General features: G+C 43.5%; 5 protein-coding genes, 1 long non-coding RNA gene and 1 other non-coding gene across 19 annotated transcripts; 3 read left to right on the forward strand and 4 right to left on the reverse strand.

Annotated features, from left to right (window-relative positions):
* Positions 1-3936: 3936 nt before the first annotated feature.
* MRPL35 (mitochondrial ribosomal protein L35) lies at positions 3937-14255 on the reverse strand. Its single transcript, XM_060655959.3, has 4 exons — positions 14031-14255; positions 8463-8652; positions 6999-7143; positions 3937-4282 (listed from the first exon to the last, which is right to left on the reverse strand). The coding sequence occupies exons 1-4, from the start codon at positions 14071-14073 to the stop codon at positions 4094-4096; spliced, it is 567 nt and encodes a 188-aa protein (XP_060511942.1). The 5' UTR covers positions 14074-14255; the 3' UTR covers positions 3937-4093.
* A 3451-nt stretch (positions 14256-17706) lies between these two features.
* Positions 17707-59119, forward strand: IMMT (inner membrane mitochondrial protein). 12 transcript variants are annotated; one of them, XM_078444682.2, is made up of 16 exons: positions 17707-17862; positions 31030-31103; positions 31849-32038; positions 36047-36158; positions 37885-38019; positions 38370-38465; positions 41106-41242; positions 43711-43814; positions 45049-45184; positions 45676-45805; positions 50626-50640; positions 51955-52178; positions 53834-53965; positions 54695-54824; positions 55807-56416; positions 58614-59119. In XM_078444682.2, exons 1-16 carry the CDS (start codon positions 17818-17820, stop codon positions 58702-58704), a joined length of 2361 nt encoding a protein of 786 aa, XP_078300808.1. In that variant the 5' UTR covers positions 17707-17817; the 3' UTR covers positions 58705-59119. The 12 variants fall into 12 exon arrangements, with proteins under 12 accessions (XP_078300808.1, XP_060511893.2, XP_078300809.1 ...); XM_060655910.3 differs by having other exon boundaries at positions 37918-38019; XM_078444683.2 differs by having other exon boundaries at positions 37921-38019.
* A 732-nt stretch (positions 59120-59851) lies between these two features.
* On the reverse strand, positions 59852-89881 carry PTCD3 (pentatricopeptide repeat domain 3). 2 transcript variants are annotated; one of them, XM_060655941.3, is made up of 24 exons: positions 89762-89881; positions 87560-87612; positions 87411-87447; positions 84776-84821; positions 80909-80977; positions 80331-80435; positions 78296-78419; positions 76362-76477; positions 74828-74895; positions 73360-73447; positions 72905-72965; positions 72523-72608; positions 71698-71842; positions 70724-70774; positions 68863-68952; positions 68345-68373; positions 67156-67262; positions 66313-66391; positions 66129-66219; positions 65171-65256; positions 64501-64649; positions 63037-63078; positions 62477-62635; positions 59852-62200 (listed from the first exon to the last, which is right to left on the reverse strand). In XM_060655941.3, exons 1-24 carry the CDS (start codon positions 89860-89862, stop codon positions 62122-62124), a joined length of 2061 nt encoding a protein of 686 aa, XP_060511924.1. In that variant the 5' UTR covers positions 89863-89881; the 3' UTR covers positions 59852-62121. The 2 variants fall into 2 exon arrangements, with proteins under 2 accessions (XP_060511924.1, XP_060511926.1); XM_060655943.2 differs by lacking the exons at positions 59852-62200; positions 63037-63078 and having other exon boundaries at positions 62523-62635.
* Positions 63475-63611, reverse strand: LOC132672833 (small nucleolar RNA SNORD94). Its single transcript, XR_009607724.1, has one exon. It is a non-coding gene; the product is annotated as a small nucleolar RNA SNORD94 (small nucleolar RNA).
* Positions 89882-90201: 320 nt separating the features above from the next.
* On the forward strand, positions 90202-170963 carry POLR1A (RNA polymerase I subunit A). Its single transcript, XM_060655895.3, has 34 exons — positions 90202-90399; positions 93042-93246; positions 94366-94515; positions 97279-97386; positions 98421-98506; positions 98627-98730; positions 104503-104589; positions 106139-106244; positions 106528-106690; positions 109333-109503; positions 109642-109764; positions 112026-112256; positions 118901-119155; positions 123758-123949; positions 135948-136097; positions 137425-137608; positions 139956-140038; positions 140155-140313; positions 141958-142056; positions 142931-143083; positions 144392-144474; positions 146447-146612; positions 147517-147738; positions 148600-148814; positions 150768-150935; positions 151861-151996; positions 152478-152635; positions 157446-157572; positions 159129-159239; positions 159822-160121; positions 160962-161162; positions 162295-162412; positions 162909-163073; positions 163455-170963. Exons 1-34 carry the CDS (start codon positions 90323-90325, stop codon positions 163553-163555), a joined length of 5157 nt encoding a protein of 1718 aa, XP_060511878.2. The 5' UTR covers positions 90202-90322; the 3' UTR covers positions 163556-170963.
* A 124-nt stretch (positions 170964-171087) lies between these two features.
* Positions 171088-199688, forward strand: LOC132693307 (uncharacterized). The gene is made up of 6 exons (XM_078444692.2): positions 171088-176551; positions 180884-181061; positions 181418-181467; positions 184855-185032; positions 188200-188269; positions 197446-199688. Exons 1-4 carry the CDS (start codon positions 176494-176496, stop codon positions 184875-184877), a joined length of 309 nt encoding a protein of 102 aa, XP_078300818.1. The 5' UTR covers positions 171088-176493; the 3' UTR covers positions 184878-185032; positions 188200-188269; positions 197446-199688.
* On the reverse strand, positions 186886-200613 carry LOC132693331 (uncharacterized). Its single transcript, XR_009616736.3, has 3 exons — positions 199696-200613; positions 194313-194436; positions 186886-187835 (listed from the first exon to the last, which is right to left on the reverse strand). It is a non-coding gene; the product is annotated as an uncharacterized LOC132693331 (long non-coding RNA).
* Positions 200614-239059: the final 38446 nt, after the last annotated feature.

A 239059-nucleotide genomic window follows, 5' to 3' on the forward strand; every position in this document is an offset into this window, starting at 1 on the left:
ATGGGTGTTTTGAAAAATAGTTGATCATGTAAATAGAAACCTGGTAGTATGTTTTACATTTTTAAAAGTCACTAGTGGAATCTGTGTGGCTATGAAAATAGAGCAGCTCATCTGGTAAGCAGTTTTAATTGTGCAAGCAGAAATTTGGTCTATCGTTTTCCTTCTTGGTACCTGTTCCCTCGCCTGCAAGTGAGGGAGTACATGTGCAGGTCAGAAGAGGGTAGAATGTGCAGAGGAGCACTGAGTGACATGGGTGCTCTTAATACTGCTGCAGCCCTTGTCTTTAAAATATGAACAGGCTGGGGCAGCTGGGGGGCTCAGTTGGTTAAGCATCCAACTCTTGATTTCAGCCCAGGTCATGATCTCACAGTTCACGAGTTTGAGCCCCACATTAGGCTCTCCACTGTCAGTGCAGAGCCCACTTTGGATCCTCTGTCTCCCTCTCTCTGCCCTTCCCCAACTTGTATTCTCCCTCTCTCAAAAACAAACAATTTTTAAAAATCTTAAAAAAAAAAAAAAAAAGGAACAGGTGGAGTACCTGGCTGGCTCAGTCGGTAGAACATATGACTCTTGATCCTGGGGTCCTGAGTTTGGGCCCCATGCCGGGTGCAAAGTTTACTTAAAAATATGAACAGGGTGCCTGGATGGCTCAGTTGGTTAAGCGTTCAACTCTTGATTTCGGCTCAGATCATGATCTCACAGTTCATGGGTTCGAGCCCCACATCAGGCTCTGTGATGACAGCATAGAGCCTGCTTGGGATTCTCTCTCCCCGTCTCTCCCTCTCCCCCTCCCCTGCTCACATAGGCACGTGCACACGTTTTCTCTCTCTCAAAATAAACATTTAAAAAAAATGTGAACAGGCACATATAAGCTTTACTGGGTGGTCACAAAGACTTGAACACTTAAAATTTGAAACATCAAAATGCAACACTCATTTTCTTTGCATTTATAGTCTTATATTCTGTATGGTTGGCATGAGGGCTATAAAAGAAAGCAGCAGCAGATAAAGGACCACATTCAGAAGGCTGAAAGGAAGACAAAGAGGTGGGAAGAAAGGCTAAAACTCCATTCATTTATTCATTTATTGAGCCAAGTCCAATGGCAACAGAACTGAGATTAACCAGGTGAAGAACTGACAAATAACAGAAAAGCAAAGGCTGACTTGGTACAGTGTCATGAATAAGTATTTAGTATTTCTAGTGCTAGGTCATAGTCACTTAATTTAGATACAAATTTTCATGTTAAAAGACTCCAGGAAATGCATAGGATTCCAAGAAGTTAGACCTAGGTTCTGTGACTTATTAGCTGTATTTTGGGTAATTTATTTAACCTTCTATAAACTGGAGTTTCGTCAAATCTAAACCAGGGATTAAAAAGTATTTCCCTTGGTCACCTGGCTGGCTCAGTTGGAAGAGTGTGAGACTCTTGATCTGACGGTCGTGGGTTCTAGTCCCACAACAGGTGCAGAGATTACTAAAAAAATAAATAAACTTAAAGAAAAAACCTCCCCTGCAAAGTTGGAATGAGGATTCAGTTTTGTATTTACATGCCCATCCCTATGCTGGAACGCAGTTGGTATTCAATAAATTATACCTTCACATAAAGTTCGGTGCCATTTCAGTAGGCTCTTTAATGAAAGATGTTTGGTTGTCAGAGTATAAAATCAGTGTCGATGATAAAATCAGTGTCGATGATAAGCCCTGCTACCCATAAAACAAAAGTCATATACATGAAAAGTCCCTTTCTCCGAAATCACATGTGTGGCAGCCCTTACACCTCAGTCCGTGTCTGGATGCTGAGGTCTGGTTGCCGGTCCTGGTCTCTACCCCTCCTACCCTGGGTCTACGGGAAAAACCAAGGTGCTCTGAGGCCCCTATAACTGAGAGCTTTGTTGTCTGTATTTGCACTAACGAAGTCACAGAGGCAGTGGGAAAGTGGCCTCCTCCTCAACTTCTTCAGGTACCAGTTCCATCCTCCTACCAGGGGTGAGTGGAGGCGGGAGCTGGGTGGGTGAGAAGTGATGTGGAAACCTTGTAAGTGCTTAGATTCTGCCATGTCAGAAGCTACAAGAAAATGAAAACCCATCAAAACAGAATGCCACTGCACGCTGCAGTCTTACCTCATCTCCAATCAAATGTCTGCTCTTTATTAATTGGTCACATAAACAGACATACAGGTGGCCTTCTAGTTTTGGAACACTCTATTGTCACCCCTTTTCCTTTTAAGGAACATGCACTGGTTTCAAGACGTTCCTCTCATAATCCTAGCCTGACTTGCCACAGAATTTCAACTTGGTTATCTTTAACCTTATTCTATTAACAATAGAGAAACTTCATCTTATCATCAACTATTAAAGGATTTGAAGTAGTAATTGAGGCAGAATTCTAATTAATAGACACAGTCCGTGACTCACGATGGTCTTAGATTTTTCGACTTTATGATGGTGTGAAACAACACACATTCAGTAGAAACCGTACTTTTAAAAATTCTGATTTTGATCTTTTCCTGGCTTAGTGATATGTGGTAAGATATTCTCTCGTGATGCTGGGCAGTGGGAACGAGCCGAGGCTCCCAGTCAGCCACGTGATCAGAAGGGTAAACAACGGATAGACTTACAACCATCCTCACCCACACACAACCTTTCTGTTTTTCACTTTTGGTACAGTATTCAATAAACACAAGACAGTCAACACTTCAGTATAAAATAGGCTTTGTGTTAGATGATTTTGCTCAACTGTAAGCTAATGCAAGTATTCTGAGCACATGTAAGGTAGGTTAGGCCAAGCTACGATGTTTGGTAGCTTAGGTGTATTAAATGCATTTTTGACTTAACAATATTTCCAATTTACAATAGGTTTACTGGGGTGTAACCCCATCGTAAGTTGGTTAAGATCTACAGTGGTTTTTCAACCAGGCCAAGTGCTCTCTTGTTGGAAAATGCTTCCCAGATGACTCTGATGGGACAGCTCAGAACCACTGCCCTAGCTTTAACCACACGGTGAAAAGAATTTTCCTTAATGCCTCTTACCCAGCCCTCTTCAAATGAACAATGCTTAACTCTTGCTTAGTGTCTACAATGTGCCTTTGGAAAATGTTTATCCTCACAATTAAAAACATGAAATCTCTGGTAGATAAATCATCTTTTAGAAAATACAGTACCTTTCAACTCTTGAATAAGAAGTTTTTGTCCTCACGTGTAAAGCCTGTTCTGTTTCATGAATGGGCATACAGAACAGCTGTTTGATTTACTCTTCTCCCTATAAAAATCCTGTTCCAATAAACTGAGAACTGTTATGAACCAATAAGCCTAGCATACTAGATGTGTGCTACAACCCCAAGCTCACCTCTAAGTGAAACTGCTCCATGTGAACCTGCTAACACAACCAACTGAGGCAGGGTGGGCTCCTGACACCGGTCAATGACCCCTGAGAAGACCTGGTGTAAAGACATAAGCTGGCCCAGTTAGAGACTCTTGGCAACTGGAGCCTGGAGATGGGAGCTGAGGGTTAGGACGCAGAAAACAACCCGAAAGGTACGAGCTAGGATTATGACGGGGGCAGAAACTGAGTCACATGCATGGCAGACCCCCCCAACACTAAAAATCTAGCATCTTTTGCTCCTGAGGCCCTTCGAGGTGCCTTGGATCTTGGAACACCCTACAATTTCTGTTCGTTCCTGAGACCTGGGGGTTATTTCTGGGAGGGGGATGGAGCTGGTGAGGTGGTTCCTGAGTTCCCAGGCACACATACTTCAAATAATGTCACACTGCTTGAGGTAACTTGTTGGCTTTCAGTCTTCTTATGCCTGCTCTAACTTCAAATTCCTTGCAACTAGATAAGCCTAAGTGGAAATAGTTAAGCCATTACCATTTGTTAAAAATAATCAACAATTTTAAACTCTCATTTCCCTGAACAAATTTTGAAATGTTTAATCCATTAAGTTTTAAAACTTTAATAAGTTTAATGTTGGAACTGTATGTTTCCATACCAATTGGCACAATTTACATCAAGTTTTACACTTATTCATTTTTGCAAAGACATCATTTACACAAAGATACATATTCAGTAACTGGGAAGTCCTAAAACTTCTGATCTAGACTTTCAGGTTTGTCCGATCATGATACTTCTGATAAGGATCGTCAGCATACCAGTTTCGCCTCTTCCAAAAAGACGTTGTCATTTTATCTAAGAGCTTGCTCTGGGTTTTATTGCAGAACACGAATTCCCTCAAGCGCCTTTTTCTTGCAGTCGTCTTTTTCCATAATTTTTTCTTATAACCAGCCTGTGGGATAATATTATAAAGACATTTAAAACAAGACGTTATGTAGGAAACAACAGATATCTTCACTATTCATGGTTTATAGGTCCAATGAGAACAAGGATGAGACTTTCCTTGGGGCTGGTAATGTTTTTCAGAAAGATGTGATTCTCAATGAGGGGGAGATACAGAAAAAGTATATGCAGTTTGAAAAAGAAATATTAGTAATTTAATACTTTGATGAATCTTTGTGGTGGGGAAAGTACAGGGTAATGGTGTATAATTATAATCGCTAACTTTATATGCATTACCTTATGATCTCTTCAACAATCTTCAACAACATACCATTATTCTCATTTTACAGATTCAAGAAAAACCACCACTGGTTATAGAAGTAAAGTAGCCAACTGAGGTCACGGAACTAGTAAGAGTTCTTAACCACTACTCTACTATTTTTCCCAGTGTAAGGCTGAGGAAGGACATCACTGGCTAGGCTGATAAGATTTATGTTCATTTAAGGGGACTAGGTATTACAAGGGTCGATGAGCACAGCACCTAAATTTATAGCTTCATTTCCTCTTTTCACAGTAGGGACTGATTTCTGTAGTGTAAGTACTTTTCTAAGGAATACCGAATACAATAAAATTGCTATTGGGAGTGGTGTTAGCCTGTATGTTTAACTCAGAACTGCCAGATACAGCATCCAAGCATTATTAATTTTGAAAGAAAATAATTAATTTTTGTAGAAAAATTAGATTCGATTGAATGTAAAAACTACAAGGATAGTCTGTTTAGACCAGAAGAGACTTTGGTGCCACCCAGGTTAATACGTGGCTAAAACCACACAGAAAGTTAGTGGGGACGGGAGACTAGAACTCAAGCTTTTGCTAAGAGCCCTTGAGTCCTTTCAGGCCAAGGGCTCTTTACTCTTTAGGGCACTACACTAACTGAACAAAACCTTAGCCCTGGGCTGAGAAATCATCTTGGGTTTCTGACATGTCTTGATATCATCACTCTGACCAGCAACTTCTACAGTACAGTTAATACTCAGAAATAAGAAAACAGTATTTAAGAGTTCTGATTTTAAAATGCCAGAGATTAGATTTTTACTACTCAGTGCTTACAATTTCAATGGAAAGATTCAAATCCAATCCCCCTATTTGTGTAATAATTTTCTAGTTTGTAAGCCAAGCTGGGTCCCTGTGGATTTCTGACTTACAGACAGTTAATTTTTTGTCCTATTGCCACGAGTATCTTTGATCATTATTCTATGGAATGCAACCACTGTGAAAGTGCTTGAAACTTTTCAGACAATGTCTAGGTTCAGAAATGAGAGAGAATAAAACTGTGCTGCAGAAAGTATTTTCAGTTTTTAAACATGAATATAAATTAACCCATCCAGCTTTTTTGTTTTCCCCTAAAAATTGCATTTTGGTGAAGCAGGCCATTCTGCATACAGAATAACTTTTGGGACCTTGAGTGGGGACGAGGCATTATGATTAGAGAATGTGACCAGGTCCTTTACAATAACATGATGGTTTCAGAGCCCAATAAAAGGGGCATAGAAAGGAAGGCAAAGAAAACCACCCATCTTATTTTATCTAGGGCTAGATGAAGACCTGGTTATAATCAATATGACAACAAAGGGGAGGAAATTTTCCAATGGTCCAAAATTCACAAAATTCAGAACTATTAACTGAACTAAATTTATTTAGTTTGGCTATTTACAGATTACATGAGCTTCTAATTACAAGTGTAGCAAAGGAACTACCACAGTATTGTTCCAAAGGAGGAATGAGCGGAGAGTTCCAATCAACATATTTACCTATAAATTTAGGATTATTTATGTAATAGGAGATAATCCTTTCAACCTTTCAACTAGTGAAAGTCCCACCAATTAAGTATTTTATTTTTATGGAGAAACAAATTTCGATCTTTAAGAATCATTCATTAACTTCCAAGTAGTGAAAAGGAATTAGAATTTGAATAGTTATTAAAACTCAAAGGTAGTTTTACAAAGCTCTAGTCTTCAACTGCTTTTTATCATCAGCTACTCTGTTTCCATGAATAAAGACGTGAACGAAAAAGCCCACATTCATGCTTATGACATGCTGTGAGAGAGGACAGAGCAGTAATAATTTGTCAGAATTCCCCCTCACAGGCTATGGTCCCAGGTCAGAGTAAGTGTTAGGGTTCTGTCTGATATGGAGCCCAATCATACATACCAACAGACAGAAAAACATAAAGTTAAAAAAAGTTCATGTAGGGTCAATGTTCTGTCATAAAGACTAAGCCACAGAGAATCCAATCCAAAATTGGTTGAAAGCTCTTCAGTCCCCAATCTGAGCCACGAGACTAAGTCCTTGTTGAAGGCAACTCTGTTGCTCTAACACTCTAGGCTTAAACAGAGCTTCCCCACAGGTTATTACACATTGGGGGTTTCAAAGGGCTTCTGGTGATCATTAGATGCACAGACATATAAAAGACCTGAGATAGACCCATCCTACAGTGAAGACGTTAGCTATTGTGAAGAGTGTTTTGTTTTATGCATGCTTAAATGTGTTTTCTTCACATGAATTCATTTACATTAAGAGATGCCTGCCAAATTGGTACTTAAGCACAGCACTGTAAAAGCTGCTGGTAAATGAAAGGAAGGTACATCAGTGAATAGGCTCACTGAATTCTGCTTCTTTTTAATCTCCTCCCAATCCTTTTTCAATCTAATAGTGTGAAGACTCACCTTCCTCCTTAGCCACAGGCCAGAATGAAGTCGAAGAAACCTGTAGATGACAGCTTTCACAGTCTTTCTCTTCCCTTTCCGTGAACTGAAGTATGTTACGGTTCTGACTGGTAGCTTCAGGACATTTGGAAGCAAGGGGGCTGCTCTAAAATATATTTTTAAAAATATAACTCAGCAATAAGACTCATTAAAGGATAAAATCCATTTCTATACTTAGAAATGAGTGGGGGCGCTTGGGTGGCTCAGTCGGTTAAGCATCTGACTCTTGATTTCGGCTCAGGCCATGATCTCACAGTTCATGATTCAAGCCCCTCATCAGACTCTGCACTGACAGTGTGGAGCCTGCTTGGGACTCACTCACTCTCTCTCTCTCTCTCTCTTGCTCTCTCTCCCTCTCTCTATCCCAAAATAAATAAACTTAAAGGTGTGCCTGGGTGGCTCAGTCAGTTAAGCATCTGACTTCAGCTCAGGTCATGATCTTATAGTTCATGAGTTCGAGTCCCGTGTCCGGCTCTGTGCTGACAGCTCAGAGCCTGGAGCCTGCTTCGGATTCTGTGTCTCCCTCTCTCCCTGTCCCTCCCCTGCTCGCTGTCTCTCTGTCAAAATAAACACTAAAAAAAATTTTTTTTAGTTCAAAGTAAATAAACTTAAAAAAAAAAAATGAGTGGAGCAGCTCCACTGGAATACAGCTGACTTTAATATATGTTGTTACTTCAAATGATCCTGGACACTAAGCATAAATAAGAATAACAACCATCGCCAACATGTAAGCCTTCCATAATCTGCCCCCTCAATCCCCATGAGAGAATTTATCCTATTGTATTTTAATCATCTGACTTCTTTTTTTTTTTAATTTTTTTTTTTTTTTAACGTTTATTTATTTTTGAGACAGAGAGAGACAGAGCATGAATGGGGGAGGGTCACAGAGAGAAGGAGACACAGAATCCGAAACAGGCTCCAGGCTCTGAGCTGTCAGCACAGAGCCTGACGCGGGGCTCGAACCCACGGACCGTGAGATCATGACCTGAGCCGAAGTCGGACGCTTAACCGACTGAGCCACCCAGGCGCCCCAATCATCTGACTTCTTATCTATTCAGAGTTATCTCTAACTCCTTGAGGACTTCACTTTATCTTCGCATCCTTTCTGCCAAGTACTGAGTACCCAGGAGTCCTTAACTAAGTATTTGTTGACTAAATGGATAGCAGTCTTGCCCGCTGAGCATCTCGTTCACCCTCCGCTTTGGCTGACAGCTTCCATCCAGGAAACCACATCTAGAACATCAGAAGTGTGCTCTGTCGGGCAGGTAGGCACATGGCTATCAATCATATTCTCCCCTCCACCAGGCAAAGTCTATATAATAAGTCTGTTTCTAGATATTAGAAGTCTGCTTCTAAAACATCTTTGCAGGCATGAGTATTTTAGAATTTTTGTCTCAGCATCATGTTTACTGAAATATACTCTACCTATTGAGGATTGCTGCAGTATGTCCACACGTCAGGTTTCTGACAGACGTGGCAAGTCTGGGAGCAGAGGAAACAACTGGTGTCTGCAGAGAACTAAAATGCCGGGTGGACAGTGCAGAACTAAGACAGGCATTCTTGACACCGTTTTGACAGGCTGAAGACACCAAAATATTCAGGGGCTGTAAGACTCCTGTAAAGAGAGAGAAACATATTTAATATGATAAGCCAAATTCTGCATCCAGATGTTCAAAATTAAGTAATGTATCAAAGCAAGGTGAGTATCAGACTCACCTGTGGAGCTTTTTACCAACTTTATTTAAAAAAAAAATTTTTTTTTTAATGTGTATTCGTTTTTGAGAGACACAGTGCAAACAGGAGTGGGGCAGAGAGAGAGGGAGGCACAGAATCTAAAGCAGGCTTCAGGCTCTGAACTGTCAGCACAGAGCCCAACGTGGGGCTCAAACTCACAAACCGTGAGATCATGACCTGAGCCGAAGTCAGACACTTAACTGACTGAGACACCCAGGTGCCCCTTTACCAACTTTATTGAGGTAGAACATAAATACCATAAAACTACCCAACTGTGTGTGAATTCAATACTTTTTAAATAAACATAGAAAGCTGTACAACCATCACCACAATCCACTCTGATGTGTCCTAGTTCTGTGTTCAACAGTAGGGAACAAAACAGTTGTAACATTAAGTCCCACCCACCAGATCTTACAATGTGATGAAGTAGGGCTCCATAGCACATAGGGCAAAGGCAGGGCAGAGATGCAAAAGCCTGGCCGTTCCCTGCAGATGCAACAGAGTAGCAAGAAAAGGTTTCCTAAAGAACAAAACAGGTACTTGAGCTCTCCTCTAGAAAATGAACAGGCCACAAGAGGAGGTGGAGAGTCCGGATAGGATAAACATACATGAAGGCAAGGGGGCTGAAGCAAACATACACCTGGAGCCGGGACTGGACCTGCGCAAGGCTGAGCACTGCCTGCCTGAAGTTATGTGTGGAGATGCCTGGGGACAGATCAAAAGGTGCATCACAGAGTGGGGGTGGAGGGGCCCTAGATGCATGGACTGAATGCATAATCTTCACATTACTGCCAAAGTAAGAGTCCAGGGCTGCAAAGCCAGTGGAGCACTGACTCCACTCAGGCTGTGAGTCTAGTGTGGGACTCAAGAATGTGCACACTGAAAAAGCTCCACAGGATGATGGAAATGCCCCCAAACTGGATTGTACTTATGGTTGCACAACCCATTAAATTTACTAAAAATCATCAAATTGTACACATAAGACAGGAATTTTATGGTATGTAAATTACACCTCAATAGTTGGTTTAAAAAAAAAAAAAGCTCTGGGGCACCTGGGTGGCTCAGTCAGCTGAACATCTGACTCTTGATTTCGATTTCGGCTCAGGTCATGATCTCAGTTTGTGAGTTCGAGCCCCCATGGGGCTCTGAGCTGATAACATGGAACTGGCTTGGGATTCTCTCTCTCCCTCTCTCTGCCCCTCCCCTACACTCTCTTTCTCAAAATAAACTTATAAAAAAAAAACAAAAAACAACTCCACAGGGAGTCTGATGTTCAGCCAGGGCTTAGAACCACTGCCTTATTGTCCACTGCACTGATTTCACATCACAAATGAGAGGCAGTGTGGTGTAGAACGGAAGAACTGGTATTTGAGTCAGACTGTCTAGGTTCATAATCTAGCTCTACTACTCACTAGCTGTGTGACCACGGGCACGTTACTTAACCCTTTTCTGCCCCAGTTTCCTCAGATTTAAATGAGGTTAATCATGAGGAGGTAACAAGAATTAAATGAGACAACATGAAAAGTGCTAGGAAGAAGGGTTGGCACAGGGAAAACATTTAATGAATGCTAATGGCAGATAATAAAGAGCAGAGAAATGCTTAGTAAAAATGTTATAATGTTACCTGGGGGCAGGAGAAAGATTGAATACTTAAAACCCATATTTTTGCTTTTCTGTTCTCCATCTAAGATAACAATTTTCAAACTAAAAAGGGTAGCATAAACATTAATAAGTTAGCTGAAATCCATGATTCAGGAGACATTTGAGAGAGCCCTTTTGGGGGGAACTTAGAAGTGAAATTCTCTACTCAGTACAAGGCATTCAAGTCTCCAGGTATAAATAACTGTATTTCAAAGAACTGAAAATATGTGCAGACATGATAAGCTAGGAAATAATTTTTGAAAGATTAAGTGAATTGAAGAGGAGGACTGTAGACAAGAAAATGTCCCAATTTTCACAAGGTCATCCAAACTTGGTGTTTTGGTTAAAACAAAACAAAAAAAACCCTCAGAAATTCTTAGAAACCACTCCTCAAGGAAGTGAGCAGGTAAGGGTCTAGAATATATAAATAGGTAAACTACAGGCTCATCTGTCGAAACAAAACAAAACAAAATGTTAGAATGGATACAGAGAATTCACCACAGGAGAAAAATCTACATCATCAATTGGGAGTGAATTGTTCCTTAAAAAGTACCTCATTTCATTTTTTATTGCAGTTCCTAGCCTGGGAAATCATGGAAATGTCTAGACACAGCATATCCTGATTTTAGAAAGGCATGTGAAAAGATTTCTTTATATTCTAAAGAGATAAATGTGGACAGGATAACAGGATAGTTAGGTAAATCCCAAGGTGACTAGAAACTATCCCCAAATTAGTTGACTGCCATTCTCCTGATGAAAGTCTTTTCCTGGCTCCCTAATTGACTATTTTCCCCAATTTTTATGAAGGTCCTGAAGCTGCGTAAAGCATGTTTGTCACATCTGCATAAAAGCAAAGTCCAAAGACTATCTGCACTGAAAGTGATCTTGGTAAAATGGATCAAAATTAATTAAGACGTAATTTGGGATAAATACATTAAATGAAGGATGAACCTTACTTGAGAGCAGTTCCTGGGAAAATGACTTGGAGGCCCTTGTCCACCATACTCTCAGGTGGACCAACCACACGATTTACCTTGTAAAAACTGAACACAGTCTAACTCGGAATGTGTTAACAAAAGGGTAGCACACAAATCAAGGGCAGTAATTTAACTGCTCCTTCGGTCTTCTGCCCTGTTTGGGCATTTCAATACATACTAGCTTTCTCTAAACACATTCTTGTATGGAGAACACGGATATCTTAACAAAGAAGGTGACACAGAACCAGAATTTTGAAGGAATGAGGAGGCAGAGAGAACGGAGTGCACAGGTGAAGAGGCAAAAATCGCATAGTATGTTTGGGGAATTACAAACAGTCCCATGTGGCAGGAATCGAAAGAATGGTAGGGAGTGGGAAGCGAAGTGAGTATGACTGTCTAAAGCAGTGCTCTTCAAGCTTCTTTGATCCCATACCCTCTAAAAGAATTCTGAAAAATTATTTACCCTTTCACAAAATTTTAAGTAACATCTAAAATGTCCAGTATATTTAAAATACATTTAAAAATAAGCTGTCACATCACTCTTTCAAATGCTTACAATGAAATCTAACTATCATAGTGAGTTGATACCCACCTACATCATCTATTTAAAAAAATGCAAGAACAACAGGGGCACCTGAGTGGCTCAGTCAGTTAAATGGCTGCCTATTGATTTCGGCTCAGGTCATGAGCTCACAAACTATGAGCCCTGCCTTGGGCTCCTAGCTTAGAGCACGGAGCTTGCTTGGGATTCTTTCTCTCTCTCTCTCCCTCTGCTCCTCCCTGAGCTCTCTCTCTCTCAAAATAAATTAAAAAAAAAAAAAAAAGCAAGGAAAATAAATTCAAGTCAATGAAAATAAGAACTTCTTTTCATCAAAAGATACTTTAAATAAACTAAAAGGGCTAGCCAGAATGGGAGAAGATCCTGGGAACACACTTAAATGAGAAAGGATGCACATTCGTAATATATAAAGAACTACTATGAACCCATAAGACAATTCAATAGAAAAATGGGCACAATATTTAAGTAGACATTTCATCAAAAATTCAAGTCGCCAATATACATGTGTAAAGGTATTCAAACTCATTAGTAAGCAGGGGAATGATATTTAAACCACAATGAGATGCCACTAAATACTCATAAGACTCACAGAAATTTGCTGGTCTAACAATACCAACTGTTGGTGAGGATGTGGCACATACAGTGCTGGGGTGACTTTGAAGAAGCACATCGCTTTTACAGTATCAGGCAATGCAATACACACACACACACACACACACACACACACACACATTCTGATTCAGCAATTTCCATGGCCAGTTTTACAAGTATACACACATGCACATCTTAGAGAAACTTGCACTCAGGTACCAGGACACAAGGTCAATCAGCTTTCGACCTAATTGCCCCAAACTGGAAACACTCAAATGCCCAGTATCCTAAAATGGAGAACTGTGGAGTGGTCACATAAGAGACTATTATATAGCAACAAGAAAGCACTACAGCCACACCCAAAATGAATGAATTTCACAAATTAAAAGACATAGGGTTACCTGTGTAATTCCATTCACGTAAAGTAGAAAAACAGGCAAAACTAAACAATATGTTATATTACTGAGAGATGCATACATAGATATTAAAGCTAGTACAGAAATAAAAGCAAGGTAACAATAAAAATGAGGATAGTGTTTATATTTGGCAGAAAGAGGGAATTTTGACTGGGAGAAACACACAGAGAAGAGGCTCCTGGTAGTGTTCTAAGTCCTGCCTTGGGTGTTACATGGCGTTTGCTTTAGACTTATTTGTTAAGCCATTCACGTGTTACATATTTTTCTTTACATGTTGTATTTTCACAATCAAAAATTACTCCACGTAAAAACGCTCTTCTGTAATAGTTGGAAAATTTACACTGTAGTTTTTTTTTAAATTTCTATTGTTTCCACAGAGTTTTATCCTAATGTATTTTGTGCTTAACTAATTTACTCATAATTTTATCATTTAAATATTTTTGCAAAAGTCCTTCGAGTGAAGGCAGCTTAACTTAATTGCCTTCACTCCTGTCATCTCTCTCGGTCAAGAAATCCTTAGGACTGCCCCTGTGCCCGGGACTGAGTGTGCAAAAGAGTCAGATTCCCTGCACGTTGTGGGAATCTCACACATACAAGCTTACTGTGAGCCAGGCACTACGCAGGGCGCTTTACGTGCACGAGGTCATTCAGTCCTCAGGTAGATGGGTGTCAATCCTCGTTTGAGAGCTGTAGAATCTGAGGTTCAGAGAAATTACTTTTTCAAGCCCAACGGTCACGAGTGGCGAATCCTAGCCTCTAAATCAGAAGGTTAGCGGGGACTTCGCTGCCTCCTCTGTCCCCCTTCCGTCCCGTCCTTTTAGTCTGTTTTCAAAGTAAGGCGGAACGACCAGGAGCCGGTAAGGAAGCAGAAACCGGGGACACCCAGGTCCGCGAGGATCCAAGAGTGTCGGAAATATCCAATGCGAGGGGCCGAACACAGGCAGCCCCGGAGACAATTTGGAACAATCCTCTGGCCTTTTTTTTCCTGTTCACCTCCATGCTAAATGCCTACTCCATCCCGCGCCATTCCCGCTTTCTGGGAAGGGATAAATCGAGCGCGTCGCTTTCCACTGACCTGATGCAGCTCTGAAGGCACGGGCAAAGGCAGAGGCCGCCATCTTGCCATCCCGCCCTACGGCAGTCGCATTGGGTCTAAAAGCTCCAGGTCAAAAGGGAATTTAAAGAAAAAACAAAACTTGGGTGGAGTCGAGGAAGGAGAAAAAAATGAATAAAGGAACGGTCAAGGGAACATTCCCTGTATTGAATGTCTTCTATACGCCAGGCTGCTCTTCACCGCTGGAAAAGAAGTGCCTATAAAGAGTGTCTGGCATATAGTAAGCTCTCAAATTTTTACGGAGCATTTGATTGACAGATCTATTTAAAGCACACAATTTCTTTATGCTCAATTTTATTCAATTTCAGAAAAGAACCTATTTTCCAGTCAAAGCTGGTGAATGTCAGGCTAAATGACTGGGAAATATCAATGTTATTAAAATTGTTTTTTTAATTAAATGCCAAACATAATTAAATGAATGTAAATATCCTAAGGATCTCTCTCTCGCTCTCTCTCTCTCTCTCTCTCTCACACACACACACACACACACACACACACACACACACACACACCACACACTTTTCTAATCATTAGCACTGATTGTTATTTGGTAGAATAGCATCTCTACTCTTCTTACCTAAACAATTCTACATTCCTTACTTTATTCTTCATAATTAGTGATCATACACTTTTTCTAATGTCATTCAAACACAAAACAACAAATCTCTCTCCCATCCTTGTTGGCTAGGATATTCCATGCATATACAATCCATGACACCATATACTAGTTGAAATGGGTAAGGATCAAACACAGGTCTCAATGAGTTCACATTTGATAAGGAGACAAGCATAGACCATCAATACAAGGCAAATGATAGAGGATGTGGTAGGTAGAATATAACATGAGTCTTAAAGAAAGGTGAAGATTTTAACAAGAGGAAGATCATTCGTGGCAATACAAACACAAAGAGGTAAGATGAGACAAGAGGGAGCCAGAGAGAAAGACAGGATTTATTGACAGCAGTGGTTCTCAAACTTTTAGGTCTTAGAACTTCCTTACATGCTTAAAAGTTGAGGACCCCAGAGAGCTTTTAATTATATTTCCAATTGCTGCTGAAATGAATTACCTCAAACTTAGTGGCTTAACACAATACAAATTATCTTGTAATTCTGTAGGTCATAAGTCTAAATTTTTTTTTCACATTTATTTATTTTTGAGAGACACAGAGTGCAAGTGGGGGAGAAGCAGAGATAGAAGGAGATGCAGAATCCGAAGCAGGCTCCAGGCTCCGAGCTGTCAGCACAGAGTCCGATGTAGGGCTCAAACTCACGAACCGTGAGATCATGACCTGAGCCAAAGTTGGATGCTTAACGGGCTGAGCCACCCAGGCACCCCTGTAGGTCATAAGTCTAAAATGGGTTTCACAAGGCTAATATCAAAACATCTAGGGCTATGTTCCTTCTGCCTCCAGAAGGGGAGGCATATTCTCTAGGGGATAATATGTTTCCTTGCCTTTTCCAGCTTCTAGAAGCTGCCTGCCTTCCCCGCCTTGTGCCTCCTTCCATCTTCAAAGCCAGTAATCACATCTCTCTGACTTCTGCTTCCATTGTCACATCTCCTTTTCAGACTCTGGCCCTCCTCTCCCCATCTGTTACTCATAAAGGCCCTTGTCATTACATCGGGCCTATGCAGATAATTCAGGATAGTCTCCCCATCTCAAGAGTTTTCATTTAATCACACCTGCAGATCTTTTTTGCCGTGTAAACGAACGTATTCATAGGTTCCAGGAATTAGGAAAATGTACATATATTTGGGAATAATTATCCTGCCTATCATACTGAGTAATTAATTTTAAAACAATTATTTTTATAACAAAATATACTCAGGAAAAATAACTATTTCAAGATAAAAAAATTAGTGAGAAGAGTGGCATTGTTTAACCTCTTTTGCAAATCTCTTTTAAGATCTGGTTTAATAGAAAGCTGGATTCTGAAATTTGCTTATGCATTCAATCTATTGTGATATCACTTGTCACCTAGCTTCTGGAAAAAATCTACTTTAAAATTACGAGATGAGTGAAAACAGCAAGTATCTTAATGTTATGAAGGTAGTGTTGATTTTATGCGTCTTCTGAAAAGGTCTCAAACTCCCTAGTTCACACTTTGAGAACCATTGAGATGGTTATCCTTTAGTTCTTCTGGGTTTTAGAGTATGTAAATGGGTGATCAGCTTTGACCACTATCATTGCTATATTACTCTCCCACCTAAGATGGCCATGTTGAGCCTTAAAAACATTCCCCTATGCTGGAAAAGTACGGAGACATTTCATAAATGTTCTTTGAACTGGCGATGGGAGTTATTGCACATTTTTGAGCAGAGAAGTGACTTAAAAGTTGTGTATTACTTTAGGGGAGTCTTTTAAAGCAAAAAAGTTTTCATAAATTGCATGTAGAGGTTATGAAGATTAAGGATTTGGTTAAATGAGACATCAGGAAACTAATTTTGAAGCTTGAGATCTTGAAGCTGGAAAAGTTGGTAGGGATGTTCAGGTCCAAGATGTAGCTGGGCCACAAATGGTTCGAACAGAAATTGCTGTTTGGAATTGACAGGTTTATGGCCAAGGTGTTAGAAAAGTCATCACACTGGCATCACCCAGCATGACAGCAGTGGGCAGGGATAGGATGGGCAGATTGCAATTTAATTGCTAAAATTACTTTTAGAAAACGGGCGACTACCCTGTAGGCCGTTAGGTGATGGTGATACAAAATAGTGTAATGTGATTACTAAAGTACTCTGAAAAGCATCGAACATACACAAACATGATTATTTTAGGTAATTTTCAAATTACTTCTCCATTTTACAAGTGGGGTCAGTACCATACTGTAATAAACCCTAACAACACCATACTGTAATAAATTACCTAGTTAAGACCCGGAAGTACTTTGTAAATACAATATTTATGCAAGTTAGTTTCTTTGATACTGTGCTGATGATAAGATCATTATTAATGCTAATAGTATAGAATACTATGTTCAGTATTTAACATGCCAAACCTTGGGTATAGACTCAGTGGAACACTTTGAACAGTTCTTCTGCACTGACCTCCTTAACTTCCAACCCATTCCACAGAAGCGGCCAAAATTATTTTTGTAAAATGAAAACGTGGTGGAAAAATCAGTGTGGTTTAATCTAGGAGTAGAAGCGATGGAACCCGAAGAATCTGGGTTTCTATCTCTGCGCTACCACTTATTAGATACGTGAACAACAAACACACGCCGCACAAAGGTCTCTCCACTGTTCCTTCAGTGTCCCGTAATCAGGAGGACTTCCTCAAGAAAGGCTACCAAATGAAGCGAACACGCAAACCAAGACAACACCATTGTTTACGTTAACTTTCGCCAGATCGACTGCTTTCTCCTAAGTATCCAGGTGAAAGAGGCGGCTGAGATATTTTCTGGCTTGAATTGTTCGAAGAATCACAGCTGTTTTCCGCACTGATGTTTTCGACTCCCTTTCACCCTCCCGATTCCCCAGCTAACTCCTTCTTGGGGCTACAAAGAATTCCGAGAGAGACCCGGAAGGAGAAATCGCCTTTTCCGCCAGAGGAGGGCCCACCCTCTCCGAGCCGCCTAGGCGGAGTCGAGAGCGAGAGCTGCGCGTGCGCAGCGACGTTGGTTGCCCTTCCGGTACGCCCGCCCGGCGCGGAGAGGAGGCACGGACGCAGGCACGCACTCACGCACGCTCTTCCTTACTAGCGCCGCCGCGGTAGCTCCCGCGTACGCCAGCAGTGCGGTCCCCCCGGCCGAGATGCTGCGGGTCTGTCAGTTATCGGGTGTGACTGCCGCCGCCCAGGTGAGCGCGGGGGCGCGAGGAGAGAGAGCGCGTGGTCAGGCTGACTTCGTGCAACCAACGGAAAATGGGGGAGGCTTTCTCTCTGTCTAGGCCCCAGGAGAGAGGCGTGTGTCAGGGTCGCCCTCATCCGCGAGAGTCCCGGGCGGACCCGTGAGGCAGTTAGTTGGGGATTTAGCCCAACAGGATGACTTGAGGGTTATTGCTGAAGCGGGATGGGGTGTAGAAAGGAGTCGGTGGCGGGTAGGCGGGCGCAGGAAGGTAGGCACGGCTTCGGGGACCTGTCATCCAATCAGCCCCGCGCTGCCCCAGTCAGGGACCAATCGTGGCTGCCGGCGCTCGGGTCGCCGGTTGGGCTCGTGATAGGTTTCGCGCAGCCAGTGGTTGAAGGTCGAGGGGAGAACTACAGTTCCCAGCAGGAAATGCATAGCCTTGGCTTTTTGAATCTTAAATAAGATGTTTAGACTGTTAGAGTCCGCGCTTTAGGGGTCAAGGTTGTAATTATTAGGGAGGGACTTTCTTTTTTGTAGCTGAGAGCTCTCTGAGCTATTCTTACTCTAAACAAAAATGAAAGGTTGTGGTTTATGGAGTAAAAACTCTTGGTACTAAGGAAGGACAGGAGCCATGACCTTGGCTCATTTCTGAGATTAGCCTAGGAATATATTTTCCAGGTGCTGGCACAACTTTGGCAGACATCCAAGAAGCCTAGACACCCAGTGACTTTTATTCCTGCATGGTTATCAAAGTAATTTTCTAAAATTGGAAATAAAAAAGTAAACCTGTTAACATTGCTCACAATTTGCAGAACATTGATATTTTGTAAAAATTATTGCAAAACAGGTACTGTTACTCAGGCAGTAATTGAACAAAATCCCTGGTCATAGTGAGTTAGAAATAGTAAAAGTCAGCTTTTTTTTTTTTTTTTTTTCCTTTAAGTTTGCTTGTATCCCCACTTGTTGCCGGGATAGAAGCAGCTTCTTCTTTATGAAAGTAGGGTCTGTATTAGTTCTTTATTGATGCATAACAAATACCACAAATTTGGCAGGTTAAAAACACCCATTTATTATTTTACAGTTTCCAGTCATGGATGGTCCGGGTTCTTTGTTCATTGCTACACAAGGTTGCAGTCAAGGTGTTGATGCTGCTATGGTTCTCATCTGGAGCTCAGGGTCCTCTTCCAAGTTCATTTTATTGGCAGAATTCAGGCCCTTGCAGTTGAAGGACTGAAGTTCCTCTTTTCTTGCCTGCTCTCACCTAGCTCTCTTAGAGGCTGTTAGAAGTGTCTTGCCACAAGGTCCTCAGCGCCAATTTATAACATGGATGTTTGCTTTCTTGCAGGCTACGAGGAGCTTGTCTCTTTGACTTCAAAAGTCTCCCTTAACTTTCCTGCTTCTTATCTCTAGACCGACGTGTAAAGGGCTTATATGATTAGGCTAGGACCACCAGAAAAACCTCCCTTCTGATGAACTCAGTCAACTGATTAGTAACCTGAATTACACCTGCAAAATCCCTTTTGCCATACAACCCTAATGATCATGGCTTAACAGGGGGTGAGGATTTGGGGGACCATCTTAGTGTCTCTCCTAATGCAGTACCCGAATGAGACTAGAAGAATGGAGGAAGTTGAGCTGCCTTTCAGGGCAGAACTGTTGGTTTGTCTTTGGAGCTCTCCTTTCCTGGCACAATCTTCTTATTCTGCCCTCAGGTTGTGTCATGGTTGTCATGAGCTCATGGCACAGCCTGAGACACTTACAAAGCAATCATCTCATTGCCACAATGACAGTATAGGTAGATGTCACCATCAGCAAAAGCAGTGGAGATGGGAGCCAGGATGGAGGGGATTTAGAGATGATGGTGTGCAGACACACTCGAAAGAGAATGATAGCAATAGGATCATGAAGGAGGAGAAACACAAGTCCTGTTGCGGGGACAGTGACCAGATGAGCCTGGCCACAGTACACACTTCTTGTCAAGGGCCCACAGATAATGAGAATGGGAAGCTACCTTGGCTCAAATTGTGAAGGCCTTGAATGTGGATGCCAGTCAAGGACTTTGGGTTTCTTCTCAAGCTACAGGGAGTCAATGAAGGTTTTCAGAGGAAGGAAGTAACATAAAAATGTTTTAGGAAATTGATCCAAGCACAAAAGACAGATCTAAGAGACTAAGGAGGCAGGAGTATAGACTATTCTAGAACAGCCTATTCTGTATATGCATATATGGTCTATAGGCTAGTATACACTAGGCCCATTAGTTTCTTTTAAAAATTTTTTAAGTTTATTTATTTATTTTGAGAGGGAGTGTGAGTGGGGGAGGGGCAGAGAGAGAGAATCCCAAGCAGTCTCCGTGCTGTCAGCACAGAGCCTGATGTGGGGCTTAAACCCACCAAACTGCAAGACCATGACCAGAGCTGAAACGGAGTCGGATGCTTAACCGACTGAGCCACCCAGGCACCCCTATACTAATCTCTTTACATACTCCAGGGCTGAAGATGTAATTATGAGCTTATACAGGGAGGCTGTAGTAATGGGGGAAAAATGCATGAAAATCACTGACATGTCTGTGTTCTGGGCATTCCCTTCAAACGACCAAGTTACACAGCTGATACCTGTCACCCAGGACCCTGGGAAGCTACCCAGCTCCCCTATCAGACCCTTGCTGAATTGCTGAGTGACCATGCAACACTCCAGCCTGGGAAGGCACACAGAGCTCTCCCCCAGATCTCATAGGCTCTGTCTCCTATTTCTGCATAAAGTCCAAAATTATTTTTTCTTCCTTGCCTTCATCAAAACATTTTCCACTTACTGGGCTCCCAATTAGGAAGTTAGAAGAAAACAGACTAAAGCTTCATACTAAAATATGAACCCTTTTCTGGCTTGCATTCACATTTTCTTTTTTTTTTTTTTTAAATGTTTATTTTTGAAGGAGAGATAGAGTGTGAGCAGGGGAGGGGCAGAAGAGAGGGAGACACAGAATCTGAAACAGGCTCCAGGCTCTGAGCTGTCAGCACGGAGCCCTACGTGGGGCTCAAACTCACAAGCTGTGAGATCATGACCTAAGCTGAAGTCAGACGCTTAACTGACTGAACCACCCAGGCGCCCCAACATTCACATTTTCTTATGGTCTTAAAATTGGTATTTTGTAAAATTCACTGGTTTATTCTTTTTGTTTTGTTTTGTTTTTAACTTTATTTGTAGAGGGAGAGCATGTTTGCGAACAGGAGTAGAGGCGGGGAGAGAGAGAATCCTAAGCAGGCTCCGTGCTGTCAGTGTGGAGCCCCCTGCACAGCTCGATCTCCCCAACCGTGAGATCATGACCTGAACCAAAATCAAGAGTTGGAGGCTTAACCGACTGAGCCACCCAGGCACCTCCATTGGTTTATTCTTAACTATCTCCTCAATTGTTCTGTAGCATTTGATATTGTTGCTTTGTGAAACTTTTTTTTTTTACTCTTTTGGCTTTTCTCATGTATCTTGGGGCTCATTTTACCCTTCATTTCTTTCCTTTTTCCTCTCGAATCTGTCTTCCTTGTACCTCTGAATATATCCCCAAGGCCCTCTTTTCCCATCTCTCTTCCTTTTTATTTTAATTAAGACTTAAAAAAAAAAATTAGTGTTTTATTATTTATTTTTGAGAGAGAGACAGAGTGGGAATGAGGGAGGTGCAGAGAGAGGGAGACATAGAATCCAAAGCAGGCTTCAGGCTCTGAGCTGTCAGCACAGAGCCTGACATGGGGATTGAACCCATGAACTGCGAGATCATGACCTGAGCCGAAGTCAGATGCTTAACCAACTGAGCCACCCAGGTGCCCCAGTACTTAATTTTATTAAGAGCGGTTTTAGCTTTACACATGCATAGCTTCTTCCATCGTCAGTATCCCCCATCAGAGTAGAACGTTTATTACAATCGATGAACTTAACATGGGCATATTATAATCACCCAAAGTGCATAGTTTACATTGGGTTTCACTTTTGGTGTTGTACATTGTCTGGGTTTGGACAGATATATGATGACATGTATCAGTCATTATGGTATTGTACAGAACATTTTCACGGTCTTAAAAATTTTCTATTCTCCACTTATCACTTTCTTTCCTCACCTCCTGGCAACCACTGATCTTTTTATTATCCATAGTTTTGCCTTTCCAGAATGTCCTATAGATGGAATCATACACTATGTAGCCTTTTCACATTGGCTTCTTTCACTTAGTAGTATGCATTTAACTTTCTTCCATGTCTTTTCAGGGCTTGATAGTTTTGTTTTTTTTTTTTTAATTTTTTAAGCACTGAATAATAATGTACCACGGTTTATTTATCCATTCACCTGCTGAAGGATATCTTGGTTGCTTCCAAGTTTTAGCAATTACGAATAAACCTGCTCTAAACATTCATGTGCAGGGTTTTGTGTGGACAGAAGTTTTCAGCTTTTTTTCAGTAAATACCAAGGTGCATGATTGCTGTATTATATGTTTAGTTTTGTAAGAAACTGCCAAACTATCTTTCAAAGTGGCTGAACCGTTTTTGCATTCCCAGGAGTGTTGAATGGGAGTTTGTGTTCCATATCCTCATCAGCATTTGGTATTGTCAGTGTTAGGGACTTGGGCCATTCTAATACATGTGTAGTGAGATCTCATTGTTCCATCTCTCTATATACTCTTACTTGGGATTATATCAATTCTGAGAATTTTAATTCCGAAGCAGATGACTAACTAGCTTCTTTTGAGCTTTGTACTCAGATTTTCTTTTCCTTGTTTGATGTGTCAACTTTATCCAGAATATTCTATTTGTCACAGTCCTTTCCACTCCATCAAACTTCATCTTCTTTAATGTTTTCCTGCTTTTACCGTTGCCCTTCTAGAGTCAATTCTTTATGTAGTAGTTAATGAAGTCTTTTTTTAAAAGCATACGGATCATGGCATGCCCTTCATTCACATCCTATCACATTGAGAATAAAATATAAACTCTTTACCACACCCACTGGGCCCTTCATGATCTACTCTTTGCCTATTTCATTTTCCTACTCTGCCTTGTTCCGTCTTGATATCTCTAGCGCATACCTCATTACCTTTTGCTCCTATTTTATTTTAGTCTCATTGCCTTTTCATTTGCTGTTTCTTTTGCCCTGAAGTCTTCCCACACATTTTTGCTTAGCTTCTTTCATTTTGATATTTTCTCAAATATCACCTTCCCTTCAGAGAGGCCTCTCCTATCTAATATAGAACTTTGACCACTCTCTCCTTCCTTGCATGCCTCTGAACTTACCCCTACCCTACATTTACTTTATAGCTCTTACCAAAAGCTGACATAATGTATATTTATCGCGTGTTTGCCACATTAAAATGTAAGCTCCACAACGGGATTGTGTCCTTTACTGCTCTATTTCTGGTACTGACCCTAGTCCTTAGCTCCTAATAGATGCTCAGTAAATATTTATGACATGTTTGAATTAAAAAATAAATTATTTTCTGTTAATTTTTCTTAATCTCCATGAGTACATGTGACCTCACTTAAAGCCCCATAGGTTTTAGAATCTCTGATCATGTGTTAGGGTTCTCCAGAGTAACAGAACCAATAGGATACGTATATAAATAAAAGGATTTATTGTGTGGAATTGGCTTACGCAGTTTTGGAAGCTGGCAAGTCCAACATCTGCAATGGAGCTAGCAGGCTTGGTATGCAGAGACCCAGGCGAGCCTGTGGTGCAGTTTTAGTCTGAAGGCCAGTGACCTGGGGAGCTGATGTGCAGTTCCAGAATGAAAGCAGTCTGCTGGAGAATTCTCCCTCTTTTGGGGGAGGCTGGTCTTTTTGTTCTGGTTAGGCCTTCAACTGATTGGATGAGGCCCACCTACATTGTTGAAGGCAATCTGCTTTACGGCATAATTCACTGATTTAAATGTTAGTCTCCTCCAAAAACACCCTCTAAGTTGACATAAAATTAACCATCACATGGCATCTGTCTTATTATTTGTGTCTGGACTTATTATCCCTAAATTCCTTACGTGTAGATATTCAGTAGAAATGAATTATTCTGTTTTGTGTCCTCTTTCTTTCCAGAAATGTGCTTCAGAGCTCTAGTTTTTCCTCAGTTTATTTCTCAGACTTAACACCATTTGTCATCTTAATCCCAGTACTGACTGCATCACCAGGCCCAACCTTTGTTGAGTTGGGGGTGTTTGGAGGACCTGGGTTTTCAGCCTAGCCTAGCCCTCTCCCAAACTATCCATTTGGTAGTGGTCATCTGCATATACAGAATCTTATCTGTGTATCACTTAAGAGAAAGAAACATTGTTCTTGAGGGTTGACAAAGCCAGTTTGTTTATGACCAGTTTGATAGCAGGACTAGTTTCAGATTGAATTTGTGTGTGGACATTTTTAGCTGTCATCTTCTAGAATTCTTTTTTTTTTATTAGGACTGTGAAACAATATGTTAGTAGTAATGTCTGCCAAGCACACACGGTAGAAAGTAGTTTAATATATCATGAAGCTTGCTGTTTGCTTTTACCCATACTAGAGTCGTTTTTATTTTTCCTTATTTTCATTTCTTTAGGCCAGTGGCTTTCAAACCATTTTGGAATAAATTTTACACTGTAACTTAAGACATGCGAGTGAGAATATATGAATCATATACATACATATATGCAGGGAAAATTAAAGTGATAAGTTATTTCTTTTGCCATATTGATTAATATCTGCCATTTCCTTGTTGTAACTGAAGGGTACTTAGATGCAGAATGTGTCTATGCTGAGAGATAATGCTGCTTCAGTGCCAAACTTACTGCATTTTTTTGGTGTGATATATTTTTAACCTTAATTCATGATTCTTTAAGAAAAATTTTTTTTTGTAATGTTTGTTTATTTTTGAGAGACAGAGACAGAGCACTACTGGGGAAGGAGCAGAGAGAGAGGGGGGGAGACACAGAATCTGAAGCAGGCTCCAGGTTCTGAGATGTCAGCACAGAACCCGATGCGGGGCTTGAACTCACGAACTGTGAGATCATGACCTGAGCCGAAGTCGGGGCTTAACCGACACCCAGGCGCCCCTTCATGATTCTTATAAAATATTTTAAGTTAACTGTAGAAAAACTTAAGTTGTCACATACTAATCTGCATTTCAAATGTAGAACTGGGCATTAACTTCTGGATGTCTTGTTTGTGTGGGAGGAATCCTTATGACAAAACCCACCAAAACATCATCAGTTATAGCAACCAGCAATATCTAGAGGGAATACCTGGAACCTCCAGATAGGGTTCATGTGAGGGGATTATTTATTATAGTTACTTGTTTCCAGGTTGTGGTTTCTTTTTGTATGTTCGTGTTAGTTTGGAGCTAAGGAATAGAGGGTTTGTGCAAGAACATAATATGGGAGTTGTATGTTTTATCATATCAGTTTTTAAAAATCATGTTTCTATAGGTTAGAAATAGCAATGCTAACCTTATAATATTTATTACAAAGTTATGTGTCAAGGCAGATTGCTTTGAAACAGTATAGGTTTTTCTACATCATAAGTTTAGATGTTATTATCATCTAGTATTATTAGTAAAAGGAATTCCAGAACTCAGAAGTGTGTTAAAGTAGGATATTTAGTTTATATAGAGAGATTAACTTGCTGCTTAAGAAAGAGAGCTCTAGAGGTCAAAGTGGATGTGGCAATGGTTTCTTAGATATGACTCCAAAAGATAAATTGGATTTCATCAGAATTAAAAATTTTTATTCATCAAAGGAGTGAAAAGAGTGGGAGAAAATATTTTCAAACCATGTATCTGATAAGGATCTAATATCCAGAATATGTAAAGAACTCCTACAGGTCAACAACTAAAAGAGAACCCAAATAAAACATGGGGCAAGGGACTTGAATAGACATTAATCCAAACAAGATATATAAATAATTAAGAAGCACAGGAGGGGCGCCTGGGTGACTCAGTCGGTTAAGCGTTTGACCGCGGCTCAGGTCATATCTCACGGTTTGTGAGTTCAAGCGCCACATCAGGCTTGATACTGTCAGCACAGAGCCCACTTTGGATCCTCTGTCCCCCCCCCCCCCCCCCCCCCCGCTCTCTGCCCCTCCCCTGTGTGAGTTCTCTCTCTCAAAAATAAACATTAAAAAAAGCACATGAAAAGATGTTAAAAATCTGTTGACGTTAGGGAAATGCAAATCAGGTCCACAATGAAGTAGCCATTTCATGCTCTCTAGAATGCCTATAATAAAAACAGAAAATAACAGGTGTCAGGATGTAGAGAAATTGAACCCTCCTACATTGCTGTTGGAAATGTAAAATGATGCAGAGTTAGACATAGAATTACCATATGACCCTGCAATTCCACCTCAACAAAAAATTGAAAACAGGTGTTCAAACTAACTTTCAGAGGAATATAGCGGTATTTACATACAGCACGTGTTGGCTGATTTCTTAATTTGTACTTGTTGGTAATGATCCTTCGTAGCCCTTGGTTCTACTCTGGGCTCTTGGTTTCATCCCTTGAATTATCCTTCCTTTTCCAGAAAATATTATTATCTTAACTTTGGGTTTCCTGTGGGTCTTTTTGGGGTTTTCTCCATGAGACAAAAGCTACACCCACAAATATTAAGATTAAGCCCTTCGCCGTTTTGGACTCCATGTGAGGCCGCTATGGAGTAAAACCCTTAAGATTCTCTGTAGCCCTGTTGTTTAACAAAAAGACTGTGGAAGTATCCCCTTAGGATTCCCAAGGGGCCTTTTCTGTGTGTGAAAAGATTCTGTGAAGAGCACCTCCTTAGAACTTTGAGGTCTTCAAGTATTTTTGCAGACTGGAAAGGCTGAGAATGAGAAACAGTTTTATTTTTGAACTTATCAAGTCCTAGCTCCTTAATATTTCCTTTAAATTGTACTTGAAAACTAGACAGGTTTTGTGGCTTGTTTGAAGCTCATTTTTACCCTTATACTCTGCTAAAAGAAACTAGTTGGTACTCTTGAGCATTCTGCTTGAAACTCTCTAGCTAAATCTTATCAGTTCATTAGGTATGGCTCCTAATTTTCTGTTTGTCATGCCTTACCACAGGTGACAACTTTGACAAACTTCAGACACCACACACAGAGATCCTTTTTCCTCCAGGTTTCCAAAACATTTTTCTCACTTTTCTGAAGCCCTCACCAGTGGTTTCCATGAAGACCATTAGGCTTCTGCTAAGTCTCTTCAAGGTCCTTCCAACTCTCACCCTCCATCCACCCCACATGCTTGATGTTTTACTGCAGCAGCCCGTTGCTTCTAGGTACAAGTATCCATTTGGTTATGGTTATATAACAGATTACCCCAAACTTAGTGGTATTAAATAACATCATTTATTATCTTTATAATAATAAATAATATGTATTATATAGGTAAAAATTATACAAATGAAAACATTGATTATATAAATAACATATTACATTTTAGTTCTGAAGATTTCTGGGCTGTGTTGGGAGATTTTTGAGGTCTCATGAAGTTGCAAGGTTCCGGGGAAAATGGCAAGGTTCTGGAAAACCAGGTCAGATGGGAAATGTAATAATTTTTGGAAAATACAATTTGTCATAATGAATAAATGAACAAAAACCCCTAAAACCCACAAGTGATTATCAGAGTATAAGTGGATAAAAATGGATAAAAATAGATAAAAAGATAAAAAGAAGCATTTATCCTGCCTTATGAACTGTACTTTGGGTAACCAAACTGTAGATGAGGAAAAATATCTCTTTGAAAAATATGTCAAATAATAAATGAAAAATAGTAGAATTACCACATTTTGCAACTTCCAGTAAATTAATGGATCTGCATTGTACATCAACACAGTTGATAACGTCATACAAAGAGAGATAACCAGCCTTTGAGTGCCTCCTGATGAGAGAACACGACACCACCTAAAGTTTTGCCAGAGAGAATAAACCCGAGTCTGAGCAGGTGTCTGGCTCTAACTCTGGTTTGCGGGAAATACAGAAGACAGGATCATGTTAAATCGTATCTTAAGCAAAATCTAGTCTGTGGAAAATTCTACAGATCAAGTAACCCAGGTTCTTCAATAAATTAATTATTGGAGGGAAAACTCATAGATTAAAAGAGACTTAGAAGAGATTTTTTTTTTTTTAAATATAGCTAAAACTGCGTATGGTATATGGGCTCATACTCATACTTGGGTGGTAAAACCATAAATTTCTGACTTCTACAACTGCTTTAGGATATTACGTGCTACATATTGTTGGCTAATGAGTAGGATACTTAAATTTTTTAAAATCAAGAGCCACTGGTTTAGATAAACACCCTATAAATTTGAGTCATGATACAGTCATCATTTCTACTTTTTTCTCATACAGAAGTAGGAAACTTTATTGGTAACAATTTTTGGCCATAAAAGATAATTTTTTTTTCACATTTAATACACTCTTAAGTCAGGGTTCATTTTATAATGGTATGTTTAATTGAAAGCATTTTGATAGCTCAGCTTTCAAAAAAAAAAAAAAAGGAATATCCAGAAAAATTCTGAAAAATAATAGTACTTAAGAGAGGACAAGCCCTACCAGATTAAAAGCTAATTCTTTCTTTTTTTAAAATTTTTTTTAATGTTTATTTTTTTTTGAGAGAGAGCGAACAAGCCCGAGCGCGAACTGGGGAGGGGCAGAGAGAAAGGGAGACACAGAATCCGAAGCAGGCTGCAGGCTCTGAGCTGTCAGCACAGAGTCTGACGTGGGGTTCAAAGCCACGACTGAGAGATCATGACTTGAGCTGAAGTTGGATGCTCAACTGACTGAGCTCCCCAGGTGCCCCAAAAGCTAATTCTAAGATGCAGTAGTTAAAACATTGTAGAATTAGTATAGATCAATGGAACAAAATAAGAAATCTAAATGCAGTAAGGCATTTGGTGTGTTTTAAAGGTGGCATTTCAAATTATTGGAAAAAAACTGATTGTTCAGTCTATGATTTAGGGATGACTGAATAGACATTTGGAAAAAATAAACTTGAATCCATATTTTACACTAATTTCAAAGATGTATATATTTTAAAAAATGAAACTATGAGAGTAGAAGAAATATTGAAGAATTACTTTATAATCTGAGGGTGGCTTTCTAAGAATATGAGAAAACCTAGAAGCCATATAAGAAAAGATTGATAGTTTTGCCTACATGAAAGTAGTTTTTTGCATGGCATAAACTACCATGAACAAAGAAAAAATCAGATCACAAACTGGATAAAAACATTTGGAATTAGCAGACACATGGCTAATTTCTCTTTATATATAAAGAGAAAAGAATATGAAGAAGTTCAGTCTTATTTAAAAGTGGTCAAAACAGAGAAAGACAGATACCATTATTTCACTTGTGTGTGGAATCTAAACAAATGAGGGGTGCTTGGGTGGCTCAGTTGGTTGAGCGGCCGACTTCGGCTCAGGTCATGATCTCACTGTTCGGTTCATGGGTTTGAGCCCCATGTCGGGCTCTGTGCTGACAGCTCAGAGCCTGGAGCCTGCTTCAGATTCTGTCTCCCTCTTTCTGCTCCTTCCCCGCTTACGCGCTCTCTCTCTCAAAAAATTAAAAAAAAAAAAAAGTATCTTAACTTTTGACTCGAATACTTTTTTGTACCTCTGAAAGTAAAGAATAGAACCTTAAATAAATACAACTTTAGTGGTTTCCTAATATTTCTTTTCTAAGTCAACAAGATGGAGTTGTTGACCTATCAAAGTAGATGCAGTTCTGTTTAAACTTCCACATAACACACTTTTTAAAAATTTTTTTTTAATGTTTATTTTTATTTTTGACAGAGAGAGAGAGAGAGAGAGCGAGCATGAGCGGGGGAGGGGCGGAGAGAGAGGGAGACACAGAATCCGAAGCAGGCTCCAGGCTCTGAGTTGTCAGCACACAGCCCGACGATGTGGGGCTTGAACTCACACTGCAAGATCATGACCTGAGCCATCCAGGCGCCTCTACATAACCCACTTTATACAATAGTAGGAAAACATGCCTTTCTATTAAATGCAGTAGAAAGATGTTGAGAATTCTCGATGTTAGGTAGCAATTGAAATACTTTTAAAATACCGACTATAACTGCTTTACATGTTGTAAAACATCTAGCTGCTTGTTTTGTTTTTTTTTGCTAAACGTGTTGTGACATTAATGTTTACCTTTAGGCTTTGGCAAATAGAGTGTAAATTGCAACTGTAATTCTAGAGTAATTTTATGTGTCCTTTGATCAATACTTCTAAAAGAAAGTTTGTGTTTTTCTGACATTCTTTGAATGCAATTTCATCAAGAAACCTGGAGAACACATTTTTCTCCTTTGACTTGTTGCAGTTTGATTTTCTACTTGGTATTAAGAAAGATTTTGTTGATGCAATAAATTTGAAATTTCAGATTGATTGCTATGAATAGCTTTAAATTTATCAAAACCTTCCCCAATGGTATTTAGCTACGTGTTCATTTGTTTTATTTAAGGGATCTGCATATTGTTAAGAAACATTTGCATTTATGTGCTTTACTTTGATTAAAACAAATTTCAAAGTGTTGGTCTGATCATTTGCTTTCAGGTAAAAATAGATTAGTAGTTACATGGAGGTAATTACTGAGGATTTACAACATTGACATTTTTTTCTTAAAATTATTGGCTTTTAGTTTAATTATACACTATGCAAAAACCAAGATGTACTTTTAGATTTAAATGAGTGTCTTTGGGAATTGACTGGCCCCATAGTTATCGTATAGACGGGATAAGATAAATTTTTCTAGATAAATTAACCTAAGATTGGATCTCTCCCCTGAATGGATTTGTATACATCCTACAATGTGGTGTTTTGTATGGGTGATTTTTCAGATGTCTAAAGCTTACAAAGTAAAAATAGATATTTTATGCTATTGTTTTACTTTTTCTTGCCAACTAGAAAAGCATATGGCAAATTCCAGTTGTGTCCAAGAAATAATTAGCATACATAACACTTGAAAGTGCTAATTGATCATAATCTGATAATTTTTTTAATCTTAAAAATTATCTAACCTGAACCTTGGGGTACTGGAAGCATCACTCTTGTTAAGGGTCTATAAGTTAATTTCTCAAAGTAAAATAATTTTTTGTTTAACAAAGACATTTGTAATAAAAATTCTTCATCTGAGTTACCACCCTAAAAGCATCCCAGATTCCTTGTGCATTGGTTGTGACGTTTTCTCTTTCCTCTCTAGAGCTGTCTCTGTGGGAAGTTTGTCCTACGTCCATTACGACCATGCCGTAGATACTCTACTTCAGGCAGTTCTAGGTATGTGGTCTCCCTGTCAACAGACTTTTAGCTGTTGATGACAGATGTGTGTGCGTATGTGTTTTCCATGAATATGGGAATAGCTGCTTAAAATTTTTTTGTTAAGGGGTACAGACACTGGAGGTTTGCTGTAATATTTTTGGAGCATTATTTATTTGTAGGTGAAAATTTGTTATGATCCTCCTTTTAGTTCTTTTGTAGTTAGGTGACATCCAAGGTAGACAGCCTCCCTCCCTCATGTGCTGTCTTCCATTCTGTGGCAAATAGATGTCTATTTAGTACTTAGCACATTGTAACTTCAAAAGTGTTTGTTTTATTTGATATTTATATTGTCTTTCTTTTGTAAAGGGTTTATTTTACTGTATTTAAAGAAATGTTATTAAGGAGAGAGGAGCTTTGAAAGTTAGTATTTCTTTTCTGGGTTCAGAGGAAATCTTGTGATTGTGGACATCTTGAAAATTTTTTAACGTCTTGAATTTTAAGGTTACTTAATTCTGCCTACTCTAGATATTACTGTACTTAAAAAATGTAGTTATCCATAAATGTTATTTTCTATTGCAGATATGTTTTAAAGCAAATCAGTGAAAGATGATGTGCAGCTATAGAAATAAACTTGGCTGCTGAAATCTGAATCAGCAGTGGAGAGGTAGAGGTTAGGGGTCTTTAAGACCCTTACCATTGGTCTAAGGAAGTTGGTGTGGGAGAGCCAAGGAATATAAATGTGTTTCCTATTTCTCTCACTTAGGTTGTCTCCTGGCAAAATTGCGGGAGCTGGCCTTTTGTTTGTTGGTGGAGGTATTGGTGGCACTATCCTGTATGCAAAATGGGATTCCCATTTTCGGGAAAGTGTAGAGAAAACCATACCTTACTCAGACAAACTCTTTGAGATGGTTCTTGGTTCCCCACCTTATCCTGTTCCATTGCCAAAGAAGCCGGTAAGAGTCATAAAAATATTTCAGTTTATCCTACGGAGTACTTGTAAAAGCATGTTGTTTTCATCTTGAAAATATATGTATAATTAAGTAGAATTTTCCAGATGTGTGTTTGTTAGTTTTCTTTAACATTAATCTGTAGAGTTGGATTTTTATCCCTTTGGAGTTGAGGGTTCTCATTAAGTACCCACCACATAGAAAATAATTGCATGGCACACGAGGGTAAATGGAAGAGGCCGATTGGGCAGAGGTAACTGTGTCTGCCCTGTGGACGGAGAGTGTTCTCTGACAGCCTTCACTGTTGCAGCTATCAAGCTGTGACTTAGAACACTAAAAACGTAAACATAGAATGGTCATGACACAGAACCCAAGTGGTTCTAGTTAGTACTGGCTCTTTTTAGACCACAAAACAAGAGTCACAGAATTTTGAGCTACTTACTGATTGGTTGATAGGAATATCTTCTGGTATTTCTGGGACTTGGTGCATATTCAGAGTATCACTCCCCCCGCCCTCCCCAAATCAGGCCTAAAATTTTTTTAAACATCTTAAATATTCTTCATTCAAACAACTGCTTTGAATAAAAATTTACAAAGGAGATTGTGAATTTTTGCTGATTTAGCCTTGGGTGTTTATGCTGTGAGGCTGGACATAGCTGACTCCTTCCTTAGAAATTGGGTGGATTTCTTTTCTCTAGTGTAGTCTACAGACCATTCCTGTAACAAGGTTAATATTTGGAAAAGCAAATGTCCTCTCACACCCTCCCCCAGCCCTATCATGCTTTTTCAAAACAGTCTTCCACATCATTTATTCTTCCATATGAACTTTAAAACTGCTGTGTTTGCTGGCCAAGAGAGACAGTTTTGTAGCTTTAGTAGTCAAGGAACAGAATTCTGTGGATTCATTCTAAAATGTTGGGTCTATTTGAGCTTACATGACCCAGGAGAAATGGTTGGGCATAATTCTAGGAGCATGGAGACAGGCTGAACAGTTCAGAGTAGTGTTCTTTTCTTGCTTGACATGACTTCAAGTGTCATTTTTTGTAGATGATTTGTCTGTCCGTCTCGTCATGGCCTCCCCTTATTCCACTCTAACTATCTTGCTGAACATTTCCACTTGGATTACTTGGCAGGTCCATACTGTACTACCTCAAGAGTTACACTCTTCCTGATTTGCTTTTTTTGTGTTAAAGATAGTGCCATGCTGTCACATAGTTAGGTTAGGATTCTTGGATTCATCTTCATAGTTGCCTATATTTTGTTAGCTATCCTATCTTGTTTAATCTCTGATATTAATTTTTTTCTTGCATTACTACTGTCCTTATCCCATTTCTGACCTTTATCATCTCCAAGCTAGACCTGTTTCTTTGTGGCCCCAACCCTTTCTTTCCAGTCTCCACCCCTGAGATCTCTCCCCACCCCCATCGTAGCCTAGGCCATCCTCTTGACCAGTATCAGAGAATCTTCTAAAATAAGTGCTATTACATTTTCATGATATTTTCATGATATCACTTAATCAGCAAGTTTTATACATTTCTTATCGTTTGAAAGACAGAGACTGTAGAATGTAGAGAGACTTTCGAGATTGTTTCATGTTCTGACTAAGGAGAGTAGAACCAGGAGTGGTTAAAAGTGAGCCTAGGAGCTGCCTATTTGTTCCTTTATTTTCTGTAGTTTATGGTTTTTGATGGTGTTCAGGTTGCTATTTAACACACTTAGCAGTCTGGCTCTTACTTACCTTTCCAGCCTTATCTCCAAATCATCCTGCACATAAATCCTTGGCTTTGTGCCAGTTTACGTTATAAATATGCCTTGTGCTTTCCATTCATTTATTCAGCAAATGTCCATCAAGTGATTATTATGTACCAGGCAGTGTTTCAAGGGCCTGTGTTAAAGCAGAGAACAAAGCTGCTTTCCATTTGCACAGTTTTTCCGTTAGTGGTCTTGTACCCATAGTGACTTCCTTTCTTTTGCCTACTAATATTCTCTTTAAGACCTGCATCCTTCACTGCATACACCAAAGTGTATTTTCTCACCTCTGAAGTACAGTAGCAGGTAGTGTTTTTATTTTTTAATTTTTACTATTTATTCATTCTCTACTCACATACTATTACCAACTTGTTGCTTTTAGAAACTGCATTTTACATTTTATTTCATGATAATCCTTTTTGTGCCGAAGTGATTATTTATGTATAGATCATAAATATTGAGAGAAGATAAACTTCAAATCTTTTTGATGGACATGGAATAAGATCTGCCTAAATGGAGACAAATGTTACTTTCCTGGATGGGACTTAATACCATAAAAAATGTCATTTTTCTCTAATATATGCATTTTTCTCAAGTTTCCCTTAAATTTGATTAGAAATTTAAGAGAGAGAGAAATGATTTAATTTTGAGAGAAATGATGTTTGTATAGCTGTATATACATACCATATACACATACATCTAATAAGAATTCTAATGAATTTTTCTACATGGTGAAGAATCAGATAAGATGATTTTAACGTTCACATGAAAGGATTAAGTAATGTACAAAACTAGCTAAGAACATTTCAGAACAGTGTTGGGGTGGGGAGGGGTCAGAGGACACTTGCTTTTCCAGGTAATTGGACTTTGTTATAATCCTACTTTAATACAACAGTAAGGTTTTGACACAGGATTGGAAATAAGAGGAATGGAACAACTTAACGTGGAAATAGATCTTATTTATACACAGATACATGTACATACACGTTTATTGTGAAAGTGTGAATTGCTAGATCCTTCTGTGAAAGTGATCTGTTAATATCTTCTAAAAATATACAACCTTTTTGACCCAGCACTTCCTCTTTTTTGGCAAACTGTCCCGCAGAGACCACACTATAGTACTCTCTAGTTACATGGACATGGATGTTTCACAACAACAAAAAAAGCAGAAAACAACTTGAATGTTCCAAAATAGAATGGTTGACCAAATTGTGGGGTTTACAACTACATTAAGATATGCAATTAAATTAGAATATTATGCAACTAAAAATAATTTCTTGACCTGGAAGAGACTGTCCACGGTACATTATTAAATGAGAACAAAAACAAGAACTGAGTTACGTGGTAATTTGTATAATATAACCCTACTTTAGTTTGTTTAAAAAATGAAAAATTGTATATGTGTATACATACATGAGCTTATGCTCAGGGGTGGAAAGATAGATTTCAGGCTATTGGCAATGGCTACCTGAGAGTGCTGGAAGGGAAGGGAGCAGTAAAGGCATGTCTCGGTATTAGTTTGCTTGTTATAGTGATCATGTATTTCATGATTTAAATGATAAAAAATTAATAAAAGAAAATGCATATATTTCCAATTTCCGGTAGTGACAGAGATCAGAACTATTTTTATTATATTTGGGTAGTCCTGTTAGAGATATGAGTCCCCTTGTCAAGTTCTGGCAAAATATTTTGGTACTCAGTAACTTTTGCCAGTATATCATCTGGCAGTCTTGTTAATGAATAAGGCCTTAAATTTGAGGCAGATGGTAACTGAGAAAAAGTGGATATTAAAATTGGGTTGTGTATTTTAGTGTGCAATTGCATGAATCTGGGAGATTAAAGAAACAAACTTTCAGTTTTACTCAGACCCTCTGAAAATTACTTGTTTCTAACTGAATGTATACACAACGCAACAAAATTTGATTTAGAAAGCAGATGGAAATGGTCTTCTCAGCGTTGTATGTGGAAAAGAAATGGTGTTTAAAGGGAAGGTTCTACATCATGTACTTTATTGGTTGCCCTAAGAAAAGCCTTTGTTACTACTAAAATGTGGGCCAGTCATTTGGAATGAAGTTTTGGGACTGCATTTTTCTAGGATGATGACTTCTCTTCCCTTACTGTGGTTAATAAAATACATTATATTGTAAAGTGTTAACTTTGTATGAAAAGCCTGAAAGACTTTTGTAATAATACAAGTTACAGTATGCTGCCTTAAAAAAAAAAATAATATTGTATCTGAAATGTTACCTGTGTTTTATTTCCAAGAGTGAGTCTGGTCCACTAAAAATCTCTAGTGTATCAGAGGTAATGAAAGAGTCTAAACAGCCTGCCTCTCAAGTACAAAAACAGAAGGGAGACATTCCAGCTTCAACAACAGGTACTTACATTTAGAATCCTTTTTTTTAAATTATAGGTAAATGAACTGTTTTAATGTATTTGTACTCAGAGTCAAGAGGGGGCCCCCACCCCACGTTAACTCTTCGGGTCCCTAGTTCTTACCCTGGGAAAGGAGTGTTCATTCACACCTGTCATTTTGGCACTCATTTTATAGGAGTTGAGTGGGATATGGAATTGGACCTCATTCTGAATAGCTACTGAGTGAGGATAACAGCAAGAATTGTCTTGCCTGCAACACTTTCTCTTTCTTTCTTCTTAATATTTATTTTGAGAGAGAGAGAGAGAGAGAGAGAGAGAGAGAGAGAGAGAATCCTATGCAGGTTCCATGTTCAGCATGGAGCCCAATGAAGGGCTCAATCTCACGACTGTGAGATCATGACTTGAGCCAAAATCAAGAGTCAGGTGCTTAACCACCTGCACCACCCAGGTGCCCCAACATTTTTCCTTTTATGTTTTTCCCCTCTGACTCCTAGTCTTTTCTCCTCTTTGAATTTTAAGATTTATTCTCTTTTCTTACCTCTTTACCGTTTCTTTCTCCTCTCAGTGATGAAAGTGTCTTGGTCTAGCTGTGGTCTGGGGATTTTTTTTTCTTTCATGAGTTACCAATAATTTATGGCACTTACCTAACTAACCTGCTCAGTATACATTTGAACTTCTGTGTTCCTCCTTAGTCACTTTTGTCCTTGATTAAACCTCTTTGTTTTATTCACATATTCACTAATTGTCTACTATATGCCAAATATGCTTTTAGGCGCTGGGGCTGTAGCAATGAACAAAACAATAAAAACAAACACAAACTCTGCAAATATTCCTTAGTGGGATGAGGAGAAGAAAATCACATAAATACATGTGAAGCGTATAGGATGTCAGAAGTGATGTGTTGGGGGGAATATTGCAATTTAAAATGGAGTGGGCAAAGACTAGAAAGAGATAAGGGAATAAGACATGTATAAAAGGCTGGTGGGAGAAAAGCATCCCACACAGAGGGATTAGCTAGCGCAAAGGCTTGGTATATTTACCTAGTAAGGAGCATATGAAGCTGGAGTGGAGAAGAGAACAGTAGCAAATGAGGTCGAGAGGAAGCAGAAAGCCTATTGTGGTACTCTTTGGAGGCCGTTATAAGAATTTTGCTTCATATTCTGAGTGTGATGGGAGGGTGTTAGGGGGGTTCTGAGCCAGGGTATTGATTGATACCTGACTTTTAATAAGATCAGTGGCTTTGGTGGAGAATAGATAAAGGGATCAAGAGCAGAGCAGAGAGACCAGTTAATAGGCTTTGTGATAATCCAGCTTTATCTCTTAAATGAGGCTTTCGGTTTAATTTTTTTTTCTCTCTATTCTGTTGCTCTTTTTTCCCCCCTGCCTTTCACCCCTAGAATTACTCATTTTCTCTTCCCACGCTTGTTTATAAGCTCTTGAATTTCTTCAGCCTTCCTTTCTTCTTTTTGTGTTTAGAACTGTCATCCTGTTCTTGCTCACACCTCTTCTCTCTTCTCTACCACTCTTAAAAAATATTTTTTGGTCATCTGCTTTGTTACTACTTTTCCGTGTTATGTAAATCTTATGCGCGTGTCTTATATTTTAAGATTTAATGCCATTTAATACTGTTACCGGAATCCTTGCCTGGTGCTAGTAGTAGTAGATTCCTATATGCTTCTTTGTTAACCCAGGAAACTATAAATACCATGAGTAACGTATATTTGTAGGACCTACAGCGGCAGCTCAAATTATTTCTGCAGCAGGTGATACACCGTCCGTCCCAGCCCCTGCAGTTCAACACGAGGAATCTGTAAAAACTGATCACCCTGGAACTGAAGGAAAATCCAAGCCTACAGCTTCAGGTAGTTTATTTATATTTGTGGTTTTATAACGATTTGCTCATCAGAACTATTTAATGCCTAGGCAACCTCTAGACAGTATGTATGTACCCATATATACTGGTTTTATTTACAGTCTTGCTTAGAGAATTTTTTAAATTTCGGAGTCTGTGTAAATCTTTTAAAGCAAAAGGTTTAGAGCTGACGCCCTGTTTCTTCATGTTGGAATCATTGATGATGTGGTTTTAGAATCCTGATGACAAAAATGCCCTCAGTTGATAGAGCTGGCAGGTACAGTGGTGTTTTTATGCCCCTGTGAGCTATTGAAATTCTGTGCTGAAATTTGATTTCCTCTTATTTACTTTTGCTGCAAGAGGAAGCATCCTCAACTTCTGTACGGGAGCGACCACCCGAAGAAGTTGCAGCTCGCCTTGCACAACAGGAAAAGCAAGAACAAGTTAAGATTGAGTGTATGTAAACCAGATGGCTTCTTAAGTACTTTGGGTCATCTCCATCAGTTGCTGTCTTCTCCAGTCATTGGCACACATTTCCTCTGTCAGCTAGTTTGGGTTCTTTAGTGGCATTTCTCCGTGCACCACCTTTATTTCATCATTTGTATTCTTTCCATTTAAACTTTTTTACCCAGGTGGCAAAGGCATTCTTAGTGTACATCTGGAGAAAATTCCAAATAATAACTTTCTCCATTTGTGTTTATTAGGGTTAGTGCTAAAGAGTCTGTGTTCTGGGGAATAGAAATTGTTTATGTTTTAGCAACTTGCTGAAGAGTCTTTCAGTTGTTTAACTCCAGTATTTGTGCAGGTCAGAATGGCTCCTGCTCTGCTTTATTACCAATCTCTGGACTCTCTCTGTAGTAGCCCCCTTATCTGACATTGGTGGAGGATGGAATATTGTATATATGGCTGGTTTCCAGCTAACTGAAGCATATTCCTTTTTAAGTTTCGACTTTATGGTAAACTTTTTGATGGTTCTAGAAAAAGATGTTAGATACCTAAAAACATATTTTCCTCTCTTAAAGAAGGCATAGGTAACATAATTTATTGCACTGTGCTGTAATACAGTGATCTCTGTAGGTAGGGGATATGTAGTTGTTGCCGGATTGAGAGAGGTTTGTTTTAAAGTCTTATGGCAGCTGTTTATAGTTTTTATTTGTCTCTCTCCATCACGTATTTCTGCTTGTCTGTCCTGAGTGGTTCCTGTTTCCCTTCTAATGCATTGGTTCTGACCTATGCTGAGGAGGCAGGTTTGTTAGAATTGTGTCAAGAGTGGAAGGGACAGAAGGAGCATAGATGTAGGGCTTCGGTTTGGCTGCTTGGATTTTGGTCGTGTTTTTGTGTTCTTCTGAGTTCTTGGCCATGGTTACAAATAATTGAGAATGTTGAATAAAGACTTGTAAATAAGTGAAATATTTCTGTACTCCCACTTCCTGGGAGAATTTTTCCTGAATTCAAGTCAAGATTATTTTTTTCTTTTATTCATATTTTATACTTTTCACTTTTCCCCTTTTATTAAATGGACACCTTGGAGTAAGTTGTAAATCCAAGATGGCGATGTCTGTTTCATTGTGCTCTTTGTTGTTGTTCAGTTCTTATATTTCATTTTGGGCAAAGTGGAAATTTTAAGGATTCTGTCTATCACCTCTTAGTTTTCTCCCAAGCTTTCCTTTAAGAATGTATGCGTTTGTAATTTTTATCAAGAATCCAAGCACACAAAATCAAGTGGAACTACATCGAACTAAAAATAAAAAAGCTTTTGTATGGCAGAAGAAACAACTAACAAAATGAAAAGGCAACCTATGGAATAGGAAAAAAGTTGATACACAAAATATATATGGAACTCCTACAACTCAATAGCAAAAAAACCCCCACAAAATAACAACAACAATAACAAGGAATCAAATACAGTGAATAGACTCTTAAAGAAGTCTTCGAGCCTGTGGGCCGCTGTGAAGTAGTATACTGTTATTTGTCACACTGCTTCGATGTGACCCCATTAATTCATGCATGTTCTCTCCCTGCCTCTTTTCCTCTTTATATCCCTCTCTTCATATCCCGTGTCTTCAGAACCTCAACTTCACATCCGTAGCTTTGTATTTTCTTGTCAGCACCTTGCTCCTTCTGTCTTTGTTGCAGAGGTACCACAAGTGGTTCCTAGGTTCCGTTTGTTCTAGTTTACGCTGCTTTTGCCTAGAATCACCTTCTGTTTTTGTCTCAACTGCCAAATATTTTTGCCTTTTTTAAAAATCATCTGTTATCTGATTTAAATTACTGTTCTCACTGGCTTTCTTTCTTCAAATGAATCATTTTGCCATTTTAGCATTGTATCTAATATCCCTTGCTTTATTTATTTATTTTTTTAAATTAGGTTTCTTTTTGATTCCTGAAGCAGCAAATAGAAATATGATCTTAATAGGTCGTAGCCTCTTGAACACCAGTGTCTGGCTGTTTCCTGAGTTCTTTTGTAGCAAAACACTTTCCATTCCCAAACCAACTTTTCTTTTTTATTTGCATGTTTTCTTGTCTTTTTCTTTTTCTTGTGTGTCTGTCATGTGTATGTGTGTACGTGTGTGTATATATACATAACTTGCTAGGAGTATCCTTTCCTCCTGAGTAGATGAAGTGGGTACATCTTTTTCCCTGTGGTTCTATAAGATCATTATTTACTTTATTTTTTTTTATAAGATCATTATTTAAACTTAAAAATGCTGGTGGTTATACTAAATTTATAGCCTCTGATAGCTAAAAGGGGCTATAGTGTCCTAAACTTTGTTCCTCCTTTTTGAAGTATATGCTAGCTGCCTTTAAGCATTTTTTTTTTTCTTAAAAAATCCCCAAACACTTTTTATTTTGAAAAAATTCAGTTCTACATAAAAGTAAAAATAGTATAATGAACCCCCATAGGTGTTTCCACCAGATTTGGTAATTACTAATATTTTACCATACTTTCAAATGAAACTGATTCTCTCAGTCTGTATGTTATTTTTGTTTTTTACATTTTTGGGGAAAGCAGTGGAAGGCTCAGTAGGATTGGCAGGGAAGTTTAAAGTTATTTAGGAAGGAGGGATTTGTTTTCTAACGGTTTTTGTATTTCAGCGGTAGCTAAGAGCTTAGAAGATGCTCTGAGCCAAACTGCTCGCATCACTCAACAGGCCATCATAGCCCAGAATGCCGCGGTGCAGGCCGTCAGCGCACACGCCAGCATATTGAAGGCAGCCATGGACAATTCTGAGGTGAGCCAGAGAATGAGTAGACTTGTGGTATTTAAGACTGATTTTTCTACCATGGGCTTTCTCTCACTAAGTGAAGACTGTCTAGGGTAATTGTTATTTTTAAATAAACAAGGCAGGGGGCGCCTGGGTGGCTCAGTCGGTTGAGCATCCGACTTCAGCTCAGGTCACGATCTTGCGGTCTGTGAGTTCGAGCCCCGCGTCAGGCTTTGGGCTGATGGCTCAGAGCCTGGAGCCTGCTTCTGATTCTGTGTCTCCCTCTCTCTGCCCCTCCCCCATTCATGCTCTGTCTCTCTCTGTCTCAAAAATAAATAAATGTTAAAAAAAAAAATTTAAATAAGGCAGGAAAAAACCTTTAAGTGTTGTTTTTAATGAATTTTATATAAAGCTTTACATCACGACAGTGATATGGTACAAGAATTAGGTCAGATTTTTTGCTTTCATACATTAACAGTGCTTGAATTTGTTGTGTTTTTTTGCTTTAAAGTTGCCAACCACTTTTTAAAATAAACTTTTTATTTTGAGATACTTTTAGATGGATGCATGGTTGTAAGAAATAGTACAGAGATCCCATGTACCCCAAAATACCAGCTATTTTTTTTTTTTTATTTTCTTTAATTTTTTTTATTAAAAAAAAATTTTTTTTTAAGTTTATTTATTTTGAGAGACAGAGCACAAGCAGGGGAGGGGCTGAGGGAGAGACAGAATCTAAAGCAGACTCCGCACCATCAGCACAGAGCCCGATGCGGGGCCTGAACCCACGAACTGTGAGATCATGACCTGAGCCGAGATCAAGAGTCGGACATTTAACCGACTGTGCCACCGAGGCGCCCCTATATCAGCTATTTTAAATGCTTATGCTGATTATTTAATTTACACTGAACACTTCAGAGAATAATTACATTAATTTAAAAATATAATACTGGGACTTAATAAATTTCTTTTATAATTATATTCAGTTATTCGGTATATAAAAAACATATCCTGACACCAGGTTATTTAAAGAGTAAAAATAAATATGTAAGCTATGAATCTCAGGGATCAGGATCATGTACGATCAGTGAAGTTTCTTTGCCACTAGAACTGTGTGCTTAAAAAATTTAAACAGACTTCGTGTTATTTTATTCCTATGTACATCATAACAAAAAGTTAAATTAGAGCTCTGATGTAAACAGCCAGAAATTACAACCTTTAAAACTTAAAAGAAAATTCTGGTTTATTCAAAGTCCAAGAAAAAAATGTAAATTTCAGTCCGAATTCAATCAGGAAAGTGGAAACCACACAGAGAATGCCTAATATTTTGGTTATACAGGTGTGGGAAGGCTGGATGTTGTATGATAATCAGGAAGTTGGGTTTGAGCCCAAGTGTACTGGTATCTTTCAGAAGGACACTTATTGGAAGTTTTAAATGCCCATGGTATTTACTTTGGTGGAAGGCTACATAAGAGAGTATTTCCTCCTCCCAGTGAACACATAATATATAGTGCATGTGAATTAGATAATATGAAATCTATTGAAATCAAGATTTTACAACTAAAGGGCATTTTATATTAGTGGTTAACTAGATTAGGGAGTATTAGCTGGTGTTAACAAAATAATCAGAAACATGTATGAACGCAAGTTTTGAAATATTAATAGATTCCAACTTCTGTTTTCGTCCAATAAAAAACCTGCAAGTGCACAAGGACTCTTACTGAATTGCTTTCTTAAAGCAGTGTTTGGAAACCGTTGGACTTGGCTTGATGGTGGGGGAGTCTGGTATCTATTCTACAGAGCAGCTTATGCTTGGACCTCTAGACGGGTTTTTAAGATTTTTGTGTGTGTGTGTGTGTGTGTATGTGTGTGTATATATATATACTTATATCTATTTAATTTCATAAAATGTTAATTACATATACATATGTAATTACATTATATACATAATTACATTATATATATGTAATTAACATTTTATGAAATTCAGCCTAAGGGGGAGTGGGTTTGACAATAATTTTCACTTTACAAATTACAGAGGGTATTTAGGATAATGTTTTGGAGGAATAAGGACTCTACAAGTGTGTCAACTTTCTACTTAAACTGTGATTTTGGTAGACCTGCAGTGAAGGAAATTTTAAGTATTGGTGCTTCGTTGCAGAATAATTTAATCAGCAAATAATTTATGAAGTTACTGTTCTTATTAACCTTTTCTGCTTCATTTCTCCTTTGGAGAATCTAATAAAAATATCATCTCTGCTTAGAAAATGCTTATATGCACGAGAACACAGTCTTACAGTTTTGGTGGTTGCTGTTGATGAGGGTCTTGGACTTCTTTGATCCTAACCATGAACTTTAGATTAAGAGATCCTGCTCTGATGAAATATTATATATAGGTTTTTACCATTGAATTTAATATCCTTGTTTCTAAATTTAGCCACATTGGCCTATCCTAGGTCAGTAAAAGCAGTTATTCACATTTTATACGTTTTGTTTAGGTTGCAGGTGAGAAGAAGGCGGCTCAGTGGCGCACGGTGGAGGGTGCATTGAAAGAGCGCAGAAAGGCAGTCGACGAGGCTGCTGATGCCCTTCTCAAAGCCAAGTAATTACTCATGGACTTTAACAAGTAATTAGGGCCTCCTGGTGGCTTTCTTTGGGCTGGGTTTTCTTTGTACTGTCTGTATAGAAAGAGAAGGCAGAGAGACCCTTCCCTCCCTTCACCTGTCCTTGATCTGTATTGGTTATCAGGAACACAGAGCCTGAAAAAGGAAAGAGGGAATAAAATATAATTAGGCCAAAGTAAATTTAGCCATGACCTATATAAAGGATCTTGTATAAAAAGCAGTTTTTCTTTAGATTATTGCTTGGGTGATGTAGCTCTACAGATTTCCTGAGAGCCTACCATAATTTCAAGATTTTTCAGGGGTGGTTTGGACGGTTTTATCAGAATCTTGACAGTATGTTACAATCTCTTTGCCTTAACTAAAGTAGGAAGCAGTAGGTCTATAATAGGTCTAGTTTTATGCCACCTTGGGCTTGATTCCTGGAAGTTGGCTAAAACTAGGTCAAGCATTCCAAGTATACGATCCACCTCTCATTATGGAAACTTACATTTGACAAAAAGTTCTTAACAACATTTTGGGATCGTGGTCATTCAAAATGATGCTGTCATTTTTAACAAAATATCGATGGAGAAAGAGAAGCCTTCTAGTAAAGCCAGAATATCTTTTAGGAGACTTAAGACATTATGCTCATATCACTCGACCATGAGTCGGGGCTCTTGAGTTCTGTGTTTTGTGGTGGGTAGGCCACAGTTCATCCAGTTTGTGGAACATTTTGAATCATGATAGCTCCCTGAGACCCAGCTTTTGCTCAGTGAGCTCTTTGGCCTCCTCCCTTGCTGCTGTCTTCCTTAAGCTCTCACTGGCAGGGGAATCAGCCTAATCCCTGGAAAAGCTGCTGTTTATTGAGTGCACCTGTGCCAGGTTCTTCTCATCAGTTAGTTTTAATTCCCTCAGAAAGGTGAGCAACAGAGGAGAGGCTGATCTGGAGTGGAATCCAGGTTTGTCTGGTTCTGAAGCCTGTGTGTTTCCCTCTATACCACGCTGCTTCTCTGGTTCACCTTAGTAAATCTGGCTTCTGACCAAGCTGTTTTCAGTTGTTTTGTAAGGAAAGCTTCTTTGCGTATATTTGTTATGAAAACGCATTCGGTAATTTCTTTCAAATTGTATTTTTTTCATAGACTTTTTAACAGTTATGTTATATTGACATCACAGTCTTTGATAAAGTTGGTAAGAAATAATACTAGATCTTTGTTATGCTTTATTGATTTCCAGAGAAGAGCTAGAGAAGATGAAAGGTGCAATTGAAAATGCAAAGAAAGAAGAGGTTGCTGGGGCCAAATCTCATATCACTGCTGCAGAGGGGAAACTTCACAACATGATAGTTGATCTGGATAATGTGGTCCAAAAGGTGGGTTTCTTCGGTCTTTCACAGCATTTCAACATTTTTAAATATAATCCTTTAGTCAAAGGATTTGAAGAATTCAGGAAAATAATAAGATTCCTATCTCCCTCCCTTTTCCCCTGTGAAGAATATTGTTACTGGTTTTAAAAACTTACTTGGAATGTCCATTATAGTGATATTTTTTATAATAGGCAGCATTTTTGGTCATGATTATTAAATGAAAATTTTCAGATCTTCTGCCTTCATTTATGTAGTCTATATGGGTAGTTTCCTGTGACCCAGAGAAGGAGGGACAGGGGGATAGTAAGTTGGAAAGGCGCCTGTCCATAGTATTTGAATAGAATTACAAGGCTTATGTTCCTTTGAGCTTTAGTGTTCTCTCTGTTATTTACATATTCCCGGCCATTGTGTAAATAATGTAAATATACTTTATCTTTCTTTGGATGCTTATGGTATTTTGTCTTCACTTTAACCACATACATCTTGTATTTATTTAGGTCCAAGCAGCTCAGTCTGAGGCTAAGGTTGTGTCTCAGTATCATGAGCTCGTGGTCCAAGCCCGGGATGACTTTAAACGAGAACTGGACAGTATTACTCCAGAAGTCTTGCCAGGGTGGAAAGGGATGAGTAAGTACAACTGAACTGTTGTTGATACTTTTCTGTGTTTGTTTTATTTTTTTATAGTTTTTTTAAAAGTTTATTCATTTTGAGAGTGAGCAGGGGAGGGGTAGAGAGAGAGGGAATCTCAAGCAGGCCCCACACTGTTGCACGGAGCCCAATGCAGGGCTCAAACTCATAAACCGTGAGATCATGACTCGAGCCAAAACCAAGTGTTGGATGTTCAACCGACTGAGCCATTCATGTGCCTCACTGTTTTTGTTTTTTAATAGCTGTTTGACTAAACTTGCTTCAGCCCCATTCGTCTAATCCAAACCCCTGTGGTATGCCTATCTTGTGCGGTGTACGGTATGGTGTTTGCCACATTTTATTTCATTCAGAGCCGTGGTAGGTGACACACTTGTGACAGTATTCCCATGGTTTTAGTCATGGTAGACACAAGTTCCAGCCAGCGTGTAATTCTATAACCCATGATTCTGTTACTCAGGAAAAAGGAAAAAAAAGTTTAGGATCCAAGTAAGTGAGAGTGGCATTATAACCTTAAATCTGTTAGAATATTATATATATGTAAAATTATTCAAAGCCTTTGGTACTTTACAGATATTAGTAATGAATAACTCATGGCACTCCGTATGACTGCTTGTGTGACAACGTTATGGTTGAAAGTTCACATGGTGAAAGGAAATCATCTGTATGACTGTCCACTTACAAATAGACTGCAGGGAAGTGTGATGGTTAAGCAGTTATACAGAGTGACTGCAAAGAATAGTCAGGTGTCCCTGAAGTGCTCTAAGAGTACTAATCACAGAATTTAGCAGTCTCAACCAGATCAAAATACTCTTTAAATGCTAGCGTCTGTTAGAAGCTAAACATCCGGTAGGAACTGAACTGGTATGTAGGCCTCTTGGGGCTGAAGGTGACCAGTTTGCATCAGCTGGTCTGTGGAGCTAAGGTAATCAAGACCGTTGTGGGAGTTTCAGCTGCGTAACGCCCAGCCAGGGAGATGTAAGGGCAAGAAGCAGAGTCAAAGCTGTTAACAAATAACTCAGACAGTTAAGTGTTTTGAATGCAGTTGACACATTTAAGAGGGAGATTCAGACTCTTGTCAAAGAAAATCAAAAAAGATTTGTAAGAGGATGAAATGGAGAAACACAGTTCATTCTGGGGACAGTGAATCTTATTTGTACATGGTTGTTTAATCTGAGTAGCAGCTGGCAAAATGGGCAGTGTGGGCAGTCTGTCCTTGAGCAGGCTCGGTTAAGCCACGTCTGCACCATTTCCTTCATCGGAATTTCCCAAGGGCTGTGCTTTATTGAGGTTACAGCTGAAATAGTTGTCACCACCCCAGAGACCTTTCCTGACCATCTTCCTCCAGAAGTCACCCTACCACATCACCTTATTTTAGCTTTTTTTTAAGATTTTATTTTTAAGTACTCTCCATGCCCAATATGGGGTTCAGACTCACAGTTCGAAGATGAAGAGTCACATACTCCATGGACTGAGCCAGCCAGACACCCCAATTATCCTTTTGAAATTCTTTTCATTGTTTTTGGTGTTTGTTGCATATCTCTGTCCATGAGGTGTGAACTGCTTGGCAAAAAATGGGACATTGGTGGCTAGTTGGGGAGCCTCGGTGGGCTGCAGCAGATGAAATCAGGTTGGAAGGCGGGACAGGGTCTGCCTGTGGAGAGTTAGTAGTGAATGCATTCTCTCATCTAAACTACTTGTCTGTGCACTTCCCACTAGGTTAAAGGCTACTGATTTTTCCATGATAACCTCTAGAGTTGCTAACTATAAAAATTCTTTTGCTGATTTTGAAAATGCCCATTATAAACCATGAAAATAGTAAAGCAGTCGTTCTCAACCCGGGGCATTTTTGCCTGCCATAGGACATTTGGCAGTGTCTGAAGACATTTTTGTTTGTAATATTAGGGAGGTGCTACTGACATCCAGTAGGTAGAGGGCAGAGATGCTGCGGATCATCCTGCAATGCACAGAATAGCCCCTCGAAACAAACAGTCGTTTGGTCTGGAATGTCAGTAGTACCAAAGTTGAGAAACTTGGCATTAAAGAAAACGTATCCTATAAAAAGTGAAAGACCCCTGCAGTGCAGTTTCCGACCGTGTGCGTGCGCACGTAATCTCAATCTCGTTCTTTTACTAATCTTAAAAATAGATTACACATTCACATAATACAAAATTTGAAAAGTACAAATGGCATCTGGTGACATTTCCCTTACCCCCCATTCCCATAGCCACAGTTTTCTTCCCAGTGTAACTGATTTCTTGTGTAGTCCTGGAGATAGTTTATTATTTCACAGTTACCCCAGCTATTAATAAATATCCTCACCTCTGAAATCTGAATTCATTTAAGACTTATACACCAGGCTCCTTAGTAATGGTTTATGTTGTCACTTATTTTGCTCTTAATTTGTGTTATTTCACTAAGTTATAAATGTCCTGTTGATACTCCTTTATTTATTTTTTTTCTTCTCTGTAGCTGAGCACAGTGTTAAACATAAAATAACTAACATTATTGAGCATTATTTTATATACAGCACTGTGTTCTAAGTGCTTCACATGTATTTAAAATTCGTAACAGCCCTGGGGTGCCTGGGTGGCTCAGTTGGTTAAGCATCCAACTATTGATTTTGGCTCAGGTCAGGATCCCAGTGTTGTGGGATCAAGCCCCATGTCTGGCTGAGCATGAAGCCTGCTTGAGATTCTCTCCTCCTCTGCCCCTCTCCTGTATCTTGTGTGTGCTCTCTCTAAAAATAAAAAGTAAAAAAAAGTAAAACTTATAACACCCCTATGAGGTAAAGTTGTGTTGCTATGCCATATTTATAGATGGGAAAGCCAAGACACAGGTTAAAGTAATTTGCCCAAGGTTGGGAATAGAGCCAAGATTTCACTCTTATCATTAGCCTCCCTGTTCTCTGCCTGACTGATTTGTACTGGTAGTATAGGACCCCCTTTTAGGCTTTTGAGAAGAGAAATGATCTGATTGTAATGAAGAAAATTAACTTGTATGAGATTGAGGGTGTAGGAAGGGACGTCTAAGGGCAAGGAAACTCATTAAAAACTGCTACAGTTATCTTAAGGGCAGAGTGATAGGGGTTGCCTGTTGTGTGTACCAGGGGCACTGAAGATGAAGAATAGGAAGAAACTTAGAAGTCACCACATAGCATTTGATTTGTTGAACCATAATTTACAGTATCTAGTGAAATTCAGAATGTATATTCTCTCTGATCCAGCTGGTCAACTCCTAGGTATGTGCTCGGGAAGACACACGGGTGCATAAGGAGACTCATAAAAATTTTCATAGGAGCCCTGTTTGTAAGAGCAGAAAAATCAGAAACTGCTAAATGTGCCTTCCATGTGGCAGTATAAATGAATAAACCAAAACTCTCTCACACGTAAACGTTAAGAAAACAAGTTGCAGAAGAATATGTAGAGTAGGACACCACTTACATGAAGCTTGAGAACATGCAAAACAACACTACTCATTGTTTTAGGATGCATACATCCGTGAAGTATGACAAAATGAACGATACACATCATATTCAGTTAGTGGATACCACGGTGCGGGGAGGGAGGAGGAGCCCTTTAGGAGGAGGGTGGGTGGGTGTTGTCAGGATGGGAAGATTGAGTGCAGGTTGTAGATTGTATCCCAGGGACATTTCCTTTATTGCTGAGGACTAGTATATATTGTCATACTCATGTGCCTTCTTGGGACTGACAGCTTTTTCCATCCTTGCCAGTTTTTCCTCCTACAGCATTGGGACAGATTGGTTTTGGTTTAATACCAGACTAAGTAGTTGCCTTTTAGAGCCATTTTGGATGAAAAAATACCTGTTTTTGAACTTTTTGAATCCAGGGGTCATACCCATGATGTTAAGAAGCTCATGCTGAGAAGCAGGAGACTGGCTGCAGCTCCCCTTTCCTGTCACGTGTCCTCAAGGTGGGGCCTGTGATCCTGGTGGGGAGCATCATCCAAATTATTTAGAATGTTATCTTTTTCTTCCTTACCATCAAATCAGTCAGTCATAGTTCTTAGCTTAATTTGCACAGGCTAAATGCATATTTAATGTGAATTCACTGTTTTTAAGCTTCCAAAGAAGAAACAGTAGCTTCGTAAGTATTTGAAATGTTAGGGGAGGCCTGGTATTGAGAACAGAGTCTGGCCTGGGACATAGTGAAATACTCTATGAACTAGTGTAAATGAGGAGAATAAATAAGAATTGTAGTCTCTGTGTAAAAACTAAGTTTTAGATTGCTCTAGCAAAACTAGAGATGACCCTGAAAACCAAAGCTACTTTTAATATGAATGACTCCTATTTTATAAAATGTTAGAATTTACCTTGATTTATATTGTTCTATATCCTTTTAGGTTTTAGGAAATAAACTCTATTGTTTTGCTTTCTAATATTAAAATACGCTTTTTTTGGGACGCCTGGGTGGCTCAGTCGGTTAAGCATCTGTTGATGTAGCTCAGGTCATGATCTCATGGTTCGTGAGTTCGAGCCCTGTCTTGGGCTCCGCACTGTGAGTGTGGAGCCTGCTTAGGATTCTCTCTCTCTCCTTCTCTCTCTGCCCTTCCCCCACTCGTGCCCTCTTTCTCTCTCAAAATAAGTAAATAAAAAGATGCCTATCCCTACACTTTAATGTTGCATGGTAGGTTTGATGGGAATCTTTCTTAGAATAGAATAAAAATAAAATAGACTTTTTGTACTACTAGTTCCTGGTTCCTTGTTTCTTTTTTGCAGCTTCCTACTTAATAACTGAAACATGTACATTCTTTTTTCAAACTGTTCTTCTTTTCCTTTGTAGGTATTTCTGACCTAGGTGAGTAATTATGCGTGTTTTATGTTTAAAGTCTTTTGACTCTTAAAATACTGAAGTTTTTTTTGTTTGCTTATGATTCTTTATACTAAAGCATCTAAATTTATAATGTAGAATTACGTTGCAAGTGATAAATCTGATTTGGATATATTTTTGGCATCCGTGTGCTCTCAGGAACGAAAATGTTTCACCAATTGGAAACCTGTTGTATGTATGTGTGTGTATATATATGTGTGTGTATTTTTTTTTTAAGTTTTCATTTTGTAAAATTTCAAACATTAAAAAGTAGGAAGAAAGCTATGATAAACTCCCAATAGATCCACCTTCAGTAATTATCAGCACTTGGCTAGTTTTTGTCATTTATTTCCCCAGCTTATGTTGAAGCAGATCCCAAATATATCCTTTTCAGTTGTAAATACTTTCTGTATGTTTTAAAAAAAACAATCACTGTACCATTATCACACCTAAAACAATAATTCCTTAATATCATCAAATATTTAGTGTTCAAATATCCCATTTTGTAGAATGAATTTTTGTAGCTGTTTTATTTGAATCCGTACCCAAAGGAGCTATACATGTTGAATTTAGTCAATAAATCTCTGAACCCTTTGTTTTTTGCCTCTCTGTTGCTCTTGTTGTGGAGTCATTTATTATGTAGTATTTCCCTCATTCTGTATTTTGCTGTCAAAGTTGTAACTCTGAACCCATAGTAACATATCAGAATACTTGTGGAAGGTGAGATTTGAAAACAAAACACATGCTTAAGCCTAAATGAGGATCTCTGGGCGTGTGTTCTTTTGAGAAAGCTCTACAAGGGATTCTGGTGGACAGTCTGGCTGCTGATCATTGTCCTAGGTAATACCTCTGTTTAGGAAGAGGCACAAAAACTCTTACTAGGGAAGAGTCAGAATTCGAATCTGAATTTTAGCAGAAAAGAATATTAGGATGCCTATTATGACTGATCATAGTTATGCATGAATGAAAGTATAGAACTGAATATATATGTAAACTGTCTTTAGAGGCAAAATTATAATGAATTATAAAGCCTATTTATAATTAGTTCAATTAATTTGGGTTCCTGGAAAAGATTATATACATGAAGGCTCAACTAAATTACTTTGCTTGGGATTGAAGATGCCTTAGTTGGACACAAGCTATGAATTTCTGATGGCAGTGGAGAATCTAAATCTGTCTTCAAATGTTAGCTACCCTTTGGTTTCTTTACAGCTGTTAAATTGTTATCAGTTGAAGCAAGTTACCTTGTAGATGTGTAATTTTGGTGAAATCATTAACATTTTAATGTTGTTTTCTATTTAGCCGACAAGCTGTCTACCGATGATCTGAACTCCCTGATTGCTCATGCACATCGCCGCATTGACCAACTAAACAGAGAGCTAGCAGAACAGAAGGCCACAGAGAAGCAGCACATTGCATTAGCCCTGGAAAAACAAAAGCTGGAAGAAAAGCGGGCATTTGACTCTGCGGTGGCAAAAGCGTTAGAACATCACAGAAGTGAGATACAGGCTGAACAGGACAGAAAGGTAGAGGAAATGAGAAATTTAAAGTGAATCTACTTGATTATCTGCTTCTAGAGATAATACCAACAGTCCCGACTTTAAAATATTAGATGTAAGTCATGCCAGCCGCCTCTTGAATGGAGCTTTGGCCCTTGTTCTAGCCTGAACTTCTAGGGAAGGATTGTTGGAGCAACGTTCCTTTATGTTGAGCAGATGCAGAAGTGTAAGAAAGTAACAAGCCCTTGGTATCCAGGATTATCTACTTTATCTTTCCCCCTGTGGAGCCTGTCCCCTAAAGCACCACGGAAAGACTCTCTGTTGGGTTCTGAAGGTATTTTTTCCCCGCCAGTGTTTTGGTTAAGAATGGATGCAACAGCTCCTCTAGTTTTCTGTCTGGGTACATCATGTGTTAGATAGGTGTCTGCGGGTTGATTCGGGAACCTAGGTACCCATCCTCCCTTCCTGTCCTCTCAGCTGCACAGTTGAGCACTGCTTCCTCTGTGAAGTGCTTTCTTCCCTAGTCTGTTAGGATACCACAAGCTCCTGGCCTTTGTCCCACCTTGCTGGCCATTCCTTGGACCCCTTCTTTGCTCAGATTCCCCAATATTGGCATGTGCTGGCCTTGGTTCTGAAACCTTTTATCTGTCTAAACTATCTCCAAGTGCTCTTATCTAGTCCTGTGACTTGGAAGTTTAAATCCTGTCACTTAGTTCTAAGCTTGGATGTCATGCTGTCAGCAAGGCTTCTCCTATTTCTTCAATGTAGAGTCTCTGTATTACTTTTTCTCATACTGCCTTATTTTTAAAAAAGAAGTATCACAGTCTGAGATGCCCATTTTGTTTACTTCTTACTGTCTGATTGCTTCATTGAAATGTACATTGTATGAGAACTAAAAGTTTGTGTGTCTTGAGCACCATCGTATCCAAGGATATAGTAGGCACTGCCTGGCACAGGGTTGGCACTTTATAAATATCTATGCACTGATTGGATTTACTTAATGTTGTGTCTAGGAAAAAAGTAAGTTATGAATTCCAGGTAATCAGTACTAAATAATTTGTAATACGGCCAATTGTTAGGCAAGACATGATAGGCTTTTCATATTTTTGTTTTGATCTGGGCTCTCTTGTGAATCTAAATTCATAGTAAAGTAAGCAGTTTCAGAGCAGTGTTCTTTGTTTAGGAGAAATTGTAGAGTAAGTACCAGATATTAATCAATTTATTAATTTTCTTAATACTTCACTCTAGGCATTATTCCTAGATGAAAAAATGGACACTTGAGAAGATGAATTCCCCAATTATTGTGATGAAGCTGTGTTTGATCCCAAGTCTTTGTAGTTATTTTTTCCAAAATAACTTTGAGGATTTGTTAATCCTCAAAGGAGTGTGTGATTCAGGAAATGACAGTGTTTACCTTGCATAAGAGGCAGCTTGATCATTTGGGAGAAACAGATTTTGGGGCAGAAAGACACCTGTTTGGAATCTGATTTTTGCCATAGCTGAGTGAGTCCCCTTCCAGCATTCAGCTCTGATCGATGTCAGAGAAGTCAGGGATGTTAGCCGCATGCTTGGTACATTGTAGAGGTTCAGGACATGGAAGCTGCCATCATCATTGCTACTAGTCTTTTTTTCTAAGAGCAAATGTGGAGAAATGAGAAGTAATCATTCTTGTGGTTTCACAGGTAGAGGAAGTCAGAGATGCCATGGAGAATGAAATGAGAACCCAGCTTCGCCGACAGGCTGCTGCCCACACTGATCACTTACGCGATGTCCTTAGGGTACAAGAACAGGAACTCAAATATGAATATGAACAGGTGGGGACCTGTTACAGCGCATCAGCTCCCTTCAGCCTCCTGTCCTCTTCATGTCCTCTGTGTGTCCTTCCCTCTGAGGGTATGGAAGAATGGGGAAAGAATGCGAATGGTACCCAGCCTTGGTGCAGTGGGGCTTTTGTATTTTGCAACACTGCTCCTTTTTACATAAAGATGTACCTGTGTGTAATTGATCAGATGTGTTTTGTATCTATGTCCTAGTCATTTGGAGCCTTCAAGTTTTAGGGAGCGTTGGTACAGTGAGTTTCAAAAATGCAGATAATACTTGACACACAGATCTCCTGCTTTATTTCCACAATCTCTTGTGGGTTATGTAGCAGCACTCAGATGTTTATTTCTGAGAAAACTTCCCAGAGAGGTTAAGTTTGGAAATCACAGCAAATCTATTACATTGGGGGGCAGTGCAGTTACTTTACTTTCTAAAGTTAGTATTTTCTCAGTTTTTAATTGCTTTCTTCTCCTGGTCTACTTCCTCTGATACAAAGTTCTGTCAGTAAATTTGTAGGGAATTACATACATCAACTATGAGTTTTAGGAAATTTTTGAAATCTTACACATAATATAGGAGTTTCATGAGAAATGTTTTGAGATTTTTAAAGGCCCTCTTTGCTTTTGGAGGTAGCATTTGGTGGTAGACTTTAGGGTCCCAGTGCCTGACATGCATTGAAGTAGCATCACTTTCTTCTGTACACTGTTTATGTTTTATTTCAGGACCTGTCTGAGAAACTCGCCGAACAGGAATTACAGTTTCGTCGCCTCAGTCAAGAGCAAATTGACAACTTTACTCTGGATATAAACACTGCCTATGCTAGACTAAGAGGAATCGAACAGGCTGTTCAGAGTGAGCACATGGGCCTCTTATATTTTATTCAGTCCAACTTCTTTGTTAGGAGAATGGGTTACATGCGTCAGCATTAGGACATAAAGATGCTGTGAAGTCATTCTATTAAATTTTATTCATTTCTGAGAAAATTAGCCCAGGTTTAGTAAGTTTGGAACATAGGGTGTTTATGAGAGGAAATTAAAAAGAATCTAAAAATTAAATCTAAATACTTGAAGATTTACTGTGTGTCAGACTGGAGATCGCCGTTTACGAGGCAGGTTACCCAGCACACTTTGGTTATGTCTTATGTGCCCTGAGTGGAGCAAAAGGTCAGCGTATCCCCACGCTTGCTGTCCAGCCCTGTTTGGAAGTGGTTATTTGCTGATTCCACCCACCAAACGGACAGTAGTTATTCTGAGGCTTCAGCGTGGCACACTGAAAGGGAAATGTTCTGACAGAATGTTGATAAAATGGGTTTTTTTGGGGGGTGTTATAGAGCCATCTTTGTCAGATAAGTATAAAAATAAATACCTAGGAAGTTGCAAGATTCAAGATCACGTAGTCCATTAAGTTTACTCGAAGTCTTCCATTCTTTGCAGGAAGTTTCTGATGGCCTTAGCATAAATAAGTCTTAGCCTAATTTAAATGTTTTTTTCCTCAAACATTCTGAAATAATTATCCTTGAATCAGATACTGTGTGGTAAGGGGAGAGACTCTCTTGTGCTTGTGCACATACATCCTTCCAGTTTTCTCCATGGCTTGACTAAAAAGTTAGGTTTACCGTGTTGCCTCATGAAGAGGCCGACTTCCTCGGAAAGAACATGCCAGAAATAAGTGTCAGGTGGGGTTGGAAGAGGCTCTCTCTGGCCCTATCATTTACCGTGTGGATTTAGCCTGTTGAGGGTGCAGGTACATCTACATCAGTTCTCTGCAGGTATGGGAAGGACATTTAGTCAGATGGAGAGAAAAATGTGTTTCTTTGCCTGTTTTTTCTTTGTAGGTCATGCAGTTGCTGAGGAGGAGGCCAGAAAAGCCCACCAACTGTGGCTCTCGGTGGAGGCATTAAAGTACAGCATGAAGACCGCGTCTGCAGACCTGCCCACTGTTCCACTGGGTAGTGCAGTTGAGGCCATCAGAGTCAACTGTTCTGATAGTGAATTTGCCCAAGCTTTAACTGCAGCTATCCCTCCAGAGTCCCTGACCCGTGGGGTGTACAGCGAAGAGACCCTTAGAGTCCGTTTCTATGCTGTTCAAAAACTGGCCCGAAGGGTAGCAATGATTGATGAAACCAGAAATAGCTTATACCAGTACTTCCTCTCCTACTTGCAGTCCTTGCTCTTATTCCCACCTCAGCAACTGAAGCCACCAGCGGAGCTCTGCCCTGAGGACATAAACACGTTTAAATTACTGTCCTATGCCTCCTATTGCATTGAGCATGGTGATCTGGAGCTGGCAGCAAAGTTTGTCAACCAGCTGAAAGGGGAGTCCCGACGAGTGGCCCAGGACTGGCTGAAGGAGGCCCGAATGACCCTAGAAACCAAACAGATAGTGGAAATCCTGACAGCATACGCCAGCGCCGTAGGAATAGGAACCACTCAAGTGCAGCAAGAGTAAGGTCTAGGAAGAGTTTTGTAAAGTCTTATTTTACGTGAATGGGAATCAGCGATATATGAAGGGTTTGCAACAGGGTCCCAGAATTGTCTAGAAAGGAGCAGGTTATAAGTACTGTTCTAAATGTTAACACCTGTTGCATTTATATTATTTCCACTTGCTATCATGTCAGTGAACTCCAGGAGTAATTTCTTTGCAACTTGTGTAACATTTTCCGTTTTTCAGGTTTTACTGATTAGGCTCGTGAGCCATTCAAAAATAATGTTTGTGATCCCTATTACTATTGATTTTGCCCTTGGAGCAAACTGAATAAAACAAAAAGATGAAAACTGAGTAGCATATCCCTTTTCAAGAAGTGCCATTTCTAGTTTGCTGTATGTGCGGAAAACTTTCTTGAGAAGCGGCAACAGCAGAAGTAGGAAGTCCTGGGCACTCAGTTTCCAGGCCGTGAATTGGGTTCCAAAAGTGCAAGGTCTCTTTTTGGCTTTGAAGGTTCTGGTGAACTGAGTCCTACTCAAACTCAAGACTGACGTACAAGCCAAAATGCCAATATATTTACAATGGGAGACATGGCATTCTGGTGATTACAAGGCACCAGAAGTAGTATGTATCTGAAACTTTTAAGGTGCTACAAGAAAAAGTTGTCTTTTCTCTTGGGAACGAATATATACACGCCCGTGTGTGTACATTAAACACTTTTCAAACCACTGCTTATTAGCCCCTTTCTACAGGTGATGTACTGTTTTCTGATCTGTTTCCTATTAATAAGTTTCTTTTCTACTCACAAATTAATTTCAGCAGTCCTCAAAACAGGTCACAGCTCTCAGTTCTGAAACACTGGTAATTGACCTTGTTCCTTTCTGGTACTTGGACTGAATATGTCTTCTTTGAAGTGGGGGTGGTGAGTCTGGAATCTTAAAAGGGATTGAATAATTTTGTGGTATACTTAAACTGGATTGCCATAAAAACCCAGAGAACTTTTAGTTCACATCTCTGAAGCTTAAGACGACTGCCATACGGGGTAAACATTAACAAATCCCTAACTTTTGATTTTTTATTCCTTGACAACACTGTCAAAATTTTTTTCGTAATTATTTTTTGTTGGGGTTTATGTGTTCACAGACTGAGGAGGCACTTTTATCTGAGCAAAGTATCTGCAGATCATAGAGGAGGAAGGAGAGATGAATTTTTATATTTCTGCGGGTAAATGCCAGACCCTGAATTTGGATTGTTACATTAACTTTGCATGGCACTTGCCCTTTGGTTTGCGGATATTTTGGTCCCATTTTGGCCTCGGTTGATAATGCTATTCATTATGTTCCTCCTAAGTAGATTCTTAATTTCTGCAGTTACGGTGAGCTGATTTTTACCAGAGGATAATGAGGCTGTTCTTAAATTCAGCCTTCCTTCCCCTTTGGAATGGCATGAAATTGCAAAATACATTAACTTGTAAAGCTGACTGACTTGTTTGTCATAGTAAAGGTGTTTGTAATTTATACAGTAGGTAAAATACTACCAATTATAAGGAAATCTAAATTTCTGTAGGAGCCCAGAAATAACTCTCATCAGATGGGATTATCTGAACTCCTAGGAATACTGATTGGTTCATTTTAGGTCTGCAAATCAAAATAAGACCACTGGCTTTCAAATTTTAGTAGTTCCATTAGCAAACCTCCTTACCTCCACTGCATATTGGAAAACAGTATGTTGAAAGGGGACTCTTGACCTGGCCTGAATTTTCTTCTTGTGCCTAGTAAGACAAGGCAATGCTTCAAGTGAAAAGGGCCTTTACTTGGGTTCTCAGTTCTTCAAGGAGGTAGAATCCAAAGGAACAAGATTGGGAGGTGGATATAGCCCTGGGCAGAGGGCAGGGCCACTCACTTTAGCATGTTTCATTTAAACTCTAAATCTCTGCCACTTTGGACTTGATCATGTGAAGCAAATCATTATTTGTCTTCCATTATCAATTTTTAGCCTTATATTGGGTTACCTTATTGCCTCACTCTTGAGTGTGATAGGATAGCATCCCTCAGCATTTTAAACTTTCTCCAGGTACATTAAAACTCTGGTCTTTGCTTTAAAATTGTTTTTTAGTTTCAAAATAATGTAACAAATTAAAATGCAGTTTTAGACCATCTTTTTAAGGCACATGGTCTATTGCTTAGCATTAATATAAATCCTCTGCTCTCTTAACAGGTTCTGGAAAAAAGCAGCCTCCAAGTCCCAAATGAGTTGTCCCATCAGTTTTAAAGTAACTTGCTTGAACTCAGTGCAGAAGAACAGATAATTTGAGTTATACATAAATGGGAAATAAAAAGGATTATCAGGCAAATCACTCTTCATCAGGTCCAGTGGTCACAATTTCCCCGAACCAAAGCTCAGCTTCCCTGGTTTGGCCCCCCTGATGCATTTAGGGGTCCTGAGGTCAGCAGGAGAACCTAAGAATGGATGGGGGATGGAGAGAAAGAGGGTTTACTTGGCCACTCTACCATTGCGTATGGGTAGGTGATGTGGTTTCACTGCCTTCTAAGTTCAAGCTAGCTGTATGGACACTGCCCCGGATCTTTAGGAAGAGGAAGGAGTTCTGGAGGGGTTATGAGGCAAGAGCCAGCGGAGAAGTGCCATTGTTGTAAGAACAAATCCCACTGTCACTGGTGGCAAAGTTTAGGTTTCCCTGGGAATAAATTCTATCAAGACCTTGATTCCTCTTGGACATTCTTGGTTTAAGAGGTTGAAATCCTGCTGAGCTGTGTAAATTCTTGGGCTTGATCTGTAGTAGTCCCAAATTGTCTAAGTCCATAGCTGTGTGGATCAGATGGACAGTGTTTTTACAGTTAGGCTGCTTCGTGGGCCTGGCTGGACATTCCTTCACTACCCAGACCCTGTGCACCTCCTATTTTGGCCATTCTATTAACACATTGCCTCTCATCAACCAAATCAAAAGCTTTCCTTTGGTAAATTGCCACTCTGCCTCTAAAGACCTGATCTAAAGGAGTCTATAAACTTGCCCTGAACTTCCTTGCTCCTACTGACAGCTATCTCAGAAATATCCTATTTCAATGTTTTTAAACTTTATTACCAGCAGGAAAATAATTTACATCATGACCAGATAGACTTCTACATGTGTATCTACACATTTCTACTGCACTGTAAAATTTATCACAAAACAACTCTACTGCAGTGATGTACTTTGATTTTCTAATCCATTTCAGCATTCTAATCACCCACAAAATCAAACCCTGCAGTTTTAAAACCAACATAAGAGTACATCTTATCGCTAGTCTTCAGAGGTTTTGAACCCCTAATCTGCATTTCTAGTCTGCACACATTGGTGATACGAGGCAAAGTGGACAAGTTTATTCAGAGGTAACAGGACTCCTCCTTTGACCCTTGCCATTCCATGGGTCTTGATCCTAGTTCTTCTGATGTTTTGGTTTCTCCTGTTTTTTTTTTTTTTGTTAGGTTACTGAAAAATAGTTAAACTGTCCTCAGTTCCCAATTTCCAAAAGCCTGTTTTCTGACCAACTTGGTTGCTTTATATGCCACTAATGCTCCAGCGCTTTTTAAAACTTGGTTCTGGTCTTCACTGGATTGGTTTATAACCCAAATCTTACATCTCATACCATTTTGTTTAAAATGTTGAATTGAATTTTAAGTTATAATTTTTCCTATATAAAATGTCAACATCAGGGAAATGTTAAGACCTAGAAGAGTGGTCTTAAAAATGAGTTGTAGCATGTGACCAAGACACTACTCATTTTACTCAATGCCTTTTAGGAATGCAGTACTTGAGTTGTATTACAAGTTTAGAGACAATCATAAGAACAGACTACAAGTTGAAATGGAGAGCCAGACCAAAAGCAAAAATTGCTAGATTATTTACTTCAGCATGGGGAAACATCTTTTACTATTAGAGGCTAATATTTCACTAGTGTGTGAATAAACATCTAAAAATGAGAGAATGGAGGGGCACCTGAGTGGCTCAGTTGGATAAGTGTCTGACTTTGGCTCAGGGTATAATCTCATAGCTCATGAGTTTGAGTCTCACATTGGGCTCTGTGCTGACAGCTCAGCCTGGAGCCTACTTCAAATTCTGTGTCTCCGTCTTTCTCTGCCCCTTCTCTGCTCATGCTCTCTTTCAAAAATAAACATTAAAAAAAAAATTAAAAAAAAAATGGATACCAATCCTATAGGCCTAATTTTCTGAAAGTTTGAAGCAATTAAAACCACTGAAGTACACTGAAATCCATTACAAATTCAGATGACATCAGTCCAGATGGGACTCTGTCCCACCAACTCTAGTTGCCAAGCACTATGCTGAGGATTCAGTTGGGGCCTGGCAAGGGGAGAAGTACCACATTTATAAGGATTGCGATGAGCATTTGGCCATGCAGAGAGCCAGGCATCTGTAGGTGAGATGGGAAGGAGTTAACAGAAGCTTCCAGGAAGCCAGGTCTCCCTCGAAGTTGTAAACCAAGATCAAAGGCTAATCTGTTTTAATTGTCCTTTTGTTCATTTGCCTTGGTTTATCAAGAGTCTAATGGGACAATACACATGAATGCTTAAGTAGCTAATTTGTGTCATTCCCCTGCCTTCATTGTCCCTCGATTAGATGTCTTAAACTGAACATTCTAAGAGAACACATGAAACCATGCTTAGGTTTCTGAGAATGCAGGAGTAGGTCCAGGCTAGAGAGGATGCAGAATGGAGCTGGGAACAGACCTATACACACACAATATTGTAGCCCATCAGTGCCAACTCTGGCACGGTAAGGATGAGGCTGTTCCTCAGTGGGGAACTCATGGGGTCCCTCAGTAAATCTGGGACCAGGTATGAGCAAAGCAGCCTGTGGAAGCAGCCCTGGTGAAGATAAGGTTTGCTCTTGCAAACCAGGGTCCTGGCTGCTTCTGATACTGTTTCAAAGTCCCAGTGGTGAGACAAATGCTAGAAGTAGAGGTTTTTGACCAGCAATGATCACCAGCAATACAATCACATCAAGAAAACCTTCATTTCAGTCCTTTTTCATCACAAGTCCTCACTTTCAATGACTTTGAGTAGAGCCCAACTAAAGGTGCCAGCACACAGGGAAGAAAGGGAGATGAAGCACTCTTGTGCAAGTCCTATGGCTGGGGGAAAACAAAAGCCATGTAAAGTAATGGAAATACGTGCAAATACATTACTGGAGTTTATTTACAGCCTTCATTTCCCCATTTGTGCAGCCCTTTGCCATTGTTTAATCGTTTCGAAGATGCACGATTTTGCACCTCTTTGTATCCCTGATATTGGGATACTGACCCAGTATCAATGGTAATACGTACGCAAACCACCTTCAGACACATCCTCTAAGACTGAGGAAGCACCAGCATCACAGCATCAGCCAACGGAGGCCAAGTCCACACCTGGGGAGGGCGAACCACACTGGAGAACAGTGTCAAGTTGGCTGACAAACACTGCAGGGACACAGAGCTTGTGCTGAAACCAGGAACTGTGTCCTCACAATGTGTCCGAAGAAACGAAAATGGTAGTGATGCTTTCGTTTAAGTGGTAGTAAACCTTGAATGGGTGGTATAGTAAGTATCAAATTAGGAATTTAAATCAGGCCATCCATGTTGTATTGACTGTTATTCAAAGTTCACCATCCGTACTCTCTTTACAATATGGTCAGTTCAGCTATGCTAGGTCACAGCTGCAGATTTGCCCACTTTCATTTGCCTTCACCGATGTCACTGTCGCTGTCGCTGTCACTGTCACTGGTCAGTGAAGTTAGGTCTCTCAGGGCTTCTCTGTGAGGAAAATAAACTGGAAGGTTACAACTGCAATTCAGTCTTGGGGGAGAGGGACTCTGCAGCTGCATTCAACTATAAGGACAAGGGAAAAGGTTCCAAGAGCCACATCTATAGGCCTCTGACTCCTATGACAAATAAAATAGCAGCTAAATTTAACACACACTGACTTTGCAAAGAAGAAAATTCAGGAGGCAGAAAGCTATAAGCAGTGAACGGGTAGATGGACAGTCTGGTCTGTATCACTTTCCTTTATGGTATTGGTGCAGAACTTACTTTTGTTCCTGGCTGATTGCAAAGTCAGCCATCACTCTCTGGGCGAGGCCTTCACAGACAGGCAAGCTGAAGGCACTGGCCAGCTTCACTATCTCAATGGCCTGGGCAGGGTTGTTGGATGCTTTTGCACTGTCCATAAACTCATCCAGCAACTCATTTCTGTAAAAGAAAGGCAAAATGTCAACACTCCCCAATGAAACCCCTCAAAGATTTATGTGCAAAATCTACCATTTTATAAAGTTGAGTCATGAAATCCTCAACAGTAGTTCTTAAAGTTACATGAAGCCTAACTTTAAAGAGCCAAAGGGATCATGAACATTGGTCCAGTATGCCATCACTGAGGATCTATTCGGTGTCTTGCCAGTGTGTTATAATCACTGAGTACAGATTAAAAACAGTGCTTGTTTCAGGATGCCCTAGATGGTGGGAGCAATTGTGCATTTTCTTGTCTATCAGAATGCTGAGGCAGGTGAAAAAATTCCAATTACCCCATGGTAAGAGTGAAGACCGTGCAGTTAATTCTAGGACGTACCCAGGCAGGTCTGTTAACTTCAACTTACCCAGGGATCTTATTATGCTTCCTGAAAAGCCCCAACATTTTCCTATTCAAGAGGAGACAGGAGCAAGATTATAAATGCAAGTAGAACACATGGCGATCCGATGACCATAGCTCTTCTCCTCCCAGTACTAGCCCTTGAAGACATATGTCTGTGAGTTCTGCTCGCTCCCAGCCCTGTCTTCACATCAAAATCACCTTGGGTGCTTCAACTCCCTCCTCCAAACTTCACATATGTACATGTCAAGTTTCCCAGGCAAATGTGATCTGCCAGTGTTCAGAATTGCTAGGGTCTATCCTCTTCTAGAGGATCACTCCAGTCCACCCAGGGAAGGAATACATCCCGTGGGCAGCTGGAAGAGAGGGATGCAAGAGAGAATGATCTCTTTCCTCTCTTAAAATCCAGAATGAGGTCAGTGTCCTAGAATTATGTTGCGAAGAGCAGGCTCAGATTGAGGCATCAGTCTCCTGTAAGTGCTCACCAGCATCCTGCCACATGCAGGACAAAGGAGAAACACATACATTCAGCTCCCATGACTCAGCTGAGGTCCGTACCCCTGCGCCAATCATCATAGCCTGATTCGTAACAAGTGTCAACCTGAGTTAACAAACTTGACCACCAAATGTTTTGGTCACTAGCAGTGTAGTAGGCCGTGTGTGTGATTCACACTCCCAAGACCAGTGTAGGCAGTAAAGCCTTCCTTTACCAGCTTTTCCTGAACACAGTGAACGGCCACATTTTGGGCTGGCAATCCTATGTTCAAATTAAGTTACTCTCCCGTGTTGAAAAAGCCATACACATGTACTCTACTTACTGTTAGAATACACATTTCTCTCCAGAACAAAATGTAGCAACACCACCTAACTATGACCACTCCTACAAAGTATTCTTTTGTTGACTTCTCTGCTTTTGGAAAAAGGAACGCATGTAAAGTTTCCATCCACAAATACTAAAAATGAGTATGTGAATGAAGTGCTGATGAACACACAGAAGTGACACAGACCAAAGATGGTTCTAGTTAAGGCCATGTTTATAAATGCCAGTTTCCTGAAGTCCAAATGCACAACCTGCATTTTAAGCAGGGAGGTAGGGCCACTATACCCAAGTGAAACACTTGGATAAACCAAATGCCTAAAACGTTTCCAAAAATATTCTTTGATCACTCTATTTAAGTGAACAGACAAGTGACTTACTTGCCCGTGGATATAGAAAACAGGTCAGAAAGAGAAAATTAGCCCATTAAACCATGTCCTTTCTTAAATACACTGTATACACTTATACTGGTCTTCTTCCTAAAGTTCCCTTTTCAGCTGGTATTTGTAGTTCCCAGAGAAAACACAGTATGTAGAAAACTCATTTGTCTTCTGATTATACATCATACAGATGAGAAAAACTCTAGTGGCCAGGGCAAATGTTCTCTGAGATCCAAGTACAAATGGCTTCTTATGCTTTTGGTTTTGTACTCACCAGGCTTCCTGGATCCTCCCTCCCCTTAAAAAAAGGACAGCTATATAGTTCAGAGCGTTGGCTGGCCAATCAGGAGCAGTCTGTCTGGCATCTTGGCTCTCATAAGTAGATCTGATATCGGCAGCACAGTCAGCAAACGCCACCTGAAGCTGAGAGGCTCTAAGAATCAGCAGAATTGCCTAACTGGTTTTATGAGAATCTTAAGTTCAGGAGACTCCACTGAAGCGTTAACATTTTTGAGCAATCCATTTTACCACTGGACCACATCACATGTATGGTACACAAGTAACAAAGTGAAGAAAAAAGAACGCACCCTGCCCTGCTCTGGGGTAAATAATTTGCAAATTGGCCACATCTTTCAAAAAGAACATGTGTTTTCTTTTCAGAGAGAAACTTTAAAAAAAAAAAAAAAAAAAAAGCTATTGTCAGGGCAGAAAAACTATTTTCATGTTGTTTACTTTGGACCAGAGAAATGAGATGACTTTAGAAGAGATTCTGCTAATGGTTGGGTATATTTAGATGTAGACTTTAAATCTGGGTTTAGGTGGCAGAACTCTCCAGGTTTCCCTAGATGAGACCAAGGAAATTACCTTTACAGAGTCCTCTGAGAATATACCGGTCAGTACACATCTGATTACTGTAAACTAACTTGAATTTGGACATACCCTACCTCTGGTGGGTGCCGATCCCTTGCCATGAGCATCAGAATCTCTTCTTTCAGGGCATCGCGAAAACCGTGACCATATTCTTTACTGTCTGGAAACAGAAAGGAACATAATGAGAAGTGATCACTGTCATATAATACCAAAACTCTTTGGCAGACCTCTGTCCACCGTTGTAGTTTTTGGTGGGTAAAAAAAAGTTGCTGACACTCTTTCCTCCAGGACACCACTAGGATAATTCATGGTAAGAACAGAAGGAGCAGTGGAAGCCAGTAACCTGCTCCCAAGTCAAGTGTGAACCACAGCATATGCACTACTCTTGAGCAGCTACCAACTCCGTGTGATATAAGACACTTTTTTTTACAGCACTTGGTGATCAGTGATATTTTATAACAGGTAACAACCACTTAAGCAATCCTGTGAAGTAGGGCAGGGCTCTAGTCTCAGTGTTCGGACATGGAAACTTGAAGCTGACAGGAACTCATGCTGCAATCACAGTCCCCTAATAGAGGACACACAGCATCTTCTGCAGCCAATTTATACACAGAAACCCACAACCATGCCTACTTCTTAGAAATTCAAGTGGCTTCTTAACAACTGAGTCACAACGATGCAGCATGATACAGAGGAATAACACAGAACCTAGGCTTTGGGGATTACGTTTGTGGACCTGAATTTAAATCTAGGGCGTGCCATGTAATCAGCGATGATCTTCTGTCATGTCACACGACAAATGCACAGCTCTACCATTCCTGTCACGAAGGAATGGATTTAAGTCACTTTCAGTACATTTTTACTCGTGCAGTGCAACATGAGCCAGTGGACCATGAAGCAGACTTCAACTTACATATATATTCAATTTAGTGACAAATGGAAGTTTCCATCCCTAACAATATTAACATGTTTGTTAATCAAAATGTAGGACGATGAAATGAGATGGGCTTGGGCATACAAGCCGAAACGAACCTTTCCAAATCTCAGGAATCACTTCTAGCCGGTTGGCCACATCCAGTGCTTGGAGAAGATCTATCAACGTTTGGGAACGGGGAAAGAATACCTGATTAAGAGAAATACAAATGTATTTTTAAAGTATTAACCAGCAAAGATACCCACAAGCACATCCACAGTGATAAGTAATGAATCATCTTACTGAAGGTATCAGGTCCTTATACCACTTCAAAGTGACATCAATTTGTTCCATTAGACAAAGCAAACTGAAGAACTTGGAACTGTAATGGTGAGAAAAGGTGTGTTTTAGTCTCAGAGCGTTAACAACAGAAGATTAAATTACAGCATTGTTACGTGATGACATCTTACACAGAATTTAAAATCCACTTGTAAGTAACAAACGATTTCAAGTTACATGGGACAATACTTGAGCCAGGGGGTGCCAACTATGCTTTCTGGACTTCCTGATCGACACCTTCTTCTGCACAACTAGCCATTCATGACTGCCTCCTCGGTGTGCTCAGCTCCCAGGGAGTGGTCTGCCACATTCACTTTCAAAGCATGCAGTGTGAAGCAAGGAGATGGACACACAGAAGACAATCACCACACACCTATTAACAGGCTGCCTCCTTCAGTTCTTGTTTTTATCTACCTGAAGTCAAGCTCCTTTAAGGAGTCTCTTTGCGCTTCATCTCTGTATCTTCGTCTTTAAACAAGAGACTGTGCTGAAATGTTTAGGGACCTACCCTGCCAGATATTCAAAAACATAAAACAGGCCATGGAGGAAAAAGGCACGTGGGTTTGAAGCGTTACAAAGAAAAATATCCTAAAAGATCCACACCAGACATCTCAGTCTGGCAAATCAGTTTTACCACTGCTTCAATTTCCAAGTGCTCAATTAACATGTACCATCAAGTTAGGGGCATGCTGCCTGCAGACATGACATAGGAGGGCTACCAACAGTCTCCTACTTGCAGAAATGACTGACGGTTGCTTTTTAAAGAGGCTCCAATAATGCAAAGGGATACATTTCTAACACACTTACTAATAGAAATTACGCCGGCGATCTGGTCCAATGAATTTCCAGTTGTCTCCGGTGTTTAAAAGGCCATGTACTTGGTAAGCAAGTTCTAGATCTCTGAGAACTGAGCACTGAAAATTTGCAAGCAGTAAGCATCACTCTGAGATTTATCAAGCAAATAGTGGCTCATTACATTAAAAAGTATAGTTACTTATGGAAATATTTATGCTGATTCAATTTATTACTGGTTGACAGCAAATGAGTTGTAAGATTGAAGGGAAAAAATGAAAGCAAACTCCCCAATTCCATGAAAGTTAAAAAATTTTTTAATGTTCATATAATGCTATATTATATAGCATATACACATATACATACAATATTATTATGCAAAAAGGGAAGAGGCAGAGAGAGGGAGAGAAAGAATCCCAAGCAGGCTCTGAGCTATCAGTGTAGAGCCCGACATGGGGCTCGTTCTCACAAACTGTGAGATCATGACCTGAGTCAAAACCAGGAGTCAGATGCTTAACTGAAGGAGCTACCCAGGCGCCCCACAAAATGATTTTGATCTAGTGATTACACCTTTAGAAATCAGTCCTATGAAAACACTTGATCATGTGCATAAAAACAGATGGAGTGCTCACTCCAGCATCACTGTATTTGCAAAAAACCCATGAAGTTAACTCCAAAACCCACTCATAGGAGAAGAGTTAAGTAAACTGTAGTCCTCCCGCCTACGAAATACTATGTTGCTATCAGCAAACAAAATACCACGGAAATTTATCTGGCTGTGTATGTCTGAACACCTAACGAAAAAACCTGCAAGGATACACACTAAACTTTTGGAAAGCATTATCCTTAGGGAACAGGATGTGCTAATCCACGTCCACTGATTAGCATAAAATGAAAAACCAGAATTCGAAACAACCGTCATCAATTTAAAAGGTCATCAATAGGAAAATATGAAATACCCTGAAACCTTATCCGAACAGAGGTGTGAAAAAAAAAACAACGTATACAACAAAGGGTAGAGGTGCTATATGAGTTAGTATAGAATTTAAGAAGAAAAAAAATTAGAATCAAAGACATAAACAGAAAACTCAGGAAGTGAAAAAATAATCAGGGAAAAGCCCCTTCTCCTCACCTTCCAACCCCAGTTACAGATGAATTTAAGAAGTGGATAAAAGGAAAGCAAAAAAGAAGAAGCGGTACTTACAACTCTCATGGCTGACTGAAAAAACATATCTGAAAATCAAAGTTCACAAAGTCTTGGTTACAATGGATAAAATATATTTTTAAGTGAGCAGCATTAATAAAAACCCTAGCGACCCAACTGTCAATGTGTAAGTTAAACCTGAAGGAATAAAAACCACAGGGGGAAGTATACAGCAACGTGCCACACGTTTTGGCTTCCTCAGAATAACCACCCGTAAGGTAACTAAGCTAAGTTAAACCTGTCCTCTGGGATGCATGGGGGGCTCAGATGGTTAAGTGTCAGACTGGCTCAGTCATGATACTGAGTCTGAGCCCAGCACTGGGCTCCTCAATGACAGTACGAAGCCTACTTGGGAGTCTCTCTCTCTCTCTCTCTCTCTCTCTCTCTCTCTCTCTCTCTGCCTCCCCCCCCCAAAATAAACCAACACACTTTAAATTAAACCCTGTCCTCATCACAAGGCCTCTAATCACTGACAAGAAAATAGGCTCTTTGTCTCACACAAGCGATTCTGTGCATACCGTCATCTGGGTCCTTCGGGGAAAATTTCTTTCCTTTTAATTCATTCATAATATCGTAGATTATGAGGGATGATCCTTTTGAAGGGTTTTCTGCAGAATACAAAAGCACACAGGTCTTATTAGGACTCTCCTTCTGTACCACTATCAAACACACAGCACCTGGCACAAAGGGCCACACTTGCTCTGCCCCAGCACACGGCACGGTGTACAGCTGGCAGGGGCACGTGCTTGCTAAAGGAGAGGTTCACAGTACAGGGTGCAACTCTCCGATCTGGGACAGTCACAGGTCTTTGTCTATGTGCTCCCAGCGGAGACTTTCCCTTCCTCCTCAGTCTTGTCTCTAACTTCACTTTCACTGAAATGGGAAACACACAACCTCACCAAGACCGCCTACTTAGAAAAACAAACATGTTTTTTTTGCCAGTAATCATTTGTGCTTTTAAGTATAATCAGGATGAAAAAGCCAAGAAAAAACAGTAGAAATAACGGACATAGGCAATCCTTTTACAATCACATGAACTGAGTGGTACGAATAGGTCAGAAAACGCATCTACACAATTCCCAAACGTATCCCACTATTCATCCAAATCTGTTCCCTACCTTATCCACACACAAGTGAATATGTAGTTTTAATGGTGGTACAGGTGTATTTCTACAATTTCCTCGAGCATGTTTCCATTTGCTAGCATTCCTAATCATTTTATTGGTTACATAATAATTTTATATGTATCCTTTAATTTTTTAGGCTTTCTCCTTTGAACAAACATCGAAAAATATTCCTGCAAGGAGCCAGTTTACATACATGTAAGACAAGCTGGCCCCCTTCCCCTGTGTCTGCCCCTCTGTTCCCAGGTGCTCCACCACACACTCTGGTTAGCAACTGAACCCCAAGTGATGTGTGATGGTACAGACAAATCCGACAGGGTCTGGGGTCAGAAATACTAGTTTCACTACAGTGTCGCCAAGGTTGAGTCAAATTTTAGAAGATACGATTATTGTGGAAACTACCTATGTCCAAGATAAAGTCAATTACTCTTCCTCTCACCCTAAAAGATAAAAATCTTCCCTACAGGTGGTGTGGATCTTGTAAAATTAGCCCACCAAAACACAATCAAGTTTTTCTCTGTTGTTTTATAAAGTCCATCTCAGGAGAGAAAGACTGGAATGGTCATTTCTGAACCCAGGGGTTCTTTCTCAAGTTGGGGCGGGGCAAACGAGAACCCACAGCCTGTGATGGCCTACTATGTGCCTTCCAGTACAAGACCCTGTGCACAGTTTACTTAATCATCACAGCCTGATGGCATTTATCAGGATAGATATCCAGGCCCTTCTGGCATAGCTGGGAGACGACAGAGCTAAAATTTCAACTCAGGTATGGAACAGCAATGGCCAACAACTCCCCGTAAAAACAGACATGTTCTCTTGCTGCATCATTGAATACAGGAGCCAGCAGTCACATGGGGCTACCTAGTACTAATGCAAGAAAGGAATCTTAATTTTAATGAAATAAACGAGTGTGGCTACTGGCTATTTTACTGGAAAGCACAGCTCTACAGAGGCAAAAGAAGTCCAGACTAACACACCTTCTGACCATTTTTAATTGCACATCAACACTGTTAGTACATTTAATGTACTAATAACATTTCCCCTCCAGCTCAAGTTTTAAGTAACAAACAAGGTTACTTCCTTTAAGAATAACTTTTTGCTCAGGCTATAGGATACTGTAATTTGTGAGTTCTCTATTCTTAAATCATATGCAGTGAAGGTAGCCCACAACAATTAATCACATAAACATAAAGGAGCTGGGTCAACTTTCTACAAAAGTTAATATAATACGTACCATGTATAACGTCATACATACCATGTTGATAAAACAGCTGAATAATATAGTGGTATGTTGCAAGTGAGGGTTCTCAAATTACCAGGTGGACAGAAAAAAGTAAGAAATAAGTCAAACACAAATATCCAAAATACAGCTTCCTGAGGCACAGTTAACTAAAAACACACTGATTTTGGTATTTAAATAAAAGGTGATGCATTTCAAACAAACAAAAAGATGCATTTCTATTCCTCTGAAGATATTTCCTAGCTCATTTGATTAACGTTAACGTTTGATTAGCATCATTTGATTAAAGTGAGAAATACTTTTAGAAAGTCTTGACACATATTAACTAAAATGTTATAGCTAATGTACTTTGTACTAGGATTCTTTATTCAAGAGCACTAAAGCATACTAAAGTGAACAGGTCCCCAGCAACCTTTCATAATTACTGAAAACTAGGGTTGCCTAGGTGGCTCAGTCGGTTAAGAGTCTTGACTCTTGATTCCAGCTCAGGTCATGATATCAAGGTTGTGAGATCAAAACCTGCATTGGGCTCCATGATGACAGCATGGAGCATGCAAGCATGGAGGCTGCTTGGGATTCTCTCTCTCTGCTCTCCCATTCTCAAAATAAATAAATTAAAAATTTTTTATTGAAAACTACATAATACAATAGCACATTTGGGTTCAAATACCTAATTATGCTAGCAAGTGTCATGGGATTTAAAACTAGTTAACTCAAGCGAACAATTCTCCCCAGAGTAAAGAAATCCACAGAAAACTACCTAAAATATTAAAAGAATACTGTAGTTTGCTATAAAGAACATGAAGATAACGGAGCTCCCGCCGTTAATAAATACATGTAATTAATGTACCAAATGGGGGAACGGAAATTCTCAACATATTATGCACACAGCATAAAGAGTTTAGTGTCTATTTTTGCTTGTTTGGATCTAAGATCTCTGGTCAGCATCGTCCCAGTCTCCAGAGGAGGACATGAGGGCACATACTCACCTATTCCGATGGCTTTCATTTCACGAAAGGTCTGTAAGGCCGGCAATCTTCCAAATGAATAAAATCTTCGGAGGCATTTCAGAATGGTATTAAATGTCTGTAGATTTGGTTTCACCTTCTGGGCAGCCATTTCTTTCAGCAGCTCCTAGATAAATCCAAGTGTTAAGTCTTGTTTATGCCTGGGTAGGTAATTTGTCCAATAAACCAATATTACACACTAAAAAATAATTTGATTCTCTGGCTAGATCTAAAGTAATTTAATAAATATATTCCTAATTTAAGAATTATCTATTAGTTAGCAGGGCCAGTGACTTTGCCTTTTAGAGAACTCACTCTATTCAGTCACCGCACCTCGCTTGATCAAGATGTCCAACTGTCTTCGCCCCCTGCCTCATAAAGCAAAAGCGTAGACTAGAATGAACCGGGCTGTTTTCCTTTTTTAAATGAGCAGTATGGTATAAAAACAAAAACATTTCTATCCCTAATACAACCCAAGTAAGTTTTTTCAAACTTACCAGATACAAATGTTTCAGGAAATATGCATTATGTTTGTAATAAAAAAAAAAAAAACTACATACTACGAGAAATAAAGCAACAGAGGTGTTTGTGACTTCTAGCCATCGACTCTGCGTCAGATAACTTTTTCTTCTCACATACAAGACACAGTTATTTAAACTACAGGGTTGCTAGGAGGGCATAAACAAGTAACCGCTGAGTACCCAGCAGAGCAGTATCTGCCATGAAAATGCTCAATCTCTACCCCCTGTATTTCTAGGAAAGGATACTTTAGGCGTATTAGGAGACAAAATGACGGTTTCCCCTTACCAGTATCTTATTCCATTTGTCCTCCAATTTCTCATTCATGCTCAATGCTGTTGCCTCAATCAATGCATTGAAGGTGTACACATCAGCTGTAAAACAGGAAAACCACCTTAACAAAATTTGGGTTCAAGACTTATCCCTAAATAGCTTAGTTTAAGGCAAAGCAGTAATGCACATATGGCTCCTGGCTCGTTACCATGTGCTCACAAAACGAGACACTCTCTCCCTTCTCTGGAACTCTCCTCCTGCTTTTACCACCAATACCACAAGGTTAAAAGTGAGCCCATGATTGAGGCAAGATGCAAAAATTTCATGGATTCAAAGATTTACAGACTCGTAAGGGAAGAAAAGGAAGGAGGGAGGGAAATTCTCCAAACACACTTACCATGCAGTCTGTTGTTTAGTAATTCAGTGTACAAGTTTAATGCCTGCACAAGAGCTCGGTGCTGGAAGACAGGATAAAACTTAAATATCATCCAACTTGTTTACTTAAGAAACAGTTGCAATGTCTACTGTTTTAGGGCTTGGGATACAGTAATAAACAAAACAAACAAAGTCTCAGTTCTCATGAAGTTCATACTGTACTGCATGGCAATTTTGCTTCCCAGGTGACATTTGGTAATTCTTGGAGATATTTCTAGTTGTCACAACTGGGGGCTGGGGAGGATGAAGTACTGACATGAACTGGGTAGAGAACAGGGAGGTATTAAACATTCTACAATGCACAGGAGAGCCCCCAAGACAACAAATTTTCTGGCCCAGTGAACAATAGTTCTGAGAGTAAAAATTCCTGACTTAGTAGAAATTAAAGACAATAGTACAGAAATAAATACATGTTACCTTCACCATTCCTCGGATCATTGTGCAGTAGGAATGTGAGTTTTTCTCTGGCATTAGAGCAAAGATTCTCTCAGCATTGTTTTTTGCCCTAGACACAGGAAGAATAGTCAACCAGGGAAACTGGAAAAACCAACAGCTACCACAATTTACTGAGTTTACAATGTTCCAAGCACTGTGCCAAGCACTTTATACACATAAAATTCTTACCACCACGTGCATGAAAGACATGGTTATCATTCTGAAAAATGGGAAAAACTGAGGCTCCAAAACCTCAAGTTGTCCATGGCTTGGCAGGTTAAGTGACAGAACCAGAACTTTTACAAAAAAGTAATATATACTCACAACACTAAACAAAAAAGCCAACTGTGCAAAGAGTACACAGCGAAGTTTCCCCACACTCCTTCAACCATATACAGTTCCCCAGAGGCAACCACAGGCAAGTAGTTTCTCCAGAATCTATCGTATTCTAGCATGTGTACATGTCACACTCTGGCGTATCTACTCTCCTTCTTCCTTTAAAAAAACAAATAGGGGCGCCTGGGTGGCTCAGTCGGTTAAGCGTCCGACTTCGGCTTAGGTCATGATCTCGCGGTCTGTGAGTTTGAGCCCCGCGTCGGGCTCTGTGCTGACCGCTCAGAGCCTAGAGCCTGTTTCAGATTCTGTGTCTCCCTCTCTCTCTGACCCTCCCCCGTTCACGCTCTGTCTCTCTCGGTCTCAAAAATAAATAAATGTTAAAAAAAATTTTTTTTTTAAAACAAATAAATGAATAAAGATAATCCATGTTATACAGACTATGCTGTACCTTGATTCTGTCTCTTACAAATAGGTCCTGGAAATCAGAACCAGGATTTGGGCCAGGATGATATACCAAGGTCCATGTTCTTAACTACTATAGAAAATTATTAAATACCGGATTCTATTTAACACTTCCAAAAAGACTTTTGATATTAATAGTAACTTTCCTCCTCCAGATGTCCCTGTGAAATACTTTTCTTTTACTCAAACGTTCCTACTCACTTAAATTTCTCAAATGTTAAATGTTACTCAACTTTTGTTTGGAAATGTTGAGTATTTCTGCTTGATGACCAGCAATCTTCATTTAGAACTACACTGTTGTGTTATGTGTATTCTTATGTTAACAAATTATCCAATCTTTCAGAGTGACAGGTATATATTGCACAGAAGGACACTGATGAAACTACCCAAGGAACCAATACCATGTAAAGGGGACATGAAGTTAAACGGGTGGGGTGGAGAATGAAGTGTCAATATCATACTGCTGGTTAGAAGTAAAGATCTTATGAAATGAGGTCTAAATACACAGGAGTACCAACTGTGATATTTATATTGTATGCTAAAAACAAATTATATCTTAGAAAACCATAGGAGCGTATCTTGAGGGGGTGACAAGAAACATTCCATGCACAAATGGAAACCCCACTACAAGGTTTAACAATGGGTAACATACCTCCACGTAACTCCAAATTGATGGCCAGCCTTCTTAGATTTTTCATTATTTTCCTCTATGGCCTCTTCCTGAAATGAACCATTGTCAACAGAAATAAAACAAAATATGACAGCAGAATGCATTCTCCTAGCCTAGAATACTTAAAAACAGAAAGGTGAACGAAACTTTAGAAAAATAAAAGAAATACAGATCCAACAGAAGGTGAAGGAAAACTCCAGTAAATGTTCATTCAAAAAACCGATAATTCCTAAAGCGTAAATCAGTTCACTTAGAGATGCAAAGTAAAGCTGGCCCTTAAAGCAAGAAATGACAGCCTGGAGAAGAGATAAAGTCATTACCCTGTACAGCCTAGCCCAGAGAGAGAAACTGGAAAGCCAAACAACAGAGCCTGGCTTGATCTGGCTGTATCTGGCTTGGCCCACATAGAAATATTGTTCATTAGGTAAAAGCAAGAAAGGACATGTCCGGGTATGGGATCTAATGTCTAACACTAATCCAACGCAAGCTAAGATTCTTTTTAAAGACTAGTAACGTCATGTCCTTGATTTATAAACCTCACTCTTGGTGATGCTGCTATATTGTGAGGCAGGCTGGGCTGGCCCTGCGCAGGTCCACACCGCCTCTACAGCTGGGGCAACGGGGGCAGAGGGCCAGCCAGACCAGGGAGCCTAGGAGAAGAGACTCTGGAAGTGTCTGACAGCAACCCCCTGCCTACATGTTTTAAAAGACTTTTTTTTTTTTTTTATGTAAATAATGCACATCTGGTGGAGGAAAACTAGACATTTATGGAAAGAAAAGCACTTTTCATTTTCCCCTCATGCATACGGAAATACTTTTATAAAAATGGAATGTTGTCTAGCCTATTTTCTCACTTATTAATGTAAGATCCATCTTTCCACAGCCGAACAGACCTAGTCTTCTCCAACACCAAACAATACCACAGTTCAGTCACATGCTACTGGACATCCAGCCTGTGTTCCACATTTTTGCAATTTTAAGTATGAATACATTATAAAAATGAGGTATATAATCTCTGTGCACAGGACCCAGGGGTGCCCTTGGGATCTTTTTCCAGAAGTAAAACTCTTGGGTTGAGAAGTCAGATAGGACTCACTATCAACAGGCCAGCCCTTGGCACAATCCTGTTCTATATACCCCCAGCACATACGCTCACTATATGCCCACATATGTTTGCATTTTTGAGGGGACTGGGATCAGGGGGTCTTTCCCTGTTCCTTACACATCATGTGGTCACTGTACATAACAGTAAAAGAGGGGCTTCCTAAACATTTCTGGTCAAAGCTTTAGCTGCACGCGGAAGGCAAGGTCAAAATATTTTTAAGAAGGGAACCGAAATTAAAATAATTGATTAAATATTTCTTCCTCCATACCACTTTTTATCAAAGCTAGTATACCACATCACATCTCAGAACAAATCTCTACTATCCTAACACATAAGGCATAAGAACTTGCCTCACTTTGACATGAAATTACTACCAAAAAAATTTTAAGAATCACTGCCAAAAGCCATTACCAATTCTTCTGATTTTTCACTTTGCTGAAAATGATTATCAGCTGAAGGCTCTTGGTCACCATAATAACACAACAAATCCAAGAGACTATTACTTGTTTCCAGAGATACAGTAGTTCCTGTGGGTAGAAGAAAAAAGGGGGAAAAAACTTTAAAACATCAAAGAACTAAAGCTCACTGGATTAAAATTCTTCACTTTCCATAACCTGTGACTTTCTTGCCTATGTATATAGTGGCAACCACCATCCTAAGAATGCATGAGTATGCACTCCACATCAACTCAAACACCTGGAGTGATGCAGACAGGGACACCATCCCTACTGTGTGATCTGACATGAGAGACTAAAACACAAGACAAAGCCTGACCTTTGTGTGTGCTCACTTATTTTACATACTTGTCTCTTCAGAGAAACTAGCTCATGGTTTTAACTACGGTCTCCAAACTGAACACTCTGCAAATTACTGCCACTTAGTTCCCCTGGTTCAGTTCCATTTTTACAACTGCAAGCAAAACTATTCCGCTTCGATCCAGGCCCTCACTGGAATACCTGCCTAGAAATACTAGCCTAAATGTCCAATAATAGTAGCTTTTAAAAAAACTGTTACTCGAAAACATGCTTTCATCTTGACATTAAGAAAAAAAAGGAAAAAGTATGAAATGGAGTATTTTAGAAGTACCCTCATTTTCCTAAAAAAAATATACTGATAAAAAATGCCCATTAGGAATTTAAAAGTGTAGAAAAGAGCAGAGTGGAGAGAACCGAGGCTATGAAGGGTAAATGGATTGGATTTTACTATCTCAGAACTGTATATCCCTGAGAAATTACCTAATAACGTTTCCTTTATAGAATTATTATAAAACACAGCAACTCCTAAGATGTTATAGAATTAAATTAACCATGTGAAATGCCCAGCAAAGTGTTTGGTACTTATTAGGGGCTTGATAGTAAAACTTCATCTAATCCATCCCATGGCATATTGGCTTGTTCTGTTACTCCGAGCTGTGGGTCTGACACACTGTCTTTACTGAATGTCTGCATGTGCCCATTCCACAGTGTATAAAACTAGAGGAAAACAGACCTGAGCACTAAGAACTTCACTTACCAGACATTTATCATATTCAACAAGCAGAGGGAAAAGGCTCCCTAAATTATAACGTGCATCAGCAATTCATCCGTACATCCAATGCCACAGCAGGCTACACACCAGAACTCTCAAATCAAACACAGCTTTCTGCAAATGTTTCTTGTTGTGTTCAAGAATATACTGAGCAATTCAACTCAGTTTCGATCTCTTCTATGTCTGGTTGATTTTTATCCTCAATCACTGAACAACATCCTGAAGCCCATAAACTTACAATGCTGCTGCCTTTGATGCTATTATAGGTACATTCTCCTGGTAGTTTACAAGTCATGCATTCTGGATCTATACCACCAGAGGTTCATCCAGATCAAATTCAGAGAGCCAAAATTTTAGAGACAGAAGTTCTGAGGAACTAAGTGACTTTTCCAAAGCCACAGGGCTAATTAGTGTCAGAACTAGAATCAATATCCCAATTTAGCGCTTCCTTTTTAAATACTCCTTCCTTGTCTGTTTTATGCCTCCATACATACTTAAAGAGTACAAGAAACCTGAATACAATATGTACATGCCAGAAGTTAAAAACAGAAGCCAAGGAAGAATGGCTATACAATTTCCCTACTTGCCAACACAATATAGCCGAAGAGCACAAATAAACTAAGTTACAGCTCCATCTCACTTATAATTCAAAAAATAAAGCTAAAGCAGAACTGGAAATATTATTAAACTCTTAAAAACATAAACACATCATCAAGCAGAGATACGTGTAACTTGTACTCAAAACCAGCACGATCACATAAACCACAGCCCACTTTCAAGCCCATGTTCCTAGAGGTGTTTTAAATGAACCAAGTCACCTGCTTGCAACAGCTGATCGAACATGTCCACCGAAGCTCTGACTTTTTTGAGCTTGATTCTTTCCTTTAAGGCAGCTTCACTTATACCTTCAATCTGAGGTTCAAAGTACTCAGGCATTAAACACTAGGAAAAGAAGATGGCTAATGTTAGCACAAACAGCTAAAGGGGAAAGAACTGAGCAGGACTGAACTTTTATCACCAAAACACCAAAATAAAACTTCACCATCCCAATTCATGTTTCATGGACCGGGTACACGTGTACACCTCGTAGGGAATATAACTGAAAAAAAATATCAAAGCCCTCCAATACATAAAACAAGATCATTTAGCTATCTCCCAGCTCAAGGAAAATTTTTAAAAGCACCCCAAAATAAATATTTAATCCATATCTGAAGAATCCTGTTTCCAACTTCCCCAACTTCAAGTTGAACCTCTGTCCTCTACTAAAATCACCCTTTCTTCTTTCTTCCCGACCTTGTTTAAAAGTGTCAGAGTACTGAGGTGCCTGGGTCGCTCAGTCAGTTGAGTGCCCAACTCTGATTTTGGTTCAGGTCATGATCTCAGGGTCATGGGATCGAGCCCCGTGTTGGACTCCATGCTGAGCAACAGGTCTGCTTAAGATTCTCTTTCCCCCTCTACCCCACTCGCGGTCTCTCTCTAAAAAAGTGTCACAGTACACCTGGTTTGCAGAGGCAGAAATCTTTCATCCCTGATGCTTCTTCTACTCTATAAACATTCACTATCACCAAAGTATGTTGGTTGTACCTCACTCACTAGTTTATTTTAATACTTCTTGAATGCTGACGATTTCATGCCAGGCATGAAGCTAGGCATTGGAGACACAGAGATGAAAGTAATTCTCTGCCTTTAAGGTTCTCCCAATCTAATGAAGAAAGAAATAATTACAGTGCAATGTGATGGTAAATGATGGGAGATCTCAGAGGTATGAGAGTGCTGCCTGCCAGGGAGGCAGGGACCCATGGAAGGCTTCAAGTCAAAGTGAGCTAATAAGCACAGAAACGTTAACTGCTAGTTAAACACACAGGGGAAAGGTTGGGCCAGGATTTCAGCATTTTTACCTATACAATCGCAATGACCTCCTAATTTGTCACTAGGAGTTGCTGCTGGAGAAGCAGGAGGGCTGTGTGTGGGTGCATGTGTTTAGGGAAGAAAGCTGTTTGGGACAGGAGTCTGAGGTTACTATTTCCACTAGTAAACCCAGGAGGGCAGAGGCACATCTGCTCCCCTCACCACTGTGACAATAGCACACAACACACCCTCCACGATGCTCACTCTTTAGGACTACAGAACAAAGAGGTAGTTGGAAATACAATTCGGAGTTCAAAGAAAAAGGCAGAAGGTTTACTCTGAAGAGAAACCAGGACACTACAGTATCAAAGTGGAGGGATCTGGGCCAGATACACAAGAATGGGATGTAAGGGCCACTGAAGCAGGAAGACTGCAGACAGGAATAAGAAAATGGCTGAGCATGGAAACCGAAGACGACGTCAGCACTTAAGGGGGGGGGGGGGGGGGGGGCATAGAAAAGCTACTGAAGGAAACTGAAAAGGAACAGTCACAGAGATAAAGATCTAAGATTCTGGTGTCACAGTAGCCAAACGGAAAACAGGATGGGGAACAAACACACACAGGAGCTTAAAAAAAAAAAAAAGATTATTGTGAGCAAAGATAACTGTACTCCTCAAAAGACTTCACCCAGGGGCACCTGGGTGTCTCAGTCTGTTGAGAGTCCAACTCTTGGTTTCGGCTCAGGTCACAACCTCACCGTTTGTGAGTTCAAACTCCCTGTCGGGCTCTGCGCTAACAATGTCGAGCCTGCTTAGGGTTCTTTACTTCTCTCTCTGCCCCTCCCCTGCCTCTCTCTCTTTCAAAATACATAAAAACATAATTAACTAAATACTTCACCTGAATACTGAGGACATTCAAATGGCTACTCAAAAGCAGCTATGAAAACTTGGTTTAACTTATATCTACATAAGTATTAACTGAAAAATCACAATTACCTCTCCTTACCGGTATATGAGGTTCAGCTGTGTCCTTCTGAAAATATTTGGGATGTGAATTAATAATAAACTTTGCTGCATTCTCTCCAGATTTCTTTGCCAATAAAAATGAACGCTATGAAGAAAAAAAAAAAAAGAATCAGATAGAAATTGGCATTTACATGTAACTTAGACTCAAGATCAAAATTACACCCTCAGGAAGAATTATCTACCCCCTGAAAAAAGAATGCAACAATACAAAGAAACCCAAATACAAGTTAAATCACGTACTATTTCTCTGCTACTGAGTGTGACATTTTAGGTCACATCTTATATACAGCTTGCGGAACATAAAACCAGTGCACTGAAACCAAGTGGACTGTTCCAATGCAAAAGAGCCCTGATTATTAAAACCCAAAACCTTTCCACAGCCCATCTCTAAAACTTTTTAAAAAAGTAGTAAGGGATTCAGAAAGTCTATTGAATTACCTATCAGCATCTGTTAACTTTCCAAAAATTTTTACAAATAAGGTAAATTACACACGCGTGCTTCAACCCAAACAAGCAAGATAAAACATAATGCTAGAAAAGCTACATGGAATTACTCACAGATTCCACGGAGGACGTTGGTATGAGATAAGGATCATCCTGAAATGCATAAGGGGCAGCTGTGGAATCCTGTGAAGACACAGAAGTCTCTTTAGCTAGACTTTCATAAAGATCTGGAGGTTTGATGACCACAAACTCTGTAAAAAACAAGTTTTAATTATATATATATAACACATGCAGAAGTTTACCTGTGTGTATACAGTGAGAGAAACACTAACACCTATACTGTACTCCCAGCTCTCTAAGACTCGGTTATAATTACATACAACTTGAAGCAAACAATGGCTCAGCCCCCCAGCCCCCCATGACCCCTTAAGATCTGAGGGTGGTCCCAAGAACTACTGCTGTTGTAAACTACAGGTCCTCTGAATTAACTAGTCCGGGCACCAGAGTCAGGCACCAGTTTCCTTCCAAGCACGGCCACTGCCCATCACAGAGTCTGCCCTCCACACAGAAGACGCCTCCGCGCCCTCTTGGTGCAGCTTCTGTGCGCTGCCGTCCAAGCTCTGTATGCTACTTTAAACTGCTCTAGGTAGAACCTGAAGCAAAATAATCTCTTCAGTACCACTCACTGAAAACTGCCTCCAAAGTACTTTCTCTATTCTGTCTTCTCCCCTGGAGTCTCCTTTCCTGGGCCTTCTGGGACCTCTGTTCCACAGGAAAACCCTACATCCAGAATCTCTCCTCACGGTGCCCTTGAGGTACTGTCTTACTGACTTGGCCTCTCCAAGGGTGACCCTCCCTGCAGCTCTCGGGGCAAGGCTGCTCATAGCTAAGGCACGGAGGCTAGATCTTTTTGGCGTCTCAGCTTCCCGCTGCCCCTTTCAAAACCCATATCGCTTCATACTCATTAGACGCTCATTTCATCTGGTTACACCACTCTACTAACATGAGGCAGTCACGTGAGGGTAAACCAGCGGTAGCAGTTCTAGGTTAGCTGCCCCGGACTACGTATGTACTCCCTGATTATACTCAAACTGGTGCCTAGCTCTGGTTCTGATTCTCCACACCACCCTTCTTAGATTCCTATTTAGGGCCTCTAGTTTTGGTGACACGCTCTAGTTCTTCTAACTTTTACTAGACTTATCCTTCCTATTTACTTCCCAATTTTCCTCCCTCAACAATTTCCAAGTCCTTCACAATCCGTGAAAAACTGCACTCTGGCCTTGTAGTTCAGATGACTGGAACCAAATTTAACCCCACACTATACTTGCCTGAAGCTACACCCTCTCCTGTCACCTCTATCTCAGTGAACAGTACTGACCATGCTGCAGTTCAACCTGTAGATCCTGTCCCATTACTTCCATTCAATTAACCTATCATCAGATCCAACCAACGCTAGTTCTTTAACATCCCCTCACCTGTCCCTTTATCATCTTTAACATCCCCTTATCATCCCCTTTAACTGTCCCTTATCCCAACTGTCATGGCGACAGTTCTGTGCTCTCACACTCTCTGTCTCTAGGAGCTGTGCGAGGAAAGGGTCTCTATTCTTCACCTGGCACAGCACCTGGTCAGCATCACAAGGGTAGAACAGGTGGTTACTGAATGAATACCTTGGACTTCAAGGGCCCAAATGCAGACAAATCAGAAAGCCGCACACATAATTCTACAACTTCTTTGACTTAAAGGCCATTTTCATTAAAAAACTGAGAACAGTTGGGAATGCAAGCTGGTGCAGCCACTCTGGAGAACAGTATGGAGGTTCCTCAAAAAATTAAAACTATAACTACCCTACAACCCAGCAACTGCACTGCTAGGTATTTACCCAAAGGATACAGGTGTGCTGTTTTGAAGGGGCACGTGCACCCCAATGTTTACAGCAGCGCTATTGACAATAACCAAAGTATGGAAAGAGCCCAAATGTCCATGGAGGGATGAATCAATAAAGAAGATGTGGTACATATATACAATGGAGTATTACTCGGCAATCAAAAAGAATGAAATCTTGCCATTTGCAACTACGTGGATAGAACGGGAGGATATTATGCTAAGTGAAATTAGTCAGAGAAAGACAAAAATCATGACTTCACTCATATGAGGACTTTAAGAGACAAAACAGATGAACATAAGGGAAACAAAAATAAAAACAGGGAAGGGGACAAAACAGAAGAGACTCATAGATATGGAGAACAAACAGGGTTGCTGGAGGGTTGTGGGAAGGGGAATGGGCTAAATGGGTAAGGGGCACTAAGGAATCTATTCCTGAAATCATTGTTCCACTATATGCTAACTAGTTTGGATGTAAATTTAAAAAATTAAAAAATTAAATAAAAAAAAAGAAAAAAATACACCTAATTACAAAAAAAACAAAAAAACAAAATTGAGAACAGTCTCAAAGGACCATTTCTCTAGTTCACATTTCAAGTGCCTACTTAGGGATAAATGATGCTAGTGTGGAGATACAGTAGTATTTTAAAAATTTTTTAATGTTTATTTTTGAGAGAGAGACACAGAGCACAAGCGAGGGAAGGGAAGAGAGAGAGAGGTAGACACAGAATCTGAAATAGGCTCCAGGCTCTGAGCTATCAGCACAGAGCCCAATGGGAGCTTAAACTCATGAACTGTGAGATCATGACCTGAGCCTAAGTTGGATGCTTAACCAACTGAGCCACTCAGACACCCCTGGAGATGCAGTATTTTAAGAATCCCTTCTGAGAAACTGCTAGGATATATTAGTGCATATTCAGCCCAATACTCCTTAAGTTTAACATCTACAATGGAAAACAATCCCGGAAGTCTGTGATAACGGCCTTAAAGAGGATCAGTATCCTCACAGGTATCATGGTAGTTAATTAATTATTTTAGACATTGTCCCCATAGTTGAAATTAAAAGTATAGTTTCCTGCTAATGAAAAATACAATCAGAAAGTTTCTCAGGGTTGGCAATTTGAGTCCCAAGTTGGGTACACAGATTATGTTCTGAGGCATTTACCAAGGTTTCAGTTTATCTATCAGACTACAAACTCTATTCTTGAATTGTCAAGAGAAAGTTATTGAAAAATATTTCACTAATAACAGCTAGCATTTACTGAGTACTCCTTTGTGCTAGGCACTGTTCTAAATCCTGTCACATGTACTAGCTTATTTCTCACTAAAACCTTGAGGTTTGATGCTATCATTAATCCCCATTTTATAGATATGCATGTGGAAACATCAAGAGATAAAGTAACTTTTTAGTGCAGATCACAAAGCTAACTGCTCAGCTCTGAAACTCCAGGACGCACACGGTCAATCCCTGCATTATTTCTAGCATAGTAGATACACTACTGCTCAAAGCTGGTCGCCAGATCACTTGCATTACAGTATCCCACCCAAACCATCCCCCAGGACCATGCATTATAGCAAACTCTTCAGGGGATTCAGTTTAAACATTATTGGTCTAAGATAAAAACACGGAATTTGGAGATAAAAGACATGGAACTAGGTCAAGTACTTAACTTCCTAACCAATGTGTAGCCAGTCCCTTTAAGACCTTTAGTTTTGGGGTGACTAGGTGGCTCAATCAGTTAAGTGTCCAATTCTTAATCTCAGCTCAGGTCATATCTCATGGTTCACGGGATTTAGCCCCTCATCAGGCTCTACACTGACAGCATGGAGTCTGCTTGGGATTCCCTCTCCTTTCTCTGCCTCTCCCGCACACGTGCTCTTTCTCTCTAAATAAACTTAAAAACACACAAAAAAACAAACAAAACAAAACCATCCCAAACCTTTAGTTTCCACACCTGTCACATGAAGGGAGTGGATTAGATTATTTCCAATAAACTTTCAAGATTCACAACAGTTTAATCATGAATAATGAAGAGGTATGAATACTAAATGTATAATTAACTGAGTTGGGTACAAAAACCTAAAACTCCTACTTACCCTATTCACTGTGGATGCAAGTGCTTGAAGAACAGCCACTTTATCCCTAAGAACAAGAATCACAAGTTAACCCATGTCAGGATTTTCACATCTACAAAGTGAACAAGTGAGTCAATTCTCAGAATGGATTGGCCAGTAAAAAAGTTCAGGTCTCACCTAAAGCCAGTTCTTATTTCTTAAGATCATTAGAATAACAAGTTAGAAAACGAGAAAACCGGAGTGCCTGGGTGGCTCAGTTGGTTAAGTGTCAGACTTCGGCTCAGGTCATGATCTCACGGTTCATGAGTTCGAGCCCCAGGTAGAGCTCCGTGCTGACAGCTCAGAGCCTGGAGCCTGCTTCACATTCTGTGTCTCCCTCTCTCTCTGCCCACTCGCAGTCCGTCTCTCTCTCAAAATAAATAAACATGGAAAAAAAAAAAAAAGAAAACTGCCTAGTTCTTTCGTCTAAAGGTGATTAGTACATGTTCCTACTGTACTTTGCCTACCCTCTCTGGCATGGTCCCCCCTACCATCACCAAGGGCTAGCAATTTCCACCCTCATCTCAAAAAATTCTCTATATCTATCGTGAACCTTGCCTCCTATCCATTTTCTTTCTTTCTTTCTTTTTTTTTTTTTTGGATTTTATTTTTAAGTTATCTCTACACCCAATGTGTGGCTCAAAATTATATCTATCCTGAACCGTGCCTCCTGCTATCCGTTCTCCTATGTATGTGTGTGTGTGTCTTTTTTAAAGTTTATTTATTTTTGGGACAGAGAGAGACAGAGCATGAACGGGGGAGGGTGAGAGAGAGGGAGACACAGAATCTGAAACAGGCTCCAGGCTCTGAGCCGTTGGCACAGAGCCCGACGCGGGGCTCGAACTCACGGACCGTGAGATCATGACCTGAGCCAAAGTCGGACGCTCAACCGAATGAGCCACCCAGGTGCCCCTGTCTGTGTGTGTTTTTAAAGATTTTAAAGTAATCTCTACACCCAATGTGGGGCTCAAACTCACAATCCCAAGATAGGGTCAAATGCTCTACTGACTGAGTGAGCCAGGAGCCCCATTTTCCTATGCATTCTTATTGCAGTTTTCTGGGCTACTCTTGCCTCTTTTATCTCAATTGGTGGCTCTTAACTCAAGTATATACGAGAATAAATCACAAACTATACTCTGGACTTCCTAAACCAAATTCTCCAAGTTCCATGGCGAACTATCACATGCAGTCTTGCTGAATTCCCAGATGTTTCTGATGTACTCTTCTGATTTAGAAACTCTCAACTATACAGCCTTTATAAAAATTTCAGGCCAGCTGTCTGCTGTTCTATGGGTAGAGACCCTAACTACTGGAAGAGATTTCAGTGGAATAGACAAATCTAGATAATTTAATTTCAAATTTATTTTTACTCCTGTTACATTTTATATGTTTTATTTCCAAAAAGGAAGAGTAAATTTAGTAAACCAAAAGTTACCTTTCAAAACAAAGTTTAACATAACATTTATTACAAGTTAGCTATAAAACAACATACAGGAAATTTTATATTACATCAAGACTGAATAATTCCTTGACATATACGATATCACTGGGTTTCTAACCATTTTTTAACATCACATTTATGTAATCTCATGGAGACAAAGACATTCTCTCATGTCTTAGCATTCCCTAACTAAAGCTTCCATTAGACTATATGGTTTACCAAGTGAATACATCGTCATAGCATACTGAACAACAGTTAAAAAAAAAAAAAAAAAAAAAAAAAAAGACATTCAGATTACTCATTAGTTCTCTTTTCAAAAAAGGGTTATTTAAAAAAGCAAACTTGGGGCGCCTGGGTGGCTCAGTCAGTTGAGCGTCCGACTTCAGCTCAGGTCACGATCTCACAGTTCGTGAGTTCGGGCCCCGCGTCGGGCTCTGGGCTGATGGCTCAGAGCCTGGAGCCTGCTTCCGATCCTGTGTCTCCCTCTCTCTCTGCCCCTCCCCCATTCATGCTCTGTCTCTCTCTGTCTCAAAAATAAATAAACATTAAAAAAAAATAATAAAAATAAATAAATAAATAAGCAACCTTAATGAATACATTATCCCTAAAAAATAAATTAAAACATTATAGATTACGATATCAACTTGTGACTCCCTCTTACTCCACTGTGAGTCTGGTACTTGTTTTTTGTTTTTTTATAAGATTTTATTTTTAAGAAATCTCTACACCCAATGTGGAGCTCGAACTTACGAGCCTGAGATCAAGGATATTTCTAGTGAGGTAAAAAAAGAAAAGCTAAATTCTGCAGTCCACACTATTTTATTTTCCTTCCTTAAAGACCGCAAGAATAATACTTCTGTCCAGTCTCCCAAACATGTAAAACTTTCGTAAAAGAGAAAAAAAAAAAGGAAAGAAATTATTCTAATAACGATGCTCATAATTATTATGTAACTATTAACCCAACTTAGTTCAGGTCTTTTAACCCTATTTAAATTTCACGCCCCATTCATTCACTACCCTCCACCTTCCTCTTTAAGTTCTTTCCAACTCCCAAGTTTTCCTCCCATCAGCTGTTCTGTCCCCCAAAATGCTCTCTCTACTCTTTGTCATTGGCTCCTTACCTTCAAATGTTTTGCACTCAACTCCTTGCTGAATGAACACTGACTGAATACTCACCAAGTTTTCTTTTTTGGAATGACCACTTCTTCGATCCCTTAATTTGAAAAATAAAACAAAATATATCAATTTCCCAATACTACTACTACTACAAATTAGTGCAATGATTTAACATGCAAATGAAATTATTTCAATATATTTTTGTATACCTGTTACATTAGCTCCTTCAATCTTTGGGAGGGTTGCACTTCCAGAATAAAATCTGCAAAAAATAAAAGCCCTGTAACTGGTACTCATTAATGAAGTTCCCACCTCCCTCCACCAATGTGCATTTTGAACCCAAATTTTCCAATTGTCATGGGTCAAAATGACTGGATAATTCATGTCAATGCACACTGAGAAGACACGGCCTGAAGAACATGTTCAAAACCATTACAAAATAGACATATGGATACAATAATGGTCAACAGTTTTAAATCAGGCAATCTTATTAAATAGAATCAGGAAAAAAAAATCTCAGTAACACCTGAACTGAAGCAGCAAATGTGAAATATAAGGGACTTTTTAAAAAAACATTTATTTTATTTTGAGAGAAAGAGCGAGCGAGAGCACATGCTCAAGCTGGGGAGAGGCAGAGAGAGAATCCCAAGGAGGCTCTGTGCTAATAGCACAGAGTCTGATGTGGGGCTGGATGCCACGAACTGTGAGATCATGACCTGAGCCAAAATCAAGGGTTGAACGCTTAACCAACTTAGCCACCCAGGCGCCCCTGAAATATAAGGGACTTTCAACTTTGGGAATCTGAAACACTGAGGTTAAGAGGAACAATTTAACGAGTCCCTGATTTTATACGAATAACACCCTAATAATAAGACTATCCCACTTGAAGCAGTTATGATAAACTATTAAACTAAGATCACCATAGCCTTTCATCCTACTTCATCCAACAATCAAGAATTTGCCAAATATGTATGTCCTAAATTAAACTTGAAACTGCTATTATTTTTTACACAAAATTTAGAATTACTGACCCATGACCCATGAGTTTTAAAATGTTCTGGGGGCGCCTGGGTGGCTCAGTCAGTTAAGCGGCCGACTTCGGCTCAGGTCGTGATCTCGCGGTCCGTTGAGTTTGAGCCCCGCGTCGGGCTCTGTGCTGACAGCTCAGAGCCTGGAGCCTGTTTCAGATTCTGTGTCTCCCTCTCTCTGACCCTCCCCCGTTCATGCTCTGTCTCTCCCTGTCTCAAAAATAAAATAAAAACGAAAAAGAAAAAGTTCTGATCACAGTAAGAAATAGTCAAATATCACACAGTAATGGGCGCTATTATTGTGTATTCCCTTCCTACATTGGATTGGTACCATTCACAAAATTGACAAAATGTGATTAAAAACAAAGCTACTTCCTCTACTGGAATCTGGTCTCAGGCATCATTCGAAAACAATACTTCTCTGCTGGGGATCAACTTCAAAGGGATCAACTCTCAGAGAGAGTTGGCAATTGCTTTTTCATGAAATTAGGATCTAAGACCACTGTTGTCTTGTGGGTGAATACAGAGGGAGAGATGCTGCTGTCAGGCAAAGGAAATGAGTAGAAAAATGTCAACAGTGGCACTATGAAGAAAAGGACTGCGATTGAGTACGAAGGCTTCCACAGTATCAGGTGGGGTGTCTTCTCTTTTTTGAGCAGAGTTGAGTGAAGGTATCGCATATAAAACGTACACTATAAGTTACACATCTCACTTATCTCTCACCGTTTTTCAGTTATTACGAGGTCCACTCTACAAAAAACTTGTCTATTATCCCACTCAAGAAATGGCAAACATTGAATCCAAAATTGGGCTTTTCCCAACTTTCCATTACAAGTTACTGTATTTCCACTACACCACTACTTGTATTTAGTGAAAAGTATTAACTACGTATTCCAAGGTGTAACAATCACAGCAACCCAAAGGCTGTGCTCAAATCTTTTAGATTTCCCTGCGTTTTTGAAGACCTGGATAATTTCTTAGGCCAATCATCCCCACAACATCCAGCACACAGTGGCCCTCATAAACTGCTTTAATTTGGGAAAAATCTTCAGAGTTCCCCTATTTGGTGAAAATAAAGAAGGACGCATAATTTCCTATTTTTAAAACTTGGGAGGGGTTGCTATAGCACATTCAAACGTAAGCTCCACGACAACAGGGTAAGCCAACCAACCAAGAAGTAACATCGTACCAAAGTACTCTGGGGCCCTTTCCCAGGACTCCAGCTACGCGCACCTGGTTAAGCACATGGCCGCGAAACCGCGCATGCGCAACCCACTCCATCGTCCCTAGCTCCACAGCTCTTAGGGAAAAGCTGATACACAGGACGAGGTTGGCTGGGGAGGGGGGAGGGTCTTTCTATTGGGTTTCCCAAGCGTCTCTTACCTGCTGGGGGCCTTTCCACACAGACCCGTCCACTGGCCCGTCAGCGTCAGGCAAAGCCTGCAGCGGACACCGACACAGAGACCCGACGCTACCGCCGCCATCTTTAGATTCTTTTTTCGCGTAGCATTCTGGGAAAGCGTGACCTTCAGGATCACCCCATGGCGGGGGCGGGGAATAGCTCGGCTATTGGCTGAGACGGAACAAGACAAAATGAATCAAGAAATAGGTTAAAAGCTCGTAGTTTGAAAGACTTTGGTACGGAAGTTAAAAGATCAAAATGCCTCGCTTTCCTCGGAGAAATTTTCCAAAACGATTATTTTAGTGACCTATTTCTTCGCTATTTTCAAAATAAGAGGGTGAGTAAATGAGCGAAAGTCGTCAAATTACTTCCCCCCCTACCGTGAAAGTGGTCTCGTCCACGTAAATCTCATTCCAGCGAGCTTTTCTCGCGCGTAAGCGGAATGTAAATCACATGGTGGCTGCGGGCTTTAGGCTGAGTTAAGTTGCCCGTGGTCATTGGAATCTCTCTCTAGGTGTCAGAACTCGCAGCTTACGTGAAGGATGTTGGGCTCGAAGACCATGCCCTGGCGGAGGCTGCAGGGCATTTCCTTCGGGATGTATTCGGCCGACGAGCTCAAGTAAGGAGATGGTGGGGAGGAAGCATGCAGAGCCTGCTTGTTGAGGTTGGCGCCATGAACTACTGTTCCCAAAAGGTCTTACGCCCAGTTTATCCTCCGAGTCAGTGGTTGTGTGCCGCTTGGCCTTTTGGGACCCGTAGTTCCGGGAACGTCGTGGATTGGCGTGGACTGCCTCTTAGAACCCGGTGGGGCTAGGTTAGAGTTTGCGCTGGGGGGATGAAGGTTCCCACATTGCAATGTTCCCATCCATCAGTTTCCTTGGTAATTAGCGTTTGCACAGTTGCTGTAATGTCCCTGACGTGGTTAAGAACGCAATTTGTCAAAATGATTATCCTTCAAGACTCAGTTTAAGTGACATATTCTCTTTGCTAGGACCCCCTATATTGTCTGCCCAGTTGCTGAATCAAGGGACTCTCTTAAGTCCTCATTTTGATCACGGTAGCATTTGTTGGCCACACCCTCAAAACTTTATTTGCAGGACCTTATTGTTTTTAGGTTCTTTTATTTATGTGACAAGGAGAATGACTTCTAATGGATACAGGGTTTGTTTTACTACGGATGAAAATGTTCTAAATAGACTAATGGTGATGATTGTACAACTCTGTAGATAAGCTAAAAACCACTGAGCGTACAGTTTAAGAGTTGTGTAGTATGTGAGCTATATCTCGAGGAAACTGTTAAAGAATTTTTCAAACTTTAATGTGAGGGGCGCCAGGGTGGTTCAATTGGTTGAGCCTCCAATTTTGGCTTGGGTCATGATCTCTCAGTTCTTGAGTTCGGCCCACTGTTGGGCTTTGTGCTGACAGCTGGGAGCCTGGAGTCTTCTTTGAATTCTGTGTGTCCCTCTCTCTCTCTCTGACCGTCCCCTGCTCACGCTGTGTCTCTCTCTCTCTTTCAAAAAAAAAATTTTTTTTTAATTTAAAAAAAAGCTTTAATGTGAAAAATGACAAAAAGCAAATTATAAACTGAGAAAAATATTTGCCACCATTATAGTAAAAGATTAAGGTCCTCATGTGTAAGGAGCTCGTGACAATAATGAAACCATTAAGATTTTAATTAAAAGTAAAGGACTAAAGCAGTTTAAAAGAAATATTGTAATAAAAAATTAAAATGGAGCACCTGGGTGGCTCGGCTGGTTAAGCATCTGACTCTTGGTTTCTGCTCAGGTCATGATCTCATGGTTCATGGGTTCAAGCCCTGAGTTGGGCTCCACAGTGTGGATCCTGTTTGGGATTCTCTCTCCCTCTATGCCCATCCCCTGCTCGTGCTCTCTCTGTCTCAAAGTAAATATATAAACTTTAATGTATGGTGGAGTAGCATTTTTTCACCTGAAATTTGGAAAGTTTTTTTTTTTAAGTAGATTCCACACCCAATGTGGGCCTCGAATTCAGGACCCTGCGATCAGGAGTTCATGGTCTGCTGACTGAGCCAGCCAAGTGCTCCTGGAAAGATTAAGTGCTAAGATTCAGTGCTAGTTAAGACTGGCAATCTACGATTAACCCACCTTTTCTAGAATGCAAGGTAGCAGAATATATCAGTAGTTTCAAACATTTTGTACCCTTTGATTCAGGGATTCCAGTTCACCGAGGAAATAATTATATTCCTAGGGCATGATTAGAAGTTTGAAGTATCCTGTGTAAATCTTTATGCAGATAGGTTTTGTAAGCCTACTTACGATAGAGCTTGGTTAAATGAATTATTAATTGCTACATAATGAAAGATTTTATAGCCCTTAAGAATTATGTTTCCAAAGAATTTTATTGACCTAAAAAATACTCATTTAATGCTAAATAATAACAGTGTTTTTTGTTTTTTAGGTTGTGAGATTTGGATAACTGTCTTTATTTCCAAAGTCAAAAAAAATTTGTAAAGCAAACTTGGCATGAATGTACTTTGGTAAAAGTAGTTAAGAGTTCTGTGGGAGCCCCCTTTAAACCAAACACAAAATACGGTGATGAAACTTTTAGTGAACTTAGTATAACTTTTAGGCTGAGTTAAGTGAACTTTTAGTATAACTTAGGTTATACTTCTCAAGGGTCTGCATATTTGTGTTTAATTTCAATTTACTACTTCTGCATATGGGAATTATGGGGTTATCTTCTCTTTACTGAACTATGTGGGCTTTGGAGTTAGTTGTGGTCAATATCCTGCCTCTTTCCTCCGTGCCCCCCCCCCCCATCCTGGCTGTGTCACCTGGATTAAATCACCTAACTGTTCTGAGCTGCAGTTTCCTCCTCTGAAAAATGCATATAGCGATGCTCATCTCACAGGGGTGAAGTCAGACTAAATGCTCCTTGTAAAGCATTTAGCATGTGGTAGGCACTTAACTACTTTCTGTAAATACTCCCCATTGTACTCAGTGCAAGATTTGCACTAAATCTGTTTTTTACATATTTTACCACTCTTACCTATTCAGCACGTAGTTATTGAGCACATGCAGCGTGCAGGCTCTGTGCTAAGTGCTGAGCTACAGTGGTGAGCAAGGCATACACAGATTCTGCCCTCTGAAGCTGTCAGCATGTCTGAGGAAATAAATGTGGAATCATCATTTAGCTGTGAAGTGCCAAAAAAAAAAAAAAAAAAAAAAACATTTGAGAAGTTGGGTAACCTTCATTTTCCCTTGGTCTTTTTTATTTCCTTAGGAAATTAAGCGTTAAGTCCATTACGAACCCTCGTTACCTGGACAGCCTGGGAAACCCATCAGTGAACGGCCTGTACGATTTAGCTTTGGGCCCTGCGGATTCCAAAGAGGTGTGCTCCACCTGTGTGCAGGACTTCAACAGCTGCCCTGGCCACCTGGGCCACATTGAGCTTCCGCTTACAGTGTATAACCCTCTCCTCTTTGATGTACGTTCTGCCCTGGGCTGCCCTGTACACGTGGGTCTCAGAGCTGCTGGTGGGATTTGTGAGTGGCACTCCTGGCCTCACAAGAGGTGCCTAAAGAGGTTAGCTCCAGACACAGAGTTAAAGTGCTTTTTACCATGAGATTTAAAACCTTAAGGTGCCAAATCCAATAAATTCAACTTGGCTTGTAGCCCTAACTAAATGAATTTCAGTTTGATTCCAGTTGAAAAGAGCCATAGCCTGGCTCTGTTCACATAGGAGGAGAAAGCATTTGAATTCATCCCCTACACTTTGTTTCAGGGGCTTCATGCCCTTCAGAAATCCAGGCAGAATCTCCCTGGCAGTAGGAAAACTTTGGAGTTCTCCAGGCCTCCCTGAGCTCTTCTGATGGATTTGTAAGCTCTTGCTTGGTTGCAAGATGAGCAAAGCCCAGAAGACCAGACAGTGAGTTAAGAATGAAGCTCTTGTCTAGAGTCCTATTTGTGTATTTTCAGCTTTTTTATGTCAGTTAGCCTAGCCTCCAGGATTTGTTTCAAACTCTACAGATGACAGTATACGTGGTTTTTTTTTTTTGGTCTGTTAGTTGTATTGAGGAAAGAGAATCGTCTTAGTTAAATGCAGTATTTAGTTAAATGCCAAATATTTAACTAAACTTCTATTAACTAAACTATTAAATATTTTATTTATTTTTTTAAAGATTTTATTTTTAAGTAATCTCTACACCCAACATGGGGCTTGAACTCTCATCCCCAAGATTGAGAGTCACATGCTCCACATACTGAGCCAGCAAGGCATCCTGCAAATATTAAATATTTTAAGTTAAATATTTAAATACTGAAATTAGAATTTGGTACTTAGTTAAATAATATGAAGGTAGCTCTCTAACTCAGACCCAAACTAAATTTCAACTTTTAAGGAATTAAAATGAAACCATGAAACAAGAAATAGAGGGGAATATTTATGTAGTTCATAGGGCCACAGAGGCCTTTCCAGGTACATTAGGTGAAGTGGAATTCTCAAAGGAGTAAACTGGCTACCTAACAAAAACTTTAAGTACGTTGAATATTACCTTGACGAACTGTGTCTCTAATTATCCTGCTTCTTCTTATTCCCTCTCTTCAGAAACTCTACCTGCTGCTCCGGGGCTCCTGTTTAAACTGTCACATGCTGACCTGCCCCCGGGCTGTGATTCACCTCTTAGTCTGCCAGCTGCGAGTTCTGGAAGTCGGGGCCCTACAAGCAGTCTACGAGCTTGAGAGAATTCTGAACAGGGTAGGTGGGGTGGTGGCAGTCAGGCAAGCCGAAGCAGTTCAGAGCATAGCTGTTTGTGTGTTGTCCCTGAGATTCGTCATCATAAGTCACCAGAACGTTTGATCTTTACGTCTTCTCACTAGATACCAACAGCTCAGCGTGAAAACATGAAGCCGTGAGAGAAATTGATGAAATGTTCATGAAAACAACATCTTAATACCACTTTAGCCATCAGTGAGTTTCATTTCTGGACCTTGGAGCCAGTGGAGGCTTATGCATTGCTTTGGATTATTATGTTTCTTTGTCTGTTTTAATGTAGGATGTTTTAATGTGGAAAATTGTTTTTCATGGTATTGACTTTTTTTGAAGACTTCAGACCCATTGTCTTGTAGGATTTCTTACTCTCTGGATTTGTCTGACTTTTTCCTTACTAGATTCACATTTTGGTGAGAATACAACCTATACCATATGGGGATGCTTCGTGTCATTTCAGGAGGCACATACTGTCAGGTTGTTTTATTATTGGTAATGCTGAGTTTGATTACTTGGATAACAGGGGGACCACCAAATCTATCACAGAGACATTTTTCTCTTCATTAGAAAAACATCCTTCAGATTTTCTGATGCTATTATAAGTATCTTATGTAAAATTCATTTTCTGTCTCTAGATCAAAATATTACTGATTTTTTTTTTTTTTTTTTTTTATGAAACCACCTGGCAGAAGTGTATCATTCTTAATGATTTACCTATAAATTCTTGTTGGTTTTCAACATAAGCCTATCATCTGGGAATCTTGGCAGTTTTGTTTCTTTCTAGTCCTTACATGTTCTATTTCTTTTTCTTTATTTTGGTGGCTAGGAGCCACACTGCTGTGTTGAAGGGATAGCAGCCATCCTTGTCTTGTTTCTTGTCACAAGGGAAACCTTTTACCTTTCCTTTCCACTTCCCTTTCCTGAATAATTCAGTCTTAAAGACGTTAGGTGGGCAGAGCTTCTACACAGAGCTGTGGCCTTATGTCAGAGCCCAAGCTTGATGAGACAGGCATTCAAGGGGAGAACATACCTGCATGTGTGGGCAGCCCGACATGGAATATCAGAGGTCACATAGGGTGAGGAAGATGTCTATTTAAGGATAAAAGCTCAGCATAGTATGCAAGTGTGCAAGTCAAGTCAGAAGGTACGCATCCTGGATGGCCCAGTGAGGGATGTGAGCACCTACATAGGATGAGGAGGGTTCCACAAGGAGGGGGGCTTAGAGTGGGGTGCGGGGTGCAACCCCAAGTCGAGTGAGAGCCATACATGGGAGGGGTGGCAGCCTTGTTGGGAGGGTTTACGTACAGGGAGGGAGATTGATCCAGTAAGTACATATTTTAAGGATAAGGTAGGCCAGACTTCATACTATTAGAGAAGGGAGTTACAGATACATGAAAGAGAAAAAGCCCAGAATTAATCCTGTGGTATTGGACTGGAATTGGAAGTTTGATTTGATTCAGTACATAACGCATACATGTGTACACGTAAGCACACATGACTTCCAGGGAACAAAGCCAAAAAAGTTAATCCAAAGTCACATATGTCCTAGAGAGAGGATTTTCCTAAAACTTTACTCAGAGTGCTATTTTTTCTAGATATTTGTCCATTTCATCGAAAATTTCAGATCTGTTGGCATAAAATTATTCATGATGATTACTATCTTAAAATTTTTTCTTTAGTAAACTATACACACAGAAATGCATTAATCACACAGTCTAACAAATAGTTACAAAGTACCATCACCCATATAGTCACCTTCATTGTCAAGTTACTGTCCAAGTCCCCAGAAACCTCATCTCTTTCCTCTGTCCTTGTGTGCTTGTTTTTGAAAGGTTTTTCTTTTTCTTCGTCTTTTTTTTCTTTTCTTTTTTTTTTAGTAATTAGAAAATTATTGGTGGGAATAATTTGAAGCCTAGGCTAGGACTGCCTTTCTCCAGAGAGGATGCCTATTGCTTCTGCCATGTGCACAGTGGCCTGGGACCATCATAGGCCTCAAAGCTGAAGGCTCCCTAGGCTGCCCAGACATTTGGAATCCAGGCTGCAGTATTATATCAGGCCCAGTCTGGTTCCTAAGGGTGTAACCCTTTGGGTTCCCAGCTTCCTGTGTTTGTGTGGTGGAATTCTGTCCTTGAACTAACTCCAGGCTTTGATTTCTGTCCTCTTCATCCTTTGAGGCCTTCAGAATAAGAAGTTCAAAATGAGTGAGTTGGAAAATGTTCCCAAGGTTAGGACTGCCGTGTTGTACAGCTCCAGGGAGCATCACAGAAGTGTGTCATTGTCTTCCACAGGGGGACACAACTGCACTGAGGGCCACCCTGGAGCTGGGCAGTGCCGCAGCCCTGCACCAGAGCAAACATGGCCCTGTGCTGTGCGACCTGTTAGATTCCTGGCTTTGCTTCAGTCTGGCAGGTTCCTCACTGTCCTCTCAGGTTTTCAGAGCTTTAAATTTTTTTGGAGTATCGTGTCCTATCTTGGTTCTTTTCAGTTTTCGGTTTGTCTGAATAACCTAGCCTACATTCTCAGAGCCGGATATTCTTTGATTTTTTTATTATTTACTTATTTTAACAGCAGTGTTGAAGCCTAGGCTAGGACTGCCTTTCCTAGCCTAGGCTTTTGTAAATACAACACGGTGTGAAATTTCCTTCCCTTCTCTTCAGCTAAACTCTCCCACCCTGGGAGAGGCTGGCCCCATGATGCTGCAATCAGACGCTTGCTTATTTCAATAGTATGGTTTTCCGCTTTGTTTTTCAGTTTCTAGAAGAAAACGCTGATCCTACTGCCTTCGAAATTCAAGAAGAGTTAGAACAATATACAACCCATATTGTACAGAACAATCTGTTGGGATCCCATGGTGCACATGTGAGTTACCTATCTCTCTCTTTTCCTATAACACTTGGTCTTTGGTATAATTATCATAGTTCCCTCTGCGCTGTAATTTGTATATACTTTTTGCTTCTCAGAGCAGACCTGGATTTGAATCCCAGCTCTGCCTCTTAGAGGCCTGTGACATTGTAAGTTACATTGCTGTCCCTGAGCCTCTGTGTACTCTTGTTTAATGCCTGCCTGCAGGAGTAATGAGAGGATTAGATGAAATTAGGTGATTTAGGTACAATGTCCAGCAAGGTTGTGAAATACTGTCTCATTTTGAGAGTGGTGTCTGTGTTCTTCTTTCTCTCTCTCAAACACTAAACTGTTGCTACCTCCTCACCCACCCCCTGCCCCTACAGGACCTGGGTAAGTATTAATTTGTTCAACAGTTGAACGAATGGCATAGGTAATCAACCTGTACTAATCTTTGAAGTACTAATCTTAGAATCTAGCTCACCTTATGCCCAAATTTCACACCTGAGATTCTGAATAATTGGTCTGGGGCAGAATCCTAGCGAAGTTACAGAAGCTCCCAGGAAAAAGTTTCATTTGCAGCCAGGCTCAGTCCCCTTTATGTAGCTTAACTGTGGATGTGCCTTTCTTAGGGCCCTGATGTCCATCTGAGGGAGGCAGCAGGGGTGGTATACTAGCTGCATGCAGAGAGGTTTGTTTTAAATTAACTGGCATTTATTGAGGACTTACTGTATTCCACGGCTCCTCCCCCCCCTTCATGATCTCTTAGTAACAGCTTGGTGAGGTAGTCAGTCTTAATCCCACGTATGGATGAGGACATTTAAGCCTTAAAGAAGTCACTCAGTAATTGGTAGAGTTTGGCTATATTAGGGTTCTGTGGAAAATGTTTAAGAGGGTAGCTTACTCCTTTTTTAAAAAAAGGTAAGAATCATAAAATGAGTATGTGCTGTAGTGAAATGAAATAGTAAAATGAATCTAGTAAATGAATGAATGAATGAATGAATGTAGTAAAATGAAATCGTACTGCAACGTTTTTTGCCCTTTCTCAACAGGTGAAAAATGTTTGTGAGAGCAGGAGCAAACTCATTGCTTCCTTCTGGAAGGCACACATGAGTGCTAAGCGATGTCCCCACTGCAAGTGAGTACTGGGCTCTTGTCTCTCCCTTTCCCCAGAAGCCTCTGGCCAGTCACTCACAGCTGTTACTCAGTGTCTTGTTGAGGTTTTTCTCTCCTCAATCACAACCGTTCTCATACATAGGACTGGACGGTCAGTTGTCCGAAAGGAGCACAACAGCAAACTGACCATCACATATCCAGCCATGGTGCACAGGAAAGCTGACCAGAAGGACACAGAGCCCCTGGGTAAGCAGGCTGGGCCCTGGGAGGTCCTTGGACACGTTTCACATGTGGCCATCAGGTGTGTCTCAAACTTTGGGAATACCTGCTCGTTACCACGTGTTTCTCACCTGCGTGTTTGTGGCGGGCCAGCAGAGGTGCTGTCCAGGCCTCTTAATGGTTGGAGGGGACCCTGGTTAGTGCTCATCCCTCGCCTCTCATGCAGAACTGACAGGCTGACCTACATTATGAGCCAGTGCCCCATGGGCTGAATGAGGTTGTCTTGCCTCGGGCAGTCATTTTTCTGGAAGATTTTTGAGGAAGAAGGAATCCACTTGGCAGATATTTAGAATCATTTTATTGTCAAAGAAGTGTGGATTTATTTTGAAGTAAAGTGTAAAAAATGTAGGTGAGTTTTACAGGAAAACTGAGCATTCACAGAACATTAATGCCTCCTACAGGCTGCTTCTGGCTGTGTACTCAGATTCTTGGAGTAGAGTGTCTCCTATTCAGCTCTGATCTGCCATTGGGGTACTTGGGAAAACATTTGAGAGACTAGTACTTCTACTGTTAACGTTGTTTATATAGAAAAATCTTACTTGAGCATAGTTGACGCAATGTTGCATTACTTTCAAATGTTAACTAGTGCTTTGATAAATTTATACATTATGCCATGTTCATGGCAAGTATAGCTACCGTCTGTCCCTATACAATGCTGTTCCAGTATCATTGGCTGTATTCCCTATGTGTGCTGTCCCTTTTATTACTGTGACTAAACTCATTCCGTAATTGGAAACCTGTATCCTCTTCACCTATTTTGCTCAACCCGCCCCTCCCTTTTGGCAACCATCAGTTCTCCATATTTACAGTTCTGGTACTTCCTGTTTATTCATTTTTGTCTAGATGCCACCTATAAGTAGAAACATATGGTATTTACCTTCCTCAATCTGACTTATTTCACTTAGCCTAATACCCTCTCGGTCTGTTCATGTTGTTGCAAATGGTTCGATCTCGTCCTTTTTATGGCTACATGATATTCCATTGTATATGTCTTCATCCCATCTTCCTTATCCATTCATGTATAGATGGATACTTCGGTTACTGTTGTATCTTGGCTATTGTAAATGATGTAGTAAACATGGGGGTGAATACATCTTTTCAAATTTTCTTTTCTTTTTTTTGGTTAAATACCTGATAGTGGAATTACTGAGTCACATGGTATTTTTGTTTTTATTTTTTATTTTTTGAGAGAGGGAGAGAGTGCACACAAGTCTGCCTGCTTGCAAGCAAGGGAGGGACAGAGGAAGAGGGAGGGAGAGAGTCTTAAGCAAGCTCCACGCTCAGCACAGAGCCTGACACAGGGCTCAATCTCACAACTGTGCAGTCGTGACCTGAGCCGAAATCAAAAGTCAACCAACTGAACCACCGAAGAGCCTGATATTTTTATTTTTAATTTTTAAAGGAACCTCCATGCTCTTTACCACAGTGATTATAACAATTTACATTTCCACCACCAGTGTACAAGGGTTCTTTTTTCTCTACATCCTTGCCAATACTTGTTATTTCTTGTCTTTTTGTTTTAGCCATTCTGACAAATGTGAGGTGATACCTCATTTGTGCTTTCAATTTGCATTTCCCTGATGAGTGATGTTAAGCATCTTTTATGTATCTGTGGTATCTGTATGTCTTCTGGGGTTTTTTGTAGCCACAGGATTGTTTAAATGTGTTTTTTGTTTTATCTTTTGAGGTGGTGAAGATTAGATAAGATCTTCCATTTTAAGAACCAAGACCAGTGCTTGCCCCCTGTAGTCCTATAGTTTGTGCTTTATAGATGTTAACTGCCATTTTTGTGATGCAATCAGTGTGCCTGGATGGAAAAAGCATAACCTGTGACTGATACTCTGCTATTTATGCTGAGTGGCTTAGAGAAGGTCACTTCCTGGAGCTTTGTTTTCAACTCTATACATGGCAGTAACAAAACTTCTTGCCCACAGTTGAGATTTCATGAGTGAAAGTCCATAGTATATTGTTACTAAACCTTATTCCAGAGCTCAAGAACATGGAATAGGCAGGGGAATAAGTTCTGTTCTTAGAGATGCATAATCTTTTACATTGAGGACTCTCTGGCAAGGCTTGGAGTAAATAACTATCTTGTCCATTTGGCTGCCATAACAAAAATATCATAGACTGGGTGGCGTATAAACAATAAACGTTTATTTTTCACGGGTTTTGAGGCTAGGAAGTCCAAGATTTTGGTGCTGGCAAATTTGGTGACTGGTGAGGGCCTGTTTCCTCATTGACAGCTGCCTTCTCTCTGTAGCCTTACATGGCAGAAAGGGCCAAGGGAGCTTTCTGGGGTCTTTTCATAAGGTCACCAATCCCAGGCGCCTGGGTGGCTGTCGTTAAGCATCTGACTTCAACTCAGGTCATGAGTTCAAGTCCCACATGGGGTGAGCTCAGGCCCTGCTTTGGGTGAGGACAAGCCCCAGGTGAGCCCCACTTCTCTCTCTCTCTCTCTCTCTCTGTCTCTCTCTGTCTCTCCCCACCTCCCTTGTGGGATTCTCGCTCTCTCTCTGCCCTCACTTACGTCCTCTCTCTCTCTAAAAAAAAAAAAAATGGCACCAATCCCAATCATGAGAATTCTGCTTTCATGACCTAATCACCTCCCAAAAGCTCCATCTCCAATACCATCATATGGGAGCAATTAGGATTTTAACACATGAGACTTGAGAGGACACAGGTTTTTATCTGTGTCCTTTTATTTTAGGCTAATTTTAGGCTTAAGGAAGAGTTGCAAAGATAGTATAGAGAGTTCCTGTGTACTCTTTTTAAAAAAAAAAATTTTTTTTAATGTTTATTTATTTTTGAGAGAGAGACAGAGTGTGAGCGGGGGAGGGGCAGAGAGACGGAAACACAGAATCTGAAGCAGGATCCAGGCTCTGACCTATCAGCACAGAGCCCAATATAGGGCTCGAACTCACGAGCTGTGAGATCATGACCTGAGCCGAAGTCGTCTGCCCAGCCGACTGAGCCACCTAGGTGCCCCTCCTGTGTACTCTTTATTCAGTGTGCCCTAATGTAACATCTCAGATCACCAGGGTATACTTGTCCAAACCAAGAAATTAACATTGGTACACTACTATTAACTGAACTACAGACTTAATTTGCATGTCTCCAGTTTTTCCAGTAACGTCCTTTTTATGTTCCAGGATCAAATCCAAGGTACCACACTGCATTTAGAAAGCCTGTTTAATTTTGTTTAATGGTTAACAGTTAACCACAAAGGTGGATTTTCCTATCTTTTCTATAAACAGCCCTTGAAACCATTTTTAAGTTTGGGAATTGCTGTTCTAGCCCTTAGGACGCGTTAGAAAATGTTCATAGATTAAAAATGAAAATAGTCGGCATTCCAGAAGATAAATAACTGTTTCTTGGGAGCAAATGTCTAGCAGTTAAGGAGCCTTCCACTGCCGTTACCAAATGCATTCTTCTGAAGTAATCTTTCACTGCGGCTATGAGAATATGGTGGTGCCTCCTAAAATTCTATGCATTAGAAACAAGTTGACTGTAGTTTTCAGTGGTTCCAGGATTGGGATTTCAGTACGTAGCAAACATTTACTTGTTGGGCACACAGCCTCATGCCAAAGACCATGCCTATGGCTGAGCACAGTGCCAAGGTGGAGACCACGTACCCTCTGCTCTCAGAGAAGGCTGCAGGTGACACAGGTCAGTAACTTCCAGGGAGCAGGTGATACGGAAGCAGGTGAGCATTCCGAACAAGGGTTCCTGGCCAAAGGGAACCATCCTGTGAGACCTGTGCCTCTATGGTTGCTATGTAGTAGTGATCCCATGAGGAGCACCATAAGCTTGTAAAATTCTGCTTATGCTCCTGAATGCTCCTCAAGCCCCACGATGCACATTAGCATTTTAAAATGAGAATCCTTACAGCCAAGACATTCCACCATGATCCAGTCTTCCCCGAGTTACTTGACCTTCCAACCCCTTTGTCACATAGCAGCCCTTACAGCTGAGGGAAACCCATGGTAGGGATGTTCTGAAACCCCATCCAGGCAGAAATCATTTTGTACAAGTGTCATGTTAGGATGGTCCAGCCCATGTGAGGAGATAAGATCCCACAGATTTCTTCTGACTCTAAGATCCTCTGAACGAGCAACCCTAGTTCTAGTCAGCCTTCCCAGCAATGAAACTGCAGTGGAGTGTGTCATGTACTGGTAGCTACTGGGACAGGAGCTGGGGAGTACTGCCAAGTTCAACTGATCTTCCTCAGCCCTTCAAACCTGTTTAGTAGGAGAGGAAGTTCAGATAGTCATTTTCAGAAATGCCCACAAATTGTTTAGCTTAATGGAATCTGTGTTTTCCCACTGAATATACATAGCTTTCTAATGCTGTGGTTACCCCTGAAGGTCAAAAGCTCTCTTCATTGCACACCCACACTTCCCTTCAGTTGCATTAATTGATTGAAATGTTTTGCTGTTATAGGAATGAAAATTTTAAATGTGTGGACTCCTCGACCTAGCAGTTCCACTTTCACGACTTTCTTTTAAGAATTAGACATACCCACAGTATTAAATAGTTTAAAATAGGAAATGGCTTAAATGCCTATTAAGAGAGACTAGTTAAATTATGCTGCGTCTACTAATTGTTATCCAAGTTTCATATTGCTCTAAAAACTTGCGATGACATATCCTCTGCAGATCATAAACTTAATTGGGGAATTGGAGGTGGAATGAAGCTGGATCTTAAAAGTGTAGAAAAGGCAAAAGAGTGGGGTTTATAAGTATAGATTATTGTAGGATGTTTCGAATATGTATATTTGAGCCAGTGACTATTTAGTATCTGCTGTATGCTAGATAATTGTGTCAGATGCTAGGAACACAGACAAGACACAGTGTCTGTGCTGATAAGTACATAAAGAGGGAAAATTGAATAATGCCTAATTTCGGTCATTGTATCCCAGAAGAGGTTGATAGTTTTGAAACTAAAGGGTCACGTTGCTTTTCTCTGTTAATTATCTAAGTGCCTAGAGCCCTAGTTCCTGAATGGCTGCCTCATGTTTGATTTTCTGACTTACTCTGAGTCTAGCTGATAGACAGTATCCCAGGCTACTCTTGTGTAATCTGAGAAACCCAAATCAATCTACTCCATGTACCTACATATTCGTAGGAAGGAATTGAATATACTTTTACCCATAAAAATGATGATACTAACTTATCTCTAATTTTACTTCTGTGAATCTTTCTGGTAAAGCCATGTGCATAAAGTTCTTTAGCATAGTATAACTTACAATAGTACAAAACTGGGATCAACTCAGATGTCTAACTGTAAGAGTATGGTTGGGTCATTCGGAAGCATCCTTTCAGTGGAATATCATGCAGTCATTAAAAACAATATGTGACAACATGCAGAAATGCTCACAAGATGGCAGTAACTGAGCAAAGCAGGGTAGAGAGTAAGTTCACACTTAAGATTATAGTTACCTTAGACACTATGTAAACCAAAGGACTGGAAAAAATATATAGTAGTGATAATGTGATGGAGTGGTATGTGGTTTATTTTTCTTTTCCTTTATTGTTTTTATGCAATATTACATTTTTTCTATTACTTTAGAAATTAGGTTAAGGGGGAAAATATCCAGAGCTGAGAGTAAGCTCAGCTTGATTGATTTCTGTGGTCAAATTGCAGGCTTGGCAGGGTGGGGAAAAAGCATTGATAAATCCCATTATAGAAGGAGTGCCTGTTATTGATTTATTGTGCTTTGATTTCCCCTCCTGGCTCCAGGAATTGAGGATGCTCAGATGGGAAAACGAGGGTACCTGACACCGACCAGCGCCCGAGAACATCTTATTGCCCTTTGGAAGAATGAAGGTGCTGTACCAACCTAAAGAAATAGAAATAAGTCTTTGGGCTCATTTATCCAGCCTTTATTTTTTCCATGTTGTGGTCACTGTAATCTCTCCTGAATTTATAGGTTTGGAGCTGGCTTCAGGGTACATTGTCATTGATGCATTAAAGACTAAGCAAGAATCATGAACTTGACAATTACCATACCTGAACCTGGTCATTAAATAACAGCTGTGGGTAGACCTTGCTTAATACAGTTTGACAGATTTCTGGGAGGTACAGCATAATTCACTTTATTTTAAAAGCCTGTAAATAACTTTTCAAAAAAAGAATTCTGAGGGAATTCTTCCTGTGATTCAAAAAGTGAATCCTAACATGTCTTTTCTTAGGATTTTTCAACATTTTAATTTCCTACAAAAAGGAAAGTCTTCCCTTCCTTTTGCGTGTACAACAAAAGCTAGGCAGTATATTCAAGCCCTTGTGTCACCACCCTCTGAGAGTGCTCTTGTTTTGGAACACTGAATGCAAACTGCTGTGTAATGGTAAACACTTAAAAACGAAAATGTTGCTGAAAGGATAAGTGATGTCAGGGAAAAAAGAGCACTCCTTTAGTTACTATGATCATTTCTGAGGTAGGCCCTGACACTTTTATTCACTCTGAATTTTGCTTTTTTTTTTTTTTAATCTTTTTTTAATATTTATTTTTGAGGGAGAGAGAGACAGAGCATGAGCAGGGAAGGGGCAGAGAGAGAGGGAGACAGAATCCAAAGCAGGTTCTAGGCTCTGAGCTGTCAGCACAGAGCCCGATGTGGGGCTTGAACCCACGAACCGTGAGATCATGACCTGAGCCAAAGTCAGATGCTCCAACGACTGAGCCACTCGGGTGCCCCATAGTTTTTTGTTGTTGTTGTTGTTTTTTTAAAGTAAGCTTCATGCCTAGCATGGACCCCAACACAAGCTTTGAGATCAAGGTCTGAGCCAAAGTCACGTAACCAACAGGGCCACCCAGGCACTCTGATGTAGCCTTTTTTTTTTTTTTTTTTTTAAGTTTTTTTTTAAGTTTACTGGAAACTTAAAATATAGCTTTGATCCACAAAAATGATCCCCTCTTGGTAGCATACGAATGGTGTTTTGATTTGTTTTGTATTGTTTTGTTTTGCTTTGTTTTTGAGAAGGCTAACTTTTTTAATTTGTTTCCCCCCGTTTTTTAGATATAGTTTTTATAAAAGCCAAAACCGTGTGTGTGTGTGTGGGGGGGGGGGGGGTTAAGTCTGATAGTCCAGGAAGGTAGTGAGAAACAAGGTAAAGATGTTTACCATCCTTGTCCGTCTCAGTCCCCGGGCTGAGCACTGGGGTCCCCGCAGTGCCTGTCCTCAAGCTACCATCTCACCTGCGTGCACGTTCTCAACATGCAGGCACTATTTTTTGCTTGTTTTTAGAAAGAAAAATGTGATTTAGCTCCACATGTTGTCTCATATTCTCGGTTTTTTTTCACCCAGTAGAATTTTGTGGTCACCCATCCCTGCCCTTACACATAGATTTAAATGATCATTTTGGTTTATTTCAAATACAGGATTCTTTCTGAATTACCTTTTTTTGGGACTGGAAGACGTTGGCATGGAGTCCAGATTCAATCCCAGTATGTTCTTTTTGGATTTCCTGGTGGTGCCCCCCTCAAGGTAATGCCCTTTAATTGACTTTATTTCACCTGGAAAAGGTTTCTTGAGCGATTCATTGAATAATGACCTCTGGGAGAGGCTTGAAGGGCCAGGGCACTGAGAAGTAAATCAGCAGTTCCACACCCAAGTTGCGGGTAGTTGGGAGTATTGTCTTGAATGTAATAGAAATGCTGGTTGGTTTCTGAGTGTGGTGGGTTGTGAGTTGCTCATAGCAGGGACAGGCAAGAGTCTGAAGAACGTGACCCTTCCCTCACACTAAACAGTTCCATGTGTCCCCCTACAGGTATCGCCCTGTCAATCGGCTAGGGGACCAGATGTTTACTAATGGCCAGACGGTGAACTTGCAGGCTGTCATGAAGGACATGGTCCTGATCCGAAAACTTCTGGCGTTGATGGCCCAAGAACAGGAGCTGCCATGTGAGGTGGCAGCACCTGCCAAGGATGAGGTCAGGGCTGCTTTGGAACTGACGTCATAAGCATATATGTTTAGTTCTAATGCCCACGGTGCAGATGCAGAACGCTGGGGGTGCGGGGAGATGCTGGTTGGGAATTCTGTACAGCTGTGTGTGAGCTCTCATTTGGGGTACCTAGGTAATGTCAGGGGGAAAGCATGATATGAGCATGGAAAGATCTAGGTTCTGCCCCAATAACCTTTGTTGAGTTGCTTTAATTTCCTGGGCCCATTTCCACTATAAAATGTGTATGGTTTGTGGTAAGAGTTTATATAGAGGCTGTTCTGGGCCACCTAGCCTCACTAGCAGTGATTGGCAGCTCAAGAAAGAAGAGTCTGTCGGCTCTAAGAATGTTTCTTTTGGGTTATGGTGCCAGAGCCTGAGTCATCCAGCTCTGTTTTTGGCTCATTAAGACCTCTAGCATTGGGTTCAGGAGGGCAGTGTTGTTGATTCTAGGAATTTCCCAGAATAGGACTGTCAGGTTTGAGGCTTCAGCTTTGTTCTCCGTAAACAGTAGAGCTGGATTCAGTTTTCCCATTTCAGCCGACTTTCTGAGCCTACTTCAGTATGCCAGGTCTTCCATGGGTATAAAGATGAATCAGGCACTCAGAAAGCTTGCTGAGATCACGGAGATCCTTCCCCGTTCCGAGATGCTGTCTGGACGGAAGCAGGAAGGCTGTCTCAGGCTGCTTCCAGCTGCCGGCAACAGTTCGCTGTGAGCCAGGCCCATCACCAGGTGGCGCCACTGTCTGCCTGGACACTTGTGCTGTGGGTTATCCATACTCTCCTCTGGACTGTCTTTGGTTTTAAGTTTTCTGACCCGTCAGCATAGGTGTGCTTTCAAAAACCTTCAGTCTAAGAGGAACATGCCATCTGCAGGCCCTAGTCCAGCTTAGGGGGAAGGCCATTAAGATAGCCAAGACCAGGGCTAAGAACTTCTACTTCAGTGTCCCTTGAAATTAGAGCAGCGCTTTGTCAAAAAAAAGAAAATAGGAACAAAAAGGCCAACTGTCTGCAGAAATAAACATCCTTTCTGATTCTTAAGGTCCTTGCTACCTGAAGTCGCAGTGCCTCCTTTCTGTGTGATTAACAGGACATGTTCTTATTTCTTTCCCTATTTGCTCCCTGCATTCCTTTTCTATGGCAGCCCTCTCCCGAATTATGAATGCCTGATGGGGGCCAGGGGCTACACCTGGCATTGAGTATATGCTAGTGAGACAGGGTCTCCTTGCATGAGTCATCACATAGCCCTGAATCAGGTAATATCATAAGCAGTAAGTTAGGCTGACATGGCCCCTGTCATCATACAGGTGACCATCTCTCCCTGTGAGGCTTCCTCAGAGCAGAAAATACATCTGTCCTCCCTATATCTAAAGAAGATGCCTTTATTTCTCAGGGTGGAGGACAAACCCACTTCAGTAATGGTTTTCTTGGCAGTCTTATTTACTAGAGCTTCGCCCCTCCCCTCATACCTCTCCCAATACACTAACAGATTTCTTCTCACCATCTCACTCACACTGGGGGACATCTGTCTCCAGTGTCATACCCAGCCAGTTGGGGCTAGTAGGTGGCCAGACAGTGTCAGTAGGTGGTGCTGTCAGGCAGCTTAAGGGCCTGTCTCCTGGGCAGGTAGGGAGAGAAGAGAAGGAGGCAGACCCAGGGACAGAAATATTATAAAGGATTGGTTCAGATATTCCAGTGATACTTGGAGATCAGCCAGTCACTTGACGTAGCTCAGTTGGGGACCCACATTTTAATTGATAAAATAGAAAATAATATAGCAAACATTTTTACTTTTAAGAAATTCTTCCACTTATATTTTCATAAGTGCTTCAAATCAAGTTTTTCCAAAACCATAAACAAAGGTGAAATTCCATGTGAGAATCAGTTATCTGTCAGGATAACAGAGTTTCATGAAGAGTATTGAAGGGGCAAGAATTTGTACGGTGGTCTGAAGAATTAGATAGTAAGGGATTACAGCAGCTGCTGCTAGCAGACCCCTTCATTACTTTCTTGGGTTTCACAGTTCAGTGAAACAACCTATTGTGTTGGAGAAGCCTACAAGGCACATAATTGTAAGTGGTCTCTGGCCAATAGCCAACTAGGAACTGAGGCCCCCAGTCCAGCCACCCTCTGGGAACTGCATCCTGCCAACAGCCATGTCAGCTTAGAGATGGATCCTTCCCCAGATGAACCTTCAGATGAGACCATGGCTCTGGCTGACTCCTTTATTGCAGCCTAGGGGAGCCTCTGAAGCAGAGAAGCTAGTTGGGCTGTGCCCAGATTCCTGACTTACAGAAACTGTGAGATAATAAATATGTGTTAGTTTAAAAAAAAAAAGAGAGAGAGAAAGCTCGCATGTAAACTTGAGTTCATTTTACTATCAGAAAAACGATAGTATCGATGTATACGATGGGGCTGATGTTATGTTGATACAAACTGACAAGATAGATTTATCAGGACTTTGCCACTGATCCATCAGTGGCAAAAAAGACATAGGCATAAGACAAAAGACATAAAGGCAAACTCCAGAGCTCATCATTTGTCAGAGCTAGAGGAAGAAAGAAAAACAAAACAAAGCCTGGCCTTTGTGAGGTTTTTCCATCATGCCTCTTTTCTTGATTGTGTCTTGCCAGGAAAAAGACTCTTCGATTGCTCTGGACCGATCCTTTTTGAGTACGCTTCCTGGCCAGTCCCTCACAGACAAACTTTACAACATTTGGATTCGTCTTCAGAGCCACGTCAATATTGTGTTTGATAGTGAAATGGATAAATTAATGATGGAAAAGTACCCTGGCATTAGACAGGTGAGCAGGAAGTTGGATCCCCATTGCTAACCGAAGGGGTTAAATAATAACTGTATTTGTTTTGAAACAAGAAAATAATAAGTATACTTTTTTTTTTTCTTTAAACATGCTTTCTGTGGACTTTTTTCCTGCATAAAGATCCTGGAGAAGAAGGATGGCTTATTCCGAAAGCACATGATGGGAAAGCGAGTGGACTATGCGGCCCGCTCTGTCATCTGCCCAGACATGTACATTAACACCAACGAAATTGGAATTCCTATGGTGTGTGTGGTGGGGCCTCTTTGGCTACTGTTGGGTGTGGTACATGGGAGTGCTGAGGGCTGGGGGGGAAGGTGTGCAGCATGCTGGTTGTGGCTTGGGTGGGGACAGCTTTTGCTTCTTCCTGAACAAGCCATTTGGCAGGGACGTGAGGCTGTGTGATGGTATTGCTTTCACTCTTTACCAGGTCTCCAAACACCTTGTACCTACAAGGAAGACCCTTCCTGGGCAAGCAGGGAGCTAACTGCCACATCCCCGCCTGTGTATCTTCCTCCTGCCTCTCAAAGCCTAGTCTCTAAACCTTCCTAGTCAGATTGAATGCAGGACAGAGACGCGGAAGAGGGAAAGGGGGGGTTTCCGTCCCATGCACTTGCCAGGCATTAGGAGTCAGGAATGTGTACACTTAGTTGCCAGGCTCAGGAAGGGAGAAAACCTCCAGAGAGGGCTCTGTGTGTGTGTCATCCATCCTCCCAGCTCCTTGGGGGTGAGCAGTGTGCCCCATCCACCCATTAGTGTTTCCTCAGGGAGCCAGCCTCCTTTTCTCACTTCCCCACCCATTCGGGCTGTGGTGCGCATTAGCAGTAGCGCTTTAATTGGCTTCCTCCTTAATGGGCCTTGAGGTCAGTAATATGAAGGTGGTTTATTTCCCGTTGTGGAGAGTCTCATTTCCTCACACACTGCCCCCTCTGCTGCTCTCTGGGGAGCGCTGGTAATGAGCAGAGCTCAAGTGTTCTGATGGTCCCCTGTATGCCCGCTGCCTCGTCTCTCTGGGGTACACTCGGCTTCCTGGGCAAAGGCACACCTAAGAGAGGCCAGGAGTCAGAGAAAGCTTAGTCCTGGGCCCACTGCCTCCTAGAGCCATAGATCTTTATGTCTGGAAGCTGGGTCAGGTGGCAGAGAAAGGTATTATGAAGCCCAGTTGTGACCTTCCTGAGTCTGAGGCCCATTTCGTTGCTATTTGTTGCTTTCTTTGGACAGAAGGCATGGACTACCTCCATAGCCTTTGGCCTCACAATGCATAGAGCATCCCAGCTTTAGGAGAGACCTGTAGTGCTGCCTCTTGTTTCTACCTTCAGAGGTGCCGAGCCTCCCTTTCTCGGATGTGGGTTCATTTCATAATGGCTTGTCCTAAGGAGGGACTCCCCCTCTGCCTACCTCCAGCCTGTTCAGGTCTCAGGGCCATGGTAGCCTGGGGGTGTTACTCACAGGATGGCTGTGAGGAGCTGACTGTGCGAGATTGCCTCTTGATCCCTTGTGGCACACCCTTCCCGTAAAGCACCGTGGAGAGGTGTTATGGGAGCAGAGGAACTGAAATAAGTTTGGGGAATGAGCTAGAGATGAGCAGTGAACCAGACCGACTAGAGTGTCCCCTGAGAGGCTTACATTCCAGTGGTGGAGACAAATAAAGGAATATATAGGAGCATAAACACTGTCAGGTGGTGGTCAGTGCATTGGCAAAAACAGAATTGACCGTGGGGAAAGGGAGCGCTGGCTGGGGTGGCAGGTAAGGCTTTTCGCAAAGTGTTGTTTAAGCAGAGACCTGGACAACGAACCTGGACAGAGTTCAACCAGGTTCTTTATGAAGGACTCTACATAGTCTCTGATACAGTTGTGTGCATGTAGGAGCATCAGAGTGTCTATAACATTCAGCAACTTAGAAACTTACTTAACCACATAACTCCTCTTCGAGTATATTGCAGGTTAAGCGTTAAGTGGTAACGCTGCACTTTCTCATATATCAGGAGACTGAATTGGTTTCATCTCAAGTGCCACCTTGATTGCAGTGGCAGCCAAAAGTGCTGGGTAGAGGCTCCAACGCCATGTCTGGGTTAGTGATGTCTACTGGAGTGGAGGGGGCTGTGGTGGTACTTGAGGGCGGGTATTTGCCGCCTCTCTCAAGTTAGTGTCCCATTCTGTGTTGCCTTTGGGGACTGTGAATTGATTGGTGGGTGAGGAAATGATGAAGTTTTAAAATGGGTGAAAAAAAATTTTAATGTGTAAACTGCAACACTCAAATTATTCTCTCCAGACAGACTGCTAGGAAAGGAGGCCTGATCTCTATTCCCTTGGGGCCTCAAGTCTAGATAAATGGCTTTGTGGAGAAGACAGACAGGATGTTGCGTACTCCCTGAAGGACTTTTGTGGCTAAGATAGCACCTCCACGTCATGGGGAAGAAGTCTCACAGCCTGTTGAGTCAGATTTTGAATCTCTATACAATCTTTTCTGCCTACCCCGAATTTTCATATCCACTCCCTGTTTCCAGGTGTTTGCCACAAAACTGACCTACCCTCAGCCAGTCACCCCCTGGAATGTTCAGGAACTGAGGCAAGCAGTCATCAATGGCCCCAATGTGCACCCGGGAGCCTCCATGGTCATCAACGAGGATGGCAGTCGCACGGCCCTGAGTGCTGTGGACCTGACACAGCGGGAAGCCGTAGCCAAACAGCTCCTGACACCAGCCACGGGGGCACCTAAGCCCCAGGGGACAAAAATTGTGAGTAGTGGACAGATTTGCTCAGGGGCTCGGCCAGCTCTTGTCTGGCTCCCCTGTGACTGCCAGCCATGAGTGCTGACACAGGAATCCATGAGCTGTTCTGCCTTCACAAGATGAAGCTTCCCCTGCATGTGGGTGTTACTTAGGGGTTTCATGGGGCTTACTTTATCTTCCCAGCTCGAGCTGGCATTCCTAGGATCTTGACACCATGATTCAAGCTTCATTTGGCTGTCCCATGACATGCAGCACGGTGCTGGGCACACATCAAAGACTCGAGAAGTACTCTCTAATGATAACTCAGTTGTGATCCTGGAGCAGGAGAGTTTGCTGTCCTTAAGCAGGGCTCCTCAAAGGGTGGTTCTGAGGTTAGCAGCAGCAGCATCCCTAGGGCTTGTGAGAAATGCACATTCACCCTCTTCTCCCCAAACCCCCGCAAAATGAATTAGAATCTCTGGGAATGGGGCCCAGGAATCTGTGTTTTAGCAAGTGCTCTGGAGGGTTCCTCTGCATGCTAATGTTTGAGAACTGACCTAAAGGAAGGAAATGTATTGTGTCCGTGATAACTGGTAACCCACAGGTTTCATCTGATGCCTCATTTCCTGGCAGTTGCTGATGGCTGGTTGTAGTTCTGTGTTAAGGGATCCCAAAGCTTACCTGGGCTCCACTGGAAAGAGTACGTAATTGATTAGCTGGGGGTATGAAATTGGTGAGTGACATCATTTGTGTCCTGCTAAATAGTAGCCATTTATGCTGGGGGGAGCATAACAGATGACCCCTAGCCAGGCAGTAGCGGCAGAAGTTGTTGAGGTGAAATGGATCTTTATTTGGGTTTAACTTAGGGGACTGATAGAGTGAGTGTTCGTCTGCGTGGTTCTCTGACATGTACAGACCTAGTGGCTGACCCAGGTCTTTAGTAATGAGGTGGAGCTCTACAAAGTTTCCTTTGGCCTTGAGGGAACTTTGGAGGAGGAACAAAAAGGATTAGGGAAGCGCTGTGGCCTTGTTGTGGTGACTGTTGGTTCTTCACTGCAGCCTCTCCTCTCACTTCCTGTCTCACTGCTTTGCCAAGGTACAGCAGTAGCATGCTACCCATTTTCTGCTTTGGCCGTAGGGGACACAGGCAGATACAGATCAGGTCACCTGTTTTGTTCTTTTCTAGTGCATGACGTAAGGTTTATGTTGAGGCTCATGGGATTATTCTGCCTTTCTGAAGCGCCTGGTGTTTTGGTAGGAGCTGTGTAAGGGATGCAGGAGATCTCGAGGTGTACTTCACGTAACTTGTGGGTGAAGCAAGACAAACATGAGGTAGTCTTCCAGTTAACTCAAGCCAAACACGTGAAAGAGTCTCATGGTTGGAAAATTGGGGAGAAAAATGGAGAGTGGAGTGGGGGTCGGCGGTACAGAGGACCCACTGCTCTCTGTGCCGCGCTTTGCCAGTCACTGTAGACAAGGCCCCGCTACTCTGGAGTTTACAGCGTGGTGGGGGCATCACCAGGGAATGTGTGGCATCACTGCTCGGTGGTGTGGCAGACACAACAGAGACTAGCAACAGAGACTTCTGGCTTTAGTACTTGATGCTCAGCAAGAAAGGCACATGGAAGTCAAAGAACTTTAAAGATAAAAAAGAAATTATGTGTATTTGATCAAAAAAGTTATACTTGGTTTTCAGGTGTGTAGATTAAGATGCCCAGTAAGGACGGAAACATACTCTTGGTTTTGGCTTGAATATGCATGATGCACTTATGTGCTTTATCGGTATTTATCTTTGTATCTCGATGGTGACTGAGATGCAGTTCTTATTAGAAATAATGTGATGCAAATTCAACAACAACAACAAAAGGGCTCCTGAGGGTGGGAGGGCACGGAGGATTCAGTCATCAGGAGGCAGGTGAGGGCCAGCCTGAAGGCTGCAGGAAAGTGAAGGTTATGGCAGGGATGTTTGGGGGGGAGGGGGTGACTTGGATAGCGTGGGGGTCAAGGCTGTGGAAGAGACAGGAGGTGAGAACCAAGTTGTGGTTCCCAGCACAGGAGAGTGGCAGTGCCCTGACAGGAGGTACATCGGGCACCTGTAAAGTGAGGTGATGGTGGGGAATCTAAAGGCCCATCTCCTGTGAGAGGTGGGTGTGTGGGACTTAAATTAAGGGCCATAAGAGTTAATTTTCAGAGTGTGAACTCCGAGCACAAAGTACAGTGGAGAGAGAAAATGGGGGACTCACGGGCTGAAATGTGGAAGCCGGAGGAAGGCAGGGAGGACCGGGGAAGCTGAGGGAGAGTGGTTGGGGAGTGGGGGGGGCTGGGCCTCCTCATTTGGCATCTGCATCTGTTTCCCACATGTGGTTGTGGGAAAGAGCAGCCCTGGGTATCTTCATATCTCCCAGGGATACCTGTTAGATGCTCATGAAGTTCCATGTGAAGTCTGAGAAGAGGGCAGAAACAGAGAGGGCGCATCCGATTTGTCCAAATGAAGGTCATTTGTGACGCAGGAGAGCAGTTCGAAGAGTGGGAGCAGTCAGGTTTCAGAGCTCTCATGAGGCAGCGGGGCCAGTAGCTAAGGGCATCTGAAAGACCAGCAGAAGGGTACAGGGTTTCTGACGTGATTGGGATGCAAGGATGAGGCAGTTGCACAGAGAACTTGACACGGCCTTGGTTACGTCTGTGGGGTCGGAGGTGAGCGGTATCCAGAGCTTCAGAGAGGGAAGGTTGGCCTGCTGCCACAGGCCGGTCAGTTCCTGGGAAGTGACTGAAGTGCGTTCCGAGCAGTGGCGAGGTTGAATGGGCGGGCCCGTTCGCTGGTCTTCTGACTTCAGTTCCAGTCCTGGGCACACTGTCCCTGTTTTCCCCTCCAGCCTCACCTCTCAGCTTGCCTCCATGTTCCAGCTGGCCCCCACCGTTGCAGAGTCCCTTCCCTTCAGGCCTTGCCCTCGTGTATTTGTGTCCCCGCCTGGATCACTGCCCTCCCCCACGCTCCCGGGCCAATTCCTGCTAGTCCTTCGGGTCTCAGCAAAGCCCTCATCCTCTGGGGCAGGGGTCTGCAAACTTTTCCAGCCAAGGGTCCGGTTGTAAATATATTAGGCTCTGGGGACCACATGGTCTCTGGTGCAGCTAATCAACCCTGCCTTGGGAGTGTCAGAGCCAGCGCGGGCAGCACATAAATGAATGGGCCTGGCCACGTGCCCGGAAGACTCTGTTTACAAAAGCAGGTGTCCTGCTCCTGCTTGTGTTCTGTAGTTTGACACTCTCAAAACTGTAGGAGGTGCGCCCCATGGTGTTCCCACCACACACTCATCACCCCCACCCCACCCCTTGTTCTCATTGTGTGATGTTGTCACCATGCGGGCACCCATTCACATTCATCCTCCCTCCAATGCCTAAATTCCGTGAGGACGCGGGTAGGGTGTTCTCAGCACCCAGCATGCAAGAGGTGCTCAGGAAACCCCTGCGGAGTAGACGGACCCAGGCTGAGATGAGGGAGGCACTGAGGTGGGAGGGCCACGTTGGACCTGTAACCAGGGGCGAAGAGAGGAAGGGACTTTATGAGGGAAAAGTGGCTCTTAACATCAGGACGTGGGGATGAAGGATGATTATTTTTATTTTCCAAAATCTCTCTTTTTTTAGATCTTTATTTTTGAGAGATAGCGACAGCAGCAGGGGAGGGGCAGAGAGAGAGGGAGACACAGAAGCGTAAGCAGGCTCCAGGCACTGAGCTGTCAACACAGAGCCCGATACGGGGCTCAAACCCACGAACCATGAGATCACGACCCGAGCCGAAGTCAGACACTCAACCACTTAGCCACCCAGGCATCCCTCTTTTCCAAAATCTCAATAACATTATAAACGATGCTAACTTGTATAATTACGTACACGTGTACTTTATTTGTAATGTTTTGCAGATTTTGGTTAACGCATTGCACGTAGATCAGGACTAGACTAAAGAGCTGGGGTCATGACTGGGAAGCAGGGAGCCTGGTCCGGGGAAGGACGGACCGCAGGTTAGGTGAGAAGGAAAAGGGTGACTGACAGGACCCATTTCCCTTGGGAGGTGTGAAATCTCTGTCCCTTCCTCTGGGCCTTGTAAGTTGGGAGGAGGTGGCCAGGACGGCTGAGGCTCATTTCCCAGCCCAGCAGCCTTCCAGAAGCCGCTCTTTGGCTCTGGGTCTGCTTCTGAAAACTCTGACCCGGGCACTGGGGCATGCTAATTTTCACTGCAGTATTTATTTAGATACAAGAGAAAGGAAGGGCCTCAGGTTTGGGTTGGCGAGGGGAGCTCCCTTTGCTCCAGGGCTTCTGTTTGGATTGGCTGGTGCCTGCCAGACTGGCCTGCTTGCCTTCCCAGCTGTGGGGTTTGCTTATGCTAGAGGATGTCTCAAATTTACGAGACTCAAATCTGAGGTCCATCCTGGGGTTTTGCCCACAGGTCTGGGCAGTTTCTCCCTGGAGAAGCTAAAGAAATAAGACCTTGAAAGTCAGCTCAGTCTCTATGACGTGCCCTGGACAGACCCTCATGAGAATTCTCAGAGTTCAGGTCTCCTTGGAAACATGGATGTGGGGGCAGAGAGGGGAATGTTCGAACTCCTTGGAGCGCAGAAAGACTGCCTCCTTGCTAAGTGCTTTTAGGACTGCCATTTAGAATTTCAGGGTTTTGCTCCTTGCTTCCCTGACCTGGAGGAAACTTTCAGCTTAGCTGAAAATTTGGGGTGAGGTGGGGTGGATGGGGACAGGATCTTTTGTCTACTTCTAGACTCTCTGGAGCCACCTTTCTGGTTCAGCTTCATAAATGTGGGCAACATAAAGAGACTAGACTTGGAGGAATTTGTTACCCCCAAGCTGTTACCTGCTATAATTGAGGGAAACTTGGGTGGGAGGGGTCTGACCAAGTCCATTTGGGACCAAGTCCATTTGGGTGGGAAGGGTCTGACCAAGACTGATTTGGGCTGCTCAGGGGGCCTGCAGAATGGCTGGGGCAGCTGCCTTCATACATTTCTCTTTGAAAATAGCTTTTGGGTTCATCATTTAGGAAGCCCAGTAGTTAACATAAGGTAAGATAAAGGGCAGTATAAAGCTCAGTGAGCCCTCCACTAGAGTCAGCTTTGTGGGAAGTGGTGTTCTGTCAGGAGGACATGACCAGTGGCGTATTGGTAAGGGGGAAAAAAGTGTGGATGGTGGCTATCTTTTAAGGAGTAAGATTACTTGTGGTCTTTATTCTGTTCTCTGAGTTTTCTGCCCCACAATGAGCATATCACTTGGGCAGTACTTGTTGCTTTTCTTAAAAATAGTTGGAGATCTTAAAAAAAAAAAAAAAATGAATAGGAGTAATACACACGCATTGTTGCAGGAACAGGACTAAGATGTGTAGAGGTAAAGATGTACTCTGTGCCTTACTTTTCCCATGTGCCCTTGTACCTGCGGAGTCCATAGGGACAGCTGGGTAGGGATCCAAGAAACCTTTCCCTTGTACGTATAAATACATAAAGAATTGTGTTGGGTTTTAAACCGCCTCATCCTGTCACCTTATATGGCACCTGGATTTTCTTTTTCTTCTCCTTTTTTTTTTTTTTTTTTTACTTGAATATTAAGGATGAGTATTTAACTCCGTTTTTTTCATCACTGCATAGTATTCCATAGTGTATATCATGGTTTACATACCCATGCCGCTTCTGTGGAGCAGCCCAAGTTATTTCATGTTTGTCCGCTGTGAGCACTGCTGCTTAAACATACGTGTTTATGTAACCTGACATTGGCACTTTTTTCCTTCTGAAATGCCAAAAGGAAAGGAGTTTTAAACGTTCTTAAATCTGTTGTCAGATTGCTTTCCCAAAAGACTATGGCAATTTAAATTTCTTTTTAATGTTTTAAGTGCAACAGAATGTTTTCAGAAGGCATTGAACTGGGACTCAAAACTCTGTGTTCCAGAGATTGGGTGAGATAGTTCTAAAACCTAGGATTGATGTTTAAAACAACCTATTCTCATGTGCCTGGGGCAGGGGGCAGTGCGGGGAATCCCAGAGGTCTGCTAGGTCCTTTCAAGCCAGGGGTTTCACAGCTCCATGCAGACATGCTGTCATCAGATGTGTTCATTTCTTTCCCTAGACCATTTTTCAGAGGACTTCAAGACTCTGGAAAGGCCATACCTCTCTGAAGAAGACAAAGATTACTGAACAGGGGCCTGGGACCTCATCTGTCACTTGCATCTCTGAGCGCAGAGCGGGGATCAGGGCCACACTGGGCTAGTAGCTATTTCTCAAAGATTTCTAGAGTTTCAGGGGTGCCTGGGTGGCTCAGTCGGTTGAGCGTCTGACTTCAGCTCAGGTCATGATCTCGTGGTTCATGAGTTCGAGCCCTGTGTCAGGCTCTGTGCTGACAGCATAGAGCCTGGAGTCTGCTTTGAGTTCTGTGTCTCCCTCTCTCTGCTCCTCCCCACTCATGCTCTGTCTCCCTCTCTCCTTCAAGAATAAATAAACATTAAAAAAAATTTTTTTTTAAGTTTCTTTCTTAAAAAAAGGGACCAATTCCCCTTTCATTTGGTTGAATAAAACAGGAGATGGACGGAACCCATATGCAGACCAGGCTGAGGAGAGCCCTGGGAACAGTAGTGATGATGCTGAAGTTGTCACCGACCTCCCCCCTTTGCTCTGCTCTGCCCCCAGGTGTGCCGGCATGTGAAGAATGGGGACATCCTCCTGCTGAACCGACAGCCCACCCTGCACAGACCCTCCATCCAGGCACACCACGCCCGCATCCTGCCCGAAGAGAAAGTCCTGCGGCTCCATTATGCCAACTGCAAGGCGTATAACGCCGACTTTGATGGAGACGAGATGAATGCCCACTTCCCCCAGAGTGAACTGGGCCGGGCTGAGGCCTACGTCCTGGCCTGTACAGATCAGCAGTACCTTGTTCCCAAGGTAGGTCTGACCTTGAGGCGGTTCCATGGTCATCGCTGACACAACTTGGCATTTCAGGTCTGGGCTCTTTGTCTTCTGGTGTCAGTGGGTAGCTCTAGGGCAGAGGCCTATGGAATAGAGGGTCCTGGCTTCTTCCAGGTGGGGTTTTCAACCCTGTAGTTGCTTAGAGGGTATTAACTATTAGCTCTGTAAGAGGTCTTTTCTTCCAGACTTATGTTTGCATTGTACAAGTTATTAGCCTTCAGCAAGCATTAGCATCCTAACTATGATGGTCCTTATGATCCCCAGATGACTTTGATCCTTTGAGTTCTGACAAGCATGAGTTTTTAGAGACAGCTTAACCCAAGGGCCCAGATGAGATCCCTCTAGCCCATGAAGGTGTCTCCCCTTTGAATCCCTGACTTCTATCACTGAGGTTGGTCCTTAAAAGCAGAGCCACGTAGGGGCACCTGGGTGGCTCAGTCAGTTGAGCGTCCAACTCTTGATTTTGGCTCACGTCATGATCTCATAGTCGTGGGATCGAGCCCCGCATCGGGCTCCACGCTGAGCATGGAGCCTGCTTGCGATTCTCTCCCTCTTTCTCGGCCCCTCTCCCCGACTAGTACTCTCTCTCAAAATAAATAAACGAACATTTAAAAACATTTTTAAAGCAGCGCCATGTGGTCATGGCTGTCCAGTGGGGTACAAGAGAAGGATTCAGTTTCCTTCCTCCTTGCCCGGCCAGCTGACCCATTCCATTAAGTGGCAGGGGCCTGAGTCAGTGAGTGTTCATGAGAGCAAGAGGGTGGGGAAAGAGCCAGGCTGAAGGAAAGAGAGCAGAGTATGTTCCAGACTCCATTTACCCCTCACCACCCATCCTGGGGCCTGACGCCTTTTAAATTATCAGCAGTTTGTGTCACAGTGATTCACAATTCTACGTCGTTCAGTTGGATTGTGGTGGAGTATGAAAGAATCAGTAGTAATAGTAACATGGAATTATGGCTACCATTTGCCAAGCCCTTTTTCAATGGTAGACACTGTGCAAAGCACTTCAGAGGCTTCCCCTTTCACCCTTGGCACAGCCCTTAGAATAGGTGCTGTTAGTGTACACGTTTACATGAAGTGCTTGGACCAGCACACCGCTGAGAAGGCGGAGGAAGTTACAGGGAGCTCCCGGGTCCTCGGGGCTTTGCTTCTTTCCCCCTCTGGGGGTCTTGCCAACCTTCTGCAGGAGAAGACGTCTGCAGCCAGAGGAGCACGGGAGGCTGTTCGGATACGTCCAGCATTGGTCAGTGCTTTCTCCACCTGGGAACATCTCTTCTCAGCAGTCATCTGCCACCCAGAGAATCTGGCAGTGGCCAGGGGCCCAGCATCCCAGCCTCCTGGCCATCAGACACGCTGGGATGGCTCCGTGCTGGACCCAGCTGTTTGAGTTTCACTCTCTTTCCCTTCTCTGCCTGCTGCAGCCAGCTGTTGATTAGTAAAGAGGCTAAAAGTGGAAAAGAGGAGCTAAAGGCCCACTGGGGTCCCTCAGAAGTTAGAATAATAAGTTGACTAACTTGAAATTTGGCTTTTTGTCTTTTCACTTAAATAACAGTTGTGACTGTCATTGTGTGACAACAAAAGCCACCACCTATTGAGCACTCCCTGTGCCTCAGGCACTGCTCTGAGTGACCTGCAAACATTCTCTTGTTTAGTCCTCAAAACAAGCTTAAGAAGTAGTGATTTTCAGATGAGGAAACACAAGTGAGCAGCTCGCCAGCCAGTGACGATGCCAAGACTCGAACCCAGCACCGTTGACTCCCAAGCTCAGGTGCTCGGCACCATGTGTTATTAGCCTCCCTTTACAGGCAAGGCTGGGGATGGAAGAGGTACTATGGCAGTAAGTGGATCCCAGGACTAAAGTGGTTCTCTGACTCTGGAGGCAGGGTCACATTTTACCACAGGGGACACTACCAGGGAGCAGCCAGATGGTTCTCTGTACATGTCCAGTGACCTCTGGACATTCGAGGAGTTGGAATAGGGGGTGCTTTGAAGTTCTCAGGCCAACGAACTTGAATGGTCTATACTTCATTTTCATTGAGTAAGATTATACAGAAGCTTCATGCTTACACTGCGTCCTTCAAAGGACTGACCTGTTTAAATCCAGATGTGCCTCATCACGTGCTCGCATACCCACGAGTTGCAGGTCAGGAGACAGGCAGAACAGAGTACAGAGGTTGTGATTCTTGATAAATTTCAGTTAATCTGTAGTGTAAATGCCAAGAAATGGAATCCTTATTTTGCTAGCGGTTACAAAAATGCAGCATGTCTTGAACTACTTTGGTGGCAGAGTCCTAGGAGAGCAGGAGCTAGTTTTGTTAAACCAGAAAAGGCCTTTTTGGGGGAAGGGGGGGCAGTGAGAGGGCTAATTTTTCTTGGTGTGTCTTTATTTCCCTTGCTTCCATTTCCCTTTGTTCATTATTCCATGTCTTTGTTTCAGGTTCTCTTCCTTGATTAATCATAGGACCTGATTAAAGTACATTTCATTGTTGCTTGAATGTATTTAATGGAGTTGTGTTTCTTACTTAAGATAGGAGGTGAATGGAACTTCAGCTGTTTCTCTCCTAAGAAAACAGCTGAACTTTTGATTGATGTGTTTCTTTGTGGAGTTTTGTTTTTCTTCTCCTTGTTGTATTTTTTGAGGGCCAGTGCCTTGTGGAAAGTTTTTTTAACAAGGATTGAGCGTTTCCCCGACTCTGTCAACTTAGCCAGAAAATTTAGGTCACAGAATACCCTAATTCTCCAAGCATCCTGACCAAAGGCATTAATTGTAATGTCATTTTGCTGTGATATTAGATGGAATAGGATAGCTGACAATTATCTGGGTTTCTGATTTAGAGATGGTCTTTCTGATCCTAAGCAGGATTTGGGAAATCTAGAATTATAAGTAGGCCCTCAGTAAGTTGCTTTAATCAGCATTTCTCCCTACAATTCATGATTATTGCATTGAAAGCAATTTAGCCATTAAGGCAATTTTCTAGTCATGGAAAAATCTGGATGGAGAGAGGAGAAGGCACTGAATAGATCACATAACTTGTAATTATGTTCTTTAAAGGAAGAAAACAAAAGGAAAACTCTATATCTTCCCCAAAGACTTGCGGGATGAGGCAAATTGCGTAATACTGGTTTGGGTTTTTCCCCCAAGCAAAATAAGATCTTGTCTTTGGAACAAGATGCAGAGTATAAGTTTTTATTCATGTTCTTAAGCCAGAGCCTTCGTAAGAAGGGCCGTGTGCACCATCTGACCTTGCCTTCTATCTACAGCAGCTATTCAGCCATCTATAATAATTGTCTTTGAGTTTATGTAGAGCCCATTGCCACAGTATTTAGGCTATTTGACAAGCATCCTTTTTATCCTTTGAATTAGTACATGTGGTTAAATTCCAGGCCCTTCTCCATGGCTGCATTCGTGAGTTCCTTTGGCCTTAGTTATGAAACCTTGCCATAATATTGGATAGTGTTTAACAAGCAATCAAATGATAACAATCTTTAGATCCAAGGCACAGATTTTTCTCAAGTTCCCATAAACATTAAAAAGTTTGCAAAAACCACCTCTTAAAAAATGTCAGTGGGCACAGCTATTTTTACTTTAGTGTGTCTTATGTTGCCATGAACACAGACCTACAGATAAGTTGCAGGAGACTAGGGATCAGAAAGTCTGAAAGATTTCAAATGAGATGAATGTACTGGGGCTTACATAATAGCCCTTGTTTGGGCATCTGGTAGACAACAGCCTTTATTAAAGGCCCACCATGAACATGTGCTACATTGTGAAGAGACACTTGTAAACGTACATTCTTTTCTTTTACAGTCATGCACATCAAGGCCCTCTCAACTCTCTTGAACCCCTACCCCTTAGAGAGAGCTGACTCTTAAGTCAGTAATGCTCAGGGCTCTGTAATAGTGCCCCTGAGAGATCGTTTCTGACCATCCCCCTACTTCTAATCTAAATGATGACCCATCTGTTATTTTTCTCCATGTTATTTAAAACCCTTTGTGGTAACGTATTTATCCAATCATTCGTTTACTATGTAGCTCTTCCTCACCGTAAAGGATCATGTCTGTTTGGCCCACTAGAGTAGATTGGAGGGCTAACCCACTGCCTGGGCATATAGTAGGCTCTCAATAAATATTTGTTGAATGGATCGCTGATTTAGAGGAGAGCCAGGCCAGAAATGTGTGAAAAAATACTAAAGCATAAAACCAAAATATAAAAGCAACAACACAGCAAAGTGCAAGCTAGACCAAATTTATGCAGAGATGCCAAAACTTTGCCTGAGTAACTAGAACCAGATGGGATTATGGACAGAAGGTGTGGGGAGCTGGACGAGTTTGGAGCTGTTTTGCTCTAGAACAGTCGGCAAATGGTCACGGTGGAAGCCGGTCGGGAAGGCCTGGTCATGTGCTTTGGGAGGCAGTTTGCTCTCCAGATGGGAGGCCCAAGCACCAGCCTAGGAAGGCTGTGGGGCAGGACAGTACAGGGGTATAAGGGAGGGCTGTTGCTAGTACATGGCTTCCAAGCAGATGATTAGGAATTAGAATGTGACTTCCTATTTGTCTTCTTACTGTTTTGGTTTGTAGGATGGCCAGCCCTTGGCGGGGTTGATTCAAGATCACATGGTTTCAGGTGCAAACATGACCACTCGAGGTTGCTTTTTCACTCGGGAGCAATATATGGAGTTGCTGTACCGAGGACTCACAGACAAAGTGGGGCGTGTGAAGCTCTTTCCTCCTGCCATCCTGAAGCCCTTTCCACTGTGGACGGGAAAGCAGGTAATTGGGAGAAAATCAAAAAAAGGAAACAGGCCACTCAAATAAAAGATTTCATTCTTGGTAGAGCCCAGGCCAGAAGTAGAGAAATGACAAATCAAATGGTATGGGACTTGAGGCATCTGGGCGTCTCAGTTGGTTAAGCGCCTGACTTCAGCTCGGGTCATGATCTCACGGTTTGTGAGTTCGAGCCCCACCTTGGGCTCTGTGCTGACAGTGTGGAGCCTGGAGCCTGCTCCGCGTTCTGTGTCTCCCTTTCTGCCCCTCTCCCGCTCATGCGCGCACGCTCTCTCACTCTTTCTCAAAAATAAATGAACATTAAAAAAAAATCGGTCTGGGACTGAACATGCAGTATCTTCAAGGTATGCCTGTGTGATCTGTATGATTTTCTCTTTGGTGGGGTTCCTGGGTTGTAATCCTTACAACCAACCTGTGATACAGAGACTGTTATTATCACCGTTTATCAGATGAGGATACTGAGGCTTAGAGAACTTCAATTACATGCCCAGGTCTATCGGAGACAGAGTTGGAATTCAAACCCAGCACTTCCTAACCCCGAAGACATCACACCATGCTTACTGTCAAAGTAATAAAATAATGGTATATGTGCTAATCAAATAATGAAGTACAGCCAAGTTTGTGTTTCTACTATGTGCTGGGTCCCCAGGTTCAACCTTGAGGCCTGACTCCTAATCAGCTGTGTGATGTTGGCTTTGTGGGCCTCCTTTCTTCATCTATAATACAAAGGGTTCAGGTTGGTGATCTCTAAGGTCTCTTCTAGCTCAGCAATTCTTTTAAGTCTGTGGACCTACGACCCGACTGGTTTTTGGTTGTTAAACCAACCTTGCATTCAGGGGTAACCCTTGTTTATCATGAGGTATTCCCCTGTCTCTATATATTTTTAATTAAGTTTGCTAAAATTTTGTTTAGCAGTTTTTTACATTTGTGTTTGTGAGGGATACAGACATAACCTTATTTTATTGCGTGTTGTTTCATTATACTTGGCAGATACTGTGTTTTTTACTAATTGGAGGTTTGTGGCAACGCTATATTCAAGCAATTTTGTATGCTATTTTCCACTTCATTTATTGGTGTCATTTTTCCAACAGCATTTGCTTATTATACTCCATGTCTCTGTGTCACATTTTGGTAATTCTCACAATATTTCAAACTGGTCCATTATTTATATTTGTTATGGTGATCAGTGATTAGTGATTATAACTTAAAGTTCAGGTGATGGTCAGCATTTTAAGCAATAAAGTACTTTTTAATTAAGGTATGTGAATTGGCTTTTTAGACATGATGCTATTGCACACTTTAAACTACGAGATAGTGTAAATGTAACTTCTGTATGCACTGGGAAACCAGAAACTCATTTGACTCACTTTATTGTTATATTTGCTTCATTGTGGTGGTCTGTAATTCAACCCACAATCTCAAAGATGTGTCTGTATTGATGTGTAGGGTTCTTGTAATATCTTTCCCTGTTTTTGGTGTCAGGGTAATGCAGTCTTCATAGAATGAGTTCAGAAATATTTTCTCCAGTTTTCTCTAAGTTTGTGTTGTACTGGTATTATTTTTTCTTAAATGTTTGGCAGAATTAACAATGACTCCATCTTGAACTGATTCTTTGTAGGAAGGTTTTTTAACTAAAATTTCTATTACATGTAGGGCTCTTCAAGTTATCTGTTCTTGAATGAGCTTCAGTACTGTGTTTATTTAAGGAATTTGTCATAAGTTGCTGAATTTATTACAAGCATAAATCAATTCATAATATTTGTTTACTATTCTATTTATAGAATCAGTAGGTGGGTCACTTCACTCATTTCTGATACTGGTGATTTGTATCTTTTTTTTTTTTTTTTTTCAAATAAACTCTACCCCCAGTGTGGGACTCAAACTCACTGAACTTGATCCTGAGATCAAGAGTTATATTTAAAAATAAAAACCCCAGGGGCGCCTGGGTGGCTCAGTTAAGCATCCGACTTTGGCTCAGGTCATTATCTCACAGTTCATGAGTTCAAGCCCCCCGTCAGCCTCTATGCTGACAGCTCAGTGCCTGGAGACTGCTTTGGATTCTGTATCTCCCTCTCTCTCTGCCCCTTCCCTCACTCATGCTCTGTCTCTCTCTCAAAAATAAGTAAAAACATTAAAAAAAAAAAAAAAAAAGTTTCATGCTCTACAAACTGAACCAGCCAGGCGCCCTAATTTGTGTCATCTTTCTTTTTTCCTGATCAGTTTGCTTAGAGGTTTATTCGTTTTGCTGTCCAAGAACCAGTTTTCATTGACTTTCTGTATTTTTGTTTGCTATTTCATTGATTTCACTTTGATCTATATTATTCCCTTTCTTCTGTTTACTTTGGGTTTGATTTGCTCTTTTCTCATCATTTGAGGTTAAAGGTGAAATCATTTGATGGGGGCCTTTTTTCCTTTTTTTGTGTGTGTAGGCATTTAGATATAAATTTTCCCCTTAAATTCTGCTTAAGTAGCATCATATAAGTTACTATGTTGTATTTTCTTTCATTTCAAAATAGTTTCTAATTTTCCTTTTGGCTTCTTTTTGACTCATGAGTTAATTAGAAGTCCATTATTTAGTGTCCACATATTTAGAGATTTTCCAGATAATCTGTTATGTATTTCCAATCTGATTCCACTGTGGCAAGAGAAACATACATTGGGTGACTGGAATCCTTTTAAATTTATTGACATTTGTGTATGAGATTATGTTTACTATGGTGTATCTTGGTAAATATTCTGTGTACCCTTAAAAATAATGTATAATCTGGGACACCTGGGTAGCTAGTTGGTTAAGCGTCCAAATCTTGGTTTCACCCAGGTCATGATCTCATGGTTTGTGGATTCAGACCCTGTATCAGGCTCTATGCTGACAGCATGGAGCCTGTTTTGGATTCTCTCTCTCACCTCTCTCTGCTCCTTCTCTGCTGTCTCTCAAAATAAATAAATAAACATTAAAAAAAATAATCATCTATGATCTGCTCTTGAATTGTGTGCTCCAAAAATGTCAGTTAGGTTCAGTTAGTACATAGTTCAAGTCTGCTGTAGCTTTCCTGATCACTGTCCTTCATTGCCTGGTGTCCATTGTCTTGAAAACCACTGTTTCATATTCATGTCTGCTTTTATTGTTGTTTTTAGTGGAAGAGTCCTCAGGTCACTGTTGCCCTATCCTGGCCAGAAATGGAAGTCGGTTTAACAGAATGGATGGGGAATTTTGCAATTTAAGATTAAAATCCATAAGTATGGATAGTGTAGTTCAAGGAGCGGTATGCTTTTTCTATGAAAGCCAGATAGTGAATATTTTAGGCTTTGCAGGTCATACAGTCTCTGTTGCAAGTAGGGCAACAGCTCAGCTCTGCCATGGTAACTTGAAAGCAGCCATACACAACACGTAAATGAATGAGCATGGCTGTGATCTGATTAACTTTATTTACAAAAACAGGTAGTAGACCAGATTAGACCTATAGGCTATAGTTTGCTGACCCTTGGTATAGTTGCTATATGTATTTATCTACTTTATTATTTACATTGATATTATTTTTATTATTTTTATTTATATGTCTTTCTTTTGTAAGCCATCTCAAGTTATCTTGGAAGTGAGGGATTATATTTTAAGTCATTAAGTGTCCAGAATTCATTAGAATTTTGTGTAAACGTAAGCAGTTTCAAAATAGAACTAAATAGTACACAAAGAATATATATCTAGAGCCATAAATACGTTGATTCCCTTCAATCTGGGAAGCCAGCCAAAGGAAATAATCTGAAATGTAGAAAAAGCTACTTGAAAAAAATAGTCCATTATACACCATGGTGTGCCATGGTGGAAAATTAGAAAAACCTGGATACTTAACATTGGCGCTCAGTAAATTGTGGAACATCCATTTGTTAAGATATTATGTAGTTGTTTAAAAGAGTGGTTTTAAAAGACCGTGTAGCAGGCTGGGTAGTTTTCTGACACGATGTTGGGAAAAGTAGACTACAGGATTCTATGCAGTCACATTTGCAACTGTATTAAGCATGTGTATGAGAAAACGTGTTGCATAAAAAGATCAAAATGATAGAATAATTTGGTTCATGTTAGGAATAATTTCTTTTTCATTTTATAATGTTTCTGAGCTAAGATTATTACCTTTTAACTAAAGAAAACTAGAAAGTAGGCCCCGGTTTTATTTGTGTCGCAGTTGAGATTTTTCAGTGTTTCTTGTGAGGTTCCAGTGGGCTCTTATTTCTTTGCAAATAGGTGTAAAAGAGGAGAGTGACTACCCTGCACCAGAATTTGTTAGTGACTCAGTCTGATTCTGCAGAGAAAAGTCATGTTCAGAATCAGGAGATAAGGAGCTTAGCTTAGGCAGTTTATTTGTACTGCCTCAGAAAATGAAGTCTTAGGCTCTTTCTCCAGGGCATTTCATGCAGCCTCTTAAGTGCTTCTCTTTCTGTTTAAGAATCTGAGGTCTGTCAACATTTGTTGAAAGGACATATGAAGAAAAAGGATTTGACTGTCATTGCAGATCTCAAGTGTATATAGCTCAGTGAGTGTTTGCAAAGTGAATATAACTTTGTAAAGTGTCACCCAGATCAGAAAGTAGACTCTCAGCCAGCACTCCCTTCCAGACCCCTGTCAGTTTTTACCCCTCCCCAAAGATAGCCACTGACCTACTTCTAACACTAAAGGTAAGTTTTGTCTTTTCTTGAACTTTATGTAAGTAGCATCCTTTGGTAGATCATATCTCTGTGTAAGTCACTCATGGTATCACATATAGCAATAGTTAGTTCATTTTCAGTGTTGTATGGTATTCCATTATGTGATTACACCATCATATGTTTATCCATTTTACTGTTGATGGACATGTGGCTTGTCTTCATTTGGCTATTATAAAAAGGGCTACTATAACATTCTTGTATATATTTTTTGTTGAACATATATATGTGTGTGTGTGTGTGTGTGTGTGTGTGTGTGTGTGTGTGTATTTTGGTGACTAAATACCAAGGAATCAAACTGCTGAGTCATAAGATCTATGTTCAGCATTAATAGATTTATTAATAAACAGCAACCTGGAAGAACAGCACAGGGCATGAGAATTCTGGTTGCTCCTTAGCCTCAGCAGAACTTGGTATTATTGTCCCATTTTGTTTATTTCTATTTAATTTTAGCCATTCAGATGGGTTTGTAGTGGCACCTTATTGTGGTTTTAATTTACATTTTCTTAATGACAAGTGAGCTTGGGCACCTCTTCATATGCTTATTGGCTATTAGGGTATCATCTTTTGTGAAGTGCCTGTTCAAGTCTTTTGCTTGTTTTATATTCTATGCCATTTTCTTATTAGTAGTTAAAAGTTTTTTGTATATATTCTTGTGTTAGTCCGTTGCCAAACCTTTATCTTTTAACCTAATGCTGTTTTCTAATGATTGGAGCTGTTTCATTAATATAACTCACCAGCATTTGCCTTTTATGGCTAGTCCTGTATAAGTATGCTTGCCCTGAAGGTACAATGGTATTCTCCTGTGTTATTGTCTAGTGTTTATTGTTTTACCTTCACACTAGGTCTTAGGTTTAATTGTCTGCATGAAGTTGATATTTATGGGTGTGTGTGATATAAGGTAGGGGATTCCTTTTTTCCCCATATGGCTGTCCAGTTGATACAACGTCATTTGTTGTAAAGACCAACATTTTCCCACTGCTCGTTAGTATCTCCTGTCATAAATCAACTAGTCATATACATGTGGGTCTGTTCCTGGACTCTGTTCAGTTTCATTAATTTGTTTGAGTCCATTGTACCAGTACCACACTATCTTAGTTATTGTAGCTTTATCCTACTGACTTCTGATAGTAAAAGTCTTCAGCTTTGTTCTTCTTCAAGACTGTCTTGAATATACTTGGTCCTGTGTATTTCCATATAAATTTTAAAGTCAGCTTATAAATTTCTACCAAAAAAATACCTGCTAGGATTTTTATTGGGTTTACATTGTTCCTCTGGATCACTTAAGGGGGAATCAACATATTTACAGTATTGAATTTTTCAAGTTATGAACCTAGTATGTTCTTCAATTAATGTAAGTCTTATATATCTATCATTAGACCCATTTCCTGGAATTGCTATTATAGATGCTATTGTTTATTAAATTTAATTGTTTATGATTGCAATGTAGAAATGCCATTAATTTATGTATATTATTCCTGTATTCAGCAACCTTGCTGAGTTCAGTTATTCGATCTCTGTCCTTCAAATTCTTTTTAACTATAGAAGTAACTGAAGTTTGTTGTTAAACAAAAATCAGTAATGTGAAAGGAGAAAGGAAAAATTCCCTCCCTCCCCAACCCTATTCTCTATGTCCACACATACTCTCATAAAAAATAATTAAGAATGAGATATTATACTTGCTCAGAGGAACCATGAATCATGATTAAATCTGGCATTCAGTTTTGAGCTTATATTTTAAATTTCTTTATCCATGACATCCTGGTCCTGAGGTATGAGTTTTCCTGACCACCAGGCAGGCACCTGGAACTTTTTTGACTGATTTGTAAGCTGGCTTACTTTGATTGAGCCGCCAGGGCTTCCAGAGGGAATTCCATTATTTCAAGCAGTCTGTATTTTTAATTTGGACCACCCTAACAAACTCTGAATGTGGCAAGAAATTCATTTCACTGTTTTCATGTGAACCTTTCTTGTGATTGCTTTGGGATATATTTAGTTCACTTAATGATATATTGTAGGTCTCATTCTGTGTTCGTACATGTAGATCTATCTCATTCCTTTTAACCCATTCTGTGTTGTATCCAACGATACAGATACCATAGTTGATTTAACTGGCTCTCTGTTGGCAGACATAGATTGTTATCTGGTTTTTTACGATTTTATCTAGTGCTGTGGTGAGCACCACTTCTGTTTATACTAGTGGACTTGCATTGGTATGTATTTTATTTATTTTTTTAATGTTTAGTTTTGAGAGACTGGGGAGGGAGGGGTAGAGAGAGAGAGAGAGGCAGACACAGAATCCAAAGCAGGCTCCAAGCTCTGAGCTGTCAGCACAGAGCCTGACGCAGGGCTTGAACTCACAAGCCGTGAGATCATGACCTGAGCTGAGGTCGGATGCTTAACCGACTGAGCCACCCAGGGGCCCCCGTTGGTATGTATTTTAGATGAGTTCCCAGCGATGTGATTGCTGAGTCAAAGGGTGTCAAATGTAAATACACATTACAAACTTCTTTTTTAAAGAAATCTTTTTAACTTTTAAAACACGTTTTAAAGTTTAATAACAGTCTTAGTCTAAAAAAATGTCATTATTATTCTCATAGATACTGCTACCTCTCACAGTTTAAAAGAATGTTGCGGATAGTCTTTTCTCCTTAGCATCATAGTTTATGACCAGAAAGTAAATGAAACACTGCTGGGATGTTATTGCAGAAGGAAGCTTAAAATCATCTTGTCTGACTCCCTTGTTTTTCTTATTGAGATATAATTCATATTTAACACAAAATTTACCATTGTTAAAAACAGTTTAATTCAATGACTTTTAGTTTGTCTGCTATATTGTACAGCAATTACCACTAGCTAATTCCAGAACATTTTCATCATCACCAAAAGAAACCCTGTACCTATTATCATCATTGGCAATTCCTCCTTCATTCCCAACCATCACTTCTGTCTCTATGGATTTGCCTATGTCAGACATTTCATGTAAAAGGTGTTATACAACGTGGGGTCTTTTGTGACTTGCTTCTTTTACTTAATATAATATTTTCAAGATTCATTCACATTGTAGCATAAACAGTACTCCGTTCTTTTTTATGACTGGATGATATTCCATTGTATGGATATACCTCATTTTGTTTATCTGTCAGTTGATAAATGGATATTTTGGCTCATTCACCTCTGTGACTGTTATAAATAGAGCCACAGGGTGTATTCATGTGCCAGTTTTTGTGTGAATATGTATTTTTAGTTCTCTTGGCTGTATAGCTAAGAGTGGAATTGCTGGATCATATGGTAATGCTATTTTTCACTTTTTTCAGGAACTACCAAACTGTTCTCCAAAACACCTGTACCATTTTACATTTCTGTCAGCAATGCATGAGCATTCTCACTGCTCCACATTCATACCAACACTTACTTCCTCTTTCTTTGTTTCATCTTAGTGGGTATGAAGTGGTATCTCGCTGTGGTTTTGATTTGTATTTACCTAATGACTAATGATACTGAACATCTTTTCATGTGCTTACTGGCCATTTGTAGTATCTTTGGAGAAGTGTTTATTCAAGCCCTTTGCCCATTTGGTGATTGACCTGTTTGTCTTTTTATCGTTGAATTCTAAGAGTTCTTTATATATCCTAGCTGTTAGATCTATATTAGATATATATGTTGCAAATATTTTTTTTCATTCTGTGGGTTGTCTTTTCACTTTCTTAATGTGTCCTTTGACATACAAAGATTTTAATTTTGAGAAATTTATCTACTTTTTCTTCTGTTGCTTGTGCTTTTGGTGTCACATCTAAGGAACTGTTGCCCAATCTCAGGTCACACAGATTTACAGCTATTTTTCCATCTAAAAATTTCAGGGCTTTAACCCTTATGTTTAGGTCTTAGATTCATTTGAATTTTTGTATATGGTGTGAGGTAAGAGTTTAGCTTCATTTTTTTTACATGTGGATATGCAGTTGTCTTGACACCATTTGTTGAGCATTCTTAGCACCCTTGTCAAAAATTAATTAACTGTAGATGTATAGGTTTATTTATGGACTCTTCCATTGATCCACATATCTATCTTTATGCCACTATTATGTCCTAATAATTGTAGTTTTGTTGTATTAAAATCCGGAAGTGTGAGTCTTTTAGCTTTGTTTTTTTTCAAGATTGTTTTGACTATTCAGGGTCTGTTGCGTTTCCTTGTGAATTTTAGGATTAACTTGTTCATTTATGCGAAACTGGCACTTGGAATTTCAGTAAGGATTGCCTTAAACCTGTAGATCAATTTGGGGACTCTTGCCATGTTAACAGTCTTCTGATCCATGATGTCTTTCCATTTATTTAGATTTCCTTTAATTTCTTTCAACATTATGTTATAGTTTTCAGCATATGACTTTTATTACACTTCTTTGGTTAAATTTATTCCTGAGTATTTTATTTTTTGGTGCCTTTATAAATAGAATTGCTTTATTAAATTCATTTTCAAATTGTTAGTGTTACTGTGTTACTGTGTTATTGTTATTGTTACTGTCAGCAGTTGTCAGTTTTTCTATGTTGGTCTTGTGTCCTTCAGCTTTGTTTGAAGTCATTTACTAGCTCTGATAATTTTTTTGTGGACTTAGCGTTTTCCATATATATCACATCATCTGCAAACAGAGGTGGTTTGGCTTCTTCCTCTCCAATCTGGATGCCTTTTATTTCTTTTCTTGCCCAGTTGCCCTGGCCAGTACCAGACAGGTCCAATGCTCTAGTACATTGTTGAATAGAAGTGGTGAGAGCAGGCATCTTTTCTTATTCTCGATCTTAAGCAGGAAGTGTCTAGTCTTGGATTATTGAGTATATTAGCTGTGGGTTTTTCATAATGCCTCCCCTTTTACTATTTTTTTTAAGTCTATTTATTTTGAGAGAGAACACAAGCAGAGGGGAGGAACAGAGAGAGAGGGAGAGAGAGAGAGTCCCAAACAGGACCTGCACCGTCAGCTCAGAGTCCAGTGCGGGCCTCAAACTCACAAATCATGAGATCACGACGTGAGCCGAAATCAAGAGTCAGATGCTTAACTGACAGCCACCCAGGTGCCCCAAATGCCTCCCCTTTGTTAGGTCAGTGCCATTCCCTTCTATTCCTTTTCTGTTAAGTGTTTTTAGCATGAAAGGATGTTGGAGTTTGTCAAATGCTTTGCTTGTTCTGCCCTCTTGACTTTATAGATGAGATGGTAGGTCCTGTTTCCCTGTCCTCAGTTGGTTGGATGTGCGTGCTTCTATTACCTTGCGCAGAGACTTGCTTTTCCTGACTGTGCCCAGCCTGGCAGTCCCTGCTCTCCATACGGTGATTTGATTGAAGTGCAGCTAGTGCAGCTAGTGGTTGGCATGACAAGGAAGCCTCACGCTCCTGCCTTAACTTCCTCACCCTCTCCTGGCAGTGCCAGCCTTGTGGAGAGTGTGTCATGACCCTGCTGGTCGTCTTCTGCTGAGATCACGTGTTGTCTGCTTCTTTAAAGGCACACTTGCCAGTTGTCCTCCCACTTCTGATGCACATGCATTAAAAGGCAACCACTGTGGCCCCATTGTGCACATATAAAGACACTACTTTGTGGGGCCTGGTACAGGCGTAGAGAGAGCTGTTGATGCCAGCTGATGGCTTCCAGCCCCTCCTTAGCCGTCATGCCTGTTGCACTGGCCTGTTTGCTCCTGGCCTGCTGCATCTTTGGGAATGCGTGCTTTTGGCCCCTCTGGAGTCATGGTTATCCCCCAGGTGCTGCTGCCCTCCCTTGGGTTCTCAGTAGAGCAGCTGCTTGAGAAATTGCCTCTCCTAGCCTGCAGTTAGCAGCCACTTGTTGAGCGGATGGCCACTGGGATGCACCCAACTGGGCAAAGGAAGGGTGCCCTAGCCTCTCAGTAGCCGTAATTAATTCCAGGCAAATGAATTTATTTCTGGTGTTAGCCAGTAAAAGCTTATTGGGCGGGAGCCATCAGGTTGCTAGTCACATAACCAGTGGGTCTGGTGATGTGCCTCACTCAACTTTAATGACCGTTTCTAAAGTACTTGTCCTTCTTGTCAGCACCACTTACGGGGCTTATTCTCTAAGGCATTTATGTAGCCTCAGTTGTCTAGACCAGGAATGTATTTGGAACGAGTGAGCCTGTTAAAAGTAAAATCAGAACATGTCACTCCTGTGGTCAAAACCTCCCAAGTAGGTTTCCTTCACACTCACACTAAAAGCCTTCTGCCTGAAATGCATGGTCTGATGTCTGCATGGCTCCTTTCCTCACTACCTCGTTAGTGAGGCCTTCCCTTCCCGTCTTATTTAAAATCCTAAATATTCCCTCCCTCCTCCCCCCGCTCTACCCGGGGTCCTTCCCTGTTTTATTTTCCTCCAGGGATAATCCCCTTTGGGAATGAAGGTTCCACCAAAGACAGACTGATTTATACATGACTTTTCCCAGCACCTGGCCCACTCAATATATAATTGCTGTGTGAATGGGTGGATTTTATCCATTCTGCAAATGACCAGTGCTCAACCTAGGAGCATAGTCATTTTGCCCCACAGTACATGACCAGTCAGTGGTGGACCAGACACTGGAGCACTCATCCCTAAAGCTTCTCAGTCAGATGCCTAAGCCTCCTGTGTGAATCTCTTCGGAAGGAGAGCTCTCCATTCTTTCTCTGTATCCTTTCCTTCCTTGGCACCCGCCAGAAAGTCAAAGCTGTTCTGTGGGAGAATGTTATTGACTATATGTAATGACTGCACGTAATAATCGTCTATTTTGATGTGGCCTGAAGATGAGAGAAGGATGCCTTTGAAGAGCGTTCTTTGACCTTTGCCTCAGTCCTGGGCCTGTCCTCTGGGAGACGGCAGCTGCACCTCCACTGCTGTTGTTGTGTTTATTTTTTTTACCTTTTTTTTTTTTTTTTTTTTTTTTAAACCATATACTCAAATCTTTCTCTGCTATGACCCCACAGAAATTTGTTTCTTCTCCTTCCTTTGGTCTATTCAGGGACTTAATCCTCAGGTCTAGAAGATTGTTCACTTCAAGAATCATTTTAGGAAATAATCCCATTGGCGTTCTTAATGGTGTATGTTTGTTCCTGTTCCTAAGCCCCCTCCTAAGCCATGTGAGTGAAAAAGAACTGAGATCAATTTGTCCTACAGAAGTGGAAGTGTCTGTTTTTCTTGCTCCGCCTACAGATCATCAGAATGGAGTTGTCTGGCTTTTCAAGGTGCATAGGGACAGGAGGTCCTAAAAGGGAGCTCCTCACCTTTTCTCCCCACAATCAGCATTATCTTCTTTTTCTCTCCAGGTTGTGTCAACGCTGCTCATAAACATAATCCCAGAGGACCACATCCCACTGAGCTTATCGGGAAAGGCGAAGATCAGTGGCAAAGCCTGGGTGCAGGAGTCTCCTAGGCCTGTTCCCGGCTTTAACCCTGACTCAATGTGCGAGTCCCAGGTCTGGCTGCCTAGCTGTGTGGGTTGGAGACATCTAGTCCCAGTTTTAGGCAAATTGATTTAAAATGGAGACAGAGAAAGGGGACAAGCCCATAGAAGTGGGCGTCATGGTTCATAAGAGAGGGCCTTGTGTCCCAGTTGGTGTCAGTTTTTAGTTTTAGAAAGAAAGGGTCAGAGTTCATCACTAGCATTTGACCCTCAATATAAACCTCACAACCCACTTGAGGAGCAGAAGGCCTCCAGACTCAACTCTGCAAAACTTGGAATTGCAGAGCCTGAGCTTTCCCTTGAGGCTCCTGAGTGGCTCGAGATCACAGACTGACCAGCTGTGAGGTTGCACACTTGCCAGTTCCGTGGCTAAGGAGCCAGGCCTTGGGGAGGAGGCCCAGGGCAGTGGAACCTGGGCACAGTGCTCCTGCAACAAGCAATAGTGGCCCCACACTAAAGAGTTCCAAGCCTTAAGTCCCCGGCTCACAAGTGCTTTGTCACAGGGTCTAGCAGACATTCCATTTCAAAGTGAAGCTGCCACTTTGCTTTCCTTTTATAGATCATATACTTAATGCATACTCCATTATGTACCTAGCAGTCCTTCCTTTAATTAGCTTCTAATGCTTTATCCCAACTTTATAGAAGTACAGAAGTCTTAAAAGATGTCAGAAAGGTTATGTTGTTCTTACTTCTAGGGTCCAAGGGAGGGGGTACCTAGGCCAAGGTCATGGTTATGAAGTTTACGCTCTGGATGCTCTCATTTGTAGTCACAAGGGTACTTGACCTCAAGTCAGTATGGGCAGGGTTGTGGTGTAAGAGGACATGTAAACACTGAAATGTCTGCACATGTGTGTGTGTATATAGTATAGTCTCTGGAAAAAAGTAATTTAAAAATATTGGTCTATATGTCCTCATCTCCTTTATTTGGAAAAAATACGTTAGGGACACCTGGGTGGCTCAGTCAGTTAAACATCTGACTTTGGCTCAGGTCATGATCTCACAGTTTGTGGGTTTGAGCCCCACATCAGGCTCTGTGCTGACAGCTCAGAGCCTGGAGCCTGCTTCAGATTCTGTGTCTCCCCTCTCTCTCTGCCTCCTCCCCACTCACAGTCGGTTTCTCTCTCTCTCTCTCTCTCTCTCTGTCTCTCAAAAGTAAAAACCAAATTAAAAGAAAAAATATATTAGTTCCGTTTATACCCTACATCTTTCCATCAAGGACTTGAGGCAGGTTACAGTGGAGGTACATACACAATAAGGTTAATAAAACACAGAGAAGGGAGGGGGTGGCTTACACAGGAGGTGTCACCTCCACTCCAGCGTTGGTGTTGTCCCCTGCACAGGTGATCATCAGAGAAGGGGAGCTGCTCTGTGGGGTGCTGGACAAGGCACACTATGGGAGCTCTGCCTATGGCCTGGTCCACTGCTGCTACGAGATCTATGGTGGGGAGACCAGCGGCAAGGTTCTCACCTGCCTGGCCCGCCTCTTCACCGCCTACCTGCAGCTCTACAGAGGTTTCACCTTGGGTGAGTGCTGGGCGTTTGGCCCCGCGGCTCCCTCTCTCCTAACCAGCACGCCCATCGGGATGTCTCCCTGACTCTATTAGCAGCCTCCAAGGGAATGGCCAGTCTCCTTCTACAACTATGTCTTCACTTGACTGCCAGCAGCATGACACAGACATGTTCCTTCTCGGTGCTTTCCACCACTCCCTGATGGCCAGCATTTCTTCACCCTCCTTGGTCCTTATTTCCATTCTGTCCTTTTCTCCACCCAGCCTTCATGGATGTCTATCCCTGACACTGATTTTTCACACTCGAACCCACCTCCATTCTTTCCTGTAAGCGTCCTTCCAGAATTCCTTGGGCACTCCATGTTCCAGAGACCACCTTCTTCCCTAGTGTCAGAACTGCCCACACTTCCCAACACAGCTGAGGCATCGGTGCTGTTGGAAACACCATGTTGGGGCAGACCTGCTGGGGTGATCCTAAGATAGGAAGAAGAACTCCCTTGTCTCCTCCCTGGAAATGAGCACACACCGTTTGAGGAAGTTGGCTCTGATAAAGACAGCAAGCGTGCTGTTACTGTCTATGCCTTGGGCTTACTCAGGGTGGTGCGTCTCCCAAGGACACAGAGTGGAGTCTGAGCCCTTCTGCTTTGTTCCTGTGAGGAATACGTGACATGCTGTGTGTTGAGCCTGAGCCACAGTGAGTGTTAGCACTGTCTAGTTGGTGATTAAAGTAAGACTCTGTGCTTTGCAGACTTCCTTGTGTGCAGACATGGTGGGAATCCCATTGTGGGGCCCATGGGCCACCTCAGCTGGAGCCTGTTCACTTGCCTGCAGTGGGGCTCGCGTGGTTATATGATAGATGTTCATTGTGGCAGAGTAGAAATAAATACAGACATGATAGTGACCGAAAGTCACCCAGCATTCAAGCCATAAGCAATAACCACTAATATTGATTTTATGTGTGTCTTTCTAGACTTTCCAATATAAACGCATTCAGAGAAAAATGGGATCCTACACTACACAGTTTTTGTAACCTTTTACTCCCCATTTTGGAATGTATTTATATACGTTCTTTTGGACAGGTCCTACATCCTCAGGTCTGTGGCTACAGATTATTCTAGTTGTGTAGATGTACCATAGTTTATTTAACCAGTCCTGTAATTAGACATTTAGGCTCTTTTCCTGGTTTTCACTTTATTGCCGGGAATCCCGTCTTTAAAAATGAAAAGTAGCGGAAGATGCCACACCCAGCTCACGATGAGGACCACACCTAACAAGCCGTGCCCGCAGCACTGCGTAGCACATGGCACAAAGAGAATTCAGCCCCCAGATACAAAAGCCTCCCAGAGACCACGAGACAGAAAGGGAACAGGGCCAAGCTGGGTCCAGCTCTGAGGGAAGGGCGAGCTAGAGACATTGCCTTCCGCTCCCGCCTTCGTAGCCAGAGGTCAGTGAAGGGACAGCAAAGTGGCCCGGAGCTGACCCCATGAAAGACCCGCTTTTGTGGTTACGGCTTCCTCACAGAGGGACTTTCTTTCCTCCCTTACTTGTACGTGTTCTTCTGAGCCCCTCAAGCTTCCAGAATGTTGCATTGGAAATTCCAGCTGTTTTAGCTCAGCTTCTGAACAGTGTAGCCATTGTTTGTCTTCCCATTCAGACCTTGGCTGAGGGACTTTTGAGCCCAGTAGCGCTCGACAGATAACAGGCAGCAAGTGGTTAAAAGATGAAGTAGGGGGAGGTCCCGCCTAAGGTGAGGAATTCCTCAGCCCTTTGGGGCCAGAATGACAGGTTTACCGAAGCGACCCAGGCTCCCATCCCCCAGGCTCCCGTCCCGGGGAGCAGCCTGCAGTGATGGGCCCTGTCACCCGGGCTCAGGTGTGTGCCTGCACACACACACAACCATGCAGGGTGGGCCCTGTGATGTGTGCCTGCTGGGAATCAAAACCAGGATGTTCTTTCCCTCCCTGTCTTCTTCCTCAGTTTTCATCCAAAACCTCGTCTTCACCCCAGCCCATTCATTCATTCAACATGTATGTATTGAGTGGAGTGCAGTCTAGCTGGTGGCTAAGAGCACAAGTTTGACTTGGCCCTGGGTTTACTTTTCTGCCTATGGAACATTGGGCAGGTAGCTCAGGTTTGAGCCTTAGTTTGACTATTTGTAAAATAGGGCTTCGAATGCTTAGCCTCTGGGAAGCACTTAGGAGATGGTGGCAATCTCTTCTTAATAACTATGTCAATATCGTCATCGTTATTCTGGTGCTTCCTGTGTTTATGGAACCGTGTGCCGTGCCCTGACCTCCCCAAGCTTACAGCCTGGTGAGAAGTTAGGCCCGGTCCCCCGAGAGTTTGTCTGTCTCACTTCACAGGCGTGGAAGACATTCTGGTTAAGCCGAAGGCGGATGTTAAGAGACACAGAGTCATTGAAGAGTCCACCCACTGCGGGCCACGGGTGAGGAGGGCCTGGGAGGCTACAGCCTACTGCAGAGGGTCGGGTCTCCCATGGAACAAAAGCCACACCTTCATCCCTTGGCTGCTGCCTGTGACGTGTTCCTTTTCTCATCCTAGGCTGTCAGGGCTGCATTAAACCTGCCAGAAGCTGCGTCATGTGACGAGGTCCGAGGGAAATGGCAGGATGCCCATCTGGGCAAAGACCAGAGGGATTTTAACATGATTGATCTGAAGTTCAAGGAGGAAGTGAACCATTACAACAATGAGATTAACAAGGTTAGTCCAGCAGCGTGTGCACTTATCACCACCATTTTGAATGCTGGTTTTTAAAAAAATTACATTTTGCTTCTCACTTAGGGCCCTGTGGAGCACTTTGGCTCTTTAACAGCTGACTGGGTGAGATGTGAGGTGGGATGTATAGAATTCATCATTTTGAAGAGCCAAGGGCTTTGTGCTCTTACTCGGTTAATGCTGAGAGGGCATGCTTTGCACTTCTTTTTCGTTTTAAATGTTTGTGTTTTGGGGTGACTGCATCCATGGGGACTGAAGAATTCCTCTGGGGCCACTGTGGTGGAGGAGCAGAATGAAGGACCAAAAATACTATTGCCACTTAACATGGAGGCTGGGGGTGAAAGCCTGGGTTCAAATCCTGTCTGCCATGTGCTTGGTGTGTGACTTAAAGGCAAGTGATGTAAGCAATCTGTGTCTCGGTTTACTAGCCTGGAAGGAGGGATATGAGGAACACTTACCTCACAGCGTTGCTGAGAGGATTAAGGAGCTAATCTACACTATGCTCTTGACACGGTGGGAGCACTCTGGAAATTCTCCAGAGCCCCTGTCTGCTTTTCCACCAAGCCAGTTCTTCTACATCGGAGAAAGGAGAGGGAAGTCCCTGCACAGGCCAAGACCACGGCCGGGGCTCTCCACCATCTTGCCTCAGAGCTGGGGCTTCCAGTCCTGCAGCTTGAAGGAGCCAGCCTGGCCCTCACCCTGCCTTCTGGACCACAAGGCCCAGCCTGAGGAGGAGAGGGAGAAGCAAGGCCATTGCTCAACAACAGTCGGTGTTTGCCTGGTGCCCTCTGAACTGGCTTCCAGGATCCCTTAGCCTGCCAGGAATGCAGACCTCTCGGTACAAGTGCTGTCCCTGAGAAGTTTTCTTCGGAGGAGCCTTCCCAGCACTGCTCCGAGAATCTGGAGGCCCAGCTTCCAGGCTTGACTAAGAATGCTGGGGTGTGGTCTCAGAAGCACCTCAGAATCGCTTCTTGTCCCACCAGCAACTCTCTTCCCACTGCACACCCCCCACTCCCCCCGCCCCATCTCTCCTACGTGGGTCTGGGTCTCTGCAATCCTAGTAGAAGCTTAAATAGACTCTGAGCCCCTCCCAGCGCCTCCTCAGGCTCCACCTAGAAGGTTTTGCTCATGTCTGCTGGCCCTGGAGGCAAGGCCAGACTCCCATGTGGTACTAGGGCAGCATGTTGGTAAATGTGAGTGTGTCACGGGCATTGGTCCTCACTGCCAAGTGTGCAGGAACTGAGGCTGTGCTCTGCTGGGCAGATCCACAAGGGTATCACCTCAAATTTTCTTTTTAGCCAGCTCCTTTTTAGACTCACCAACTGGATATGCTGGCCCCTCTAGTTCTCCCTTTTTATTCCCATTTGCCAGTGGCAAGAGCCTTGAGCTTCTTGGCAGAGGGTGTCAGGAGGGTGCAGCACGTGGGGGCCCTCATCGTTAGACTTGTATCTAGGAGTTCTAGCAAAAAGGATGGTTGCCAAATGAGACTTCTTACCTTGAGTGGGATTTGGCCCTTATCTCTAGATAAATAGTCTGAATTTATTGCTTCCGTATCCCAGGTTTACCTTGTGATTTGGGATTTCAGATGGGAGTGAAGTCACTGACTTGATGTCTTTATTTAATCTGCAGGCATGCATGCCATTTGGCCTGCACAGACAGTTCCCAGAGAACAACTTGCAGATGATGGTGCAATCTGGAGCCAAAGGTTCAACTGTAAACACCATGCAGGTGTGAGCAAAGGCGGACTGGCTGGTTTGCCAGAGGGATGGGATGATTGCAGGAGGCAATTTTCAGATTTCTTTCTGATTTTAAAAGGGTCCATGTTGCCATATAAAACGTGGCAAGTACTAAAAAATATAAAAGCATATAGAAATTAGTACCGTTAGCACATCAGTGTTAGAAACAAACACAGATATAAATGTGTGCGTGTGTGTAATCAGTCTTATCTGAGGTCCTGTCATGGTCTGCTTTCTTCATTTTTTAGTATATTGTAAGCACTGTCCTAGAGGTTTCTTTACCCTTAATTTGAGGCCCGTTACCTCCTCGGGGTCCTGCAGTACTTTTGTAGCATGTTTGCAAATGTTAACATTTCTTTTCAAAGTCTTGATGACAGTGTAGAGCAGTGTAGGAATGGGTTTAAAAGGCTGAAGGCCTCAGCAAGTCCCTTGACTAGAGTGAAATCCAGACACATTGCCCTCCTCCCCACCCCCCACCAAGAATATTAATAGGTGGTTTTATTTTCTTTTGTCCTTAGAGTCTAAGGATTACAATAAGTTACTTTTTCTCGTGGGCCTCAGTTTCTCCATTAAGGCCCTTAGGTCCCTTCTGGGTATAACACCAAATGGTTCTGAGACATGTCTTCTTTTGCAAACATCGCCCATTTACAACTGACCCCAAATACTAAAATCTTGATCAGTCAGCAATAGGAATGCGTAGTTCTCTTCTTGAAACATGAGCGCCTTTGGTTAGTTGGAAAATCTAGTTTGGCCTTCAAAATCCAGTTTTCACGCAGCTTTTTTTCGAGAGCAAGCCCTCCCTCCCTCTGCTAGGAAGCAGCATTAACACATGTGTGGATCTCTCCTTTGGGTTTCCTTTCCTCCAGATCTCATGCCTGCTGGGCCAGATTGAATTGGAAGGTCGGAGACCCCCCCTGATGGCATCTGGCAAGTCACTGCCCTGCTTTGAGCCTTATGAATTCACCCCCAGGGCTGGCGGCTTCGTCACTGGCAGATTCCTAACTGGTATCAAGCCTCCTGTATGTATTTTGGTTTTTCCTCTTGCCTCTTCTCATTGCTAGGCTCAGTGGTAGGAGGCTTGTGACCTCTACCAACAACTTGGAACAAGGACAATCGAGTAATAAATGCCAAGCCATTTGTTGCTTTCTCACTAGACCCTGTGGCCCACAGGGACAGTATGGATGCCACCCTGTCATGTTCAGCATTATAACACCAGAGCTTTCACAGCACCTGGAACATCATGAGTGCTAAGTGTTTGCTGAAAAATGAAAAGATGGGTAAGACCGATCCTAGGTCTGCCTTTTCCTGCCATATGCCCTCTCTATGCTGTCTTCCCTACTTTGAAGGCAGTTAGAGAGGGGATGCCCCTCACCAGGGTGCCCTCTGTTGCCAAAAGGAACATCATAGAGATTTATTTCACACTCCACCCCCACCAAGAGTACCTCCCATGGCTCCTCCTTCACGGTGGGAAAATTGACTAGCTGTGGCAAATGTCTAGTTCTTGGTCAGCAACAGACTTCTCCCCTAAGAAAAGGTTTTCTCCTCACACTTGTCAGAAATGGCTTTTTGAATGTTAGTACCTTTTGTTCCTTGGTTAGTGCATCTCTGCAAGATCAGACAACTAAATCCAGGTCGTGAAGAGGACCGGCCTTTCGTTTCAAGGCCACCAACTGCTCCAAGGGCTCATCAGTCCCACATGGGTTCTCCAGTGACCATCCATGGCCTCTGACAAAGGATGGAGGAGAGATGATACGGACCAGAACTTTTTAAACTCTGGTTGTGACCCCTTAGTGAATCATGAAATCACTGTAATAGATAGTGACTGTCATTTCTTTGTAATAAAACAGAACAGGGTAGTGAAGAAAACATTCAAGTAAGGGATAGGACAGTTTCCTAAAGTTTTCCTTTGAGTTTTCTATCTGTATGTCCATGTTTGCTGATTACTATCATAAGTGTATTTCTTGTGGTGAGTTAGTTAAAACGTTTGGAAAAGACTGTGTACCTCTGATAACACTGTTGGAAGCAGAATTCAGGGATGTGGACCGAATGGAAGAGTGATAAAGCCCAAGTGCCATTTCCATTTGGAAAGTGGGGTGTGCGGTGTGGGATAAAATACTGAGGGTGGAATGCATGGGTGCAGGTGGAGCTCCTGGCAAGGTAGGGCAAAAGGTAAGCCACAGGGGAGGGCAGAAGCCACTGGGGCCATTGGACCTGTCTGGGCCGAGAGCCACAGGAGATCCGACTAGGCTGCTGTTGGCCTGCACCACCCTTCAGGAAGCACCCTTCCTCACGGCCACCTCTGGGGCCCGGCCCCGCATCTCCCACAGGAGTTCTTCTTTCACTGCATGGCAGGGCGAGAGGGTCTGGTGGACACCGCCGTGAAAACCAGCCGCTCCGGCTATCTCCAAAGGTAAAAAGCACCTGCTCTGCCCCTATTAGACGGGGTCTGTGTCCCAGGACTAGTCACCTCCATGTTGTCATCTTTCACATTGTCGGTGATGGTTTACTTATAGTCTCTTTGGGTGAAAAAACTTTTTAAAAATGGCCATGGGTGGCCTGGGACAGAAAATGCAGATAAGCTTCCCCTTCTAAAAGATTGGTAGAGAGTGAGCTCAGAGGTTTATACGGAGGGCCCCTGTGTTCTGTGGACGCACACCATTCCCCCCCACCCCCTCAGGCCTGGCTCTAAGTCCTGTTCTCTGGGAACTCGGGTGACTACCCCACAGGGAGGCAGAACTCCTTTATCCTGCCCTCAGAGGTTTTCCTGTCTCTGCTCCAGCCTTGTCCTCTCTCCTGCTGCTATGTTCCAGATTCCCCAAAGCTGCACTCCTTGCTATGGTCCCCTCCCCCTTGACTGCCAAGGCTGCAGCCCATGGGGTTGGGCCAGGAAAGGGAAGGGTGGGTTTGGGGTGGACAACCCTGGGTGGTGGGGCAGCAAGGAAGCCATCTGCCGAGCTGGCGGCACCATGTGGAGAGCCAGCATTCAGCACCGCTGGGCGAGTTCCCCTCTCGGGCATGGATCACACGGCCGTTTCCTTCCCTGAGCAGGGGTTACGCCCCACTTCCCATTTCTTAAATCGTTCAACAATACGTGTATAACATAGAAAAAGCTAGAAAACAAATGATCAAATAAGTCTGGGGTGAGGGGATCCTTGTGTGGGGTGGGAGTCCCTGAGGCCAATTAGATAACACTGGGGGGGAAGATGTGAAGGGTCTTTGTTGGAACAGAGGAGCAGCCACCATCGGAGTAAAGTACATAAGCCTCCGCGAGCTCCATCTGCCAGTGGAGGGTTGTGGTGGGGAGGTCCCGTGCAGGGCTTCAGACAGGATGGATCGGAGGAGGCCAGCCTGGCTGTGGTGGAGTTCTAGCCGGACGTCGGAAGGCTGCACCCCAAGAGTGGCCATGGAAAGGAAGAAGCCGTTGTGAAGACGTAGAGCAGCTGGCTGAAACGCAGGAGGAAGAAGCAGAGAGGCAGCAGATAAACCTAGTTGAGTTTTCAGGCCTGAGTGGCAGCTCAGAGACACAGTTGACAGAGAAGAGAAAGAAAGTATGTGTGGCGTGAGGAGTCAGCAGGAGGTTATTCAAGCAGCCATGTCCCGTGGACCTTTAAAGACAAGGCCTGATGGTCAGAAGAGGCCTGGACGCACAGCCTTGTGGGGCCATTGCTGGTGCTGAGAGCGGGGCCCTGCGGGCAAGGAGAGCAGAGCAGAGGGCTCCAGACAGCACCTGCAGCATTTGCAGCAGAGGGGAAGTGATGCTCAGCACCAACCTCACCAGGCCCTGGGCTGGATGCCAAGAAGACAGTGGTGACTGACACTGAATTCTGTCCTTGGAGCTTAAGGGAACAGTGGCTCCTAGAAAACCTCCTGTTAAGGTGGCAGGAAGAGACAGGGGCAGAGTGGCCAGAGGTAAGCTAAGGAGCCAGTACCAGGTGGTAGGAAGAGAGATTGAGGGAGACAGCTGACTACTGGGAGCACTGAGGAAAAAAGGCACCAGGTTAGGGTTAGCACATCAGCATTTAGTTCCTAATGTGTCCTTAGTTTCCCTGGCAAATATCTGGACTAACCACACTGGAGAAGCACTGGGTGGGTAGCAAGCCCTCCTGCCTTACCTGCCTTATGGACCTACTGATGCTGGTCCTTGGGGAGCTCTTCAGTGCAGGGGAGTGAAAGGCAGGCAGCAGTCCCGGCTGCTGGGGCTGGATATGGGAGCCAGGGCCAAGCAATGGCAGCTAGCCTCTCGCGCACGCGGCTGCAACTTCCTCCTCCCAGAAAACTATCAGGAAGCTCCCTGGTCAGGAGCTGCTGTAGCACAGAGCCTGGGCCATCGGAGCCTTGCCCAGCTGCCCTTTCCACCGTCCGCTGCCCTGCTCTCCTTGCAGGTGCATCATCAAGCACTTGGAGGGGCTGGTCGTCCAGTATGATCTGACAGTCCGCGACAGTGACGGCAGCGTGGTACAGTTCCTGTATGGGGAGGACGGCCTGGACATCCCCAAGACACAGTTCCTGCAGCCCAAGCAGTTCCCCTTCCTCGCCAGCAACTATGAGGTAGTTGGCCTGACCAGACCTGGTGCCTGGAGGTGGTGGGGCCCGCAGCTGCATGTGGGCCTTGCACCCTGAGCTTTGCCATGCAGTGAGGTGGCTGTTGAAAAGCAGAGTGGGAAAAGGTTTATAAAGCACCGGTCGATGCCTTAAAACATTTGACATTTTCATAGCCCCTCAGGGGACTTTCATCACATGAGATAGCAGAAACACACGTGCACCTCTGGAACAACAGCTACCATCTGGGGGCATTTGCCACGTGCTGGGCCCTAAGCTAAAGTGCACTGTGGGCAGCATGTGCTTTTATCCTCACCACAACCTGGGGAAGTAGGTATTCTTGTCCGTTTTACAGCCGAGACCATGAGTATCGGAGCTGAAGTGACTAGCTGCTGTGTGGCAGGGCCAGTGTCTGGACCCAGGCGTGTCTGACACACAGGCTGGTGATCTTCATACCATGCCTTGCCACTCCCAAGAATGACCATCACCATTAACTGAGTAGTCACCTATTTTGCAGTCCGATACTGAAACCACCGGGACCTGCACATGGTCATGCAGCAGATGGCAGTGTTGAAGGTTGCACTCCGGTGCCAGCTCCTTTCTCTTCTGGTGCCTGTCCCACAGCTTTGGCTATCACTTTCTCTCCTCCTTTCTCCCTAGAAACTCCCCTGGGTTCTGCAGGGGCTCTGAACATGCTGGGATGTACCCTGTTATCCCTGCAGCTCCTGAACCACCAGCTCCCAAGTCCAGGATACACAGTGAGGGCCCTGTTTAGCAGCGGGTGCTCAGCACCTATGAGAGGCGTTGTGAAGCCTCCACACGTCTTGGGCCTGTGAAGTTGTATGACCTGGCCCTGTGTCATGCCCTTATCTCTTTGGTCTTATGTCTGTAGTTTGTTTGTCTGTCTGTTTAGGTGATAATGAAATCGAAACATCTCCATGAAGTTTTATCCAGAGCAGATCCCCAAAAAGCTCTCCGCCACTTCAGAGCCATCAAAAAATGGCAAAGCAGGCATCCCAACACCATGCTGAGAAATGGCGCCTTCTTGAATTACTCACAGAAGATTCAGGCAGCCGTGAAAGCCTTGAACCTTGAGGGTGGGAACCAGAATGGCCGCAGCCCTGGGACTCACCAGGTGACTTGGGGGGGGTGACTGTGTCCCCGGTGCCTGGAGCATATAGGCCTCAGGGATTGAAGAAATGGGTTGTTTTCTTAATAGAAGGTATAATTGTGTAATATGGCTTTCTTCACTGTTAGGAAACAAATGGCCCTCAAATAGGAACTGAAGGAGGGTACTCTTCACAAGGGTGTGGGCCGGGTTTGGGGAAACCGATTGGGGCTGGTAACTTGGGTGCTCACCACCCCAGGTGGGCAGGAACAGGGACAGTAGCCACCAGGAGTGGAGAGGGTAGCTGTGGGAAGGCATGGCCTACTCAGAGGCCCCTTAGAGAGGGTGGGGGATAAATGCCCAGCATTGGTCTCCTCCCACATTCCCCTCTGCTGCTGGAGCCTCCCATTAGGCAAACACAGCTGGGAGCCAGGAGGCAGGGGAACACTTTGAAGCAGTTGCTGTGGGGTAGCTTTGGGGCATCAAGTGTGTGAAAGCCTGGAAGAGGGACAGCCGTGTCCTGGTTTGCCCTAGGATGGTCCTGGCTTTGCCTTTCAACCTAGCGTTATTAATGATAGTTCCCCATTCTATTCTAAAAACATTCCGGTTTGGACAGTAACTTTCCTGGTCACCCTGCCTGTGTTCCAGTGGGCTGGGATGAAGACCTCGGAGAGTCATGGTCGGGCTCGTGCATGCCAGGATGGATTCTGTTTTATCCCTGTCCTAAATGTTGGGGTGGATTTCTCATTGTCGTCTGGTTCTGTCTCCTTCCCCTACTCTCATTTGGAGCCAGTGCCTTTGATCCTCCTTACCCCACTGGATGTCCCAGGAAAGACAGGCCCATTCCTCGTTTCCCCCCACGTGGCTGAAGCCTTTCCTTCCTTTCAGATATTGAGAATGTGGGGTGAGTTAGATGAGCAGAGTCGAAGGAAATACCAGAAGAAGGCGGCTCCTTGTCCAGACCCCAGTCTGTCCGTCTGGCGCCCAGACATCTACTTTGCATCAGTGTCGGAAACATTTGAAAAAAAGGTGGATGACTATAGTCTCGAGTGGGCATCTCAAGCAGAGAAGAGTTATGAGAAATCAGAGCTTTCTCTTGACAGGTAATGGCATTGATTTGTCACAGGGCACGTGCAGAGGGAGAGTCTACGTCTCGGGCCCCTTCCTTACCTACTCTGGAAGGGAGGGCAGCCTCCTGAGTTCGAGCCTCCAGGAGGAGGGAGGGAAGTAAAATAGAAAGGACACCTTGCAGGCCCAGAGGGCTCCAAGACAGGCAAGGGCAAATAGGCAGAAATGGACACCCCTGCCTGGCCCAGGACAGAGAAAAATGCTCTCCTGGGTGGAAGCTTGCAGAAATGACTCTCTCTTGAGTTTGGTGTGGTGGCCATGGCTAATTGAGAGTCAGGGAATCTGCTCGCCATTCAGCGGCTTCTAACTCTGACCCAAGGCAAATCATTCTCTGCCCTGTGACCCTATGGCTCAGCCTTTCATGAGGGGTTGGATCTGATTTACTCTAATACTCCTTTGAGCCTTGGATTCTGAAGTCTTAAGAAAGAAGGAGCATGTGCACTCCTCAGCTTAGACTCGTTCACCAATAAATAAATAAATAGACAAACAAACCAACCCTGTGGTCTAGGCAGGTGGGAAGCTAGGCAGGTACCAGCACCGAGCCACATCAGGTTACAACATCAGAAGCACCCCCAGGGAGGCCTGCTGCAAGGTTGGTATTGGAGCGGTTGTCAGGGGATCCTTTGCACTCAGCTCGCCGAGCCTGGCCGGCAAAGCTGGAAGACCTCCAAGGTGTAGGCCCTGGCCTGGCTGCTTGGGGAGACTAGCCGAGTCCAGGAGTGTGGCTGCAGACGGAAGTTGGGAATCGGTAAAGGCAAATGAGCAAAGGCAAATGCATGAGTGGAGGAACCAGAGGGGAGAAGCAGGGCTCTCTCTCTGCCCTTTAATGTGACTTCTCTAGTCAGGCCTCAGAGAGGCCCGGTCAGAATAAATTATGCTGGGTTATCACAGCTGCCTGCAGGGCTTTCCCTGAAAGAGTGAGACCCTAATGCCCTTGTCCCCTTCACCCTTCTCCCTGCAGCTCAGGACACTGGCTCTGTACCTTCAGAAGGATGGGCAGTGCCGTATTGGGAGTGGGGAGAGATGAACCCTGGGCGGGGGGGGTGGGGGCATCATTTGGGTTTGTAGGACCAAGATGGGGAGGTGATTCTGCCTCAGTGGCATTCACAGGGGACCTGTTAGCAGGCATTAAGCTCTGGGTGAATCTCTAAAGTTCTGGAGGTATTTGAAGGTTCTTTTCTGTCAGGAAGACTGATAGGTACTCAGACCTCACTGGTTTGAAGTAACTGGGAGAGACGACATGGCGGGTTAGAGGGAAGTCTCATTTTTAAAAGGAACTTGCTTTGAAATGTAGTGTTACTACTTTTTCTGCGTTCACATGTACGTCCAGTTAGTCTTCCTGTGTCAAGCCCCTTCCTGGTTCCATGTGCTGGGGAAATACAGTGTCCCTATGACTGTTCTAAAAGGAAGAATGGTTAATACATCACAAAACTGTATAGCGTGCGCACTTCCCATGTGGCCTGGAGTCGTTTGCACCGAATAAGATAGCAACCCCCCCCTTCTTCCCCCACCCCATACAGCCATAATAGTTCAGTGAACCCCTTCCTAGTTCATACAGTGGGGTGGGGAGAAAAGAATGGAAGGAAAACGTGAAGAGCGAGCTCAGAAATACTCACTGCTTTGGGACTCACGGTAACTGGTGCAGAGTGGGAACTTGGTGTTCTCGGAGCAAACACGAACGGTCCAAGCATGGATGTCTAGCACTTCAGCCACCCAGCTGAGATCTGTACTGCATAATTTAGGACATCCCAGGGTCACTAGCAGGATTTGAAGGATTAGGAGGATCATTTGCCTAGGGAAAACAAGCCCAGAAAGAGGGAGAGCTAATACTCCATGCACCCTGGCTTTGGGTGGTGTTGACAGCTCCTAACAGACAGACAGGTGGTGTCTGTGCTCCTAGCCGTGCCCCCCTCTCTACCCCATTCCAGGCTGAGGACCCTGCTGCAGCTCAAGTGGCAGCGCTCACTATGTGATCCGGGTGAGGCCGTGGGCCTACTGGCTGCCCAGAGCATTGGGGAGCCCTCCACACAGATGACCCTGAACACTTTCCACTTTGCTGGCAGAGGCGAGATGAATGTCACTCTGGGCATTCCGAGGTACGGGGCTACATGGGTGCATAGCGTGGGATCTTTCCTAAGCCCACTCCTGGGGAGGAAGTCATTCAGTGGGGGGCGAGGGGGGGGGACGTCTTATCCAAAATGGTGATTAGAGTTGGACTTTCTGGAGCCCAACTGGTTTCTATGGTTGGATCAGTGCCCAAGCTTCTTGGAATCTCTCTTTATCCCTCTGCCAACTCCTGCATCCGTGACCTGGGACACTTGTGAAGCTACACTCCTGGGGTCGGGACTCAGGAGCAGAGGTTGTTAACAAGCCACATGCACTTGGCTGCCTAACTCTGGGGGCACCAATCACCTAGAATGTGACCCACAGTGGCCCTTCTGGTACATGTACACATCTATAGGGTAATGGCCACTGGACAAGAGGAAAGAGTGGGAGACTCACTTGCATTGAATGCCTGACCTTGACACTTTTTAGCAGAGAGACTGGGGTTCCTCAACTTCCCTAACCTCAGGATCCTCGACCTGTAGAAGGGCGGAGGCCAGGGCCCACCATGCAGTTGGACCATGTGGGCTGACAACTCAGGGGCAAGGCCAGGAGCATCATGGTGCCTGCATCCAGTAGGAGCACTATAGGTGATAACTTTATCATCCTTGCATCTCTCATTTGTTCCATAAGCTCTTAGTAAGCGCCCACTGTATGTAAGGCACAGGTGATAGGAAACAAGAATAATACTAGCCTGTCCTTGAGGAGCCCGTGCTCCTATGGAGAAAATTGATAGGAGGGTCACTTGCTGTCACTCACTGGGCCAGAGCTAGGACTTTCTGATCCAGCATACTTCCTTGCAATATCCCAAGGCTTCTCAGATCCCAGAAGAGCCGTAATATCTTGATAAGAAAGGCCTCGCAAAAATAGGGAATCTGGGTACCTCTTACGATTAGATGTGCCCATGTTCTGTGACAGGTTGAGGGAGATTCTCATGGTGGCCAGTGCCAACATCAAGACGCCCATGATGAGCGTGCCCGTGTTCAACACCAAGAAAGCACTGAAGAGAGTGAAAAGCCTGAAGAAGCAGCTCACCAGAGTGTGCTTAGGGGAGGTAATGGTCTCTTGGACCTGGCTAAGAGTGGGTGGAGGCATTTTCCTGCATCTTCCATCTCTGAAGAACAGATTTGCTGACCATTGAGATCCTGGGTTCAGACTCCCATGAATGAGGGAGAAGCTTTCTCTGCCAGGTGCTGAGCAGGGAGGGATGAACCAGTAAGCTTTAGAAGTAATCCATCAGTTTATAGCTTTTTCGCATGCCTTAAAAATAAAAATGCTTTCTGCAGTAACTTACTAGCCCCGCTGGAGTCTGCTCCCTGCAGCCTTGGGCCATCCTCTGGAGGTGACCCACCAGCTGTTGGTACTTGTCCCCCGAAGATTCACACTGGCAGAACTCAGTGGGGTTCCTTTGGGGTTTGGGCCTGTGGTCCCTCCCCCTCTCCCCCTAAACCCTTGGATTTCCCAAAACCATGACTGTCATGCACAGTCCCCTGGGACTCAGGCAAGTTGGGTTCTCTCTGTCCCTCTGGTTCAAGGTGTTGGAGAAAATTGATGTCCAGGAATCCTTCTGTATTGGAGAAAAACGGGACAAGTTTCAGGTGTATCAGTTGCGGTTTCAGTTCCTGCCACGTGCACATTACCAGCAGGAGAAGTGCCTAAGACCTGAGGACATCCTGCACTTCATGGAAACGAGGTTAGCACTCAGGCCGCATTTGTTGTTTGACTTTGTCATTGCCCTTGAGTGCTCCAGGCTGTAGGACTCCTGGAGATTGGCTGCATTTCTCTAAATGGATCCTTCAAGGGCAATGTTTGGGAAAACAGCAGGCCCTGTAGCCTAATTTGGAAACCTCACTGCTAATCTGGCCTGTGGGTGTGATTGCATTAACCACGCACCAGTCCGTGAAAACTTGCCTTCTCTCTGGTTGATGAGTCTTGTCGTCTTGGGTTTGGAGGCTTTAAGACGTGGAAGTATAGGTACCGGAAGGAGGAGGGAGCCCCATCACAGGGTACCACTGTAAGGTCAGACTAGCACATGGTGTTGGTTTTTGACATGATGTTCCAGGCAGCATAATGTTGTTCCTAATACATTTCTAGTCTGTGTAATAATGAGCAGTATACTGATAGCATGCTGCTTTTAAACCCCAATTCTAAGCTGGGGTTACCTGCAGCTTCTTACAGAGAAATTCTGGTTCCCTTCTGGTAGGGAGAATGAACATTCTTTTTTTCTCAAGTGCAAGTTAGTGCCGGACACTTGAAAAGCACAGGCTACCACACTGAGTACACATTGGGGCTGGGGTAGGCCAGGAAGAGCCAGCGAAGCACTTTTGGCTCACCAGCGAACCCTAGATCATGCCGTGCAAACTCAAATGGTTGCAGGGCCCAGCAGGAAACGGGCCAGTGAAGAAGGCCGGGAGGTCTCTGGCAGGCTGGAGAGTACAGAACCTGCCTCAGGACAGGCATGTGGGCCACAGTGGCCCGATCTCCTAATTCAAAAAAAACAGAAAGCCTCTTTCCCTGTTTTTTTTCTGTCTTTGGCTGTTTAGTTGCTTGTTGATGCTTTTATAAATAAGCCTGTTAGTTTTTAAATATCAGCAACTAATTCATACATTTTCAAAAGCTTGGTGACGCCCAAATAGATCCCATCTGTCAGCAGGATTTGGTCACAGACCACCAACCACTGCCTCTAATCTAGACCAGTTCTCAGATCTTCCCGGAGCCTCCCCAAAATGGAGAATCAATGGGGCAGAGTGGAGGCAGAGTTCACTGCTTTCAGTCATCCCACCAACCTTTACTGAGCAACGCCCACACTGGATGTAGTGTGGCCAGGAGAGAGCGGCTGTTCTGCCACTGGCCCTCTTCTCTCTGACCTGAAGATGTGAGCTGGCCTCAGGCCAGCCCTCTAAACATGTGGTGTTCAGGACAGTGGGTATCGTGGTACATGGGCTTGGATGTGAAGTCATCCCCTTGGAAAGGGGCCACCACTGGGCAAATCCTGCCCCAATTTACATGAGCCCGGATGAAATTGTTGCAATTTACATGAGCCCGGGTGAAGTTGTCACAATTTACATGAGCCTGAGTGAAGTTGTCGCTGGCTGGGCCTTGGGGAATACGTGCATCACCATCCACGTGGGTGGAGAAGGTTCCTTTTACCAGGCAGACCCAGTGCTCTCAAGACGCTGGGCCATGTCACAAGAGATGTGTCTCCAGCCTGCCGGCTCATTAATTAACAGGGAGGAACAGAACTCCCAAGTGTGCCGCATGTTTGTGCTGGCCAGGCAGCCCTTTTCTGAGAAATGGGAATTAGGATCACATGGCCTCTTGAGACTTGTCAAGAGCAGGCGAAGCTGGATAGTGTGCCCTGTTTCTATTCACCTAGGGCTTTGCCTGCTGAGCAGGTAGGTCAGCATGAGGCATGTACCAGGCTGTGCTTAGAGTTCTTTCTACTTCTGTTATCTTGGAGAATTGAAAAATTCATCACCTTTAAACAATTTTTTTCTTGATGAGGGCCAGCCCTGGCTTCTTACCAGTAGCCAAGTACTTTTTCAGCTCCTAGTTTGTATTTTGCTTGTGCACTTGAAAAGCTGTGATAAACAAAGCCATGTGCAGTAGCTCTTTGTGGAGCTACTCTGACTCGAGCACATTGGGCCAAAAATAAGAGAAGGAGTAATGTGTGAACTGGGGTGTGGTTTGGACAGGGCTTGACAGGCTTGGGCAGCGTAGCAAGCACAATAAGACCTCTTACGGACCACGAGGCAATGTGAGTGTGTGCTCTCAAAGAGTGACACCCCCGCCCCTGCAGGAAACCTTTCTCCTTCCTTTCTCCCTTCCCTCCCCCACCTCCTCCATCTCTGTTTCTCTCTCTTCTCCCCTACCCTCCCTCCCATCCCATCTCTTCTCCCAACTACTGGCTCGTGAGACTATTTGACAATAGATTGGAGAAGAGAAAGACACAGAGGCATTTGTCTAGATGGCAGTGTGTAAGCATTGAAGGTTCTGTAAATATTTTTACTGACACCTGTCACTTTGGATGTTTGTATGAGCTATCTGGGCGGTCGGCCGGGGGCGGTGAAGTCACAAGAGCACCAAGCGTGGAGTCGGGTGGAAGTTCTGGCCTCCTGTCCCCAGCCATGAAACGACCAAGCTAGAGTGTGCAATTACAGCTTCTGGGAGTCAGACTTTGCAAGCAGCAGGTGGCGGAGCAGTTGCCAGGCACTCCTGGAAACAGCCAAGGGTCATATTCTCTGTTTGCAATTATTTATGTGGGATGGGCGGTGTCTCTGCAGCCTACCCATCCTGTTCCCTTTTGGTTGCCACATTCTGACAAATAGCAAAACCTTCACAGGACAGTCATTGTGCGCCTTCAGTTCCCTAGATCGTGGCAAAATCACAGAGGGGCAAACTTGTTTGCACCCACAGGAGAACTCTGGCGTATTGGTAACATGTCTACCACTTGTCAGGGTGCATTCAGCTTTCTCGATTTCTCACCTGTTCTCCCGCAGTCTTGTCCACTGGAAGAGGCAATTTAGGCAGAAGGGATGCCCAGCAAGCGGGGATTAAGGAAGGTCTCCGTGGGGACTTTCATCTGCACTTAGACCCAGCCTTGAGGGGTGGATGCAACTCCAGCAAGTAGCAAAGGGGTTGGAGAAATTGCTGGCAGAGCGAGCGCAGAGGATGCACCAGGGTGGGTGGGAGCAGATGGGTAGTTGGGGTTGGGGCCAATTATGGAGGACTGGAGGGAGGAGCCTCGGAGGGGCGACATGGCCGCAAAGCCACTGGTCTAGAGAGTCTGAGGAGTCAGAGCAGCAGCCCTGAAGCAGCGGGAGGCGACGAGCAGTGGTCATAGCTCTTTCCACACCCGCATCCCATCTCATTTCCTCTTCTCTCTGCAGTGGGCTCAGGTCGCAGCGGACATGTCCCACCATGCAGACGAGATCAAGGCCTTCCTCCTGGGTCTCTGGCTGGATCCAGATTTGAACCAGAGCCTGGCATTCCAGAAACTTCTCTTTTGCCCCCTCTTCTCAGTTAGATTATATCTTCTCAAGTCAAGCCTGGCCTTCCCTCATCAGGCCCTGGTCCCCATCCCCAGCACCTGGCAACCAGGTTCTTCCCTGGATTAGTGGGTGAGGAGCCTTTTTTCTGCCAAGGGCAGATACCTCAGCAAAACCATAAACTTTGAAAAGTTAAAAAAAAAAAAAAAAAAGGAGGGAGAACAATAGTCTTTTGCTCTTAATAAGAAAAATAGTAAAGGGGCACCTGGGTGACTCAGTTGGTTAAGCGTCCAACTTCAGCTCAGGTCATGATCTCACAGTTTGTGAGTTCGAGCCCCACATCAGGCTGTGTGCTGACAGCTCGGAACCTGGAGCCTGCTTTGGGTTGTGTCTCCCTTTCTCTGTTCCTCCCCTGCTCACACTCTCACTCTCTCTCAAAAATAAATAAAGATTAAAAAAAAAAAGTTAAAAAAAAAAGAAGAATAGTAAATATTTGCCTGCTTGTTAAGACCACACTCCTGTATTTTCACCCTTGCTTTGCTCCCAGGGCACATGATACGCACATTATAGGTGCTGAGACAGTACAGGATGCTGGCTGGCTGGCTGAGGGACCTGATCCTTAATATAATTAAAAGCAGTCCATTTTGGCATGCTGTTCTGGCCTGAAGAAGAAGAAAGGCAAGAAGGAGATAATGTGAAAAAAAGAGCAGGGTTGGGGGAGGGAGGGGTGCAGGGAGGCAGGGCAAGGCCTTAAGGGAGCTTAAAAATAGAAAACTCAGGAGGAAGAGGCAAAGGGCCAAGAAAGGCCCCCAGGCTCTGCTTCAAGTTGATTCTTTTAAATTGGTCTGGTTCCAACTTGTCAACATGATTTATTGCCACAAAGTAAGTTATCAGTGCCTTTAAAACTGATGAACTCTTGCACATCTTAGTTCTTCCATCAAATTGTTGGGGCTCATACCCCAAGGAGACAGGAGCTGTCAGGCCTGCGCTGCACCACTTTCTGGAGATGCTGCAGGGGCAGGCAGAGGATGGTCCTAGTCCTGGCCTGGACTCCCCTCCTGCCGGAGAGTCTGCTGTCCTTGTCAGACTCTGGCCACAGCAGCGCTAGCAACTTTGACTCACGGAACACCCGCTCTGCCAGGCCTCATGACAGTTATTGGACAGGGGGTTGATTCTAATCCTTAAAACAAGACTGCACAATGCATATTCATACCCACATTTTACAGATAAGGGAGTTAAGGCTCCAGAGACTGTCATGCTTAAAGTCACGCACCTGAGGAGTGGCAGGACATGTGTGCAGACAGGCCTGGTGGGCTGTGGAGCAGTGCTCTGTCTGTGCCCTTTAGAAACCGCAAGAGGGGGATAGGAGATGCTGTACCTCTGTCTCATGTGTAAATCCCCGACGCCCCCTTAGATGGCTGTGAGATCCTTGGGCAGAACATCCTACACCCGCAAGGAGGGGAGAGTAGAGATGCTCGTATTGAATGGGGCTGTGTGGCTTTCTTCTCATTTTAGATTCTTTAAAATTCTGATGGAATCCATCAGAAAGAAGAACAATAAAGCCTCAGCTTTCAGAAGCGTAAACACTCGGAGAGCTACCCAGCGGGATCTAGACAACACTGGGGACTCAGAGAGGAACCGGGTGAGTGAGTCCCCCAGGGGCCCCTCTAGGACCAGCACAGGGAGGGTCCCAGGCCGAGAAGCCCATAGGGTGGCTGTTGGCTTAGTCTTCTCCCCTGGAAAGGCTCTGGGGTTGTTTTCAGCACTCCTCAAGCCTCTTCCTGGATTTGGCCCATATCTCCCTGTACCTCTCCATTTACCTGCTGTGCCGATAGGGTCACGGGGGTGCTGCCAGACAGCAAGTCTGGCTGGCACTGGGTGAAGGCACATGATCATCTATCTGTCTCCTCTCAAGGACCACTCTGTGAGTGATTTTTATCCTGAGGACAGGCTGAAAGTATTGGTACCTGCTGGGCTTTGGAATTCTTTTTCTGGTTTCATGTTGCTCTGCCTTTGACTTCCCTGGGCCAGATGAACCGAGGCCCACAGAGCACTGGCAGGAATTAGAAGAGGCATTTTGAAGCAGAAAAGTTGGGCTGCTGTTATAAAAAAAGGAAGGAGTCAGGGAAAAGCTACTAGGGGCAAAATAGTCCAGGAATGGTGATAACCTCATCTGCAAGGAGACCCAGGGATAGTGTGGGGACAGGTCCCCTACTGTCATCTGAGCCAACAGCAGCTTGTAGGGCTATATAGCAATAGCTATGCCAATGCAGCCAGCCTGTGGGGGCGCTGGCGGCAGAGGGTCGCAGTAAAGACTTAGTACGGCCTTAAGGTAGACCAGAGAGAATGCTAGGTCTCTGGCCCGGGAAGTCTACCAGTTGGCTAACTCAAGCACAGATGGGTATAGGTGGTCTTTGAAAGGTTACTCCGTTTATCCTTAAGTCACCCAGAAGAAGACTATAAGAAACTAGGAGCCAGGGTCAGTAGAGAAAGATACAAATATTTGGTTTTTAAAATGCTTAATAGCCCACCAAGATAATCCTTTCTCTTCATCTCCATCTAGAACAAAAACATTTGGAACAATATTTTATACCATTTTCTTTTAATGACTTGGAAAGCCTGGTCCCTTTTCTGAAATTTTTTCTTTCTTTCTTTCTTTCTTTTTTTTTTTAATTTTTTTTTTAATGTTTTTATTTATTTTTGAGAGAGAGAGAGAGCATACAGGGAAAGGGCAGAGAAGGAGACACAGAATCTGAAGCAGGCTCCAAGCTCTGAGCTGTCAGCACAGAGCCCGACGTGGGGCTTGAACTCACAAACCGTGAGATCATGACCTGAGCTGAAGTCGGAAGCTCAACTGACTGAGCCACCCAGGCACCCCCCTTTTCTGAAATTTTTTTAAATGCAAGGTTTTGCAGGTGGTACATGTGACAATGAAGCTTGAAGAGAAGGAGACAGTGAGTGCAGGGCTGTCCCAGAGCAGGGACTGGATGGACAGGGTGGCCAGGTGGAAGGGTAGGTAGGTAGATGGGTGGTTGGGAGGGTGCCAGGTGGAGGTATAATGAATGGATGCATAGATAGGCAGGTGGGTAGCTGGGTGGGTGAGTGAGCTGAAAAGGAGGATGGGTGGGTAGATAGATGGATTCACCAAGCACTCGGTTTTGGAGCCAGTCTTTTTTCCTCCTTGTCCCCAAACCACAGGGAGAGCAGGAGGGTGATGAGGAAGAGGAGGGGCACATTGTGGATGCTGAAGCCGAGGAGGGAGATGCTGATGCCTCTGATGCCAAGCGCAAGAAGAAACAAGAGGAGGAGGTGAGGGGACTGGCCAAGGTGAAGGGGCTATGGTCACATCCATCCTGTGTCACACCTGCAGGATTATTGCTCACCACATATGGCCACACCTTTGCTATCCTGCTGGAACCCATTAGGAACCCTGGGACAAGTCTGGCCTGCCCAGCACACTTGTCGATGAAGAAGATGAAGTTCACAGGGCAGGATTGGGCAGGGGCCATCCCAGGACTGTCCTTCGGCTCTGGATGGAATCAGATTCAGGGACCCAGAGGCTTTTGCAAGGAGCTGAAGTCAGGCTGCCTCTTGTTTTTTACAGTGAAAATACACCAAAACCAGTCTTGCCGTGACTGCTGCTGGGACAAAGGGCAGATTAGAGGGGCTGAGGAAATTGACGGGCAAGAGAGAGCCCAAGGAGGGTGGAAGAGTGTTGGGAGTTGGGACTGAGAGGCCGCCATTCCCAGGGGAAGGGCCAACGGGAGAGAGGAGGAGGCAGCCCGGGGCAGGCCTGGTGGGCCTCTACAGGGGTGCTTGTTCTGCAGGCACAATCCAGACAGATGGGAGGGAGGGGCCAGGTGACACAGACTGCACTCTATCCCCTGCCAGGTCGATTATGAGAGCGAGGAGGAGGAGGTTGGGGAGGAGAACGACGACGAGGACGTGCAGGAGGAAGGGCATGGCCCCGGGGAAGGTGCCAAGAAGGCCCAGGAGCAGGATGAAGAGGTGGGCTCAGGCCCCGAGGAGGACTCGGCCCCTGCCGCCCCCCTCACACAGCCCCGGAAATCCACCCGCGTCAGGGAGCCCCAGGGAGCCGAGGCCGTGGAGCGCCGTGCGCAGGCCGTGCGCAAGTCCCACCCGTTCATAGAGGACTACCAGTACGACACCGAGGAGAGCTTGTGGTGCCAGGTCAGTGCCCGCTGCCCAGCTCCTCCCCACACGGGCCGGGTGGCGTGCGGGGCCTGTGGCAGTCGGTTGCAATCTCCTTATGATCTCAGATCCCTTAAAGAATCTGGTGACCACCGTGGCCCCACTGCCTCAAATCACTGCCCCACACATTTGACTCAAACCCCTAGCGGGCCAGTACTTTCGGACTCGTCAAGAACAGTGTGTGTCTGCGGGTCTGATGGGCCAGGCCCTGGAGTGGAGGCACTTCTAAGCATCCCCCCATTCCGTCTTCAGTCCTACCGAGTGGACGGATGTCACAGTTGCAGAGGCAAGCAGGAGCACGCCGCTTCCCCACCCCCGTGGCCTGTGGTCTGCAACGGCAGGGTGCACCGTTCCCTCCAAGGCTGGGTGGTCAGGAGGCCTACACTCCCACACATGGGCTGACGTTTTTGACCTTCACTTTGACCCAGTCCAGTGGCTCCCAAACGGCAATGTAGATAAGAGTCATTGAGCAGGTTACACACGAAGTGATGAGTGTGACACTTTATGGTGATCGAAAGGCTATCAAGGGCACTGTTGAGCAGACACGATTTTTACCAGCATCTGTGAAGGTGTCACTCCACTGCTGTCACCTTCGCCTGGGTGACTGGAGATGGCTGCTCTGTGTGGTCGGTTAAGGCACCCAGTGTTCGCCTGTGCAGACCCACCCAGCCTGCCCCAGCAGGACCGCCTGTCCCCAGCCAAGGTGTTTACTACACAGGCTTTGAAGGCCTCACCCAGGGAGCCAGTTGGGGGCCCTCTGCCTCCTTCTCGGGGCCGGAGGCAGCCCCTTCCCTGATGCAACCCTCCTTCCTCTTACAGGTGACAGTGAAGCTCCCTCTGATGAAGATCAACTTTGACATGAGCTCCCTGGTAGTGTCCTTGGCCCAGGGCGCTGTCGTCTACGCGACAAAGGGCATCACGAGGTGCCTCCTGAATGAAACCACCAATAAGAAGAACGAGAAGGAGCTTGTCTTAAACACAGAAGGAATCAACTTGCCAGAGCTGTTCAAGTATGCCGAGGTGTGCGCCCTCCCCAGGTTGTCTGCTGGCCGGGACAAGGTCCTCACACTGACTCAGGGGCTGGCCACAGGGAGGCGAGGCTCCAACCATGTTACCCGGGGCCTCTTCTTGGGATGCACTGTGCATATTAGCCTAGTTAAGACTTCCGGTAACTTTATCTCACCCACACTTTCTTGGAGTAGTTTGGCTAGAATTTTTTTTTCCTTGAAATTAATATGTCTCCAAAGTAGATTTGTAAGATGTAGTTTGTGGAGTCGCTGGCCTGAGAGCTGCTCATTTTATCTGGGGAAGGTGGCCCTGGGAGCGGAGGTGGCTCAGACCAGCCTGCCGGTGCCTGGTGCTGGCAAACACGCCTGTGTGCTGTGCCCCACCTGCTCCACCAGCACGTCTGTCATCCTTCTGGGCTGTTTCTTCATTCTTCTGCTTCATTGTGTGTCCGAGAACCTTCTGAGGTGCTCTCAACCCCTGGGCACAAGTGTTTCCCCAAAGAATACTGAGGTGTCGGGACCCCTATAGCCCACCACCCTCCCCAGTGTGCACCCAGCTCACAAATCTCTCCCTACCTGGAACACTTCTCCCACAGCAGCTGCCTTGGAGAGGCCCCTGCCTCCTGGAGCCTTTCACTGGGTGCCTCCCCAAGACAGGGCAGGGTGGGCTCGTACCTCCTGAGAGCCAGCCACCAACAGGGCAGACTCTGTCATGCCTGGGAGGGTTGTTTAAACAAGGCCAAAGTCTCCACCATCTCCTGTGAGGACGAGCTGCCATAGTGCAGAGCCACCTTGGGCCCCTGACGAGCTGGGCCCCCGTGGAGCTGCCCTGTCGCTGCCCCATGTGCCCTGGAGACAAGTTTAAGTGTCACTGCTGGAGAACGTCCCTCGCCTACCAAGGGAAGCCTCCATCCTAGGAGGCAAGTCTATCTGTTAAATAAACAAATAAGAAAATAGCTTCTTCTGGCCAACCTGCACCTCTGCTTACACTCTGTCCTTTTGCTACTCCTGGGCCACCTTTCAATCACTTCGTCATCGGCTCTGCTTGACTGCCAGACAAGGAGCGAGCTCGGCCAGTGTGGGTCTTGCCTGCAGAAGGGAGCAGAAAGCCAGGCCCCCGCACTCAGTCTCTACCCCCTTTCTAGGTTCTGGACTTAAGCCGCCTCTATTCCAACGACATCCACGCCATGGCCAACACGTATGGCATCGAGGCCGCGCTGCGGGTGATTGAGAAGGAAATCAAGGACGTGTTTGCTGTGTATGGTAAGAGGAGCCACGGACAACACTCAGAAGATCCCAGCATGTCGGGCCTGCTCTGTAGGAGACCAACACATGGGTGCAGTGAGCATGTGGCCTGTGGGAGACCCCGAGAGTGACCAGGGAGGACAGGTTTCAGTACTGTCATTGGGGCCGCTCTACCTGTTTCTCCTCTGGCCTCTGAGGAAACTCCTGTCTGATGAATGGACCCCAGCCTGCCTGCCTTCGGGGTTTTAGGTCCCAAGTGAAATAGTGCTGTGAGGTTCTCATGTCCTGCAAGTCTGGAGTCTGTTTCCTGGGCTACTGGACAGACGTGGAGAGTGGGCTGGACTGATTGTGGTCTGGGATGGGGATGGGGGGCTGAGTGAGTAGATGACCAAGCTTGAAATGGAGCCCTGGGGTCTACATCTGAGCCTATGTGCTGGCTCGTGTCAGGTGATGCTGCTGCAACTGTCCTCTTGTCATTGTGTAATCTTTCCTGATGTTACTGCCAATGTGACAGGCATTGAGGTTGATCCCCGCCATCTCTCCCTGGTTGCCGACTATATGTGCTTCGAGGGCGTGTACAAGCCATTGAATCGCTTTGGGATCCGGTCAAACTCCTCCCCTCTGCAGCAAATGACATTTGAAACCAGCTTCCAGTTTCTGAAGCAGGCCACCATGATGGGTCAGTGCATGGGCAGGTGCCCTTGGTCTTCCCTCTCCTAAATCTGCTCTGGGCAAAAAGGCTTGCTCCCTGGGCACCTTTCCACATGCCTCCCACACAAGTGAGATGTTGGAATCTCACTGAGGAAGCAACTGGGGAGGGTGGGCAGCAGATGGGGATGCTGCCTCTGCCTTTTGAAGGAAAGGGAGAAGGCTCTGCCTCTCTTTCTGTAAGAAGTGCTCCCTCACGTAACCTCATCAGCTTCCAGAACTCGGCTTCCTGCTGGCCTCTGAGGTGGCTCATCTGCCCAGCCTCCATGTTGATCGCCCCCCACCCCCAGACCCCTTATATCACCCCCAGCTTCCCTCTCAACCACCTAACAAGATGTCTTGTGTCTTCCAGGATCGCATGATGACCTGAGGTCCCCTTCAGCCTGCATCGTGGTTGGGAAAGTTGTCAGAGGTGGGACAGGCCTATTCGAGCTCAAGCAGCCCCTGAGATAGTAGCCACTGCAGCACCATCTGCCCGGCCTACAGGATGGCCCAGAGGACCCAGGTGAGGGCCTGGCCTGCCCTTCACTTGAGAGGCCTGGGAGAACAGAGTCCAAGGTGGTTCAAAGTGACCATGTAGGGCACAGCAGAGATGTAGGGGGTGCAAAAAGCAGCTGGCCTCCGCTCGACCAGCTTCACCTGGAAAGTGGCAGCCTTCCTTGTCCTTGCCCTTCCCCATCTCACACCATGAATAAGGTTCACCGAGTCCCCTCAATCCTTCCGAGGTGGCCCGGCCTTCCCCTGCGTGGCATCTCCAGAGCAGGGAGGTGAAGTCCTGTTGCTGGGAGCTCACCTAACTGCAGGCAGGACTTCTGAGGGCTCTGGAGGACCAGGAACTGGGAGCCTGCCACCCTATGGCCTGCCCCTCCCAGCTGCACCGGTTCCTAGGGGTACGGTTCCCGTAGAGTGTCCACCCAAGACCTTTTGCCTGGGCCAAACCCACACCTCTGCCCACCCAACTTCTGTACCCGGGGCAGGGCCCCAACAGCTCAGCCCCACACGTAGAGCCCCAAGTCACCAGCCAAGCTGTTTGGACAAGTTGCCTGGCTTAGCTTTCCTGGCTCTGCTCTCGGCCCATCGTTAAGGCCTGCATCCCTCTCTGCGGGCTCTGCTTCATCTGGGCCGTCCAGCCTCCCCTGACCTCTGGCACCACAGCAAGGGGCCCTGGCATGAACAGAAAAGTCAGAGGACTTGTACAAAGGCTTTGTAAATCCAGAGGCTATTTCTATTTTTGTCTAATGTTATTCCAACTCAGGCTGAGTAATAAACATCACTGGAACTAGCTATTGGGAGGGGAAAAAATTAAAAAGACTTGTTTTGGTTTTTTTTTCCCTTGGTTTGTGGTTTCTACATTTGTGATTTGAGAGCCCAGGACTGGGATTTCTCAGCACAGTCACATCTTGGTCCCTTCTGTTCTTGTCAGAGGATGTGGGGGAGAGCTCAGCCCCTGCACCCTTCCACTCTGACCCCAGCCAGCCCCTGCTCTGTCCCCCTTTCCGGATTCAGCTTCTGGCCCTGCAACCAGAAGAGTGGAAGCCAGTGAGAAGGACCTTTGTGTGGCAGGTGGGAAAGGAGGCCTTGCTCGGGGAGCATGACCATGCCGCCCCTTCAGACACGTGACAGGCCCACCCTTTGCCTCCTGCGCCCACACTAGGGAAAATGGCAGAAGCAGTTTACTAGGGCTTGGGTACAGAGGAATAAGCACAGCTTCTGAGGGACACAGGAAAAACGGCCACAGTGGAATCCTGTGCCACAGGTTACGGCATGTGTTCTTGGCATTGTGGGTCAATTCACTACTTGGTGATTTCCACTCATACTAGAATTGTGGGAGAGGGTCCTCAGGGCTCAAGATAACCCGTTGGACAAATGAGCACATGTTGCATGGCCCCACGGCTCAGCTTAAGCCGGTAGGTTCCGTGGCTCAGCCCCACCCAGGTGCTGAAGGTACAAAAGTGAAGGAGCAAGCCCAGAATATAGACAGGGCATAGACCATGCACACTGAAGTTAGACTCTTGGCTTGTGTTGGGAGGTGAGGTGATGGCCCCCTGCCCTTCCTGCCCCATCCATCCATCCAATTCCTGGACACCTGTGTTTTCTATGTGTTTCTTTCCCAGGATACACCTGCTTTGTAAGCAGACATTCCAGAGTTTGCACATCATGGTGGGCCAGGAATCCTCTGGCTCCCCTTATGGCATCACACACTCACTGGTTCTGTTAGAAGCCTCCTTGCGGGGGGCTCCGTTGCTGTTTAAGATGGCATATTCTTTTGGGCTGGAGGAGAGAGGGCGCAAATGAGCAAGGGGCAGAGAGAGAGAGAATTATGTGTCTGAGTCAGGAAGAAAACGTGTGGGTGAAGCACCTAATCCCATTCCCAGCCTGGATCTTAACTGTCCTTTCTCTCCATGGTCCTCGTCCCAAAATATATGTACAAAACATAGGTAGGCTCCTTCCAGGCCTCACTGGTCCCTGTCAGGGCTCTTCCAGCCCGTAACTCTGATAAACCACTCCGAGAAAGGTTGTCTCCTTCATGTGCGCCCCTCCCAGACAAGGCTCTGTGTTGTTTTGTTTTAATCTGGGAAAAATAACATAAAATTCACCCTCTTAACCATGTTTAAGCATGTAATTCAATGGCATTAAGGAGTTAACATTGTTAAGTTACCAGGACCATCCTCCATCCACACAGGGCTTCCCTCTTGCAAAACTGAAACTCTGTCACCATTAAACATGAACTCCCTATTCCTTTGGTGACCACTTGCCCCTCACAGCCACCATTCTGTTTGCTGTCGTGTTTGACTACTACCTCATATAAGTGCATGATACAGTATTTGCCCTTTTGTGGTTGGCTTATTTGACTTACCATAATGTCATCAGTGTTGTAGCACGTGTCAGAATTTCCTTCCTTTTCAAGGCTGAATGACAATACTCCACTGTATGTATATTTTGTTTATCCGTTCATCCGTCAGCGGACACTTAGATTGCTTCTACCTTTTGGCTCTTGTAAATAATGCTGCTATGAACATAGATGTACATGTCTCCTAGAGTTCCTGCTTCTAGTTTGAGGGTTTAGACCCAGAAGTGGAATTGTTGGATCAGATGGCAGTTCTGTTTTTAAGGTTTTAAGAAGCTGCCGTCCCATTTTCCACAGCATCTCTACCATTCTACATTCCCACCAACAGCTCACAAGGGTTCTGACTTCTCCACAGCCCTGTTGATGTTTGTTCTTTCCTCTTTTGTTATATATGGTAGTTGTTGTGAACTGATTTAGTCAGATGTTGCAGGACGCCTGGGTGCCTCAGTATGTTAGGTGTCCAACTCTTGATTTTGGCTCAGGTCATGATCTCACAGTCATGGCATCCAGCCCTGCATAGGGCTCTGCACTCAGCATGCAGCATGCTTAGGATTCTCTCTCTCCCTCTTCCTCTGCCCCTCCCCTGCCTGTGCATGTGTATGTGTGCACGCGCTCTCTAAATCAATGGATCTGATGTTGGGGCCCTTAGGTGGTCTGCATCTACACAGACTTAGGTTAACACTTAAGTCTTTCTCCATTTCTTGCCAGTCTTAAAATTTTAGTTTACGATTAAATGGGGGCTGTACGAGTCTAGAAAATACTCCTGAAATAGAAAAGACCGGTCCTTCAGGCCAGTTAGGTAACAAGTTGTCCTCCAGACTTCTGAGTGGGACAGGGTGGGTAAGGCAGTCACCGCTTGTGCTTGAGGTCACACAGTTCAGGTGATGGAATTGATGGGCCTTCCACAAGGTCTCCCAGCCCTGGGGCAGTTTTCTCTCCCCTGCTCTGTTTACACAGGGTTCTTCAATCACAACCACCAGAATAGCTGTAGTCAAAAATTTTTAATTTCTACACCATCGAGTACGCCTTTTTGCCAGGGTCCATTTAGAGCAGAGGTTCTCAATTCTGCACATTCAGACCATGTGGGAAGCTTTTTTCTTCTTCTTCTTCTTCTTCTTCCAATATTTTACTTAAATTCAAGTTAGCCAACAGATAGTGTAGTATCAGGAGTAGAACACCTGGGAAGCTTTGTAAAAACTAATTCCAGGGCACCCTGTCAGAGATTCTGGTTTAATGAGTCCCAGAGGGTGGCCTGCATATTGAAAGATCTCCAGGAGAGTCCTCTGCAGCAGGTTGAGAACAACTGACTTAGAATAAGCCCTATATTGTGCAAGTCACAGTCATTCACTTTCTGTGTCATGACTTCTCAAGGAGTGAATCACTGATACCAGGTTTCACTACTTAGATCTTAAGATCTAATTCCTGCCCTCAAAAAGTAGGAGTGTGAGTGTGTGTGTGTGTGTGTGTGTGTGTGTGTGTGTGAGAGAGAGAGAGAGAGAGAAAGAGAGATAAAGCTGTCATGGAGCCATGGTAGATGTCTGCAACGATAAAATGGAGGCCAAAGGTGCCTCACTCTGCTCTACCTGTGGTTCAGCACAGAAAAGGCATGATGTTTCTAGGCAGAAAGCAAGAGGCCCACAGCTCCCTCCCAGCCCAGCATATTAGGGAGGCTGCTTATTCAACTTAGAAGTTCCTGCCCACAGTGCACCTACAGGGGCAGGAAGAGGGGACACTTGCCCAGCAAGTATTTCCTAGAAGAAACTCTGTGAGAAGTTGCCACGTAGAAGTCAAGGCCTTCAGTGAGGACTGTACCCCAAGCTCTAAGCAGCGCACCCTCCTCACTCCATGATGGTAATCGGGGAGCTCCATTCAGTTCAGGATGCCATATAGCTCTGGTTTGTTCCCAGGCCTGGTGAAAGGCCAGAACCCTGTGACGGAACAGGGCTGAGCTCCTCAGCTCATGCTGGCTGCTCAGGTGATTCCACTTGAGCAAGTCTAGGCATGAAGGCCTGGAAGACATGTGCCAACATAAATATCCTGACCATGCCCTTCCTTTTCCTCCCCAAGCCTAGATATAGATAGTCTTGTTATCTGCATTAAATACTTTCTCCCCAAAATGAAATCAACAGGATACTGTAGGCCCAGAGTTTAGTGCAGAACCCACACTGTGGTTAAGCAGGTTGGCTACAGGCCACACTGGGCCATGCTCACCCCTAGATTTTAGTTCGGGCAGCTGGGGCATCTTCTGAGGTACATAGATTGAAAGGGGGACTAACAAGAAGACTTACACCCATGACCGTGTCTCCACGGTACTGAAGGGACAGCAGTAACAAAGTTACCAGAAGTCGGGAGCGTGCACAGAGAGCCCTGGGCTTCTGCATAGCATCTCCAGCCCTGTTACAGGTGTGGACATCTCCCTCACCTTCAAGAACTAAGAACCCCAATCTATGGCCTAAATAAAAGTAGAAGTAAATTTTGAAGAGTTTGAGAAAACATTGTGAGGGCCCGACCTAGTATGCATTACCAGAAGGACTCTCGGAACCTCGCCGGCACCAGTTACAAAGGACTTCTGTGATGTTATCTCCTCTAATTTCCTGCGGTGGGTGTCCCTTTGGCCCCATTTCATGGTTGAAGAAGTAGACCTAGAGAACGTGAAAGCGATGCCCCAGAGCCAGATCCAGTCTTGATGAAGCTCCCGGGACTGATGTCCTTCTTGGAGCTGTGCCTTTGCACAGTGCACCTCCTGGCATTTTCATCAGGTTCTGATGGCACGGGGTAGCAAGTCTTAGATTCCATTGATCAGGTAGGTTAGTGACCTCCCTGAAAATAGAAATGGGGCCCCTGAGAAATGAGACCCAGGTTAGGGAGGGGAGGGAAAGGTCCACACAAGTCTGGTGGATGAGCCCATGGGAAGGTGGACTGCAGGGTTCACCAGGGATCACGGGTGGGACACATGGACTTTGGAGCATTCAAAGGGGCAAATTTAACGGCTTGGCCATCTAAGGGCTGAGGGCTGGCTGCTCCCAATGCCCACAGGACTTCTGCCCCTACTCACTGGGCTTCCCAGCCTGCTTTCCAGTCCTGCCTCTGAAGGCCTAGCCTGGGTAAGCGCCTTGGGGTCGAGCTCGTGGGCCTGGCACAGCACTATAACAGCTGCCTGTCCCAGTGTCCTGCTGCCTGGGGACCACCCGACCCCAGGGGAAGGCTGTCTGGGCTTTGCACAATGCCCTGAGCTCTTACAGAGCCTGGAAGGTCGCCCTGGCCCCTCGCCTGGAACACGGTATTTTCCCTCTGCTGGCGATCTGACTCACTCTGACTCCTCCACATCCGGTCACACCACAGCCTGGGGCCCTCAGCAGCCAACAGCCATCTGGTCAGCCCAACCCAGACTCTGCACTCTAATATTAAATGTTGGACCAGGAAGGAAGGAAACGAGAAAGGGAGGGAAGAGGCTGGGAAGGGTGGAGGGACTTATGTGTCCATGGTCCTCCAAATGAGCAGCTTTTTCTCTTCCATTTTCTAGAGCAGTCCCAGACCAACAGTATCAGCATCCCCGAGAACTTGTAGAGATGCAGATTCTTGGACCCCACCCTAGACTTCCTGAATCAGAATCTTGGGGTGTGTTAATGAGCCCTCTGGGGCTTCTCCGACCTGCCCCAGTTTGAGAACCACTGCCCTGGAACTGTCGCCAGGGAGCGTATTGCCTCTGCTGTCCTCTTTTTAGCTATCTCAGCCGTAGGGCTCTCCTGACCTTATTGAAACAGCCCCAGAGGCCCCTCTGCCTTCCCAGACACCACTCCTGCAGTGCCCCTGTTTGACCCAGCACTAGGGGAGCCTGGAGGGCAGCCCGGACAAGGGTGGTGGGTCTAGAGCAGGCTGTGGGCCCTCTCTGTCTCTCACGTTCTTGTGTTCCTTGGAACCTCCCGACAATCTGCAAGGTAGGCAAGAGAATACCACTGCCTTGGTTTGATGGATGAGGGAAAGGGAGTCTCAGAGGGGCTGGTGGCTGTTTTCCCTCCAGAGCATCCCGACTCCCAACTTGGGGGCAAGATCACTTCTATGCCTGCAAGACAGTTAAATAACAAGGCAGCCTTCCTGTGCCTGGGTGGTGTGGTAGTAGGGGGCTCTCCCACCCGTGGGGGTGCAGTGAGTGGGCTGAGGTTGCCTGGTGAGGCTTGGCATCCTCTACGGTGCTGGTGTGTTGCATTTTCTCTGGACCCCAACAAAGCCTGCCAGCACCTCTGACCCATATAGAGTCCTTTATGTTAAAAATTCCTCTGGATCCAACTGCCCCACTTCTGGGTACATAAAAGAATTCAAAAGCAGGGACTTGGAGATATTTGCACACCCATATGTATAGCAGCATTTGTCACGATACCCCAAAAAAAGGTGGAAACAACCCAAACATCCATCAGCAGGTGAACGGATAAAAATGGGGTACCTACATAAAATGGAATATTATTCAGCCATATAAAGGAATAAGGTTTCAATAGTACTGCCACAAGGTGAACAGTGTAGCACTATGCTAAGTGAGATAAGCTGTACACACAAGAACAAGTTCTTAAAGTCCTCAAATTCATAGAGACAAAGTAGAATGGTGGTTGGTTGCCAGGGGCTAGGATGGACGTTAGTGCTCAATGGGCACAATTTCAACTTTGCAAGATTAAAAAGTTCTGCAGATGGACAGTGGCGGTCATTGCACGACAATGGGAATGTACTTAATGCCACTGAACTGTAGACTTACAAATGGTTAACATGGTAAGTTTTATGTATATTTTACCATAATAAAAATTACAATCTGATCCCTCCTCAAAAAACAGAAACAAAATCCTTGAGGTGGCTGGGTGGTTCAGCTGGTTGAGTGTCTGACACTTGATTTCAGCTCAGGTTCATGATACCAGGGTCGTGGGATCGAGCCCCACATCGAGCTCTACACTGGGTATGGAGCCTGCTTGGGATTCTCTCTCTCACTTCACCCCCCCCCCCGGCTTCTCTCTCTCTCTCTCTCTCTCTCTCTCTCTCTCTCTCTCAAATAAAAGAAAAAGTTTTTTAAAAATCTTCTAGGGGTGCCTGGGTGGTTCAGTTGGTTAAGCGTCCGACTTCAGCTCAGGTCATGGTCTTGGAGGTTTGTGAGTTCAAGCCCTGCAGTGGGCTTTGTGCTGACAGCTCAGAGCCTGGAGCCTGCTTTGGGCTGTTTGTCCCCCTCTTTCTCTGCCCCTCCCCTGCTCACACTCTGTCTCTCTTTCTCTCAAAAATAAACATTAAAAAAATTAATTAAAAATAAAAACATCCTCTATATGCTGGGACCATTTCCAGGGAAACAGCAGCATACAAACCATTCTGCAAACACCCTACGCAGCCACATGCCTCCACTTGTCCACTGTGGCATGGGAGGGAAAGTCCCAGACATTGGGTTTGATTTCCTGGACTCCTGTTTTCTGGCCCTGTGACCATCAGCAAGCAACTTAGCTGATGTCGGACCCTCAGTCTCCTCTTTTATAAAAATGACTAAAAATATCTCAGGTTCTTGTGAGGGCCAATTAGGAAACAATCTGAAAGCTGGCACATAACAGGTGTTCAGTCAGTGGTAGTTATTTATGGTGTTCCCTCAGTCTGGAATGTTCTCCCCACCTGCTCTATAGGATAAGCCCTTGTTCATCCCTCAAAGCCCCATCAGGTCAAATCCCACTGCTTTGGTGAAGGCTGTGGTAATCTTCAGTATTATTCTCCCAGTACAGCTTCTCCCCGCCTGATGTTGGTCATGGCCATTCAACTGGAATGCCTATAAGAGCCAGGTGGTGCTTTGCCACGACTTCTTTCCCTCCAAACCGGTCACCAGCGCAGCAAAGCCCCCAGAAACACAGTGAACATGCGGCATGAGTACGAAACAAGCCTTTGCCATTTAACCCTCTGAGATTTGGGGGTTGCTTGTTTCCTCGGTGTACCCCGGTTCTGGGCTGCTCAAACTGTGGTTTTCCTTCCGCAGTCTCAGCATCCCCAGAACACTTGTTAGAGATGCACATTCAGGCCTCGCCCCTGACCTACAAAACCAGATTCTCCATTTTCTTCTGAGGCAACATGTCAAAGGTGCTGAGTGTGGTTTCTCTGCCATAAAGGGGCTCAGCAGCCATTATTTCCTCCCTACCCCTCCAAAGCTTCTACAGAACATTCTGCCTGTTACCACCCTCAAGTGCCATTCTCCCCTTCTTCCTTATCAGGTTTTGTAGGAGATTGCAATGTGCTCGTTAAAATATTCAGGTTCCCGGAATTCCTTGGAGCTAAGGGGAGTCACATGACCCAGTTCTATCTCTGGCTCAGAGGAATTCCCCAGGCTGCAGAGAAACTCATCAGAGGTGAAAGGCTCAAGTGGCAAGTGCATCTATCTGGCTTTGGGCCTTGCTCTTCCCCTTGTTTCTTGCCTATTACTTGCATGACAAAGTGGTCCCAGTGACTCATGCTTCCCTATATTCATGTAGTCCCCAGCCACGTGGAATCTGGCCTAGCTGGTGCCTCACTCTGACCAATAGAATGGGGCTGACTTGAGCTTCAGGACTTCTGCTCGGCTTGGAACCTAACGTCTGTACAGGCTGAGAAATTGCTCTCCCTACAGGAGATCACCTTCCTGTCAAAGCGAGGACCATCCATCCCACTGTCCAGGCCAGAAATCAGGAAATCACCTCACCTCTTCCTCTTATCTGCAACCAGGCCATTCCCCTCACAGGGCACACATCCACCCCAGGATTGATGTATGGAGAAGACACCCACTGATCTCCTACCTCACCACCGTGCCTGCCCCACACAAGCCTGACTGTAGTTGTCAGATCAATCTTTCTAAACACAGATCTGAAGGGCATTCCCCAGTGCTGTTAGAGTAACTCACAAGGCCCTGACATGGCCTACACATCCATACGTGATACAGTGGCTGCCTTACTCTCTAATCCCATCTCTGTCCACTCCCCTCTCTAAATACCAGGGCCCTGGACATATCATGCTGCTCCCTGTTTCTGATGCAAGCTATGCCTGTTAACACCTCCGTGCCTTTGCCCCAGGGCTGACAAACTTCATCCTTCATGTTAATTCAAAGTCTTAGTCTGCTTCGGCTACTCTAACAGAATCCCACAGACCAGATGGTTTAAATACCAATTTATTTCTCACAGTCTGAAGGCCAGAAGTCCAAGATCAAGGTGCTGGCAAGGGAGGTTTCATTCTGAGACTTCTTATCTTGGCTTGTAGGTGGCTGCCACCTTGCCATGTGCTTACATGATGTGTGTGCCTGAGGAACCAGAGGGCCAGCTCTCTGAGGTCCATACTCGGAAGGACCTAATCCCATTTGATCAGGGTCCCACCAGTTCCTTTGTTAGAGGCCCATCTTCAAATACAACCACATTTGGAGGTTAGGGCTTTAATATATGAATTTTGTGGGTGGGGGGGAACACAAACATTTGGTCCATAGGATCCAACTAGGAGTGGCTGCCTGGAGAAAGGTGTTGATAAGAAGTCTGAGGCCCTTCCTGGACTCCATGATAAAAAAAACCACTATGCTTGATTCATGATGTCTGCCTTGGACTTGGCAGGAGATATTGGGGTGGCTTACATACCATATGTTTTCTTCTCTTGTTTTATGTGCTCATCTTTGCTAGCCTCTCTCTTGGCCCCAGCACAATCTCTGACACATACCAGGCCCCTGACACATTTTCAATGAATGAATCAACAATTGAGTAATTGTCTCAAAGCACATTGCAAATGGACGGTTTCACTGAAGCTTCACAAAGGCTGTGAGGTAAAGCCAAACGGGCAGGTGGTTGGAAATCTTTAAGGTGTTCGCCCTTCTCTCCCCTCACCCTGGGCTGGAGATGCTGCAATTGTCTTAGCGACTGCACGGATGCCTCGACGGATGTCTGTCAGGATCACAGGTGACTTTTGCTGACACTGTCTCCCAGAGCCACTGAGACCTTTGCCCTTCTCACTTCATTCTGCCCCTGCACCCCCATTCACCCCAGTGCTGCACCCCCACCCTTTGGCCGCTGTCACTTTGAGAAGCAAATTGATTCTGTGGTCACTCAGCCTGGTAGCAAGGGAGGGCCTCCTCGCCTGCCTTCCTATGGGACACATGTTAACTGGTGCTGTGATGCAGGAGTCATGAGCAGGCGCGGGTGTGTGTGATGGGGAGAGAGGTGCCATGATTAAAGGGGAAATGTACTCACGTCTCAAGTGCTCCTGTTGGAATGCAGCTCATGAAGACGAGTGTGTGTCTGAATGTATATGCCTGGGCCTGCTTCTTCCCCTGCTCTCACGCTCAGCCACACTGCCTCGACCAGCCATTGGGTCTGTCTCTGCCAACCCGGCCATGTGCCCTGTGGCCGAACCTCTTGTAGAGCACTGTAGATGGACATCCTGCCCCGGCCCCCCTCCTGCTCTGGGCCTGCTGTAGCCTCCCCCACCGGGCACTCATTCTCAGCCAGCGCAGTGCCTACCTGTGTGAGATGTGATCCTGCTTTAAGGAGCTCGTGGCCCATATCAGTGGCAGGACGCTTGGGACCAGCTGTGTGTTGGGAGGAGTGGAGGCCATGTCCAGTCTGCTGGACAGGGAGGGTAGGTGAGCAGGCCTAGGGCCCTGTGGCTGGGTATCCCCCTGTTCGCCTGCAGTGGAGGGAGGGAGCAGGGGGCAGAGGGAAGGAGACCAGCCTGGGAGGGGTCGTTTGGGTTACACAGGACAGCAGAGATGGCACCAAGAGCCTGCACTCTGGGGCTTGCAACCTGGAGAACAGAGCAAGGACTTCCTGCCGCTGGTTCACTTGGTGTTCTGTCTCCTCAGCCGTGGACACTGTCTCACATAGTAACTGCTGAGAGAGAAAGGACCCAAGGGGCCTAGGGCTCAGCACTCAACCTGGCCTCACCTCCACAGAGTTTCCCAAGGTTGGATAATGCCTGTGATCATTTCCCAGGACTCTGGCAAGCCTTCCCAGGAGAACCATCTGAAGGGCACTGGCCTTTCCATTTCCTCTCTGTCTTCCTGGAGACCCCACTAGTCCAGCCAAAAAGGCCATTGAGCCCTGGGAGTGGAGTCACAGAGAGGTGAGGGTGTCCCTGGCTCTGCCTATGCTCTGAGCCCAGTGCTCTCTGAAGTACCCTGGGAAGTAGCCAGTCTCTACTCCCACACTTTGACCAGCCCTAGTTCCATGAGAAGAATCCTAGGTGGTTCACTCTCTACGAGGCTCCTTCCTCTCCAGCAAAGTTGTTGAATATTTATTGCATGGTAAAATTGAGTCTTTGTATCTCCACTGCTGCCCATTATGTGCCGTCCACAGTGGGCTCTCTGCACGATCTGACCTCTACGACTCTCCCACTCTGACCTGATTCATATCATAGTCCTCACTGTGCCCTCCTTTGGCCATACTAACTTCATTGTGCCTGTAGTTCCAACCTCTTTCTTACCTCTAGGCTTGGCCAGTGTAATTTCCTTTTCCCCAGCTCTTCACCTGAGTGATTTCTGCTCATTTCTCAGGTCTTTGCATAAAATACTCTCTTTCAGGGAAAGCTTCCCGGAAATTTGATAGTGAGCTGCAGAACAGACTAGACTAGAGAGACCAGAGACTGGGAAGTCTGTCCTAGGCTAAGACCTCATGGTCAAAGCCCAAAGTGGGATGGGCATAAGCCAAACTGGAAAAGGAAAGGAAAAGACAGATTCTCATGACCAATCCGACAAATTTGGGAGTGAAAAATACAGAGAAGTTGACAATATAAAAATATGCTGTGTCCACAACCTGTGTGAAGCTTACTTTTAGGCGTTTGTGTCCTAGGAAAGAGAGAGGCCCTAACTGATTTGGCAGCAAATTTCTAACTAACACTTTTATGTGGGTCCCATCCTCCCAGGAAAATGGAGAGTCTCTTGCAAGAGAAGTATCTCTTCTCATTGCACATGCATTCCTTTTTATTTCTAGCAGAATTCTGGCTGTCTTCTCAGTTCTGGGCCTCAAATTTATAATGCTTATCTCAAAGAGCTTCTAGCTCTTCAACTGTTTTCTGCAGGAGCCAGAGTGGGGGGTGGGGACAAGGAGACAAAGCTATCTTTTCCCCCTTGATCTTACTGTATCATGAGTCCCAGCAGGAGAGAGATGGCATTTCAGTGTTACCTTACTGCTCTGTTACTGGAGAAAATATAATGAATGGACTATTTATAAAGATGTGGGCAGGATGGAAGGCATCAGGCAAGGGAATGGTGCAGCACCTCCAGGACCTAACTGTGCAGTGCCATCAGCTCAGGCAGCTTGAAAACACAAGAGAAGAAGTGATTATAAGAACCCAACGAGGGCTATAGATGAAGGAGGGGGTTGCTGTGGCCTTCCTGCAGGAAACAACCAGCCACACCACGGCCCACCCATCCCCCACGGGCAAGGAACTAGAATAATAAACACCCTGCCACTCTTTCCTCCTGCCCTCCCGTTTCCTGCTGGCGTCCACTGTGGCCTCAGGTCGACCAGAACTGAGAAGGCGAGGAAGCTCCATTGACACAGTTTATACAGCTTGACCCCAGGGACAGGGCATGGTGGAGGAGAAAGAGGAGCAGAACTGGACAGACAAACAGAACATCCAGCACGCAAGTATTTCATACACAGGATAAAGCCACACACTAGAAAATGGCGCCAACTGTGGACCTAGCATGAGGAAATGATGTCAAGCTAAGGCAGGGCTTTGAGTAAACGGGAAAGAGAAAGCTGGTCCACAGGGACAGGAGGCTGGCCTCCAGGTCCGGAAAGAAGCAGGAAGCCCAGGGCCAGTGGAGACAGCAGGAGAGAAACTGCAAATCCCCCTTCAGGTTCCTGGTTCCAGTTCTCTGGAAAGGCCTGGTGACCTGTTTTTGTGAAAGGCCCTTGATTCCACACAAAACATTACCCTTTTACGTAAGACAGCATGAGGAAATTTTCAGTTTGACAACCAAAGAACTTTGGGTATACTTCATTTGAAACAAAAGAACCTTGAGCACACCGAATTTCATTTAATCCCCATAACAACCCTGAAAGGTGGGCACCTTCACCCCCATTTTAAAGATGAGGATATTGAAGGTCCCGGTAAGATTAGATAATCTTCGCTGAGGAAGCTGGGACTCACTCACTCTTGGCTTGGCCTGACTCGAACACTTCAGAATTTTCTAGGACTCCACAAGCTGACAAAGCTGGCTGAAAGCAATTTCCAAAACCAGAAGAGAACCCCACCCTTGACCAGGTCACCCCTGTGGGGAAACGACTTGCTGTCTCAGCTTGCTAGCTAAGGCTCTTTGGGGTCCTGCTGAGGAGCTGGCAGGCATGGCCACCCAGCACAGAAATGTTTGACAGGGTCAAGGAAGGGACCAACTCTGGATTTGTAAAACTACAGCCAAGTTTTGTTTTGTTTTGTGTTTTTTCCAAGAACTCCTAGAAGAGCAATGTATTTGCAAAAGCTGGAATTCCTTAGCTAAATACCAAGGACAGAGTTGACTGGACATGGGAACAACCCTCCACCCTGTATCCCCAAATACCCAGTACCCCAGCCCCAGAGGTAGACTGAGTTTTCAGAGGAGGAGGGCCTGCTCACCTCTGGCCACCCCCAGGAGCCCAGGGTGGGGCTCTCGGGCTCCCCCGAGAGCCCATCTCATCCCATCCCCAGGTGCACACCCTGTTAGCTTCCCCACCTCAGAGCAGGAAGGTGAGGTGAGGTAATGTCTCCACTAACCGACAGTGGCCAGGAGATGAAAAGAATCTCAGAAATGCTGTGTTTAATTTAAAGCAGACCGAGCCTGCCTTAGCCAGGCTGCAATTTCACTCAGAATAACCAGTTTGTTTTTCTTGGACATTCCAGGAACTAACTGGCCACCCCCTGTTAAGTCCCAACAGGAATGTTAGGGGTGGGGGCCCTTGCTGGGGGCACATGCTGCCTGCAGTTCTGCCCTTTTCCTGCCTCTGAGACTCCCTTAGTAGTGGGGGGGGGGGGGGGCGGGGAGGGGCGCGTCCTACTGCAGAGAGGAGCTCTCTCCCTTTCTCCCCCTATAACTTCTTTACCCCCTGCACCTCATGTGGTATCCAGAATTCTGGGGATAAAAGGTTGTCATAAAAATAGCAACATGATCTATCATCTGTCAACATGATCTGTTTATTGAGTGATCTCTAAGCGTTCTGCTAAATACTTTCTAGTTGTTGTCTTGTCGAGTCCTTACAACATCCCAGTAAGGTGTGTAGAAATTTCTATTGCGCTTTTTACAGATGGTGAAGCCGAGGCTAAAAGAGGTTATATAACTCGTCCCAAATCCCCCAGCTGGGATTGGAGCCCTCCCCTACAGCTCTGGGTCCAAAGCCCAGGCTCCTCTCAGGCGCCTGTCCAGACCTGTCCCTCCCTGAGGGAGCCTGAGGGGCTCCGGGTGCTTTGCTTCAAGGCAGGTGTGCTTGTTAGACACACTGGTGTCTCTACACGGAGTGCTCTGGGGACACGCAGGTGACTGCTTGTGGGAGGCAGCGCTGTGATCACAAGTCCTTCCTTCCAGTAGTTGGCACCTCTCCTTTGCTTTGGGTTGGGCTGGGGGTTTCCAATCCCTGTGAGTTGCTGCTCCTGGGATCTGTGGGACTCCTGGCCTGTGATTATCAAGTCTGGGCTCAAAGCAGGGTGAAGCAGCCCATGTGAAGAGGCAGGCTCCCAGCTCTGGGCTGAGCCTGTGACCTCCGGCAGCCCTTCCCTGCCTCGGCCTCAGCTCCTGCTCTGTGAAATTGTAAATGGAGACAGGGATGGGGAGGGGCACCAGGCTCAGATTCCTCTACCCCTTCGGTCCCTTTCGTGTTCTGATGTTACTTGGCAACAGGATTTGTGCAGCGAGGCCTTGGCTCCAGGAGACATGAGAGGGAGGTTGCGGGAGGGGGGACACTGGAGAGTGGCTTGGCTTCCGGGGAAGCTTCCAGGACTTGGAAGAGGAGAAAAGAATGGGTGGGGCCTGCAGCAAAACCAGGGACTGGGTGGCCCAGATGGGTTTATTCTAGGGCCCTAAGGCCAGTTCCAGAGCCATTTCCCAGAACCTGGCCTTCTCCTCTGGGCCAGGAGACATGGCAGATGGCATGGGCATAAGGCCGCGCCAACCAGACAACAGATTTTAACTTCTAAAGAGAAGCGGCCGTGGTCCTGTGAGCTGACTGCCTCCAGGGCTTCTCTCTGCCTGGTGTCCTCTGTTCCCAGGACTCAAGGTGGCTGAAAACTGAGCTCTCTGGCCTCGCTACTGGGCTGCCTTTGATTTCCCCGGGAGTGGGGCGGACAGAGAGGGTTGTGGGTCCTGAAGCAGGTGAGCACCCCCCCCCCCCCCAATGGTTCCCCAGGCTGGGCCAGCAAGAGTGGAAAGCTGGTGCAGCGGGTGGGTGGAGAGCCAGGGAGCTGCAGGCCTAGGAAGGGCTGATAAGGGGCCTCTCATGAAGGGACTGGCTCAGGGGACAATGGGCTTAGTGTGGGTGGCCTGCACTGTTGCTTCGGTCTCTGCTCTCAAGAGAGGTTTCCATGGCACCCAGACCCTGACTTGGCTACAAGTGTCAGTTAAGACAGTGTGTGGGAGTCCTTGAGTCCCAGCCTCCCCCACAGGGGGTGGGGGAACCATCCCCTCTGGCCCTGCCAATACCCACTATCACTGTGCTATGGGACAGTCTCCAGGGACCTCGCAAGCCCACTCGCCCTCCTCCTCCCCTCCAGGAAAGGGTAGAGACTTGGGGCTTTTCTGGCTGGACCTCATATGAGGTCCCCACTTAGACCTTCATTCTTCAGGAGTTGTTCATCTAGGGCACGGGGACAGGCAGGGGACATACCCCTTTTGTGCATTTTCCCAAACCTAAGCCAATAAATGAACTCTCCCCTTCCCTGACTCATCTGTAGGAATGGTGAGTTTTAGTGCTAAGTTTGGAAAAATGGGAGCCACTTTATAAATTATCAAGTCATGAGGACATGCAACTCTTTTGTTTTTGTTTTTTAACGAGCGTTGTGGCTAGTTAACCTAGTTAACCCTTAACACAAGTAAACTAATGGCAAACGTTACCATCCGTGTACCAACAAAATGCTTCTGACCTGGGGGTTCTCGGAAGGCTTTGTAGAAGAGCTGCTGTATGAGCCACGCCTCAGCAGGCAGGGTCAGCACGGGCAAAGGCACAGAGGTAGGAATGTCTAGGGAGTCGTGGGGCTGGGGGCCTGTTACCATGTAATAGGAGATGAGGTTCTGACGGATGACAAGACCCTGGATGAGGCTTACAGATCTAGAGTCTAGTGGTGTAGACCTCTTGAGGTTTTATTGGGGCAAAGGGAGCACTATTTAATTAAAGTGGGGCTTCAGAGGGGCACCTGTAGTGGCTCAGTCGGGTAGGCGTCCGACTCTTGGTTTCGGCTCAGGTCGTGATCTCACGGTTCACGAGATCGAGCCCTGCATCAGGCTCTGTGTATTGACAGCATGGGACCCACTTAGGATTCTCTCTCTCCCTCTTTCTCTCTGCCCCTCCCTTGCTCACACTCTCTCTCTTTCAAAAATAAATGGACTTAAAACATAAAAATGGGGCTTCAGAAAGCCCACCCTGCTAAAGTGCTCCAAACAGCAACGATGATCTCACACTCACAAAATGGTTAATTGTGAAACCTGTTGTTGATCCTGTTTTCCTCAGTAAAACGTCAACCCTATATGAAGTCCGTGCCCTGCTGTATCACCCCCAGGGCACTGGCGAATGCTCTGGGTGAAGTGTGGAAGTTGGACTGGGGGCGGGGGAGAAGACCCACGAAGGGGTGGTGGAAGTGGGGGCTGTGGAGGGAAATGGAGGCTGGCAGAAAGACACAGGGGCTGGAGTGGCCCTGGCAAAGGCCCATTTTACAGACAAAGAAACTAAGGCTCAGCTAGGCGATACTAGATCTGGCCTTTCCTTTCTGCAAAACTTACCTTTTTTCCTTTGGAGACACGAAGTGCCAGGTGAACAATTCTCCAGGAGGACAGAAATCCGGCCATGTGGATGTGAAGACGCAGGATCCAGCCAGGGAAGGAGAGAAGGACCCGTGCCAGACACGCCTGATTCCACGCATCATCCCTTCTGTCTACCTTGTGGCGGGTTGGTCCCCCGGGACACAGACTCTGAGGTGATTAGTGAGCAGAAAGTTTATGATGTGCCCTGGGGTGAATGTCCGTGGGGTGTGGCGGTGAAGAGACAAGGGGGAGTGGACAGTGGGAGCAACTGGCCGGCGGCGCAGCCTCAACTGGGCGGTCAGTCAAACGACCTCATGCGGAACTCTGGAGCTGTGCTGGCCTCGGAGTTGTCCTTAGGTGGGATGAGAAGGGTGGAGCTGGGGAGTAGGCCCTGCAGTCCCAGAGGAGAGTCGCGGCGGCACCACCCACAGTCCAAGTGGGACCAATGTCTCTACCAAAGGCAACTTCCCTCTGAGTTCCAACACTGAGAGGGAGAACGTGTCTGAGCCAATTCATTTTTCTCAGCCAGGCTACACGGATCAAAGGCCACTGACCAGCTCAGGGACTGGCTGTGTCTGGGTGAGTCAAGCAACATTCTCAAAGCTAGAATTTCTTCCTCCATGTCTCCCTTCCTTCCTTCCTTCTTCCTTCCTTCTGTCCTTCTCCCTCTCTGTCTCCCCCTTCACCTCTTCTCCTCCTCCTCCTTTTCTTCTTCTTCTTCTTCTTCTTCTTCTTCTTCTTCTTCTTCTTCTCCTTCTCCCCTTCCCCCTCCCTGTCTCCCTTCCTCTCCCCTTTTTCCCCCTCCCCTTCCTCCTCCCCCTCCTTCTCCTTCTCCTCCTTTTCCTCCTCCTTCTCCTTCTCCTTCTTTTCCTTCTCTTTTTCCTCCTTCCCCTTCTCCTTCCCCTCCTCTCCTTCTCCTTCTCCTTCTCCTTCTCCTCCCCCTTCCCCTCTTCTTCTTTCTTCTCCTTCTTGTTTATATACTTTTATACCTGGGGTGGGGGGAATCACATTCAACTGGTAAAAAATTATGACGTTTATTTGTCCATTTATACAGCTGTGTGTTGTGAGGGAAGAGGTGAGAGATGGTGATTGCCTGGTACAGAAAAGGACTGTGGGACCAGCAATAATAGACATCTTTGGCCATATGCAAATCCATCGTTACTAACACCCTAAAGAGCTATTTTTACTCTTAGCAACAGGGATAAATCTCACAGATGCAATATTAAAAAAGACACTAGACACAAAAGAGTACATCCTGTATGATTCCATTTATATGAAGTTCAAAAACAGGCAAAACTAATGTATGGTGACCAAAATCTGAATGGTGGTTGCCTCAGAGGAGGATTTTACCTGGGAGGAAGCAGAGGGAGCCTTCGGGGGTGATGGAAATATTCCATGCACTGATCTGAATGGTGCTAACCTGGAGGTTATATATGTAAGAAATCATTAGGCCATACTCTTTTTTTAAAATATATTTTTAAAGAATATTTATTTATTTTGAGGGAGAGAGAGCACAAGGGAGGGGCAGAGACAGGGGCGGGGGGTAGAGAGAGAATCCCAAACAGGCTCTGCACTGTCAGCTTGGAGACCAATGTGGGGCTCAAACCCACAAACTGCAACATCATGACCTGAGCTGAAATCAAGAGTCAGAAGCTTAATCTACTGAGCCACCAGGCGCCCTAGGCCATACTCTTAAGATGTGTGCTCTTTATCATATATGTTACACTTTTGTTATTCTCTTTGTTTTTAAGGAAGAGAAAAAGCACTTCAGTAGGGGATCTAGGCCAATAAAGACATTGGCTCTAATGATAGAATTTTATGTTTTTCTAGAAAGCCAGGGGAGCCTTGAAGACACCTGTTAGGCGGTGGGTTTCCCCTTGTCAGCTCTCTAAATTCTGCCTCTGATTCTCCCAGTTCCCAGACCACTAATGTCCTGCCCTCATGCTAGGGACTAATTTTAGAAATTATTCTTCAAGAAGAACTTCCTTTTGGCTCAGCAAGACTCCTATCTCATGCTTACGGAAGGGGGTCCTGGCCGAGCGCACAGCTACTTGGGGTCTTGTGCAGTGCTGGACCTTCTTACTCTTAAAGACTCTGGCCTAACAGTGCATCAGAAACGTTAAGCACAGCCCTCAGTGGCTGTTATATATTTATGTATATATGCAAACACATAGATACATACTCACGTATATTCGTGTATATATATTTTTATTACAAAATATTTTTGGATGGTTTTAACAATTTTGCTTTTAATCAGGTCTTTTTTTTTTTTTTTTTTTTTTTTTTTTAAGTAATCTGTATACCCAGCATGGGGCTTAAACTCACGACCCCAAGATCAAGAGTTGCATCTCTATCGACTGAGCCAGCCAGGCCCCCCTTTGATAATATCGCTTTTCAAAATAAGGATATGAGGAACACATGTTATTTCTTAGCAGTCTCCATGCTTTCCTCAAGAATTATTGCAAATGGGCAAATGTTACTTCCAATTCATTTTTCAAATGTAATGAAATTATTATAAATACTAAATTTACCAATTAATGAAGTTGACATAATGGGTCGCTTTGAAGGCATTTAATTAAACATGTATTCATTTTGATTATGCAGTTTTTCTTTGCATGCTTTGCAGTAAATGAATTTCTTCCCTAGAACTCAGACTTTTCCTCTGAGTGTTCAGTTGATAATAAACTATTTCTCCCTGGGGAATCACCTTCTGGGCCAAGTGGGTGGGCCTGGCCAGGATGGTGGGGTTCCCCAACGGCTCTGCTGTGCAAGACAAGTTGTGGGTTGAGAGCGGGGAGCACAGGATGGTCTCAGAAAAGAGTCAGACATTTCCCAAGAGTTGGTGAATGTCATCCCTTCTGGCCTGTGGTGATGGGGAGAAAGTCAAGTTCAGCAGATCTTAGGAATCATGGTGCTCTATTGAGTCTGACGGTAAATACATGTCTGATGAGTCATGATTGCACGTGGCAGATCTTGATGAACTGATGTGAAAAGATGTCTAAGGCAGAGTCAAGTGAAAGAGGAACTTTTAGACAGCACAAAAAGTAATAGCATCCTGCATTGTGTGTGTGTGTGTGTGGGGGTGTGGGTGTGGGTGTGTGTATACACACAAGCACAGACAAAATCCGGAGGAGTGTACCAAGGACTAGAAACACTGATTATATACAGAAAGCATAACTATAGGGGAACTCTCACTTTCTAAGTCACCCATATCTGTAATGCTTGAGTTTGTTCAGTGAGCATGTACACCCTCATATAAATCCTCAATTTATGTGATGGGTAAGTCCTGAAGTGTGTGAGCTCATTCAAAATACTTACCTCAAAACTTCAAAATAAAGTGGCTCATAAATAACGAAAGAAAACACTGGTGATAGGTTCCAGTAGGTAGAAAAGTATCATGCCATGAACCTTCTTTTTTGTCATTCATTAAATATCAACAGCTGGGTCACCTGAGTGGCTCAGCCGGTGGGGCGTCTGAATCTTGGTTTCGGCTCAGGTCACGATCTCATGGTTTGTGGGTTCAAGCCCTACACTGGGCTCTGCGCTGGCAGTAAGGAGCTTGCTTGGGATTCTGTCTCTCTCCCTCTCTCTCTGCCCCTCCTTCTATCTCTCTCAAAATAAATAATGAAAAACTTAAAAAAATATACTGATTGTGAACAACCCGTATAAATGTATGTGAATGGTTATTTGAGAAACAAAGGCCACCTGACAAACACACCAGTGAGACTCCAGGTGGTGGTTTTGGCCTATGACCATCAAATCTGAGTTTCTCCTTTTCCTCCATTTTAGTGAAACTTGCTTCCAACATGTTTGTCATGGGTAACATTACAGTCTTTGTCCTTTTCAAAATTGTGTCGCTCTGTTGTTTAATAAGGTGAAATGTGATGGAAAGATGAAACTGGAAACCATTTCTCTAAGGGGCTGGCTACTTTTTGATGAAAAACCTGTGGTCGCTTGTTCGTCCAGGACCCTCCAAGAGTATCAGCTAGTCTCTTCGAGTCATGATCTCCCTACAAGGTGAACCATTGGGGAAATACATGTCACAAAGTGTCATCTCAGACCACCTGCAGGACACAGCCTCCAGGCTAACTGGGAGCCACCCTGGATGGGAGGACACTTTGCATCCTGCTGTGAGCATCACCTGGTGAGTTTCTGAACTTGGTGGTCAGGGAGAGGCCCTGAAAAAGAGGGTCAGGCTGTTTATTCCAAAATAAGCTCTGTATATTTTAAAGGAATTGATCTCTTTAGCAGTTTTCTTCTGAAATGTGTAGAAATGAATCCTGAATGAGTCGATTAATCAGAAAAAGTCCTACAAACGAAATTTGCAAAAGAGAGTCTCAGGTTCCAGGTGTCCCAGGTTTTCATTGGTCGATTTGCTTATTCACTCAGTCAGCATTGGCTGCCCCCCTCAAGGAGGGGTGAGGGGAGGCCAAGGAGCAAGTAGAGGGATACGTAGACAAGCTATAGGTGACTGTAACGAACTCACAGTCTGGTGTGGTATTTCTCAAATTCGGAGGAATGTCTTCTTTTTTGCCATATCTGAGTACCATTTGTGCGATTGTTCACTTAGCATTTTTCTTTAGGGGCTCCTGGGTGGCTCAGTTGGTTAAGTGTCCAGTTTAGGCTCAGATCATGATCTCACAGTTCGTGGATTTGAGCCCCACATCGAGCTCTGTGCTGACAGCTCGGAGCCTGGAGCCAGTTTCAGATTCTATGCCTTCCTTTCTCTCTGCCCCTCCCCCATTTGTGCACGTGTGCTCTCTCTCTCTCTCTCAAAAATAAATATTTTAAAATATTTTTTTTTCTTTAGACCAACTGATTTTTTTCCTTCCATAAATTTGTTTCTAAGAGAGTCTATGTATCTATTATGGACTGAGTGCATGTGTCCCTCCAAAATTCCTAGGTTGAAACCTGACCCCCAAGTGATGGTATGAGGAGGTGGGGCCTTTGGGAGGTGATCAGGTCATGAGAGTGGACCTCTCATGAATGGGATTAGCGCTCCCGTAAAAGGGATTCCCAGGGAGCTCTCTTCTCTCTTTTCACCACAAGAGCATACCATGAGGGACACCTGGGTGGCTCAGTCAGTTAAGTGTCCAAATTTGGCTCATGTCATGATCTCATGGGTTCGTGGGTTGGAGCCCTGCATCGGGCTCTGTGCTGACAGTTCAGAGCCTGGAGCCTGCTTCGGATTCTGTGTCTCCCTTTCTCTGCCCCTCCCCTGCTAATGCTCTCTCTCTCTCTCTCAAAAATACATAAACATTAAAAAAAAAAAAAAAGAGCGTACAATGAGAAGTGGGCAGTCTGCACCCAGGAAGTGGTTTCTCACCACAGCCTGCCATGCTGGCACCTTGACCTCAGACTTCTAGCCTCCAGAACTGTGAGAGATAAATTTATGTTGTTAATAAGCCATCCAGTTTACAATGTTTTGTTATAACAGCTCAAACTAAGACAGGATCACTGTGAAATTATAGATTGTGATAGTCATGATTTTTTTCTAATACACATTAAAATAAACTATTAAAATGTTTTAAAGGCCCATCCACCTGTCACCTCAAGGCATCTCATATACCAGCAGGGCTGTATCCTTGGGCATGAGATCAGTGCAGTCCCATTGGCCCTGTGGGCTTCATGCTCTGTGTACATTGTCTTGAAGTTTGTTTGTTTTAAGTTTATTTTCATTTAGTTTTGGTTTTTGTTTTTTAATTTTTTAAATTAAGTTTATTTATCTATTTTGAGAGACACAGAGAGAGCACAAGAAGAGAGGGGCAGAGAGAGGGAGAGACAGAATCCCAAGCAGACTGCACCATCAGCGCAGAGCCCCATGTGGGACTCGAACTCACTAACTGTGAGATCATGATCCGGGCCGAGATCAAGAGTCAGACGCTTTACCCACTGCACCACCCAGGCGTCCCTGTTTTGTTTTTTTTGTTTTTTTTTTAATGTTTTCATTTATTTTGGAAAGAGAGAGCACGTGTGAGCTGGGGAGGGGCAGAGAGAGAGTGAGAGAGAAAATCCCAAGCAGGCTCTGCCCTGTCAGCACGAAGCGTGAGGCAGGGCTTGAATTCACAAAACATGAGATCATGACCTGAACCAAAATCAACAGTTGGGAGCTTAACTGACTGAGTCACCCAGGTGCCCCTGTTGTTGTTATTTTTCGATTCCACAGATAAATGAGATCATACGGTATTTGTCTTTCTCTGACTTATTTATCTTAGCATAATGGCCTCCAGACCCATCCATGTTGTCACAAATGGCAAGAATTCTTTCTTTTTTATAGCTGGATGATATTCTATTGTGTATGTATATATATATATATATACCACACGTTCTTGATCCTTTCATCCATTGATGAATACTTAGCTTCTTTCCATATTTTGGCTATTGTAAATAATGCTGTAATGAACGTGGCGGTGCATGAGGTTTTTAACCAATTTATCTTCGAGTCTGTATTATGTAAGTAAAGGCCAATAAGACAATGAAGCATGTGCTGGTAGCCAGGGGCCTCGGTCCATGCACTATCCTATCTTCTGCCATCTCTTTGGGATGTGGCCTTAGCTGCCCAGTCCCCTCACTCCTAGTGTCCTAGTCTCTCCCAGTTTCCCCTCCCTGCCCGTGTCCAGCAGGCACCGCCATTCCCTGCTCTGGCTGGAGGGGTCTGGGCATGTGGGCCCTGCTGTCTCTCGTGGTAAGGCATGATGGCAGCTGTCTCTGTGCTGGGCTGGCAGTGTGGCCCATTCAGCAGAGACAAACCTCTTGCCCTGCCCTGCTCCAGGTACCTAGAGCATCCCAGTGTGCAGCTCGCAATCCCCTCAGGAGGCAGAGATGCCCGACTCACCATGCCAGTCCAGCAGCCAATGACGTGTCAGCGCTGAGTTGTGGAGGGCAAAGGGTGGCCTGGTGCCTTTGAGGGTCTGCCATCGCATCCCCTTGCCTGAGGGAGCACAACACTAAATAGAAACAAAAAAACAATACCATGACAGGTCAAGAGAGAGATTTCGGAAGAAAGGAAAAAGCTTTATATTTTCATACATTTAATGGCAGCTTTTCTTTTTTTTTAATTTTTAAATTTTTATTTATTTTTGACAGAGAGAGAGTGCGTGAGCTGGGGAGGGGCAGAGAGAGAGAGAGACAGAGTATCTGAAGCGGGCTCTGCGCTGAGAGCTGAGGGCCTCATGTGGGGTTCAAATTCACGAACCATGAGATCATAACCTGAGCCAAAACCAAGAGTCAGATGATTAACTGAATGAACCACCCAAGGGCCCCAAGTTTTCTTCTTTTTTGAACAAGGGGCCTTGTATTTTTGTTTTGCAGTGAGCACACAAATTATGTAGCCGACCCTGACCCGAAGCAGCACCTGAGAAGTGTCACTGGGACCAGGCAGGTACAGTTTCTAGGAGGCACTGGAAGACGTCACCTGGTGGTCCAGTGCGCCATATGCCTGCTGCATTGGGCCTGGGAGTCGGATGGAATTTAGATCTGTGGGGCTGGGGAGAGGCACACCTTGAGGAAAGGAGCTGAGGTGGGAACTTAGGGTCTGCCCAGGGACTGCAAAGGCATGGAGCACGGGTGGGGGACCAGGAACCCTGGGAGATGGCCCAGGAAGTGGGCAAGTTGAGGGCAACTGACACAGAAACTGATCATGGTCTGCGGCCCACAGGAAGACTGATTGCTCCTGACTAGGGAAACAACAGCTGTGAGGGACAGTGGTGGTGGTGTGGTGAGAGGTCTAGGAAAGGGGTTAGGTTGGGCCTCTTGTGGTGATCATACAAGTAACAAGAGACACTTTCCTTTACGAACCTTACGAGACCAGGGGCTGTTTGACTGCAAGATGTAATTCTAGGAGGAAAGAGTCAGACTAAAGGCAGGGCAGGCTGTGGGAAGAGGCCTGAGCAGGACAGAGACCAGACCTGTGTTATCCAGGACAAGAAAGAAGGATCCATGGTAGTCATCTCCAAACTATTTGGATTATATACCCATGAGATATTTTTGAGCACACACCCTAATATTTGTACCTTCATTTATGCATAAATCATGTACTTACACAATTCTATTATGGCTGTTCTAGAACAAAAGCCAAACCAGAACTTTTAAAAGGATAACTAAAAATGAGGATAAAAGAAAGTTGTAATAACTTCTTCCTACCCTCCCAGTGGGCTGCCATCTTGTGATGTTTGAGATCTGGAACCTAATCTTATGCCCAGACAGGGGCCGAGCTTCTGGGCAGTTTGTGCTTTCTATGTGTGTGGAGGCAGCTGTGGGGCAAGTTGGGAATGGGGGTAGCAAATGCTGACTTGTGTGTCAGGGGAGTATATGGGAGGGGAGCCTCAGGGGATCCTCACAACACCCCATGGGCAGGAGCTGTTACTTCTAGGTTATTATGAGAATGATGAGAAGTCCTGTAACTCATCTGAGGTCACAGCTTGTGCCAGGATTTGGACCCACGTTTGGCTGACTCCAGAGCCTATATCTGTCCCACTGGGCCACACTGCCTCTCTAGTTAACTTTGGGTCTGGCCTGCTTTTCTGGAGGAGCAAGCTGTTGGGGTTGAGCTCCATTGTCAGAGCAGGGCTAGTCATCCCAGAATGGGGCACTGGGGCAGACTCTGTCAGCACCCTGTCCACAAGGGCCAAGGGCATCTGCCTACAGTGTGACCTCCACCTCAGGGTTTCATCCTTGGGTGTACTGGAAGCTGAGGGGAGAACAAATTCTCCCTTCAGGTCGGACTACTCTGAGATGTGTTCTCCACCTTCTCCCAGAGGTGCCGCACCTGAGCCTCAGGTACTCTTAGAGGTGACCTACTTATTAAGATATTCTGCTTTGGCTTTCTTCCCTTCCCTTTTCTATCCTTTCTCTGTCTCACTCCCCACTCCTGGGATCACTTCTTGAATAAAGTGCCTGCCCACAGATCCTTGTCTCTGGGGAACCCAGTCTAAGCAGGCCCACTGGGGAGAGGAATCTTGTCTCAGGCCATGTTACTCTGTGGCCCTCACATCCTGCTCCCTCTGCCTAGGCCTTGGCACACATTGCCAAACAGTCATGGCATTCTTTACTATAAGCCAAGAGTTCTCCACAGGGCACCTCAGGCAACTGTTAGCAATCATTTAGAGTTGACAAGTTGGTTGAAATCTATTTTACTTCAATTTTAGAAAGTTTGCTCAGGTTGCTTTATGGAGAACAGATGTCAAGGATGATGAGGGCAGAGGCAGAGAGACCAGTTAGGGGGCTACTGGAATAATCCAGGTGAGAGATAATAGTGGCTTGGTCCATATTAGCAGCAGTGGTAAGAAACACAGGGTTCTGGATGTATTTTGGGTTTTTTGTTTTTGTTTTTACTTTTTTAAAAAGTGTTTTATTAATTTATTTTTGAGAGAGAGAGAGAAAGAGAGAGAGAGAGAGGAGAGAGGAGCACACGCACAAGCAGAGGAGGGGCAGAGAGAGAGAGGGGGAGACACAGAATCTGAGGCAGACTCCAGGCTCCAAGCTGTCAGCACAGAGGCTGACATGGGGCATGAACCCACGAACTGTGAGATCATGACCTGAGCTGAAGTTGGTCGCTCAACCGACTGAGCCACCCTGGATGTATTTTGAATGTAAGCCAACATGATCTATCAATTGATTGTATACAGGACATTAGAGGAAGGAAGGAATCAAAGATGACACCCAGGTTATTTTGCCTGAACAGTTGAAGAAGTTGTCCTTTTCTGAGATGACGATCAGGAGGAACACAACGAAGGGATAGAAGTTAAGTTTAGGATGCCCATTAGACATCCAGGTAGAAAGGTCATATTGTAAGTTAAAGATAGAAATTTGGAGTTCAGGTTCAAGATCTGGGCTGAAGATCTAACTTTGGGAGTCATTCAGTCCTAGAGACTGGGTGAGGTCAGTAAAGAGTGATAGAAGAAAGGGGCAAAGCCTGAACCTTGGGAAACTCCCAATGATCAATGTCAGAGGGATGTGAGAAGAGGAGGCCAGTGAGGTAGGAGGAGATCCAAGGGGAGTGCATATCCAAACCAGGAATGTGTCAGGAAGACAGAGTGTTCTGCTCCATCAAAGATGCTACTGATGAGTTTAGTAAGATGAGGTTTGAGACTTGCCCATTAGATTTGGCAACCAGAGGACCTCAGGAGTCTTGACACAAGCTATTTCAGTGGAGAGAGGTCACAAAAGTCAATGGGAGGGAGTTGCAGTGAGAAGGGGAAGAAAGGAATTATGACAGTAGCTGGACAGCTCTTAAGGGGCAGCAGAGAAGTGGAGTGGGGTCAGAAGCTGGATGAGAGATAAAGGAAGAGACATTTGTTGTTTGCTTCTCCATCTTGTTATTGGTTAGGCCTTACAGGTCAGCCATGGATGAAGTTCTCTCAGGCAAATGCAATGGAGGGAGTTGGGGTGTATGCAACTGTAAACTATAACAGTGTAAACTGTGAAATATAAGCTGGGAAAGGATGGAAATGAGGCACTTAAGGGGCTAATTATTAGTGAAAACATGGTTGGAGCAGAGATTGCACATCTCAATTGGAAGAAGAATTATTGGAGTCTGTGTAAGAGAAGGAGTGAGCTGGAGAAACAGGGCATAGTGGCTGCAGCATGGGTTACTAGAAATTGAGACACTGGAGGGCTCTCTAGTCAGTGGTAGTAATGGGTTCCAGGGTATGTCTGTGGAAGTGAGTGGTTGAGGTGGAGGTGACAAGGTCACTGGTTTCCATGTGTAGGTCGTAGAATTGGAGGCTGGGTGCTACACACTACATGTTTGTGTCCCCTCCAAATCCGTATGTTGAATCCTACTCCCTGATGTGATGGTGTTTGGAAGTGGGGCCTTTGGGAGGCGATTAGATGACAGTGGGGCACCCATGAGTGGGATCAGTGCCCTTATGAAAGAAACTCCAGAGAGACTCTTGCCCTCTCTGCCATGCAAGGACACGGTGAGAAGAAAGCAATGTATGAACCAGGAAGTAGGTCATTACTAGACACCCAATCTGCCTTGATCTTGGACCTCCCAGCCTCTAGAACTGTGAGAAATAAATTTCTGTTGTTTATAAACTGCCCAGTCTCTGGTAATCTGTTATAGCAATCCAAGCGGACTGACACTGGGACTTGGGGAGGATCTTCTATGTGGATATTGAAATCACCGTGAGATAAAGCTGGAGATAAAACAGTGCTGGGGAGTGTGAGCGTGAATCAAAGTCCTTAAAAAGCACAAAAGGAAGTGCCCAAGGGTCAACAGGTGCAACAAGGAGGGCATCCATGGATAGTTTGAGGAGATTCCAAGGGAGAGTAAGCCAGCCGACTGGTGTTTTAGGAGGGAAGGAGGGAGAATGGTTTAGAAGCAGCAATGCAGAGCAAATGCGATCCTGACCCTCCCCGGGGCCTGAGTATGAGCTAGGAAGAAGGCAGCCTCGCTTCAGAGGCTACAGGGGAAGTAAGCCCTCTAATTTAGCTTCCCACATCATTGTCACTTCACCTAAGAGGTTCAAGATACAATACTTTCTGAACCCACATGTGATGCTGACCTTGGAAATTTTACCCCAAACCACAATTACCCATCCACAAAATACTGGGCCAGTCTTTCTCCTACATTTACCCAGTAGGTATATATTTGTCATCTCCAGAGCTTGTGTTTTAAACTGACCTTTAAAGTCCTTGTTTACAAAAACATGCAATTCTTTTCGTTGTGAGGTCATATCCCTAGGGAGACTTACTAACTCTGTGTTTAAATTTCTTTGCCTATTTTTTCCACCAGTGTCATCAGGTGACCTTTATAAACATACAAGTTAGCACTGATTGAGGTCAATTCAGGCTAAGACATCTTCCCCAGACAGCTGCCATTGCTTAAGAAGAGGAAGGAAGGAAGGAAAGAAGAAGAAGGGAGGGAGGGTGGAAGGAAGGAAAGGAAGGAAGGAAGAAAAGAAGGAGAAAGAAAGAAAGAAAGAAAGAAAGAAAGAAAGAAAGAAGAAAGAAAAAGAAAGAAAGAAAGAAAGAAGAAAGAAAGAAAGAAAGAAGAAAGAAAAAGAAAAAAAGAAAGAAAGAAAGAAAGAAAGAAAGAAAGAAAGGGTGGGTGGGAGGGACAAAGGAAGGGATGGGGAGGAAAGAAGGAAACAAGCATGCAAATGAGAAGGCTAAGAATTCCAGTATAAGAATACTTGGAAGTAATCTTTTATGAAGGATAATTTTCCTGCCCCCCTCCCTGCACCTTGTATTCCACCATCTCTGGTGCTCATCTTTGTAGCCCCAGCATCTGGAACAGTGCCAGTCATCACTGGTGGAATGAATGTGCTGGTGGCTGTTGTTGCTGACCCCCAGCAAAGATTCCTCCGGCCCTTAGGACTTTGGGCATCTGGTCCTCAGAGAAACATCAGCCCCCATATCCAGCCCATGCTCTGTCTCTGCTCAGCTACAGAACTCTACCTTGCTTCTTTTCTCCTGCAACCTGTGTGTTCAGAAACTCCTTGGCAATTATGAAGTGCAACTCTATTGCTGATCTATTACATAACTTAATCTAGTGCCAACCACACCCTGGCACTGGACCCTGCTGGGCAAGGGGCCAGATTGGGAGGGCTTTTCCCTGCCAGGGCTCAAGTCTGGTTAAGAGGTGAGATATTCACTGCCAGATACACAAACTCCAAAAGCGGTTTTTCAGCTGCATTTAGGACTGAGGGTAGTTTCTGCCTCCAGTGGTGGAGGTTGGAGGCCATCTGAACTGGGAATGATAAGAAGCAGGAGATGTAGGGGGCGCCTGGGTGGCGCAGTCGGTTAAGCGTCCGACTTCAGCCAGGTCACGATCTCGCGGTCCGTGAGTTCGAGCCCCGCGTCAGGCTCTGGGCTGATGGCTCGGAGCCTGGAGCCTGTTTCCGATTCTGTGTCTCCCTCTCTCTCTGCCCCTCCCCCGTTCATGCTCTGTCTCTCTCTGTCCCAAAAATAAATAAAAAAAATGTTGAAAAAAAAAAAAAAAAAAAAAAGAAGCAGGAGATGTAATAACAAGGTGTAAATAAAACAGAGATGAGGGCAGTGAGGGGAGCTGGGTCTGGCCAGGAACATGTGTTGTCAGAAGCCTCTCCAAGCCTCTTTCCCACCCCTAAGCCCACCTCCCTCCAGCAAGCCATTGTCTGGACTAGACTTGGCTTTGAGAGTTCTACCGGTGTACGTTTTGATAATACATGGTGAGTTTTTAGACCATAGCATATGGAGGTGGTTGTTGTTGAGGAAATGTGTGGTTGATTTTGCAGTTTCCTGTGGGGTGAGGGAGCTTTATTTCGTTCCTCCAAGCACAGTCTCAGCCACGGTGGCTCACGGCTATGGTTGGAGATAAACCCTCACAAACCATCCCCCTGGCTTTTGAGTGTATGACAGAATCCTCATAAATGACTCAATCCTTATGAGCTCCAGTGAAATGAAAAGGAAAACCTCCCAGGGCGAGACTCTGCAAGCACCTTTGAGGAGGTCCTAGATGAGACATCAGTCAGTGACAGCGTGGAGAGGTAAATGTTCTTCTGCCTTTGTGCTCCCTTTCCTGGGGCCTGGGAACTATGGAGACCTTTGCAATGCAGCTCAAGGCTAGGAAAGAGACAAGCATAATGTTAGCATAAAAAAGACAAAGCAGAATTGCTAGTAGGAGGAACTATGGAGACCTTTGCAATGCAGCTCAAGGCTAGGAAAGAGACAAGCATAATGTTAGCATAAAAAAGACAAAGCAGAATTGCTAGTAGGAGGTTTACTCTTCGTAGGTCGAACATTCCATGCTGTAGATGCGCCCCCCTGAACCTGATCGTTCACTCTCTCCACTAATCCTCCTCTTATTGGTTCCTTAGAATAGCACTTCTCTACTTCCTAGAGCTTGCTGGAACAGATCCTAGGTCCCCACCTCCAGACACTGTTTCAGTAGCTCTGGGTAGGGGTGGGGGCAAAATCATCATTTCTGACAAGCTCCCAGATGATGCATATGATGGGGTTCAGGACATGCTACCCTGAACATGGCCCCCTGGCACCCTGAACATCTTAAGCTGAAGGAGTTTGAGAAAATGACAGATGCATGGCTGAATGGTCATTTTGCTGAGAACATATCTGCCAAGAGGATTATTAGAACACAATATTTGTGTTTGATCCAGATCCGAAGACCTGAGGTTGGACATGCATGTCAACTTCCTTATTTGTAAAATATGGAAAAGACCACTCCCTTGGGGATTGTTGTGAGGATTACAGTCACAGCTAGTAAGTGTAGCACTGGAGCCAAAATCTGGTTTCACAGACTCACATAACGGCGCACTTACTAGTAACAGTACTAACACTGCTTCCAGTGGAATGAGCGCTTACTGGGTCCAGGCATTGTGCTAACTGCTCTAAAGACAATGTTCCATTTAAACCTCCAACACTCCAGAAGGAAGATACTATTATTCTTATGGTACCCATGAGGAAAGTCGAGCTAAGAGATGAAGTAACCTGCCCCAGCTCGCAGAGCCGGGGTTGAACCCAGGCCTCCTCACAGCAAGGCTGCTACCACCTCATAAATCATGGGCCTCCTCCCATCAGTGCCTCTCAGGAAACCATCAGATTGGCTGTGGCCCCAATACGGCTGGGAGCAAGGAGGCTTGGGGCATCTGCTACCACAGCCGTGTGTGGGCTTAAGCAAGTCACTTCCCCTCTCTGCACTTGTTTCTTTTCTTTTCTTTCTCTCTCTCTTTCTTTCTCTCTTTCTTTCTTTCTTTCTTTCTTTTAATATAATTTATTGTCAAATTGGCTAACATACAGTGTGTAAAATGTGCTCTTGGTTTTGGGGGTAGATTCCCGTGATTCGTCGCTTACATACAACACCCAGTGCTCATCCCAACAAGTGCCCTCCTCAGTGCCCATCACCCATTTTACCCTCTCCCCCAAATCCCCATCAACCCTCAGTTTGTTCTCTGTATTTAAGAGTCTCTTATGGTTTGCCTCCCTCCCTCTCTGTAACTATTTTTTTCCCCTTCCTTTCCTCCATGGTCTTCTGTTAAGTTTCTCATATGAGTGAAAAGATAACTGTGAAGTGGTGACTAAGGCCCTTCCAGGGCTAACATATCAGAACTCTACTACTTTTCCATTAGGGCTTTGGCACCCAGTGAGGTTCCAGAAGTTTCTCACACTGCCAGGGTTCCAGCAATAAACCAGATCCCAGGAGACTACTTAGACTCCTATAATCCTCTCAAGCTTAGAAAGGAAGGGACCCTACAGAATATCAACAGGGACGGCAGGGCCTCAAAAATAGGAGGGACCAGGTAAGCTGCTGGCTCAAACTAGGCAGGTCCACAAGTCCCACCATGTCTTTTCCCTGGCTTTTGAAGAAGGAAAGATGAGCACAGTTAGTGCTCTAGATGAAAATATTTTAAAACTATTTCTTTATACACGAGATAATTTAAGACTGGGTCCAGATGTCTTGTACATGCAACCACTCTGTGTCAACACAAATGTCTTAAAAGGCAGAATAGGTACATATATTTTATCAAGAACACTCACCATCTATATTCTACCATTAATACTTTATTATACTTTACTATGTGTTTATCCATATAGCCATTCATTTATCCATCTTGTTTTTTATATATTTCGAAGTAAGTTTACAGACATCTGTATACTTCCCCTTAGGTGTTCAAGCATGCATATTGTTAACTACAGTTCAATATTTAATACATTTACTTTGATGTAGAATTTACATATAATGAAATGCATAAATCTCAAGCATACAATAACTGATTTTTGGCAAATGCATTAAATTGTGTAATGTAACCCTCCCCATCAAGATACAGAACATTACTCTCACCTCAAAAAGTTCCCACATGCTCCTTCTCATCATAGATTGTTTTTTTCCCCCATCAAAGGGTAGTTTTGCCCAGAACAGGCTTTTTATTTTTTATTTATTTATTTTTCCAATTTTTAAAAATAAAGTTAATTAATTAATTAATTAATTAAAATAATTTATTGTCAAGTTAGCTAACATACAGTGTATACAGTGTAGTCTTGGCTTCGGGAGTAGATTCGCATGATTCATCCCTTACACAAAACACCCAGTGCTCATCCCAACAACTGCCCTCCTAATGCCTATCTCCCATTTTCCCTGTCCCTCCCAACCCTCAACCCCCATCAACCCTCAATTTGTTCTGTGTATTTAAGAGTCTGTTATGGTTTGCCTCCCTTTCTGGTTGTAACTTATTTCCCCTTCTCTTCCCCCATGGTCTTCTGTTAAGTTTCTCAAATTCCACATATGAGCGAAAACATATGATATCTGTCTTTCTCTGACTGACTTATCTCACTTAGCATAATACCCTCCAGTTCCATCCACATTGTTGCAAATAGCAAGATTTCATTCTTTTTCATCGCTGAGTAGTATTCCATTATATATACATTACTACATCTTCTTTATCCATTCATCAGTTGATGGACATTTGGGCTCTTTTCATAATTTGGCTATTGTTGATAGAGCTGCTATAAATTTTGGGGTACATGTGCCCTATGAATCAGCATTCCTATATCCTTCGGATACATTCCTAGTAGTGCTATTGCTGGGTCATAGGGTAATTCTATTTTTAATTTTTTTAGGAACCTCCACACTATTTTCCAGAGTGGCTGCACCAGTTTGCATTCCCACCAGGAGTGCAAGAGGGTTCTCGTTTCTCCATATCCTCGCCAACATCTGTTGTTTCCGGAGTTGTTCATTTTAGCCACTCTGACAGATGTGAGGTGGTAGGTATCTTCTTGTGGTTTTGATTTGTATTTCCCTGGTAATAAGGGCAGAACAGGCTTTTTATATTAGCTTTGTTGAGGTATAATTTATAGGCAATAAAACTCACCAATTTAAAGTATATAATTGGGTGAATTTTGACAAATGTATACAGTTGTGTAACCACCACCACAATCATGATAAAACATATTTCTATCACCCCAAAATGTTCTTTATGCTTCTTTGGAACCAATCACCATTCCCCTACTTTTGGCCCCTGGAAAGCACAGATCTGCTTTCTATCATTATAGTTTTGCCTTCTCTAGAATGTCACATAAATATTATCATACAGTATGTAGCCTTTGCATTTAGTTTCTTACTTACACTTAGCATCACACTTTCAGATGTGTATGTTTCAGTAGTTCATTCTTTTTTTCTTTTATTGCTGAGTAGCATTCCATTGTATTGGTATACCACAATCTGCTTATCCACTCACCTACTGATGGACATTTGGGTTGTTTCCAGTTTCTAGAACTGAAATCCCAAATGCAACATAGGGGTGGCATGGAGTAAGATTTGGAGGCTTGAAGGAAGCACTAATCTCTGTATTAATCCTTATCTTTTTTGGGGGGAAGACATATATCTACACCACAGATCAGCAAATGTATTCAATAAAGGGCCAACTGCAAATATTTTAGGCTTTGCCATTGTAGCTATAGACAATATGTAAGCAAAAAAATGTGGCTGTGTTCCAATAAAACTTCACTTAGGGATGCTGAAATTTGAATTATAGAAGTTCCATGTGTCACAAAACATTTTTCTTCTTTTGATTTTTTTTCAGCTACTTAAAAACATAAAAATTATTCTTAGCCTGCAGGAGGTACAAAGGTGGATGGTGGGTTGGATTTGGCACACAGGCCATAGTTTGTGAACTTCTGATCTGAATTTATTCAAAATACTTTAGAAAATTATGTTTAAGTATGTCTTAAAAATTTAATGGTAACCACCAAAAAAGTAGAAATAAAATGTATAATTTCTAACCCACAATACGAAAAACAATGGAGGGGCGCCTGGGTGGCTCAGTCGGTGAAACGTCCTATTCGTGGTTTCAGCTCAGGTCATGATCTCATGGTTTGTGGGTTCGAGTCCCGTTTTGGTCTCCATGCTGATGGTGCAGAGCCTGCTCGGGATTCCCTCTCTCTCTCCTTCTCTCTCTGCTCCTCCCCTCCTCTCTCTCTCTCTCAAAATGAATAATAAAAAATTATTTAAAAATACAAATACAAATAAGGAAAAACAATAGAATACAGAAAAACTGATCAACTGAAGAAAAGATGGAAACAAAAAAGAGAAGAAAGTATGATAGAGAACATAAAAACAGCAGGACAAGGATAAGTCTGGTTTTATAAGTAATCAGAGTACCCACGAATAGGTTAAATTAGGCCATTACAAGACCTATATTTTCAGTTTAAGTTAATAAAAAGAAAAAAATTATGTTATATCTTATTTCCAAAAAGTATATCTAAAGAAAATCATGCAGAAAGTTTGAAAACAAAGGTAGAGGGAAATAGACACCTCCTAAATAGGTATCATATGTTACATAATAGCTATAAAATCCAAAACAATAATTTAAAAAACATCACACCCATTAGGATGGCAACTATAAACAAAACACACAAAATAGAAACCAGCAAGTGTCAGCAAGGATGGGGAGAAATTGGAGCTCATGTGCACTGTTAGTGGGAATGGAAAATGGTGTAGCCACTATGGAAAATAGGATGATGCTTTCTCAAAGAACTAAAAACAGAATTACCATATGATCTGGCAATTCCACCTCTAGGTACACACCCCAAAGAATTGAAAGCAGGGACTCAAGGAGATATTTGTACACCCACGTTCATAGCAGCATTATTCACGGCAATAGGAAATAGCTCAAAGGAAAGCAGCTCAAATGCCTATCAGCAGATATAAGATAAACAACACAAGGTAGTCTGTACACACAGCGGAACATGATTAAGCCTTGAAAAGGAAGGAAATTCTGTCACCTGCAGCAACACAGATGAAACTTGAGGACATTATGTGGGTGAAATAAACCAGTCACAAAAGGATGAATATTGTATGATTTCACTTACATGAGGATCGTAGAATAATCGTAGAATGATTTCACAGAGACAGAAAGCTGAGGGGCAATTGCTGGGGCGGGCAGGGAGGAAAGAGGAATGGCGAGTTGTTACTTAATGTGTAGAGTTTCAGTTTTACAGAGAAGAGTTCTGTGGGCGGAAGGCAGTGATGGTTGCACAACAGTGTGATGTACTTAAGGCCATAGAACTGTACACTTAAAAATGGTTAAAGTGGCAAACTTTATGTTATGTGTATTTTACCAAAACTTAAAAAAAATAAAATAGAAAGCATTACAGTAAACATGGATTAGTTCATACTGATAAAAGCTACAGTCCACTGAAAAGATATACAGTTGTTTGCTTCAGTGTAAGGCACAATAGAGTTCTGAAATGTACCTAATATGTATAAATAACACATTGTCCCCAGTGGAGCGAGGACTCATTTCTTCCAGACACCCATGGCCCTTTTACAAATTAGTCATGTATCTGACCACAAAGGGAATCCCAGTAAATTCCAAAAAGCACAAAAATCTGATTATTTTGTTACTCTGCAATAAAATTAGAAATTAAGATGCAAAACAAAACACAAGAAGTAGCAAAATAAAAATCTTCTCACTGGAAAATTTAAAGCCTCTTTTAAAGTAACTCCTGTGTTAAAAAGGAAATTATAAAGTTGAAATAAGCCAAAATGAGACTTTGTTTTATTTTTTTAATTTTTTTAATTTTTAATTAAAAAAAATTTTTAAAAATGTTTGTTTATTTTTGAGCCAGAGACAGAGCATGAGCAGAGAAGGGGGTAGAGAGAGACGGGGAGACACAGAATCTGAAGCAGGCTCCAGGCTCTGAGCTGTTAGCACATAGCCCAATGCGGGGCTCGAACTCAGGAGCCGTGAGATCATGACCTGAGCAGAAGTCAGACACTTAACTGACTGAGCCACCCAGGCGCCCTGGGACTTTGTTTTCAGGGACTACTGGGACCTGATCCAAGTGGAGTCAGGGGAAATTTATTAGAAACAAGAAGAATTCAGAATAAATGAAGGAAACATTAAAATCAAGAAGCTAGAATGAAAGATCAACAAAATAAATCCAAAGATATTAAATGGATGGAGTATAAAAGTTAGCAGAATTTAATGAGGTGGAATACTCACATACAAAAATAACCTTGATTAATAAAACACCATCTTGATCTTTGAAAGGACCATTACTATAGACAAACCTAATTACATGATATAAATAAGATATATGAATAAAAATTTAAGGAATAATTAACATTTGAAATGAAAAAGGAAGGGTACCTGGGTGGCTCAGTCGATTGAGTGTCAGACTCTTTGATTTCGGCTCAGGTCATGATCTCACAGTTGTGAGATCGAGCCCCATGTCAGGCTCAGTGCTGAGTGTGAAGCCTGCTTGGAATTCTCTCTCTCTCTCTCTCTCTCTCTCTCTCTGCCCCTCCCCCGCTCACACAGGCTCACAGTCTCTCTCTCTCTCTTTCTCAAAATAAATAAATAAACATTTAAAAAATGAAGCAGGAAACACACCTATTGAGATTTTAAAGCATTCAAAAATTACTAAAAAGAAATTAATGTTAATAAAAAAATTTTTTTAATCTAGGTTAAAATGCAGAATTTTCTAGGAAGATGCAAATTACCAAAATTTGTCTAAGAGGAGACAGAAAACCTGAATGGGCCAATAAACACGGAAGAAATTCAAACTGTTGTCAAAGTTCTTTCCCTTTAACAAAAAACCAAAACCAGGCTCAGATGGTTTTGTTGGTGAATTACGTCTGACTTTCAAGGATCTGATTGTGGGCATAGTACATAAATCCTTCCAGAGTGTAGGAAACCTAAGTCTACAAGTTTAATTTTTTTTAACGTCTGTTACTTATTTTTGAGAGCGGGACAGAGAGAGACAGAGCGCAAGCAGGAGAGGGGCAGAGAGAGAGGGAGACACAGAATCTGAAGCAGGCTCCAGGCTCTGAGCCATCAGCGCAGAGCCCATCGCGGGGCTCGAACCCCCCAACCACAAGATCATGACCTGAGCCGAAGTTGGACACTTGACCGACTGAGCCACCCAGGCACCCCAGCTCTAGAGGCCGAGCTGGAAAGATAACACCTGTGTCAAATGGGGGCTCTGGGAAGCCAACTAGAATTAGGAGCGCACAGGTTTTTGGGTGAAAACACTTGTGAAAGAGAAACAAAGGTTGGCATCCAGGTTGGGCAGAGGAAGCTGTCAGACCAGGATGCAGATCTGCTCAAATCTTTGCCAGCCCAGTGAGAAGTTCCAGAACAGTGACGGCCTATTAGAGGAGTCCCACATTGAGCACAAATCGCAGGGCTTTGTACTTTCCTCAGTACTTGGAAACAACTTGAGAAAAGCATGACCCTGGTTCATCACCACACAGTAAAAAAAAAAAAAAAAGAAACAAACCAAAAAAGAAGGAAGGAAAACTATGAGATAATTACACTAAAAAGTTAAAGGCCCAACATTCTAAATAGACTATCAGCAAATTGAATCCAATGGTGTTTTTAAAGGATTATGCATAGAGACGACAGAGATGGTTTTTTGTTTTGTTTTGTTTTTCTTTTTTCTTTTTTCCTTTGAGAGAGAGAGAGAGAATGAGCCTGTGTAAGCTGGGGAGAGGAGCAGAGGAGAGAGAGAGAGAGAGAGAGAGAGAGAGAATCTCAGGCAGGTTCCCCTCTCAGCATGGAACCTGAAGCAGGGCTCGATCTCACAGCCCTGGGATCATGAGCTGAGCCGAAATCAAGAGTTGGAATGCTCAACCAACTTAGGTGTCCCTGCAGAGATGGTTTTAAGCAGAGAATCTGTTAATGTACTACAGTAATAGATTTAAAGGAAGAAAAGATTATTCCCATCACAATAAATGCCTTGATAAATGGATTGGATAAAATGTGTGCCTATTTCTAAATAAGAAGATAAAATTCTTGCAGCTAAAAGTGGAAGGAAACTTTCTTACCTTGATCAAGTCTAACTATCAAAAAACTGTTAGTAAACATCTTATTCAGTGGTGAAAAATCAGACATTCCAGAAACATCAGGAACAAGACAAAGTTGTCCATCATCACCATTACTATTAATCAGTCTACTGGTGATCCTAATCAATTCAATCAGGAAGAAAAAAAAAAGAAATTTAAAATTTCCTTTTATTGTTTTAAAATTAATCGTGATGATGGTTGCATAATTCTGTGAATATGCTAAGAAAAATTGAATTGTAGCCTTTAAATGGGTAAGTTGTATAGTATGTGAATTTTCTCTCTAAAAATTGTTAAAATATCATCATCTTGTCTGTTACAAGACTTACTACTTAAAGATATTGTCTACGTAGAAAATTTAAAGCTAACCAAAATTTTAAAAATGAAAGTTAAAAATTTTTAAAATAAAAAATGTGAGAAAGTTTGGAAAAATGGCCAAATACAAAATCAATACACAAAACTCACGTTCTTGTAAACAAACAACAGCCAACTTCCCAGCATCACAGAAAAAGAATCCCATTTATTCCACACAGAAAGATGAAACAGCCAAGGATAGACCCCATAAGAAATGTGGAAGACTTAAATTTTAAAGGCAATATTTGACTGATAAATAAAAGTCGAGGTATAAGGCACAGCAGCCAACTAGTTCCTGAACCCTACATCTCCTTTGGGAATAGCCAGGGTGGAAATTCCCTGTAGAAGAGCCTGTGACATCAAAGGGACCATGAAGAATGCGACTAATGAAGTATTTAAAATGCCTAGCACAAAGTCTGGCAAATAGTGACCACTCAACAAACGTTAATTATTTTTCCAGATTCCACGTGCAGTCCCAACTCAGGGTCACAGGAATGGAAGATTGAACTTGATCCTGCAGTGTTGGTGGATTGATTGGGATGGCAGAAATGCTCCAGGGAGAGTATGACATCTCCTTGAACAAATATGTTGCTTAGAGATGAAGGGATCTGACTGGACATAAGCGCTCACAGGAAAATAAGTCATTACAGTTCAGGGATGGAACTCAGTGTGTGCGTTTGTGGGTGGATTCCTGAAATCTGATGTTCTTGGGCATTTCTTTATTCAGGTTAACACTCACCCAACTACATGGCACCACTCAGAACTGAACAGGAAATGGGAGGGTCATAGAAGGGTTTTCATTCATTCATTCATTCATTCAAAACATAATTATTGGGTTCCAAACTGTTCTTAGCAGCTGCAAGAAGCTAGGGGAAAAAGGGAGATGTATAAGGTAAAAACCCTTTTTCCAGTCTAGTACAGTGAGGACAGGATACAAGAAGACCAATAAAGTTGGATGAAGCACCAGGCAAGAGGTTTAGAAGCAAGGCCAGGGGTAGGTAACTTTAGGACAGGCATGTGGGAGCATGACCCAAAAAAGAGAACCAAAACTGGGAATAGATTTCAACAGCTGTCTTTACTTTTCAGACCAGCAAATATTTAAAGATTGACAACACCAGGTGTTCCTGGGATGTGCAGAACCAACTCTCACATGTTGCTGGGATGGTATAAATTTGGGACAGCTTTTCTGGAGGGCAACCTCACGAAACATGCCAACATTGAAAATGCACATATATATGACGTGGCAATTTCAAGCCAGGCACTTATCCCATGGGAATAATTGGACAAATGAAAGAAGATGTCAGTCCCAATACACTGGGATTGATTCATTGCATCATTGCTTAAAGAAGAAAAACTTGTAATCATTGGACCAGGTCACACACTCATCCTTGAACCAATCACGGTGGTCAGAGGGATCGGGTCCTCTGATGGGCCAAATTTCGGTCACACATCTCTCCTCGGTTGCCAGGGGATGGAGGAGAACCAGATGGACAGTTGAGGATTACGACTAGGGGACAGGAAGTTCCCCAAAGGGGGGGGGGGGAAGGAAGAACAAACACTGCTACCAGAAAATTGGGGATGAGAAAACCTATTAAGTAAATAAAATCTATAGCTACTTCCATCTACTAGAGTAGGGATAGCTGGTATAGAGGGAGGAATGTTTGAGGCAGAGAGAATAGACTTTTCACAGAGCCTCACAGGGCCTTTATAGTCTGCAGTGAAACTCCTTGTCCTAGAGGTTCAGGAGGGACATTGGGGAAGGTCAGCCCTTAAAAAGGAGACCCAGACTGGTAAACCCAGCTGTATGGATAATTGAGTAACTTTAAAGGTGTGGTTGAGGCTGTGGGGTAGTTGCAAGAAAAACATAAACAAGACAATTGGTGCTTTGAGTGGGTTTGGAAAGCTTCTGACCCTGGATGGGTCCATACATCCTGTCCATACATGTCAGCACATGGCTAGCACTTTGGGTACCACTTGCTGACTGGTGACCTGGGACAAATGACCTAACCACTTGAAAACTCAGGTGCCTCATCACTGAAATTGAGAGAAGAAACCAATCTTATGAGCTAGCTGGAAGAATTTCATGAGACCATGTAGGTGAAAACCCCTAACACCGTGCCAGTGAATGTGAGTTGAATCTAAGTTAAGGAGAAGGACATACCAGAAGTAGCCCTCAAATTTAGATAGAAGGGGGAAAAATGCAGACAGAAGACATTAATTATGGTGGCCTCTGGAAGTCTGAAAGCCAGAACTTTGTTCCAGGGCTAAAGAAGCCATGGAATTTACCCGGAGGCAGTGATGAGAGTTACAATTGCACTTGACCTGAAACTATGTTGAAAAACCAGAACTTGCCCCTCTGCAAGTTCTTAGCTGTACAAATGGAACCACTGTTTACTTATAGGCTTTTATTCTCCATGCGCACTTTTACCAGCACACTTCAGAACAGGAGCTAATTAAACTACCCAAGGCAAGGATAGGGCTCCCCCACAGCTCCCCCCACACCTGCCTCCTGTACTCCACTTTGCCCTGTGCCAAGAATACCACAGGTTTTGGGTGCCTTCTTCAAGACCAAGGATGGATGACACTTATAATGGCTACCTTGAATCTCCTCACCTCAAACTCAAGCACAGTGAGCCTTATGCCAACAGGACAGCAGGCTCTGTCCAGAAGCAGGACTGTCCAGGACAGTTGCTCTGTCCAGGAGGGAAGGAGAGAAAGAGACGCCACTGGGAAGGCCTGTGTGTTCAGAGAGCATGGGACAGTCCCACCCCTCCTGACACTCACATGGTGCAGTCTATGTGGAAAGAGCATTGACCCAGAAGCACAAAGGCTTCTCTGTTTTGTGTGGCGTTGGGCAAGCCCCTGGCCTCTCCAGGTTGCTCTCCTCACATTTATTTATTTATTTATTTATTTATTTATTTATATTTTCAAATTTATTTTTTTTTTTATTTTGAGAGAGAGCATGAGCAGGGGAGGGGCAGAGAGAGAGAGAGAGACAGAGACAGAGACTCCCAAGCAGGCTTTGCATTGTCAGTGCAGAGCCCCATGTGGGGCTCGATCCTATGATTCTTGAGATCATGACCTGAGCTGAAATCAAGAGTCAGATGCTTAACCAACTGAGCCACCCAGGTGCCCACTTTCCTCACTTTTAAAAATGGAGGCAATAATAACCTCAGATGACAGCAAGAAAACCTTGCAATGACAGAGCCTCCCAAGCAGCCATGCCCACTTGTAGGTGCATGTTATTACCCTTCCACATCCCATGGGGTTTTACAGAATGTCGGAGCAGTGATCTGTGACCTGGGGTGGGAAGTGGATGGTCCACCTGGCTCAGGTTACTAGGCAGGAAAGTAAAGCCAAGAATCAGCAGTCATTTCTTATAGCCCCTTGGTGTTTTCCATCTGGGATCCAAAGTGATCTGCCATGGACACTAGGAGTTCACTGCCTCTGTCTAGAGGGAGAACAGATTCGTTGGCCAGGAGACCTCAGAGGTGTTTGTGTAACAGGAGGGAAGCATCTCAAAAGGAGCATAGAAGAGAATAGAACAAGGGAACAAGGACGCGGAAAGACCTTTCTTTTCCTTCCTTGGCTCCTCACCACACGTCCTGGGACTCAACCCTCACAGCAGAGCGCAGCCACCACCAAATGCCCCCCACTCCCAACAGAGGGCTCCCCCTACAAGTAAAGCAGAGACTCTACCAAAAAAAAAAAAAAAAAAAAAAGATGGTAGTATTCTGTGGCCAATACTTCTATTCCAAACGGTATTGGTGAGACAAGTCCTGTGTGCTTGGCTCTGTGCTTGGTGCTTTGGAAAGAAAGAAAAGACACAAGAGAAAGGACCCTCTGCCACAAGCTGCTCATGATAAGCAGCTGTATTTGCAGAGCCAGCCCTAGAGAGGGACTTCCTCAGGTGTAAGCCACCAAGTAGCACAGGTGCCACTAGGCCCACCTTGAGGCCCCTCACTGGTCACTGCTGCCCAGTGTCCAGAGGGATGAGCTGAATGACAAGAAGGTTAACTGGTGTGGTATGGACGCTGGCCAAAGTGAAAGGGGCACCCTGGAGGTCGGCTCAGTTTACTCGGCCGGAGAGAAGACACCAGATTGGGGCAGGGCAGATCCAGCAGAAGAAAAGCTGTGTCAGGAAGAGCCTAGCCAGCAAAAGGTGGCAAAGATTCCTTCAGGATCAGAGAGGTCAGACCCAGTGGACCCGGAAACTCCAAGGCCAGGCGTCAGGCTGGGGATGTGCTGAGGATGATGGGCACTGGTGCTGGCTGCCCACTTGTGGCTCCTGAGGATGAAGCTTCTGTCTTTCCCTCCTTCTTTCTCTTCCTTTCTTTGATTTAGCAACTTTTTACCAGATTATTTCCCAACAGCAGGATTTATTGGAAACTCTACTACTTTACTGTGTACTGTAAGTCTGAAAGCTCCCCCAACCGTTCTCGCTCTTCTGTATTCCTCGGTTGTCACAAAACATTTCTGCCGAGGGAAAGGAGGACCTGCACATCGAGGCTCTTGTTGGTCTCGTGTTAGTTAACTTCTACTGGAGGGTCCGGTGAAACTTGGAGAGGACACATCCCAGCTGCCATGTAGGAAACTCGCTGGTCTTATCAGCAACATGGCAGCCATTTCTTAGGTGGATTTTTTTCACTAAAGAGCTGCAAATTTCATTCAGCTCTCTTGAGTTGGGCTCCAAAGCTCAGGGCCAGATGATTTGATCCTTCTCTCACTTATGCCAGCCTCAGGACTCATAAGCCTCCAGGCTATCTCTTGAGGCGTTACATCTCTCACAGGGTAAACTGAGGCAGATGGGACAAGCCCAGGAGCTTGTGCCTTTGCCGCCCAGGGTGGAACCTTCCCGCTCCTCCCCACAGCTTGGCACGCTCAGCCTATCTGAGTTTCTAGAGAACTCAAGCTCAAGCTTGTTGGGATCTGAATGGAATCTTTCTAGACAACAGATGCCTAGCAAGCCTCCCTTATCCTGCTGATCACCTTCCCACCTATGCTGGCCGGAACTATTTCAGACACCAGTCTGAGCCATCCCTCCAGTTGAAAAGCATCTCTGATCTCTGCCATTATACCCCAGCCCCAAACACCCTTCATTTCAATAAACTGCTCAGAATGGCTCTACCGCCCACCACCAGCTCCTGACGATGATGCCCCTCCTGGGATATCATTACTCATTCTTCTAGAGCCGGAGCAAACGTGTTTACTCTGTGATCTTCTCCTCCCCTAGGCAGTTGGCTGTTCTGTTCTCTGAAGTCTGTTGCCACAGCCTCTATTGTAGTACTCACCTCCCACATTGGGGTTACAGTACCCCAGGTGTTGACTCGGCTGTCCCCCCACCCCCACTAGGGCAGCTTGAAGGCAGAGGCTGAGTTTTCGCATCAGAGGAGGTGCTTATTACATATCTATTGCTGAAGGTAAAACAGAGGTAAGAAGCTCTAACTAGAGAAGAAGAATAGTGCATCAATTACCTACTACATGACAGACCTCGTTCTAAGCTCAGTTAATATCACAGCAACCCTATGAGACAAATGTTATTACAATCTTTACTTTACATTTGACGAAACTAAAGCACAGAATGGTGAAGTAACTAACACAAAATCTAATAAATAATAAAGCCAGGATTTGAAGCCAATCTCTGCTCTTACCCACACTATATATGCTTTTCAAACTAAGTAGGAATGAGATCAAGAACTAAAGATTAGAGGTTTTGAGGCTTCAGCATCAAATAGACCAGAGTATGAACTTTGACTCTGACCTTGACCTTACTCAACCATGCTGAGTATCAATTTCCCCCAGTGTAAAATGGGCATGATAATATCATTTTGCCCTATCAATAGTTTGGTTGATTTTAAAGTTATATAGAGCTGCTAAAATCTACAATAGTAATGCCAGTGTGCTGTGGCCTTGGGAGGTTTTTAGAACCCCTGCTGCCAACCTTAATCTTAACCCTTGAGAAGTAATGTTTATAGAGGATTAACTGAAGAATATGCAGGATATCTCCTCCTTTAGATTTGACTGAGCCAGACTAACAAAGGCTATGCTCCTGAACTCCTTTTTTTTGAATACTGACTTTCCCTCAAAGTACCCCACTTGCTTTCATTATCACTGCCCTTGGGTGCTAGGCCCTTGGCCATGTATTTGAGATGGTTGGGTTTATTGTGGGCATGTTGTAGCGGATGCCCTGATCGTGACTCAGTTTCTTTACATGAGGATCATAGGGACACTTGTATAACACAGGGATTGTCTTCATCACAAGCACGGTGCTAAAATGAGGGGACCTATTTCGAAGTCAGATGCTTAACCCACTGAGCCATCCAGGCAACCCGAGGGGACCTATTTCGATCCTAATTGCTGGTAGTGGAGTTCTTCTTAGGAGGTGGTCGTTGTTTGGGAAAATAGTTTGATAAGCTGTGAGGCATAGGGGTAGAAGTCCAAGAACTGGGTGTTTTAAAGGCCAAGCAACACAAGATAAGGCCCAGATTGAAACAAAGAGGGGAATTTGATTTCTGAGAAGGAGAGGAATGGGAAGAGGTGTCTGTGAGGTGGCGAGTAAGGTGACCACCAGTGGCACAGGGGCTATGTTAGTTTGCTGGGGCCACCACAACTAAGTCCATAGACTGGGCGGCTTCAACAACAGAGATTTATTTTCTTGCGGTCCTGGAGGCTAGAGGTCCAAAATCAAGGTGTCAGTGGGGTTGGTTTCTTCTAAAGCCTCTCTTGTTGGCTTGTAGATGGCTGTCTTCTCTCTGTCTTCATGTGGTCTTCCTTCTGTGTCCTAATCTCCTCTTCTCATAAAGACACCAGACATGTTGGATTAGGGCCCACTCGAATGACTTTATTTTAACTTTGTCTTTAAAGACCCTGTTTCCAAATACAGTCACATTCTGAGGTCCTGGGGGTTAGGACCTCAACTTTTAAGTTTTGAAGGGAGCACAGTTCAGCCCATCACAGGAGCCAAAGGACTTTTGAAGGCCACTCTCCAACCAACTTTGTTTTCCTGTAAAAATCTTCACTAGCTACTTTGTGCAAGGGGAATCTTTTGTGGAAGTCAAAGAAAAGGTAAGCCTCACATCTGGAAGCCATATGGTGTGGGACAGATCCCCCTTGTGGGATCAAGAACCCTGAGAAAGTAAGCCTGCAGGGAAAAAGGAGGAAATTTGGGGCATGCTTTGGACCTCCCCAGGGCCTGGAGACCTCAGCTGGCATCTGGTTTGCATCACTGACCATGTTTCCCTCTTGGCTTTTATCATCAGGAAATTCAGAGTCAGATTTGAGGTCCCTTATAATACGTTCAGGAACTCTTGCAGAGTTACTTCCCATGCTTTATTTTACTATTTGACCCTCATTTTCTCTTGCCCCTCTATGGTGGACCTTTCTTGTCTTTGTCTACCCAGTATCCCTTCCTTTGAAACATTTCATCCCACTCCACATAGTCCCTATAGAACTGCCAATCATAGTGCCCAGCCACATCTTTTACGTCACAATGATGTGGCCACCTGGCTCAAGCTGGCTGAGGTGCCCCACCTACATGACTACAGAGATGGCCACATAACTCAAATGGGCCAGAGAATTGCCTGAGATCAATATGGGGAGAGAGATGATCTCTTAGCTATTTGCTAAGTTGAAAGGGTATGAATCTGAGGCTTCCAGAGGCTATCTTTCCCATTATATAAACACAGCCTCATTTAGCATGAGGCCATGCAGAGGCAAGTAGAGTGGAGAAGGAAGAAGAGACAGTGCCTTGAGAGTGTATTTGAGCCTCAAGTTCTAGTTATACCAGTAGCTGGATCCATCCCTAGATCTACCTATAATTGGGGTTAATAAATTCTCTTTTCCCACCATGCACTGGGATGCAGACTGGAGGTAAGTATCAGATTAGCTCAGTTTCCCACTTCAGGTCTACAAGGGAGCCCTCAATATGAATACAAGGCCGCCCTCAATATGAATACAAGGCCAAAGGGCAGTGCTTACCTTTGAGTCAGAAACCACAAGGGCCAAGTCCAGTTCAAGGACCATAACCAGGAATAGACTTCTGGGGCTAGTTACTAGTTAACAGAGTTTGTGTCCTCAAATAGAACAGCTTCCCACTATGATTGCAGGCATTTTATATTTCCAAAAACTCCCAAGCTTGGCAAACAGCAGTGTGTGATTGCTCAAACTCTAGGGAAGTCCCAGGCCCAGCAATTATGCTGAAAGGAAGTGGCCACTAAAGTAGTCCCTCAATGGGAGTCTTACCCTACACCCTACTCAGGCCATGGAAATCCTGAGGCAAGGCAATTGGGTTGGCTGACCCAGAAGACTGCCTGGGGCTGTCTCTGTTCCTACCCTACAGAACATGGAGTATACTAGGAGACACTTTGGATGGTTTTTCCTTCTCCTCATTGCCAAATGGGAGACTTATTGCAGTATCTCTGCTGTCCCTTTGCCATTGGGTCTTGGGTATGCTGGGGGTGGTGGTGATGGTGGTTAAACTTATCTTTTGGATATAGGGTGCTAAATCCACAGAGGCTGCTTTAGGACTTCATGAAAGAGGAAAATGCACCACCCAGAAATCCTAAACTTTGGCCTGAGTGTGGTAACTAGCCATGGTTTTGGTTTTTAGTTTTTGTTTATAGAGTCATTGTATTATTCTACTCAGGAGTATTTATAGAATCGTATTTATGGCAAGAAGGATGATTTTGTTTGTCAAGCTGCCTTCCCAGAAGGGACCTCTTTTCTTGCCCCATGTGGCCTTAGAGGGTCTAGGAGTCAAAACATTCCTCCCTGCTCATTTCCATCTTCACAAAGGTAGAACCTAGCCCAGGCTGACCAATCAGAAGATTGCATCCCTCTACCCATAGTGATTAGTTCAGTTATGGACCTGTAATAAGCAAGGCCAATCATGATTGACATAATGAGCATTAGCTAAGAGAGGTCCTGTTAACACAGAGAATGATGAATAAGTAAAAGCAGCTTTAAACTCATCATTGGACTCTCTTTTCTTAAAGGTTCTTCAAGCATTCTGTCATCATATTTTTAATTAGCCATTTCACCTTATGGAAGTTTGGAGCCTCAGGCCATCAGTTTTCCTTTGACCCATGACATGAGTTATTTAGATTTTATGTTTTAGTTTCCGTATCTATATATTTTTATTGTTACTAATTGTTTGTTAGAGAATGTGATCTCTATGAATCTGTATGTGATCTGTATGTCTAATTCTTTGAACTTAATTTAGACTTGCTTTATGTACCAGTATGTGGCCAATTTTTGTAAAACATATCATGGATTCTTGAAAAGAATGTTTTCCTAAATTGATTAGTGCAGAGTTCTGTGTAAGTCAAACATTATTTGTGTTGATCAAGTCTTCAGTATCCTTACTGACTTTTATCTTGTTTGTTTGTTTTTAATCTACTTGGTCTGTAAATTACAGAAAATGTATTAAAATTCCCTATTATGATGGTGGGTAAGTCAATTTCTCATTGTCATTCTAATTTTTTTTTAAAAACTGCCGTTTTTTTTTTTTTTTAAAGAAAATAACAGTTGCTTTAGAGGAGTTTTAAGTTCACAGCTAAATATTATTCTTTTAGATTTTCTACATAGACAAGTATCTCATCAGTGGACAAAGACAGTTTTATTTCTTCCTTCTCAAACTTTATTTCCTTTTCTTGTCTTACTGTACTAGTTAGGATTTCCTGTACAATGTTGAAAAAGGGTAGTGGAGAGGGACACCCTTCCTTCCTTCTGATTCTAGTGGGAAACCTTCTAGTTTCTCACCATTAAGTATGACATTACTGTAGGTTCCTTGTAGATATTTTTTAAATTAGGTTGAGGAAGTTTGCCTCTATTCCTAGTTTACTGAGAGTTTTTATCATGAGAGGATGTTGGATTTTGTCAGATGCTTTTTCTACATCTATTGATATACTCATAATTTTTCTTCTTCCGTCTGTTGATGTGGTGGATTACATTGACTGATTTTCAAATGTTGAACCAGCCTTTCTTTCATACCTGAGATAAATCCCACTTCGTTGTGTTCTATAATTCTTTTTACACATTGTTAAGGTCAATTTGCTAATATTTTGTTGAGGATTTTTACATTTGTATTCATGAGAGATATAGGCCTGTAGTCTTCTCTTCTTATAATGTCTTTGTCTGGTTTTGGTATTGGGGTGATCCTGGTCTCACAGAATGAGTTAAGGAAGTATTCCCTCTGCTTCTATAATCTGAAAGAGACTGTATAGAATTGATATGTTTTTCCTTAAATGTTTGGTAGAATTCACCAGTGAATCCATCTGAACCTGGTACCTTCTGTTAATTATTCTATTAATTATTGATTTAATTTATTTACTGTATATAGGCCTATTCAGACTATTTTTATACCACAGTATACTACAACACCGATATGGATATTGACATATTGTATCTTTCAAGGAAAGATATTTCATTTAGGTTTCCAAATTTGTAAGCATAGAGTTGTTCACAGTATTCCTTTATTATCCTTTTAATGTCTGAATGATCTGTGGTAATGTCAACTTTTTCATTTCTTTTTTTTTTAATTTTTAAATGTACTTTTGAGAGAGAGAGCGAGAGAGCAGGGGAGGGGCAGAGAGAGAGGGAGACACAGAATCTGAAGCAGGCTCCAGTCTCCAAGCTGTCAGCACAGAGCCGGACGTGGGGCTCAAACCCAAGAACCATGAGATCATGATCTGAGCTGAAGTTGGACGTTTAACTGACTGAGCCACCAAGGCACCCCTCAACTCTTTCATTTATAATGTTAGTAATTTGCATCTTTTCTCTTTTTACCTTTGTTAGTCTGGTTAAAGGCTTATCAATTGTATTGATCTTTTCAAAAAACCAGCTTTGGTTTCATTGATTTTTCTCTACTGATCTCCTGTTTTCAATTTTATTGATTGTTTTTCTCTATTGCTTATTTCTTTTCTTCTGCTTATTTGGATGCAATTTGCTTTTTCTTCCAGTGTCCTAAGGTGGAAGATTAGATTATTGATTTTAGATCTTTCTTCTTTTCTCATGTATGTATTCAACATTATAAATTTCCCTCAGCTTTTGCTGCATCCCACAAATTTTGATAAGCTGTGTCTTCATTTTTGCTTAGTTCAAAATAATTTTAATTTCTCTTAAGATTTCTTTTTTGACCCATTGTTATTTAGAAGTGTGTTGTTTAGTCTTCATGTCTTTGGGGATTCTCCAATTATCTTTTTGTTCTTGATTTCTAGTTTAATTCCATGATGGTCCAAGAGCAGACTTTATATAATTTCTATTCTTTTAAATTCGTTAAGGTGTGTTTTGTGGCCCAGAATGTGGTCTATCTCAGTGAATGTTCCATGTGGGCTTTAAAAGAATGTGCATTCGGCTGTTATTGGATGAAGTAGTCTATAGATGTCAATTCTATCCAGTTGATTGATAGTGTTGTTGAATTCAACTATGTCCTTATTGATTTTCTGCCTACTGGTCCACTTCTGATAGATGGACGTTTAAGTCTCCAACTATAGTGGATTCATCTATTTCTCCTTGCAGTTCTAGCATTTGTTGCCTCACATATTTTGACACTCTGTTGTTAGGTGTATGACCATTAACGATTGTTATATCTTTTGGGGGAATTGACTGTTTTGTCATTATGTAATGGCCATATATCTCTAATAACTTTGCTTGCTCTGAAGTGTGCACTGAAATTAATATGGCTACTCTATCTTGCTTTTGATTAGTGTTAGCATGGTATATTTTTCTCCATGCATTCACTTGTAATTTATATATCTTTATAGTTAAAGTGGATTTCTTGTAGATAACATTTGTTGGGTCTTTTTTGATACAGTCTGATGTTCTCTTTTATTTTTTAATTTTTAATTTTAAAAATTTTTTTAGTGTAAGAATTTTTTTTTGTAAGAATATGTCATTTCATAAGTTTATAAACAATGTGACAGAATTGAACACGAATGATCAAACACATTGATCATATCAGTTACTGTAAATGTGTAATTTACACATTTTTTTAGTGTAAGAATATGTCATTTCATAAGTTTATAAACAATGTGACAGAATTGAACACGAATGATCAAACACATTGATCATATCAGTTACTGTAAATGTGCCTGAATTACCATGTAAAAGAAAAAAACATTTTCAAATTGCCTGTTTTTGTTTGTTTGTTTTCTGGGTCTTAAACTTCATTTTATTTATTTATGTTTTTAATATAATTTGTTGTCAATTTGGCTAACATACAGTGCATACAGTGTGCTTTTGGTTTTGGGGGTAGATTCCTGTGATTCATCACTTACATACAACACCCAGTGCTCATCCCAACAAGTGCCCTCCTCAGTGCCCATCACCCATTTTCCCCTCTCTCCCACCCCCCATCAACCCTCAGTTTGTTCTCTGTATTTAAGAGTCTCTTATGGTTTGCCTCCCTCCCTCTCTGTTTGTAACAGTTTTTTCCCCTCCTTACCCCATGGTCTTCTGTTAAGCTTCTCAAGTTCCACATATGAGTGAAAACATGTATCTGTCTTCCTCTGGCTGACTTCACTTAGCATGATACCCTCCAGTTCCATCCATGTTGCTACAAATAGTATGATTTCATTCTTTCTAATTGCCAAGTAGTATTCCATTGTATGTATAAACCACATCTTCTTTATCCATTCATCCGTTGATGGACATTTAGGCTCTTTCCATAATTTGGCTATTGTTGAAAGTGCTGCTATAAACATTGGAGTGCACATGCCCCTATGAATTTTTCTCTTTTAATTGGTTCATTTAGACCATTGACATCCAAAGTGATTATTGATATAGTCAGATCAATATTTGCCATATTTGCTATTGTTTTCTGTTTGCTGTCCTTGTTCTTTGCTCTTTTTTGTCTTTCATTTTTTTCCTGTCTTTCGTGGTTTTAATTATACATTTTATATGACTCCATTTTCTCTCATTTCTTAAAATATCAGTTATATATTTTTAAACCATACATTTTATTTATTTAAAAAAATTTTTTAAGGTTTATTCATTTTTCAGAGACAGAGACAGAGCATGAGTGGGGTAGGGGCAGAGAGAGGGGGGAGACAGAATCTGAAGCAGACTCCAGGCTCTGAGCTGTCGGCACAGAGCCGGATGTGGGGCTTGAACTCATGGGCCGAGAGATCATGACCTGAGTGGAAGTCGGACATCCAACCAACTGAGTCACACAGGCACCCCTAAACTTTTTTTAGTGGTTGCCTTAGAGATTGCAATATATGTTTACAACTAACCCAAGCCCACTTTAAAATAACACTATACTTCACATACAATGTAAGTACCTTATAATAATAAAATAACACTAGCTCTTCCTTTCCATCTCTGTATCATTGCTGTCATTTATTTCATATATATAAATATATATATATATATATATATATATATATATATACATATAATCAAGTGCATTGTTGCTATTATTTTGAACAGCTATCTGTAAGATCAATTAAAAATAAAAAATAAAAGTTTTTATTTTACCTTCACTTATTCTTTCTTCAATATCATTTTTGTAGATCCAAGTTTCTGACTTATATTATTTTTGTTCTCTCTAAAGAAATACTTTTAACATTTCTTGCAAGATAAATCTACTGGTTATAAATTCCCTCAATTTTATTTGCCTGAGAAAGTATTTTTCCTTCACTTTTGAAGGATAATTTTGCAGGGTACAGAATTCTAGGTTGGTGGTTTTCTTTCCTCTCAACACTTTAAATACAGTTGACCCTTGAACACCCCAGATTTGAACTATGTGAGTCTACTTATACGTGGTTTTTATATATATATATAAATGCAGCACAGTACTGTAAATGTATTTTTCTTCCTTATAATTTTCTTAATAACATTTTTTTCTAGTTACTTTATTGTAAGAATATAGTATGTAATACATATAACATACAAAATATATGTTAACTATTTAAGTTATTGGTAAGTCTTCTTGTCAACAATTGGCTATTAGCAGTTTAGTTTTGGGGTAGTCAAAATTGATACACAGATTCTTTTTAAAGTTTATTTTGAGAGACAGAGAAAGCAAGCAGGGGAGAGACAGAGGGAGAGGGCAGGAGAGAATCCCAAGCAGGCTCCACACTGTCAGCATGGAGCCTGATGTGGGACTTGAAACCACGAACCATGAGATCATGACCTGAGCCATAATCAGGAGTAGGAGGCTTAACCGACTGTCCCACCCAAGTGCCCCAGATACTCAGATTTTTGACTGTACAGAATGTCCATGCCCCTCACCCCTTTGTTGTTCAAGGGCCAACTATACTTCACTCCACTCTCTTACTTGCATTGTTTCTGAGGAGAAGTCAGGTGTAATTCTTATCTTTACTTCTCTATAATTAAGGTGTTCTTTTTTTTCTTCTGGCTTCTTTAAGAACATTTTATCTTTGATTCTCTATAGTTTGAAAAATGAAATGCCTATATGTGGTTTTGGGGGTAGGGGGGCATTTTCTTGCTTAGTGTTCTCTGAACTTCCTGGATCTGTGGTTGGTGTCTGACATCAATTTGGGAGAAACTCTTGGTCATTAATGTTTCAAATATTTCTTCTATTCCTTTCTCTCTTTATTCTCCTTTGGGTATTCCCTTATATGTGTTACACTCTTTGTAGGCATCCCACAATTCTTGGATATTCTGTTCTGGTTTGTTGCTGTTGTTGTTATTCTCTTTGATTTTCATTTTTGGTGATATCTATTGATATATCCTCAAGCTCAGAGATTCTTTCCTCAGCTATATATCTAATCTACTAATAAGCTCATCAAAGGCATTCTTTATTTATGTTACAGTGTTTTTAATCTCTAGTGTCTCTTTTTGGTTCTTTCTTGGATTTCCATCTTTCTTATTATACTGCTCATCTGTTCTTGCCTGCTGTCTCTTTTATCCATTAGAGACCTTAGCATATTAATCACAGATATTTCAAGTTCCCTGTCTGATAATTCCAATATCCAATGTCTGGTTCTAATGCTTGCTTTTTCTCTTCAAGCTGTTTTTTTTTTTTTTCCTTTTAGTGTGCCTTGTAATTTCTTCTTGATAGCTGGATATGATGTACTGCATAAAAGGATCTGTTGTAAATAGGCCTTTAGTGATGTGCTAATGAGAATAGGGGGAGGGGAAGCCTTCTATAGTCCTAAGATTAGGTCTAAGTCTTTCAGTGAGCCCCCCAAAGATATCAGGTCCTAATTCCTGGAAGCTGTGAATATTTCCTCACATAGTAAACTTTTACAGTTGTGATTAAGGATTTTGGGATAAGGGGATTATTTTGTATTATCTGGTGGGCCCTAAATGCCATAACAAGTGTCCTTATAAGAAAGAGACAGAGAAAGATTAGACACAACAGAGGAGAAGGTAAAGGGAAAATGGAAGCAGAGATTGGAATGATGTAGCCACCAGCCAAGGAATGCCAGCAGCCACCAGAAACCAGAAAAGGCAAGGAATAGATATTTCCCCAGAACCTCAAGAAGGAGGGTGACCTCACCAGTACCTTAATTTCAGACTTCTAGCCTCCAGAACTGTAAGAAAATAAATTTGTGTTTTTTAAGCCACAGGGGTTGTGGGAATTTGTTATAGCAGCCCCAGGAAACTAATAAAGAACATTTTCATTTATTGGCCATTTGGATATTCTCTTTTGTGAAATGCCTATTTTAGTATATTGCCTGTTTTTCTACTGGGTTGTCTGCCATTTTGTTTATTAATTATAGTGGTTCTTTCCAGATATAAGGTGAACTGATTTGAGTTCTCTGGGAAGTAGAGACTGAGGTAGAATTAGAAGCACGAAAGGCTTATTGTGGAACAACACCCATGAAAGAAAAGGAAAGAAAGCAAGACTGGGTAGGGAAAACATTAGACTACAGTGCAGACCTGAAGGTCTCTGACACCCCAACAGGGAGTCTGAAACAAAAGTTACCCATTATAGGAGTCCCACAGGGAGTAGGGGTGGAAATAGCTAGGCACTTGTACCAATACCTTGCTTATCATTGGCTGGGGAACACTCCACAAAGAACATGCTTGGTCATTATTGCTTTTCTTAATTATTGATCAAGAACCACTCTAAGAAGAGCATGACCTTTTCTTGAAAGTTGGTGTGGACCTAGCAGTGCCTGGGTGGCTCAGTTGGTTAAGTGTCTGCCTTTGGCTCAGGTCATGATCTCACGGTTCGGGAGTTCAAGCTCCACATCGGGCTCTCTGCTGTCAGCATGTAGCCTGCTTGGGATCCTCTGTCCCCCTTTCACTCTGCCCCTCCCCTGTTCATGTGCACATGCTCTCTGTCTCTCAAATAAACATTAGGGGTGCCTGGGTGGCTCAGTCGGTTAAGCATCCGACTTCGGCTCAGGTCACGATCTCGCGGTCCGTGAGTTCGAGCCCCGCGTCGGGCTCTGGGCTGATGGCTCAGAGCCTGGAGCCTGCTTCCGATTCTGTGTCTCCCTCTCTCTCTGCCCCTCCCCCGTTCATGCTCTGTCTCTCTCTGTCTCAAAAATAAATAAACGTTAAAAAAAAAATTCAAATAAACATTAAAAGAAACAGAAAGTTGGTGTGTCCCTACAGGGGTTAAGAGCAGGAGGTTATAAGCATTGGGACACTTCTCACAGCTGTACATTAGGTCCTTTCTTGAAGGGGGCTCTGAATGGTATATATGCCATGTGAGTCCTATATTTTAAATACCTTCTAGTTTGCGCTTGCCTTTCACACTTTTAATGGTGCCTTTCTATGAACAGAAGTTTTTGATGTTCATGTAGTCCAGCTTATAATTTTCCCCTTTGTGAATAGCTATTTTGATGTCACGGTAAGAAACATTTGTCTACCCCAAGTTCTAATTCTAAAAGATTTTTAAAAATCTTTTCCATTAACACCTACAGTCCACATGGAATTGATTTGTGAATGATGTGAGGTGGGGGTCAAGATTTATTTTGTCCCTTTGGCTATTCAATTGCCCTAGAAAAGAATATCTTTTCCTTCCCCCACTGGATTGCAGGTGTCACCTTTATCATCAGTTAGGTGAACATACCTGCTTTGATTTACATTTCCCAGATGGGCGTAGAGTATCTTTTATGTGCTTATTGGCCATTTGTATATCTTCTCTGGAGAAATGTGTATTCAGATTATTTGCTCATTTAAAAAACTTGGGTCACATGTCATATTATTGAGTTGTAGAAACTCTTTATATATCCTAGATACAAGTCCTTTATCAAACATATTATTTGCAAAAATTTTCTCTGATTCTATCATTGTCTTTTTACTTTCTTATGTTCTTTGAGACACAAAAATTTGAAATTTTGATGAAGTATAATTTGTATATTTTTTCTTTTTCACTTGTTTTTAATGTCATATCTAAATCAAGGTCAGAAAGATTTACACCTATGTTTTCTTCTAAGAGGCTTCTAGCGTTAGCTCCAATATTTAGGTATTTGCTCCATTTTGAGTTATCTTTTGTACATGGTGTATATGGTCCAACTTGATTCTTTTCCATTCTTATCCAGGTGTCCCAATGCAATTATCTGAAAGGATTATTGTTTCCCCCATTGAATTGTTTTGGTACCCTTGTTGAAAATCAATTGACACTAAATGTGAGAATTTATTTCAGGACTCTTCATTCTATTCCATTGATCTATATGTCCGTCCTTGTGTCAATAGCACAACTGACTTGACTACTGTAGCTTTGTGGTGAGTTTTTATTTATTTATTACAAAAAAAAATTTTTTTTTACATTTATTTATTTTTGAGAGACAGAGAGAGACAGAGCACAAGTGGGGGAGGAGCAGAGAGAGATGAGACACAGAATCTGAAGCAGGCTCCAGGCTCAGAGCTGTCAGCACAGAGACTGACGGGCTCAAACTCACGAACCGTGAGAGCATGAGCCAAAGTCAGATGCTCAACCGACTGAGCCACCCAGGTGCCCCTGTAGTAAGTTTTTAAATTGAGAAGTGTGAGCCTTCCAACTTTGTTCTTTTTCAAGATTATTTTGGCTATTAAATTGAGAAGTGTGAGCCTTCCAACTTTGTTCTTTTTCAAGATTATTTTGGCTATTCTGGGTACAATTGATTTTGGTATATTACCTTTGTATCACTCATGTTTGATAAATTTATTTAATTCTGATTGAAAATCCTTTTGGATTTTCTATGTACATAAATATGTCACCTACAAAATAATAGCACTTTCTTTCTTTCTGCTTGGTCAATTTTGATAGATTCTTACTTCTTTGTGACATTTCCTAGTTTCTCTTTTTACTTCTTTAAACATAGTAAACATATTTATTTTATGTTATACATCCAGTCATTCTGTATTTGTTGTCTTTGGGGGTCTAATTCTGCAGTTTGTTGTTTCTTCTGACTCTAACTGATGGTGAGCATATCCCTAAAGTATGCTATGATTTACTTATTATTATCTCATATTTCTTGATGCTTTATCTTTGGGGATGTTTTGAGATGTGGGGTTAGTTTTTGTTCTTAGGAGAATTTGCATTTCTTCTGCCAGGTGCCTATGAGGTACTACCAAATTGGTACAAAATTTACACTAAATCTTTAGCTTTGAGTTTGGAGTTACATAAGAAGTATAAATTTCAGCCCCTAAAATAAGTGTAAGCAGGCTTATTTATGATTAAGAATTAGCAAAGGAGATCTTTTTTTCCATTCCATTTAGAGTCAAGTCTTAGAACTTTGAGGGTTGGGGCTTTTTTTCTAGTTCACCCACCAAGAGTGTTACTTTTCTTAGTAAAACAGAGTTACTTTTTGGAGCTTGATGAAGGTGTCTCTAATCCTACCTCCCAGTCCCAGACTGGGACATTAGTCCCAGAGTTTGGCTCATGTTCCCAGTACACAAAACCTATCAAAACCCAGCTCCAGGCCCCCAGGGATTGGCAGATATCTTCATGGTAAATCCTGATTTCAGCATTTGCTTCTCTGTATTTGGGCTTTTTTCATCTTGGGCCTCTGAAGATTTCTCTTACTTTTCCACTACTTTAACCCTACATTTAAAAAGATGTTTTTAAAAATATTACATCAAGCATTTCTGAGTATTCTGCATTGGCAGGGCTTCTCTGGCATCTCTGTTGGGAATGATCACTTCTGGATGACTGCCTGCTGACAAATTCAACTCCAGGCTGACCCGAAATACCCAAACCTATCAGGTGACCAGAGCTGAACAAACAGGCCTATTTCATAACAGATTTCCTCCCTTATAAGACAGTTGTGGTTAACCACTAAATTTATTCTCTGTTACAGTTCATACAGAGGATTTGAAAATGATCACTTGGTATCAGCTGTAGGAAGTTTTGCACCTTCTTTCCCCCCAGGGGACATTTGGCAATATCCGAGGACATTTTTGGTTGTCATAATTGAGAAGGGGGTGCTAATAGGCATCTGGTGGGTGGAGGCCAGGGATGCTGTCAAACATCCTACAATGCAAAGGACAGCACCCCCACCCCCATGCCACAGAATTATCCAGTCTAAAATGTCAAAAGTGCCAAGGTAGAGAATCCCTGGACAATAATTATTATTTATTTTAAAAATCTTCCTCTAGGAGTCTCGAGTGTGTGTAGCAAGTATGACCACTACTCATTTTTTTTTTTTTTTCTAACGCTTTTGGTTTAGCTGCAAAATTTGAAAATGTTTATTTGTCAAAAATTAGTGAAGGAGAGTGAACATTGCTACAATCTATTGAATACTTTTTCTGCTCCAGGCACAGCGCTAAATGTGTTAATGAAGACAGTAACATTCATTTTATCATTTTCTCCAGAACTGTAGTGCTTCGGGTCAAAGGTTGACATAAAGCTTTCAGAGCAAATGATGGGTATGCTGCAAATAAATTATCTAATATAAAGCAGAAACTATTTATTTTTAATTTTTTTAACATTTACTTATTTTTGAGAAAGAGAGAGTGTGAGTGGGGGAGGGACAGAGACAGAGGGAGACACAGAATCCAAAGCAGGCTCCAGGCTCTGAGTTGTCAGCACAGAGCCCAAGGCGGGGCTCGAACTCATGAACTGTGAGATCACGACCTGAGCTGAAGTCGGACGCTTAACCAACTGAGCCACCTGGGCATCCCAAAGCAGAAACAATTTAGATTGAGTTTCTAGGCATGACAATACGTAACATTTCAAAGTTGGATTTTAGTCAGATCAACATATCACAGTGTGATTAATGGGACCACAGTAGCATTTCCTCTGACTTTCCAAAAAGCTGGACATGCAGACACAAGCCTGTCATTCACCCTCCAGCATTGTGACTCAGGCTGCAGGTGAGAAATACTCCTAGGATCACTCCTGGGGTTTCCATTACCTGTCTCAGCCTGTGATGTCTTCTCTGCAGGGCTTCCCTTTCAGTGAAGAGAGAATAGCATCACACAACTTGAAAACTTGCTCGGCAGCATCCAGTCCACTTGACTCGTTAGAAAGAAAAAAAAACAAAACCAGATAATAAAAGTCCTCACAAACAGGGCCGTTTGACTTGAGGAATCCCACAAGACTGTTCAGGGATCAGGGCGGCAGACAGGAATGGGAGAAACAGCTATAAAGCAGAGATGGAACAGGGGTTTTTATCTGGATTAGTACGCACAGAGTAGGATGTCAGCAATGATTCTGACGCAGTGTCCTAAGCCAATGGGAAAGAGTGCGGTTATCAACCAGTGGTAACTGGCATAGGCCACATTTGCTATGTCTGCTCTAATGTCTTGCTTTCATTTGAGAAAGGTAGGATTAATCAGGAAAACTTATCAATAATGTCATTTATAGGGGGCTAGGAGAGGGGTCATCCTACCACTGAGCAGCACATACTGTAGGAAGGGTACAAATCCAGCTGAGTGTTGGCCCGTGTCATCGAAGTCACCCATACTTCCCCATTGTCCCATGACCATTTGTAATTTTCTCATCTTCCCTGGTTCTACCATTCTGGTCAGTGTGGTAGATCAGCTCCTGATTCTCTCTTCTAGTTCCCTCTTTGGCTTTTCCATACTCTTTGGTGTGCATGCCTCAGCAACTTGGACATAGCCCTTTGGATGTCCCCCCTGGCAGTGAGCTTCCGGTCCTGTGCTTGGGACTGAGGGTACATGACACAGTCAGTGTCCCTAATCCTGCCTCGGAGCAAATCAAATGCTGGCACTTCTGACTGTCTTTTGTCAGCTGGAGAAGTTTATGTTGTTTATTTTTAAGACTTTGGGCAAAAAATCTAGTTAAGAGATGACATGATCGGTGACTTAGGAAAGGATACTTGGAGGCACAATCCCCCACTAACCTTGCTCTGTCTTGAGACACTCCTTAGGCAGGTTTCTTCCCTAAGGCTGTCAGATAAAATACAAGATACCTAGTTAAGGTTTAATTTCAGATAAACTAGGAATAATTTTTTTCAAGTACAATCATGTCCCACCTAAGTATCCTATTTCTGAGTGCGGCAGCACTGAGTCCCCAAGCCAGATCTGTGAACGACACGCAGGTAGGCAGAGCTCAGCAGGCCTCAGCTTGCACCCTTCCTCTGCACAGCCCCCAGACCCGATCCCCACCTGGCCAGGATGCGCATGCAAGCAAACCGCCCAGGTCTCTGTGCTGGAAGCTTCTCCAAGGCTCCTGGGGCAGAATTTCCCCAAGTCTGGACAGGTCTGAAAGTGCTGCCTGGCAGCCAGAGGGTCACCAGTAGCCACCATGTACACAGGCCTGGACATCACCCCAAAGGTGTTGCCAAACAAGATCTGACCTGGGACATCAGAATGAGCAGGACCATGGGGGCTGTCAGGGCCTGAACATGATCACTTACAGTGGCACTGGAGTCTAGAGGGAAGGAGACAGATCCTTCCTCCTCCCCTAGCTCACTGGCCACTCAGAAGGAACCTTGAGATGGGGTCAGAGCAGGGCCAGGCTGACTGTCCTTGTTCTGTAAGTTGCCTGTGACTGAGCCCCAGTGGGCCCTTCTCGGAGGGACAGTCCCTAGCCCTGCCCACCCTTCTCATAGGGACCCGCATTCGGCCACTGGGCTTCATTGTCTGCTTACTTAGCTGCAGACCTCACCTTTACTTCACCTCACCATGTGTACACTTCATCTGTGCACTTAGTGCATAGATCTTGGTTTCTGATACTGTTCTCCAATGAAAGCAATATGGCTCCTTGGAGGAAAGACTGACTGCAGGATTGGAGCAGGCGATACACAAGATGAACCTGGAACATCTTGTAGTGCCAGAAAGTAAGCAAGTGCTTTAAAAAGAAAGCCACACATGCATAATACAAACCCACATTGATAGGAATATGTCAAAGAGGCTCTGGAGCCAACTCAAAGACTCCCAATGGTCGAAACTGGAACAAATTATTTTGAATAACAAATAATTAAAGTAATATGGGATTCTAACTCAAAGTATGCAAGGACTATTTAGGAGTCCATACTGATGAAACTAGATGATTGAATAAATAAACAAATGGAGGACAAGAGACAAATCTCTCATGCAGGAGAGTCCTACATTTATGCAGACAGTTTACCCTCAAGGAGGTGGAGCATTGGTAAAAACTAAGGGAATCTGCATAAAGCATGGATTTTATGTAACGTAATGTGTCAGTATTGGTTCAGGGATGCTGACAAATGTACCATGCTAATGTAAAATGTCCATAATAGGGGATACTGGGTGCGGGGTGTATGGGAACACTGTACTAACTTCTCAGGTTTCTGTAAAACTATTCTAAAATTAAAAGATTGTCATAAAAAAAGACAAAAAGCCTAGCTTTATTGAATTTCTCATTATGAAAACAGATAATGTAGATTCAATCAATGCTTGATATATAATATATATGATATATGATATATGATACATATACAAAAGACAAAAGTAACAATCACCTTAACTCTCAGCCTTCCCTTAATACATTGGTAATTCCTTTCGGACTGTGCTTAATGTCCAGAGAGTTTTATATATTTTACATAAATCAGCTCCTATGTGAATGGCTATTTTTACCATGTGCCTTTCTCCCCCTACAACAGTACATCCGGGATATCATTCCATGCTAACACAGAGCTATATACCATTGTTTTAATTGTTTTAATGGTATCCTATTATGCTATAAGTTACCTAAGCAATGTGTACCATTTAAATTTGTTTTTTCCCCCTTTGTTTCCTCCTCAGAACACCTGACAGCAACACCACATGCAAACATGCTTGAACTCTTGTCCAATTATTGACATAAGATAAATTCCTGAGCCTAGAATTGGTGGTTACAAGAGATACACATTTACCATCTTGGCAGACATCGTCAGATACTCTATAGCAGTACTGTTCCATTTCTTTGCTACCATCAGCAGTTGATAACGGTGCCTGTTTCCTCATGTCCAGTCTGGGCGTTGTCATTCTTTTTAATATTTGTCAATCTGATAGTTGAAGATAGTGGCTGATATGGATCCCCTCTTGTTGGCCCATCTTTGAAGCTTATGTTCCCACATTCCTACCCACAAAATTATTGTACCTATTCCATATTCTAATTTCTGCCTAGCCCTTGGTCCCAATGGTTAAGCCCCTACCATGAGAAACACATCATGGAGGTCAGAATCCTTGTATTTCAAATTTTCCTTTCCCTTTCCAGGGCCTAAAGTATTCTGAAATGGTACAGGACAGCCCAAGAGTGCTTACTGAAATAAATGGCCCTTGGTCAATGTCTCTGTGAAAGAAGAGTGGATTGATAGTCCCTGTATAGTTGGAAATGGAGTGTGTTCAGCAGCTTTGGAAGGCATAACTCAGACCCTTTACTTGGGAAGTGCTCTGAACCCCTCCAGAAGAAGGGGCAGCCTGAGTGGCCGTGTTTCTGAGGAGGACCCGCCCCTTGGACACAACTGATTGGAGCAGAAGGAAGAACTGATCCAAGCTGAGCCAATTAGATTCTCTCTCAGGCATTCAAAGTAAGAGACACAGAAACCACTGTGGTATTGCTGGCCACTGGAGTTGTAAGATCTTGGAGAATTGGAGCTCTTTTTGGTAGCATGGTAACCCGAAACAATGAGTTATTTCGAAGCAGGAAATCTCAAAAGCCTGCAGGAAGAGCTAAGAGAAGCGAAGGTGAAGAAATATGGGAGGAAGGGATTGAAAGAAGTGAGTGGGGGAAAGCCTGATTCTTCCACCAGGTCCTGTGAGTCCTGGCTCTGGTGGGTGTCCCTAGAGGTTGCTTTATATCCTTAGGATAAATTCTCCTTTTACTAACTCATCTTTGATCGAGACTATGAAATACTTGCTCAAACTCACCTCTTTTTGTTAATTTTTCACAGTTCCCAAACAACCTTCTGATGATTAACCAAATTCCCTTGACATCATATTATAAGGACACATACCCTACCCGTAAGTGTGTATTTACCTATTATAAATGTGTGATTAGCAGGTAGTTATTGAGTAACCATTATGCATCTGAGGCTATGAGGGAGCCCTTGTATCTGACAGAAAAATAGACATAACTCCTCACCCCCAGGAGCCTAAGGTGGGAGATAAAACTAATATACGAAAGAATTACACACCCATTTATCAGGCCAGCATGATAAGAGCTGAGCCAAGAATATTGTTCCTTGAGAAGGCTGCTGAGATCAGAGAGTGACATGCCACAGATATAGGTGGGGGGAGTGCTGGAAAGCACCAGGGGCAGCTGTTGTGTCAGGACACCCTTAAGTCAGAGAAGACATTGGTTGTAGCTGTCACACATCCACCCCACACAGCAACTTGGGTACCTCCCAGGTGGCTGATGAGCCCTGAGGGCCAGTGTGTGTGTGTGCATGGTGATGTGAGCATGCCCGGGAAGCTGTCCTCTGGAAGTGGGGAGGTGCCATCCTACTAAGCTTGCCACAGGGGGATGGGGGCAGGTGGAAGGAGTGGGGTTCCCAGGCTGTGTAGGATGGAGACGGAGAGGAGCTGGTCCACTCCGGGCCCCAGACTCTCCAGGCAAAAAAACCTGTTTCATTTTCTGTAAAAAGGAGGGCATTCTGTTTCCTTCACAGGGTAAGTTTTGTTTTTTGTTTTTGTTTTTTTAAGTTTATTTATTTTGAGAGAGAGAGTGATTAGAGGAGGGGTAGAGAGAGAGAATCTCAAGAAGACTCCACACTGTCAGTGCACAGCCCAGTGCAGGGTTCAAACCCACGAAACCATGAGATCGTGACCTAAGCTGAAACAGAAAGTCAGACGCTTAACCGACTGAACCACCCAGGCGCCCCCACAGTATAAGTGTTAAGAGTTCAACAAAGCAAATGTATGGAATTTACATTGAAACATTTATCTATCTATCTATCTATCTATCTATCTATTTTTTTAAAGATTAAAAAAAAATTTAAGCAAACCCTACACCCAACATGGGGCTATGAACTCACAACCCCTAGATCAAGAGTCACACACTCCACCGACCGAGCCAGCCAGGCGCCCCATGCGTTGCAACTTTTAAAATGCTATTTGAAAGAGAACTGCGGTTATCCTGGTGATTAGAATGCTGGATGTAGTGTTTATTTGATACTGGGCATTTCTTTTAAGGGTAACAGCTGGTTGACCCACTGTAGTTACAGCCTGCCCCCTATTCTGGGATGGCTCCTGACTTGCTGGAGGGGTGTAGGAACTCGATAATGGCTAATGTGAATGAACACATCACATGGCAGCCAGTTCTCGGGTACATGCAATATCTGTCTCCATCCTCCTTCAGACATGAGCACTACAGTGATTCTACCAAGGCAGAGAGGCTAAATGACTTTCCCAAGGTCACATAGCTAGGAATGGTGGAGCCAAGATTCACCCCAGGCAACCTTATCCCACAGCCCTTGCTCTCGACTTACCCACTGTGCTGCTTTTGGAACCCTGCCTGCTGAGGTACTTCCCTCCCTGATCCATGCCACTCTCATGGTTCACCCTTCCCTCTTCTGCTCTAAGCATCCAGATATGAGAAATCCCTTTTCACTCTTTGAACCGATTTCTCTCTTGCCCCTGGGTCTTCACATGCTATTCCTTTTTCTAAAATACTTTCCTCCCATCCTTCATCACTCGAACAACTAACTTATTGTTAGTCTCAGCTTAGAGCACATGCCCCCTGGGAAAGCATTTCCTGAGTCCTTTGAGTCTGAATTAGCGTCCCCACTCTGTCCTCTTTCAGCACTTCCTCCCCTGTACTGGAATTGCCTTTTGACATCTGTGTCTGCCCATGAACACTGTGTTAGCAGTGAACACTGTGTACATTTCCCCCAGGTGTTAATCTTGCACCCTGCTGCATCCTGATGGTTGGCACAGTGTCAGGCACGTGGGGCTCCATATGTCCTTGTTGGAGAAGAAATGAATGAATGACTGCTCAATGCTGTGTGGCTGTGTGTACATTCATATCTGTCTGAGTGCATGTGTTATGAAGACCCTGAGGCAAGCATGCTGGATGAGATCGAGAAGACAGTGACCAGGAGAAAAGAATGAAGGCGACCCCCCTCAGCCAATCCCCTGAAATGCACTGTACATGATTTTCCCGGGGTGGGGGGGGGAGTGAACAGGAGACTGGCTGGGACCACCCGGAGAAGCCGGCAGCATCCTGGATGCCCCTGTGTGGGAGGGCTCCCTGCCTCTGAAGAGTGGGAGAGAAGCACATTCCAAAGACAATTTGACAAATAGGAGAGAAGGGGCTCTTTCCTTTGCATTGTTTTCTGTTTGGGTGTGTGTTACAGCTCTGTGTTTAAAAAGCTTGTCTAATTGAGCAAGTGGGGGGAAACTCATGGCCTGATTCAGTCCCAGGCCACATCAAACAAAGCAAGAGCTTCAGCACAAGGGAGGTTTTTGCCTTTCCTGGCAGGGACGGCAGCATGGGGATTATAAAGGATTTTGGTCAAGGGAGAATCATAATGAACATCCTGTTCTAGGAGTCCCGAGGCCCTGGATAGATTAGAGGAGAAGCAACAAATGCCTCGCCCAAGGTCATAGCACTCTCTCTCTGGTTGAATGTCAGCAGGTTCCCACATGGATTTACTGCTCAGGGCAGGTTACTGGAAGGGCAAAGTCTCACTCCAGGCCTGCTGGCCCCCAATCCAGAGCTCCTACCACCCCAGCTAATAGGATCCTCCAACTCTGACGCATCTTCAGAAAATCATGTTTCACCTTGGGCCGGAGAGGTGCTCTGTCTGACCCTTATGTCACAGGCTCTTCAGACCCAAGGTCTGAACAAGCCCTGCTCCTCAGCAAGAGAGCATCATAGGACATTGACATAAAAGCTGCCCATCATGACATTTGGAGTTCACTAAGCAGAACCTGGGATCCAATCTCAAAATTATTTTAAGAACTTAATTCGATGGGCCTCATAATCCATTTTCAGAAATTATTTTCCATAAATGATTAAATGATGATACAAAATGAAAACGTTGCCACTTGGCTGCTGACTACATGTTACCAACTACCTTTTCAGCTCTAAGGTCACCAGTGTCCCCATTAGCATTTAGGACACGGAGCACCTGGGTGGCTCAGAGGGTTAAGCATCCGACTTTGGCTCAGGTCATGATCTCGCAGTTTGTGAGTTCAAACCCTATATTGGGCTCTGTGCTGACAGCTCAGAGCCTGGAGCCTGCTTCGGATTCTGTGTCTCCCTCTCTCTCTGCCCCTCCCCAGTTTGCACTCTGTCTCTCTCTCTCTCTCAAAAATAAACACTAAAAAATAAAAAAATAACATTTAGGACATGGATCTCCTAAGTTTTCTCTGGGAACACTTGAGGAAATAGCCTGATTTTTTAAGAAATATCTTATATTGAGGTATAATTTACATACAGCAAAATGCTCAGGTCTAACCTATAGAATTTGATGGGTTTTAACAAATATATACACAGAACTACCACACCGATGAAGATATAAAACATTTCTATCACTTAGAAAGTTCCTTCTTGCCCTTTCCCAATAAATTCCAACTGTTCTGACTTCTATCATTGACTGTTTTTCTCTTTTCTGGAGTGTCTTTGAAGACTCAATGTTTGTGTCCCTCCAAAATTCATATGTTAAAATTTTAACCCAAATGTCAGGAGACGGGGCCTTTGGGAAATGATTAGGTCAGGAGGGACAGGCTTCATGAGTGGGATCAGCGTCCCTATAAAATGAATCCTAGAGGAATCCAGACTCCTTCCACTATGTAAGGATGCAGCGAGAAGATAACCGTCTCTGAATCAGATAAAGGCTCTCACCAGTCACCAAACCTGCTGGCGCTTTGGTCTTAGACTTCCCAGCCTCCAGAGCTGGGAGAAAGAAATTTCTGTTGTCTGTAAGTCACCCAGTCTGTAGTATTCTGCTATAGTAGCCCGAACTAAAACAGTATCATAATAAAGGAATCACACGGTAGATAGTCTTTTGTGCCTGGTTTCCTTCATGCGGCATAGTATCTGTGAGATTCATCTGTCGTCACATATTTTGGCTGTCCTGCCTTTTTATTGCAACAGAGTTTTCCATTGTATGTATATTCCACAGTGTGTTTGTCCATTCATCTGTTGATGGACATTTGGGTTCTCCCAGTTTTTTCCTGTTAAGAATAAAGCTGCTATGAATATTGATGTACAAGTCTTTGTGTAGGGCAGGTAGAAGTTTCATTTGTCTGGAGTAAAAATACCCAGGACTGGAATTCCTGGGTTATAAGATAGGTGTATGTTTAACTTTATGAGGAATTTGTGGCTTGTTTTCTATGTCACCTTCTTGAAAGGATGTTTAGAAATCAGCCTGCAAAGACTACACTAAAACAACCTCCATAGGGAGAAGGTGGTGACAGAGAGGCGGCAGGTCTCATTGAAGAAAGCCATGCTAACCAGCTCCTGAATTAACCAGCTTCTGCATAGTTTTCATAATTGCTGCTAACTTTGGGCTGTACCCAAGGAAATGCTTATTCACATTACTAATGGAAGCAGACTAAGCAGACTGGCAATACTGAAATACCCAGAAGGTTATTTACACCAGAATGTTGACCAAACCTTTCAGAAATTTGCTTTAAGCTCCATCCATTATAATTAAGCAGAGTAATTTATTGAGAATGTAAACTATGGAAAGGTCACCTTTGAAAAGCTAATCTGAGTTCTGAACATTCACTGTTGGAGACTCTGTCTTACCCCAGGAAAGATAAACAGGCCTTTCTGTGAATTGAGGGCCTGGCTATATGGGTCTTTGCTGTCTGCTAGATAGTATCATCAGGCCATATTGGACAGGAAAGCAGTGTGAGAAAGCTGTGTTTGGGAGACTGAACAGGAGAAAAGGGTCTGAACTTGGCTGGGCCCCTGGGAACAGGAGCAAAGGGGTCTGACCCCAGCCTGTTGCACATGAAGGAGATCTGAACCCCTTGCAAGAAGGATTGCTTCTCTTGGCAGGACCTCAGAGGAAACAGTGGCAGGATAGCTGGGAAGCCAGGAACTAGGAATTGTGGCCTAGAAAGCTTATGTGACAGGCTGGACTAGCACAGTCCCCCACCTGGAACATGGGGCCCTCAGAAGCAGGAAGCTAGAGCAGAAGCTGGCCACTTATAAGCAAAGCAGCATTGGTAGGCTCTTGGGAGGTCCTGGGAGACCAAAACCACCCATACTGCATTCCTAGGCACATTTGTCGTCCCCTGTCCTAGGATGTGTCACTGTTCACCAGTCTTCAGATTCTTCCCATAGAATTCTACACTCACACCCTTTGCCATGTGACTTTGTAGCCTTGCCCATTAGCCTGAGCATCATACGTCTCACCACTGATGTTGACATGGCCACGTGACTTGCTTTGGTCAGTGGAGTGTGGCAGGAGTGACTTAAGAGGCTCAAGAGGCATCATGTGGTGTCTCTGTTCAACTTCCTAAGCTCCAGCCATTTGATGTGAAAAGAACATGCCCTAGTACTACTGGTCCAAAGAAAATATGGAGCCAGGTTGATGTGAATTCTGTGGTATGTGAAGTATATCTTAATAGATTGTTTAGAAAATCATTCACCTGTTCATTGTTTCTACAATAGTGAGGCAAGTACTAGTATTTCCCCCTACATCACAGGCATGAAAATAAGGCTCAGAGAGCTTCGGTGGCCCTCCCAGTTCATTCACCACATAAATGTTCGAGACAAGACTGGGACCCAGGTCCCAACACCAGCACCCACTGGGTCCACATGGTCCTTCCAGTGTGTTTGCCGCCCCACCTTAGGGCCACGGGGAAACTGGGCTCGAGGACTATTTAGACAACACTCAGTTAAGGGTCATGCTTGTTTTCAGCTCTTCTTTCCAGCACCTTCTCTTCTGGCACCCTTCTCCCTCCACTCACCCTCCCTCATCTGCTGATGATGCTGGTGGTTCAGGGATTTAACACAATTGCAAGTAGGTTTTACCACATTTCTAGGTGCCCTAACTCTCAAATGCTCCTGCCCTCCCCCCACTGACTTTAAGTGCCTGGAGGTGTGGGGCATCTTCCTTTTGGGCTTCATCATCGGGGGGACTTTCGACTGACAGACACACACATCTATGGGATGTCTCCCATGAACCAGCGATTTTGATGAGTTCTTAAATGCATTCTTAATCTTCCAGCAACCCACAGAATATCTGCACTGATGAGGTCATTTTACAGATCATGAGACTGAAGCTTGGAGAGGTTAGGGAACCCACCCAACTTCTGGCAGACAGTGAGTGACCATGCCAGGGTTCCATCCCAGCTCTCCTACTCCAAGTCCAGTACTCTTTTTTTACATTTATGTACATGTATTTGTCCCCCAGTATTCCCCATGGGATCTACCACAGGCCTGGAGCAAAGGAGGAGTCCAAGAAGGGAATGAAAAAGAAATCAATGAAAACCAACCTTTGCCAGCTGGCCCAAAGGCCTTTTTTCCTTAAGAAAAATGTATGAATCAGCCCTCACCCCCAGCATATCTGTGTGCGACAGAAAGACCAATTCTGGGGTTTTCATTTGCAAGAGGAAAAGAGTACCAATGGCCCTGAATTGGCATAGTTTGGGCATAAAATGGGCAGACAGGGGATGCGGGGGTGGGGGGTAGAAAATCTGAAGAGGTGTGGCTTCATCTTCTTGAAGGCAACAAGAGCTGCCTAAACATTTGCTGAGGAGATGGAGGGCAGGCATCCTGAGGGAGGAATACCTTGGGGGTGCCTGAAGTAGATTGAGTGTTAAGGAAACTCACAGACTCCAGAAGGAAAGAGAATTCTGGAAAGGCTGGCAAGATGTAGAAACTTCCTTGCAAAACTAACATCACATAATGTCATGTACAATACTTTCCCCCTTTTAAAATGGATGGTAGGCGGCTGGGTACTGGGCCCTCTGCCGGCACCGTGGTCACTGCTGGCCCCAGTGCCACCAGGTCCACAGGACACTGGATGCCCTGTCAGCCCCACCAGAAGGAATTCCAACTACATTGTTCAGTCTGGATTGAAAAGTCTCAGGTGAGGATCCGATTGGCTGTCTTCAGTTCACATGTCCCTGTTCCTGCTGCCAGAGGTCAAGGGGAGCTTTTCACCTTCTCAGCATCCAGAGTGGGACCCTCTTGCAAAAGCAGACTCCTCAAGATCAGGAAGCAGGCTCAGATGCTATACAATTATGACAAAAATATGTCTACTATAATTGAGACAATGATACCTGCTTCTCAGGGTTGCTCGGAGCATTGAATAAGATCATTCGATTATTCTGCCATCATATATTGAGTTATCTGTAATATTCCCAGCACTGTGGTAGGTGTTGGGTAGTGTCTCTAAGTCCTGGCACATACTAAGAATTCGATAAGTGATAACTATGTTAAGAAGCTATGAAACGGAGCAGAGGGGGAGGGGGTATTACTTGGGAGGGTTTCTCAGCTAAGCTCTTAACTGAGCTCTGATCTCTGAGCTTCCTGAAAGCCAAGAAGAATAGTTCTAATAACAATAACCATAAAGAGCTGATTTACTGGATACTTTCCATGTACCAGGAACTGTGCTAAACATCCCACATGTAGTATCTCACACTTAATCCTCCCAACAACTCTATAAAGGAGGCATTATTATTATTCTGATTTTACAGATTATGAAAAAAGGTTCAGCATGGTTAAGTAACTTGGCCAAGATCGATCAGTTAGTTAATGACGGCACTGGGATTTGATCATATCCTTTTGACCCCAGAGCCCAAACTATCAATCGCTTCTCCACAATCCTCTCCAGCACCAAATGTCTGGGACAAACTACTCAGGGGCTGCCAGTTTCCACGGCCACCGGCCAAGCCTTTGCAAAAGCTCCCAAATTCAGTTTGTTAAAAATTCCCATGTTTTTCACATTTTTGTTTGCTGGGCTGGTTTGCATTTGATGCAACTGATTTAAAATGTGCCTTTGTTATCCTCGCCTGGGAATCGTGGCAGAAGTAAATGAGAAGTGAGGATGGGCGGGGGTGGGGGGGTGGGGGGCGGGGGGAGCAAAACCATTCACCCAGTCGTGGTAGATTTGCTGTGGCAGAGACCTGGCAGGAGATGGGACTTTCTTTCTTTCTTCTTTTTAAGTTTATCTATTCTGGAGGGGGCAGGGGGAGGAGGAGAAAGAGAGAATCCCAAGCAGGCTCTGCTCTGTCAGCATGAAGCCTGACACAGGGCTGGAACCCACAAACTGTAAGAGCATGACCTGAGCTAAGTCAAGAGTCAGACACTTAACCAACTGAGCCACCCAGGCGCTCCAGAAGATGGGTCTTTCATCATTAGTTTTCCATTAATTCTTGGAACGAGACCCTCTCTGGCACAATGCTGAGGAAGACAAGGGTGATTTATGTTCAAAAATGTTGAGACTGGAAGGGATCTTAGAATCGCCTAGCCCAGCTGTTTGCAAACACTTTTAAAGTGGTGGAATCATACTTTAAAGGAAGTCTTCACAAAAGCCCAATTTCTAAAAATAGATCAAACAGGAGCTGTTCTGGCCAAAGTGAAGCTGGGGCCCCAGAGCAGTTCGAGAATCACCAAGTCCAACCCTGGTGACGCAGGAGGGGAAGTAGCCCTGAAAGCGACTTGTCCAAGGTCACACAGCCTTTTAGTGGCAGAGCCAACTCCCAGCTCCAGCCCCCAGCCCTAAAGTGAGAGCGTGGCTCCTTGGCTCTTTCCAGCTCAACACCTCATACTCTTGGGACTCCTCCTTCAGCCTCATGCATGGTAAAACAGAGGCACTATTTCACTCAAAATTCCAGAAGACACTGTGGGCACAAGCGGATACATCTCTGAGCCCCTCTCGCAGAGTGAAACCGAGCAGGGAGAGATGTCCCCGCCTGCGTAGCACTGGCGTTATGGCAGCTGCGCTTCAATAGGACACAGTAGAATTATTGGTGATGTCCAGGGGGAGGTAGGGTGGCCTGAGGATGTGCGTCCAGTGGAAACAGCAGTGATGTCTGTGTGGTCGGGGTCTCAAGGGGCATCTCAACGTGGCCATCTGAGGAGAGTTCGAAGAACAACGTTGTGGGCAGTGCCAGGGGAAGGCCACGAGGGGTGGTGAAGCATCACAGGGCTAGCAGCTGCAGGAAGCCCACCCTCCTCCCCCTCAGGGGACTCTTGTGGGAGTGGTCACAACATGGGTCACCTGGTAAGAGCTGTAGCCTTTCTTAGGGGAATCAGCCAACTCAGGACAGGGAGGGAGCAGGGAATAAATACTGACCTCCCTCTCCTCCCACCCCTGCCTCCAGTGCCTTCCACTGGCTGAACCCGACCAGAAGTCAGGACAAAATAGGCCGGATGATACAATTCATAAAGATCAGCGCTGCAGGACACCGAGCGTGGCCGAGGAGGGTGGGGAGAGAATCTGGACAGGCAAGCAGAATATAGCTCAAATGGTATTATCCCATGGAAGCAGCAGTGTCCAGGCAACCTCAGAAAGAGATGACTATCTTTGTTCATGAGCAAACCTTTGCCACCCGGGAAACTCCCAGAAATTCTCATGGACACAGGCACTTTGCAGGGGTGGATGTGGGGAAGAAACTGAGAAGTAAGGTCACGAATACAACCTCATTTGTACCTATGAGGCCTGGGGAAACTTGCAGACTTCATCACTCTGGGGTTGGAAGTGGAGGAAGAAGGCCCTGGTTATAAGGGCAGGTGAGGTCCAGAAAGCTTCACTTTGCCCTCTCTGTGATCTCTTCATCTCCAGCACTCCTGCTACCACGGCAGCCCCAGGGGAGTGGGGCTTCCTCGCGCCTTTTGTATCTGCAATACAGCAACGCAGTTCTGATACTAACTACCCTGGGTTAGCGCAGACTCCTCAGCTTAAGGACACAGTCTCCGACAAGACTGTCCTCACTTCGCGTGCCAGACCCAAGTTCGGGGGTCTCCTAGGCTTCTGACCAACTGGCTACAGACCTGGGAGTTCCCACTACCCCCTTAGCATGTTTACTAGCATGATGTACAGAATTCAGAGAAGTGCTATAGTTAGAATTTCGGTTTTCTTACAAAGGTTCCAGATCAGGACTAGCCGAGTGAAGAAGCCCCTAGGGAAAAGTCTGGGAGGGTCCCGGACTCAGGACGGGGAGGTGGCTGTACCGGGCCAGGTGGGTGGACAACTATCTCCATATGCATCAACATCTGTTAGCCCACTAACACAGTTGCAGGGATGTTTCCTAGGAAAGGATGTTATGAGGAAATAATAGCATTAACATTTTGGAAGCAGGAAGGCAAACAGATGAGGAATAACTGACCAGGCAGACATTTGAGCCCAACCCTAAGCCTGACTTGGAGAAAGCTAAAATGAATGTTTCATACCACAGGTTCCTCAAAGGGAGGAAGCTGGAGCCCCAGGAGCTTAGGACCAGCAGTCAGGGGCCGGGGTTAAGTGCAGAGAACTAGGAGAAGCAGGGTTTGAGGGGTAAATGTAAATATGTGAATACATAAACATATGTAAACTACTTTGAACACACAGCAAGCAGTGCTTGTGCTTGGTAAGCAATCTATGAGTGTCTGCAGTCATTGGCACTTTCTGGGTCCCTTGAGGTCTGCTCTGACTCCATTCTGTTGGGCGCCTGCCCCTCTTGCCCCAGCAGAAGTCTGCAGCTTTAGTCTCATGAGAGGGTCACAGAGTGGGTTTCTGGACTGGGGGGGCTCCATAACAGTGGAGTGTGGGATGCAGCATGGAAAACAGAAGGATCAAGGACTGATGCCATTGATTTTTATTTTTTTTAATTTTTTAAAGGCTTCTTTAAAACTTTTAAAGTTTATTTATTTTTGAGAGACAGTACGCACACTAGCAGGAAAGCGGGGGGGGGGGGGGGGGGGGGGGAGGGAGAGAGAGAATCCCAAGCAGGCTCCACGTGGATGTGGATGCTTAACTGACTGAACCACCCAGGTGCCCAGATGCCATTCATTTTTTAAACTTAAGGACTCCTAGCACCTTTTGCCACTTGGGGCTTAAACACACTAGCAGCCTGACCCCACCCTCCAGGCAAGAGCCTGGAAGATTCCTCTCTGGGGAGTCTGAGTAGCCCAAGAGGAAAAATCTAAAGACATGGCCAGCAGCTTGAGGGCCCCTTGGTAAACAGCCTGCCCAGAACCCCTACCATATGAGCACATGCTTGCTTGGCTAATGAGGAAGTGCCACTGAGATGGGCTGTTAGGGGCGGTGCCTGTGAAGAGTAAATTAAAGAACTCTGGGTGGAAGGAATGGTATAACAAATGTGCAGAGACAGGCTGTGGAGAGGTTTTGAAGAGTGGTGTGAGTAGGGCACGGGGCCAGGGAGTAGGGCAGGCAGAGATAAGGGAAAAATAGAGGAGGCTCAAAAAGGCTGTCTGGGCCCAACAGGTGTTTGAGAAAGGCACTGAGGAGAATGGGAAGGACGGAGCTAACCAAGGCCAGCTGTAGGGGATGGAAGTTAATTTGGTAGATGATGAGGAGTCTGAGGAGAGTCTGGAAACAGGAGAGTGACGTCTAGAACTGAGTTAGACCGAAGGAAGAATTCGTTCAGGAGCCAGACACTGTGAGAGGTGATGGAAGGTCGCACCAAGACCAACTGGGAAACTCTCAGATGAACCCGTGTCCGTATGCACAGGAGGAGGAGGAGATGGAGGGTTAGAAAACGGAAATTGCTGGAAAAGGGGTGGAGCCCTTTGGATGGGAAACAAGAACTCTGATGGAACGCAGGAGGAAGAGTTGAGCAAGAGAGAAAGAAAGCAGCCACCAACCT

Source organism: Panthera onca, chromosome A3 (assembly GCF_046562875.1).
Source record: "Panthera onca isolate mPanOnc1 chromosome A3, mPanOnc1 haplotype 2, whole genome shotgun sequence".
NCBI classification, from domain to species: domain Eukaryota; kingdom Metazoa; phylum Chordata; class Mammalia; order Carnivora; family Felidae; genus Panthera; species Panthera onca.

What these genes read in the sequence shown, in the direction of transcription:
- MRPL35 (XM_060655959.3), bottom strand. Translation starts at nt 14,073, where the DNA reads ATGGCGGCCTCTGCCTTTGCCCGTGCCTTCAGAGCTGCATCAG. An exon ending in TGCCTTCAGAGCTGCATCAG is followed by an intron (nt 8,653 to 14,030) that starts GTCAGTGGAAAG and finishes CTCTCTTTACAG; the next exon opens with GAGTCTTACAGCCCCTGAAT. An exon ending in ACTGCAGCAATCCTCAATAG is followed by an intron (nt 7,144 to 8,462) that starts GTAGAGTATATT and finishes AATATATTTTAG; the next exon opens with AGCAGCCCCCTTGCTTCCAA.
- IMMT (XM_078444682.2), top strand. Translation starts at nt 17,818, where the DNA reads ATGCTGCGGGTCTGTCAGTTATCGGGTGTGACTGCCGCCGCCCAG. An exon ending in GTGTGACTGCCGCCGCCCAG is followed by an intron (nt 17,863 to 31,029) that starts GTGAGCGCGGGG and finishes TTTCCTCTCTAG; the next exon opens with AGCTGTCTCTGTGGGAAGTT. An exon ending in GATGCCCTTCTCAAAGCCAA is followed by an intron (nt 43,815 to 45,048) that starts GTAATTACTCAT and finishes ATTGATTTCCAG; the next exon opens with AGAAGAGCTAGAGAAGATGA.
- PTCD3 (XM_060655941.3), bottom strand. Translation starts at nt 89,862, where the DNA reads ATGGCGGCGGTAGCGTCGGGTCTCTGTGTCGGTGTCCGCTGCAGGCTT. An exon ending in ACAAATGGAATAAGATACTG is followed by an intron (nt 71,843 to 72,522) that starts GTAAGGGGAAAC and finishes GGATTTATCTAG; the next exon opens with GAGCTGCTGAAAGAAATGGC. An exon ending in TTCAGTCAGCCATGAGAGTT is followed by an intron (nt 67,263 to 68,344) that starts GTAAGTACCGCT and finishes GCAAATTTTCAG; the next exon opens with TGCTCAGTTCTCAGAGATCT.
- POLR1A (XM_060655895.3), top strand. Translation starts at nt 90,323, where the DNA reads ATGTTGGGCTCGAAGACCATGCCCTGGCGGAGGCTGCAGGGCATTTCC. An exon ending in GAAGGACACAGAGCCCCTGG is followed by an intron (nt 98,731 to 104,502) that starts GTAAGCAGGCTG and finishes TCCTGGCTCCAG; the next exon opens with GAATTGAGGATGCTCAGATG. An exon ending in TAACTGGTATCAAGCCTCCT is followed by an intron (nt 143,084 to 144,391) that starts GTATGTATTTTG and finishes CATCTCCCACAG; the next exon opens with GAGTTCTTCTTTCACTGCAT.
- LOC132693307 (XM_078444692.2), top strand. Translation starts at nt 176,494, where the DNA reads ATGGTGGAGGAGAAAGAGGAGCAGAACTGGACAGACAAACAGAACATC. An exon ending in CCCGGGACACAGACTCTGAG is followed by an intron (nt 181,062 to 181,417) that starts GTGATTAGTGAG and finishes TTTCTCAGCCAG; the next exon opens with GCTACACGGATCAAAGGCCA. An exon ending in CAGGGACTGGCTGTGTCTGG is followed by an intron (nt 181,468 to 184,854) that starts GTGAGTCAAGCA and finishes TTGTTCGTCCAG; the next exon opens with GACCCTCCAAGAGTATCAGC.